Source organism: Fringilla coelebs (assembly GCF_963513975.1).
Source record: "Fringilla coelebs genome assembly, chromosome: 26".
Taxonomy (NCBI): Eukaryota; Metazoa; Chordata; class Aves; order Passeriformes; family Fringillidae; genus Fringilla; species Fringilla coelebs.
The window spans coordinates 1,268,677-1,557,034 of record NC_140052.1 but is presented as its reverse complement, the minus strand read 5'-3'; the positions used below and the strand labels follow the sequence as shown (position 1 = coordinate 1,557,034).

General features: G+C 44.9%; 1 protein-coding gene across 1 annotated transcript; it reads left to right on the top strand.

Annotated features, from left to right (window-relative positions):
- Nucleotides 1–131,470: 131,470 nt before the first annotated feature.
- LRRTM4 (leucine rich repeat transmembrane neuronal 4) lies at nucleotides 131,471–253,830 on the top strand (the record flags this gene model as incomplete). The annotated part of the gene is made up of 3 exons (XM_084221727.1): nucleotides 131,471–131,540; nucleotides 134,702–136,248; nucleotides 253,609–253,830. The coding sequence occupies 3 exons, from the start codon at nucleotides 131,471–131,473 to the stop codon at nucleotides 253,828–253,830; spliced, it is 1,839 nt and encodes a 612-aa protein (XP_084077853.1).
- Nucleotides 253,831–288,358: the final 34,528 nt, after the last annotated feature.

The following is a 288,358-nucleotide window of genomic DNA, read 5'->3' as shown; positions in this document are numbered from 1 at the left end:
TGTCTTGTTGCTTAAATAAAATGATAATCTTCACTTGCATAAGACCTGGGTGGCTTGGAAACTGAAGTTGTAATGTTTGGAATTCAAAAGCAGGATCAAACTGGCTGTTCAAGTGCAGAAAAACTGGAATTTTTTGGGTTTTTTTTCCTTCCTAGAGAGGCAGGAATGACTGCAGAGGGTAGATTTCATTTAAAAGGGAGGCTGGGGAGAAGCCTTCCTCACCAGAGTCTGCATTTCTGGCAAACATGTCATTCCTCTGCTTATTTATCATCTCCCCTTCATAAATGTCAAGTGTGCCAACAAAAGGCTTTAATAAACTTGTCAGAATTGTTTCATGCCAGATTGTGTGAAAAGGTTATGGATAATAATAAAAACAAGACCTGAAACAAGCCTGAATTCAGCTCCAGGAGGAGCCTTGGTCTCTGTGTCTCTCCTGAGAACTTTGTGTTTCACTGCTGCTGTTAGAAAAACTGCATTTTTTTGTGCCATGCATTAAACCCTACATCAGAACCACATACGTGCACATGCTACTGAGTAGAAAAAGGAGTATTTTAAGCCAGGCATTTCAGGCCTGATGACTCAATTTGAGGAGCTGGTGACAAGCTCCCTTTCTGAGATGTCAGATAACAAGAAATAACCTGGCACCTTCCTGCTCACTGAAATTTTTATTTGGCTTTTTTTAAATTTTTTTTTATTATTTTTTTTAAAGCCAGCAAGGATCAGAATAGGTTTTTTGGACCCAGTTCAGCAAAGCACTCGCTTCAGCGCTCAACTTTAACTGGTTATGTGCAATTTGTTGCTATTTATTAAAAGCACAGAGTACATCTTATCACTGAGTGAGCTGCTGTCCTCCCACGCTGCCTCCACTGCATTTAATTCCCCCCTCTCCATCCCCTTGCATAATCATTCCATTAGGAGGGCTTGGGAGAGGAGTAATTGCTTTCAGATGTTCCTGGCTGACCAGTTTCTGTCTGAATGCCCAGCTGGACACCCTGTGTTCTCCACAGAGCGTTTGGGGTTTGCCTGGATTGCTGATGCTTCCCTGAGCGCTCCTCTGAAAGATTTCCTCCTTGCTCTCGGCATCTCTGCTGCCCAGGGAAATAAACAGGGCAGGAGATCCTTCTCCTTTTTAATGCTTTTATTAAAAGTGATCAGCTCAGGTGGAGAAGAACCTGAAATAAACAGGGCAGGGGATCTTTCTCCTTTTGAATGATTTTATTAAAAGTGATCAGTTCAGGTGGAGAAGAACCTGAAATAAACAGGGCAGGGGATCTTTCTCCTTTTGAATGCCTTTATTAAAAGTGATCAGCTCAGGTGGGGAGAACCTGAAATAAACAGGGCAGGGGATCTTTCTCCTTTTTAATGCTTTTATTAAAAGGGATCAGCTGAGGTGGGGAAGAACCTGAAATAAACAGGGCAGGGGATCTTTCTCCTTTTGAATGCTTTTATTAAAAGTGATCAGCTCAGGTGGGGAGAACCTGAAATAAACAGGGCAGGAGATCTTTGTCCTTTTTAATGCCTTTATTAAAAGTGATCAGCTCAGGTGGGGAGAACCTGAAATAAACAGGGCAGGGGATCTTCCTTCTTTTTCATGCCTTTATTAAAAGTAGGCAGGAGATCTTTCTCCTTTTTAATGCCTTTATTAAAAGTGATCAGCTCAGGTGGGGAGAGCCGACGGGTCCGCGGTGACGGATCTGCGGTCACGCCGCCGCTCCCAGGAGTGGCTCAGAGGAGGAGGAAAGTGCAGCTCTGTCCACCAGTAGGCAGAGCTGGGGGTTCCATCCTCACCAGAGCACCAGGGATGCCCCTTGTTCATTTTTTTGGTTTGGCCTTCAGGGTCCTGGCTCCGGCCGAGGTCTTCTGTGGCCGGGGCAAGGGGCAACAAAGGTTCTGGACTCTGTTCCTCATGTCCAGACATCACCTCAATCTCTTAATTCTGGGTTTAGGATCTTTTTCCTGGGTTTGGTGGGGTCCTCTCTCGTTGCATGCTGGTTCCAAGGTCATCTGCATGCCCTCCCATGTCCCCTCCTGTCCCTGTCCCATCCATCCTCCTGGCCACAGGTGATTACAACATCAAGGTAACAAAGAACTCTCCTGGCCAGCAACCAGCTCAACTTGTAACTCTGCAACCTTTTTAAAAGAAATGTGTAACTCTTTTTTTACTCATAACACTCAGAGTGACCCCCAGGTGTGTCACAAAGTCTCTTTCCCCAGCCCGGTGGTCGAAGAAGGAATCAGAGCTCTTTGGTTCTCGGTCTCAAGGTGGTTTATTGTTTCTTATCCATAAAATTCCTTCTCCTGGCTTGCCAAGGTCTGCTCAGCAAGACAGAGGCACCAAAATATGACCAACAGGTTAAACTGTGAGGTGTAAAACTTGCATAGAAGGCTGGAATCTGGTTCTGGAACAGATGCAGCCCAAGAGCAGCATAAGAGGCTTTAATAATGACATGAGTTTGAAATGAAAAGGATTAGTTGGTTTGCAATAAAAGCTGAGGGAAAAAAGGAGCATGAACAAAACAAAATAATTTTGGGAATGGGGAAAAAAAAACCCATAAAGCTGTTTGGAGGAGGGAAATTGAAATTAGCAAAGGCTGTGAAAATCACAGTGAAATCTCAAATACTGTGGACAATTATGAGACAGAGCTGATTCTGTGCTGCTTGCTTGTATTGCCTTCCATTTCTAAATGTGCTGGATGAAAGGCATGAAAAAGGACAAGTGTGAAAATCAAAACTAATAAGGGAAATTAGGGGGAATTAATGAGGAACATTTCAGAAATTCTTTCGCTGCCCTTGTTTATTGATGAGCATTTAGGAGTTCCCATGGCAGCCCAAGGGTTTAGATCCTGGCAAACTGCAAATGCTTTATTTCCTGAAAGGACAATCTTGGAGGAGTTTTCCTGGGGGGTTTGTCCTTCTGCTGAGGCTGCTCCTCAGGGAATTCTGGAATGGTTTGGGTGGGATGGGACCTTAAAGCCCACCCATGGGCAGGGACACCTTCCACCATCCCAGGGTGCTCCAAGCCCTGTCCAACCTGGCCTTGGGCACTTCCAGGGATCCAGGGGCAGCCACAGCTGCTCTGGGAATTCCATCCCAGCCTTTCACCACCCCCACAGGGAAGAATTTCTTCCAAAATGGGAGAGATCTATTAGTATAGGAATGTGCCCTTTGTTGATGGAGTGACAGAACTGTCCTTTGTCCCCTTAAAAAGGAAATAAGTCTAGAAGTTTCTCTCCTCAATAGGTGGAAAAACATCTCATAGGACCTGGGGGATTTCACCTCAAACTTAAGGATGGCCAATTGGACAGAAGCCAAAAATTCCCACCTGAGCAATTCACTAGAAAAAGAAGAGAACAAAGAAACAAATCGCTTTTGTGAGGTGTTTTACCAGGAGCAAGAACCTTTTGCCTCTGGCTCGGTTTTTCTCTGTAAAGAGTTTTGTTATTTTACCTTTTATTAAAACCTTTTTGTTTCCAACACTACCACAGAAGCCATCCTGCTGATTTTATGCCTTCTAAGGTAGCTGAGCTATCTTGGGTGTGAAATAGACCTCCAAGAGCTGGTGAGACCCGGCTGGAGGAGACCCAAATTTCATATTGGTATTAGTATTAGTATTAGTATTAGTATTAGTATTAGTATTAGTATTAGTGTTAGTATTAATGCTGGGGCTGTTGCCTCCATCACTCACCACTTGATGAGGACTCACCCAGGTTAAATCCCAGCTCTGATGTTCCTCAGCTCAGGGATGGTCCTTTTTTATCCCCCAGAGCCGCTGTGGAGGCTCTGATTTCACAGAACTCGGATTCTGAACTTCCTCCCCGCGTGAGGAGAGGTGGCTGCAGAGTTTCTCAGTGATTTATGCCCAGGCATTTTTCATCAGGAAACTCTGGAGAATTGTTTTAGCCCTCTCACACCTCTCTGATTCATTTTTCTCTGGGAAGTCATTTCTGGGAGGCCAAATTGCAGAGAGATGCGGGGAGGAGGGGGTGGTTGTGATTTCCTGGTACAGATAATGCTGCAGCTGTAATTCTTGGTGATAGACCAATTCCAAATTCTGGTATCTCCTCTTTCAGCAGGGGATGAGGGTTCCACTTCTGTAAAACATAACAAATCTCTGATGTCTTGATTGGGGATAATTTAAGGTTTTTTGCCTCTTCTAAGCCTTGAGAGAACTGAGATTTTCAGCTTTCCAGGCAGGTTTGTATCTGCTCTGTGCTACATTAGAACATGACAAAGAAGATGCATCTGTGTGCCAAAAATATTAGTTGGTGGTTTAGACACAAAACAGGAATTTTATTGCTGAAATTTCTTTTCTGGGCTGCAGGTCCAGGAAAGGATTTGGATATATTTTGTAGAGTTCTTTTTATTAGTAATAAAAGTTATACATAAGCAGTGATTGAGTTGGGAAGTGGAAGCAGAGATTTTAAACACGATTATCTTACTGCTCATTGTAAACACCCGCGGTGCAACAACCCTGTGTGGGCTTTTTTATGAGTTGAAATAAATCCTTTAATTTGTTTAAGTGCTATAAGCAATTCAAAGCATTGGTAACTTGTACACAGTAAAGGTTAATGATTCTCAAATATTAAAATATGGTTTATAAAGAGATTTTCATGCTTTGGTTTAAATCGTAGAACATGCCCTGGCCATTATTGACCTGGAGAGTGACACTGTCATTAGTGACTTAATTGGCACACCTTGGGCAGTTTGTCCTGGTGCCAGTTCTTTTGAAGATGTGGCTGCTCAGCGTCCTCCTTCATAAAAAAGCCCCACTGAACATCCAGCAAAATCTGGTTTTGTCATTAACAGAAATGGCAAAGTTAAAACACGCTGTTAAACATCCAATAAATCTTTAGTCTCTTTCTTTTGACCTGATCAAAGGCTCTGTAGTGATACAACTGCAGCTGATAATTTAAGAAAATGTCTTTTATTTTCTGCTGCCAGTCCTGGGGACAATGGCCCTGTGCTGCAGATCAATAGATATTTTCTTCCAGGGCTGATTTAGCTTTGACTGGAAAGGAAAGCAATTAAGTCAGGCAAGGAGGGTTTGGAAGTGTGCAGATGCATTCATAGGGGTGGCGGCTTAATGACCTACTTTTGGTGATGGTATTGAAATTATAGCATGTTTCAAGTAAATACCAAATGCCAGCCAAACAGTTACCATAGTAATGATAAAGGAAATGGAATTGCAGTCAATCAAATGAATATTCAGTTGATGCAGCTAATTTGAACAAAGGTGCACTCGTTTCAAACCTGTGTTCTACGATGTCCACGCAGGGGTTTTTCTGCAGTTGGCAAAACACTTCTCATTCTTCAGGGCTTTTGTTGTGAAAATTCCATCGTGGAGCACTGGGCAACTGCACTGGTGCTCTAAGACAGTGTTCAGTATTTATTTATTTTCCAAATCTTCATGAAGTTGGATATTCCAGCCAGTGGAGAAAGCCTGGCCTCATTTCTTTGGAGGAAAACTGAGTGTCTCTTGTTTCCTGATGTTCCTGTCACGTGCAGATAAAAGGTTTTATTTATTCCAATTGATTTGTTCAAGATCTCCCTGGAAATTTCCTGTATAATCCTGGTCAGGATTCTATTCTTAAACTTGCACATTCATATTTTTGGGGAAATATCTGGGCTGGTTAGGATAAAAGCAATGCAGAACCACTTGGAGGGGTCCTCAAAGACACAAAAAGGGACAGAGAGGTGCTGGTAAAAATATCACTGTGTGTTACCATGGTCCTCAAAAGGAGTGGATTTTCTCAGCGATTTCTACTAATGAGAAATATTTATTTCCATTCCAAAAGGAATGCCATTGCTGCTGCCTTCAGAATGTCCTTGAGTATGTTTTCAGTGTGACTTTAATCAAATGTCATTTTAACTCCACTCCTATGCCTGCAAATCTCTGGTGAAATTCTATTAATTTTCAATTAAACTTCAAGTAAACCAATTAGCATTCTCATTTCTACAGAGCAACAAAGGCAGAATCTGTAATGAGTCTTTCCAGTTGCTCACAGAGGAATAAATGGTCTGGATGGATTTCTCCAGTGTGTATCTCTGGGAAGCTTTGTCAAGTATATTACCTTTATCATCTCCTCCTCTGCTTCAGGCTCTAAATTGGCTTTCTTGTGGTGTACCAAACCATCTCCAGCCCCTTCTCTCCCTGAGCTGCCTTGCAGAATTCTTTGTCTTCACTGGAAATCTTTCACCTTGCACGAAAGTGTGTTTTCATCAAAGTCAGAGCTGAGGCAGGCTCTGTGGAACCCTCCCTGTCCTGAACAGCTTCAGGACCTCAGTTTGGTGGAGAAAGAAATTTCCCTTTTTTGTTCTAAATCCATGAATGGAAGTGTCTGGCTTATCCCAGCTCCAACCCAGCTCCTTTGTGCCTCTCAATACCACAGCCCATCATTAAAGGCTGATGCTAACTGGCACCAAATTAAGTGAAATTCCCTGACTTGAGACTTAGATCCAAAGATTAGGGGAGGAAAAAAAAAAAAATAAAAGGAGATTTTACTGTTTACAGGTGCAAAGAAGTTTACAAGGCTCCCAAACGAGTCTCAGTGGGATGGGCAGATTTTTATGGCGCTTGGCTCTTTAAAGTTCTATTTCTCTGTTCTCTCAGGAGCCTAAAACCTCCTAAACAGAGAGATGCTGGTGCAGCAGGTGGAGTCCTGGCTGTGTTTTGCTGAGCTGGAAGCAGAGGATTTTACTGCCTTGGCCCCTTCCTGTTCCAGCCCTTGCAAACAACCCAGGAGTTAAGTGGCCGGAACTTGTAGGAACAGGAGAATTCATGTTAAATTAAATAGAGCAAAAAATGGGGGTGTTTGGGCAACAGGAGCCTTTTACAATATTGTTTGGCTGTTTCAGGAGAGAGCAGCAGGGAGGAGGAAATCCAGAGCTCCTACTGCTGCTCCTGACAAGCCAGGGCAAGGTAACACACAGGGAGGAGGTGATCCAGCAGGAGCTGGGGGAGCACAGCCCAGGAGGCTGAGAAAGCAAAGAAAAAGCAATGAAAACACCCAATTAAATCTTCCCCAAGCAAAAGGCTGCGCCAAAACCTCAATCTGATGTGCGCCCTGCTGATGGAGATGGGGCTGATGAAAGGAAAATGAAGAAGGATTTGCATTTAATTTCTTCCTTAAAGGAGGAGACTGTTCTCAGTCCAGGGATGGAACTTCAGAATGTTTCACTTGGCTGGACTGAACTCAGAGCTGTGTGAGCAAAAATAACATGAGATGCAGGAGAAATGTGCATTCAAACCCTCAACCTGTTCTGGAGCCAACAGGAGCTGCCTTCATCCCCCTGCTCTGAGAGAAAACCCTGAGAGAAAACCCTGCTGTGCCCCACTGGACCTGTGGGGCTCCCAGACAAGAAAGGGATGATGAGTCTGACTCCATGTTCTCAGAAGGCTGATTTATTATTTTATGATCTATATTATATTAAAGAATGCTGTACTAAACTGTACTAAAGAATACAGAAAGGATCCAGACAGAAGGCTGAAAGATAATAATGAAAACTCGTGACTCCTTCCAGAGTTCTGACACAGCCTGACTGTGATTGGTCAAAAAAAATTCACATGAAACAATCACTTGTTGGATAAACAATGTCCAAACACATTCCAAAGGAGCAAAACACAGGAGAAGCAAATGAGATAATTATTGTTTTCCTTTCTCTCTGAAGCTTCTCAGCTGCCCAGGAGCAAAGTCCTGAGCAAAGGGATTTTCCAGAAAATGTGACAGTGACAGAAGGGTCACCTCAACACCTTCCCTGCAGTGCCTGACCCATAACCCCTTCTGCAGGTTCATTTCCCAGGAAATTGGGCATTTATTTACCTTTTTGTCCCTAAATTTGGATGCCTCAAATGCACACTGGCAGCCCATCACCTCAAAAGCAGCAAAACGCAGGAGAAGCGAATCAGATAATAATTGTTTTCATTTTCCTCTGAGGTTTCTCATCTGCCCAGGAACAAAATCTGGGCAAAGGGATTTTTCCAGAAAATGCGACTGTGACAGTGCCCTGGGCCAGGCTCCCCATGGCATTCCAGGGGCAATGAGGCAGCTAATCTGGGCACCCCAAAATCCCATCCACCTCCTGGAGCCCACATGGGGCTGTACTTCAGTTTTAAGGCACTGATGAAATAATTTAAACATTTCTTTTACTGGTCTCAGAGCTGTTCGGTTGGTGAGACAGAAACAGAACAGGCTGAGGGTTTGAATGCACATTTCTCCTGCATCTCATGTTATTTTTGCTCACACAGCTCTGAGTTCAGCCCAGTGAAGTGAAACACTCTGAAGTTCCATCCCTGGACTGAGAACAGTCTCCTTCTTTAAGGAAGAAATTAAATGCAAATCCTTCTTCATTTTCCTTTCACGCTTGGTTTTTGCAGCAGAAAAAAACAGTGCAGGGTTATTAATGCTGCAGGTTGCAGGATTGACCTTGGCTTTGACAAAAAGCCATTTTCAATTTGCACCCTAAAGGACTTTGGAAAATCTCTGTATGAATAAGTTTATTATTTTAACAATAATAATATGGGATACCGTGCTGTGTGATATGAAAATTGGGGTATCCTGTGCATTTTAGCAGCTGAGCCAACACACCTTGGGTTTAAAATTCCCTTTATAGTCAATGTATGTTCAGATGCTGGCCTTGAGCAGACTGAAAGCCTTGCTGTGACCTCTGGAGCTTGGGATTATTGGAAATACCCATAATTTGGGAATCTTTTTGTGATGAAAGTGAATGTGTAATTACAGATTTGAATTAATTATGTTGCCCTGGATGCCAAAGGCTGAGTGAGTCCCCCAGGGGTGGTGACAGAGCTGAAAATAAACCACAAAGATTTTCACCTCAGTGCCCTGTCCTCAGGGTTGTTGTGTCTGGAGCCCACAGCCTGAGGGAAGAGGCTTGGAGAGCTCCAGAGTCCTCAGGGAAGTTTTATAAACACACTCTTGTAAATCCTTTTTTATCACTCAAGGTGACCAATTAGAGAAAACAGCCCAGTGACAAACTGCTGTAATTAGAGAAAATCAGCCAATCCACTAATTGGAGTCACAATCCATCCGGAGAATTTATGTACTAAACCACCCAAACACTTGCAGGAATTTCAAGGGGGAGGCCAAGGAATTGTTTTCTCCCCCTTTACATGAAAAAAAAGAATGTGGAAGCCTGGACTTCCTGAGGCTCTGGAAGTGATATAAAAGTGAATTTTTGACACTTTTCTTACTTCTTAAAGCAGCCACAGTTCTTGGGATGACACCTCAGAACCAGAGGAGAATTTTTGTTTGGTTTGTGACCCAGTGGAATTCCTGGTGTGAGTTTAAAGAGGTTGTGACAAATATCAAGTGTTGATGTTCAGTGTTTTCCCCCAGATATACTTGAAATATTATTTTCCCAGCAGCAATAATAATAGTTAATTATTATTTAACTTGGTTCTGTATTAGTTATTACTGTAATTGATCATTTGGCATAAATAAGCTCTTCATTTGCATTCCTGCAAAATTTTTGTGCCTATCCTTAACAGGAGTAAAAAAAAAATGCAGGGAAGCAGAGGTGGTTGTGCTTAGCTGCAGTTATTTTTGACACAGTGTGTAATTATGTCTGTAATTCCATTTAGCACATGTGAATGCAGTAAATGAGATAAATACAGGAGTGCCTTCCCCTTGTACAAGTATCCCCCTCCTAACTGGGATGGAAAAAATGGGATTTTCACTCTTCCAGGTTTGGGCTCTACTCTACAAGAGCCCATTTCCACAATTAATGGAGTTGGTGTTTTAAATAAAAGGGGAAAATGAAGGATTGAGGGAATTTAGGGAAGGAAGAGCTGCAATGTGAACAGAAATGGTGCTGCCAATGATGCTCCACCTGGCAAAAAGCTGATAGAAACACAAAAGAAGTGGGGAAAAAAGTTGGTGAGGTTTTGTTCAGGTTCCCAGCAGTCTGGATTTTTATTCTCCTTCCAACACAAACCCAGCCAGAATCAAAGACAAAGCCAAGGCACCACCAGAAATGATTCACACTTTTTTTCCCCCCCTTGAAAAGCAGCACAAAAGAGAGATTGGGAACTTCAGAACTGGGATATTTATCCAGAGAAGCTCAGATAAACTGAGGAGGTTCATTCCCTTCCTGCTCCTCATTCTTCTTCAGGAAATTGTCATTAAATGGAGGAAAGGCCAAATTAATTTGGATTGTTCTTCCTTCTCCAAAGGAAAAGAGGCAGGAGGAATCCAGCAGGTCTGGATCCACCTGAGTCTGGATCAGCTCCAGACTCTGCTTTATTTGTTCATCCCAGCCTCTCATCATGCTGGGCCCTTTGGAATCCTTAAAAATAAAACAAAAGCAAACAACCCAAAGGAAATCAATCCAAAACCTTAAAAGCAAAACCAAACCCAAACCCAAAAAACCCAAAGCAAACCAAATTAAAGCAAACCAAACCAAAGCAAAAAACCAAAGAAACCCCCCCAAAAACCCCCCAAAACTAAAACCAAGCCAAACAAAAAAACCCCGACAAAACAAAACCAAGCAAATGAAAAACCACAATAAAAACCAAATTTAAAAAAAGAAAAAAAGGAAAAAAAAAAGTGTGTCCTGTCTTTAGTGGGATTTTGCTCGTTTGTGGGTTGTATTTTTTTAGTTTTGCATTCAGAATGCAAACTTGTCCATTCTGGGTGTTTTATCTCTGCGAGCAGTTTGATGAAAAGCAGGTTAAATATATTAAAAATTCCATCTCCTCAGCAGCTTTCTCATGGCTTCAGTGATCCCTGGTTGGGTTTTTTTTTGGGGAGGGGAGGAGGAGACAAGGCTGGCAGGGGCTGGAGGTGAATTGGTTTTACTCATTGAATGTCTGATGGATTGTGCTGGAAGTTTGGGGAAGGTTTTTTTCTGTCATTCTTCAAATATTTGTGCAAAGTGAAACCTCTCTGTTTTATGAAAAACCCTTTCCTTAGGATTTTTCCTCCTGAGAAGCTGAGAGGCCTCAGGAACAAAATGATTACCTTATTCTGTGCCTCATCTCACACCCAGTTCCATTTCAATCAGAAGCAGAGCAGGGGCATTAAAAGCTTTTTTTTTCTGATATATTTATTAGTGGTGAAACCCTTACATCATCATTCTCCTTGTCCTTGCTTTGAGCCCATGAAAAGTTCACATGGAAATACACAAAGTTTTGGAGAGATCCGTGCTCTTCCATATTCCTCTCATTCCCTGGGCAGTATTTTGTGCTCCCTGTGTTTATTTTGCCCTCCCTGGTTTTGATTTGTATCTGCAGTGAGCATCCCTCCAGTGGGGGCTGGATCTGATTTTAGGAAGAGTTATGCAAACTCATTTTTCCTGTTTACCCAGCAAGGTTTGAGTTGCACTGACTTCCCCTACAAAGCAGCACGGGGATAAAAGTGGGGAATAAAAAGAGGAGGGATGATAAAAGTGCCATTTTTCCTCTTAAGAACAAAGCTGTTTTACACTTTGCCACAAACCCCTGCTTGGTAATATATTTAGGATGATTTAGGAGCGCTTTAGATTTTTAGGGGTGGATTGCAGGATTTCTGGAGCTGTGCAGTTTCTGTAGAGCTTTGAATAAATGAAATATTATCTTAGCTATTGTCCTCCATTACTGAACTATCAGAGCCACTCTTAACCTTTAATGTTCTTACTCTGACAACAGCCCTGGGACTCAGGCAAGTTCTATTATTCCTTTCACACATGAAGAACTGAGGAACAAAGAGGCTCAGACTGAGATTTTCTTCTCAGGCTGCTTGGTTTGAGTGAGAACTCTCATCTCAGTCTTTTTCTGCACAGAAGTTTGTTAGTGGTGCACTATTAATTGGGCCAACATCTAAAATACTTCTAAAAAAATAATTAGGAAGGCCAGGATGTAAAAGTCAGAGGAAGTGTAATTATTTCTTTCTGTGTCGAATGTTTTGGTTGAAGCCATTGAAATTAAAATTATTTCTTTTTAATCCATTGTGCAGAATTCTCTTTGCAGAAAGTAAATAGAGTCTGAACTGCTTTTTAGAGGAACTAATTTGGATTTGGGGGATTATGTGTTGTGATGTGATGACTGGAATAACAAATTGATGCCTTTTCCTCTGAAATATGAAATAATTCAAAGTGATTTTTCAAAATATAAGAAGGGGGAAATGAGAAAGTTTGAAAGTAGAGGTGATTACCTCTTGGGGTGATTGTAGGAAAAACCCTCTCACTCCTCCAGCTCCCAGGTGTGCCAAACCCTTCTGTGCTGGGCTCACACTGCCTGAACCCCCCTGAGGTTTGCTGGGCTGCTGAATAAACCCAAATCCCCATTTCTGCCAGGCTGGGGTTCCTGTCCTGCAAAAAGGACTCGTGGAGCTGCCCCCACCCCAGAGCCTTCCCCAGCTCCTCAAACACAAATACAGGAATTTTCCCTCCCTGCCTCAAAAGCTCACTGGATTCAGCAGATAAATAGGAAGAAAAAAGCAAATTAGTGATTTAATCAGCAGAGCTCCAGCATGGAGCAGAAATCCAAGTTTGGAGTCACCCTTAAAAATCCAATTTTGGAGTCACCCACAAAATCTGAGTGGATTCCCAGTGGAGCCCAGGTGATTCCAAGTGGGATTTTCTCTTAACAAATAAACTCCAAACCCAGCTCAAGGCTTTCATTGCATGGCTTGAATTTTGTGCCTGGTTTTGACCCAGAAACAAGAAAGTTCTGGTGTGGAGCTGGGTCTGAGTTTATTAGTGAGGAGAAATCCCACCTGGAATCAGGGCTCCACTGGGAATCCACTCAGATTTTGTGGGTGACTCCAAATTTGGATTTTTAAGGGTGACTCCAAACTTGGATTTCTGCTCCATGCTGGAGCTCTGCTGATCAAGTCACTAATTTGCTTTTCTCTTCCTATTTATCCACTGTGAGAGGAAAAAAAAAGCAGGAATTGATTCCTTTATTTGCTTTGAGGCTCACTGATAAATGTTGCATCCATTGACTATTGATATTATATAAATATATAATATAAATAGTAAATAAAATTATAAATAGTGAATAAAAATAGAAATGCTTATATAGGTAAATAGAAATAGTAAATAAAATTATAAATAGTAAGTAAAAATATAAATACATATATATATATAGTTATTTATATTTTTCCTATACTATTTATATTACATATATATATATATATATATATATTTATTTATTTATATATATATATATATATTTATTTATTTATATATATATATTTACACTGAATAATCCCACAAGCAGCTGTTAAATAATAAATTCCACAATAATTATTAATAATTATTATTAATTATTTGTTATGGCTGAGGGTTTTTTTTTTTAAGGGAGTCTAAGGCCAAATCTTAATTTGCTAAATTTTCTGCTCTCGCTGTAAATTTGCAGATTGCTGGAAATGTTCTGTTCTTTGGGATGATTTTATCTTCACAACCCTGAGCGTTTCCAGGCACCAAGCTTCATTTTCTTGGCAGGGAAATGTGTCCTGCAGGTCACTGGGGCTGCAGGGGATGACTTCACCCCTCCTGCTGCCGTGACTCTGGTGCAGATGAGCCCCTGGGTGTGATGAAATGTCCTGGTGAGGAAGATTTTTGTTTTATTTCATGGGGGTTTCCTTGAATTTTTGATCAATCTGATGGAGGAGGGGAGGGAAAGCCAAGCTGTTTTTGCCTGGGAGAAGTTAATGCTGATAATCTTGGCTGGTTTTTCTCAGTGGAGATAAGAGAATTATCTTCATTAACATTTGTTCATTTTCTTTTTAATTTGCAGCCCCTTTTGAGGTGCTGAAACCCATTTTTCTCCTTATAACCCACAAACAGATCCTTTTCCATCCAGGTTATATTTCTTGCTCTTTCTTCTGCCCTTCCCAGCCTGCTGTGTAATTTAAATTACACCCCAGCCACGACAGAAATTTTATTGTTTATTTTTCAGAAAACTAACTCTCCTTCAGCCCCATGTTACATTTCACCCTGGCCCTTGGCAGGGGTTTGGATCAAAATGATAGTTAAGGTCCTTTCCAAGCCAAACCAGGCTGTGATTTATGGTTCTGTGGGTAAATGCAACAAAATTTCACTTGAACGCTTTTGTTAGCCCAGTCAGAGCACAGCAAAGGTTTGATGTGCAGCCTGCACGCCGTGTCAGATTTGTTTCCATGGGTGGCAAGGTCATTAAACATCATCTGTTGGCTCCAGGTGAAGTGGAAGATGCTGTGAAAGTAAATAAAACACCCTCCCTGCTCCCCACAAAAACACCCAGAGCCTCCTGCCTGACAAAGTGCAGAAATGCAATCAGGCTGGCTCAGCCCTGGGAGAAAAATGGGGTTATTAAATCCCAGATTAAAGATAGAGAATTGGTGATTTTATCTCTCTCACAGACAAGATCCAATTTAGCTGATAGGGAGCTGAACCTGAAGAGAATTCTTTAAGTTGTTTATTTCCCCCAGAAATGCATCACTAATGTTTCATTTGCAAAACATGTCCTTGCTGTGTTCCTTTTCACCCTTTTACCTGTCAGGGAGATGATGGGAAAAATGAGAAGAGAACCTGTTGTGCTTTATTCATCTCCTGGGAGCAACCTGGGCTAGCTCCAGCCACAGGTGTCTAATTCCAGAAACTTCCAACGGGTTTAAACCCTCCTGGATTCGCTGGTTCTCCACCATGTGGATGATTTTCCTGGTTTTTAGACATCTCCTGGAAAATGCAGCTTCCAAAGGACACCTGTAACCTGCAAACTCACCAGGCTTCCCTGGAGCTCCCTCTGCTCTTTGGTCCAGATTCTTGAAAGAGGAATTTTCAGAGCCTGGAGAAGGAAGAATTTTGCCTGGCTTTGATGGATGGTCCTTTTATCCAGGGCTGTGCTGGTACTCGTGCACACAACACCCAAAGTATCACACACATTTTCCAATTGGATGGCTCTCCTCAGTGAAGAAAATCCATATTCTCTGCTCAACAATGTGGACCAAAAGTCGAATAAACAGTAAAAAAATAAATGGAGTAACCAGGGATTAGCAGACAGTGCATTATGTTGATTACCCACATTGTCTTCAGCTTAATAAATTCTATTTTGCTGTAAGTCAGCTCAATTGTGTGTGAAAATAGAGAAGGTGGAAAATGAGACTGAACAAGAGGGTTAAATGACAGTGTGCACTTCCAGAGGCAATTAAAAACCAGAAACTCCAGCCCTTGAGGAACAGAGAGAGAGGAGGTTTTGAAGTGTAAAATAAAAGACACAATTCCGTGTTAATGGGAGAAGTTAAAATTGTCTGTCCAAGGCTCATCATTAAACCTGCACAAAGGCAGAACTTTTCACTTGCCAAGAGGATGGAACAGGGATTTCAAGCCATGATTTTGGAATCCCACCCACTGGACCCAGATTAAAATCCCTTGGATTTGCCCCAACTCAGTGCTGTGTCCTCAGTGAGCCCCTCCTGGGCTGTCCCAAGAGCAACCTCACATCCAGAAGTTTCTAAGGAGCTCTTTGGAAGTCTCAGTTGATGTTAAACCTCATTTATTTATTCATCTGCTTTGGTGTGCCTTGGGAATGATGAAAACTGAAAATGCACAAATGCTGTGGGGGAGAAGAACCAAGAATGAAGGGAAGGAAAAATAATGGAAAAAAATCCCTGCAATGTATCTGAGCTGCTTAGCCTGTTAATTTTGAATTTTTTTCCTGCCTTGAAGCCAGGAATTGACACCCAGAGCTCCAGATGGAGCCAAGGAGGGGTGGAAGTGCCCAGGAACCTTGGAAAAGGGGGCTGGTATTTTAGGAAGTGGTGTCATCTAGTGGCTACAGCAGAAGGCCAAGCAAACAGAACTCCTGGGCTGTGTTTTATCATTTCCTCCCTGCTGATTGATGGATTTACCTGGAAAACTCCTTTCTCTGGGGGGGGAAGAAAGAGGTGGTGGAGGAGGATGGCAAAACTTTGGGCCCAGGTGAGTTCTTGGGTCAAAATCAGAATGTGGGAGATGTTTGAGCCACCAGCAGGACCCTTCTGTGCAGCAAACAGAGTCCTGCTTCAGGAAGCACAGGAGGGTGCTCCAGTGCTCTCACATTTAAATAAATATTTAATTCCACCAGGACAATGTGGAATTTGGCAGTTTTATATCCCAGGGAGTGCCAAATCTCTGGCACAGGGTGAGGAATGCGCTGTCAGTGGGTGGTGGAGGGGAGTTTGTGTTCATTTATTCACTCCAAAGCTTTTTGTGGAGTTTCAGGAGCAGTTTTACCCCTGGCTGATGATCATTCCCACTGCCAGCACTCCATGGAGGACTCCCAGCCCAACCTTTTGTTCCCATCAGCTGGAATCAGGATTTCCTCCTGCTCTCCCTGCTTGTCTTCCCAAACCAAGACCTTCCCAAACCAAGACCTTCCCAAACCAAGACCTTCCCAAACCAAGACCTGCCCAAACCAAGACCTTTCCAAACCAAGACCTTCCCAAACCAAGACCTTCCCAAACCAAGACCTTCCCAAACCAAGACCTTCCCAAACCAAGACCTTCCCAAACCAAGACCTTCCCAAACCAAGACCTTCCCAAACCAAGACCTTCCCAAACCAAGACCTTTCCAAACCTCCTGCCCTGCTGGAGCTGCTCCTGCCCGCCTGGTTCTCCTCTCCCAGGACATTTTTGGGTGTTTTTCTGGCTTCTGAGCATCATTGGGATGTGGAAGCCTGGAGCAGCACAAAGGCCAGGCTGCTGTTCCCATCCTGCTCAGCATCCAGCCTTCATTATAACTCCCTGTTAATTACATGGTGCTGATTATGGAGCTACTTAGCAGTGCCTCCCTCCTCTTTTTAATGAGCACAGCTGTTTTCTGTCCAGCTTCAGCAGGGAAAATTCCCTAATTTAAGAGTGAGGCACTCCAGGGAAACTGCAGAGGGCTCCTGGGCTGGTTTGATGTGTTTGAACGTTCATGGTGCCCACTCGTGGCCTTCCCCCTTCCCTTCTTTAATGACTCTTTCATCACTAATGGACTTCATTAATTGCATTAAAGACCCAACAAAGTCCTCACCTGGTTGTGAGGAAAGCATTTTGCATTTTGTTTGTAAATCTACTGAGCAGGATCCATGCACTGGAGTCTCTGTTCCTTGACCAGGAGTTTTGTACCAAAAATGGCCAAACCTGTTTTTATTCTGCCAAAATCTCTCCAAAAGTGGGTGACAGAAACAGGAATTTGCTTCTGCTGGGAGTTCCAGCTCCCCAGGAGACAAAACTGTTCCCATGTGGAGATGCTGAGGTGTTGCTCTGCTCTTCTGAGTTCTTCCAAGCCTTCTGATGTTGACATTCATGTAATGCAGTTTCTCACACACTTTTGTGTAAATAATTATTGTTTTGCATTCTTTTCTGGAGGAGGAGAAATCTGATGGGCTGTTGGTTTGTGCAGTGTCATTGGAGAGGTGGCACTGTCACCAACCCACTGCCACTTTTGGAAATTTATGTTGGAGTCAGGAATTAAAAGTGCTTTTTTACCTTGTGAGAGCTGTGTGTGCTCATTCTGCTATTTCGTGTCGTATAGCAACACTTGACCAGGCGTTTTCCACCAAAAATGGCCAAACCAGTTTTTATTCTGCCTAAATCTCTCCAAAAGTGAGTGACAGAAACAGGAATTTGCTTCTGCTGTGAGTTCCAGCTGCAGGAGACAAAACTGTTCCCAGTTTTGGGGGAAGGCTGAGGTGTCTCCCTAAGTTCTTCCAAGCTTTCTGTCGTGGGTTTTTTCCTGGGGGTGCAGAATTGCTGAGGATAATTCTCTGCCCTGGGCAGTGGAAGGAGGGGGTGAGGCAGGGGGTGACACAAGTGACAGGTGCCAGCCCTGGCTGGCTCAGGAGCCAGAGCTTTGTGAGAAGCTGTTGAACTGCGGAGCTCTGAAGGCAGACACAGACAGAAAAAGCCCTTCAGATCTTTCTGTGCCTTCTGCAAGCCTTTGTCTCTCCCTTTTTCCTTCAAAGCAGCAATTTTCCTTTGTGCTTTTTGATTTTTGCCTTTTTTCCCCTTCCCAGTCCTGCTCAGCAAAGGCTCTCCTGGGAGCCAGGGTTGAACTTGGCACGCTCAGCCAGGCTGGAGCTCTGTGTCTGCACAACTGGCCAGGATAAACTGCTGGATTAATATTTCAAATGACTTCCTAGTGCAGCCAGCAGTGTGGCAGGCATCCAGGGGAGCAGGGTTTTCCTGCTGAAATCTGCCTGCTCCTCTTAACACACAGCTCAAAACTGTTTATTTTTAAAACTGCTCCGTGGAAAGAGCGAGGTTTTTGCTAATGGCAAATTCTGACACCCTTCTGTTGGCCTTCCACCAATTTTATTTCTGCTTCTGTGGATTGTGCTGACTCTTTTGGGGGTGGAATGCTGGAGAATTGAGCTGTGTTGGTTTGCAACTCTATTGCTGGGAATCTCTCTGGAGTTAGAATATCTTTATTAGAACTTTATTATCCCGAGCTCTCCTATCAGACAGCTGTAATTTAGACACACAAAGCTTTGGTTGTGTTACCATAACTTTTATCACCTTTTCAGTCAGTTTAACAAAGGACAGCATTTTTTTTCACTGCTGCAGGAATTGCCCATAATTTGATTTATCAGGGGCAATCACTCAGATTATCTCTGTCAGAGCACAGAAAGCAGAAGGTGGGAAGACCAGGGAGTTTCCTGTGGTGCCTCTCAATCCATCAGAATCTCCTCAGAGGGAAGCATTTCCAGGCTGATCACCCCAGCAGATCCCTGGCATGTGGCAAAGGGCTATTTTTTATTATTTACACAACAAATGGCAAGGAGACACTGAGTGGCTCTGATGAGAATTAATGCCTCGTTAGCTGGGCTGTCACCACCTCCCACCAGCGCTGATCCAGACAGGGAAGGTGATGAATTGTTCTGCTTGGAAGAATTGTGGGGATTCAGAGTGAGAGCAGAGCTGGGGAAGAGCCCAGAATTCTGCCTCTGCCCTCCCTCGGGGTGGAGATAAATGTGCTGCTCGCATCCAGCTGTGCCTGTGCCAGATGTTGCTGCTGTTACTGACTGCCTCCAACATCAAATGCTCCTCACAGCTGCTCTGGCAGACCTCCCAGAGCCCAAATCTGCTGCAGGGCCCCTTCAGGGCTCTTTATTCCCATCCAAAAGGGAGCAAAGTTAACAGAAACTCTTATTTTCCTCCCTCAGGAATGTGGGTAGTGCTCAGCCACTGTTGTGGAAGAGTTTCAGGATTTAAAATCTCCTTGTTCCAGCACATCTGGATCTGGAAGGTTTCCCTCTTGAAAACAGGGGACAGAGATGCATTTTGTCCATGTTTTCCCATCTCCTACACTGAAATTCTCTGTCACTGTTACATTTTCTGGAAAAATCCCTTTGCCCAGGAAGCTGAGAAGCCTCAGAGAAAAAGGAAAACAATAATTATCTCATTTGCTTCTCCTGTGTTTTGCTGCTTTGGAATGTGGTTGGAGATTGTTTATCCACAGGTGATTTTTTGATTGGTTTAATTTGAATTGTTTTGACTTTTTGGGCAATCAGGATCAAGCTCTGGAAAGAGTAATTTCATTATTATCTTTTTAGCCTTCTGTCTGTCTCCTTTCTGTATTCTTTAGTATAGTTTAGTATAGCATTCTTTAATACAATATAATATCATAAAATAATAAATCAGCCTTCATCATTCCTTCCTTGTCTGGAACCCCACAAATCCAAGAATTCTCCCTCAACCCCTCAGAGTTTGAGCCCTGCCCACGAGGGCTCTGACTGTGGAGCTCCACTCCCACTCCCACAGGGATTTTTGCCTCCTCCCATCGCTGTTGGATGCTTTTGTACCCCGGTCAGTCTCACAATTTACTGCATTTCAGAGGGGTTTGGAGAGTGGATTTTATCCAGCTGCCTTTTGTGCATCTGGAGATCTGTCCTGATTCTTCTCCTGGAATTGTGATTCCTCCCAGAGGAACAGATTTTTTTTAATTTCAGATTACACTGAACAGATTTTTTTTGTATTTCAGATTACATTGAGCAGATTTTTTTATTTCAGATTACACTGAACAGATTTTTTTTGTATTTCAGATTACATTGAACAGATTTTTTTTTATTTCAGATTACACTGAACAGATTTTCTTATTTCAGATTACACTGAACAGATTTTTTTTTCAGATTACATTGAAAAGATTTTTTAAATTCAGATTACAATGAACAGATTTTTTTTATTTCAGATTACATTGAACAGATTTTTTATTTCAGATTACACTGAACAGATTTTTTTATTTCAGATTACACTGAACAGATTTTTTATTTCAGATTACATTGAACAGATTTTTATTTCAGATTACATTGAACATATTTTTTTATTTCAGATTACACTGAACAGATTTTTCTATTTCAGATTACATTGAACAGATTTTTTTAATTTCAGATTACACTGAACAGATTTTTTAATTTCAGATTACACTGAACAGATTTTTCTATTTCAGATTACATTGAACAGATTTTTTTATTTCACATTACACTGAACAGATTTTTTAATTTCAGATTACACTGAACATATTTTATTTCAGATTACATTGAACAGATTTTTTATTTCAGATTACATTGAACAGATTTTTTAATTTCAGATAACACTTCCCCACAGAACAGGGAGAGGGAGGACATGGGAGGTGTAATCTGAAATAAAACCCCCACAATTCAGGTTGTTCTAACGACAGGCCCAGATTTTCCCTGGGAAGTGGCAGGGATGGAAAACTTGGAATTTTCCAGGGTGGAGAACCGAGTCCTCTTGGAGCAGGGATGGGGAGAGGGCAGAGTTAATGTGAGCCCCAGCAGGTGGGAATGTCCTCATTAACGCTCTCATTTCCCCTGGAATATCATAAATATTCTGTGTTAACAGCAAAGACCCCAACAAACACAAAGTAATCCATCACTTTTGGGGAAATTGCCTGGATAGACAGAAAAAAAACCCCCACTGCTCCCTGTGCTGCTTTTCTTAGCCCTGTTTTATTGTTTCTACTTAATGAACTGGCAAATAAATTATAAAAATATGGTGTACAAGCCCATTCCTTATTAATTCCATATTTGCTGCCACAGGGTTGCATTTTGAACATTAATGAATCAAGGAGATGGAAAAGCCTGGTGATTTAATTGCACAATTACCATTGCTGTAACATTTGTTTTAAGGATGTGACAAAGTTAATGGAAGTTTTATTTATTTATTTCAAGTGATCTTCAAGTAATATTTGGATTTTTTTTTAATGTTTGTTTTATTTTATTTCCTGTCTCTGGATTTTTAAAAAAATTATTATTCATCTGTTGAACCAAAAAGGAGATAATTATTTCTACCTCTGTATTCTAATTATTTCTGTATATTTCTGTATCCATCATTTTCTGTATAAACTTTTAACACTTCATCCATTTTGATGTTTGAAGCTTCCCTAATGAAACAAATTCTTAAAATGGGGTCTGAGTAAACTTCCCTGCTGAAAAAACAAAAAGGATTCACCAAGGAAGGAAACATCTCCCATTAATCCTGGGAGTGGAGGAGATATTATTGTTATTAATTCCAGTAATTAGGAGGAAAACATAACAAATTACTCCTAATAAGCCTTTCAGACAGGATTTTCTTTTAATCTCTAGGCTCATTTATATTTATTTTTCTATTTTCACCAGCTGAACTTGGCATTATCTGCACACTCTGCAATGACCTTTATTTGTTTGCTGACAGAAACAACCCAGAGGTTGAAATCAAAGTGATTTGGGGTTAATTTATTTTAATTTAACAGTCAGGACAAAAGAAGAGGTAAAGGTACTTTTATTTTTTCAGTTCGTGGATGGATTTCCACTCTCTCCAGGCATTTCTTCCTTAATTCTTCGAAATGTGGGAATTTTTGTGATAAAAACCAAAGAATTTTCTTTTTTCAAGGAAAGGTCAATCCACACCAGCCCCTTTTTAGTACCTGTGACACCTCAAAATGATCTTTAAATGTGATTTTTTTAGGTATTTCCTGCTCTTGATGGTTCCAGGGGTGTTTTGGAGGATGGAGAATCCTCCAGAACTCTGAGGCAGACGCTCCAGGTGTGGTTTTAGCCCACCTGAAAGTTTTATTTTCTTCATTGCTGGGGGAGCTGCAGAATCTTCCTCCCAAAGAGGATCTTCACATCTAAAACTCAGCTGGGATTTAATTATTTTTTCTTTTAAATAAAATTTGTTATTTTATAATAACAAATTTTATTATTATAGGGCATTATTATATACTATTATATATAAATAGTTATTTTATGATAACTATATTATATAAAAAAGAGAGGGAGAGAAGGGGAAACTTGAGACAATTGCAGAAGATATTGGAAAGAAAATTTTGAAGCTATCCTGAATCTCCAGAGTAGGGAATTTTCATAAGTGCTGTGGCTTTTTCTCTTGGGTTAAAAATTCCACTTTTGGAAAGGGGGGGTGATTTCTTCCCTTGCTCTTTTGGCAGTTTCCATTCAGTTCAAGGCTCCTGAGTATAAACATAACAAGGAATTGTTTCCTTTTTTTTATTTATTTTTTTTTGGAATAAATATTTATTTATTTTTGGAATAAATAGTTGCCTGAAAAATCTTTTTTGGAACTTAAAACCAGTGCAGGGAAAGGAACCTTGAGCTCCTGCTTTCCAGCTCTTCCCTTAACCAGCAATCACTTATTTTAATTCCATTTTCTCACATGCAATCAGAGTTTTTTTAAGCATCTTTAATTTTTTTTTGCAGGTTGAATGCAGAGCTGCAAAAATTCCTTGTGAGTGACTCCACAACCCAATGCTAACCAGCTGCTGCTGCTAATTCAGATTTTCCTTGGGTTGAGTTCTTTTCTTTCAGGCAGCTTTTTATTTTCTGTGGTTTTGGGTCAGCTTTAGGTCACGATCTGACCATAAATTTTTACTGCACATTACAGAAAAAAAGAGAACATTTTCCTCCTGGTTCCACTGCACAGGAGGTTCAAGAGTTGACCTGAAATGTTTAAAAAATCAACTTCACCTTGAACTCCACAGTTTGAGCTGCTCCTGCTGTTCCTTACAATGTGAATTTTGTCTCCTACTCCCTCTTACATTTTTTTCCTGTTATTTATTTATAAAGCAGAATTCAACATTTTCTCTTGTTCCACTTTCTTAATCTCTTCCCTTTCCCTCCCATGTTCCACCAAAACTCCTCCAAATTCAGGGCTTTGTTTCCAAATCTGCAGCTGCCTCTTCCTTCTATTCCACCTGAGCACCCCAAATTTTATTTTTTTTTAAGAATGGAGAGAACCAGCTCTGCAAAGGAAACCTCTGAGGTATTTGGACCAACTTGGAAAGAGTTAATGTGTGGTCACAGCTGCCAAAGCCAAGCCATCTGCTGGGTTCAAAATTGATTAAGTATCACTGCTTTTAAATTAATAAAGGCTCTGTTAGAAGAGTAATTGGAAGTTGCATAAAATATGGATTTGGGACTTGGGTATAGAGCATATATTTGATAAGAGCTTTAGACTATTTCTATAAAAAGTTCCACTTTTGTGATTACTGCAGCATTAAATTCTGTCATGTTTGTCGTCTAATCCCATCTAAAGATTAGGATTAGTAGCACAGCATTATTCCCTAAACCCCCAGGGCCAAGTTCCCCAGTATTAAACACTGCCAGGGGAGATTTGCCCTTCAGGAGAGGAGCTCCGAGCCCGGGGAAATTCAGGTTCCCTTTTGTGTTCCGGATTTAGGGAGGATTGTCCTGATTCCATCAGCACCGCGGACAGCGGCAGGGAAGGAAAAGGGAACGGGATCCGCCCGAGCCAGGCGGGAAACGCGGCTCGGTTCCGCCTTAGCTGGGGGTGTGGGGGGGCTTGAGGGTCCCCAGGATGAGGTGAGAGATGAGAATCTTGACTCCGTGTGTCAGAAGGCTGATTTATTGTTTTATGATATTATATTAATTGTATATTATATTAATTGTATATTATATTATATTATATTATATTATATTATATTATATTATATTATATTATATTATATTATATTATATTATATTATATTATATTATATTATATTATATTATATTATATTATATTATATTATATTATATTATATTATATTATATTATATTAATTGTATATTATATTATATTATATTACATTACATTACATTACATTATATTATATTATATTACATTATATTATATTATATTATATTACATTACATTACATTATATTACATTATATTATATTACATTACATTACATTACATTACATTACATTATATTATATTATATTACATTATATTATATTATATTATATTACATTACATTACATTACATTACATTATATTATATTATATTACATTATATTATATTATATTACATTACATTACATTATATTACATTATATTATATTACATTACATTACATTACATTACATTACATTACATTACATTACATTACATTACATTACATTACATTACATTATATTATATTATATTATATTATATTATATTATATTATATTATATTATATTATATTATATTATATTATATTATATACTAAAACCAGGCTAAAGAAAGAGAAGGGAGACGTCGATCAGATGCTGAGCGCAAGAGTTCCTGTGAGAGCCAGAAATGTCAGAATTCTGGAATGGTTTGGGTGGGAAGGGACTTTAAATCATGATTAAAATCTCTCCATTTTTACATTTCAACTACTGCTCTGTGTTTAATAATCTTTGCTCTGAGGCAGTGATTCTTTAATACTGGCAACACACACTTGCAAAATTGATCTTTCTTGTCCTGGTGCACAAAATGCCACCAGCTCTGAAACACAAAAGTCACGGAATAGGATTGGAAAGGACCTTCAAAATCATCCAGTGCCACCCCTGTCAGGTGAGGGACACCTCCCACTGCCCCAGGCTGCTCCAGCCTGGCCTTGGGCACTGCCAGGGATCCAGGAGCAGCCACAGCTGCTCTGGGAATTCCATCCCAGCCCCTCTCCCAATATTCCTTCCCAAAATCCCATCCAAACCTGCCCATGGAATCCTGGAATGGTTTGGGTTGGAGGGACCCCAAACCCCATCCAGCCCCACCGTGGGTCCCACAGCTCCCACTGTCCCAGGGTGCTCCAGCCTGGCCTGGGACACTGCCAGGGATCCAGGGACATTACAAATCCATCCAGCAGAAGTTGTCCCTTATTCCACTTTTTTTTTTTTTTTTTTTTTTTAGGTGTGTGGAAGAGCTTCAGTAAATGATTTTGGGTGCTGAATATGAAATCCACAGCCATGAGAGCTCTCCCAGCACTAGGAATGTCCATCCTGCAATGCTCTGACAGGCAGGAGAAAGTCACCTCTCATTTTGTTGTTGTGTGGCAGCACTGGTCAAACATTTTATAACTTATTTTAGGTAATTTAATCCCATTAACATGCAGCTAATTTAGCATGACATGAGCTGTGGCCGTGCAGCTCCAGCTTTGTTCATTAAATCCAACATTAAGTCATTGTTCTGACACCCCAAAGAGGTATAATCAGCCACTGATTAATTAGCACCAGGATGTCAGGCTCTAATAATTGACCAAAGTTTATCTTGTCAGAAATGGCCTTTTGATGAATTTGATGCACTCAGTGAAATGGAAAACACAGCCCTGAAAGCCAAGGGCAGATCTCAGGGGGCACCTGCAGGTGTGTGTGTGCCAGGTGAGTCCAGGACCATCCTCCAGCGCTTCCTGCACCTTCCCACTGCTCCTGCAGGAAAGCTGAGTTTGTTTTGGGGAGGAAAAACTGTTTGCTGGCAGTGGCACAAAGCATCAGAGGTGATGGTGAGTGTGCTGGGAGAGGAGGCTGCAGGAGCATCCTCGGGTTGTCTCTGACAGGAACTGCTCTGAGGCAGGGATCTGGAGGGAGAGAGGATCCTCCTGTGCTCCCTGATCCCCTCCTGTGCTCCCTGATCCTTTCCTGTGCTCCTTGATCCCCTCCTGTGCTCCTTGATCCCCTCCTGTGCTCCCTGATCCTCTCCTGTGCTCCCTGATCCCCTCCTGTGCTCCCTGATCCCCTCCTGTGCTCGTTGATCCCCTTCTGTGCTCCCTGATCCCCTCCTGTGCTCCCTGATCCCCTCCTGTGCTCCCTGATCCCCTCCTGTGCTCCCTGATCTCCTCCTGTGCTCCCTAATCCTCTTCTGTGCTCCCTGATCCCCTCCTGTGCTCCCTGATCTCCTCCTGTGCTCCTTGATCTCCTCCTGTGCTTCTGGATCTCTTCCTTTGTTTCCTGATCTCCTTCTCCTGTATTTCCTGATCTCCTCCTCCTGTGCTTCCTGATCTCCTTCTGTGCTTCTTGATTTCCTCCTTTTTGTGCTTCTTGATCTCTTTCTGTGCTTCCTGAGTCCCTCTTCCTTTGTTTCCTGATCTCTTTCTGTGCTTCTTATCTCCTCCTTTTTTTCCTGATCTCCTGTGCTTCCTGACCTTCTCTTTCTGTGTCTACTGATCTCCTCCTGTCTTTCCTGATCTCCTGTGCTTCTTGACCTCCTCCTTCTGTGCTTCCTGATCTCCTGTGTTTCCTGATCTCCTCCTGTCTTTCCTGATCTCTTTCTGTATTTCCTGATCTCCTCCTGTCTTTCCTGATCCCCTCCTGTGCTCCCTGATCTCCTCCTGTCTTTCCTGATCCCCTCCTCCTGTATTTCCTGATCTCCTCCCATGTTTCCTGATCTCCTCCTGTCTTTCCTGATCTCCTCCTGTCTTTCCTGACCTCTTTCTGTATTTCCTGACCTCCTCCCGTGTTTCCTGGGTGCCTTCACCAGCCTGGGAACTGCTCTGAGCCTCCTGCCCCTGGGATTTGTCACCTTTAAATCTTAAACACCTCTCAGGTCAGGGGAGCCCAGTTTATGAGGTGATGGGAATGGGGAGAGCAGTAAATCCCTGCTTTTACGAGCGCCACTGCAATCCAAATCCCAGCTTTGCTGCTCGGGCTGGAGACATCCATAAAACCCCTCCAACAATCCAAACTTGACTCAAGGCTCATAAAGCAAGCTCCAGTGGTAATGATGTTTCTTTCAAGGGTTTGTAGCCACGAACAAATCAAGATTTCACAGCCTGGGGACAGACCTGGAGCTGCTGCCTCTCAGAGCTCTGCAAGGTGAGGGACTGGAGCTCTGGCAGCTTTTGCAGGAGGGACAGGATTCCTTGGAATTCCTTCCCTGGGCTTTTCCTGCATTTGGAAACATGAAAATGTGCATAAAAATGGGAAATTTCTTTTCAGGAGGGACAGGATTCCTTGGAATTCCTTCCTTGGGCATTTTCTGCATTTGGAAACATGAAAATGTGCATAAAAATGGGAAATTTCTTTTCAGGAGAGGCAGAATTCCTTGGAATTCCTTCCTTGGGCATTTTCTGCATTTGGAAACATGGCAATGTGCACAAAAATGGGAAATTTCTTTTCAGAAGGGACAAGATTCCTTGGAATTCCTCCCCTGAGCATTTTCTGGATGTGCATAAATATGGGAACTTTCTACACCTATAACCAATGGAGAAACATTGATCTTTCAGGCATGATTGTTCTTGGGTATTTTCTTGTCCTGAGCAGACCTTGTATTTTTATTTTTTAATAAAAAAATCAGCCTTTTTTTTTTGTAGCAGCCCTGCCAGGCTGGTGTTTGGGCAATAACAGCCAATTTAGCTCAATCCTGGCCCTTTTTTCTGTCAGTGGTGGCAGATGAAGCCCATAATGAAAAGGCCACTTGAGCTGTGATTCAACAAATGCTGCTTTATGTGCCTCTGCTTAATAACAACTATTAATGGATCTCTCAGAAAAAATAGAGCTGGCTTACTGAAAGTCTCATAGGTGACACTGATTTTTCACAGTTTAAGTGTTTATGGGAAAATCGAGGCTGAAATGACTCCAAATGAAGGAGCCCAAAGGTAATTGTGGGGTTTAACGTCTCTCCTTCACCACAGTGAATTCACCAGTGAAATTCAGTGAATTTCACCTGCTCACACTGAATTCTCAGTGGGGCTGATGGAAATATTGAGGTTTTGGGGTGGTTTTTGATCAAAAAATCATGGAGGGGTTTGGGTTGAAGGGACCTTAAAGCTCATCCAGTCCCTCCCCCTGCCCTGGGACACCTTCCAGCAGCCCAGATTGCTCCCAGCCCTGTCCAACTCGTCCTTGTCATTGCAGGCACATCACAAAATCTTCATTTCCTGTTTGCCTTTTTAATTCAGAGCCTTTGGTGACACAGCACATGTAAAACGTGATCCTTGTTTGCTGTCACTCCTCTGTGCTCATGTGGGAATCCATAAAATCAGAAAGTTTTGGGAAAGCTGCAAAAGGCCTCAGAGACAGCAGAGCTGTGATCAGAGCTAAGCAGGAGCCATGAGATAGATCAGCAGAAAAATTATGTAAAAAGTTGAAAAGCAAAGACAAATAGAACCATGGTCTGTGTATTAACACTTGTCTAGAATAACTCCCCAAGCTGCAGGAAAGTTTATCTAGTGAGATATTGGGGAGTTCTGAGCTTCATAATGGAGCTCTGTGCATTGTGTTTGAAGGCTCACAAGCAGGTGTTGTATTTGAAATAAGCAAAAATTGTTTTAACCAAAGGTAACTGTGCTTATAGTGGTTGGATGGAACCACTGTCAATATAGAATATATACTATACAGATATAAATACTGTCTGTGTGCTTCTGCTTTGTGTGATTGGGCAAAAAACTTTCAAAGTGAGTTGTAACATTGAGTTCTTTGTCTGCTGCCTGGGATGTGAGCTGCTGGCATCTTCCCATTGTCATACCCATGGAATGGGAGTGATGCTGGAAAATAAAACAGCTCAGGGACGTTCCCAGCAGTCCTGACCTGTCTGAGGTTTTTACACAGCCCCTGGTCAGTGATACTTCCAAGCCTTCTGATGTTTCCATTCTTGTCATGAAGTTTCTCATACACTTTTATGTAAATAATTACTGGTTTACATTCTTTTCTGGAAGAAAAAAATTCGATGGGCTGTTGGTTTGCCCAGTGTCATTGGAGAGGTGGCACCGTCCCCCTCCAACCCACTGCCACTTTTGAAAATCTATAAATGTTGGAGTCAAAAAAGAAACTTCCCTTCTTTTTACCTTAGAAGTTCCAGCGTGTGTGTCATTTTATTTCAAGTCCTATTGCAACAAAGAGGAATGTTGTTCACACAGAGGCCTCAGAGATGTTTCTCTTAGGTCAACTGCAGCTGTTTGATAACTCCAAAAGGTCTCTGCCAGCCCAGGAATTCAACTCAAGCAGGGCAGGCACAGGGAGTGCAAATGAACCCTCCAAAATCACCTCGAGCCAAGCAGGGCACGTCTGCCTGGAGGGAAATGTTCCTCTGGCATCATCTTCCTGCTCTGGTGCTAATCAACCATAATTCCAAATGCCTTGTAAGCTGTGTAAATAATGAGTGACCTCCCATTAAGGACTGCTCAGTGAATGAGCCTCACTGCAGCACCAGTGGCTGATTGTGGTCTGTTCTCAGGGTGATTTACATCATCCTGGCGCTCTGAAGGGGAATTAAGTGAACATAAATGTGATCTATGCCCACTTTAAGAATCCCTTCCTGCCTGGGTGTTGAATAAAGGGAGCTTACTGTAAATAAGGCTGAGAAAAATGACATTCAGTTGCTGTTTGGCAAGGGGATGAAGCTCAGTAATCCTCAGGGGGTGAGGGGAGGAACAGAGGCATTTCAGCTCATGGGAAAGGGGACAGAATCCTCACCAGGTATTGGGACAATCAATTCAACTCTCTTCAGCCAGGTGACTGAAAAGCAGCTCCTGATGCCTTTCCTGCTTAGGGATATGAAAGGTGGGAATGGGAACCCGACAGCAGGAAGGATTCTGGTGGCACTGAACTGAATTTCATGGCCAGAGAGTCACCTCTGTGCCATGACAACAACAACAACAACAAAGTTCCCCATGGTAAAAGAAATGTGAGAAAGCAAAAATTTCCTACAGCGAAAATGAAGGAATAAAAGAGACCCAAAATGCCAAATTCCTGACTGATAAAATAAAGAGCAGAATGCAGCACATTCCAAGATGGTTTTATGTCACTGTAATATTTCCTGAAAAATGCCTTTGCCAGGATTTCTTCTCCTGGCAAGATGACAAGCCTCAGCTTCTCCTTGTTTTGCTCCTCTGGAATGTGATTTGGAGAACTGTTTATCCAGCATGGGAATTGTTTTTACTTAATGACCAATCCCAGTCCAGCTGTCTCAGGACTCTGGTCAGTCACAAGTTTTTATTGTTCATTCTTTTCCAGCTTTCTGATGTCTCCTTTCTCTTTCTCTAGTATAGTTTGAGTATATCATACAAATAATATCATATCATGATATAATAAATCAACCTTCTGAGAACTTGGAGTCAGATTCTCATCTCTCACCTCCTCCTGGGATCCACGACAGTTTCAAACCAGTGAAGACCCAGCAGATCCCAAGCTCTGCCTGTCAGACATTCCCAGTAAGAGCCAGGCCCAAACTGGGGCTGCATGGCAGGAGGGATGGAGCAGGGCCAGCCCAGCCCCAGCTTGTTTTTGCCAAGGCAGCTTCCCTGATTCCCAGCTGCACCACAAATCCACCTCCAAGATGCAAGAGAGAGCAGAAGAGAGGGGGTCACACGTTCAGCAAGTGACAGGAATTCCCTGCAGGTGACAAAAAGCAGCTTGTCTATCAGCAGCCTCCTTTTGTGCCTGACTTTGAGGCACATTATCTTTGCAGAAAGTGAAACGTGGGGAGTGAAAGAGGGGAAAACAAAGCCTGTAAACAACACAAAGCAGATCTCCCAGGCTGCCAGACTTCACTGGAGTGGAAGGAGCTGAGTGCCTGTGCCCTGGGCTCTGTGCTCTGCCAGGGCAGCGGCTCCCAGCCCGGGAGAGGCACGGAGAGCTCGCACTGCCAGAGCTGCACTTGTCCTAAAATGCTCCTAAATCTTCTCCCCTTCCCTCTGCCAGCTCCCTTCCCTCCTACACAGATCCCAGCTGCAGATCCAGGAGCTTGGCAACAACCCACCTGAGCCAGGGCTTTGTTTGATGCCTCCCATTCTCCCTGGGTGACGTGGCTCGTTCCCACAGCTGCTGCTCCCACACTTGGAAATTTGCACTGAGATAATCAGGACTGGTGTGCAGGCAGAGCCCTCTGGGCTGGACAAAGCAGAGGGCAGGGTGTGTCTTCTCCAAAGGTGGAAGAGCTGAAATGAGGGATGCAGGACTCCAGGCAGCTCTCCAAAATGCAGGTTATTGCATACAAAATGCAGTTTGTTGTGTACAAAATGCAGTTTGTTGTGTACAAAATGCAGTTTGTTGTGTATAAAATGCAGTTTATTCCATCCAAGAGGTGACAGCAGTCCAGGGTTGTGGGTGACAGAGCTGTGCCCACAGCTGTCAGCTCCAGCTGCAGGCAGGCCTGGAGACCCTTTGGTTTTGGTTACAATGCATTATTTACTTTTCTTTGCTGAGCATCTTAATGCAGTAGAACCAATCTATACCTTAACTTTTACCTATAACCTGTCATAACTGCTATCATTACCATATTCATGGTACTGTTCTCCAATCACTAAAAGTCAGTACATTAAGCTAGAAGTTGTTTTTCAGTTTTCTTGCAGTGGGAAATTCTGAGACCTTTTTTCTCCTTGCCACATTTGTTGCCTTGTTTGCCTGTGCTCTCTTCCTGCTTGGTAAAAACATCTTCTTGTTTGGAGTGGGTTTATCCTCTGCTCTAAGTTATAAAATCCCCTTCTAACTCACACACCCTTTGCCTCCTTGGTTACCCAGTCAGACTGGCTCAGCAATTCTTTTCTTCAATATCAAAACTCACTTCCATCTCTATTCCTTCCTCAGACTCCACATTCAAAAATCTTTCTGCCAAGCACATACATCTGTGAGAGACTTTCCTGCCAAACTTTCATCCTTCCCAACACAAAGGTTACACCAAGGATGCCCCTGATCCCTGGCAGTGCCCAAGGCCAGGCTGGAGCCCCCTGGGACAGTGGGACCTGTCCCTCACCTGACAGGGGTGGTACCAGATAATTTTGAAGGTCCCTTCCAACCCCAAACCCTTCTGTGACTTTTGTGTCTCAGAGCTGGCGGGATTTTGTGCGCCAGAACAAGAACAAAGATCAATTTCACAAGTGTGTGTTGCCAACATGAAGGAATCACTGCCTCAGAGCAAAGCTTATTAAACACAGAGCAGTGGTTAAAATGTAAAAATGGAGAGGTTTTAATCAATTGTCTCTCATGCCTGTTTGAAGGAGAAAAGCCACTTGAATGAGGATGAACAGATGGATGTTGGGCAGCGCTGAAAGGCAGCAATGAATATCCACAAAATTAAGAGCAGGGGAAAGCATAAAAATCTTTCATGTTGTTTGCACCACATAAGAGTAGAAGAGCTTTGTGTTTTATGAGAAGGAAACCATCTACAAGTGGTTGCAACCCAAACCTCAGCAGAAAACCTCTGGTGTCAGCAGTGTGAGGTCAAATCTCAGAAGCTGCTGATGATTCCTTCCCAAAGGAGAGTGCATTTAGCGCTGCAAAAATACATCTGCATTCCAGAAATATGCCTGGGTTCTAAAAATACACCTGGATTCTGAAAATACACCTGGATTCTGAAAATACACCTGGATTCTAAAAATACACCTGGATTCTGAAAATAGCATGGATTCCAAAAATACACCTGGATTCCAAAAATACATCTGGATTCTAAACATACACCTGGATTCTAAAAATACACCTGGATTCCAAAATACACCTAGATTCTGAAAGTACACCTGGATTCTGAAAATATACCTGGATTCAGAAAATACACCTGGATTCTGAAAATACACCTGGATTCCAAAAATACATCTGGATTCCAAAAATACACCTGGATTCCGAAAATAGCATGGATTCCGAAAATACACCTGGATTCCAAAAATACACCTGGATTCTGAAAATCCCCCTCCATTCCAAAACCACCCCTGGATTCCCAAACCCCTCCTGCGTTCCTGCTCTGCACAGCTCCGCGTGGCTGTGACTCTGTGCCTGAGCAAAAAGAGAGAAACCTTCTGCTGCTGCTGCCAATGAAATTTGGATGAAATCCCCACCAACAAGAGGAAGGAGAAGTTAATTTGAAGCCTTCCCTGTCAGTTCTGTTCCAGGCTCTGTTCAGTCACTCCGGGCTGCACCAGCTCAGTTCTGTTGGAACTGAGCCTCAGGAAAGGAGACAATTTACCTCAAATTTACTTTGAATTCAGCAAATTATTCCCCTCCACTAAAACAACTTTATGGCTGAGGACCAGCTGTCCCACACAGCAATCCAGTCATATTCCATGGCCACCATTATTTATAAACATATTCACTAATTAAGATTCAGTTTGATGACCTTGAGCAGCCCCTGGGGTTCACTTTTCCCTTCTTGAAATACACTTTGGGTGTCTTGAATGGCACTTTAGGGAATGTGAGGGGAATCATGACATTTCCTAGGAAAAATCCTGCACCTGATGCAAATTCCCACGTGAGATTAGGATCCAGAAATGACTGAGACTCATTTGATATTTAACAGCATTGTTTTACATTTAATATTTGAGAGCAAACGCCACCAATAAAACTTAAAAAGCCCAAATCAGGAGAATCAACCCCCCCTCCCCAGCCTTCCCTCCTAACTGCAAACCATAAATCAGGGTGGTTAAGGAGTTTTAAGCCATAAAACTGCAAATCAGGCATTTTGTGCTGCAAATTGATTTCTATTGAGAGCTCTCCCTCGTGCAGCTTCATTTGGAGCTGCCAGGGGTTGCTAACAGAGTTTGCAGATGACAGGAGCTCATCTGCCTCTGTGGGGGCAGCCCTTGCATCTGCAAGAAAAATGGAATTTTGGGGTGTTTTTTTTTCCTCCTAAATGCAAAGCAGGTAAAATTGAAAGCCATTTGAGCAAAATTGAAGTGCGAGTTAAAGCGCTGCTGCAATCCATCTCCCAAAGTTCAGCTCTGCTATACTTGAATTTTTCTTTTTCATTTGTTTTTTAGCATTTATTACAGCAGGGAATGATGATGCCTTAGGAAGGGGAGATTTAGTGCCGTGCAGGAACAGGAGCAGACCAGAACTAGGAGCACTTTGTGCTGTCTGATGCCAAATAATATCTTTGCCTGATTCTAAAATGCACCACAAATAAAAGCTCTGCATTCATGCACTACATTAGCACTGAAAAGGAGCCCCAGAGAACATCTCATTTCTGCAGCGTGGATTATCAAGCTGCCAAGGAAAAACTACTGCAAACTGATTTTATGATGCTTGTTACTGGCTGATAAAATTAATGTTGTCACGCAGCAAACACAGATTCTTAATACTTGGATAAAATAGCAGTTGTCATAATGAAATCAGGCTGCCTGGGAGGCAAAATAAAACAAAAACGAAAGGGAGATGGTGCTTTAGACAATTTGGGGAGTTCAGTAGAGACAGAAAATATTAAGACAGACCTGAGCTTGTTCCCCCTCTCATCACAGACAAATTGGATTAGTGGGTACCTGGTTGTTTGCTCCTCAGTTTGGGTCCTGTCTGCAGTGAGGGGACAGGTTCAGGAATGAGAAGTGACTGGAGAATTCCCATTCTGCATCCTCAGGGAAGGGACGCCAGCCATGAGAGGATGTGTGGCGTCTCTGGGTGAATTCAATTGAACACTCCCACAATTGAAGTTAATTAATTCATTAATTACCTGCCCCAAATCCTTTTCTGGGTGAGGAATGCACTGCTCAGGCTTTTCCAAGGAAAAATGCCGCACAGATATTCCCAGTGAAGACCCTGCAGGTACTGAACTTTTATCTGGAATTTCCTCAGAGTCAGAACAATTTCAGACACTGAAATTGCTGTGAAAATTTTATGGTTTCTATGAAATCTTGGCCCCATAGAAAAAAATTGCACCACCAGCTTAGTGGGGGCATGATTCCCCCAAAGTTCATTGTTTATAATGCAGAATGTGCCTAATTAAAATCCACGTAGGAACTTGTTTTCCCTGAGGTGTAACTTGGGTGCAAAGCTGTTTTAAGCCAAACACACAAAGGATGCCCAGACACCCCTCACCATCCTCTCTGCTCGTAGGGGAGCCTCACATGCACATGAAGACATTTACTCACTCCATAAAGTTTATAAAGCCATCACTGAATATAATTAAAGGTATATTTTCTTCTAGCTGATCTTTTTAAAGTGGGTCATCATGTTGATTTAAGTAACTGCAGTGGTGCCTGTGAATGTTTAATGAAAATAAAGGCCAGTGAGGAACAAGCACAGACAATTTATTGTCCCATTCCCATTTCACTGAGGTTCTTACTCTCAGCTACAAAGCCACTTTTAGAAGTAGTAATAAGATCATTTCCTCTCCTCCCCCCTTCCCCATCCCTTTTATTCCGGGAAGATTAAAAAGAATAAAAGGATGTGGTCATAAAACCTGAAAGGGACAAGATTCACTGTGGCTCTAATCCCTGCTCAGCCTGCAGAGCGTGGCTCAAAGGGGCTCTGTCCCTGGAATTGTCACATTCCCAAGCAGGTCACAATTCCTGAAGCACAACCCTGTCACCGCCAGATTTTCTGGAAAAATCCCTTTGCCAGGATTTCTTCCCCTGGGAAGCTGAGAAGCCTCAGAGAAAAAGGAAAACAATAATTATCTGAGTCGCTTCTCCTGTGTTTTGCTGCTTTGGAATGTGGTTTGGAGATTGTTTATCCAACAGGTGATTGTTTGATTGGTTTTATGTGAATTGTTTTACTTAATGACCAATGATGGTGAAGCTGTGTTGAGGCTCTGGAGAGAGTCACGAGTTTTTCATCGTCATTCTTGTCAAGCCTTCTGTCTGTATCCTTTCTCTATTCTTTAGTATAGTTTAGTATAGCATTTCTTTAATATAATATAATAAAATATCATAAAATAATGAATCAGCCTTCTAAGAACATGGAGTCAGACTCTCAATTCCTTCCAGCTACAGGGACCCCAGAAAACACCACACAACCCCATCACCTCCTCACAGAATCCAGCCTTAAAGCACAGCAGCGCTGCAGCACAGGAGGAGTTTGGGTCCCAAACCCCATTTCTGAGCTCTGTGCCCCACTCCCATCACTCTGGGGCACATCTTCCACACTCCAGGGTAGGAAAAGGATGAGAGATGAGTTCCCAGCACAGCTCCTTTGCCTGTACCTCAGCTCTGAGAAGCGATCATCAACCAGACTTCCTTCCCAAACCTTTACTGTTACCAATCCTATAAATAACCAGCACTGTCCTATTAAGCAATCACCCCAATTATTATTCCATTAGCAATTCCATTGCAGAAAAATTCACTGTAATGTCTGTTCAGAATGTCTCTTCTTGACAGGCCATTTTTCTGGGGGGGAGGCATTGTTTAATGATGATTTAAAAGCTTGGCTTCCTGAACTTCACAAAGAATTAAAACCTTGAGTTGCTTCATCTGACTCTGGCAAAAGCTGCTCCCAAATTACCTGCACCCCCTGTTCTCTGCCTTGAGAACTTCTCAGGGCATGTTGAAGCTCCCTTCCTCTCCTTTTCTGTGAGGAGGAGCAGGATTATGTAAGAAAATGGCAGCAATTATGATATTAACATAATGGGAACAATTAGTGCAGCAAAATCCACGAGTTAATTGAGGTGCACTCATGTCTTTTGAAGAAAGGCTTTGTCATATCTTGATTTACCTTCTGATTATTACAATGCTCTGCTTTCTCTGAGAGGGGGTGAAAGCCAAGTGAAAGTGTTCAGGAATTGGAGGGGAAAATAGTGAAAAATGTGGAAAAATCTGTCTTGTAGCTCTGACACCTGACAGGGATCAGATTGAGTGCTCATTGATGATTTTCCCTTGAATCCTTTCAGGAAGAAGGACAAGGCATCCAAAATAAACCATCACAAAATGTGGGGTTTGTCCTGGGAAGAAACTTTCAGAAAAACAAAATTTACCTGTTGAAACCTGGGGAGGGTGGAATTTCCAGGGTCAAATATAAACCCAAAACACAACAGCTCAGCTTAGAGAGAAGCAGCTCGGGCTCCCCACTCTCTGTTTACTCTTTGTATCTTCAAACCAGGCAATTTATGTCTTGTTAATGCTGTTTTCCACCCAGGAAGGGCTGTAAATATTTCCTCACAACACGGGGTGTTGTTCAGTGGCACTGGAGGCTGGGAGTGGGAAATGAGCTCCTGTCCAACTTTATTAAAGCTTGGCTTTAATTTCATTTCAACAAATAACTGCATTGGATTTGAAACCTTCCCTTGGGTGTAAAAAACCTCAGAGAACATTTCTTATTTTTTTCCCTTCTTTTACAATTTCTTTTTTTTTTTCTTCTTTTGCAATTTTTTTTTTTTTTTTTCTTATTTAATTTGCCCTTTCTCAGGTCTTTCCCAGAAAAGAAGATCCATTTACTACGGCTGTAACATTCTCTTTTCAGTTTCTTGGCTCTTTGCTCTGCCTTTCTCACTTTGTGCCACGAATGCTGAATTCCAGATGAGGATTTCAGGAGCCCCATCTGCCCTGCTAAGAATTGGAGGCACCTCTGGGTCTCTTTAATCTCAGAAATTGTCTCTGCCTCCTTCAGGGCAGGAATCCCTCCCTGCTCCATTTTCCCACTGTTTGAATCCCAGGATATGTCAGAGCTCTGGCAAAAGGCTGATTTATGATGGACACTTTGAAATTCCCTGTGAAAGTTCAGGGGCTGGAGGGAAAACAGAGCCTGAACTTCAAGATGTTAAAATAAAATTGTCCAAGTGTCCATGTTTTGGGATTTCTTCAGTCAAAGGATGCTGAAAGCTGCTGAGTCCCAACACATTCAGTCCTTTCTGACCCCCCCTCTGTGGCACAGGGGCAGAGATTTCCAACAACCCAATTAACAAATTAACAAATTAACAAATCACTTTGGGTGGACAATTCCTGTAACACATTTCACACGTGCCAAACACCAGGAGCAGCGAGAAGAAATAAGAATGGGTTTTTCTTTTTCTCTAAGGTCCTCACTGCCTTCCCCAGGAAAAATCCTTGGAGAGCTTGTGGCTGCTGCTCTCTGTGAGGAGAGCACAAGAATTTTCTCTTAATATTTATATTTATTTTCATTCATATAATTAGTTAATAAATAATATAATTAACCAATAATATTAATATTTATTTTTATTAACCAGCTCTCTGCGAGGAGAGCTGAGGCCACACAGAGGAGCACAAGAATTTTCTCTTAATTTTTATTTTTATTAATATAATTAATTAATAAATAATAGAATCAATAATAATATTAACATTTATTTTTATTAACCAAGCAAACTGTGGGGATTTTAATCTTTCCCAGAGTTAAAATGAGCAAATTGCTCTGCAAAAAACCTCATCCCAGAGGTGAGGTGCACTGGGCTGTCCTTTGCCTCACTGGCTGAGGCACTTTGGGGTTTTTTTTAACCTGATCAGCCATAATTATTCCCCAGGAAATTAATTTCCAGCATTATTAGTCACAGGTAAGCGGAATTCACCCCCATCTTGTGCCTAATAACGTGCAAAGACAACTGCACTGAGGGATTCCCAGCAGCTACGGGTTTGATTGATGATGAATAAAGTGATTAATAAGCGATTAATAAATATTTATGGCACCAACGGCCCCAGTCCAACCCTGATCACCTAATGTGTACCGAATGTGGTTTTCCAGTAGGAGGAAAAATTTTAATTTTTAAATTTTTCCTCATGAAAATCCTCTGTAAGAGGGGTGGGAGAGGAGATTGGGAAATGAGCTGCCTCTCTCTCTGCCTCTCTCTCCATGGGCAGCAGAGCAGGGAAAGGACGAGGACAGCTCTGGGTGTTCGCCACACTTTTGCCTAACTTGGCGTGTAGGGCAACTTGATGAGTTTAATTAGCAAATTATAGTTAGTCCATTATCCAACTTATGAAGGTAGGATTGTTTTCCACTTTATGCAGTGTAAAGGAAGCCAGCCGTGTGGCAATAACAAATTCTATTTGCTCTCCCTGCTGAAAATTGGCTTTTAGAGTTTTATTTTAATATTTGGAAGTGACTCTTGCTGCCTTCCCTCCCTCCACTGCAGCATATGGTTTTCTAAAGGGTTGGAAGGAGAAATGCCATTAGTGTGTGTGAGATTCCAGGCACAGCTCCTTTGCCTGAAACCCCTGAGGATGTGTAAAATGTAAAACTGCTAAAAAAGAAAACTGCCACGACTTCCTTTGATTAATGGGTGGCTGAGGGAAAGGGTTCCGCAGGAAATTTCCAAATGGAGAAGTGTTTGTTTCAGGATATCATCAACAAATCAAAAGTGCGGCGCAGCAGCGTCGTGAGTTGATATGTTCCAGCAGTTGGACAGAAAAATGAAATAAAAAGTCATTTCTTCAGTCAGAAATGGGCAGAATAACGAGTTTGTTTTGTTTGCAGGATGTATGGCTCCTGACTTTTGAGAGGTGCAGTGTCATGTGGAAATTGTAGCTGATATGGGGGCTGTGATTTGACACCTGCTGACTCCATATATTTAATTAAAACTCAGGGCAGGAAAGTAATAATTTACCAGCATTATAAAAGGCTTTGGCTCGCAGTGAGAGGCATTGGGGGATCAAAGATCACAACCTTGCTGGATAAAAAGGGGCTGGGTTTAATGATCACTGATTCAACATCATTTAAATGTACAGCTGGGGAAAAAAAAACAAACCATAATGGGATGTAACGGAACATAAATTCTCCAAGGAGAAAATAAAGCCTCTGTGTGTGTCCATATTTTCTATCCCAAAGGTTTGACAAGGACATGGATGCAGTTCCCTGGTGCTGGGGGCAGGGAGACGTTGATGGAGAGCCCAGGAGCAATTAGGGTTGGGCTGGTGCCACCAAATTCCTGGAGCCCAGTGGCCCCACGTGGATGTGCTGCTCCCTCTGGGGGATTTGTGCTCCTCAGCCTCCCCTTGCATCTCCTCCAGTCATTCCCTGCCAAAGCAGAGCTTGAGTGGGGTTTTTAATTCTAATTTTTTATTTATTTTATTCTATTGTTAAGAAAATAAAATAAAATAAAATAAAATAAAATAAAATAAAATAAAATAAAATAAAATAAAATAAAATAAAATATTTATTTTATTCTATTGATGCTACAGATGTATAAGCTGACAATATTTCTCCTGGCTCTCAGATGAATAAAGTTGTTTGGAAGGGTTGGGATTGGGGAGGGATGGCAGGACAAGGAGTCTTGGCACCATTCTGGCAATAATTTCATAGTGACTTTGCAAAGTTGTTTATCCCCAAAGTTTCCAGTTGTGCTGTCAGAAATAAACTCAATTAGGCCTTGATTTCATGTACCTGCACTCAAAACTTGTCTTGTGGCTTTGGTGTGGTAGAGGTGGTCCCAGCACGTCTCACACCAGGGAAATAATTCCTGGTGCATTAAGTAGAGCATCCCCAAACCTGGATCTTCTTCCAGAAAAAGAATCACCTCCTGGGAGCCTCTGTTATCCAAGAAATGGAAATGGGGGGAGGATGAGGAGGAGGAAGCAGCATTTTCAGGGACTTTGTGAGGCATAAATTCAGTCACGACCAAATCCCTGCCTTCTGAGCCAAATTCCAAGTTTCAAGGGACCAGAATTCTGCATGGTGAATTAATCCCCAGTGTTAGCATGAGGTGAACCTGCCCCGAGGAGTTCACAGTACAGAACATTTTTATTTCCCATTATTAATTCCAGACTTGCTGCTGTTCCCAGTTTCGGCTGCGGGATCGCATTGCTCGTTGTCACTGCTGCAATTAGTGGTGAAAACAAATAATTATGAGCAATTGGTAATCAGAGATCTATGTGGTAAAGCACACTGAGCCATTCTGAATCAGAGAAAATGCTTAAATAGGGAATATTTATATGGACAATTCATTAATAAATGGCAGAATTAGAAATTTTAGGCTGGAATTTGTGAGTTGGTGTTGAGCTCCCACTAAATATGAGATCCAGGCTTTTCCCTTCACTCCCCTTTTGCTTTCAGATCCCATTGTCCAAGTTTGTGCTATTTCAGCTTGGTCTGTCTCTGCTTTTAGTGCCAATCCCATAAATAAACCCTTGGCTACAAGAAATCACACTGGAATTCTCAGAACCCATCAATCAGGCATTTCAGCAGACACAGGGAGACTTTGGAGCGCTCACACCAGAATCTGCCACCTGAATTATGAAGCTGAACCTCCCTGGAGCCCTTGGATATCTCCAGCAAAAGTCCCCACGTGCAAAACCAGAGTGTTATTTTTAATATCACACCTCTGTCGTGTTCAGGAGCCGCTGAGCTGCTTTAACACCAATTAAAGGTGTGTTTTTCTGTAGTTCCTGTAGTTCCTTGATCTGCTGCCACAGGCAGGAGTTTTCTATTGATTCCTCCTCCTCACCATGAGGGATTTGCAGGCTGACCTGTAAACAACCCAGGGAGTGTTGTGACAATTTCCTCCACTCTAAATCACCTCCATGCTCCTTCCTGCTCACTGGGCCAGCACCAAGAGCTTTTTCCCTCGCTGGAATTTTTCCTCTGCCTCTAAAATGGTGCAGGATCAGGCCAGGGGAGGAAGGAGCTCCTAAAGTTAAGCACGTGCTTAAGTGCTTTTCTGGATCAGTGCCCTGCTCCATCGATGTTCTCAGTGCCATTTGCAGGAGCTGTAATTGCCTGCCCACGTCTGCAGTGGCTGCTCAGCACTAAATCTGTGTCCTCTCCTCCTCCTCCTCCTCCTCCTCCTCCTCCTCCAGAGGCTCTGAAGGTCACTGGACAGCCACAGCCCTGGCTGGATGAGGAATCCAAGCCTTGGAAGCGTTGCTGGGGCTGCTGATGGCAAAGCTGGAAAGTTTGGGGGTTGGTGGTTTCATCGTTTTTGGGATTGATTGTCACAGCCAGGGAGTGCAGGAAAGAAGCTGAGTCTCTTGAGCTTGACTTCTTAGAATCCTAGCATTTTTTTACACTGGTAGAATTCTACCCTGGTTCTGAATTCCAAGCTGGTTCCTTGCCCAGTGTGGATTTCATAATTTGGCCCAAAATTTGTTCTTCTGAGACAGAACCTGAAAAAACCACAGGTCTGGAGAGGCTTTCTTCATATCTTTACGTTCCAGCCTTTTATTTCTGCCTCTTTTCACTCCCAGCAATTTAGTTCATGGTCCTGCAGGCTGAGAACATTCAATTCCTTTTGTTTCTGTGGGATAAGGAGGCAAGAAAATGAGGTGTGATAATGTCATTTCTCCCCACTGTCTCTGGAAAAGGAGATGAAACAGCCCCTGAAAAGAAACGTCAATCCTTTTCCCCCTGGGCAAAGGGTGAACAAAACCCCCTGGCTAAAATCTCACAGAACCATTTTAAACCTGCATCATTTCCAACAACTTGGCCAGCACGTTTTTTTATTTTTGTGTCCAGCTGAGAAGCAAGGTGGCAGCAGCAGCCTAAAATGTTCCTCCCTTGCCACATAAAGGTTGGAATTTTTCCTCTCTCCTGAGCCTGCAGAACTTTGCAACCAACCACAGAAAGTTCAGGGGTGTCAGAGGGAAGATCTATGCTCTAATCAGGAGGGATGCCTCCTCAGAGCTCTATTAGTTGCCAAGAAACTACTCTTGCAAAAGTGGAGGTCTCAAAGAGCTCCTCAAAGGATTGGCTGGAGGGCCATGGAGTGACCTGGCTGTGCTTGGAGAGGTTTCCTGGAACAGGGGCTGAGGTGCCACGACCAGGAGTGTGCTGGAAATACACAGATTCTGCCAGCAAAAGGGGCACTTTAATTGGATTTAAATCCTTCTTGTGCAGCAGGAGCAACACGGATTGCTGCCTGGCTGGCCAGCCTCAGAGCCCAGCACCTCCAGCTCTCCCAGCCTGGCTCTGGGCTCTGACAGCAGCAGTTGGTTCTCACTGCTAGAGGGATTTAACATGGAATCCTGGAATGGTTTGGGTTGGAAAGGACCTAAACCCCACCCAGTGCCACCCCTGCCATGGGCAGGGACACCTCCCTCTATCCCAGGGTGCTCCAGCCTGGCCTTGGGCACTGCCAGGGATCCAGGGGCAGCCACAGCTCCTCTGGGAATTCCATCCCAGCCCTCATCACCCTCAGAGGAAGGAATTCCTTCCCAAATCCCATCCAAACCCATGGAATCCTGGAATGGTTTGGTTTGGAGGAGACCCCAAAGCTCATCTGGTCCCACCATGGGTCCCACACCTCCCACTGTCCCAGGGTGCTCCAGCCTGGCCTGGGACACTGCCAGGGATCCAGGGGCAGCCCCACACAATCTGATTTTTAGGAATGTGGAGAGTTAATAGTTTTTCCCTCGAGCCATCCCTCAGCTGCTGTTGCTGCCACGCTGAGCCCTCGCCCTCGAATTTGTGGCACACGAGGCCCCATTTTTTAAAAAAAGCAAAACCAATTCTACTGTAGTGGCTGTGATTTAGAGCTTTGTTCCATGCTAAAACACAAAAAACTTGGGAAGATTTAGGTGCTGCACCAGCTTTTACAACAAGGAGGATTTAGGCTTGTGCTTCCCACCAACTTTTGGCGCTGTTGTTGTTGTTGTTGACTGAAGTTTTCTCCAGGGGAGTTCTGGGCTTGCCTGAGAATGAGCTGAGCTTTCCCTGGGTGAAACCACAAAGGGTCAGGAGCTGCACAAAACATAAAATTCCCAGAGGAGCTGTGGCTGCCCCTGGATCCCTGGAAGTGCCCAAGGCCAGGCTGGAGCGCCCTGGGATGGTGGAAGGTGCCCCTGCCCATGGAGGGGGCAGCACTGGAGGGGCTTTAAGCTCCTTTCCAGCAGAAAATATTCCAGCATTCCATGAAAAATCCTCCCTCCAAGGTCTCCAGGGTCTAGAAAAGTCAAATCCACTTCTGTGCTGCGTTTCGGTGTCTCAGACAGAGCATCCAGAAATGACCAGAAACTCCAGAAACCCAGAAATTACGAGAAACTCCAGAAATTACAAGAAACTCCAGAAATTACCAGAAACTCCAGAAATCCAGAAATTACCAGAAACTCCAGAAACTCCAGAAATGACCAGAAACTCCAGAAGTGACCAGAAACTCCAGAAATCCACAAATGGCCAGAAACTCCAGCACCCCAAAAGGTGAGCCCCAAATTCTACCCCTCCACTCTCAAAAGGTTTCAAGGTCCTTTCCAGCACAAAATATCCCAGTATTCCATGATAAATCCTCCCTCCAAGGGTTTGGACAAGTCAAATCCACTTTTCTGTTGTGTTCCAGTGTCTCAGAGCATCCACAAATGACCAGAAACTCCAGAAATCCAGAAATGACCAGAAACTCCAGAAATGACCAGAAACTCCAGAAATGACCAGAAACTCCAGAAATCGAGAAATGACCAGAAACTCCAGAAATCACCAGATCTCCAGAAATGGCCAGAAATGACCAGAAACTCCAGAAATCACCAGAAACTCCAGAAATCCAGAAATGACCAGAAACTCCAGAAATCACCAGAAACTCCAGAAATCCAGAAATGACCAGAAACTCCAGAAATCACCAGAAACTCCAGAAATCCAGAAATGACCAGAAATGACCAAAAATGACCAGAAACTCCAACGCCCCAAAGGTGAGCACCAAATTCTACCCCTCCACCCTTGAAAGTTTTTGCTGAGCAATAAAAATGAGCTCAGGAGAATTGCTGAGTGATTTCAAGTGCCATAAAGGAGCTGCTGGGAATAAAAAGTGTCGTAACTGCGAAAGCATCAGCCCAGTTTCTGCAGGAATGAGTTATTGTCATTAATTATCACTCTATTTTATAGTTATTGCCTGTAATTTCAGACTTTAAATACTCCAAAGCATAAACAATGCTAATTTAATTACAGTGGGGAAGTCATGAGAATTTGCATGCAGAGGAAGAAATCATTAATAAAGTTTATTCCAAGAGAAACTTAAAATAATAATTAGCATTTGTTGGCATTTTTAGTGTGGTGGAATTAAGCATCATTTCTTAGCTTGGGCCTCAGGTGTTATTTACATTTTTTTGGCATCACCTTGAGATGGAGGATTGTGGAGAGAGTTGCATGAGCTGTGAGTGCTGAGCAGCACAAAAATAATCCCCCTGGTGTAAACCCCTTCCATCAGATTCAGTCCAAGCACAGCCTTGGAAAAACCATTCCTGGGAGTGGGAAAATCCTGATCCTGCTCCTGCTGCTGGAAAAATTTCCACAGAAAGGTGAAATGTGCCTCCAGGCACCAGCAGGGGATGGAAATTGCGTTTCCTCTGATTTATGCCATTGTTTTCTGTGATTTCATAACGATCTCCTGTCCTCTGTCAGGAGCCACTCCTGCAAGGTGTGCTTCATCTCTGTCAGTGGGATGGTCACTTCCATCTATTCTAGGCATTAATTAAGTGGTTAATTAGTGCAGGGCTGTGAGCAGAGCACCACAGCATCCGGCTGGAAACACAGAGTTGACGTGGAATTATTTTCCTTCCCATTTGTGTTACAGTTGGAGGCTTGTTTATGTACAAAAATATCTGTTTAATGCGGATCTTTGTACATTTAACATTAATTTATGTCCTTTTTTTCTTTTTTTCCCCCTTTTTTCCCTTTTTCCTTAGCTAATTCTCAAAGTGCTTCAGGTCACAGAACACAGATGAGTAAAATTCCTGGGACTGGAGCCCCCAGCTCTGAAATCTGACAGAAAGAATTTGTTAAAGAAGCCTTTCTGCCATGTCTGAGGGGCAGAAAAACTCATTTGTGTATTTAAGCTCCTTCACAGAAAGGGGTTTAAATAGAGGGAAATCATTCCTTAACCTCACATCTTGCAAAAGTTTAAATTTAAGGAATCACTTTGTCCCTCACGTTCCAGTGATGGCAAATCAGATCTGTTGTAAAAATGAATTCTTTATCAAGCAGAAATAGATAAGAGGTGGAAGTTCTCAATGAGAATTACTCAGCGCACAGCATAAAACTAAAGAGCTACCAGTAGATTACAGCAGAACATGAACCAGTGCTCGCATTAAAGCCAGCAAAATAAACATTGATTAGGAATTGAATGTAATTTACCACCAAAACAAGGATCCTGTGCTCAGATTCCTTCACTCCATCCCTTGGAAGGAACAGAAATACGTGGCAGGAACCCCACACATTTCCAGGAATTCCTTTTAATTTCTTTTCACCTCCATGATGTGAATAGGTTGCTTACTTTCCCTGCATCAAAACTGAGGATGGTTTAAATTCTTTTCATGATTCAAGCAAAAAAACCACTGAATGTGTGTATCCAGAAGTGAGTAAAAATGGATTTTACTTCTCACAAAAGACGGAACTTTCAAAAATTGCATTTTGATGCCAGCAAAATGTTGTTCTAAAGTCCGAGAACTAAAAATGGTGTTGTCACCGACATGTTTTATGAAAAATCCTTTATTTAGGGTTTTTCCTCCTGAGAAGCTGAGAGGGGTCAGGATCAAAATGCAAACAATGATTGTCTGCTGCTGTGGGATGCAACAGGTGGGTCTGGGATTGGTCTCATGTGGTTGTTTCTTATTCATGGCCAATCCCAGTCCAGCTGTGTCAGTCCAAACCTTTGTCATTCATTCCTTTTCTATTCTCAGCCAGTCTTCTGATGAAATCCTTTCTTCTATTCTTTTAGTATAGTTTTAATATAATATATATCATAAAATAATAAATCAGCCTTCTGAACATGGAGCCAACTTTGTCATCCCTTCCTTCATCCTGGGACCCCTGCGATCACTGTCACAAGGTGTCAACTTCAAAGCTTAATTGATAACAGTTAATTAGAGCTGAAATCACTGCTACAAAGAAATTCTGATGCATCCTGAGCAAAGAACCACGAGCAGAAAGCGCCTCAGAGGGCTCTGGTTCCAGGGCACACCCTCGGCAGAGATGATAAACTGAATTACCCACTCAGGGAGGATGTAGTGGCACCGTGGTTCTTGTAGGGATTTCCAAGGTAATTTTCACCTCTGCCACTAATTCCGTGTCACAGCTTGTCCCTGTCTGCCGTTCCTAATGGCTTTGGAATGGAAATGAGCCTTAAGTGGCTGTTAACAGAAATTGGCTTTGAACCCATCAGCTGGAGATCAGAGACCCCTGAGCTCTCCGGGTCTTACAAGCAGGATATATTTTTATTTTTTTTTCCTGCATATAGATAGTTATAAACTGTAAAATGTAATTATTAGTTTTATTTGTGTTTTATTCTTCTTTATACCCCATCTTTTTATCCCAATTTCCAGCCACATTTCCCTTCTCTCTTTCCCCATTTCTGAGGTACTTGAGAGGTTCAGACTCCCCAAAACACCTGATACTGAATATTCCCCAGTAATGCAAAACCCTCCCTTTTAATTTTTAATTCTTACTGAATTTAGGGGTTTTTCCCCATTCCTGAGGTACTTGAGAGGCTCAGACTCTCCAGAACACCTGATCCCAAAGATTCCCCTCTAATGTATAACCCTCCCTTTTCATTTTTAATTCCTACTGAATTTAGGGGTTTTTCTTCTCCAGTGTTTCTTTCGTCTTTCAGTGTCTAAAATTCTTCATCAGCAAACCTAAAGTTTATTTGTCTTAGGAAATTAACCCACAGACACCAGAGGTTTGTGTCCAAACAGGAGGCAGAGGATCCTTTGGCTTTATTCCAGTCAAGGCAGAGGCCATGGGGCATCCCCTGGGGTCTCTCCAAGTTTTGGAGGATCCACCCTCCCTTTTTATCCCAATTTCCAGCCACATTTCCCTTCTCTCTTTCCCCATTCCTGAGGTACTTGAGAGGCTCAGACTCCCCAGAACACCTGATCCCAAAGATTCCCCTCTAATGTATAACCCTCCCTTTTCATTTTTAATTCTTACTGAATTTAGGGCTTTTTCCTCCCCATTGTTTCTTTCATCTCTCAATGTCCAATTTCATTTATCAGCAAACCTAAAGTTTATTTGTAACACCAAATCTCTTTTTCCATTCACCCATCAGTGGAATCCTTCCCATTGTTCCTTTTCTCTCCCAGTGCTGGTTTTATCCCCCAGCAGCCCCACAGCTGGTTTGGGAACACAAATCCCCCATTCCTCTCCCTCCTCAGGAAAAATGCACATTCCTGAATTCCCTGGCCTGGAGGGGACCTGCAGGTGGCTTTTTTTGCAAGGCAATATCGATTTTTGTTAATCACAAGTGGCCCTGTGGTGGCTCTGGGGGTGCTGACAGATGAGGGAAGGTGGCTGTGTCACACCCCTGACGAGATCTGCTGTCATTTCATTGCTAAATTGGGGTTTTTTTAGCTCTAATTTGGTTTTTTTTTCTTTTTTTTTTGAGGAGACAGGAGATTGCAGAGCCTGTGTTTATTATTTACACGCTCCCTGGAAAAGCTGAGCTGCCAAATTCAAACGAGGGACAGGATTCTATCCTGAATTAATTCTAAAATTAATTCAGAGATTAATACAGAGATTTTTTTTTTTTTTTTTTTTTTTTGGCTGTCAGGTCTGTCTGGTTTCCTGTCATTTTTTTTGCATTATTCAGAGCATCAGTTTGGGTTTGGGGAATGGTGGGAGGCAGCACTGCTGGAGCTGAGGGTGGCTTGTGGGAATGACCAATATTGACATTTTGGTGCTCAATATTCTTAAAATAATTCCTTTAAAATGATATAATTTATATAAAATGATTTAAATTCTTTAAAAAATAAATGATTCCTTAGGTTTCATTGGCTTTCATTTCCCTTTTGGACACAAGTGCCTCGCTCTGATGAGTGCAATCCCCGTCCCTGCTGCTTTGCTGACGTGACAAAAATGAGATTTATCCACTCTGAGACTTCCAGAAGCATCCAGGTCAAACAGTGTTAAAATTATCAGGAGGAGAAGAAACAACCACAGCTCATTAATACTTTAATTTGGAGGTGAGAGGTGGAGGTGTGATAATGTTTAATTTTCATCACTCCAAGTAAAACAGAGGAGGAATTGCTCAGGAGTGGGAACAAGAGCTCTGGGATGTGAATTCATTAACAAGTGTTTCATTTTAATTTGTTTATGCTTCCTGCTTTCTTTTGGTAAATTATTGAAGTGATTTGAACTCAATTCTTAGCACAATCACTCCTTGTAATTGTTAATAGAGGATGTAACCCCTTGGATTTATTTAACAACAAACAAAAGGTAAAACATGGAACAGAAATGCTTCAAATGATGCCAAATCCAAGAAAGATTTTTGTTATCTTCTGTAGTTTTTAATGAAAAAAATATTTCAGGACGAAAAAACTGCCTGCAGCCACAGGAAAAATGAATTTGAAAATGCTTTTCAAACACTCTGGGGTTTGAAATTTAGCAAATATTGGTAAATTGTTAAAGTGATTTGAACTCGGTTCTTAGCACTTCCTGTAATTGTTAATTAATTATTGTTAATTTAATAATTTTGGTAAATTATTGAAGTGATTTGAACTCAATTCTTAGCACAATCACTTCTTGTAATTGTTAATAGAGGATGTAACCCCTTGGATTTATTTAACCACAAACAAAAGGTAGAAAATGGAACAGAAATGCTTCAAATGGTGCCAAATCCAAGAAAGATTTTTGTTATCTTCTGTAGTTTTTAAGGAAAAAAATATTTCAGGCAGAAAAAGCTGCCTGCAGGAAAAATGAATTTGAAAATGCTTTTCAAACACTCTGGGGTTTGAAATTTAGTAAATTTTGGTAAATTATTGAAGTGATTTGAACTCAATTCTCAGCACAATCACTCCTTGTAATTGTTCATAGAGGATGTAACCCCTTGGATTTATTTAACAACAAACAAAAGGTAGAAAATGAAATTGAAATGTTTTGATGCCAAATCCAAGAAAGATTTTTGTTATCTTCTGTATTTTTTCAAGGAAAAAAAAAAATCAGTGTTTCAGGAAGGAAAAGCTGCCTGCAGCCAGGGGAAAATTGAATTTGAAAATGCTTTTCAAACCCCCTGGAGCAGGAGTTGGGCTTGAAGAGGGGTCTGAGTGTGAGGGGGGTTGAGGATCAGGTGGGTGCCTGGTGGGATGGGGAGAAAAAGGGAGGAAAAGGGAGAAAAAGGGAGGAAATGGGAGAAAAAGGGAGAAAAAGGGAGAAAATTGGAGTATTGGGATGCTGATCCTGCGCTCACTTGCACCAGATGGACAAAATTAGGCTGAGGGAACCAAATTCCATCTGAATTTCAAACCACCAGGTGGGCTTGAAGCATAAATGTGCATTTTTAATTTGGAATACGATGAAAAATCACATCTTTCATCCCTGGGGTGAATATCCAGGGAATTCAGGTCCTTCCCACCCCAGCACTGCCATGGATTGTGGCACTCCCTGCTCCTGATTTTCCAGGGCATTGCAGCTGCCCAGGCACTGGAGGAATGTTCCTCTTTGATTTTCAAATATTCTTAAACAGCCACCTCATTTTTCTCCTTAAGAAATATTGTACAAACCCAAAGCGTGGCCTGGGTTTATGGCATTTTAAATGTGATATTTCATGGTGGTTTCCCAAAATTAATGGGTTTATGGTATTTTAAATGCAATATTTCATGGTGGTTTCCCAAAATTAATGGGTTTATGGCATTTTAAATGCAATATTTCCTGCTGGTTTCCCAAAACTGATGTTTTTCACCCTCACCAAAACCAGAAAAATCAATGCAAGAGCCCACAGTGGACAAACCACTGGCAATAAAGCAGAATATCCACACTGGGGAGAAAGAAAACTGTCAATAAGGAAATGGATTTTTCTTTCAGCTTGCTAACAACCACAACAAATTGCAAAGTTATGAGCAGCCTCTGGTTTGGTTTTTTTCCTCTTTCTTTTCTCTTGGCATCCCCAGACTCGAGTTAAGGATGGGAAGAGCTATGACAGGAGCACAGAAACTGGAAAAATCTTGATGTCAACGGGATCCTGCTGATATTTGAGCTTTAAAAATTTTAAAAAGGAGATATTTTTCTTCAAAATTTCTAAATATCTGCATTTTTTTGGTTGACTTCTGTTAAAACTGCTGAAACACCCAGTTTTTTTGTAAATAAAACATGGTTGCATTTATTTTTTTCAACCTCTAAGCCAAGTGTGACACCTTGGCAGTGAATATGAAGTTGTGTTGCACTTAGATTTTATTTTTTTTTTCTTAATTTTCCTTTTCTGTTGGATTTACCCAGAGCAACCCAGAGAGCTCTGCCAGGAGGGTTCCCTCCCTAATTCCCTGAAGAATCAGAACAATAAAAATAAAAACCAGTTAATATTTCCCATTCATTTTTAATTTTTTTTCCCCAGTCCCAACAAGGGACATCAATCCTGGCTCTTGGTTTTAGGATCCTGTTGAAGGCTGGCTGGTAATTCACTGGTTTTGCCCCAAAATTGGGATAGGAAATCACAATTTCCTATCACAACAAGGTTTGGAGCAGGGATAGAACAAAACTCCATTTCTTGGCATTTTTAAAGCCATAAAATTGCCCCCCCTGGGTGAGAAGTCATATTTCTTTTTCAGGAAAATATTTATTTTTAAAATTTTTATTATAATATTTATTTTATTTTTCAGGAAAAATCTTCCTTTTCCCAGATTTGTTTTTCCCCAGAATTAAAGATTTTGGCTCACAGGGATTTTTCTCCAGGTTTTTAGCCCCTGTTCCTGTTTTCCCCCTGGGTGCTGCTACCACATCCCAACCTTTCTTTGTCCAACACCCATCCTGGGAGGAGTGGAAAGGAAATTCCCCCAAATTCCAGTTTTCATGCTGGAAAAGGGCACCAGATTTTAGTGAGGGGCTCTGTGGAGTGGAGCCCAGCACGAGGAATAAACTCAAATATTGCTTTCCCTGCCTGTTTACAGGCCCACCATAAAATCAAAAATTATCCTCCATAAAAAGATCTCCTGGAGCAACATTTGGAAGAGAGGAGGGAGGAGAAAATTGTTTATTAAACAGATGCTGTGAATTTAATAGGGGAACATCTTTGCCACCCAGGGTTTTATTGAGGATATCTTCTTATCTAGGAATTTATTGTGTCTGGATCCACTGTTATTTAACCCTGATTTCCAGAAAGAAACAATTAATGAGTCGTTATCTGGGAACTGAAGGGGGATGGGATTCAAATCAAAGCATCAAAGGCGAGCACAGATCGGGAGAATTTCGCTTTTTTGTCTCATTTTTAATATTTTAACAAAGAAAAATGGAGAGAGAATCCAGCTGAAGGGACAGAACTCTGCTGGGGTTCTGACCACAAATGATTTCAGTTTGCAAAATGACAGAGGGGAGGTTTAGGGGAGATTTTGGGAAGGAATTCCTCCCTGTGAGGGTGGGGAAGGGAATTCCCTGAGCAGCTGGGGCTGCCCCTGGATCCCTGGGGAGAAGAGAAGAGAAGAGAAGAGAAGAGAAGAGAAGAGAAGAGAAGAGAAGAGAAGAGAAGAGAAGAGAAGAGAAGAGAAGAGAAGAGAAGAGAAGAGAAGAGAAGAGAAGAGAAGAGAAGAGAAGAGAAGAGAAGAGAAGAGAAGAGAAGAGAAGAGAAGAGAAGAGAAGAGAAGAGAAGAGAAGAGAAGAGAAGAGAAGAGAAGAGAAGAGAAGAGAAGAGAAGAGAAGAGAAGAGAAGATCCAGGGAGAGCTCAGAGCCCTTCCAGGAGCTCCAGGAGAGCTGGAGAGGGACTGGGGGACAAGGATGGGGGGACAGGACACAGGGAATGGCTTCCCACTGGAAAAGAGGAGATTTGGATGGGATATTGGAAGGAATTCCTGGCTGGGAGGGTGGGGAGGGGCTGGGATGGGATTCCCAGAGGAGCTGGGGATGCCCCTGTACACCTGGGAGTGCCCAAGGCCTGGGTGCTCCTGGCTGTGTCCCCTAAATCCCATTTTCAGGAATGGGGTCCTGAAAGAAGAAGAAGAAGAAGAAAAATAAGAAGGAGGAGGAGAGGAGGAGGAGAAGGAGAAGGAGAAGGAGAAGGAGAAGGAGAAGGAGAAGGAGAAGGAGAAGGAGAAGGAGAAGGAGAAGGAGAAGGAGAAGGAGAAGGAGAAGGAGAAGGAGAAGGAGAAGGAGAAGGAGAAGGAGAAGGAGAAGGAGAAGGAGAAGGAGAAGGAGGAGAAGAAGAGAAAGAAGAAGAAAAATAAGAAGGAGGAAGAGGAGGAGAAGGAGAAGAAGAAGAAGAAGAAGAAGAAGAAGACGAAGAAGAAGAAGAAGAAGAAGAAGAAGAAGAAGAAGAAGAAGAAGAAGAAGAAGAAGAAGAAGAAGAAGAAGAAGAAGAAGAAGCTCCATCAGCTTTTGCTGATAAGCTCAGAAAATTCAGATCAAATCCAGGGGGAATATTGAGGAGCCAAACTTTGGAGCAGGCTGATCTTTGCTGATCCCCTCAGCCCAGCCTCGGGTCAAGGGGGAATTTTTGGGTGAGGGAACAGCGACCTGCAGCCTGCAAAGCTCCTCCAGACTCTCAGGCCCAGGTGGAATTTTATTCCTCTGTAATTCCTGTGCCTGGCATTAAACCCTCCCTGAGATATTCATTTTGATATCATGAAAAATTAAATTAATTGATGAATGAAGCCCTGGTTTGCTGCTGCTGCCTTTCCACTCCCTGGCAGAGCCTCCAGGGGTTACAGAGGCCCAGGGTCTGAATCCATCCTTCCACAATTCCCTTCATCATTGCCACCCCCAAAACGTGTTAAATTTGGGATTTGTGGCATTTTTTGACCTTGCACACCCTGGAAGGGCTGCAAGAAGGAAGATGTATAGGACATGTATGTTATCACACCTCCCTGGAGGTTTTTCCACCCTGCAGCTCTTCTGGGGGATGAATCATTCATTTTTATTTCACTCAGAACTTGTGGCCGTCCAAAAAGCTGTGGGTAAATTCTCCTCTGTAAACATCTTAAAAATCAACTTTTTTTGGTGAGTTTCAACAGCTAAAAAAATTAGTTTCTGCTCTCTGGAAGAAAAATATGAGCAACAAAAATCTGGAATTCCAACACTGAGATACTTTGAGATTTTTCTGTTTGATGTTTACACACCTCAACTCTCTTGTAACAGTTTGAAGTGGCAAAAAAAATTTTCTTTTTTACTTTGAGGGTGTGGTAACATTTATTCCCTTTTTTTAAAAAATAGGAAAGGAACTTTGCCAAGACTTTTCAGGGAGAACTTCAGCTCTGCCCTAAGACATGGTGTAACATCACGAGCAACAGGCAACACCCCAGTGCTGCCTGATTGCTGATTTATTTATTTATTCAGTATTTCATGCAAATGCAGCTCCTGTGTCTGTGTTGTTGGAGCTCTCTGGAGGAATTTCAGCAATTTCACAGCCCTTGTTTGCTCAGCATGAATAACAAAACCTCTTCCATCACCTCTGCTCTGCCTGGTGGAAACCTCAGCGAGAAAAGTCATTTCTTCCCACATCTCATTTTAGGATAAAGCACCAGCAGCATCCTAAGGGTGTAAATGCTGGAGTAAATATTTCAGGTTTTTGGAGCAGAATCCTCCAACTCATTCAACTCCAGGCCAGGATTCCTCCCTTAGCGAAGATTTCTTGTAAGGCTGCTTCATTCTGAATATTAACCTTGGAAAGGGAAAGGGGAAATCCCTTTTTTAGGAAAAGAAATCAGATCAAATCAATGGTTGGGAATTGTTCTGTGGGAACACCGATATCTCCAAGTGAAATTAAGGACTTGGGGAAAAAAAAATTAATTGAGAATCAAAGGTTCATTCAAAATTAAAGTTTGTATGGATTTTCAGTTAGAATGAAATTCATCTCTGTCAGAGGGCAGGCACATTTAAAGTCTTGCTCTGTGAGTGCTCTTATGGCTCCTTTTATTTGAAGGAATAAAAGCAATTTATCTGCCCTGTGTTGGAGTGGGATGAATCAGCCTGGGAAGGGCCCATTTCTTTTTCTTTCTTTCTTTTTCCAAACCAATCCTCACGAGCCACTGAAGGAGCGACCTGGGTGAAGTCCCTCCTTCCCTTATTCAGCTGAAATTAGAAGAAAATTGAGATTTTTTTTTTTAGGTGGGTTTACCCTGACCTAGCAGAGGAATGGTTTCATGTGCTGAGTGTTTTGCAGGATAATAAAAGGGCTGAGTGTTTTGCAGGATAATAAAACCCCTCCTGGGCTCTTCCCATCCATGGCTGACTCCAATAATATTTGGGATGGAGCAGTGGCCAGTGCTGGGCCACCATCCCCTCCCTGGTGGGGAAATGAGGCAGAGAGTTGAGGTGTCCAGGACTGGAAAGGGAATCCAGGATGAAAACTGGGATTAAACTTGCCCTGAACACCGCTCTAGGGAAGTTTTTAAACGGTGCTTTAGGAAGTTTTTGTTTAGAGGAATATTAAAAACTGGGATATTAAACCCCGATCCCTGAGCAGGGTAAGGGATTGACCCCGAGTGCAGGAGTCCTGTGGGGGCCAGGAAAAAGAAATCCCTGAACGCCAGGAAGTCAGGATTGGACCTTCCCTTCTGGAAAATGATCTGGCTGTGGTTTCCTGGCTGGGCTGGGGTGGGCTGGGCCAACCCAGAGAGGGAGGGGGTGGGATGGGGTGGGATCCATGGGATGAGGTGGGATGGGATGGGATGGGATGGGATCCATGGGATGGGATGGGATGGGATGGGATGGGATGGGATGGGATGGGATGGGATAGGATCCATGGGATGGGGTGGGATCCATGGGATGGGATGGGATGGGATGAGATCCATGGGATGGGGTGGGATCCATGGGATGGGATGGGATCCATGGGATAGGGTGGGATCCATGGCATGGGATTCATGGGATGGGATGAGATCCATGGGATGGGATGGGATGGGATGGGATGGGATGGGATGGGATGGGATGGGATGGGATGGGATGGGATCCATGGGATGGGATGGGATGGGATGGGATCCATGGGATGGGATGGGGTGGGATCCATGGGATGGGATGGGATGGGATCCATGGGATAGGGTGGGATCCATGGCACGGGATTCATGGGATGGGATGGGATCCATGGGATGGGATTCATGGGATGGGATCCATGTCATGGGACCCATGGCATGGGATGGGATTGGATGGGATGGGTTCAATCAGGGTGACATGGGTGTCGCAATAGGACACGAAATAAAACAACCTGGACACTGGAACTCCAAGGTAAAAAGAAGGGAAGTTCATTTCCTGACTCCAACATTTACAGATTTCCAAAAGTGGCAGTGGGTTGGTGACAGTGACACCTCTCCAATGACACTGCACAAACCAACAGCCCATCAGATTTCTCCTTCTCTATAAAAGAATGCAAAAAAATGAGTTATTTACACAAAAGTCTGTGAGAAAGTTCATTACAAGGATGCAAACATCAGAAGACTCAGAAAATCTTAAAATATCAGGGTGACATGCATCCTCCTAAAATTTCAGAGCCTGTATTATTTTATCTGTGAGCAGCATGTCCTGCTCTGTGTGTATATATTTTAAAAGTCAGATGATAAACCAGGTTTCATCACCTCCAAGTGACAATAGATCTTGTTGGAGACAAATTTATGGCCATTCCATTTTTGTGCTGGTGTCAGCTAACCTTGGCAAACGGAGCCCCTCTTGCTGTTGGGATGAATCAAATAAATCTTGGCTTTTCCCACTTTCTCTTCCTCCTGCTTTTGAAACCTTGTCTCAGACCTTGTCACCTCCTTTATTCATGGCAGCCAGAGCATCCTGTGGGCTGAAATCCCTTCAAGGACCTGGCAGTAATATTTCACCCCTTTTTTTAGCCTTTTTAAAAAATTTATTTCTCTCTCTTGCCTTGATGCATAAAAAAACCCCGTGAGCAGCTCTGTTGGGATATTTGTTTATTGTCAGTAATTTCCAGAAGCTGAAAGTAATCTCCAAATGCTTCCATTCCAATGAGGGCTTTGATCAGTAAGAGTCCTTGGTTCATTTTATTTTCCTGTGGTTCAGCATCTCTGAGGAACTCCTTCAGCACAGGATGAGGGTTCTCCTGCCTCTGGACCCCTTTTTTAAATCAAAAACAAATTTTAAAGCACATCTTTTAAGGTATTTGAGCTGTTACTTAATTTAATGAAGGATCTGCAATGAGAGAAGCAGCTCACTCAGAGCTGAGTGAGAAAAAAATCTGTGAAAATCTGGTGTAGTTTTAGTTCTTGGTAAATTGAATAAAAATCAGAAATTTGGAATGGATTTTGTGGAAGTATTGCTGGAAATGACTTGGGAATAAAGAGTGGAATTCTCTAGCCCCTGGTCTGCCAGAGTCCATGCTCATTAATCCCAAATTTCCACTCAAACCCACCCAAGAACGTGGAATTGCATGCAAATAAACTCCTTCACTGCTGCAAAAGCAACTTTCAAGCTACAGGATTATATTGTAACTAGAAAATAGAGGAAAATAAAATAGAAAAGAATTATTGTTTTTATAACCATATTATTACTATAAAACTTTTAAAACCAAGTGAAAAGAGATACCTGGACATCCATAATTCTTTGTTTCTGTTGTCTCCTATTGTCCCAAATCCTAATTGTACAAATTATTATTACTCTAATTATATTACAATTTGATAACCATTTTATTACTATTTATAACCATTTTATTACTATGAAAGTTTAAAAATTTTAAAACCAAGTGAAAAGAGATACCTGGACATCCATAACTCTTTGTTTCTGTTGTCTCCTATTGTCCTAAATCCAAATTGTCCAAATTATTATTACTCTAATTATATTATTGTTTTTATAACCATTTTATTTCCATTAAACTTTTAAAATTTTAAAACCAAGTGAAAAGAGGCACCTGGACATCCATAACTCTTTTTTTTTTTTATTGTCTCCTATTGTCCTAAATCCTAATTGTCCCAATTATTATTACTCTAATTATATTACAATTTGATAACCACTTTATTACTATTTACAACCATTTTATTGCTGTTAAACCTTTATAAAACCGAGTGATTGGAGTTTTTCCCACTCCCTAATTGCTCAGCACAGGAGCTGCTGTCAGCCAGAGCAGAGCCTGAGCTTCTCCTCGGCTCTGGAGTTATTTATTCTGGAGCTGTGTGAAAAGGAAGAGAAAGCTTGTCAGGGTCAGGCTGCAGGAACACTTGTACCTTTTAATAAACAAGCTTCCCTAGGAGTGCTCAGCCAGGCATCAGCTCCGATTCCCGTGATAAACAATTTGAAGAAGCCCTTAATAACACCTGACTTACAGCAGAATTCCTTGTAAAGCCAAATGAATTTCTTTGCCTGGGGTGCAGCACTGAGAGGAAAAATATGAGAACAAGCACACGAGGAGTTTTTACACTTTTCAGCGTGCCTTTTTTTTTTTTTTTCTTTTTTTCCCCCTGTGAAATGCTTGTTAGGTTGTGGAAACAATTAAAGTGAAGAGGAGACACGAGGCTGCGAGGCCAGGAACAAACAGAGTTTGGAGGCTGAGCACATGGGAGCAGCCCTGGGGAGCTCTGAGAGGGGACAGGACTGTCCCAGTGGCACCCTGGGGGTCTTGCTCAGACACCTCTCTCCATGTATCCTCTTTTTTTTTATTATTTTTCCCCCTTTTTCCCTATTTTGTTTGCTTGCAGAGTACAAAAATCCGCGGCAATACCAAATCTTTCATTATCTGTCTATCCTAAAGAGTAAAATGGAAAAACCCAGATAGTAATTCCACACCTAATTCCATTTCTGGTGGAAACTGGCAACTGGAATTTGGCTGTTGGGAGGAGTCTCAGCGAGTTCCTTTTGGAGAGTCTTGTCCAGTGCAAACCCCAAAACTCCATGGCAATACCAAATCTTTCATTATCTGTCTATCCTAAAGAGTAAAATGGAAAAACCCAGATATTAACTCCACACCTAATTCCATTTCTGGTGGAAACTGGAATTTGTTTGGCTATTGGGAGGAGTCTCAGCGAGTTCATTTTGGAGAGTCTTGTCCAGTGCAAACCCCAAAAATCCATGGCAATACCAAATCTTTCATTATCTGTCTATCCTAAAGAGTGAAATGGAAAAACCTAGACATTAACTCAACACCTAACTCCATTTCTGGTGGAAACTGGAATTTGTTTGGCTGATGGACCTGTTATAGATGGATAATGAGACGATTGGCTCTCGCAATTAAAAGATAACTCTTGTGTGAATATCAAGAAAAGCTTTAGTGATGCACAGTTGTGTTATTGCAGTTTAGATGTCCTCTGTTCTCCCCACAGTTCCCTGCTCTTCTAAGTTCTTGCAAGGCTTCTGATGTTTACATTTCTGCAATGTAATTTGCATTTTTGTAACGGAGTTTCTCGCCCACTTTCACGTAAATAATGATCGTTCTGCATTTTTTTCTGGAGGAGGAAATGTGGAATTCAGAGCAGCTCACAGTCCTTCCTCTGCCTGGCTGTCATCCCCAAGCCCTCAGTGCAGGGCAGTGTTCAATGGCTGGACAGAATCACTGCACTCCTTTGATGGCTGCACTTTGTAAATCAATCAGCTAAATCAGGAGATAAAGAGCTGGATTGGCAGCAGGGCCAAGCTGGGAGTTCTGTTATTCCTTTCTCCAGGCAGAGACACAGGTTTGCCAACACCAGTGGCAAATCCTGGGAGGAGGTTGGAAAACAAGGGATTGAGGAGGAGAGAGCAACACCTGGAGGCTCCATTTGGTTAAATCTGAGGTGTCCTACACGAATTTAGAGACAGAAATTTGCCAACACCAGTGACAAATCATTACAGATTTTCCAAGGTTGGAACATAAGGGATTGAGGAGGAAACAGCAACACCTGGAGGCTCCACTTGGTTGAATCTGTTTGAGGAGTCCTACACGAATTCGGAGACAGAAATTTGCCAACACCAGTGGCAAACCCTGGGAGGAGGTTGGAACACGAGGGATTGAGGAGGAGAGAGCAACCCCTGGAGGCTCCATTTGGTTAAATCTGAGGTGTCCTACACGAATTTAGAAACAGAAATTTGCCAACACCAGTGGCAAACCCTGGGAGATGCTCTGAGGTTGGAACACGAGGGATTGAGGAGGAGACAGCAACACCTGGAAGCTCTGTTAGATCAAATCTGTTTGAGGAGTCCTACACAACCTCAGAGACAGAAATTTGCCAACACCAGTGGCAAATCCTGGGAGATGCTCCGAGGTTGGAAAACAAGGGATTGAGGAGGAGACAGCAACACCTGGAAGCTCCCTTTGGTTAAATCTGAGGTGTCCCACACCAATTCAGTGACAGAAATTTGCCAACACCAGTGACAAATCATGAGAGATTTTCCAAGGTTGGAACACAAGGGATTGAGGAGGAGACAGCAACACCTGGAGGCTCCATTTGGTTAAATCTGTTTGAGGTGTCCTACATGAATTCAGAGACAGAAATTTGCCAACAGCAGTGGCAAATCCTGGGAGATGCTCCGAGGTTGGAACACAAGGGATTGAGGAGGACACAGCAACACCTGGAGGCTCCACTTGGTTGAATCTGTTTGAGGGGTCCTACACGAATTCCAGGCCTGCCTGGAGCATCCTGGATCAGTGGAAGGGTCCCTGCCTGTGGCACTGGATGGGATTTGAGGTCCCTCCCAACCCAATCCAGGCTGGGACTCTGATTCTAAACGAGGCAGCTCGTCTGAAAAATCCCAACAAAATCCTCAGTCAGGTGCCCAGCAGCAGGTGAAGAAGAGCACAGCAAAAGTTTTCTGAAGGAGATGTGAAAGGTGGCAATCAGAACTCTGCTGTGTGCTCCTTCTTCTTTATCCTCCCCCCTAGAGTTCCTTTTTTTTTGCTTTTCCTCATGGTTCAGTGCTCCCTGCGACTAATTCTGACTCCTTCATAAGCAAATTCCTGTTGAATGAAACATTCCACCAGAGCAGTTTAAACCCAGACAATGGGCTCAAAAGTGCATCTTTCCCTTCAGCTGCTAATTCATCTGTTGCTAATTAGAGGAAGGACCAGATCAAACATTTGTTTTGCTTTCCAACTCGGAGACACCTGTTGGTAAAAGCAATTAGAGTTTTAGCTCAATAAAACAGCCTCTGGATTGTTTATGCAGAGATTTGATGTGGGTACATTACTGGAAGTCCATCCACATGAATGAAGCCCAAATGGTGAGGGGGGGAATCCAATTTCTTTTGTCTCAGCCAAAAAAAACCAACCCATGCTGCTCTAATTAAAAATCTGCATGGAATATTTATAACTGAGGAGAAGAAGCAAAACTCCCCACAGCGAATCTGCCAGAAATAATGAGAGCAGAGTGGAAATCCTCTGAGTGAGGGAATCATAAACTTTTCTGTAATGTTTGTCTTAGTTTTTCCCAGCTCTGGAGGCCTGAATGACAGTTTGGATAAAATATATATGGTGTTATTAAAAAATAAATCCAGTTCAGTGCTGAAACTACCAGATGAAATCATGTTGCTTGCATAATTTAGGAGGTTGGGAGTTGTTGTAATGTTGCTTTACTGGTGTAAAACGGGAACAAAAGCCTCTGATAGGCAGAGCCAGAGAATCCCAAGGTGATTTGGGTTGGACAGGACCTTAAATCCCACCCAGTGCCACCCCTGCCATGGCCAGGGACATCTCCCACCTTCCCAGGGTGCTCCAAGCCCTGTCCAACCTGGCCTCGACCCTTGTGGCTGACTGGAATAAAGTTTCCAGGTCCTCACAAAGCTCAAAAAGTCTCTTAGGGGCCTTTTCATGGGTGGATTTTGAAGAACTTGGCATCGTTGCTCCCCCGTGCTGCGGATTTGTGGGGACATGGAAAAGGGAATTGTGCTGTTGGGTGACTGTAGCCAGAGGGACACAGAAATCCCCAAATTCCTCTGCTCTGAGGGGGGCTCAGCCCTTGCCTTGGTTTGGGGGGTTTGTGCACCCTGCTGGAATTCAAAAATATCCTCAGGATGGACCTGAGAGCCTCAGAATGACCCAAATATCCTCAGGATGGACCCAAATATCCTCAGGATGGACCTGAGAGCCTCAGAATGACCCAAATATCCTCAGAATGACCCAAATATCCTCAGAATGACCCAAATATGCTCAGAATGGACCCAAATATCCTCAGGATGGACCTGAGATCCTCAGGATGGACCTGAGAGCCTCAGAATGGCCCATATATATCAGAAAGGACCCAGATTTCATTATCATTAAATACACATTTGCATGGTTTGTGATATTTTAAATCTGTGTATTGAAAGCAGGGTTTGCAGCCTAAGGATGTCCTGGCATTTTTTAGCACGATCATTTTAGTTAATGCATCCAGAGTAACAGAAATCTGCAAAATTTTAAAGAAAAAAAGGGAAATAACTAAACTTTCATGAGTTGTTCCTTGACTTTGGAGCAGCTCAGGGGCTGCTCTGAGGAGCAGGGAGGGGAGCCCCAGGAGTGGCTCAGGGCTCCTGCAGGGACTCTCCCAAAGATTCTGCATTTTCTGCCACAGGGTTTTACTTCCTGACATGAAACAGGGCAAGGTTTAGGTTTAATTCCTCAAAATTGTGGTAACATCAATAGGAATATAATTCCTCATTGTTGCTTCAGATTTCCAGAATTTTCTTTTAATTCTTGCGATTTTTTAATCTGTTGCTCTGAGGAGAAAAAAAAAAAAATCCACCTGGAACTGAATATTACTTGAAATATCTGAAAAACTTTTTTCTTCAGTGATTGCCAACAATTGGTAAATTATTCCGAGCCCTGATCCAGTGAGGATGTTCCTGCCCATGGCAGGGGGTTGGAACACGAAGATCTTTAAGGTCCATTCCAACCCTTTAAACCATTCTGTGATCTGATCATGTGCTGTGATTTTTGTGCTGTCATTTCCAGGGTGGCTGTGCCTCTGGTGTTTCCCTGGTGCTGGAAATGCTCTGATTTTCTGATTTTTTTAGCATCCCTCCTTGAGGTTTCTTTCTCTCCTGCCAGAGACACATTGTAAGAAAATGCAGAAATGCTTTTCTTCTAACAAAGGCTTGAAAGCCCAGAAAGAGCAAAGGGGAGTTGTTTTGTTCCTCAGCGTAAAATTATGGCTCTTACTGAGGAGGGCGGCTTGGCAGAAGAAATTTCACTTTGGGAAAAAGACTAAAAAAAAGCTTTAAACCACTTTTTTTCCACAGTCATCCCAGGGAGTGAAGTTTCCTGGACTGGCTACAAGCAGGAAAAAAGCTGGAATTTGGATTTTCATCAGACAAGTCTCTGTAACAGGAATTTTTTTTTTTTTCCTCTCTGTTGCTAATGAAAGTTCATTATAGATCTTTGCACATTCTGCTCCAGCAGGCCACCTCGAGCTGCCCCAGCAGATCAATTAACTCCTCCTTGCCATCTGCTCCTGCACCATCAGCTCTGCCAACCCTGCGGCTCCCGGCGCCTCCTGAGCCCAGCGGGGAGGGGAGGAGGGCGCTGGGCTGGCGGAGGGCTTGGGGGGCTGAAAGGGCTTCAGAGGAGCAGCAAAGAGGACTCAGGGATGCCAGGCTGGGATCTGATCCTCTCCATGAAATCCAGGTTGGGTTTGGCAGAACTGAGTCTAATTTTTTGAAAGGTGATCTGTCACGGTCACGTTTTCTGGAAAAATCCCTTTGCCCAGGATTTTTCTCCTGGGAAGCTGAGAAGCCTCAGAGGAAAGGAAAACAATTCTTATCTCATTCGCTTCTCCTGTGTTTTGCTGCTTGGGAATGTGTTTGGAGATGGTTTACCCACAGTGATTGTTCCACTGGTTTCATGTTAATTGTTTTGACTTATTGGCCAACCAGGGCCAAGCAGTGTCAGGGCTCTGGAAAGAGTCAGGAGTTTTCGTTATTATCTTTTTAGCCTTCTGTCTGTATCCTTTCTCTAAACTTTAGTATAGTTGGTATAATCTGACTCCATGCTCTCAGAAGGCTGAGACACTTGTTCAGGGGCCTGAGGCCTGAAATGGCCGGGTGGCTCCGGGAATTCAGCCTCTTGCAGGATGCCTCCCAGATGCAAGGTAGCATCAATGCCAACTTGGGTTGGTCACAACAATTCACATGAAACCAATGAAACAATCTCCAACCACATTCCAAATCAGCCAAACACAGGAGAAGCAAATGGGATAATTATTGTTTTCCTTTTTCTCTGAGGCGTCTCAGCTTCCCAGGAGAGAAACCCCGGGTGAAGGGATTTTTCCAGAGAATGTGAATGCCACAAAATGGAATTTCAACAGCTGGGATGGATTTGGGCACGGTGTCTCACCTCTCTGAGGCTGTGCACGGCTCAACATTTCCTCCTCTGTTTGAAGAGTAGCACAGTTGCTTTTGACTCCTGAGTTTTGTCCTCCGTTCCAAAACTGGATTGTTCAGCCCTCACCACTCCCAATCTGCCTGGGGAACAAAGCAGGTGAGCACAAAGAGGAGAACACAAAGAAACTTTGGGAAAGGAATCTGTCAGCTCTTTGAGGGGATTTTGCCACAGAGAAAAGAAAAGAGTTTTATTTTAAAATCATGAAGGAGCTGTCAGGTAACTCTTAAAACAGGAGATCATCCCCAGTCCATTGTGTGCCACACCAAGGAGCTGAGCTGCAGCTTCAAGCACTTTGCACATGCTTCAAACTCAGTTATTGAATCACAGAATCCTGGAATGGTTTGGGTTGGGAGGGGTTTTAAATCCCACCCAGTGCCACCCCTGCCATGGCAGAGACACCTCCCACTGTCCCAGGCTGCTCCAACCTGGCCTTGGGCACTGCCAGGGATCCAGGGGCAGCCACAGCTCCTCTGGGAATTCCATCCCAGCCTCTCCCCACCCTCAAACCAGGAATTCCTTCCCAAAATCCCATCCAAACCTGCCCATGGAATCCTGGAATGGTTTGGGTTGGAGGGGACCCCAAAACCCATCCAGCCCCACCATGGGTCCCACACCTCCCACTGTCCCAGGTGGCTCCAGCCTGGCCTTGGGCACTTCCAGGGATGCAGGGGCAGCCCCAGCTCCTCTGGGAATCCCATCCCAGCTCCTCACGGCCTTCCAGGGAGGAATTTCCTCCCACTATCCAAACTGAATTGCCTGAGGATGCTGAGTCTGAGGAACAGCAGGAGGGGGCCGTGCGGAGGGGGCTGCCCCCAAATCCCTTCCCTGGAGCCTCCTGGACCCATCCCGGGCATCCAGCCAGGAAGGGAATGATCTGTTGGAGCTCTTTCCCCAAATAATTGGAGATGTGAGGATGAAAGGAATGAAATCCAGGCTTTTGCTGTCCTGATAAACGTTTAATAGCGGGGTGTAAATGCCAATCTGATAAGGTGTTTAGTGAATTTAAATTCTATTGTTGACATTAATCCCTGGAGGAGGATTAGACTTCAGTGAGCAGGAGCCTCTTGGCTGCTGAATGGTGATGCTCACTCTCCTTTTGTGTTCATTAACACCACCGTTTTAATTAATGCCTCTCAGATCTCCTGAACGTCCAGCTGAATGGGGGTTCAGACCTGCGTGGTGGAAGGTGGCTGATACTCTGCAAATTGTGCTTTTATTTTTCAGAGCTTTTCCTAAATAAATTCAAATGCACAACAAGCTCTTGTAAAACCAAAATTAACATTAAATTAAAAAAAAAAAACAAAACAAAAAAAAAACCCAAAACAAATTTTAAAAACCCACTTTTGATTCCCTCAGTTTTATCAGGGGAATGAATAGATTATTAAGGCTCAATATCCTTATATCATCTCCTGCCATCAGGACAAGCAGGAAATAAGTACCCAAATCACTAAATTGCTTCAAAGCTGCTTGGCAACTGCAAATTGCCAAATTGATCATCTGACTCCTTTATTACCTTTTTCAAAGGAGAGAAGAAGGCTGGGAAGCAGCTCAGGATTGTCACCAGGAGTAAATCCTGGTGCACCCATCAGGACTTGGTCAGAAGAACGACATGCTTCTGATGTTAATTAGATCTTCATTCCTTGATTTTCTTGTCAGTCATTTAATTTGGAGATGTCTCTAACTCTGCCAGAGCAGAGGCTGGGGGGGATGTTCTGGATGGCCACTGGGGTTCTGTTAATGCCCATTTTTGCTCCTTTGTCTCTTGGGTTATGCCCAGCCTGTTGATATCTTGAGTATTGGATTTGTGGGGTTCCCAGACAAGGAGGGAATGATGAATCTGACTCCATGTTCTCAGAAGGATAATTTATTATTTTATCATTGATATTATATTAAAGAATGCTGTACTAAACTATACTAAACAATACAGAAAGGATCCAGACAGAAGGCTGGAAAGCTAATAATGAAAATTCATTACTCTTTCCAGAGCCCTGACACAGCTTGGCCCTGATTGGCCGATAAATCAAAATAATTCACATTAAACCAATCAAACAACCACCTGTTGGATAAACAATCTCCAAACACATTCCCAAGCAGCAAAACACAGGAGAAGCAAGTGAGATAATTTTTTGTTTTCCTTTTTCTCCAAGGCTTCTCAGCTTCCCAGGAGAAAAATCCCCGGAGAAGGGATTTTTTCAGAGAATGTGACAGTGACATCTTGAGTTCATCAGACCCCACTTGGCGGGAAAATGCCCTGGAAAGAAACTCAAAATTCTTTTTCCAGGGCAAAGGCAAACAAAACCCCTTGACTAAAGTGACACAAAAATATTTAAACTGGTTTTCCAGCACCAGGAGCAAGATGTTGGCATTTTGTTCACCTTAGCACCTATGTAAGATGCAGCTTAAATGGTGCTGGATGTGGAGCTTAGAAATGTGAAACAAACCCCTAAAAGACCTGTTCATGTACCTCAAAACCTGCAGGCTCTGGCTGAAAACCCAAAATTCACCTCAAAACCTGTGAAAAGAAATTTAGAAGTGTCAGTGAAATGTTCCATCGCCTTGGCTGTGCCCACCCTCTGCTGTGCTTTTTGAGAACACAACAGAGGCTCCGTTTTTGCCCCTTTTTGAAATGGGTTTAAACAGTCAGCTCCTGTTTTCTCTGCAATGTTCCTGAACAGAAACACTACCAGGGAAATGGATTTTGCTCTGGGCTTATCTTTCTTTCACTGCGACTTACAGAAAACCTGCCAGGTAAATGTTTGTGGGCTCACACAGGTCTGCAGATTGCTGCTATCATCTTGATGGCAAAAATGTGGGACTTCCATTTCTGCCTTCTGGGAGGCAGGAGGTTAAGGAAATTACTGACATTTTTCCTTCATTTCCCAGAGTGTCCTTTGAAAGGAGAAATACCCACATCAGCCCCAGAACCACTGAGCAGAGCCCTGCTCTTGCTCACCCCTCCAAATGGAAGGATCAGAAAATTGACAGCCAAGCTCAGAGGGAGGGAGGAGAAACCTGAGGGGTCAGCAGAGGACAATTTCAGCTCCTCAAAAATCAACCTGTGCTGAAGGAAGGGTTGGGCACTCACTTAACCTGTGGTTTAGACTCAGCTCTGCTCCTCGTCTGACAGATCCTGAAAATCTTGTGGGTGTTTTACCCGTCACTTCCATTATTCTGTGTTCTGGAAGATGCAGAAAATCTGTGTATAAAGCCAGTGGGGGGATTTAGGACCCATCTATTTGCAGGAGCTCTGAGTTAGTTATAAGGAGTTAGATTTCATCATCATCATCATCATCATCATCATCATCATCATAATTTATTTCTGGTGATTAATAATTCAGGACTGCTGAAGAGGATTCTTGGCTGGTTTCTGCCTGGGAATACATGTGTAGGAGAGCGTCAGTCCTGGCAGCAGCCACCATCCCTGCTGGTAAAATTGTCATGCCCCTTCCACAATATTGGCCAAATTTTGCCTTTTTTCTCGCCTCTGATTGGTTCTTGGCCCTTTAAAGGTCACACCATAAAGGGTCTGTAGAGGAGCTGCAGCCTGCCTGGATTTCAGAGCATCTTTTATTTGCATTGGCTGGGCTGCTCCTGTTTGAGTTTTGCCCAGGATTACCAGAGCAGGTGAGCCAGGAAGATTCTCCATGTGCAGCTATTCCCTGTCTCCAGTTGGCAGTGACAATCCACTCTGGGACACCACAAACAACCATTTGGGGGAAAAAAAAACCAACAAAAAAGGCAAATCTGGCTTTCCTTGCCTTTGTGTTTAAGCTGGATGAGGCACCAGGAGGGATGAGGAGGAAATGATCTTCAAGGCCCCTTCCAACCCAAACCATTCCACGATTCTTTGATTTCTACAGCCAGAAAAGAAGGAATTTCTTTCTTCCAGAAAGAAGGAATGCAATCCAGTGGCAGTGGAGGGCTCAGAGTTGAGCAGATGTTGCTGGAGATATTCTTCTGTGAGAAGGGCACAGCCCTCATGGACCATGCACTCCAGGAAGCTTTTTCCCTTTCTGAGCTCCCTGTGCTCAGACCTTCTGCATAAATACCGACTCCTTTTCCTCATTTCTGTGTTTCCATCTCACAGAAGCACCAAAGAGCAGCAGGTCCCGAGCTGAGAGTGGACCCAGAGCCCTCTGAGGAGGAGCTGCAGTGAATTTTCAGATATTTCTGCTGCTGCAGGGGGGAGCAGTGACAAAGAATTCCTCTGAGGGAGAAGGAGCCCCCAGTTTGTGTCCTGACCCCATGGCTGGGGGGGTCTGGGCTGCTCAAATGGTGACAGCAGGATGGACGTGGGGACATGTCCTCTTTTTACAGAACTTCTCAAAATGTATTTTCTCTATCTCACCATTCCCTAAACTGCGGCTGCAGTCTGATCGTTTCTGAAAGTTTTTAATTGATGCATCGTTGAAAAATCTTAAACCAGCAGCTTGCTCTTGTCTGTCAGATTTAGTGTTTTGTGGTTTGGATGCAGGGAAAAAAAAAAAAAAGACATCAAAGCAATCATTTTAATGAAACCACAGACTGTTTTCAGGGGTTTTGTTGTCTTCATTATGTTGCAGTTTATCCTGGAGCAGGAGGCAGGGCAGTTGTGCAGGGAGAGAATAAAAATCTCCTGGGAGGGGGCTAATTACACCCAGGGGGTAATTGCAGTGATTAAGTGGCTGAGTGGCTCTGCAGTGGTTACCTGGCCCCTGGTAATGAATTGTTGGAGGGCTGGGACCAGGTTTCCATTTGAAATCCAGGAAAATACTCCGTGTTTCTCACTGTAAACCTGAGATCCTGCAGGAACCTCTGATTTCTGGGGCTGCTGCTCTTTTGGAGCCTGATTTTCAAGGCAGGTTCTGCTGGATCATTGAAAAATAATCTCATTTTGGGGGTTTTATTCTTACAGCTAATGTTGGTCTCAGAAATCTATAGCTCACTGCTGCATCTTTCCCAGATTTGTCTCTTAATTCACCAGCCCATGTGATGTCTCACATTTTAGACATCAGAGAGTTTTTCCTGGAATAAGGAAATATTAACAAGTTATTTGCAGTCATTCAGTGTTCCCTCCCCTAATGGATTCTGTGGCACTCAGGGTGCACTTACCTCACTTTTATCTCTGCCCATCACCCTGGCATCAGAGTTTTTCCCATCACAGCAAAATCTCCTTCCCTGAAATGCTGCTGGGGGAATGGAAGGGCTGGTTTTGATTTTTAGGAAATAAACCCAGGGGGGCAAAGCCCAACGAGGAGCAGCAGCTTCATTTTGGGGACTCAGAGTCCCCAGGCCACACCAGGCTCTGTGTGAAATTGGAATCTCCTCCAGCCAGGTCTCACAAGCTCTTGGAGGTCTATTTCACACCCAAGATAGCTCAGCTACCTTAGAAGGCATAAAATCAGCAGGATGGCTTCTGTGGTAGAGTTGGAAACAAAAAGGTTTTAATAAAAGGCAAAATAACAAAACTCTGCAGAGAAAAACCGAGCCAGGTGCGAGAGGTCCTGGTAAAACACCTCACAAAAGCGATTTGTTTCTTTGTTCTCTTTTTCTAGTGAATTGCTCAGGTGGCACTTTTTGGGTCCTGTCCAATTGGCCATCCTTTAGTTTGAGGTGAAGTCCCCAGTTCTCTATGAGATGTCATTTCACCTAATTGAGGAGAGAAACTTCTGGGCTCATTTCCTTTTCAAGGGGACAAAGGACAGTTCTGTCACTCTGTCGACAGGGAGCACATTCCTGTATCTGTGTTTGGGTCTGGATGTGATCAGGGACCTCCATGGACCCTTCCTGCTTTCCCAGGGTGATGTCACACACTGCTGGGATGTTGGGACAGTTGGTTGTGGTTCCTCACTTTTGGAGAGATTTTGGCATAATAAAATCGGGTTTGGCCATTTTTGGTAGAAAACGCCTGGTCAGGGGTTGCTAGAGAACAAAATAACACAATGAGCACACACAGCTCTCACAAGGTAAAAAACCACTTTTAATTCCTGACTCCAACATTTATAGATTTCCAAAAGTGGCAGTGGGTTGGAGGGTGACAGTGCCACCTCTCCAATGACTCTGCACAAACCAACAGCCCATCAGATTTCTCATTCTCTATAAAAGAATGCAAAAGAATGAGTTATTTACAGAAAATGTGTGAGAAAGTTTGTTTCAAGAATGCAAACATCAGAAGGCTCAGAAGAACAGGGCCACACATTTCCCCTGCTGTGATGGTGATTTCAGGGGTCTCAGGATGAGGGAAGAGAGGAGAAAGTTGACTCCATGTTCAGAAGGCTGATTTATTATTTTATGATATATATTATATTAAAAACTATACTAAAAGAACAGAAGAAAGGGTTTCATCAGGAGGCTGGCTGAGAATAGAAAAGGAATGAATAACAAAGGTTTGGACTGACACAGCTGGGCTGGGATTGGCCATTAATTAGAAACAACCCCATGAGACCAATCCCAGACCCACCTGTTGCATCCCACAGCAGCAGACAATCATTGTTCACATTTTGTTCCTGAGGCCTCTCAGCTTCTCAGGAGGAAAAATCCTAAATAAAGGATTTTTCATAAAACATGTCAGTGACAGCACCCTGTTCCTCAGTCCTCTGAACCCCCCAAACTCCCTCTTTAAACCAAACCCTCCCTGACCTTTCCAAGAGATCTCCAAAGTTTCCTCCCCGCCCCGCGGGTGTTGTGAAGCTTAATTAATGTTTGTAAAGTGCCACGAGCTCTTTGGATGGAAGTGCTGGGGCTCATTAATATTAACAATAACAGATGAGCCCCGGCAAGGCCCTGGTAGGGTGGAATGAATTAACATGAATCAAGCAATCAACAACAACAAATCAAGGCCGGAGCCGCGGGCAGGGCGTGCAGCTGGTGGGATGTGACAGCTGAGCCCCCCTCAGTCACTTCCACTGAAATTCAAACTGTCTGCCCTGGCCCCGAGGCAGCCAGGAGTCACCTGCTGCTCAGATTTGCTTTTTCCAGCCCAGGCTTTTCGTTGTCATCCTCTGTGAGCCGTCTTCAGCATGACCTGAGTCAACAGAGGAGATATCGGGAGGTTCTGCAGGGACTGGGGGTGAATTTGGGGACATTCCCATGGGGACAGTGGCCCAAGAGAGACTTTTTCCTTCTGCTTTCACCACTGCACTTCTCCTTGATGGGGCTGTTCCCTCGCCAAAGGAGTTGAGTGGAAAAATAAATTTAAAAAAAAAAGAAATTAAGTAAGAGAGACTGGAGGCAAATTTGGTGCCATTCCCATGGCAACATTGGCCCAAGAGAGACTTTTTCCTTCTGCTTTCACCAGTGCATTTCTCCTTGATGGGGCTGTTCCTTTTCCAGAGGAGTTGACTGGAAAAATAGAGGGGAAAAAAAAAAATAAAAGAGAAATGAAGGAACAGAGACTGGAGGCAAATTTGGTGCCATTCCCATGGGAACATTGGCCCAAGAGAGATTTTTTCCTTCTGCAGGGCTTTCATCAGTGCATTTCTCCTTGATGGGGCTGTTCCTTTTCCAGAGGAGTTGACTGGAAAAATAGAGGAAAAAAAGAAAAAAAAAAAAAGAAATGAAGGAACAGAGACTGGGGGCAAATTTGGTGCCATTCCCATGGGGACATTGGCCCATGAGAGACTTTTTCCTTCTGCTTTTTCCAGTGCATTTCTCCTTGATGAGGCTGTTCCTTCTCCAAAGGAGCTGACTGGAAAATAGAGGGAAAAAATAAAAAAGAAATGAAGGCACAGAGACTGGGTAATCTGCCAGTGCCTCCCAGTGTGTCCAAGGAAGAGTGGGATGCACTTCCAGTGCCTCAGGGGGGTTACAGAGGGATGGAGAAAGACTTTTCACCAGGACATGGAGTGGGAATAATCTTGAGCTGAAGGTGGGAAGGTTTAGGTGAGATATTGGGGAGAAATTTGTCTGTGAGGGTGGCGAGGGGCTGGGATGGAATTCCCAGAGGAGCTGTGGCTGCTCCTGGATCCCTGGAAGTGTCCCAGGCCAGGCTGGACGTGGCTTGGAGCACTCTGGGATGGTGGGAGGTGTCCCTGCCCATGGCAGGGGGCTGGAATTCCATGGCCTTTCAAGGTCCTTTCCAACCCAAACCATTCCAGGATTCTCTCCATGGAAATGCCGTCCTCGCCCTCCTTTCCTGGCCATCCTTTCAGCTGCCAGATGCTCTGGAAGTTAAAAGTGCCCAACAAATTCACCCTTTGCACTCCTTTGCTTTGATGATTGCAGTTCTTTCTCCCAGGACAGGATTTCACACCGCAGAGCTCAGTCCTTCCCTGCAGCATTTTCCCTTGGGGAATAATTTGCCTGTTGTCATTTGCTGAGTCATTTATTTAATGAGACAGGGCAAGCCCTGAGTGGATGCTTTCCACCACAACTGATTAGGAGCAGAGTCCCTGAAGTGGTGTGGGGAGACATTCAAAGGCATTAAACCTGCAATTATGGTCGTGGCCAGCATTTCACACCACACACCGCTGGCAAAATGTGCATTTTTTTCATTCAGCACCATTTCCAGGATTTTTTTGGAGTCCACCTCTGCTATAATAACCCAGCCTGGTGAGTTATTTCCAGAGCCTGATTTCATCTCCTCTACCTATGCCCCAATACTTGTGCAGTTCGTTGTCATTTGATTCAATCCTTTTTTGCTGTATTAAACTGCTTTGTATTAAACTTTGCTGCATAAAAGTCCTTTTTTTTTTTAAATTATTTTTTTTCCCTGTAGCAGCAGCCCAGTCACTTGGTAAGGTTCTTGTTTGTATTGCTTTTAATTCCCACTGAGAACATTAAATCCCCAAATCTCAGATTCCACCCCCCTCCATCCCCAAACAGCCCATGGAACTCCAATGTTTACGAGTTTAAGAAATTACTGTGGCTTGCAAAGACATTGCTGTTACTTTAAACAATTCTGCCCAGCAGAGATTAGCTTTTAGCAACATCATATTGAGGATAATCAGGATGATTACATGAATATCCAGTGTTTTCTACATGAATATTAAACAGCCTCAACTTCAGGAAAGGCTCTTCCACTGCATTTTTTTTTTTTTTTTTGGCAAACTCCTTTTTTTCCCCCTCAATTTCTGACACTGTGAAATGAGGGAGAACAAATGAAGTGGGCTGGGGAGTGGATGAAGTCGGAAATGTATCCCTGTCCTTCAGTTTTGTGGCAAATAATTGTGCCCCCGAGGAATTGGCTGTGGAGCTGCTCTCTTGGCCAGCACTCAGAGCTGGCTGGGTTTTCCAGCTGCCTCCCAGCCGTGGATCTTGGCAGGAGCCCTGAGGAGTGACACCCCAGAGGAGGAGGAGGAGGAGAGGGGGACTCAGATCATCCAGAGTTCAGTGGGAATATCCCCGTGGGGGCAAAAAAAAAAAAAAAATCCAAATATTTTTGTAAATTCCCTCTAGGAGGGGGAATTCCCTGCCAGGATTTTGCTGTTCAGCACTGGGCACCTGCCACTTATTTGCTTTGCAACCTTTATAATTCATTCACTTATTTGATTTTCAACCTTTGTAATTCATTTTGCTCTGTTTCCATGTGTAGAACTATGTGGCCTTCTAAACACGGGGAGGTCCATGGGTGTCACTGTCAGATTTTCGGGAAAAATCTCTCTGCCCACAATTCTCCTCCTGGGAAGCTGAGAAGCCTCAGAGAAAAAGGAAAACAATAATTATTTCATTTGCTTCTCTTGTGTTCTGCTGCTTGGGAATGTCTTTGGAGATTGTTTATCCAACAGGTGGTTGTTTGATTGGTTTAATGTGAATTATTTTGATTTATTGGCCAATCGGGGCCAATCTGTGCTGGGACTCTGGAAGGAGTCACGAATTTTCATTATTATCTTTTAACTTTTTGTAAGTATAATATAATATAATATAATATAATATAATATAATATAATATAATATAATATAATATAATATAATATAATATAATATAATATAATATAATATAATATAATATAATATAATATAATATAATATAATATAATATAATATAATATAATATAATATAATATAATATAATATAATATAATATAATATAATATAATATAATATAATATAATATAATATAATATAATATAATATAATATAATATAATATAATATAGCATAATATAATATAATATAATATAATATAATATAATATAATATAATATAATATAATATAATATAATATAATATAATATAATATAATATAATATAATATAATATAATATATAATACAGCATAATACAATACAATATAATATTAAATTAGTCTTCTGAGAGCATGGAGTCAGATTCATCACTCCTTCCTTCCTCTGGGAACCTCACAAATCCAACACATGGATTTGGGGTTATCTGGTTTCGAATTCAGCTGGAAATTCTGCAGGGAAATCTTTCCCAATCCTCAGCAGTTGAAAAGCAGAGATCCCTGTTGTGTGGTGCTGCTGCCCAGGGCTGGATGCTCCTCATGGGATCAAAGGAACCAGAGAGCTCAGAGATTTTAGGGACAGAGGACAACCCTTGACTATTCTGGGCTACATGGAAGTGTGTTTTAGCATTTGCATTCCCTTCCTTGCATTTAAACTCTGCTGAATCTTTAGGGTTGGAAAAACCTCCAAGATCAAGTGGAAGCTTTGGCTGAATCTCAATTTTTCCCCCAATTTCCCCCAATTTGGTGACATTTCAGAGTCTCTCCTCTGCACTGCTGTTCCTGCTGGAAGGACTTCCAAAGGACCCAAACCTCAGGAGAATCCAGGCTTTTTGATGCTCAAATTATGTTTAAAGATTGAAATGAGGCTCCAGAGGAGCATCTTGAGGTTTTTAAAAGCAGAAAATCCTCGGTACTCACCCATTTTCCTCAGTGAGCCTTAACCCAGCTTGAGGCTCCACTGGTTAAACCCAAAATGCAGCGTTCTGGTTTAATGCTGAGCATTGTAATAAATGGGGGATGTTGTTCCACATTCCAGCACTTTTACAAACCTCTTGCCACGCAATTCTTCCATATTTTCAAATAACAACACCCAATTAAGCACTTGAATCAGTGCTGCCCTCAGCAGAGATGTAATTAAGCAGGTGTTTAAATCCCTTGTTAAATTAGTCTCTTATATTTTTCTTTCCTAATCTCCCATTACTATTCCTGTGCAGGAAAATAATGGGAAAACAAATGAATCCTGAAGTTCTGGCTCCAGGCTTGTAGGGGTCAAACCGTACCAGCCATGCAAAGAAGATCTATGGGATCTAATCAAATTTGGGGGGAGAAAAAAACAGCTTTAAAGAGGAGCCGGTGGATGACAGCAGTGAAAGGCAAAACATTCCCTGGGAAGGGAAAGAAGTGAAGTGAAATAAAAATGCACTTCCAGAAGGACATTATGTGGCACTTTTCCCAAGTAATGGCTCGACTGCTGCAATTCTGAACGCTCGCAAAATGCCCGGCCATAAAGAGAATGGGGAAACAAAGAGGTTGCTAATTCAATTACAGATGTTAGAGATCAAGCTCTCTGCTCTTCATCCAAATGAAAATTTACACTAAATAACGTTCTCATGAGTTGGCTCAGCAGCTTAATGGACTAAAACTCTCCCCACTAGCAGATTGCCCAGGTTCAGAGAGGTCCTGGAAATTGTGGATGCCTCTAGCCAGGCTTCCTCGTAGAGGATAAATGGGATAAAGCCACATCATCACCTTCGCTGTGCTCTTGGTGCACCCAAGAGTTCCTGGGGAAAGTTTGATCCTGCCAGAGCAGGAGATTCAGGGTCTCACAGAGGTCCCAGATTTTGGACAGCTTTCCAGAGATGTCTGAAATCAAACTTGCAGATTTGACCTCAATATATATATATTTTATATTTCTATATTATATATAAATAGAATTTATGACATACGTATATCATATTTTATATTAATATAAAGAATTTTTTTAACAGACAAAATATCTCAGGAAAACATCTCATGACCCTTGAAAAATGTTGTATGAGATGATGCTGGAGCACCTCTGCTGCTGCTGGGAAAAAATTGGTCAAAAGTTGAGCCAAGAAGGCATTTTAAAGAAATGTGTTTTAAAGGTGTCCTAAATATTCCATTTGTTTAACAAGAAGGTGTTTTAAAGGTTCCAATTCTTTTGTGCTGGCTGAACTTTGTTCAGATGGATTGGGGAGAGAAGAAGGAATGGTTTGGTAGCAAAGGGGCTCAGATTTCAAACTGGTATAAAAATGCTCCCCTGTATGAGGTTGGCTTGCTCAAAAAATGAGACTTGTCCATTGTTAGAGTATTTCCCCTGATTTTCACACAACCCCCAGGTAATTAGGATGGGAGCAGTTTTTCCATGGGTTTCTCTGTCCCTGTGACATCCAGTGCTTGTGGACACCTCCAAAAATTGGAGTTTTTGACTTTTGTGTCCCCAGGAAGTGACCAGGGGAGCTCTTTGGAGGAGCTGGGCCTCTTTAGCTGTGAGAAGAGGAAGATAAAAGTGCATTTCTCATCCTGATCCCTGATGGGAGGGGGTTGGAATTGTGGATCCAGGCTCTCCTGAGTCATTCCCAGCCACAGGGCAAGAGGGAGAAGATTGACATTGAGAGGAATGGGGGATTTGTGTTTCCAAACCAGCTGTGGGGCTGCTGGGAGATAAAACCAGCACTGGGAGAGAAAAGAAACAATGGGAAGGATTCCTCTGATGGATGAATGGAAAAAGAGATTTGCTTTTACAAATAAACTTCAGGTTTGCTGATAAATAAAATTAGACATTGAGAGATGAAAGAAACAATGGGGAAGAAAAACCTCTAAATTCAGTAAGAATTAAAAATGAAAAGGGAGGGTTATACATTGGAGGGGAATCTTTGGGATCAGGTGTTCTGGGGAGTCTGAACCTCTCAAGTACCTCAGGAATGGGGAAAGAGAGAAGGGAAATGTGGCTGGAAATTTGGATAAGAAGGGAGGGTGGATCCTCCAAAAATCGGAGAGACCCGAGGGGATGCCCCATGGCCTCTGCCTTGATTGGAATAAAGCCAAAGGACTCCTCTGCCTCCTGTTTGGGCATAAACCTCTGGTGTTTGTGGGTTAATTTTCCTAACAAAATAACGGGAATTCCATTTAACATAACCAAAAGTTCTCAGCTCTGAGAGAGGCTGAACCCTTTACCCAGAGAGGCTGAGGACTCTCCATCCATGAGGATACTCCACATTTCCTAGACGGGCATGGGCAGCCTGTCCCAGCTGGGCTTTGGGTGGAGGATTTCTAGAGGAGGATTTGGATTCCACTTCCAACCCACAGCTGCTCTGAGATTTAACAACCAAATCCATTGGGAAAGGCAATAAATGTCCCAAACTTTGAAATGGCTTAGAAAAGTGAGAGTCAAGCTCCCGAATCAGTTACAATTCTGAGAGTGGGAGTGATGTAAAACCCAGGGAAAAAAACTGTGGTTTTGTTCCATTCACCCTTCAAAAAGTTTGCACATCCATGTGTGGTTCTGGTGCTCGACATGGAGCACCTCAAACCTTTTTTTATATGTTTTTAAATTCCCCAATTTCTTCCATTTTTACAGCTATGACTTCACACTCAAGACAGCCTCAATTCTTTTGGGTAAATTTGGAATCCTAAATGAAGCAGCAAATAACACGTTTCTGCTTAATCCCATGATTATTAAATATAGAGTGTGAAAACGCTATTGATGAAGAGTTCCTTGCTCAAAAGGTTACTTTCCTAAAAATAAAAAGGAGCCCAGGCACGTTTGCTGTGCCGGGGCTCATTTCCTCTGCCTAGCAGGGACAAAAAGCTGCGTTTAAAGGTCATCGGTTCTTTTGTATGTTAATAAACAATTAGTGTGGCTGGGGAGGGAGCGGCACCAGCTCCTTCGGAACGGGTTCCTGAGGAAATTAACCATTCCTGACAGGTCCAGGATTCCGGCATGAACATCTCCTGGACGACTTCTCAGCCTGAGAAAATGCCGCTGTTTAATCAGCTCTGGCTAACAATTATTTTTCTCCTTGACAAGCACCTTCTGGGACTGCAGTCGCCCCCTCCTCCCCGAGATTATTATTTTTATTATTGTAACGTTTTACAGACGATAAGGAAGGAGCATTTAGAGGAGGCAATAGCTGCTTTTTGCTCGCAGGCAGTTCTGCTGTGGCGTGCAGATGAGTTTGTGTGCTGGCAATCAGAAGGGGATGCTCCTAAAAACCCGGAATGCAGAGCTGAGGGAGTTCCACACATCGCTGTGGGGGCAGTGCCCTCCTCACCCCTCTGCCCTTCAATCCTGAGTATCTGCCCCACAAACCCTGAGCATCTGCCCCACACAAACCCTGAGTACCTGCCCCACAAACCCTGAGCATCCTCTCTGCACAAACCCTGAGAATCTGCCCCACAAACCCTGAGTATCCATTCCACAAACCCTGAGAATCCACTCTACACAAACCCTGAGTATCTGCTCCACACACACACTGAGTATCTGCTCCACACAAACCCCGAGAATCCACTCCACAAACCTTGAGTATCTGCCCCACAAACCCTGAGCATCCCCTCCTCATAAACCCTGAGTGTCTGCTCCATAAACCCTGAGCATCCACTCCACACAAACCCTGACTATCCACTCCACAAACCCTATCTGCCCCACAAACCCTGAGCATCCTCTCTGCACACACCCTGAGTATCTGCTCTACACAAACCCTGAGTATCTGCCCCACAAACCCTGAGTATCCACTCCACACAAACCCTGAGTATCTGCCCCACAAACCCTGAGCATCCTCTCTGCACACACCCTGAGTATCTGCTCTACACAAACCCTGAATATCTTCCCCACAAACCCTGAGTATCCACTCCATAAACCCTGAGTATCCACTCCACAAATCCTGAGTATCTGCCCCACAAACCCTGAGCATCCCCTCCTCATAAACCCTGACTATCCACTCCACAAACCCTGAGTATCTGTTTACAAACCCTGAGCATCCTCTCTGCACACACCCTGAGTATCTGCTCTACACAAACCCTGAATATCTTCCCCACAAACCCTGAGTATCCACTCCATAAACCCTGAGTATCCACTCCACAAACCCTGAGTATCTGCACAACAAACCCTGAGTATCCTCTCCACAAACCCTGAGTATCTGCTCCACAAACCCTGAGTATCCACTCCATAAACCCTGAGTATCCACTCCATAAACTCTAAGTATCCACTCCACACAAACCCTGAGTATCTGCCCCACCAACCCTGAGCATCCCCTCCTCACAAACCCTGTCTGCTCCATAAACCCTGAGTATCCACTCCACAAACCCTGAGTATCCACTCCACACAAACCCTGAGTATCTGCCCCACCAACCCTGAGCATCCTCTCTGCACACACCCTGAGTATCTGCTCTACACAAACCCTATATCTTCCCCACAAACCCTGAGTATCCACTCCATAAACCCTGAGTATCCACTCCACAAACCTTGAGTATCTGCCCCACCAACCCTGAGCATCCCCTCCTCACAAACCCTCTCTGCTCCATAAACCCTGAGTATCCACTCCACACAAACCCTGAATATCTTCCCCACAAACCCTGAGTATCCACTCCACAAACCCTGAGTATCCACTCCACAAACCCTGAGTATCTGCCCCACAAACCCTGAGCATCCTCTCTGCCCACACCCTGAGGTGACCCAGCCCCCCATTTTCCAGGAATTGGGGTGGGGGTGCAGCTGCTTCTGGTGCTCCCCCCAAACCTCTCGGAATGGAGTTTTGTCCGGGTGCAATTCAGCTGAAAAGCAAATGCTGTGGAAAATTTACATTACACCCCAGAGTTTCATTGAGCACAGAGCATTTTTCAATTCCAGAGTGAGCTGCAAAGCTTAAACCGGGCAAAGAATTCATTATTTTAATGATAATAATTTACACTTGCATGGGAGCTTTCATCCAAGAAAATACCACCTTAGAATTTTCCCTTCACAGCCTCTCCAAGATGGGATAATTTCACCTTGATAAGTGTGTGCATTATGTTTGCCTTTGCTGCTTCTGAAGGAAAAAAAAAATTGAAGATTATTATAGTTTGTACAGTTGAGTGTTTATTATAGAAATATTTTGCATTTATATTGTAGTTTTCTTAAAATCTGAATGTGGTTTTAAACCCCTACTTTAAAGCTATCAATCTCCTCTCAGGGAAGATAATCCCAGCGCTGTGTCCTTGGGGAAACGGAGGGAAAAACCTCCTGGGGCTGCTCTGGGTCTGGTTTTGTTTCCTTTTTGAAAATGGCAGTGCCTGATTTGCATCTCTGGGAGTGGGGACCCATTACTGACATCAAATCTGCTGGTCCAGCTCTGCTGGGACCTTAAAAATCAAGTATTTTCTCTTAAAAGGGATTTCTCCTTCTGCAAACCTCAGGAGTGGGGATATTTTCCATGGTTTCAGTCCAGCTTTTAATATCTTTGTCTATGGAAAACACAGCAGATCTTCCTTTTCTTTCTATAATGGCAAATTGAGCCAATTTGGCCTCTTTTGATGAGTAATAAATTCCCCAGACCAAAGCTGTTTCCTTTCAGCTTCTGTCTTATTGGAGGGTTCTGCATAAATATGCAAAAGTTTATTTCTATTTCTTTTTCTTCTGCAAATTCTCTTTGCGCTATTTATTCATTTTTAAAAAAATAAAATGGCTCTTTCCCTCCCCGCCTCCCCCAAATCTATTGGGAAATTTTAATTTAAACATGTGGGAGCAGCAGAAGGCAGCCCAAAAAACACGGAGGCAAAACCATTTCATAGCAAGGGGTTTAAAAATCCTAAATGAGCCAAACTGGGCTTAAAAAGCATTTTCCAGAGGAAATATCCCAATTACAGGACAGATTGCAGGATATATCCCCTTGGTGATGGATTCATGCCGTGTTGGAGAGTTGTTGAATTTATAAATAAGTTTAGATTTGATTTTGTGGGTTGGTTTGACAAGGCAGGTGCCTGTTAAGGAAGGCAGGAAATGGAAAATGTAAACCCCCTCCCTCTAAATTATTATAATTTTGAAAGTAAGGGGGTCTCAGGCAAAGATATGGGGGTAGGAATAACGGTTCTTTATTAGGAAAATTTAGAAAATAAAGATAAAGGTAAAAATAAAGATGAAAATAGAAATAAAGATAGGGATAAAAATAAAAAAAATTTTAAAAATGAAAAATAAAAATTGAAATGAAATGAAATGAAATGAAATGAAATAAAATAAAATAAATATAAATAAACAAAATGCAGTAATACAAAACAACCCTGCCAAGGCTGCTGGGGTGTCCCCAACCTCAGACTGTATCCAGGCAGGAATGTGTGAAATCTCAGATTGTATCCAGGCAGGAATGTGTGAAACCTCAGATTGTATCCAGGCAGGAATGCTTGGATCCTCCCCTGGGCGGAGCCTCTCCCCATGGGATGATGGAATTTGATCAGCCATTCTGCCATGGTGCCAGAATACAAACCCCACCCACATCTTGCATTTCCAACCTAAGACATGCTACCATAAAGATTTCATGGATTATTTGAGGATTTTCTTCTCTCTTAATTGGTGGGAGTGACAAAATTTGATCAGGCTTGAACTTTAGTATAATACTAATGTAATCTAGTAATTAAAATAGTAATAAAATAGTAATTAAAATAAAATAACTGTATATTAGTGGTAGTAATAATAATAGTAGTATAATGTAAGTATGATAGTATAATGTATAAATTGCAGTAATAATCATTATTAAAAATAATAATGAAATAATAAAGCTAAATTAAATTAATTAATGGACAGATATGACCTTATTCTGCCTTTTTCCATCACTGTCACAGCTGTCCCACTGCTTTAAAAAAACCCCAACACTTTGGCTTAAAACTTAGCAAAGCCTCTGATAAACTTAGAAAACCCTTTTAATGTCAGTACTGAGGGCAAAACCATCAGGGCAATTAATTATTTCAGTCACATTCTACATGGTGAAGAAAGAATTAATATGCTTTCATTTTTTATTTTCATGAGTAAATGGGGAGGGAAAAAAAAGTGATTTTGGGCTACTCACAGGAATTCCTGCTGGATTTCATGGTCTGGATTCATGGGTTTGGTGCTGTTCCAACTGGAAAAACAGGGAGGGGTTTTTGTTCGTGTCTTCCTCAGAGCATCTGAGGCACAGGAATGATTAAAGGCAGTGATTGTTAACTAAATGAGGTGGTTCCATGCAGCAGGATGCACACACTGATCCAGGGAATCAGCCTGCAAAAAAAACACCTTTGGAATTTCCCAACCTGTCTGTGGACCCAGCAGTAACTAAAGCTCCTCGTTCTTTGCCACTCAAGTTTATGTCTCCCCATCCCCCGTTTTTTTAATATTTTTTTTTCCACCAGTGCCTTATTAATGAACTGTGAAAGCTGACATTTCCAATAAGGAACAATTAAATCTGGGACTAAATGAAATGAAGTCATTCATTTACAAAATAATAGCTAACAAGCACGAGGAGGGGGAAAAATGATTGCAAGTCAGGGGAGGAAAAAAAAAAAAAGGAAAAAGAGTAAATTAACTCTGACTCCATTAATGTTCTTTAAATACTTCTGCTGCTTCGAAAATTAAATGGGAAGCATCTTATTACCTTCCTTGCAGAAGGGAGGAGGGGGATATTCAGCATGGCAAGTGTTAAAGGCAGAAATCCTCCTGAGGTGTTGGGAAGGGATCCAAATTCTTAATTTTCACCTTCTCTTCCTTGCAGAGGTGCTGGAGCAGGTCTGGAGCAAAGAACGGTGGAATTGTAGAATGGTTTGGGTGGGAAGGGACCTTAAATCCTGTTCAGATGGGCAGAGATGCCTCCCACTATCCCAGGTTGCTCCAACCTGGCCTTGGACACTTCCAGGGGTGGGGAATTCCCTGGGTGGGAACAGAGATCAATGCATTTCAGAGATGAATGCATCCCACCTAAAAATGCTGCTGGGATCAGCACTGAGGGTCCTTCCAGCCCTAAAAACCTTTCCATGGGGAAGGATCTTGGATCCAGGGAATAGGAACAGGCCTGGGGATGTGGAATTACCCAAATGACAGCAAATTCCCAGCCCCAGGGGAGGAATTCTTCCAGCCCTAAAATCTTTTCCATGGGGAAGGATGTTGGATACAGGGAACAGGAACAGGCCTGGGGATGGGGGATGTGGGATGTGGGATGTGGGATGTGGGATGTGGGATGTGGGATGTGGGATGTGGGGTTGCCCCAATGACAGTGAATTCCCAGCCCCAGGGGAGGAATCCCCCAGGTCCTGCTGGGGTTCCGTGTGGGCAGAGGAGGGACAGAACCAGGGATGGATTCAGGGGATGCTGTGGAGGATCCTCCAGACAATCCAGATTCTCCCTTTGTCCCATCACTCTGCAAGGACAGAATCCCAATCAAACCCCAGTGGGTTGAGACTGAAGCGTTGCTGTAGGACACGAAATAAAACAACTTGGACGCTGGAACTGCAAGGTAGAAAGAAGAAAGTTTAATTTCTGACTCCAGCATTTATAGATTTCCAAAAGTGACAGTGGGTTGGTGACAGTGCCACCTCTCCAATGACACTGGACAAACCAACAGCCCATCAGATTTCTCCTTCCCCAGCAAAGAATGTAAAACAATAATTATTTACATAAGTTTGTTACAAGAGTGCGAACATCCGTTTCCCTGCTCCGGGGCTCTCCATGGGTCCAGAATTTCCTGCCTGTCCTGAGCCCCTTCAGCCCCAGCACTGCATTTCTGAGCTGCTCAATCCACAGCCAGTTCCAGGTCATTCCCTGGCAAATCCAGGCTCATCCTCTGCTGGGTTTTCCAGTCTCTAAACCCAAACCCAAACAAGGGGTGCAAACCCTGCAGGAGCAAATGGGAAAGAGCCCAGCACTGCTGGAATTTCAGGGAATTTCAGCTGATTTGCTGTGGCCAGTGCCAGTCCAGGTTTGCCTGGCTACTTTAGTGCATTTTGATTTAAAATCTCTGAAGGCTCAAGTTAATATTTTGAAACCAATCACTCTTAGGGGAATTTGTAGAATTCACCATTCTTCCCTAAGAATTTGAGTTCTGCTTGAATTAATCTAGAAATCTCCATCCTTTTCTCAAACATTCCCCACAACCCTGTGTGTTTTCTTCCCCTCAGAGTGAGGAATATTTGAAAAGGAGAATTAGAAAGAGATTCAGATCCAGGTTGAAAAAAAACCCCAAAGCATTGATTTCCTCAGTTATACTTAAGGCCCTTTCCTTTTGTAAAATAAATAACCTGAATAAACACGTCAGGGAAGATTAAAACCTCATTAAAAAGTGTAAACAGAGTACAAAGAAGATAAAAAAAAAAGAAGCTTGGCTGAATTGAATAATGGCAATAATAAAATCACTACCCAATAATGCCAGTTAAAAGTCCCTGCTAAGGGGGAAGATGGGAAGCAGAGCTGCTGTTATCTCACGCTCAGGATGGAGATTTCTTCTCAATAATTAGATAACATTTTAATGAATAAATTAATTCCATTATCCAGGAAATGGGGATCGTTGATAAAGCTGATTCCAAGCCAGTTCCCAAATCTAATCAGGGATATTCTGCTCGGCAGGATGGGGGGGAGCTGCAATATTTCTCCCTGCCCACCTAAAGGAGGCACAAATGCTGAGGCCACCACTCCATCCCTGCCTGCACAGGAGCTCTAAAATCCCAATATTAATGCAAATTATGGCTTTCAGGCTAGCAATTATGCATTTTTATTTTACTGAGGTGAGCAGGATTGTTGCATATATCAAATGCTAAAGAAAACAACTTTATCTTCTTTTTAGGTGACATCCTTTTAAAGACAAATTCACAGAAAAGGTGAAATATTGCCTGGTGCAGAGAAGAACTCGAGCAGCCTTTGAGAGCAGGATGAAGTTGTGTTAATGCAGTGGCAGTGCTCAAAATTTTTAATTTAAAGGGTGAGGAAAGGGAGAAGAAGCAGAGGGAGGGATTTAGTGAAGGAAAGGGCAAAATGAGTGCACAGAGGGAATGTTTCCATAGGAAATGACAGGAGCAAGGGAAGGAATTATATTTCTGAATTGAAGGGAAAATGTAATGCAGGAGGAGGAGGAGGGAATGTGACTGGGCACAGGCACCTTGTGATTATCATCCCTGCTTCTCCCTGGCAGGGGACAGCCAGGGGAAATGCTCTAATTGCCTGCCTGGCCTTTCAGTCAGCATCAGGCGCTGGAATTTCAAAGATGAGACCTTGATCCGTTGTGATTTCAGGGTTTACCTCAGAACCTGGGGTAAAACCCTGATAATTCCCTGATAATGGAATTCAAGGGTCCATTCTGGCTCTCTGGACTGTAAAATGTGCACACATCATCTTTCTGTTGCTTTGCATTCTGCTAATTAAAACAATGCAATGCTGCAATGATGATTTAAAAGCCTGGTTAATTTTTAAAAAATGCCCATAAACCCAAGGTCAATTAAAACCACAGAATAGGGAGCCTGGAGTTGATTTTTGCCTCTTCCTGGGGTTTAGGAGTGGAGAAATCATGGTCAGGATTAAGATATGAATTCAGTTTGGAAATCATAGTCAGAATTAAAATATAAATTCAGTTTGGGAAATCTTGGTCAGGATTAAAATATAAATTCAGTTTGGAAATCATGGTCAGGATTAGATATGAATTCAGTTTAGGAAATCATGGTTAGGATTAGATATAAATTCCATTTGGGAAATCTTGGTCAGGATTAAAATATAAATTCAGTTTGGAAATCATGGCCAGGATTAGATATGAATTCAGTTTAGGAAATCATGGTCAGGATTAAGATATAAATTCAATCTGAGAAATCATAGTCAGGATTTGATTTAAATTCAGTTTGGGAAATCATGGTCAGGATTAAAATATAAAGTCAGTTTGGGAAATCATGGTCAGGATTAGATATAAATTCAGTTTAGGAAATCATGGTCAGGATTAAGATATAAATTCAATCTGAGAAATCATAGTCAGGATTTGATTTAAATTCAGTTTAGGAAATCATGGTCAGGATTAAGACATAAAATCATGGTCAGGATTAGATATAAATTCAGTTTAGGAAATCATGGTCAGGATTAGATATAAATTCAATTTGGGGACAAAGATTTTAATGAGCAGCTACTCCTGACAACTCTGGGTACCCAGGCTGATTTAAGAGTGGAGTTACCCAGATTTTGGGTTTGTTGGTGTTAATTTTGACAGATGTAAAGGACAAATCCTTTCCTGAGGCTCCTCTCTGAAAAGTTCAGGTTTGATGTTTGTATTAATTTCTGTATATTAACATCAGGCTCTGGCAAGCACAAATATTTCCTCCATAAAAAATTCAGCACTCCCTGTTAAATATTTCACAGCAACCATAAACTTTTATCAGTCACTTTAATTGACAGGCTCCTTTAGGTCTGTTTTGTTCTGAATAATTAAATCTTTCTGTCTTCATCAAAAACCCCCAAACCTGTGAATATTCTCTGGCTGTCCCTTGGCAGCTGTGGGTTCTGAGCTTCTTGTTTGTCTCGTTGCCTCAAGAAAAAAATGTCACCAAGCCCTTCCCTGAAGTTTTTAGGGCTGCAAGGACTCGGGATGCAGAGGAAGAAGCTGACACTGCCCAGACAGAATCCTGTGTGTGAATGGAATTGATGCACCATGGATGAGGTGTGTGAATATACAACAGGCTGGTGCTTTAAGGGTTAATCCTTTTTTGGGTTTATTTTGCCCAGAAAGAGGAACCTGGACTATCCTTAACTCTTTGTTTCTATTATCTCCTATTGTGCTAAATCCCAATTATCCAAATTTCTATTACTCTCATTATATTACTATTTTTATACCCATTTTATTACTGTTAAACTTTTAAAAACAAGCGATTTCCATTTTTCACACTTGTTTTGGAAACCAAACCCCTCGGAAATGTTCTTTTCCCTCCCCTATTCCTGTCAGTTTTCTAATTCAGCAAAGTTGCTCCAGACAGCACAAAAAGTGGCACTTCCCACCTCCCAGAGCTGGGATATTTTCCCAGGTTGGGTACAAAGAGCATCCCAGACTATTTTTATTCCTGTTTCTGTTATTTTTTTCCCCCTTGAAGGAACACACCAGCCTCAGTTTGTTGCCTGTTTGCTCCCGTGTCTCACACGGATTTTCTGCCTCCTCAATCCCTTCCATTTTCTTGTTCCTCACACACAAAAAAATTCCATAGCAACCTGTATTTAAGGAACTCTTCCTCCTCCTGCAATTTTAGTGTAAACAGGCATTGAAACAAAAGTTTAAAATCACAATTAGCTGATGAACAAACAGCTCAAACTTTGTTTTTCCCTCTTGTTTTTCCAGTATTAAAGACAATTCTTTTACAATTCCCCTCTGCAGATTTTGATTGTTTATAAGCAATTTTCCAAAGGGGAAAGATGTTTCCTCCACAGAATTTAACTCTGAATATTATTGCCTGGAAAAATCTGGAGATTCCTGAGCTCCCACATTGAAAATGGGCTCAATTCTGCCCTGACCCTTGGGATGTGCAGAAATCCTTGGATTTGTGGTGATTTTGATCCAAGTCTCTCTTCCTGCATCAGTCCCAGTGGGAATACAGGGATGTAAAAATGCAGGAGTGCAAGAAATTATAAACCCAGTCTGCCCTGGAGCAGCTGGAGCAGCTGAAGAGGTTTTTTCCCCCTATAAAAATCATTTAAACTCAAGCTGGGCTGTCCCACCCCACTCCAGGGCTGGGGTGGAACTCCTCTGTTAATAAAACAGAAATTCCAACCAGCAGGATTTATTGGATGGAGGAGAACAGAATTTGTCCCAGATGCAAATGATTAGATGATGATCTAACATCTGCCCTCTTCCCCAAAACCCCCACCTGGTTATTTAAAGCCAATAAATGGAATCATGCACAACCATAATATTTAATTGCTGGGCATTTGTTTGTTGTAAATCTGCTCGGATGGTAATTTCCTTTCCCTCCAGGTGACACACTGAGTGGAGTTTCCAAGTTCAGATTCTTAGGGCAGAGAGTTCTGCATCCTGCCCTCCCTCAAGGTCACCTTTCACTCCTGAAACGTGGCCACAAATCAGACATTTTGCAAAAAAAACAACTTTCTGATTTTGAAGAGGAGGCTGTCTCTAAGCAGGTATTTGGATTTCTTGCACTCAGCACTCTCAGGAAACCTGGGGATTGGGAAGCAGATGGGCAGTCAAATTCATTCTGAACCTCCAAAACCCCAAAAAAATTCTATTTTTGGGAATAATTTACCAAAGAGAAAAATTATCTCCAGGTACAGCTGAATACAGGTGGAAATATTCAATATTCAAGGGCTTGAAAAGTCAAAGGTTTCCAAATTCCCACAGGGAGTTTTTCCTGGTGTGGGGATGTTGGATTCCTGAAAAGCATCTCCAGGTGCAGAGATCCCCTCTGGTTTTCATGGATCTGGGACAAGCAGGGCTGGAGCTGCAACCTGGGGCTGCTTTCGAGGGAAAAACGTCTCCTCTTGCCCCTGGGAACAGAAAAAGAGACTGGAAAAATAAACAGAGACTCAGCTCCAGCAGATCACCCTGGGGGAATTTTATACACATTTATACACATTTATTTATATATATTTTATTATTTATATACATTTTATACACAATTTATTTATTTATTTATATAAATTTTATGCCCATTTATTTATATACATTTTATTACTTATATACATTTTATACACATTTTAATCTATTTTTTAAAAAATTATTTATATACATTTAATGCACATTTATTTATATATATTTAATGCACGTTTGATATATTTATATATATCTATTTATTATTTATATATCTTTTATACACACTTATATACATTTTATTATTGATATACATTTTATACACATTTTAATCTATTTTTAAAAATTTATTTATTATTTAGATACATTTTATACACATTTGATATATTTATATCTATTTATTTGTTACTTATATACATTTTATACACATTTACTTATATACATTGTATCATTGATATACATTTTATGCACATTTTATACACATTTTTTACACATTTTATACACATTTTAAAATATATTTATTTATTTACTATTTATATACCTTTTATACACATTTACTGATATACATTTTCTTACTTATATACATTTTATATACATTTAATTCACATCTTTATTTTCATATATTTCTTTATTATTTATATACCTTTTATACAAATCCATTTATATACATTTTAATATTGAGATACCTTTTATACACATTTATTTATATCCATTTTATTATCTATATATATTTTATGTTTCCTCTTGCCACTGGAAATATCAAGAGAGACTCAGCTCCAGCAGATCACTCTGGAGGAATTTTGAAAAGGAAAAAAATTGAGTTTCAGTCCCATCCAAAGCCGAGCTGCCCTGCACAGTTTGGTGTTTAATTAGTAACAAACACCCCTTGGTGACCCTGGCAGCAACTTCACCTCCTTTAAGGCTTTTAAAGTCTGAAAGAGGATTTTAAATCGAGAGCTGCAATGTTTTGGCCTCATCCCTGACCTGCCACTGCAGTTCCTGCCCGGCATCTCCGCCGTGCTCACCTCTGGGAAATGTTTGTGTCACCTGGAATGAAACCAGAGCAAAGCTCTGCCCTGGGAACTCCCAGGAAAACCTGGAGCAGCCCTTGATTGGCCAGGTCACAGTGGTGGTGAAATGGAGCAAGACAAAAAGGAGTGCTGGGATGAGGGGAAGCTCTTTAACCCAGCTGTAGCCATGATATTTTCTGAAAATTCCTTTCCTTGGGGTTTTTCCTCCTGAGAAGCTGAGAGGCCTCAGGAACAAAATGATTGTTTGCTGATTTGGGATGCAACAGGTGGGTCTGGGATTGCTCTCATGTGGTTGTTTCTAATTAATGGCCGATCCCAGCCCAGCTGTGTCAGTCCAAACCTTTGTTATTCATTCCTTTTCTATTCTCAGCCAGCCTCCTGATGAAACCCTTCCTTCTATTCTTTTAGTATAGTTTTAATATAATATATATCATAAAATAATCAATCAGCCTTCTGAACATGGAGTCAACTTTCTCATCCCTTCCCTCATCCTGGGACCCCTGTGATCACAATTGGTGACCCCAATTGAGGAAGAAACCATCATAACCCAGCACTAATTAAGACAAAGCCACCACACCCCAACACTAATTAAGACAAAGCCACCACACCCCAGCACTAATTAGGACAAAGCCCCAGGGAGGTGCCAGACCTGCAGCTCCACCCTGGCATCAACGCCTGGGGCGCATCCCCGGAGCTGCAGCGGCCCAAAATCCACAGCCAGGCTCAGCTCTCAAACAAAAATCAATGGCAAATGTCAAGATTCAGTTGCTCCTTAAGGTGTTCTTGCTCTGCATTTAAACGTTCTCATCCTCTGGATCCCTTTTTCCCGTCCTTCCCATTCCCATTCCAGAGATGAAATTCAAATGATCCCAAAATCGATGCAGGGATTTTGCTGCTTTCCAGTTATTTTCAATCACACTTCCCCTCTCCAACTCTTCCTAACTTGGCTTTCCCAGGTTATTCCCCTCTCTCAGATGCAGCTGAATAACAAAATATAACATATTTTATATATGAACCCATCTAAATGCATTTATGCTCTAATAATACTTGAAAATAAAACTCAGCCACTCTCTGCTTTAATCCTCACCCCTTCCTTGCTGTTAATTTCCCACATTTGAGGGGAAAAAGCAAAAAAAAAACCCCAACTCTCAGCACCTCGAGGGGAGGGAAAATTTCTATTTCATGCTTTATTAATATATTTCAAATTCATGGGAATTACAGTGCTCAGGGTGGATGAGCAAAGTGGGCTACTGAGGTTTGTGTTGATAGGAGAGCTAATCTGCAGAAGTGAAATCTCCTTGCGGTGAATGGTTTCTTTTCTGAGCAGGTACCACAAAGGCTTGGAGACCTCACCATGAAATATCTGATCACTCAGAGACACCTGGAGCACGTCTAAGAACCCAGAAGCCCCCTGCAAGAACGGTTTGATGGCAGATAAAACTTTACCTGAGCAACCTGGCCTGGCAGAAAGCGTCCCTTGGAATTCCAGGGGGCGAATCAGCTGAAAAGGGGAGAAGTCTTGAAGTCTTTGATCCCAAAATGTCGTTTTTTTCCCTGATTTCCTTGCCTCTAAAGCCCAGACGTGTGACAACCTGAGCTGTCAGTGAACAACTCCCTGATAAATGGGATGGCAGCCCCTGGCTGTCAGCAGGAGCACCCTGGGCTGGCAGGAACAGCTGGATTTGGACATTTGGCTCTTTTATTCTCTCCAGGCAATTAGGAGCCAGCCCTGCACTGCCTGGCCCCCAGCCCAAGGGATTATTTCTCCTTCATGACGTTGGCATGGATTTATTCCCTCTCAAGGTTATATTCTGTTGACACTGATTTTATTGGCTCTGCACAGAGCTGAGATTGGACACTTTGATGAGCTCACTGATTTTTTGGGGTTATTTTTATGACAGAGGTTGGTTGGGACCTGTTTTTCCTCCCCCTTTGATTTGCATCTTATCAATTCCAGGCTACTTTTTTAAGAATGGGACAAAGAGCAGAGTTTGCACATTGGACACCCACAGGAAGCTTTGAGAGCTGCCATCATTTCCCCCCTAAAATGGATTTTATGGAATTTATTCCAGAGTTAACCATCCTGGATGAAGCCAAATTAATGAATCCCCTTCCCTCAGCCCCAGAGAGCGACAGGAGCAGGGAGGATGCCCCTGGATGAAATAATTTGGCATCAGGGAGCAAAAACTCCTCCTCTAAATCATGCCCAGCTCCCCACCCAGAACATTCCCCTCCCCAGGTCAGGGGGATGCTGAAAAATTTCCTTCTCTATTAATAAGGGTATTGGGAGTTCAGTGCAGAATTTATGGCTCCTGTCTTAAAGCCTTGGAAAAGATGTTCCCTCCTTCATCACCAAATGGGTTTGATGGAAAACCTCCAGGAAGATTTTCCTCACATTGCTGATAAACCAGAGAGCTCCAAATGCTGAGCCACGGGTGGAAACAGTGAGCTTTTCATGCCAAAAACCCCAGAAATTAGACAAATTATGAAACTTTAAGGAATTAAATACAGAATGAGAATAAACTTTTTTTTTTTTAATCCTGAGGTGTTAATGCTGCTGCAAAATGCCCTGAGGGCACAAAAGAGCTGAAAAACAACCAACCAGTTTTATTTGTAGAATTATCTGGTGCATATTTGGAAACAGGACAGGCAAGAAAATTGCTATTTCTTTGTCAGCCACTCCCTCAGCCACAGAGAAGATCAAACAGCTCTGCTTTAATTACATGTAAGGAACCAGAGTCAGCTCAAACCCATCAAGTGATGCTATTTTTAACAAATATTTACAGCAAAGCTGTAAAAAATCAGCTCAGCCTTTTCAGCACAGACCAAGCAACAAGTTGAAATTTCTTTTAGAATTTTAATTTATTTTTATAAGGTTTTTAGGGTCACATGCCTTGAAAATTTTCAGAAAAAGGCCAAAATTGAAGCCCAGAATGTAAATGCTTTCTTTCTTTTGTGAGATGGGGGCTGCCATAGAAATCCTTGCAAATCTGGGAAAAACCACATTGGAATTATGCTCCTACCAATGAGAAGCTGAAGCAATGAACGTTATCTTGATTTTTGAAATGGTTATTAAAACAAGCTGGGGTCTAACTCAGTTCTACTCAGTCACAAAGAGATTTCAGCACAGAATTTGCTTCAGTTCTCCCAGTTTTCCTTTGGGGAATCTCTCTGAGCAAAGCCATGGGCACAAGGATCCCCTGCAAGTTTGAAATGACGGAAGTGAGTGGCAAAATTAAGGATGAGAAACCTGATTGTTGGGAGAAAAAAATCTCAACTGTTCCCCTTGTGAGCAGGATTCCAAACAAACCTTGGAGAACAATGGATTATAAATGTCATCCCAACAGCAGGGGAGTGTCCTGAGCCCATCCAGGGCTGTCCTGGCAGTGGAATCATGGAATGGTTTGGGTTGGGAGGGACCTGAAATCCCACCCAGTGCCACCCCTGCCATGGCAGGGACACCTCCCACTGTCCCAGGCTGCTCCAGCCTGGCCTTGGGCACTGCCAGGGATCCAGGGGCAGCCACAGCTGCTCTGGGAATTCCATCCCAGCCCCTCTTCCAATATTCCTTCCCAAAATCCCATTTAAACATGGAATCATGGAATGGTTTGGGTTGAGAGGACCCCAAAGCCCATCCAGCCCCCCTATGGGTCCAACACCTCCCACTGCCCCAGGGTGCTCCAGCCTGGCCTTGGGCATTTCCAGGGATCCAGGGGCAGCCACAGCTCCTCTGGGAATTCCATCCCAGCCCCTCTCCCAATATTCCTTCCCAAAATCCCATCTAAACATGGAATCCTGGAATGGTTTGGGTTGGGAGGAACTTCAATCCCATCCAGTGCCACCCCTGCCATGGCAGGGACACCTCCCACTGTCCCAGGCTGCTCCAGCCTGGCCTTGGGCACTGCCAGGGATCCAGGGGCAGCCACAGCTGCTCTGGGAATTCCATCCCAGCCCCTCTTCCAATATTCCTTCCCAAAATCCCATTTAAACATGGAATCATGGAATGGTTTGGGTTGAGAGGACCCCAAAGCCCATCCAGCCCCCCTATGGGTCCAACACCTCCCACTGCCCCAGGGTGCTCCAGCCTGGCCTTGGGCATTTCCAGGGATCCAGGGGCAGCCACAGCTCCTCTGGGAATTCCATCCCAGCCCCTCTCCCAATATTCCTTCCCAAAATCCCATCTAAACATGGAATCCTGGAATGGTTTGGGTTGGGAGGAACTTCAATCCCATCCAGTGCCACCCCTGCCATGGCAGGGACACCTCCCACTGTCCCAGGGTGCTCCAGCCTGGCCTTGGGCACTTCCAGGGATCCAGGAGCAGCCACAGCTCCTCTGGGAATTCCATCCCAGCCCCTCTCCCAATATTCCTTCCCAAAATCCCACCCAAACCTGCCCATGGAATGCTGGAATGGTTTGGGTTGGAGAACACCCCAAAGCTCCTGTGTTCCCACCACGGCTCCCCCAGGATTGTTGATCCACGTTTTGATGAAAGCTGAAAATGCAAATGAAAAGAGAGAGAATGGGGATGAAGCATCTTTAAACTTCCAACAAATCATTTTTTATTGATAGAGTCCTGGGCTTAAATCCAAGCCCAGCTATTGCCTTAATGCAGACTGATTTCAGGAGACTTAAAAATAGCCAAGACCCTCTGGTGACTGGCAGCCATGCTGGAGACAGATGCCAAAGTCAAATTGATTTTTTTTTCCTTTTTTTTTTTGCCTTTTGAAGGACTCCACATAATTTAAGCCTGCATGGAGATGACTCCTGAAAATCCCCCCTGGATTTCTTTCTGAAATCCAGATTTTCTTGCAGGATTGTGGGAATGGTAATTCCTTTACACCAACCCAACACTGGAATGGGGCAGCTTTGCTTGGTTGGAATTCGTGGTCAGAGGAGTTAATTCCCAATATTCAGGGGTTTGACAAAAGAACCCATCAGCATTTAATTCATGGAACACCATTAAGTCTCTTATCCATTTGGAAATTATCATTTAGAGGGATATTAAAAAAAAAAAATAAATAAACCCAAGTTTGAAATCTCTCATTCTTGTCAGATGAGCCTTGCCAGCCAAAAAAATCAGAGTTTAAAATTGCTGAAACCTTTCATTTACAAATGTATAAGTGATGAAAAAATGTGCTTTTTATTCAGAAAAATCTGTTCCAGGGAAAATTTCAATACAATTATTTTAAAAAACTCTTTTAAAAATAGGGGAAAACCAGATTGGTTTGTTTTCTGCTGTCAAACTGCATCCATGGTTTTTTTAGCCAGCATTCCCAGGATTCTGTCCTCTACAAATCCTAAATTTTTCTTGCCTAGTAAACAACTTTTTAACCATTATTTTCTCTGCTCTGCTCTGCTCAGCCAGAGAATATCAGGCATCATTTTTAAGAATATTCAGAGGTTTTTCTTGCTATGTAAGGGAGGAAAAATCCCAGATAAAATGGCCTTGGCTGACTAATTAATACCTTCCATCCCTGTGACAGACAATCCAGCCAAGACTGACAGGCAGGAGATAAAGTTCAAGGGATGCCAGTGGGGAGAGAGGCAATTATTAATTTTTTTTAACATCTTAATAGCTCTTAAAAGACAGGATTCAATATCAGAGTCCACCTCAGAATTATTCCAGAGCCTGCTAATCCCAGCTGGAGCTTGGAGCAGCGCTGCAGTGGAAACAAGGAGAGTGATTAAAATAGGGAAAAAATGTAGAAATAGGAAAAAAAAAATTATAGAAATAGGAAAAAAAATAATAGAGATAGGAAAAGAAATTCCCCCCTCTGGTTTTTTTTTTGTAGGCCAAACTCAAACTTACTGAAGTTGCTTTAAGGGGCACTTTGATGAAGTGATATCCAGAAAGGCAGACAAGGTTGTGTGGAAACAGATTTAAAATTGATATCTATCAAATACAACGTTTCTGGTGCATATTAAATAGAGATTTTATTTTATTTTTATTTTATTTTATTTTATTTTATTTTATTTTTATTTTATTTTATTTTATTTTATTTTTTTTTTTTTTTTTATTTATTTTTATTTTATTTTATTTTATTTTATTTTTATTTTATTCTATTTTATTTTCATATTTTTTATTTTTATTATTTTATTTTTTTATTTAATTTCTCTTCATTTTTATTTTATATTATATTTTTATTTTATTTTATTTCATTCTATTTTATTCTATTTTATTCTATTTTCTTATTTTTTATTTTTTTACTTTATTTTTTAATTTAATTTCACTTCATTTTTATTATTTTATATTATATTTTTATTTTATTTTATTTCATTCTATTTTATTCTATTTTCTTTTCTTATTTTTATTTTTATTATTTTATTTTTTATTTCATTTCACTTCATTTTTATTATTTTATATTATATTTTTATTTTATTTTATATTTTAATTTTATTTTATTTACACCTAAAACAAAGCCAAGAAGAGCCCCCCCAACTCCAGCCTATTAATGCATTTCCCATCTCCCATGAATGTCACGGGCTCCCCTGAGGAATTCTCCTTCTCATGTTGTTCCATCACAGATGAAGTCTCCAAAGTGACCTTTTCAAGCAGCAGGGAGGTGCCACAGCCAGATTTTGGGGAGGAATGGTCAGATTTGATTTCCATTTCCAGCCGTGTCAAAAGGGATTTTCGTCCTCATCAAAGGACAAGATGCTGGGAGTTGAAAATAATGCTGGGGGGAAAAAAGAAATAAATAAAAAAAAGAGAAAGTTGTTCAGAACTCCCATCAAAAAGTCCTCTGGAAATGTTTCAGGTTCTTTAGATTGATAAATCCTGTGGCATTGAAATATGGATCAGAGGTGGAATGGGAGTGTTTGAATTTCTGGAGCTTTCAGGTTGAAAAAACAGCGTTAGCATGATCTGAGTAATTCAGTAGCAAAAAATCTTCCCTTAAAATCTGTTCCCTCAAGAAAGAAACCCAGAATACTCCCCATATCCAGAGAAACCAGCCCATTTTTAACTGATTTTATATCACTCTTGGAGGTTAGGGTTTTTCCTTTGGTTTTCCTTTCTCTTATGGAATTTCCTCCCATTTCCCATCTCACCCTGCTGGTTTCCGTTCTGCTCTGACCTTGTTAATAAAACTCTTTCTCCTCATTTCATGGATGGCTTTTTTTCAATGCCAGGATTATTTTAAATCATAAAAACCACAAAATCAGGGAACCCTGGAATGGTTTGGGTCGGAAGGACCTTCAATCCCATCCAGCCATGGCAGGGACACCTCCCCCTGTCCCAGGGTGCTCCAACCCAGCCTTGGGCACTTCCAGGGATCCAAGGGCATGAAAGATCCTTCCAGAAGCTGTCCCTTATTCCACTTTATTTTTAGCTGTGTGGAAGAGCTTCAGTAAATGATTTTGGGTGCAGAGACTCGTGACAGCCCTGCTGGGAACATCCACAGGAAACCTCCCTGGGCTCTGCAGCCATTCCACAACCTCTCCTTTCCACTGGAAATTTCATTTCCATCACCCACCCAATTAATTTGGATTTTTAGATTTCCACCCCTCCTCCAGACTGCTGGATAGAAGGGAGGGGAAAAAAGAACCCTTTAACAGAATCCAAGGCCAGTATTTAATGCTCTCCTTAATACCAGCCTGTCAATGTTGGAGGCCTCAGTAATTCTTTTTAAACTGTCAGTTAACAAGAATTATCCTTGTAAACAAACAAATCCTCGTGTGAACAGGCTCTTTTGATACTTGGAACGAGGCTGAACAAGCGCTGAGGAGCGTCTGAAGTCTGATGTTTTAATCAAAGTGTGGCTCCTGAGCTGGGAGCAGCTCCCAGGCACCTCCCCACAGGCCTTTATCCTTCAGTGCTTTATTAAAAGACAGTATTTTATTAAAACCTGGGGGGATCAGGCTTTATTGTGCCTGCAGACTTCCCCATCCTCTCCCCTCTATGAAGGAATTTATTCTCAACTTGCCTGGGAGTTTTGGAGAGCTCCCCTTCCTCCACCTGCTTCTTACTCCAATTAAAAGAGCTGGAATCAGTTAAACCTGCTGAGGTTTAGCTGCTGCTTCACAGATCCACCAACAAACTCAATCTCCACCACCCAAAAACTGGGATTTTGGTGCTGTGAACTCGTGGATTTAGGTGCTTATTGTGCTTTGCAAGTCTTAACCCTGCTGCACTTTGAATTTGGAGAAATACCCCGGAGCATCCTGCAGCTCCCAGGGGGTGGCGAGGCAAACCTGGCCCTCCAGGGCAGATTTTGAATGAACCAAAGCACAAAATGTGCCAGGGCAGCGCCTCAGTCCCAGCCAGAGGGGCTCAGCACCTCCTGCTTGCCTGGGGTTTTCCTGGAGCTGGGGGCTGGGTGGGTGGGAGAGATGGAGGGAAGGGGTGGAGGTGTGGGAGTGATGTGGGAGGGACGGTGGGGATGGAGATGAGAGAGCTCTGAAGGCAGGTTGTGAATTTGGGGGTTATTGCAAAGGTGCAGGGCCCTGCTGGGAGCTGCCAGGCACAGCTCAGAGCAGGGCTGAGAGAGGGAGAGAGGTAAAGAGAGAGAAGGCAAGAATGCAGTAAAGAGGATGAGAGCGAGGTTCCCGTTCCAATCCCATAAATCTCCTTCTGTGCTGAATATTCCAATTCTCACTGACCAATCCAGCCCAAGATCCAAACCCTTACACACAGCCCATAAGAATCATTCCATTGCCACGCTGTGTTCCATTTTAAACCCTAAAATCTCCTCTCTGGGCCCCTTCTGCCCAGCCAGCGGGGTCTGCTCTGCCCCTTGGAGCTGCCTGCAAGCAGAGGGTGTTGTTCCATCCAAAGGGGATCCCCTCCAGCCAGCCACACCATTGTTTCCCAGCTGTTCAGTCACTGAGGGATCTCAGAGCTTGCTTTCATTTCCATCTCACTTATAGCTCCCATATTCTCCAAATCTTTTGCCAGGCAATCACATTTATAAGGCTTTCCTGTTGCATCCTCCCCAACGTGCAGGGGTTTGTTCCGGGCTGGCACGGAGAAAATCCCTGTCTGGCTGCCAGATGCATTAAACTCCTGATCCCCCCACGGCAGGAAATTATCACTGGCATTAAATCTCTGCTAATTCACCCCTCAGCAGGAGGAGGTGACTGAACCCAGAGCTGTGGCATTTTCAGGGTCCCCTGTCATTGGCAGGGATGATGAATCTGACTGCATGTTCTTAAAAGGCTGATTTATTATTATTATTATATTATATTATATTATATTATATTATATTATATTATATTATATTATATTATATTGCATTGTATTATATTGTATTATATTGTATTGCATTATATTATATTTATTATATTTATTATATATATTATATTATATTATATTATATTATATTATATTATATTATATCATATCATATCATATCATATCATATCATATCATATCATATCATATCATATATAGTATCATATATTATATTATAGTATATTATAGTATATTATAGTATATTATGGTGTATTTATTATATTACATTATATTATATTTATTATGTTATATTTTATTTATTATGGTAAATTTATTATATTATATTGTATTTATTATGGTATATTGTATTTAGTATATTATATTATAGTAGATTACATTATATTATAGTATAGTATATTCTATTATAGTATATTATAGTATATTATGGTATATTTATTATATTACATTATATTATATTTATTATGCTATATTGTATTTATTATGGTATCTTTATTATATAATATTGTATTTATAATGTTATATTGTATATATTATATTATATTATATTATATTATATTATATTATATTATATTATATTATATATGATGCTATACTAAACTATACTAAAGAATACAAAAAGGATACAGACAGAAGGCTAAAAAGATAATAATGAAAACTCCTGACTTTCCAGAGCCCCGACACAGCTTGACCCTGATTGGCCAATAAATCAAAATAATTCACATTAAACCAATCAAACAATCATCTGTTGGATAAACAATCTCCAACCACATTCCAAAGCAGCAAAACACAGCAGAAGCAAATCAGATAATTTTTGTTTTCCTTTTTCTCTGAGGCTTCTCAGCTGCCCAGGAGGGAAATCCTGGGCAAGGGGATTTTTCAGAAAATGTGACGGTGACACAGAACCTTTCCCAATGTCGTGCACCAGCCCTAATTAGGGAAGTGCTCCTCTGCTGCCCCCACGTTCCATTAGTAGAGGAATAATTTTAAAATGTATTATTCATGTTAATTAAGCAGAATGAGGGTAACGAGCGATTAAGATGAGGAGCTGTGCTCAGACACGCCTGGTCCCACTTTATTTTCTTGGAGAGGCACGAAACTCATGTTACAGAGGTTTGTGTTCAGAGCTAAGAATGGAAACAGCACAAAAATGTTCTCAAATGAACATTACTTGGAACACACAAAATTTCAACCAACTGAAGAGCAATTTTTTTTTTTGCTATTTGTGCTCCTCCCTCCCACACTTTTGGAAAATCAGAATTTCCACCAATGAAAAATAATTCCCTTTGGAAACACAGCCTGGCATCATCAGAGTCAGTCAAGGAACAGTGCAGGGACACAAAAATGCAGGAAATATCTGAATTGTGCTGAGAAGGCAGCCGTGTTTTGTACAGAATGGAACTTGCAGACCATTTTTATGTGCAGGTCAAGAACCCTTTTATAGAGAAATAAGTCCACATCCTACCCCAGGCCTCCCTATCCCTCCTTGGGAAGATTCTGTGGCCAGGCAGATCAGTGCCCTGGGCAATTTCTGCGTTCTTAGGGGGAAAAAATAAAATGCAGTGCAACAACACACCCGGGGGAAAGATCTAGAAAGATCTAAAAAATTAAAGTAAACCCATAAAAATGGCAATAAATTCATTTTCCCCTCCTGCGTTGCAATAGGGTTTTATGGGCAGCATTAAAACTGCAACATGAGTTATCCTTGCAGGAGTTACTGGAAAGTGTCTGGGTCTGGAGCAGGGAACTGAAATCCACCAATCCTGGGAGTGAACCCACTTTATTTCCCTCCTAATTACATTTATAATCCACTCATTTGAACCACCATAGGTATTATTTAGATGTATGTCGGGCGTTCTGGCTAAAATAAATTGAAATAAAAATATAATGCAGAGCTGGAAAATAGACTCTGTGCAAAGTGCTGCGTCTCAGTGACAAGTACTTAAAAAAAAAAAAAGGGAAAAGTAATAAAAATTACTGCTAGAAAAATCGAAATGTTCCATTCCTAGATTTTATGGGGGTAATAAAAAATGAAAAAGAAGCTCTAGTTAAGCTGGCCTGATGAAGTGATATACAGCCAGAAAGGCAGTCAAGGTTGTTGTAGAAACAGATTTAAAATGTGATATATATCAAATACAATAATTCTGGTGCATATTAAATAGAGTCTAGATGGGATGTTTGTGCAGACTTGCACCAGATGATTGTAAATTAAATAAAAAAATAAAGCCCCAGCTGGACAAAATTGGGATGCAAAAGGGGTGGGGTGGAGCTGTTCAGGGCAGCTCTACCCCATTAAAAGGGGGCAACACTTCTTCTTCTTCTTCTTCTTCTTCTTCTTCTTCTTCTTCTTCTTCTTCTTCTTCTTCTTCTTCTTCTTCTTCTTCTTCTTCTTCTTCTTCTTCTTCTTCTTCTTCTTCTTCTTCTTCTTCTTCTTCTTCTTCTTCTTCTTCTTCTTCTTCTTCTTCCTCTTCTTCTTCTTCTTTAGTGTCCCTGAATCTCCCGTGGTTCCATCACCATGTGAGTTAATTTATTATTAAAGCCCAAGTTCCAGAGTTCTTTGAATGGGAGGTGGAAAAGAGGCCACACAACTGCAAAATAAAAAAAAAAAAAAAAAGAAAAAAAAAAGGAAAAAAAGGGGGAAAAAAGAAAATAAAAGGAAAAAAAGGGATTTGAATCCCCAAACTCCAAAGACCATAAAAGAGGTCATTTCCATGATGCAGCCTTGAAAAGATTTGTCCATCCAGGGGGGTTTTGTTTTCTCCTGGGGCAGCTTCAGCTCAGCTGCAATGTGGCACCACCCAGGTGATTCTGGGATTCTGTGAAATTCAGAACTGCTCACTTTTGATGAAATGGTCCCAAATCAAATTCAGGGCTGAAATTTCTGACAAGAGTCCAGAGCTCCACTTTTGGGTCATTTCTCCTCTTTCACCCACATAAAGTAAATCCTAATTGTCAGATAAGCTCATCCTAAGAGTGGGAACAGAACAGAGCCAGTAAGAGAAGCTAACAATACGTTAAATTATCCCAAATGATGATTTATTCTGTATTTATTTTATTCCCCACCTTCTGACTGCAGCCCAGAGCTCCAGAGCTCCACTTTTGGGTTATTTCTCCTCTTTCACCCACATAAAGGAAATCCTAATTGCCAGATAAGCTCATCCTAAGAGGGAGGGAGGGAGGGAGGGAGGGAGGGAAGGAAGGAAGGAAGGAAGGGAGGGAGGGAGGGAGGGAGGGAGGGAGGAAGGAAGGAAGGAAGGAAGGAAGGAAGGAAGGAAGGAAGGAAGGAAGGAAGGAAGGAAGGAAGGAAGGAAGGAAGGAAGGAAGGAAGGAAGGAAGGAAGGAAGGAAGGAAGGAAGGAAGGAAGGAAGGAAGGAAGGAAGGAAGGAAGGAAGGAAGGAAGGAAGGAAGGAAGGAAGGAAGGAAGGAAGGAAGGAAGGAAGGAAGGAAGGAATCCAAGCCTCACAGCTCTGCTGTCTCTGAGGCCTGCCTTTTGCAGCTTTCCCAAAACCCTCTGATTTTAAGGATTCCCACTCATCCCAGAGGTGATAACAGCTCGCAGGATCCTTGGGAGAGCATTTCCTGCCAGCCAAGGTGCCCGGGGTTAATTAAGCCTTGAGGGCGGCCAGGATTGATCCTGAGCCGCTGTAAATTGGCTCAGGCAGCTTGAAAGGGCTCAGCTTTACTTACACACCACGGGAGGATTAATCCTCTCTCTGCTCAGATCTGGATATCTCCAATTAGCATAGACAAGTTCTTTATCAAAGGAGGGATATTAATTATTCAGTGGGTGACAGGGCGTGTTTCCAACAGGAGATGTGCAGCGCTTTTCAGGTGGGAGCTGGGGCAGCACAGATCCTCTACAATCACACAGGTTTATTTTTTTCCCCTAATTGCCTCTTGGCCTGTCCCTATTTCCCTACCCCACGGATACAGAGCGTGGCCTGTGTCACAACCTCTGACTATGATGAGAAATAATCTCTTGCTCTCCTCAGGAAAAACGTTTCTTCCCCACGCTGGATCAAAATTGAATTAATCCACTGCAGTCCTGCTGTAAACAAAGAGAAACATTTATTTCAGGAAAGCTGAGACCAGAAGGTTCCCAGCTTTCCCAACCCATTCCTGAAGCCCAGAGTCGGGCAAATAATGTAAAAAACCAGACAGGAGCAGAGTTTGGAGCCTGATTTCTTTATAGTCTGAGAAGTATCACAGAATTCCAGGCTGGAAAGGACCTTAAAGCCCATCCAGTGCCACCCCTGCCATGGGCAGGGCACCTCCCACTGCCCCAGGGGGCTCAAACCCCCTCCAAGCTGGCCTTGGGTGCTGCCAGGAATGTGGAATCCACGATTCCCCAAACAAGGACTTGTTGCTGCAAACATTCCCTCTCACATTTCCCCCAGAATTTGTCAGGTGCGAACGAATTTTTTTGTGACAAGTGTTCCTTGAAGTGGAGACGTCCCCGTGAAAAGCTGCAGCTCCAAAAATCAATATAGTTTCAACAACAACACCACCACCAACAACAACAACAAAAAAAAAGAGCAGAAAATTCACAGTTAGTGCTGCTCCTGGGTCGTGTTCCTGACTGAGATATTCCCCTGTGGGATCGTGGGTTTGCCTGGCAGCAAAATGAACACAGAGCTCCAAAACTGTAAGGATTTTTATTTTTTTTTTTAGGTTTTCAGGTACAGAACAGTTTTTTTTGTTGTTGTTTGCCTTGTGCCTCAGGCTCAGTGTATCCTTTACTGCCCTGTGTTAACTCCATCAGATTTCCACGAGTTCCACCTAAAAACTGTTTGCCTCCAAACCTCCTCCAGGGTGCTGAACTTGGGGGTTTTGTGCCTCTCAATGCAGAGATTTTTGTTGCAAACATACAAACAGGAATATCCATGAATATACCCATAACTAACTATTTATCTGAGGGGTTTTTTTTCCATTTGTTTCTTAAATCTTCCCAGGATTTTTATTTTTCTCAAAGGTACTTTTGGTGCAACTTGCTTCTCACATCCAAATAATTCCTTTAAGTTTCAAGCAAATGCTTTATTTTCCGAGCAGGATCTGCTGAGGGATTCAGACTATTGATTCCTTTCAAACAGCCTCAGTCTAGAGCAGCTTTATCCTTTTTGTTCATTTTTTATGGGTAATGAAAAACACTTTAATATCATTATGCTCATCAGATAAGGCTTAAAAACTCACCGAGGTTCAAAGGAAAGTCCTAAATAGGTTGGGAGGCTCAGCTCTGGATGCTGTCTCAGGGGAGCTGTGGATTTTCCAGGCTCCTGCATCCTGACACATCCAGCCCTCCCCAGTGTTTATTTAATAATGCCAGGGAATGCTCCTGGGCCGTGTTTTCTGGTGCCAAGGGGAATTAACTGCTTTATGCTAACTCAGAATGATGGCAACCAAAATGCACTCAAAACAGGGGGTTTTTCCACTCTCTCTCAAGCCCCACGCTGGGCGCCAAATTTTGTTGGTTTAGGGCAAATTTGGGAGGAAACCTCTAAATTTGGGCCCCTCCAGAAAGAAAACCCACACGGCCCCTCCTCTTAGCTGCTTTGGGAAGGATTTTTTAGAGAGAAGTGGAAAGAACCTGTTTATTGAACAGGCACAGCACCCCCAGCACACAAAATGAACAATGCTGGATGACAGCACTCTGTCACCGCTCTGAAAAAGATGACAAACTCAGAAAGTCTCTCCTGGGGTGGTCACTCTGTTTTCAGTCCTTCAGTGCTGGGGCAGCTGCTGCAGCCACAAGGTGCAAACTCTGGGTGTTCCCAGGTCCCAGTCTGGTGGTTCCCAGGTCCCAGGCTCAAGTGGTTCCAAAAAAGGGAAAGAAAAACAGTCCAGGGAAAAATTTGGACTGCTGAGCTAAACTAACTAATGAGCAGAGGCAAAAAGCAAGAGCAAAGCAGGAGCAAGAGCAAAAGCAAAGCAAAAGGCAAAGCAGCGCCATGAACTGCCCTGTCTGTGCGTCCTGCCAGCCGTGGGGGAGCGGTTGATAGCAAAACAAAACAAAACAAAAAACCAAAACTTCGCTCTTCAGAGCCAGTCTTGAAGGCACAGAACAGAATATCCAGCATGAACAGAACACAGGAATGGGGATACGAGTATCCTAACGTCACCCTAGGACAGGCTGGAGGAGGAGCACTGCAGTGTGAGTTACTGTGAGAAATGGCTCCTCACTTTTCGTAGTTTGGGAAGGTTTATTAAACTTTATCAAAAATACAACAGGAGACTGAATAAAGAAAAAAGGTTACGGCGCTGGGAGCTAAAGATTTTCCCCACCCTGTGCTCAACCACGACAGAGAAACTTTCACCTTCTGCTGTCAGAGTTGAGGAGCAGTGGGGACTGATGGAGACCGAGCTCAGGAATGAAGGGAATGAGAGAAATTCACTGTCTGGAGAGGGGGAGAGGCTTTGCCTTGTGACTCCCTCTGATCTGAAATCCCCCTCTCCAAGCCGTGATTCAGCATCCAGCTCTCGGATTCCTCTGACTCAGCTGCCTGGGAGGGAGAACATTTGGAATTTGATGCCTTTTTTCTGCCAAGTGTCACTGGAGGAGAGCCCTGTCCAACAGCAAGATGAAGCTGTTCTTTTCCCATTTCTCTTTTTCCATTTCCATGGCCTCTCCCAGTGCCATTCCTGCAATTCCTCTCTCAGGAATGGCAGAGCACACAAGGATCGTGAGTTTCAGGCACCTCTTTCACTCCTCTCTCCTAATGTGTGCTCATTTCTGGAAAAACTCAATTTTTTTTGTCTGTTTAACTCGTGTATTAATCTCCATTGAACTCTCCAAAAATGAATTTCAATCTTTATGGCAAAAAGAAAAAAAAAGGAGAATCATTTTTGATTCACACCCTCCTTGATTTCATCAATCAACCTCTGCTGCTCAAGTACTGTTTAATCAAAAAAAGAAAAAAAAAAAAATCCCAGATGGCTCCTAAGATTTATCACTGGAATGGAAAATGCTGTCTCTCAGCTCCTGAGACCAACTTAACTCATCAAAATTATAGAAAAAGAAATAAAAGCCCCCCCAAAACAGGAAAACCCCCAAACCCCAACCCTGCCTCCTACCCTATGGGATATTTCCCAGCCTATGGGATGTTTCTGTTTAGCTGGATGGATTTTCTAGAGACACCAGTGTGTCCAGCAGCATCAAAAGCTGGTCCCAGTTAAACCTGGGCTCACACATTTCTATAAAAATTTCAGGAACTGCAAATTAATGGGCAAATCTCGTGTGTATAGGTTAAGAAAAGTTTTATAGATTTATAGTTCTGTTGTACCCCTCGTGTGGTTATCAAGGGACAGCTGGGAGGGCTGGCTGTCCCCATGGAACACCTGAGCTCCAGTCAGGGTTTGAGGAAGTGATTTCAGGAATTATTTCAGAGAAAGTGGACAAAATGAATGACCTCAAATCAGGATTTGAGGAGGAGATCCCCAGCACTGGACAGCAAAGAAGGGCTTGATGGACAGAGCTTTGGGAGGGGTTAAAGGGTTAAAAAGGGCACACCTGCTGATAAGAGGCCATTGAATGTCCCTGCATGGCTGATAAGAGCTGCAGCATCCCATTGGGAGATGTGAGCCCAGGGGGAGGAGCCGAGCATTCCTACCCGGATAGAATCTGGAGATTTGGAACACCAGCACGGCTTCTCCCCTGCATTCCCAGAGGAGCAGCAGCTGCCTCTGCCCCTGGATCTCCAGAGGATTCTGCCCCCTGCTCCAGGATCCTGCTCCAGCAGAACCACCCCTGGCCCTGCAGGAGGGCTGAGCCACAATTCCAATGGCCCTGCTGCAGCACCCTGACCCACAGGGTGTCAGGCTGTGCTCTGGCTCTGCCAGGGTTGGTTTGGTTCACTGCATTGTTCATTTTATCCTTTCATTTTCCCCCCTATTAATGAACTGTTATTCCTGCTCCCATATTTTTGCCTGAGGGCCCTTTAATTTAAAATTTATAACAATTTGGAGGGAGGGGGTTTACAGTCTCCATTTCAGAGGAGGCTCCTGCCTTCCTTGGCAGACACCTGTCCTTCCAAACCAAGACACCTCAGGGATTTCGCCACCTGTTGAAAATGAAATTTCATTAAATTTACCAGCGGATCAGAAAGCTGATCCCAGTTTTGATTGGCTATTCTGATAGAGGTTTAGAGCAACACCACGACAGGGGAACTTTCACCTTCCTGCTCTGAAACAGCTGCTCTGTGTCTCTGAGACACGAGGAACAACTTGTTTGCAACAGAAACGCAGTAAAAATTACCCTCAGAAAGTTCAGGCACAGCAACCCACTGACTTCCGAGGGGCTGGGTTGAATGGCAGAGGAAAAAACTTATTTTTAGCTCTGCTATTTCTGGCTGCAGATTATTGAGACATGGTGATGCAGCTCTTTGATTTGAGTGTGAGATGGGGTTTGGGAGCTTTAGCAGATCAGCACTTCAAGGACAGGGCAATTCCACCTGAGCTCTTGGAGTTCCAAGAGCAGCACGTGAAGAATTCTTCCGGATACAAATTGATTTAAATTCCCCAGGAGAAAGGAAAAGAAAATGATAAGGGCTGGTCCCATCTGTGATAGGACTGTGAAAATGGAGTTGAGTGTCTCAGTCTCCTCCCTCCCAATTCCATTCATCTCAGCCAGGAGTGTCAGTAACCTTGGCAACTCTCTGTTTGTATTTTTGTTTTCTTCTCTGCTTCTGTGACAACTCAAATTCCCTTTATTTTTTATTATATTTTGTGGTGATGTAAAACCAGAGCCCAAATCACATCACGTGAAAGGAGGGAGAGGGAGGAAAAGGCTCTGGAAGCTTTTTTAATGCAAATTTTATATATCTGTAAGCTTAGAGGTAGCTGAGAGAGCTGAGATGTGACTGCAATGGTTTCAACAGGTTTATTTTGTCTGTAGATCTGGCTGTGTGGGGATATTTAATTTTATCTAAATGCCACCGAAACAAAAATTTTTAATTCCATCTAAAATGCCACTGAAACAAAAATAAAGTGATGTAGATGGGGCATCAGAAGCCATCATTTTGTAGCATCAGAAGCCATCATTTTGTGGCATCAGAAGCCATCCTGGAGGAGAAGTGGCCAGTGGAGCAGGTGAAGCTGAGCCCTTTAATGTGGAGGTTCCTTGGCTAAAACCCAGAGCCTGCCCAAGGCTGTCCTGTGAAAGGTTCAGGTGTCAGCTCTGCCCTTCAAACAGCAGCAGAAGGCTCCAGACCTCAGAATTTGTCCCAAAAATGGGAAGTTTGGAATGAGAAATGAGGTCTGGGGTTGGGAAAAGAGCTTTTCCTGCTGTGTCCACACATTTCCTGGGAGTCTGGAGTGGCAGCTCCGTGCTGGCTGCACATCCCAGCCCTTCCTCACCCCTCAGCTGCTCCAGGGTGGGAGGGATGCGCTGGGAACCTGCAGAACCCCCCAAAATCACCCTCACAAGGTTCAGGCACAGCAAACAGCTGATTTCTGAGGGGTTGGCATGAATGGCAGAGGGAAAAAAAATCTTATTTTTAGCTGCGCTATTTCTGGCTGCAGATTATTGAGAGATGTAAATTAACCTCTTTGATTTGAGCATGAGGGGGGGGTTTAGGACCAGCTCTAAAACCAGCCCAAACAGCTGCACCCAGCCCTGTTCAATTAATTAACTCCATTAAGGCCATGGCTTCAGCCACCTGATGAACATTTTTCCTTTTTGAGAGCTGCAGATTCCAAGGGGGAATCACATCCATGACTTTTTAGCTGGCTGGCAAAGATGGGGATTTCTTCTGTACACCCCAGAGTTTGGCAGTCTCACCCAAAGGCTGAACAAACACAAGAAATTCTTTATATGCCCATTAATTATCCCGGATTTTGGTGTTCCATGCTCAGCTTTTCCTCTGGTTGCCCCAGCTGCATTTTAAGCATTTCATCCTTTTTTTTTTAAATCAAGATGCTGCACTTGGAAGCTGCAGATCCTCTGCTGTGTTGTCCTACTCTGATCTATGATTTAACTTCCAAAGTTCTGCTCTGCCAAAGGACTCTGATAGAAGGTCAAGTTTGTTGATTATGAAAAAGTAATTGAAATTTGTTTTATTGGGGCAGGGGAAGGAAGGGAAGATGATTTGTATGTATCTGATAATAGAAAACATTATGGTCATTTATTTCAGTTTCTGTAATTGAATTTCAAACCTTTCAAGTCAAGGCGTGCGCGCTGTGGATACATCCAGCCCAGAAACTTTTCTGTCATTCCCTCATCCACTCTTGATCAATTTTAGTGATTGTATGGATTTGTCTTTTCCCAGGCTGTAGTTAAAGAGCAGCAGCAGCTGGAGGAGCTGCATTATTGGCAAACAGCTAACGCGGGTCAGGCTGCTAATTGCTGCTGCCAGAGCCTGCAGGGCTGCTGCCCTCTCGGGGGCTCTGCTGCTCAAGGGACCCCAGAAGTGTCACAAAATCTCCTTTCCAGCCTGGTGGGGGAAGAAGGAGTCAGAGCTCTTCACTTCTCAGTGTCAAGGTTGTTTATTGTTTATCTATAAAATTCTTTCTCCTGTCCAGCCAAGGTCTGCTCAGCAGGACAGACAGAGGCACTCTGCCTGCCCCTGGAGTGGTGTTATCTTTTTATACTAAAAGCTACGTGTACAATATTCACAATTACTGCCCAATACCTATGGAAATTTTAGATTGGTTTAGATTAGAAGCTCACCTGTGTTAGGCAGTGAACTTCCACTCAAAACCAACCCAAAAGTGCCACCATCACAGCAGAAGATGGAGACCAAGAAGAAGAAGAAGGAGAAAGGCTGGACACACCCAGATCCCTCCATCCTGCCCCCTGAACCCCCACGCTCAAATCCCCAAAAATCCATTTTCCACCCAGTGATAAATTCACTATCATTCCACTCAAACTGCCATGGTTATTATTCTTCATATAAGGTTGGTAATTGTTTTCTCCAAGGGCTAAATCAAAGGCCCAGGGGTCTGGGGCTCTGTGCCAAGGTCTCTGAGCCCCCCAGGCAGGGGCTGGAGCCCCCCAGGGCAGCCAGAGGAATTTCTGGGTTCTGACACTGCCCCATGGGGAGGGCATTCCCTGGCCCTGGCATTCCCTGCCCCTGGCATTCCCTGCCCCTAGCACAGGCTGAGCAGGGAAATGGGGGTAACTGGAATTTGTAGTGCATCCTTTCCCCTCTAACATGAATATCACGTTAGAGAGGGAAAAAATGAGGTGAGAGATGAGGAATCTGACTCCATGTTCTCAGAACATTATATATTATATTATATTATATTATATTATATTATATTATATTATATTATATTATATTATATTATATTATATTATATTATATTATATTATATTATATTATATTATATTATATTATATTATATTATATTATATTATATTATATCATATCATATCATATCATATCATATCATATCATATCATATCTAAAGAAAAAGACGCAGATACATCATTATAGTATAGTACAGTATAGTATATTTATTATATAGAATATTAAAATTATACTAAAGAAAGAGAGATATACAGATACATTATTATATTATATTATATTATATTATATTATATTATATTATATTATATTATATTATATTATATTATATTATATTATATTATATTATATTATATTAATGCTATACTAAAACTAAAACTCTACTAAAGAAAGGGGTGGCAGAGCAGGGAGAGCTCACCTGGGGCTCGCTCATGCAAAAAAAATTTACCTGAGTGCGCTCTAAAACTCTGTCCCAGACAGAGGGAGGATGGCAGGACACTGATGAGGGAACTCCTTGCTTTTCTGGAATCCAGGTGATGCCAGAGCTGGCAGAGCTCACCTACCTGCAGGGAAATTTGGGGCAAATCCCCTTTGCTTTGGCACAGCTGCTGTTGCCCTGCTCGTCTCCGAGCTGCTGGAAATGTTGAAGTTGGCAATGTCTGACTGGTTTTCCCTCCCTTAAAACAAACCAATTATCCAGGCCTGACAAGAATAGAAACAGAAGGTGGTAATTTCTTGCACTCTTTAATTGCCTCCCAAAGAGGATAAAGCAGTTACTTAAAAAGACTGAGTCTTCATCTGCGCTGTTGAAATAAAGCCTTTGGAGGATAACTTAAAAGGACAGATGAAGAGCCTGGGTTTGTTAAGGGGAGCCAGGCCTAAATGAGCTGCTGCCTCTGACACACCTTGCTGTCATTAGGAATTCTCTCTGTCCCAGGGAACAGTGCAAACAGCGTGGGAATTCATGCAGGGCCTCCAGGGAAGGGACAAGGGTTGGGTTTCGGGAGCCACGAGGAATTCTTGCAGTAGAAAAGAGTTCAGTGGGTAGGGAGCGGGTGTGAGGTGTGGATTATCCCACAGGAATCCTGCAAATTTCTGTGGGATCTCTGAGAATTTTGGGAACTCAGTCCTCAGGTGTGAAATTGTGCCACCATTCAGGATTTCCCCTGGGGACTGATTTCTTTGTGTTTTCCCTGTGGTCAGGAATTTCCCTGCACCTCTCTCCGGTCCCTTGTGCTTGGGCAGGTTCATCCTGCACTGCACTGACACTGACATGCTCCACTTTGGGGTTTTTGGAGATGGTTTTGGGGTTTAACTCCCTGATCCACCCTGTGGGGAGCAAACGAGTGGCTGTGGCCAAAATCAGAATTCTCAGCGTTGTTCTCCCGGTGAAAAACAGCACAGAGATCAGAAAGGAATCACTGCCTGGGCACTGGGAGGGCTCTGGGGGCTCTCTGTGAGTGACAGCAGACTTTAAGGGTCTCAGTGTGGCAGTAAATATTTGCCACAATCAGGATGTGGGTAGGACAAAAGTCCCTAAGGTTTTTCCTCTTTTTTTCCTTCCTCTGTGAACCAACTTCTTGCTCTCTCTGTCTCCCGGCTGAATTGAGGGGATCTGTTCCATTGGAAACTGGGATTTTGAAACAGCTCCTGTCCCAAATGATAGTGAATAATCAGAGTTTCCTGTGAAGTGGCATGAGGGGTGAAAAGGAGCAGAATGGAACCAGTTTCACATGAAAAAAACTTCCATAATCATTCGTGGAACTGATGGGAAAATCCATCCACTGGGAGCAAGCAGGTTGTCTTTTATTCTTGGTTTAGCCTGGTATGGCAGATTCCAGAGTAACTGGAATTGTTTTTGCTGATGGAAATACCACAAAAACCATTAAACCAATACCACAAAAACCATTAAACCTATACCACAAAAACCATTAAACCCATACCACAAAAACCATTAAACCAATACCACAAAAACCATTAAACCAATACCATAAAAACCATTAAACCAATACCACAAAAACCATTAAACCAATACCACAAAAACCATTAAACCAATACCATAAAAGCCATTAAACAGTGGTTCAGCACAAGAGCTGAGACTCCAGGTTCTGTCTAAGGGAGCAGAGGGAATATCCTGCAAACATCCAAGGAGCAGGACAGGAGGGGGAGCTCCCCGAGCAGCCAGGAGCAGATCCCTCTCTGCTTGGAGATTAGGAGGGAAAATCAGTTTCCAGCCCGTCCCTGTGATTGCTTAAATCCACCCGTGGCCCAGCTGTGAACCAGACCCCAAAGGGTGAAGGGCTCCTCGCTCCCTGCCAATCCCCAGAGGATGCAGCTGCTCCCAACACGGATTTGTAACAAATCCTGCCCTGAGAGCAGCAGACTCTGCTTTCCTCCCTCTGATCATCGATGGCAATTTAAAGATTTCCCTTTCTTCCCACCCCTCCCTTTTCTTGCACCCTTTTCTTCCTCCTGCTGTCTAAATCCAGATAAACCTTCTGAAAGGAGATTAGGAGCTGCTGGATTTTAAACATCATAAACCAAGGTGGGTGCTCACATTCCAAGGGCTTTTTTTCACCCCAGTTCCTTGATAGACAAAGAAATCCTGAGCTTAATCTTTGAATACTCACAACACATCTGACCAAAAATGCAAATATCCTCGAGCAGGGCATTTTCTTGGTGATTCTCACCCTGACCAACCTCTGCTGTTGGCTCCCCAACCCCTGCTCTGCTCTTCCTGGCATTCCCTGCCTCACCTTCCTTTCCTTGTTCCAAAATCCTTATTGACTTCAGGGGGATTTGTATCCGAGCAGCATCAATGGAGATTTTCCACCCTTTGGCCTTCAATTCGCAGCCACTCTGTCTTCCAGGAGAAAACAGCTCCAGGATGTCCCTGTGGAACTCCTGCTGGGGTGTTGGGTAATGTGAAAAATGTGTATTTTATTGTTGGCTTTTCCCAAATATTCAAATGAATATTATATGTGCTATATTACAAAGTGATGCTGTGTTAATTTTCTTAAGTAGTGTGTTAAATATTGGTTTAGGTTATAATATAAGGTTAAATAAAAACTCTGTATTTCTTTAAAGAGAGGAATGAGAAAAATGTGTATTTTATGGTTGGCTTTTCATATGAAAATGAATATTATATGTGTTTTGTTAGAAAGTGATGCTGCGTTAATTTTCTTAAGTAGTGTGTTAAATATTGGTTTAGGTTATAACATAAGGTTAAAATAGAAACTGTGTACGTGGGATATTTCTTTAAAGAAAGGAATGAGGTCCTCACACCAGATAGCAGCCACAGGACACCAATTTCTTGAAGAGAAAAAGAATTTATTGCTCTTTTAGTGAGTTCCCACCTTGCTCAGCCCTACAGACGCCGTCAGGACTCAGAGGAAGAAGCTGACACTGCCCAGCCAGAATCCTGTGTGTGAATGGAATTGATGCACCATGGATGAGGTGTGTGAATATGCAACAGGCTGGTGCTTTAAGGGTTAACCCTCTGTTACCGTGGGTCCTTTTTGGGCTTATTTTGCCCAGAAAGAGGAACAGGACTGTCTGTAACTCTTTGTTTCTATTGTCTCATATTGCCCTAATCCAAACTGTCCAAATTTTAATTACTCTAATCATATTGCTATTTTTATACCCATTTTATTACTATTAAACTTTTAAAATTTTAAAAAGGAGCGAATGGCGTTATTCACATTGGCTGTTTGCAGCAGGGATGTGCTCTTTGCTCAGAGAGGAGATGAAGAGCAAGGGCAGAACGTGGCTCTGGCGCTGCTCAGCTCTTTCATCTCCCTCTGTTTGCTGCCACTTTCTGAGGTGTTTAAAAAACACCGGCGAGATGATGGCCAGCTGATGGTTAATTAATGCAAACGCACGTGCCTGCCTTCAGCTCATCCTCCAAGATCCCTCCCGCTCCTCCTGGAGCTCTCCTCTTGTACGTTTCCCAAATTTCACGACCTCGTAAGAGCCGCTATTCCTTAAAGCAGGATTAAAATCACAACATTACCCCCGTGGTTCATTTTTCCAAATGTTATTGTGAAAGAACCAGCAAAAATTGCAGTGGTGTCGGGGAGCTCTCGGGGTGTTTTTTGGCGTGTTCAGACGCAGGGGATGTCACAGAGGGTGCAAAGACTCCGTGTCATTGTCCTATCGATTTCGGGTTCCCTGCCACGCTCAGTGTGGCTGAGGAGTGAGGGGTGATGCTTCCACAAGGGGCTGCTGATCTCAGAGCTTTATTTTGGCTTTGGCAGCCCAGTCTGGAATAATTTACAGGAGTGAGGTTTGAACTTGGAGCTGTCCTCGCTTTTCTGTCCGCGGCGTTTATTTGTGGGCGGCTGAAATCGGGTAAGGTCAAATCTTGATCTCTGCCCAAGATCCCTGCTGATAATTTAGACATTCATCAAGCTCTGTGCACTCTCCTTCCTCTCCTGAGCATTCCTGAACTGGGACCAGTGTGAGGAAGCAAGTAAGACAGGTGGGAATGTCTTATTCCCACTCAGCCAAGCTGATTTATTCCTCTCCTGCCCCATCCCTCTGCTCCTGGAGAAAATTCACGCTTGGAAACAGCAGAAGCTTTCTCCTCTCTGATTTCAAAAACAAGCAATCCTTTCTGATCCCTCAGCTTCCCTGCCACATTGCTTGGGAGATTTTCCTCCAAAGTTTTGTCTGAGCAGGGGAGGAACATCTTCCCTTGTTCTCCCCTGTCTCAGATCAATACAGCGACCTTCAGCAGAGCTGTAATTGCATTGGGCAGGGATGCATCAAACCTCGGAATATTTGATTTGTCCTCAGCCTGAGCTGAGGGCTCTCAGTGTATTTTTTTTATTCTCCCCGTTCCTCTGCAAGTGTAATTCTGTTGAAATCTGTGGGGATCACTCTGAGATTGCTCTCATAAAGGAGGTGGGTTAATATCCCTCCTGTCCTTGGCTTTTCTGCAGACAGAGGCGACGAGGGGCCTAATTAGTGTGATTGGGTTGGTGCTTATGGAGGTTGCTCCAAGAGAAACTGGACTGACACCATGAAACTCATTAAACTCAGCTCTTCCAACAGCATGGCTTTATGTGGCAGAGAAAAGAAATCCAGCAAGAGGGAAGTCAAAGTAGAATCCTCATTAGAGTAATTAGTGCGAGTCATTATTTCCTAGAAGCCTGGAATGGGCACATTTATTGTGAGGAGATGCCAAGGGTACGGCTGGATGGAGCTGCCTGGGGAGGGGAGGCAGGAGAGGGGGCTTGCCCACGTTCCCTGAGAGGGGATGGGTGATCCCATTAGCTCAGCACAGCTAATCCCCTTCCATGCTGCTCACTCCCTGCCTTTATCTTCACTTGGCTGCTGATTTCCCTCATGGAATTCTTCAGCCATTCCGGCTGAGAAAGGGAAAAATCCTGCCTGGAAGGAAAAGGAGCTGCTGGTAGGTCTGAGAGAGCATCCCAACAAAACCTTCTGCTGGTGAATAAAACCCTCACTGTGTATCTGTGTTCCCTTTCCTGGAACCCATCACGCTCTTCCCCACTGAAGCTGGGATGCCTTGCCTCTGTCAACATCAACAAACAGCTCTGCCAGCAAATTCCTGCACTTGGAATGGCTGGAGGAGGACAGGAGCTCATGGAACAGAGCAGGGAAGTGATTTACCAGAGTCCTGGAACGCATTCCTGGGTCCCCAGTTGCAATTCCAGTGCTGGGGGCACGTGGGGTCACCCCTTGGGTCACTCCTGACCTTTCAAACTGTCAGCACAGCCTTCAGAACCTCCTGCTCTGCTCTCTGGCCGGAATTCCTCAGGGATTGGCCTTTTATGGGCCCAATTTTCAGCTGCCCCTGCATCCCTGGCCAGGCTGGACAGGGTTTGGGCGACACTTGGGTGTTGCTCTAGGACACGAAATAAAACAACCTGGGCACTGGAACTGCAAGGTAAAAAGAAGGGAAGTTCATTTCCTGACTCCAACATTTATAGATTTCCAAAAGTGGCAGTGGGTTGGTGACAGTGCCACCTCTCCAGTGACACTGGGCAAACCAACAGCCCATCAGATTCCTCCTCCTCCAGAAAAGAATGCAAAACAATGAGTTATTTACAGAAAGTGTGAGTTATTTGGAGAAAGTGGGTGAGAAAGTTCTCTACAAGAATGTCAACATCAGAAGGCTCAGAAAATCTTAAAAAATCGGGGGCTGACAAAAGGGAGATGGCTTCATTGTGCAGAAATGATGATTTTTATTTACGGATTTCCTTCCCCTCCCTTTGGACCCTCCCCATCCCCAGCATGGATGCCGAAATGAGCGAAACAAACAACTCAGCGATGCCCCAGGGACCATGCCTGGTTTAAAGCTCGTTTGTCAGGCAGAGTTTGCCTCTCCAAACCTCCCTTTGTTACGGGGAGCAGAGATCCTGCAAATGCAACTGGAAGGATGGAAGGGCCGAGCTCTGACCTGCAGACAAAATGTGTCACACGAGACCTTTCAGCACGGGGAGGCTCCGAGCTTTTAATGAAATCTGTCAGGTACAGATGAATGCTTAACCTGCCTTTCCTTCTCCCAGCTTATTAAAATCATTAACAGCCAGCAATAATTATGATCCTTCCTGACTGCTGTGCTTATGTCAAGCCCGGGGGTGCCGTGCCTGCAGGAGGATTCTGCTCGGGTGGGAATCGTTGCAGAAGGTCACTGATGATCCTCCCCAGCATCAGGGTGGGGAAATGGAGATTTTTTCCTCTTTGCTGCCCTTTTCAAGGGCAGGATCTGACCTCTAGAACACAAGCAGGTGATTTTTCCTGAATGTAAAAAAAAAAACAACCTATAAATAATAATATATAATAATAATATATAATAATAATATATAATAATAATATATTATATTATATTATATTATATTATATTATATTATATTATATTATATTATATTATATTATATTATATTATATTATATTATATTATATTATATTATATTATATTATATTATATTATATTATATTATATTATATTATATTATATTATATTATATTATATTATATTATGTTATGTTATGTTATGTTATGTTATGTTATGTTATATTATTATATTATAATTATATATAATATAATATAATATAATATAATATAATATAATATAATATAATAACTAGAAAGAAAAATAATATAAAATCGATACACTAATCTAAAATAATACTAGAAAAAATAATATAAAAAAATAAAAACCAAAAATTTCATTTATCAGTTATGAGAGGATTTATAGTTTTTTTTTACCTCCCTTGTGTTGTTACCCTCAGCATGATGTGTTGTTATTTATTCTCTATTTTTTGGTATCTCCTCATGTTTCTTATCCACATTTTTTTTAACAAGTGGCATCCCTGAGGATTCCTGATGTTCCTCTCCCTTCTCACACAGGTATTCCTGGAAGTCTGGGTCTAAGTGCTGTGGCTGTGGCTGTGAATTTTGAGTTTCACTGATTTTTACTGACAGTGATCTATTCCAGATGCCTCAAGTTTAAGGTCTGACCCAGGTTTGTCCTGAAGGACATTTCTCCAGTGTCCTAAGTATCAAAACTCCTAAAAAAGGATATTTTTTTACACTTTAGCACTCCAAACATTTTTTTCTACTCATGTATCTCACAGACTGTGATGGAGCTAATTTCTTGAAGCTGAAAATTCAGACTGTCATGGAAATCCATACAAAGAAATCCATGGAAAGGAATCCATGGAAAGGAATCCATAGGAAGAAATCCATAGGAAGAAATCCATAGGAAGATCCCTGTTTGTTTCATATCAAACCAAAAAAAATCTCTTTTATTCCTGAGTTGCTCTTTGAGCTCATCCTTGCCAGCCAGGGATTCTGGAGACAAAAATTTGATGTCAGGTCTGGGGGTCTGACAGATTTTGGAGGGGAAGGGGGGAGCTGTGCAGGTCCCTGTCTGGTTCCATATCAGACATTGACAAAGCAATCAGTGGAATTCTTCCCCAGCACAGATTGTGCTGTAAAAGCAAAAAAAAAAAAAAACCAAAAAACCAAAAAAGCCCAGCATTGATTTGGGTTTGTAATAAGATGACGAGTCTGTAATGATCAGAGATTACAGAAATGTACTTTTCATTTCTCTGACACCATGTCAATACCTTTTCCAGCTGTTCTGAATACCCTGAGAGGTTTTATCTTAAAATCTGGGTTTGAGAAAGATAAGTGAGAGAGAAAAGGTTATTGAAACGGTGTCACTTCTAAATTCTTTTGTGTTTGATAAAATATATTTTATAAAGTGTTATAAAGTACAAAAATGGGGTCAGGGAAGCACCTTTTGCTCCACTTCAGGTTGACCTAAGCCCTGTGTTGGGTGATTTTCAGGTTTATATTGAATAAAATTTATTTTATAAAGTTTGGGTTTGGGTGATTCTCAGTTTTGTATTAAATATAAAAACTAAGCCCTGTGTTTGGGTGAATTTCTCTGCCTGTGGGGCACACAAACCCTTCCTGTCCCTCTCTTTCCCCTCTCCACCTTCTGCCCTGGAGCCCCGTGAATTTGGGGAATTTAGTTGAAATGCAGGCATTTGTTTTGTGTTCATGTCACACGTTGTTTCTGCCACAGTTGGTCTCCTTCCCCCCTCAGCCAGCAGCACACGAATAAAAGGAGCTTGTGTGAGATTTGGCTCAGCAGCCTCAGCTCTGCCCTCGCTGCCAAAGCCCTTAAAGCTGCAGCAGCCCGGGCCTTGGCAGGGCTTGCCCTCCCCTCTTCTCTTCTCTTCTCTTCTCTTCTCTTCTCTCTCTTCTCTTTCTCTTCTCTTCTCTTCTCTTCTCTTCTCTTCTCTTCTCTTCTCTTCTCTTCTCTTCTCTTCTCTTTCTCTTCTCTTCTCTTCTCTTCTCTTCTCTTCTCTTCTCTTCTCTTCTCTTCTCTTCTCTTCTCTTCTCTTCTCTTCTCTTCTCTTCTCTTCTCTTCTCTTCTCTTCTCTTCTCTTCTCTTCTCTTCTCTTCCTCTTCCCTTCCCTTCCCTTCCCTTCCCTTCCCTTCCCTTCCCTTCCCTTCCCTTCCCTTCCCTTCCCTTCCCTTCCCTTCCCTTTTCAATAAAATCCCAAATCACTTTGATTTGGAGGGTACCCTACACATCCCCCAATTCAATCCCCTCATCCATCTCCACCCCCCAAATTCCCATTTTTATTTTCATTTACAGACACAGAATGTGAAATCCCTGGAAAATGCACTCCTGGTTTGGTTTTTTTCCCCCTTAAAAAGTCCATAGCATTGAACTGCCTTTAATTAATTTTACAAGATGATAAATTGACAGCATTACAACATCAGAAAGCCCATCCAGCAGAACCTTTGTGGAATAATTTGTAAATCTGCTGCTCGTAAAATATTAAAGAAAAGCAGCGGTTAAAAGTTGAGCTTGATGCATATTGACGAGGGCTGGCCTTAAAATGGGAAAACACAGAAGGGGAAGCTGGGTTTGGGGGCAAAAAGAGGGAGCTGAGTGGGCAGGAGGGAAGTAGAAATATTTCATGGAATAAATAATTTTATATTGATTATAAATAAAATAAATAAATATATATGCTTAAATATATAGGAAATCCCATTTCTCTATTATATTTATATTTCACTATTATTATATTATATCTATATTTATAAATATAAATTATATTTTAATATAATTATAATAAATATAATTTTTTACTCATTTTTTTCCTTACAGAGCGTGCACACATCCCGAAATACTTGATTTAGATAATTCCTTCTTTAATTATTATTTTTAAATAGCGTCGTGCATAAACTTTTCATTTGGGGAAAAAACATGGGTGACCTAAATAGCAAAAACTACCTTTGATCTTGCAGAGATTGAACTGTTAGCAGGAATTAATGACTGAAAAATGAACACGTGTGGCATCCCTCCAGAGGATAACACAGAGCTCTGAATCAAAGAATCCCAGGGCAGGAGAAGCCAACTCCCCACAAAGCTGCTGGAGCTTCTCAACAAAATTGGTTGGAATTTTAAAGAGGTTCCCCAAGAGGGGAATGACCAGAGAAATGAAAATTCTCCATGGTGTGTTTGGTGCTCCTCGCTTTTTGGGGTGAATTTGAGGAGTTCCAGCCCTTGCTGGCCCATCTGAGTGATGGAAAATGTGAAATAAGAGGCAATAAATCCATCTTTGGAGGCAAGAGAGGAGGGGGATCAGCTCTGTCCCTCCAAACTTTTAAATTGGTTGGAATTTTAAAGATGGTCCCCAGGAGGGGAATGACCAGACAAATTAAAATTCTCCATGGTGTGTTGTGTGCTCCTCACTTTGGGTTCTGTGGGGGAATTTGAGGGGTCTCAGCCCTTGCTGGCTCCATCTGAGTGCTGGAAAATCTGAAATAAGAGGCAATAAATCCATCTTTGGAGGCAAGAGAGGAGGGGGATCAGCTCTGTCCCTCCAAACCTTCCCCACGGGCAGTGCCTGGACTCAGAGCTGCTGTTTGGGTGAGGAAAATGGAAAAATAAACCCTCCCCCAGGGAGGCTGGAATGCATGGCCTCGTTTTCCAGGACTTGGTGTGGATGGAATTTGGTGTTTGCTGAGCACTTTTGGAATTCTGAGTTGCTACAAACCTAAATGCTGAGTTAGAAACTCAAATTTCCGCTTTTTGCATGAAAATTTATGGTTTTTTCCCAAAATCCTGGCATCATTTCCCTCTAGGACGAGGAGAAATGGCTTTGGGTTACACCAAGGCAAGTTCAGGTTGGATTTTTATCCCCGTTTTAATATCATTAAACTTTTAACATTTTAAAAACCAAGCGGTCGGCGTTTCTCGCAGAGAGCCACCAGGAATTGCTCTGCATCTGTTCTTGCTGCTAATCCTATTACCAGCAACAGGATTAGCTCACAAACAAAGAGCTCTGCTCGTCTGCTCTGAAAATCAGACGGGGTTTGCTTTACAGGCAGCACCTCTCACACTCAGCACCTCGCCCAGCTGCTGGAATTCCCTGCACTCACACACAGATTTTTATCATTTCTGGGGGGAAAAAATATGGATCAGAATGTAGCAGTCATCCTATCTTGGTTTTGAGGGTTGTGTATTATTAAATCTGGTTCAAAATATAACTTTGCAGGATGGGAAGAGGTGATAACTTGGGTGTTATTAAATATATTTCAAAATGTAATTATTCCAACAGGCTTTCAGGATGGGAAGAGGCAATTATTTGGGTGTTCTTAAGGAGAGGACTGTCCCACGTGCCCCTGCCTTGCTCTGAGGACAAGGGTGGTGGAAGGAACCAGGTTTCCTCATCGAGTTACTCACCTGGAAAGGGTTTTAGTGATGGAGACCGGGAGGTGCCTGAGGCTCTCTCACTGCTAAATTGCTGCTAAATCCCCCTTGCACCCAGAAATCAGACAGAAACACCAAACTCCTCCAGCTTCTCCTCATCCTCTGGCCTGGCAGGGGGTTTTGAGGGTTGTGTATGATTAAATCTGGTTCAAAATATAACTTTGCAGGATGGGAAGAGGTGATAACTTGGGTGGTATTAAATATATTTCAAAATATAATTATTCCAACAGGCTTGTGGGATGGGAAGAGGCAATAATTTGGGTGTTATTAAGGAGAGGACTGTCCCACGTGCCCCTGCCTTGCTCTGAGGACAAGGGTGGCGGAAGGAACCAGATTTCCTCATCGAGTTCCTCACCTGGAAAGGGTTTTAGTGATGGAGACCGGGAGGGGCCTGGGGCTCTCTCGCTGCTAAATTGCACCCAGAAATCAGACAGAAACACCAAACTCCTCCAGCTTCTCCTCATCCCCTGGCCTGGCTGCTGGGAGGTGACGGGGAAGGGAGCAGGGAGAACATCTGTGGGCTCTCCTTGAAGGAGCTGAAGGGCGGCACAGCCCCGTTCTCTGCTCCTGTAGTCATCTCTGCAAAGCCTGGCTGGCAGCTCCTCCCTGTAGAACCCCAGCGTGTGCCAGCCAAACTTTCCATGCTGGCACCGCTCCTCGAGCTGAGTTGACAAAAGCAGGATTTGGTCAGGGCTGCTGCATCTCCTGGGTTCGATATTTCAGGGCCGTTCTTCCCTACCGCGGACGTATTTTATGAAAAATCTTTTTGTTAAGATTTTTTTTCTCTTGAGAAGCTGAGAAGCTTCAGAAGAAAAGGAAAACAATAATTATCTGCTGCTGCTGGATGCAACAGGTGCATCTTTGATTACTCTATTAATTGTTGCTAATTAATGGCCAATCACAGTCCAGCTGTCTCAGACTCTCTGAGAGTCACGAGCTTTTGTTATCATCCTTATGTATCCCTTCCAAACCTTCTGATGAAATCCTTTTATCATCCTTTTCTATTCCTTTCAAACCTTTGATGAAATCCTTTTTATCATTCTTTTCTATTCCTTTCAAACCTTCTGATGAAATCCTTCCTTCTGTTCTTTAAGTACAGATTTAGTACATCACTTTAATATAACATATATCATAAAATAATAAATCAGCCTGCTGAAACATGGAGTCAAGAGTCTCATCTCTTCCCTCGTCCTGAAACCCCTGTGAACACCAGCACACCTCCCTCCCTCACCTCCTCCCTTGCTGCTCTTCCTCCCTTTCCCTCGTGTCTTTCTTTCCTCATCACTTTCTCCTCTCAACAGAGGAAACAAAACCAAGCCCAAATCCAGCCCCGTGCACCAAGCCTGGTGTGGCAGTCACATTTTCTGGAAAAATCCCTTTGCCAGGATTTCTCTCCTGGGAAGCTGAGAAGCCTCAGAGAAAGGAAAACAATAATTATCCCATTCGTTTCTCCTGTGTTTTGCTGCTTTGGAATGTGGTTGGAGGTTGTTTGTCCACAGGTGATTGTTTGGTTGGTTGAATGTGAATTATTTTGACTCACTGGCCAATCAGGGCTGAGTGTGTCGCACAGAGCCACAGGACACCGAAATCTTTTAGAGAAAAGGAATTTATTGCCCCATTATCAGAGGAAACGAACTTCTTCCTGCCTTGCTCATCCCTGCAGACGCCGTCAGGATTCAGAGGAAGAAGCTGACACTGCCCAGGCAGAATCCTGTGTGTGAATGGAATTGATGCACCATGGATGAGGTGTGTGAATATGCAACAGGCTGGTGCTTTAAGGGTTAATCCTCTGTTAATGTGGGTCCTTTTTTGGGATTTTTTTTGCCCAGAAAGAGGAACCCGGACTGTCTGTAACTCTTTGTTTCTATTGTCTCGTATTGTCCTAATCCAAATTGTCCAAATTTTAATTACTCTAATTATATTGCTATTTTTATACCCATTTTATTACTATTAAACTTTAAAAATTTTAAAAAACAAGTGATTGGCGTTTTCCCCAGGGTTGATTTCCAGCTTTTCCCTACCCCTGGAGCTCAGCCTCCTCCCAGGAGCTGCAAACCAACAGATTTTTGGCTCTGAAATCTTCTCCCTCCAGTGATTTACACTCTGACTTAGCATTTGTCACCTGCCCGGTGACATCCTCAATCCTGGACTTAAACCCTGCCTTTGCCAAATCTTTCTTTACTGGGCTGCTCTCAGTCTCCCTTTCTACATCTCCTGAATTTTTCATGGCCTGTAAAGAAGGATTGTCTTCTGGAGTCAAAGGAGAAAGATGAATTAAAAATGAGGAGCGAGTGGAGTTGGGTTATAATAGGTCAAGTCGCTGCTTTGGGGGTTTTATTTGTGTAGAAATGTGAAATACGGCAAAGGAATTTTCACTGAGACAGCCTGGAGGAACCTGAATGTAAAGATCTCTAAACCCAAGTGCAGCACAGAGATGAGGATGTGTGAAACATTGGGGGTAAAATGTGGTTTTAACTGAAAATCAGGGCAGAATTGGCTGGGGATGCAATTGTCATTCCCAAACTAAACCAAAAAGAGGTTAAATGTTGATGTTTTACCTCTTGGCACCTCTCAGTTACTGTCAATATGTGGCACCATCAGGAGTGTGACATCCTGTGCCACAGGGATGCTCCTCCTGTTGCAAGATTTATTTTTTTTCCTTTTCCTAATGTCAAAACATTCTCAGTTTGAGAAATCCCAATAGATGAAAGGATGGGAAGATCCATATGTTTGGGGAACGTGCTGTGAAATGTAGTGGAAGGCTCTGTCTGCTTGGTACCCTCTCACAGGAGAAGATGGGGGTGAGCAAGGAGTTAACTTTGAGCCAAAAAAAAAATTTAAAAAAAAAAATTAAATGCTGCAGTTCCAACGTTCCTGAAATTTGAATGGTGTTAAATCCAACTGCCTTTGATGTAACACACCAGTGGAATTGGGAATTGAGGCCACTGGAGTTGCATGAAAAATCAGTGGACAAGGCAGAGCTGTGGAGGAGGGAGGGAGGGGACACCCAGCCCGGGATTCTGCTGGTCCTGCCTGGTGTCCAGGTAACTTTGGGGCACTCCCACCCCTGAAATCACCTGGAGACAGGCAGGTCCCTCTGTGGCCCACAGCCCCTGGGAAAGGAGGGAGTTTTGGGTCAGTTTTGGTGGATTTGGGCTCCTCAGCTCTCTGAAGTTCAGACTTGTGACTCCCCTTCCACTGACGCTCCCATTTTCGCACTTGGATGGTGGAGATAACGATGCTGGGGTTGTTTGTGAAGAGAGCTGAGATTCACAGTTTGGAATGTTTCTATCTCTGAAGGAGACATAATTAATTTCTTTCTGTCATTACGTGCAAAATTCTGCAACAGATGGACCAGTATCATTTGGCAAATAATTCACCTGACATTCCCCTCATCAATCATCAAACAATTGGTCCAGTTCTCCATTGTGAGGCCAGATTTTAATCCTGGTTTGTTCCAGGTTTCACAGCATGCTGATGGGATTGGGCTGGATCCATGGGGATGAGGGAGGGACTGGCAAAGAGAATTCCAGACTGGATTGGGTTGGAAGGGGTTGTAAAGACCCTGCTCCTTCCTCCCACTGTCCCAGGGTGCTCCAACCTGGCCTTGGGCACTGCCAGGGATCCAGGGGCAGCCCCAGCTGCTCTGGGAATTCCATCCCAGCCCCTCTCCCAATATTCCTTCCCAAAATCCCATCTAAACATGTAATCCTGGGATGATTTGGGTTGGAGGGACCCCAAAGCTCATCTGGTCCCACCATGGGTCCCACAGCTCCCACTGTCCCAGGGTGCTCCAGCCAGGCCTTGGGCATTGCCAGGGATCCAGGGGCAGCCCCAGCTGCTCTGGGAATTCCATCCCAGCCCCTCTCCACCCTCCCAGCCGGGAATCCCTTCCCAACATCCCATCCATCCCTGCCCTCTTGTAGCTTGAAGCCGTTCCCTGTGTCCTGCCCCTCCAGACCCTGGTCCAAAGTCTCTCTCCATCCATCTCTCCTGCCTCCTTGGAAGGTCACACTTTGGTCACCTGGAGCTTTTCCTCTCCAGGTTGAACTGGTGCCTTTTTGGGACTACCTAAAAACAAAGTCAGAAAAAATTAAGGGAATAAAACCCATTTTCCCAAATATTCAAATTAATATTATATGTGTTATGCCAGAATTAAAAATTCCTACCTATGAAAAATGCCTATTTTATGATTGGCTTTTCCCAAATATTTAAAATGAATATTAAATGTGTTATGTTAGCAAATATTAAAATTGATATTACATGTGTTATGCCAGAATTAAGATTTCCTACCTGTGAAAAATGCCTATTTTATGATTGGCTTTTCCCAAATATTTAAAATGAATATTCCATGCGTTATGTTAGAAAGTGATGCTGTATTAATTTTATTAAGGAGTGTGTTAAATGCAGTTTTAGGTTATAACACAATGTTAAAACATGGTTTATTTTTTAAATGGCTTTATCCCCCTTTTCCTGTTCTCTTATCTCTTTATATGGCTTGGATTCCCTATATTTAGTGGTTTAAAAGTTACTTTGTGTAATTTCCTTTTCTTTACTCCTTTGTCCCACAGCCTCTCTCTCTGCAGACCATTTTTATATTAAATCCAAAAAGAGTCCTGTGAGATAGAACAGCCTGGAACTGCCTTGTCCACCCCGTTTACCCTTCCAGAAACACAAAGCTCCTTCCTGGAAGGGGGATGAATGCCCACTCGTCGTGGAGAGGGAACAGGAATAGGACCTGGAGTGAAAACCTCGACCCCGGGGCATCTCACCTGGGCCCTGAGCTGAAAAGGAGCTGCTCCCCCACCCCACACAGGTTCCATTGTTATTCTCAAGTGCAATCCTTCTCCTACAAGAGGCTCCTTGGGCAGCTCGGGGGAAGCAGATTGATTTGGCGAGGAGCTGAGTGCCCTTGATGTCGAGGGGTGTGAAGGATGCTCAGTAACCCGGCTGGGGAGAGCTGGGATGATGAGCAGAGGCAGGGCAGGGTTTTCCTGGCGCTGCTCTTGGGGCTCCCTCCACGTGCCAGGGCTCCTGGGTGAGCTCTCTCAGCTTTCCTCATGTGGAGTTGGGTGGTCAGCCCAGGGGGTTGAGGAGGTCTCTGCCACCTTGACCTTCTGGGGATTGAGGGAAATGGGAAGATTCCAAATGGGAAGATTCCTGGGAGCAGCAGCATAAGGGGTGTAGGGGAAGAGAGAACAGGAAAACCTTGTAAATATAAGATGGAACAGGAAAGCCTTATAAATGTGATCCCCCCTTATAAATGTGATTGCCTGGCAAAAGGTTTGGAGAATATGGAAGCTATAAGTGAGATGGAAATGAAAGCAAGCTCTGAGATCCCTCAGTGACTGAACAGCTGGGAAACAATGGTGTGGCTGGCTGGAGGTGATCCCCTTTGGATGGAACAACACCCTCTGCTTGCAGGCAGCTCCAAGGGGCAGAGCAGACCCCGCTGGCTGGGCAGAAGGGGCCCAGAGAGGAGATTTTAGGGTTTAAAATGGAACAGAGTGTGGCAATGGAATGATTCTTATGGGCTGTGTGTAAATGCTGTAGGGTTTGGATCTTGGGCTGGATTGGTCAGTGAGAATTGGAATATTCAGCACAGAAGGAGATTTATGGTATTGGAACGGGAACCTCGCTCTCATCCTCTTTGCCACTCTCTTGCCTTCCCTCTCTTTACCTCTCCCTCTTTCAGTCCTGCTCTGAGCTGTGGATGACAGCTCCCAGCACCTTTGCAATAAACCCCCAATACCACAACCTGGCTTCAAAAATCTCTTGTTTCCATCCCAACCATCCTATCCTCCTGTCACTCCTACAAAGGGGTACGGTGACAAGGGGGGAAATTCTAGAAAGCCTTTCTGAGCTCCTGATCAAATGGAAACCACAGGAAAGATTCACATGTGTGGTATTCTCTCACTACAGGACATGAAATAACACGACGTGGACACGCTGCTCTTTCCAAGGTGAAACAGACTTTTTAATTTCTGACTCCAGCATTTACAGATTTCCAAAAGTGGCAGTGGGATGGCAGGTGACAGTGCCACCTCTCCAATGACACTGCACAAACCAACAGCCCATCAAATTTCCCCTCCTCCAAAAAAGAATGCAAAACAATGAGTTATTTACAGAAAGTGTGTGAGAAAATTTGTTACGAGAATGCAAACTTCAGAAGGCTCGAAAAATCTTAAAAAATCAGATCGACAGTACTCCAGGCTGTGCAGAGAAAATAATTCTATCCCACAGGGTTCTTCACTCTGTTTTTCCAGACTTACACAGTCAAGGCCAGAGAAGTGCATTGGTTCAATGCCCATTGGTCCCAAGTCACTCAGATCTGAGTATTTGGTTTCCTATTGGTTATTGATCCCTCCTCAATGGGAATTAGGTGCCCATTCTTGGTTCTCTTATTGATCTTTTCCCAGAGCAGGTGTCTCCATCACCTGGAGTGATGCTGGGGCATTGATAAAGGGTCAGTAATTGCTACCTGAAGCTCCTCAGGCCTTGCCCAGGGAACAGAGCCTCTTGAAAAATAAAAATTTTTCAGAAACAGAAAATAAATGTCCATTCCCTTCCCCCTGGGCGAACACGGATAAAAAATCCCCGATAAAATTTGTTTAAAAAATTTACAAGTTTCCTCATTTCCAACAAGAGAGGTGAGCCATGGGTGGAAACACACCCAGGGATCCAGAGGGGTTTTAATGCACCAGCCCCAGGCAGAAGTCATGAATTGTTGACAATTAAACACTTAGCACAGGAAGAGCTGGAGATAAGGACTCGGACCTGAGTGCTGCCATCAATAATTCACAGGACATTAGAGCCTCAATGTCAGAAGTTGTACCAAGCACGCCCTGACAGGGCATTAATGAAGCTGCTCCAGCCATTACACTCAAATTGCTAATTTATTCATCATTTAGAGAGGGGGGGAAAGGAAAACCCAAGGTGTGAGTCCTGCAGCCCTTGGAACAAAGCTGCAGATTCCTGAGCTGTGGATCTGTTGCATCCTTGGTCCAAATTAAGAGGGAATTAATTGGGTTTTCTGTGCTGATTAAAACTTCCCCATTTCTTCTCCTTTGGCAAATGTTCAAGTGGGTCTGTTTTCATCAGAAAATGTAAAATTAAAAAAAAAACATAAATAAAAATGTTGGGGGTGGGATTTGTGCTGCGGAGTGAAAGCTCCCTTGGTTTAGCTCAGCTCCTGGAGTTTTCTGCCTTGGAATTGATGAAATTTTCCATTAGGGCATCACAGGATTTTTAAGGCAGCAAAATCATGTCCACCTTTTGGTGGGAGTGTGGGGATTTTGAGTCAGTGGCAGAAGGAGAGCTCGTGGCTGAGCTGCTTCAGCTCCTGTGGGATCCAAGGATCTGGGAAAACACATCCCTGGAAATGGGAGCAGCTCCTGTGGACATTGCTCTGCTCCCTCCCAGATCTGGCAGGGTTTCAAATGGACCCATCCTGGAGAATGATCAACCCAAGGTGGAATAAATAACTGCACCCTTCAGCTTTTACATTTATTGGGAATAATAAATAGGAATTCCTGCTCCAGTGCTCCTGGCTGTGATGCAGATGGGGTTAACTGAGATATGGGAGAGGTATTTTCAACATCACTTATGATAATTAAGTTCTGAATCTTGTTTGAGGGAGTTGTGTGTGCTGCTGTCCGATGCAGAATAAAAATAGTGATTAATGATGATATTTTTCATATGCAAATGAATATCTGATCTATAGGTAGCGACAAATTGTCATAACAGAACAAACCAAGCAGGGGTTTTTATTCAGAAGTGAATATTTATGCAGTGTGGGTGCAGATGCAGTCTGGATGCAGATATAGGGGAGGACAGGTTGTTTTCTGTGGATTGTTTTGTGGATTATTATTTCTTTTTCAGAATGGAGTTGAACTCTTGGCCCATCCTGTGTCTGGGTGTTTTTCCTGCTCCTTCAGAGGGCTGGATCCTGGGGCTGCTGACTCCATCTGGGATGGATTGCAGGGACGAGCAGCGAGCCAGGAATGAGGAATTCCGATGGAAGGGCTGGAACCTGACCTTGAGATTTGTGCAGTTTTCATTCTTGGTACCCAGTGGGATCATCAGTGGAATCACCCCCAGAGATGTGGAACGCTGAGCTGGGAGTTCCTGGGCCACAGTGGGAAATATTTTAAACATTTAAAAATTAAATAACACACGAGGGTTGGCTCATGGCTGACTTTATAAAGCACTGCCACCATTTTGGCAGCTGAAGCTGGATTTGGGCAGGGAGCTGTTCCCCAAATAACAGATTGGGGTGTTCAGCACAGGGAGGGATGGAAATGGCACAAATATCCAAGTTTTAGGAGCAGTTCAAGCTGCTCAGAACAGCCCAGCGCTGCCCTCTGAGCATCCTGAGTGTGCTGGAGGCAGAAATGGTCCCTGTGGAATGCTGGCCCTGCCCTGAGCGTTCGATTCCTTGGAGCTTCTGGCTAAGGAGGCTCCCAGAACCAGCTCAGGGAGCTGCTGCTGCTGCCCCTGTGCCTGTTCCTGGAACCTTCCTGGGGCCAACTGGGAATGAACCCGGCACTGGGGAACTGGGAATTGACCCAGCCCTGGTGAACTGGGAGTGAAACCAGTCCTGGTGAACTGGGAATGAATCCAACCTTGGGGAGTGAACCCAGCCCTGGTGAACTGGGAATTGACCCAGCCCTGGTGAACTGGGAATGAACCCGGCACTGGTGAACTGGGAATGAATCCAACCTTGGGGAATGAACCCAGCCCTGGTGAACTGGGAATTGACCCAGCTCTGGTGAACTGGGAATGAATCCAGCCCTGGTGAACTGGGAGTGAAACCAGCCCTGGTGAACTGGGGACTGGGAATGAATCCAGCCCTGGGGAACTGGGAATTCCAGCTGTGGTGAACTGGGAATTGACCCAGCCCTGGGGAACTGGGAATGAATCCAACCTTGAGGAATGAACCCAGCCCTGGTGAACTGGGAATGAACCCAGTCCTGGTTAGCTGGAAATTGACCCAGTCCTGGTGAACTGGAAACTGGGAATGAATCCAACCTTGAGGAACGAACCCAGCCCTGGTGAACTGGGAGTGAAACCAGTCCTGGTTAACTGGGAATGAATCCAGTTCTGGTGAACTGGGAATTCCAGCTCTGGTGAACTGGGAATTGACCCAGCCCTGGTGAACTGGGAATGAACCCAGCCCAGGGGAACTGGGAATTGACCCAGCCCAGGGGAACTGGGAGGTGATACCTGAGGGGTGGCACAGCCCGGGTCCCACCCTGGTGGCTCCACAGGTGACACCTGAGGGGTGGCACAGCCCAGGTCCCACCCTGGCTCTGGAGGTGACACCTGAGGGGTGGCACAGCCCGGGTCCCACCCTGGCTCCACAGGTGACACCTGAGGGGTGGCACAGCCCGGCTCCCACCCTGGTGGCTCTGGAGGTGACACCTGAGGGATGGCACAGCCCAGGTCCCACCCTGGCTCTGGAGGTGACACCTGAGGGATGGCACAGCCCGGGTCCCACCCTGATGGCTCCAGAGGTGACACCTGAGGGATGGCACAGCCCAGGTCCCACCTTGGCTCCTGCAGGATCCCGGCTCCTGCTGCGAGAGCCACGGGAGAGGAGCTCAGGAGGAAAAAAGGTGTCACTGATTCTGCATCTCCACTTCTGCCCTCTCTATCAAAGTCAGTGTTTTTCTGGCTAAAAGGCACTTCGATTTAAAAAGGAAAAAATTACAGGCTACCAGGCAGGGGATTAACCCTGTCCCAGCCACAGCAGGACCCGGAGTGTTTACACTTGGAGTTGCTGCCTGCAGTCAAATCAAACGCCTTTTGTGGGGATGATCAGTGTGATCACAGCCCCTGCACCAAGATCTCACTTTTAACCTGCAAACCTTCCTTTTCCTGCCTCCCCTCCCCCGGGATTTCAGGGAAAAAAAAAAAAAGAAAGAAAGAAAGAAAAAAAAGAAGAACAGTTTAGAATTTGCCCAAGCCAAACACACAGGTCAGGTGGATTAGAGCAAGCTCAGGTTGGCAAATCCCAAGGGGAGCAGATGTTTTGTTCGGCGTCTCTGCCTGAAAATCCCACGCCATAAACATCCCATAATCCAGGGGAGGACGGAGGGAGCCCGGCAGGGGAGGACGGTGGGCAAGGCAATGCTGTGTCTTTAATTTTCTTTTCCGAGGGAAGCGAAGTCTGCAGAGCCATGACAGCCTCACTTGTTCAGCCTCTAATGCGCGCTGGGTTTTCTCCAGTGGAGGGCACTCGGTGCTCCACAAACTCCATCCTCGGCACCCGCCAGCGCCGGAGCATCATCGCTCTCTGGAAAGCCTCGGAATTAGACGAGAGCTGCCTCTCAGCACAGCTACAAAACACTTTAAACCCGACCAGCTAAATGGATAAACCGAGCCTGCGGGGCTGCTAAGCCGGGCTCTGGCACAGCGCGGGAGGCCCTGCGGAGGATGGATCGCGGTGCCCGGCCATGGCAAGAGGCAGCGGCAGAATGAGGGATGCGAGGCGCCGGCAGAGCTCCGCTCCTTCCTCCCAGAGAAGTTGGTTCGTCTCCATCGCCCGCTCCGGCTTTTCTCAGCGATTGCCACTTCACGCCGCCGCTTCTCTGATGACTTCCACAATGGCTCTCAGAGCTTAGAGTCCCTCCCTACCCCCCCACACTCCCCCCATCCTTCGTCCTGTCTTCCCCACCCCCAACCCCTTCCCTTATCCTTTCCCTTCCCTCATCCCCAAAAATTCTGGCTGCTCCTCTCCGGGGAACTTTGTGGGGTTCCTGGCAGGCAGGGCTGGATGGCGGCGGGGCGAGCGGCAGCGACATGAAGATGCTGATGGTTTAAAGCCGAGGAAAAAAGAGAGAGAGGCGAGGGGAAAGCCAAAAAAAATTTTACAAAGGGGGAAGAGAGAGGAGAAAACAGCTGGAGGAAGGCGAAGGAGGACGTTATTGATGACAAAAGGATGGGTGAGTGAACTTTTGTGGTTTGTTCGCTGGCACAGCTGCAGCTGCGGGGTGGATTTTGCAGCTGGATTATTCTCCGGTGGCGGCGGGAGCGGGCGGGGGGGGGCACCGGGAGCAGCAGCCAGCGGCGCATTCCGCTGTGCCAGGTGACTCACGGCACTCGCATCGCCTTTTTAGCCCTTGTCCCCCCCTCCAGGCACACACGCACACCTTTCCACCCGCAGTGGCACCCACGGGGGGGTTTTGCCCCGAGTGAGGCAGCCCAGCCCCCGTACCGCCGACCCCCGCACCTGCAGGGCACCTTTGGGGTGCGGCTGTGCCCGACCCCCCAAATCCCTGCCGGATTCCCCTCCCGAACCCCCCGGCACCGTTCGGGCTGGCGTTAACACTTTGCAGGATGTGGGGAGCGAAGGGGAGGGAGGGGGGAGTTGTTTGCATAGGTGGTTTTTGAAGAGGCTGAAAAGATGCCCCCGGTACCTCTGCTACATCCCCAGCAGACATTTGGCGGTCGGGGTTTTTTTGGAGTGTGACAGGTTTATTCCCCTCCTTCCTTCCTTCCTTCCTTCCCCCCCATCCCCAGCCCCCGAGTCTGTAACAGCCAGAACATATTTCTAGCTGGCTGCTGCTGGCAAAGAGAACGAAGGAAAAAAAAAAAAAAAAAAAAAAGAGGATTTAAATTACAAATCTGCCCATATAAGTGGAAGGCAGGGGCATTCTGGATCAGGAATTATTTTTGCAGGTTGCCCCTCGGTTTAAAATTGGATTAAAGACCTGCAGCACTGGGCTGGTTTTGTGTCTGTGTGTGACAAATAATAAAGTGATTATTTATCAAGGAGATATGAGCCCTTGAAATATTTCCTGTTGGAAGAATGCATTTTCATTCTCAGCAAGACTGCAACTCTGGAGGCAGCAGCCCTAAAATTATTCCAGGCGTGCAGATGGGTGTTGGGGGTTCTGACACCCCCTCCACGCCCTCTCATGATTATTCAGGATTCCATATATTCAATTATTACATATGTCCTCACATCCAGAGCTGCTGCTGCATGACAAACATGACATCTTAAAGGCAAACCCTCAAAATCAATCAGGGGAGGGGCATTGAGAGAAAAATATCCCCCTTGAAACTTTCTGGGTTTGCTGCTCTCTGGAAGTGTTGGGGTGGGTATTTTCATCTAATTAATTAGATTAATTCAAATTAATAACTGTTTAGGTATTCACAGCCATATGTGGATGAATTAAATGAACATGGGTTAAGGCAGTGGTTCTTTTGAAAGGAACACATCTCCTACCTTTACCTGGCACTGGGGTCCCGTGCCAGCATTCCTGGTACACTTCACTGTATGGACAAACTTTGCTTCTCTATTTCTGTGTTTTTAGGTACATAAAACTCACGAGTTTTTCTTAAACCTACTCTTAAACCCGAATCACCCAGTGCAAAAAGTAAAACCTTTGCTTAGTGCCTCATTTTCCAATAAATACAGGCTGTAAAGATGGATCAAAACTTGAGGAGAAGTAGATTTCCCTGTTTCTGAGGTAATTTGGGGGGGATGAGACCTGCAGCTGCTTTCCTTGAGGAACACGTAGGAGCAGAAGCTCTGCTCATTTCCTCTCCAGCACTCTGGAGCATCCAGCACAGTGACTTGACAAATATGTTTATTGTTCCAACCTCAGCACAGAGCACTGAGGACACCCCAGCTCCTCAGAGGGCTGGAGGGCAGGAGCACAGCCAGGAGGGGACAGGCTCCTGGAGCTCCTGGGGAGCCCTCAGGGCCATCGTGGCACTCCTCTTTCAGCTATTTCCCCACCTCAGCTGCCTTCTGAACTTGTTCATGTGCAAAGTCCCAGGATATAGGATCAGAGAATTCCTTCAGGGTTTGGCCCATGTCCTCCCACTTCCCACAGCACTCAGGATTTTCCATGCCTGGGTCTGCTCCTGGGTCAGGGGTCTCATCAGCCCCTCTGGAAATCTCAGCCCTCATTCTAGAGAAGCAGCAGACTGAACAGAGGAATCTTGCCAGACTGAATGCCAGAAAGATGGTCTCTCTAACATTCAGGGGAAACTGAACGCTCTCCAACAGGGAGGTAACAGATTCAGAGGAGCAGAAGGAAAGCAAAGGCTGGAAAGCCTCATCCCCTGCTCCTCCTCCAACAAACTGGGTGCATAAAAAACAAACAGGGGAGTCTGGTGGCGGTGGGGGCCACCAGATGAGAGATGGCCAGGCAGGCGCTCCAAGGATGGAGATCTGCACCACAAAGAGCCGAGGCAGGAGGCAAACAGGTTGTCTCCCAGATCCCCAAATCCCAGGTGGGCTCAGGCTGTCCCCAAGCCCCCAGTGACGTGGTCATATGGTCATTTATGATGTGGTGATCTGGTCATTTATCTCCAAGATTTTCCAATGGTGTGGTAACCTGGTCATTTATTTGCAAGGCTTTCCAACAGTGTGGTGATCTGATAATTTATTTGCAAGGCTTTCCAATGCCGTGGTAACCTGGTAATTTGTCTGCAAGGCTTTCCAATGGCATGGTAATCTGGTAATTTGTGTGCAAGATTTTCCAACAGCATGGTAACCTGGTCATTTATTTGCAAAGCTTTCCAACGGCATGGTAATCTGGTAATTTGTGTGCAAGGTTTTCCAACGGTGTGGTGATCTGGTCATTTATCTGCAAGGTTTTCCAACGGTGTGGTGATCTGGTCATTTATCTGCCAGCCTTTCCAACGGCCCTTTTTCCTCTCGGATCTTGCAGGTTTCCATGTGATCAAGCAGCGGGGAGGCTCCAGGGTGCTGCTGGGGCTGCTCCCGCTGGCGCTGCTGGCGGGGCTGGCGGGCGCCCAGCGAGCCTGCCCCAGGAGCTGCCGCTGCGACGGCAAGATCGTGTACTGCGAGTCGCACGCCTTCCGAGACATCCCCCACAACATCTCCAGCGGCTCCCAGGGCTTGTCCCTGCGCTACAACAGCATCCAGAAGCTGAAATCCCACCAGTTCGCTGGCCTCAACCAGCTCATATGGCTTTACCTCGACCACAACTACATCAGCTCCGTGGACGAGGACGCCTTCCAGGGGATCCGCCGGCTGAAGGAGCTGATCCTGAGCTCCAACAAAATCACCCACCTGCACAACAAGACCTTCCACCCCGTGCCCAACCTCCGCAACCTGGACCTGTCCTACAACAAGCTGCAGGTGCTGCAGGCGGAGCAGTTCAAGGGGCTCCGCAAGCTGCTGATCCTGCACCTGAGGTCCAACTCGCTGAAGACGGTGCCCATCCGCGTTTTCCAGGACTGCCGCAACCTCGACTTCCTGGATTTGGGCTACAACCGCCTGCGGAGCTTGTCCCGCAACGCCTTCGCCGGCCTGCTGAAGCTGACGGAGCTCCACTTGGAGCACAACCAGTTTTCCAAGATCAATTTTGCCCACTTCCCGCGGCTCTTCAACCTCCGCTCCATCTACCTGCAGTGGAACAGGATCCGCTCCATCAGCCAGGGGTTGACGTGGACCTGGAGTTCCTTGCACAACTTGGATTTATCGGGCAACGACATCGCGGGGGTGGAGCCCGGCACCTTCCAGTGCCTGCCCAACCTGCAGAAGCTGAACCTGGATTCCAACAAACTCACCAACATCTCCCAGGAGACCATCAACACGTGGATCTCGCTCATCTCCATCACCCTGTCCGGGAATATGTGGGAATGTACTCGAAGCATTTGCCCCCTGTTTAATTGGCTTAAGAATTTCAAGGGGAATAAGGAGAGCACCATGATCTGCGCGGGCCCCAAACACATCCAGGGCGAGAAGGTGAGCGACGCCGTGGAAACCTACAACATCTGCGCCGAAATCCAGGCGGTGCCCACCGAAAAGTCCTACCAGGCTCCCAAAACCCCCCAGAGACCCGTGTTCATCCCCAAACCCACCCTCTCCAAACTGGAAAGCCACCAGCCGACGTCGGCCGCGCCCAGCCCTTCCGCGGACATCCCGACGCCCGCGGTGGAGCCGGAATACGAGCACGTGTCCTTCCACAAGATCATCGCGGGGAGCGTGGCCCTCTTCCTCTCCGTGGCCATGATCCTGCTGGTCATCTACGTGTCCTGGAAGCGTTATCCCGCCAGCATGAAGCAGCTCCAGCAGCACACGCTGATGAAGAGGCGCAGGAAAAAGGCCCGGGAGTCAGAGAGGCAAATGAACTCCCCCTTGCAGGAATATTACGTGGACTACAAGCCAACAAACTCTGAGACCATGGATGTATCCGTTAATGGATCTGGGCCCTGCACCTACACCATCTCTGGCTCCAGGGAATGCGAGGTATGAACCATGACCCTCCTAAAACCATTTCAGCTGCTGGGAAGGAGAGGTAAATGTTCGAAGCTCTCGAGGTGTTTCTGAATGTGAGAAAGATTGATGAGATTTTGGGTTTTGGGGTTTGTGGGTTGTTTTTTTTTTTTTGCCTGCGTTGGGGTTTGCTCTGTGTTTCTCTCGTGTTAAATGACAACAGGCAGGGAAGGGATGGTGATTATTTTGAATAATTAAGACTTATTAAAAAAGCGATTAAGTTGGAGTCAACAACTGTGATAAAGGCATCTGGAGTGTTGTTCTCCTCCTGTTTGCACCCATTTGATGAGCTGTGGCTACAACCGAATCCTGTTTTTAATGAATTGGTAGATACAGAGGAGCTTAAGAGCCTTTTCTGGTTTAAAACTAAATATGGGAACCTCTTTTCTCCAGACCCCACATCACATCTTGAGGGGTTTATGAGATTTAATGGTAATGCCAGAGATTTCCTGCATTTTTGGTCTGGTTCAGGAGCGAACCAGGGGACAACAGGACTGCAGCAGGATCTTGGAGCTGTTTTCCTGGAGCCAGCAGGAACACAGAGGCTCCTCTGGACGCGAGCCTTTGTCAAACAGCACGTTTGCAAATGTCTGGGTTGGGAGAAGGGGATTCTTGGAGGGTTTAATTTCATTTCAGTGATCAGTGGAGGCTTAGACAGCCCTGCTGGAGCTGATTTCCACAATCTTCAGGCCGTGTCAGGATTTGACTCAGCAAGACAGGAAACACAATCGGGAAAAGCTCTCAGCTCACTCCTCTTCTGCTGCCCAGCTTTGCAAGGAAATTCCAAATTGCTTTGTTGCTCTCCTGCCGGTGACTCCACTGCTGTGGGTGCAGGGAATGGGTTTGCTTGGAATGCTGCTGGTGGTTTAGAGCTGGCAAAGGAGGATTTGCACAATTCCACTGCAGTCCTGGTCACTTAACCCCGCTTGTGATGTGGCACCAGGTGGACTTGGCTTCCTTGGATGTTCTACCTGGGAGTGTTCCAGGTGCCTGTTGGAGTTTATTCCCACCCCTCTGTGCAGGCTGGGGTTGGCAGTGGGGATTGTGAGCCCAGGTGCTGTGGGAGGTGTGGTGAAGACGAGCAGAGTGGGGTCTGCAGTGCTGGGATCTGGATCGTTCAAAACACAATGCTGTGAATTGAATTTTGAATTGTGAACCCAATTCTCTGACAATGTGAGAGGTTTCAGATCTGGCAGCTGAAGTCCTCAGGTGGTTTTGGACTGTGGATTTTGAGGGGAAGGAAGAAAAATGCAGTGATTTGGGCTTGCTTTCTCTGGAGCAGTGTTGGCTCCAGAACAGAAAACCACTTGCCACGTCCCTGCCATTGCCCCAGGAAAATGCAGAATGAAGGTGTGAGCTTTGCTTTGTTCACTGCTACCAGCACAAGTGGAAAATGAGTGATGCTCAAGTTATTTTGAATCCCCCCTGGCTGCCACAAAGGGCATTAATCTGGCTGGGAAGGCTCTGGCCCCTTCACACCCCTGAAGTTTCATCAGCTTGACTAAAATGTCGTTTAATTTGGTGGGAAACAGATGAATGTGCACGTGGTGACTGAGGACCCAGGAAATGCATTTTGGGTCACAGAAGGCAGGCACGATGTTTGGGAGGCTGGATTTTGGGTAATTCAGGCAATTAGAAGGTTCCAGAGCCCTGCCAGGCGCTGTTCCACGGGGTCAGCCAGGTGGAATTCCCACAGGTGGCTGTTACACACAGCATCAAACACCAGGGGACCCCAGCTCACCTGGCTGCCAGGTGCTGTGGCAGCACCAGAATGGTTCCTGGGTTTTAATTCGGATTAAATTACACTGGTGACAACTTTACAGGGCTGTGGTGTAAACCAGACTGGGCAGGACACCCCAGAGCTGGGTCTGACAGGTCACCCCATGTCCTTATCAAACATCCAGCGGCTCTTTGCACACTAATAAAATCTAGAGAATAATGAAGACTTCATGAGGTGGAAAGCAGATCATTGAAGGCACATGTAGCAACCCAAAGCCCCCACTGAAATCCTGTCTTCAGCTTGGATTTGACATTCTGCGTCTCCATAGCTACAAGGTTCCACTTGTAAAAGGAGAGATATTCGTTGTACAGCACTTAAAAATGGTTAAAAAAAAAAAATCCCTCGTAGAGTCTTCAGCAGTGGAAGGGGTTTGTGTTTGGTGAGAAAAAAAAAAAAATAGGAAATGGAACCTCTCTTTATTTCCTAATTTACAAAACTATTATTGTGTGCAGGTGTGATGCAGCTCAGGCCCATCCTCCCCCGGGGCTGCCTGGCTCATTCCCTGTGCTCAGCCTCAGGTTTCTCCCAAAAATAGAAAGCCTCAGAGGGGAGAGGAGTGCCTGGATACCTGTGTGAGGGCAGGCAGGCTCCAGGACTCATGGATTGATTGATTTTACCTCTTTTAGCCATTTTTTCCAAAGCATTTTCTGCTTTCATGCGTTCATCCCCCGTGCCTGGGGGCAGAGGAGGGTCCAGGAATGGATTGGTTTTGGGAAAGGGTGATGGATCAGTTCCCTTTAAGTGGGAGAGGGAAGGGATGTCTGACCAGACACTGCTGTGGGTGCTGGGGTGGGGTTTGGGGTCGGGTGAGCAGAGCTGGGATCATTTGGGGTGTGGAAGCATCCGGCTCACCTCATCCACAAAACACTGATTTTCCATGGCAGAAGCGGCCTGGGAATGATGCACTGAGGCATTTCCACAGCTCTTCTCTCCACAGCAGCTCCAGGGATGGTGCTGCTTTAAAATTCTATGAGGTTTGGAGCATCCAGCAGAGGCCCAGAGGTGAGAGCTGCTCTGTGGGGCTGCTTTTCCCAGTCCCTGCTCCAGGAATGATTCCCTGTGCTGGGGGGAGAGAGCCAAAGGCAGGCTGGCTGCAGACAGGAGTGACTTTGGCAGCAGAGGGATTATAATCACTGACACCTGGGCTCTCTGCTCAGCCTCTTGGCAGGGCTTGCTCAAATAACTGGATGCTCCCAATTTGGGCTCTGGCCATGCAGGCAGCAGAGTGCTGCTCGCTCAGCCTGGGATCTGCTTTGTGCATCTCCCTCCCTCTCGCTTTCCCATTTATTTTGTGCGTTCGCTGGAGGTCTGGAAGCTGTAAAAAGGGATTTCACAAAGCCAGCTGTGGTAGTCTGTGTTTCATGCACATCACACTCACAGAATAGCTGCGAGCTGGGAAGGTGCTGTGGGCAGAAGGAAAATGTTCCTGTCTCCTGGAAGGTCACTGCTGTCCCCTTTCCCAGGCTGGCAGGGACAAAACAAACAACAGGCAGACAGGTGAACAGCTTTTCTGTGTGAACTGAGCACTGTGAGGTCGCTTTTTACACCTCTCCTCTCCGTGTCTGGCCGTACCCCGCGGATAAACAGGCACCTGCTCACACTCAGGGACAGCTCTGCTGGGTGAGAACAGGGCTGGGTGTCGCTTGTGTTCACAGCTTCTAAACCAGACACCAGCATCGCCTTCAGCTGGGATGCTGCTCCTTCCCCTCTCCCCATTGGGAGGAGAATTCCTTTATCCTGTGCATCTGTAAAGGAATTAAACCTGGGCAGGCTTGGTGGGCTGCTGCAGACCTTCTCCTGAGCCTCACCGAAGGAAAATGTTGACGTTTTTGTTATTTATTTATTAAACATCGCGGTGCTGACACGCTGGTTTTAGTATTTATTTATTTATTTATTTATTTATTTATTTATTTATTTATTTATTTGTTAAACGCCGTGGTGCTGCTTGGAAGAAGAGGATAAACCAGAATAGTTTCCATCTCCAGAGAGGGTTTAGGGTGAGTGGTTTTCCAGTCTAGGATGAGTGGTTTTCCAGTTTAGGGTGAGTGTTTTTCCACCCCATCCAACATTCCAGAGATGGGGCAGTTTTTACCCCTCTGAGCCTTTCTTTGCCCTTGGCATCGCAAATACAGCCCCAGCCCAAGGGGAGGCGTGCTGGAGAGACACCAGTGCTGCAGCAAAGTGCAGAGGGGCAAAATTTCCCTGGGCTCAGCACTTGTGAAGTGTGAGAGTTCCCAAAGACGTTCCCAAAATGGACTGGCCGCCTTTCCGGCGGAGCTGAGCCAGCTGTGCCTCCTGCAGCAATTGAGGGCTGCAGATTTGGAAAGGAAATGCAGGAGGATGTGGAACACTTCTCAAACTCTCACTCGCTGCTTCCTCTGGCGCCTGGCTGAGACAGGAACTCAGCAGGAATTGGGGCTGGGGATCCAGGTGGTGCTGAGACCTCGGGAGTGGATTGCAGGATTAACCAGGGCTGTGTTCATGGTTTGCTCTGCTCCTGGCCATTCCTCTGGAACATCCACCCCTAGCAGAAGGCACCTGCAGGCTTCAAATCCCTTGGGATTGTGGTTCAGGGCCCCAGCTTTCCCTGGATTTGCTCCTGGTGCCACTGGAATTCTCCGTCTGGCCTGGTGGGAGCTGCCAGCACTTATGGAGCAGGAGGTTCTTTGTAATTTTTATTTTCCCCCATGCAAACTGTGGTTAACATTTTCCTTTCTGTTACTTGGGTGTTGATCCAATCAAGAAGCAATTGATGGTGAAATATGGAAGAAGTGGGATTTTCCTTTATGTTGCTTGGGTGTTAATCCATTTAAAAAACAATAGATGGTGAAAGAAGGCAAGAATTATTTGTGTTTGGGCAGCAGCTGACAGCTCCCAGGTTTAATCACTGCGTGGAAACACCAAAGGAGTCATTTTTTTTTTTTGTGCCTGGGAGAACAGGACACAGCAAATAATCTGAGCCAGAAAGAGGAAATGAGACCTGAAGTGTGATTTCCTTGGAGGAGTTGGCCAGGGGGCAGCCCAGGATTTGGGAATCCTTTGGCAATGTCCTGGAATTGGGTGCTCCAGGAACGGAACAGTTCAACCCAAAGTTAGCCCAAGGTTAAGCCAAGGTTAAGCCAAGGTTAAGCCAAGGTTAGGGCGCCATGCCAAGGCACCATGCTTGGCACTGAGTGTCTGTGGAAAGGCCAGGCTCACTCTCCATGTCCTGCCCTCACCTCCTCCCAAACCCCATTTTTCCAGATTTTTCCAGCGCACCGAGGGTCTCTTTGATGAAGAGACTTGAGTTCTGCGGTTTTGCTCATTTTCAGCCCATCCTCATTAAAAATCAGCTTCTCCTTCTGCGGGATGGCCCCTGAAAGCCCTGCTGATCCCTCACGCTCCCATCCTTCCCTGCCACAGCCATCTGGATTCTCTTTGGGCCACGAGGGATGCTCTGAAAGGAACCAACAAGGCCATCCAACCCCTGCCCCGGCTCAACCAGCATTTCTAAATCATCCTGGGCCTGAAATGTGCTGCTGCTTCTTAAATTTAGAACGATGTGATTGCCTAAAGCCTCTCCATGTGTTAATTAAATCATCATAATTGTGGTTTCTGGAGACTGACAGGTTATAAATAGTTTTTCCTTCTCCCCCTCCTGCAATAATTGGTGGGAATGATGGGCAAACCAGGCATTGTTTAACCGTGCCTCTGACACTGCTCTTCCCATTCCAACCCCGTTTCTCTGCCGGGACTTGATTGTCCTGAAATAATCAGCGGTGTCATCCTCAAAGGCTGCTTAATTGCCAGGCACTTCTCACATTAAGGGACGAGGAGGGAAGTGCTTTTCATCATTATCCTGTTAATTTAGCTGGAGGGGAGGTCAGGAGCTCCTCCGAGGTCAGGGCAGAGGTTCTGTGTACAGGACACTCTGAATAAACACGGGCATATTTTAGTCATCCTTCCACCCCCATCTGTCCTGCCTTGTCCAAGATTTTGTGGAAATAGAAGCCTTGGTGCTCTGAAAATCGTTTTCCTCTGTTGCTGCCACGGAATGGTTTGGGTGGGAAGGGATCCTGAATCCCACCCAGTGTCAGGAACACCTCCAGCCTGGCCTTGGGCACTTCCAGGGATCCAGGGGCAGCCACGGCTGCTCTGGGAATTCCAGCCCTGTCCCTGTGATATTTTCTGAAAAAACCCCTCCACCAAGATTTTTTCTCCTGAGAAGCCTCAGAAAATGAAGAAATGTAAACAATAATTATGTCATCACTTTTCCCTGTGTTTTGCTGCTTTGGAACATGGCAGGTGCATCTTCGATTGGTTCCATGTGAATTGTTTTAATTTAATGGCCAATCCCAGTCCGGCTGTGTCAGACCCTCTGGTTAATCACAGGATTTATTATTCATTCTTGTCTAGCCTTCTGTCTGTATCCTTTCTTTAGTTTTAGTGTATAATATAATAGAAACATTATATTATATTATATTATATTATATTATATTATATTATATTATATTATATTATATTATATTATATTATATTATATTATATTATATTATATATTACATTACATTATATTGCATTACATTATATTATATAGAAATAGAATATGAATAGGAATATTATATTAAAAGAAATTCTATATAATTACAATATCTATAATTACAATTATAAATACAATACATAAATATTATATTAAAAGAAATTACATGCTAAAACTATACTAAATAAAGAGAAGGGGAGGGGGTCCCAAAATGAGGAAGTCAATGAAGTCTTCCTCCTTCTGACCTTTCTACCTTTCCAATGCAAATGTGACAAATGAACCCTTGGGAGAACTCCCCTTCCCTGGCTTCAGCTGGGTTCAGAACAGAGGAGGCCCAAAATTGTCTTATGCTCCCAAAAACAATTGTCTTATGTTCCCAAAAACAATTGTCTTATGTTCCTAAAAACAATTGTCTTATGTTCCTAAAAACAATTATCTTAAGTTCCCAAAAGCTCTTTATCAGTTCCTCTATTCTTCATTACAAACCCAGCTTGCCAAACATTGTGTTGACAAGCAATCAATTATTAGTTAACTACCAACTCTTAACTCCATCAAGGCCTACCCATTTATTTTAATTAACTCCAATAAAGCTTATCTCTAACCAAAAATCTTAGCTCCTCTAAGATCTCTAAACTCCTCAAAGTTTGCGTCTCAGTTGCAATTCAGAAGAAGAAAGCGAAGCAAGGTCGCGTTGACTTTCGTTAGAACCTGAGCACCGCCACCAGTCCTTGAACCTTTGAAAATCCCTCCTGTCTGTCTGTCCCTGCCCTCCCCTCCACTTTCAGGGGTGCCCTGCCTTTCTCTGCTGCCTCTGTGGGGGCTCTGGAGCAGGGCTGGGCTTTGGCTGCTGCTGCAGCATGAAAGGGAAAAGCTGAATTGTCTGGAGCCTCCAGCGCCTCCAGCTGCGCCTGTTTTTTGTTCCTGCCATAAAAGCCAGTCTGAAGAGCTCTGCTTTGTCTTGGGGAGGCATTAGCACAAGGCTGTTTAGTGCTTTTTAAACCTCCATCCTATATTCAGATGCAAGAGAGACTGACTTGCAGCCACTCAGGTGCTGCCTCATCCCCGGAGCGAAATCGAACGATTTCAATGGAAATTTCGCAGCCATTTCTTCCCCCAGAGTTATAATTTTCTTTCTCAGAGCCTCTAAATCACACGTTAGGCTGCTGGCTTTAAAAGCCACATCAATGTCACTTGTGAAGGCAAATGAAGGCAGAGCTTGGTTTCTCTGCAGTGGGAACTCAAATTGTACAAATCAGGAAAGGAAGGAGCCCACTGGCGATTTTGAATTATGAGAAATTTTTATTTGAAAACAAAATCTATGGGTATTTTCTTTGGTGCCACTGCTTTGTTGAATATATTAAGGGTCCCAGTGGGTATAAATTCCTCAGCAATCTGAGGAATTGATTAACCTCCCTCTATTTATGATTAGCTCCCAAATTTATTCTATTAATTTTCGAGAGTGAGGTCTGGACGCTGTTGTTTTGCTGTAAGAGGTGAGTGCCTGGAATTAATGTTGCCTCAATGAGTTTTCCATGGAGGTGACAAGGAAAAGCAGGGGGAAATTTCCTATTTCCCTGATATTTTGTCATGAATCTCACAAAGGTGTTGGTGTAGTGAAGGTGTCCCAGCCCACGGCAGGACACTGGGTGGACCCTGAAGTCCTTCCCAACCCAAACCATTCCAGGATTTTCTGAGCCTACATAAAAAATGGAAGTGGGGCAGAGGCACTTCCCCACTTTGCCCATCCAGGGCCACCCAAATGACAAAATTTTGCTGTTTCCACCGCCAGTATTTCTCTGCATTGGGAGGTGCCTCCAGAGAGTCACTTGAGGACTCACAAAGCAAACTCCACTTCCCCAATAATTTGTTCCAAAGGTTAATAACCTCTACAGCACGAAATAACTCGTCCAGCTGCTAAAATCATTCCTTTCTCCAGCGTGGCACTAAGCTCATCTGCCAGGAGGGAGAATCTGGGGTTTGATTTGTGGCTCAGGAGAGCTCTGGGTGTGTTCCCACATGTAGATTTGCACGTGGAAAACAGCCCCCTCCTCAACCAAATCCCATTTTCATGGAATCATTCCAGGGAAAATCGACATTCCTCCCTGCTCCTGATGAGAAATTCCCAGCCTGGCTCTACTTCTCGTGCTCCTTTTATCCTGTTTTGACCCAATCCGTGCCTTGGTCCTGCCTTGTTCCCAGCTTTTCCCTTCGAGGACCTTCTCTTCAGCTCTCTTAGACCAAAACCATCTCTTAGACCATGACATCTCCACGTTTCTCTCCATGGAACCTGACCATCATCTTGAGGGGGCAGCATTAAAATTAAGGATGTTTTTCCATGCTGTGAAACACCATTTGAGGCCAAATACCATTTAAATACCATTTAAAGTGGTGCAATCTACATTCCCATTAAGCTGGAAGTCACCAAAAGCCTCATGAATGCAAAAATCACTGTAAATCAAGGTCAGGAAACTGTTATTGCATTCTCAGATTGGTGGGAATTCTGGAAGTTGTTTCCTTTCCCACTCAGAGTGATTTAACAAATGATTAAATATCAAAAACAGCCTGAATAAAAGACTTTTTCACCACCCAGGTCTCAGATTTGGGGGGATTTTGGCCTCAGCCACACAGAATTTGGTGGGTTTGCTCTTGGTCTCCTGTTCCAGTGGGGATGTAATGGTGATTATTTAACTCCATAAAAAACAGGCTCTGGAAGGGTCAGGTTTACTCTGGAGCAAGCAAATTCAAGAGCTTCTGTAAATTTAGGATTTTGGCAGTTGAGTGAAGGAAGAATGAAGGTGTTTGTCTGTCCTGTCCTGCAGAATCAACAAATTCCTGCTTGTGGGGAGTTCATTAAAGATCCTCGAGGAGTCCAGCAATTAATCCAGTTTTATTTCCCCCTTTAATTTGGGATGAGAAACTGCTGAAGGTGAAGTTGATGTCAGAAGACTGAGGAGATTTATTGTCTCTGCAGGCCAAAACCAGGCAGGTTTTGTGAACATCTTGTTTTTGGGACATCTCCTTTCACAGGGATATTATGCATTATATATTACATATTATATATTATATAATATATTATCTATTATCTATTATCTATTATAACTAATCCATTAATATCCCCATTAAAATATCCCCATTAAAACTCAAACCTGCACACTTGGAAGGTGTTTGCTCCCAGGAAAACCCAACCAGCCACATCCCTGAAATTCCCATGGCTGGATTTCTGACTAGAACATTTCACTTTAAATAAATCCATAAGTTTTAGCCAGGGCTGCAGAAGGGGGAGCTGGATATGCTGAGTTCTCTCTGCCTCCTTCCTGCCAGCAGTGGATAAAATTCCTTCTCCCTGGGGATGGATCCTTCAGGGACAGAACTTTTCTATAAAATAAACCCTCACCTGAAATCTGCCTCTTAGTTTGAGCTAGAACAGCAGGTTAAATCACCACTGAGGAGAAAACCAAGATCTGATAGGGGAAAAAATTGTTATTCCCTTTGAAAATATGTCAGGTAAAAAAAAAAAATTAATGGATTTCTCTTCGTTCCCAGCAAGAGTTAAATCCCTTTTTCACCAGGGGGTGGGGAGTGGCAGGACAGGTTTAATCTCTACTACTCCAAAAAAGGAAAAGCCTTTGAGTGATTGAACGATTCAGTGTTCACTGTTTTGAGTAATTATCAGCATTAACCCAAATTAGCAGCACAGAGCTGAATTCAGGTCAAAGGAAGTGAAATAAATTATAAACAAAACCCATACAGACCCCATAAATTCCCCCCTACCCACTTTTTTTGTAAATTTATGGTTTTTACACTCCACCTCTGGCTGTTATTTTTCATCCTGACCTGATGGCCAGGTAAGACAAGGTAGGGGCTGGCCCCAATTCAAACTGAGAGCAGCAATTAATTAGTGGCTGTGTGTACATTTTTGTAAGTGGTTTAAGGAGCGCTGGTTAAACATTGATGAATTTTAAAGCGGGATAAGCACATAAATAAGAGGTCACATGTGATTTCTGATCATTTCTTACAGCGTGTATTAATTTTTTATTAATTCTGGAAAGCTGTTTACAAACTGCCTGGCACCAGCTGCAGTCAGAAAGCAAATAAAGCCCTCAGAAAAGGAGGGAGACCTCAAAAAAAAAAACCACTTTTCCTCTCCAGGGGCATCAGGAGGAACCATTCAGGGGAAAAAATAACAGGGTGGAGGAGCTGAGATTGAGAGTGGGGACTGTGGGACCTCGGGGTCAGTCCCAGGGTCACATCTTCTGGAAAAATCCCTTCACCCAGGATTTTTCTCCTGGGGAGCTGAGAAGCCTCAGAGAAAAAGGGAAACAATAATTATTTCATTTGCTTCTGCTGTGCCTTGCTGCCTTGGAATGTGTTTGTGATTGTTCCATCGGTTTCGTGTGAATTGTTTTCACTCTTTGGCCGATCAGGGCCAGGCTGTGTCAGACTCTGGAAGGAGCCAGGAGTTTTCATTATTATCTTTTTAGGGGAATACAAACATGGAATTCTCTGCATGGAATTCTGGCCGCCCTCATCCCCAGGCTCTGCCCAGCCTCTTCCTGGTGCTACTGGTGGGTCTCTTGTTGCACCAGAGGAACCGAGCAAAGATCATTTATTTGGTCAACAGAGGAAACTCCTTCTGTTTATTCTGCCTGGTTTTGGGGTTTTTTGCTGTGAAACGCTGGAGCAGATTGCAGCTGGAATAAACCATCTGCTGCCTGTCACAGCTCCTGGATATCCCACACGTGGGGAAATTGCTTATTGATCCAGCCGAGTGGGAACAAGTGAGGGAAGCGTGGAAATGTTTCTGTGTCCAGTGGGGGCTCTCAGGGCTGCACTCGAGTCCTGCCTGGAGGGCACCGGCTTCTAGGGAAAAAATCATCTGGAGAGGAAATAAATTAGTTATAATATATAATATATCATGTATCATGTATAATGTATATTGTATAATATTATATAATATACAATATACAATATATAATATACAATATATAATATATCATAGACAATATATAATATACAATATGCAATATACAATATATAATACATAATATATAATATATAATACTACATAATCAAGATTCTGTTATATATACTATTATATGTTCTATATTATATATTATAACTACATAATATATATAATATATTATAACTGTATATAGTTATAGTTATTTTATAGATATATTATAACTATATAATATAATATATTACAACTATATAATATATTATAGATATTGTAAATATAATATAATATAATATAATATAATATAATATAATATAATATAATATAATATAATATAATATAATATAATATAATATAATATAATATAATATAATATAATATAATATAATATAATATAATATAATATAATATAATATAATATAATATAATATAATATAATATAATATAATATAATATAATATAATATAATATAATATAATATAATATAATATAATATAATATAATATAATATAATATAATATAATATAATATAATATAATATAATATAAATAGTATAATTTATATAATATATTATATATTATATAATAGATATTATAGAATAGATATTATATATTATATATTATACATTTATATGATATATTATATATCAATTATATAGATTATATATCATATATCTACTATATCTATTATATATATAAATTATATATTATATAATTGAGTAGAATAATATAATACATTTAAATAAATTATGTATTATATTAAATTATAAATTTATAAATTATTTATAAGTTTTGGTTCACGGAAGATTTGAACATTTTGGGGGGTTTGGGGTTTTTTCCCTTTCCTTCCTGCAGCAGTGAAGCACAAAGTTGATCAGGGCGAGCACAGAGATCCCCAATGGCTTTTGGCTCTTCTGGGCTAATTATTGTTAATGTCAGGGACCTGCACAGATCCAGGACTTTATTTCTGCTGCTCAGAGGGGCTGAGCAACACCCTGAACCCCAGAGGAGCTTCTGATTTTCTGTCAAATCCAGAACCTGCCTGATCTCACCTGGCAAACCTCAGCTGCTGCCCCCTGAGCGCCCCAGCCCCGCCTCAGTTCCTTCCAAATCGTGATAATTCCTCTCCTTTTCCTCTGCTCAGCAGCCAGGAGCTCCCCGTGCTCCTGCCAGGCCCTCCCTTGGGAATTCTCCTCCCTGGTGAGATCAGCAGGGAGCACGCTGAAGGGATCTGAGAGGGTGGAGGTGATCCTGCTCCCAGTTCTGGTGAAAAGAATTTCAGCCTGAAGGCTCTGCTCAGTTAATGATAATGCCTGAGCACATTCCACCTTCCAGGAGCTGTACAAACATTAACTAATTAGTACCCCAACTAATGCCTAGTATTATGCTCTCTAATTATGCATTGCTCTCAGAGCTGGAGGAATTATTCACTGAGAACAATTTACCCCACACTTTTTTGTTTTTTTTTTTACCCCTTCCCACCCTTTTCCTGTCATGAATCTGTTGGCAAAATATTCCCAGGCGTGGCTGGGGCTGCTCCCACCTCAGCCCCAGCGGGAGTGAGGCGTCCTTGGGATGCTGTGCCATCACTTCCCCTTTTGCAGGATCCCTGAATGGGTCTTAAAAATCATCCAGTTCCAACCCCCAGTGCTGGTATTGTTTATTTTGGGACTATTTCTTATTTTGGGATTTCCTTTGTCTCATTTTCCCCAGGTTCAGGTGCGTCAGACCCCCAGAGCATCCCCTGAACCTTGAGTGGGAATTCCTGGCTGAATTCTCCTGGAGGGCTTTTCCAACCTCAATAATCCCAGGAAATTGTTATCAATTGCTATCAGTTGTTATCAATTGTTATCAATTGCTGACTATTTCTTATTTTGGGATTTCCCTTGTCTCATTTTCCCCAGGCTCAGGTGATTCAGACCCCCAGAACATCCCCTCAACCCTGAGTGGGAATTCCTGGCTGAGTTCTCTTGGAGGGCTTTTCCAACCTCAATAATCCCAGGAAATTGTTATCAATTGCTATCAGTTGTTATCAATTGTTATCAATTGCTGACTATTTCTTATTTTGGGATTTCCCTTGTCTCATTTTCCCCAGGCTCAGGTGAGCCAGACCCCCAGAACATCCCCTCAACCCTGAGTGGGAATTCCTGGCTGAATTCTCCTGGAGGGCTTTTCCAACCTCAATAATCCCAGGAAATTGTTCTCAATTTCAGGGGCAAAGTGGTGGGAAGGGAAATGGATGCAGGAAAAAAGAATAAAAAAATCCAAATCCCACGATGCAGTAAATCCATTCTGGGTGGTTGTTTGGAATTTAATTTAATGGAAAGCTGTATATATCTCTGTATATAACATAGATCTCTATATGGGGAGATATTTATCCATAAATATATTTATATCAGGAGGAAAGTGCAGTCTGTCACTGCTTCTTCTGCAAATGTCTCTGCACTCAGATTTGCTGTTTAATTGTTGCTTTCCCAGCACTTTTGGGAGCATGAGGGAGATTGGAAGTGTTTAATCTTGGAACAGACACGACTGAGATGAGGCGTGATTAAAGAATTCTCAATAATGGCTGATTTCAATGAGAGTTATTTGGAGCTTCTCTCTGTCTTGCTGCTCAGAAATTAGGAGAGAGTGAAACTGAAAGAAAAAAAAAAAAGAAATCAGGCAAAAATACTTTTCTTCATTGGGAGAAATAAATGTGGGGGAGTCACAGACACAAAATGTCCACGGGCTGAGATTTCCTGGCTTTGAAGAGAGCTGGGCAGGAACAACTGAAAAGGGATTGGGTGATGCTTTCAAGATATGTAAAGATATTTTAGAAAACATGTGGAGGTATTTTATGGAATATGTGCAGATATTTAATGAATTTTTTGTACTTATTTGTACTTATTCCCAGCTTGCAGCGGACACCTCCCTGCCCATGGCAGGAGTCGGAATGAGAGAGCCTTAAAAGTTCTTTCCACCCCAAATCACTCCATTAAATGATGATTTATTACATAAAATTTCACCCTTTGAGTTTAAACCAGCCTCAGATCATGAGGAAAAAGATGATTTCCTCATCTGGTGAATTATTTTTACTCCTCCCGCTGTCTCTTTTGGCTGCTCTGAGGGAGCTGAGAAGTGCCCGGATCTGAAATGTTCCTTTGGGTGAAGCGAGGCCCTCCCTCCCCAGAAAACACCCCTAGAAGTGCATTCCTTATGGAACTCCTCTCCTGTCTGCCATATTCACACTTTTTGTTAACAGTTGCTCTGATTTTGGTCTGCTGCTCTAAAAATTCCCCCCACCGCCGTCTCCTGGATGGAGCAGAAGGCTGAGGAGGGGAAGAGCTGCAGGGAAGTCTCTCCTTCCCTCATTTTTGCTCCTCTCTTTTAAAGAAGAGGAGGTGAAAAATACAAATATGGGCTAAAAGCAGGGCTGTTAGTCTGGGAAAGCTCTGGGATCACTGTGGTGGGCACAGCATCCTCCAGGTAACCATGGCAACCAGGGGGGGTCGTGTTCTTTGCAGGGAGGATTCAGAAAACGCCACCTTTTTTTTTGCCAAAAAGAGGGGAATTTATAAATACCTGCTTCCCAGAACTGGCCCTTGTAGTGGTTTTAATTGTGTTCCAGTGAAAATAAAGAAGAGCTGTTGAGGGGTTTTAGTGAGGAAATGAAAGGAAGGCTGTCTCAGGCTGGAGTTTGTCTGATCTGAACGCAGGATCTGCGCTCAGCCCATCCAAGTGTGCTCGGCTGGCTGATCTTCAAAGGATTTCCAAGAAAAAAGGCATTGAAGTGGCTTCTGTGCCATTTCAGGGTTAATTAGAGCAGGTCTGGAGAGGGATGCTGGGGCAGAGTCCAGGGCCTGGCTGCTTCCCTTCCCCAAGCCCAAGGAACAACATCTGGAATCCTCCGCCCATGACAAGGGGCTGGATGAGCTTTGAGGTCCCTCCCAACCCAAACCATTCCATGATTTTATGATTCTTTGACCCTGATCCCATCACTCAGAGCCAGGGCATCTTTCAGCCAGGTTCTCTTGGGGTTGGGGGTGGGAAATTGGCAGTTTGGTGGCCCAAAGAGTGAGATTTGACTGCAAGAAGTGAACATTGAGACAGAGAAACGAGCCCATGGGCCTTTGGGGGATGTGGGGGGAGCTGTGGGTGGGGATGGAGCGTCCTGTGAGGGGATTGGGGTGCACTGAGGAGATTCCAGCTGGGCTGGGGCTGCTGCTCTTGATGCCTCAGGATTTGAGCATTTATTTTTTCCATGTATTTATAATTCTGCAGTTCTTGAGTGCATAACTCTGAACTCCACACCCACTGTGAGCTGCTGCTCCCCCATTTTTGGGCAGACACAACAATTCCTCTCCAGGATTTTATCTTCTATATTTTCATATATTTGTAACCCTGCAGTTCTTTAGGGTGTAACTCTGAACTCCACACCCAGTGTGAGCTGCTGCTCCCCCATTTTTGGGCAGACACAACAATTCCTCTCCAGGCCTGGCAACCAAGGACACCTCACTGCCTCAGGGCCCAGAAATTAAACAAAATGAGTTGGGGGCAGCAAACTTGGGGTCAATGACTTCATGACCTGAGGCTTTAATTAGATTAACTCCAATATGCAAATGAAATAAATTTCCAAAAGTGTGCAAATCCCCTTGTCCATTTTAGGGTGTAGCCCCTGGGGGGGGCTTTGTCTGCCCTGAATGCCCTTCAATAAACAGAAATTTGTATTTATATATTCCTATTTAATACATTTATATTTAATTTTAAATTAAAATTTATTTTCATTTATTTTCCCCCAAAAAAATTTATATTAAAATAATCATTTTTACTCCCTTAATTCTGTCTGACTCTGTTTTTAGGCAGTCCCAAAAAGGCATCACTCTCCTGAATCCCAGCCCCAGCTGCTCTGGCTCCGTGTCCCTGGAGATGATGTTCCTAAATGCCTGTTTCCCTGACAACCAGAGCCTAACAAATGATTGGTCAATTGATAAATATTTTTAGGATTGAGCACAGTTTATAACCTGCTGCCAAATTTCCTGGGGAATGGGATATTGGGGACCTGAGCCCCAGCTCTGCACAGACTCTTCAGGCCTGTCCAAGCCCAAATTTCCTTTTTGGTGGTTTTGTGCTCCTTGGAGCCATCAAAGCCAAGTGGGTGCTAATTAATCCCAAATAAAAACCAGCCTGGATTCTCAGGGATGCCACGCCTGGCTCCTTTCTCCCCCTCACAGGAGCAGCCCCAAAATGATCCCAGGGATGGCACAAAGGGCTGCTCCTGGCATCTCAGGTTTCTGTGGTTGAGATGACTCCTGAGGTAGTAAAAAGTTTTTTTCCTAGCCTTGTGACCAAAGAAGTCAAGATTCTTTTTTTTAAATCTATTTTTATGATATTCTTATTGAAAATGAAACATTTATTTTCTCTTATCCATTCCATTCTTTCTCTGAGATCTGTCCAGCAGGTTTGGGGATTCATCCTGGGTTTGGGGATTCATCTGAGTCTGGTTCTCTTTGAATTGTTTAACCCTTCCATTAAAAACACCAAGTGCGCAGTAACAAAACTCATTTTTCTCTCCTTATTTCCTTTCCCCTGCCTGGTTTTGGTTATTGAGCTTGTAAATTACTCGGGAACAGAGAAATTTTCACTGTGGGAGTGGCACAAAGGGGGTGATCTTGCTCAGTGATTCACAGCTGCTTAGATAAACTTGTTTGGGGGTAATCTTTACCTGTTTCATGCTCTTTTGTGTGGTTTTTTATTTGTTGACTTGTTTTGAGGCTCTGGTGAACTGAAGAACAGGGAAAACAAGGGATGAATCAGAGTGGTGGCTCAGGATCCAAGTCCTGCTTGCTTTTGATGGGATGAGAGCCAGAAAAATGAGATTTGTTGGCCCAAAATTGCAGCAGTTTTAGGATGGAGGGGGGAATTGAGGTCCAGGCTTGTTCCCAAACACGGGAAACTTCTTGTCAGGCACCTGGGCAAGAAAGAACCTCCAGAAGCTTGACCCAGAAGGGAAAGGAATGGGCAGCAGGAAGAGCTGTGATTTCACCTCCCTTTGAACAGGAACTTTGCTCATTCTCACAGCCACCAGGAGAGGTGGAATCCCCTCCCCTGGGAGCCCAGGGCTGGTGAGGTCACCCCGGAATTCCAGGTTTGGGTTAAAATCCAGCAGCGCTGAGAGAACGCCTTCACCTGACGCCCAGGAATTCCCTCTGCACTGGGAAAGGGCATTTTAACCCCTCTCCTGTGGGTGTTCAAACTTCCAGGGGGTGTGTTTTGCTGTCTTTACCTGCCCCAAAGACCTCAGAGGATGGAGAGCTCAGCAGAGCTGTCTGTGCAGCAGCTCTGCAGGTCAGGAATTAACAGGGGGAGCCCAGCACTGACCTGAGCTCGTGGACCATCCCAAATTAAGGGTTTGTGAGTGGATGTACCTGGATCCCTGCTGTCCCTCCTCAGGCTGCAGCTCACATTTCACTTTCCCAGGGCTCCTGGAGCTCCTGGAGGAGGTTGTTCACCTCCCCCATCGACCTCTCTCCCTCCTTTCACGTCAGGATTCTGAGCAGAGGCTCCTTCCCCTTTGAAAGCTTCACCTGGGCGCGTTTCCCAGGGATGGAGGAGCCAGGGGTGAATCGAAATCGGGCACCCAGGAGGTTCTGCTGCTGGTTTGAAGGGAGCCAGGGCTCCATTTGAAGCTGGCAGAGGAGCAGTGATAGTCCAGCAGGGAATTCCGTGAAGGGAATTTGTGCGGAAGGGAATCGATTTCCTGCCTGTCCTCCACTCACAGAGAATTCTCGCCGGTTTTGAAACAGCAGCCAACACCTGTGGGGGGAGTTCAGCTGTATTTGCCTCCTTTAGATGAAGGGACACAAAAGTTTCTTTTATTTCCCTGAAATCTGCTCTGAAGGTGGCACTGGAGCAGCTCGTGGCTGGGGATATAAATCTTCATTTGCATGGAGAGTCCTGGAGTGCCAACACCAAAACTCTGGAGCTGCTCTGGTGATAAATGAGGTACATTTGGGGAGCTGGAGGAGCAAGTTAACATGTTTACCTCCCAAAATGTGTCCTGGATGCAATTCCTCATTGCTGACTGCAGCTATTGGCCAGAGCATCATTTCTGCATGTTCCTGTGCCTGTTGGAGCTCCCATTCCATTGATTTCATTGCAGATTCTGTTTTATTCCCTCGTTCTGTTATCAGGCAAACATCACTAAAAGGATGAACATTTACAAACTCAGAGCACAAACCAGCACACAAAAGCATCTGCCTTAAGTGGGAGAGAGTGGAATAATGTGCGTGACAACAACAAAAAGAGATTTGTCTTGCTGAGAGCCGGGCTGACTCTCATTTGCTGTGTGGGAAATTATGGCAGATATTGTATTAACACTGCAGGGCTCTGCCTCAGATCAAATCACAGAACACAAAAATAACCCTGGAGTTGCTACCAACGGCAGAACTCGGGGGATTTGAGCACACAGAGCAGGACAGGGGGAATGGCTTCAACCCCAGAGAGAGCAGATGGAATATTGGGAGGGAATTCTCCCCTGGGAGGGAGGTGGGATGGAATTCCCAGAGAAGCTGTGGCTGCCCCTGGAGCCCTGGAAGTGTCCAAAGCTGGGTTGGATGGGGCTTGGAGCACCCTGGGATAGTGGAAGGAGTCTGGTGGAATTCAGGACATCCCTCTGGCTGTCCTGGACTGCCCAAACCCCTGCCAGGGGGCTCAGGGACCCTGGGACAGAGCCCAGGACCCTGTGCCCTGGATTATGACCCATGGAAAAAATTCCCAACCTTACACGAGGATCTGCAAGCCACAAAAGTCTAAGTAGAATAATAGTTAGTTTGTCACAGGGTGGAAAATGGATTTTTGGGGGTTTTGGAATGGGGGTTCATGAGGCAAGATGGAGGGATCTGGGCATGTCCAGCCTTTCTCCTTCTTCTTCTTGGCCTCCATCTTCTGCTGTGATGGTGGCACTTTTGGGTTGGTTTAAGGTAGAAGTTCACTGTCTAACACAGGTGAGCTTCTACTCTAAACCAACCTAAAATTTCCATAGGTATTGAGAAGTTATTGTGAATATTGTACAGGTAGTTTTTAGGATAAAAAGATAACAACCCCCAGGGGCAGGCAGAGTGCTTCTGACTGTCACAGACATGTTTTATGAAAAATCTTTTTCTTAGGATTTTTCCTCCTGAGAAGCTGAGAGGCCTCAGGAACAAAATGCAAACAATGATTGTCTGCTGCTGTGGGATGCAACAGGTGGGTCTGGGATTGGTCTCATGTGGTTGCTTCTAATTAATGGCCAATCCCAGTCCGGCTGTGTCAGTCCAAACCTTTGTCATTCATTCCTTTTCTATTCTTAGCCAGCCTTCTGATGAAATCCTTTCTTCTATTCTTTTAGTATAGTTTTAATACAATATATATCATAAAATAATAAATCAGTTTTCTGAACATGGAGGCAGATGCATCATTCTCTCTCTCCCTTGCTAATGTTGGTGTTGTCTTTGATTGACAACATCTGACTGTCCTGCTGAACCAACCTGGGCTGGACAGGAGAAAGAATTTTATAGATAAGCAACAATAAACAACCTTGAGACCGAGAACTGGAGAGCTCTGACTCCTTATTCCACCACCAGGCTGGAAAAGAGACTTTGTGACACACCTGGGGGTCGCTGTGAGCAGCAGAGACCCCGAGAGGTGCCCAGGGGTTGGAGGTGATCCTTTCCAACCCAGAGCATTCCATGGCTCCATGATTCTCAGATCTGGGAGCAGGTGTGGATCTGCTGGAGGGTGGGAGGGCTCTGCAGAGGGGCCTGGGCAGGCAGGAGGGAGGTGAGGGGTTCCCCCTGCAGAGTCATTAATTATTGATGTTCCAGCGCTCGTCATTAGTGCTCGCTTTTGACTCGGGTTTCTCTTTAATCCAGATCAAAAAACCCCAAGTTCAAAACCTGCTCTGAGGGAATTTATTTAGACTTTAAAAGAGTGTGAAGCTGCACAACAATTTTTTTAGCAGCGACGTTGTGCTTTTCCCTTCTCCCATCTTTTCCTGCTGCTCCCTGACCAGAATTTGGGGTTCCTCTCACAAATTCTCTGGGTTCAAGACTTGACCCCGGGGCCCTGTCATTGCTCTGTCCCCAAAGGCCACCCTGAAGCCCCTCAAACCCATCTGGCAGGGGGCACATTCCTTGTTTTCCTCAGCTCTGTGCTCAGCCCTCTCCACGGGACAAGGAGAGGCGTGAAATTCATGTTCTGTCAGGAAGATAATGATGAACATCCTGTTTCCCCAGCTCTGAACCACAGCCCCAAGGCTGAGGGCAGTGAATAACATGAATAAAATAAATAAATAAATAAGATATTATCTGAGCTGCCGCTGCTCCTCTGTGGCAGCAGGGACTGCAGCCAAGGCTTCACCTCAGCTGAATGAAGAGGCCAAAATCCTGGAGGATTTTTGGAGAGAGGCTGGAGGTGTTTTAATTCTCTCAGTTGACACCTGAACAGAGCTCTGGAGCAGAGATTGGGTGGGTGTGGTGGCTCTGAGGGGTCCTTTGTGGTCCCACTTCTTTTCCATCTTGGGGCTCTGCGTGTGGTGGTTTTTGATAACAGTTTGGTTCTAAGCTTGAGCCAAATTATCTCATGTTAATTACATCAGACACCTTTAAAAACAAACAAGCCAGGGGAAAAAAAGAGCCCAAAGCACCCCAACCCTGCTGGAGAACACGGAGATGTCCCAGAGGCAGAAACAGAACCACTTGAGCCTAAATTTCCCTCAACCCTCCCAACCCTTCGTGACCTGCACAGGCACGGGGGCTAAACCAGACAAATCCCCCCACAAAATCATCATTTGTGATAAATTTATAATTTATTTTAGATACAATTGGCATAGTTATTATTTTGTGTTTTAGTTTATCAACGCTGCAGGGCTCTCAGCTGGTGGGCACTGCAGAAGTCCAGGGTTTTTCCAAGCAGGAAGGTGGAGTGGAATTCCACAAGGGAAGAGGCAGAAGGTGTTGGGAAGATGGTTTTGTGCCAGTGCAGGCTCTGGATTCAGTTCCTTCTCCCAGCCTGGGGGAGGAGAGCTGTTAAAAGAACATGAATTGTAAATTCCTGCCGAGAACACTGAGAATTCCTTTTCTCTGTAAGAACCAGGAGCAGGAAAAAGCCAGCGAGGCCCCTCTGTAAATCTGAGCTAATGGGGAAGTTCCAGGAGCTGCAGATGTGCAGATCCAGCCTGGGGATGGCATTGGGAACACCATCATCATCATCATCATCATTCCTGCCAGAGCTTTCCCTGCTCACAGCTCTGTTCTAGTGGGGATGGGCAAAAAAACCCTCAGACAGGTTTGGGAGAAATCTGTTTAGTACCATCCTCCAGCTCCATGGGCTGAGCTTTCCATATGTTCTGACTCAGGCAGGCTCTGAAATGGGAAGAGGCTCTGAGAGAGGATTTATCACAGTTAATTGGGAATATCCGAGCCCGCAAAACACTGCAAATGTTGGGGTTTCGCTCCTGAATCTTCTTTAGGTCTGATATAATTTGGTTTTTGACTCAAACTGAGTATTCAGGAGGAGGCCTCGCTGCCCTAAAAGTGATTTATTTAATGCCATTTAATGATTGCAAAGGAATTATTTTTTTTCCATAGGGGTCTTGAGGTCCTTTTGAAGCCTGAAGTGAATTAAATCAGCTCTCAGAATTACCTTTCCCTCTTCACCCCCAGAGAAAGCCATCTGAGCAGAGGCAGAGCAGGTTTCTATTCTGGCTTCTGCCTCCCAGGAAGAAAAAGATCTGATGTTCAGCTCCCTGGGAAGATCTGCAGATCTGTCCCGTGGTGCCAGGGAGCTGCAGCATCAAAGGAATTTTCCACATGGATCAAAGCACGAGGAAGTCTTGACCACACGGAGCAGATTGAGGCTTTCAGCCCTCCTTAATTAATGATGGAGATAAAAGATGAGATGGGAAATCCACTTAAGCAAGAGGAAGTAATTAGTCAGAGGAATCAGGGAGTGTCCTGAGTGGGAAGGGAGCCACAGGGATCATCCAGGTCAAGTCCTGGCTCCAATTAAAGCAAAGGCTCTGGGAAAAGGTGTTGTCACAGCTGGAATTCTGGTCTGGGCAGGAGCTTTCCAGAACCTTTCCAGAGCAAAAAAAAATTTAGGAAAATTCAGAATTCTGATGGCATCCAGAAGGAAATGTGGTGGTTCAGGGAATGTCTTCCAGCACTTGGAGATATCCAGTGGGAGAGGAAAAGTGTGTGTATTTTGGGACTGAGAATGCCCTGTGGGTGTCTGACCTTCTTCAAAAGGGCTAAAAATGTTTAAATTTGTTGGAAAAATTGCTGAGCTCCCTGAGCTGGCAGCCTGCAGTGCTGATGTTCTCCCCAAGGTCTTGGGAAGCAGTGGTGGGGAATTCTGGGCCCATCCCCAGCCCTGCAAGCCGGGAATTGCCATTTCCTAATTTTCCAGGAGGGATTGAGCAGGAGACAAAAGGAATGCTGAGGTGTCACTGTCAGCCCCAAACCTCTCACATGGAGAATTTGGGGCTCACAGGGAGGCAGAGGGAAAACTCCTGGAGCACTGAGGGCTGCTGTTTGATATCAGCACTTCCAGGGCTTGGTTTGATTTCCAACCCTGCAAAGGAAACGTGTCCTGGAGCCTGTGCAGGCTCCACTCAGTCCTCAGGGAAAAAAAAAACCAGCCTTGTGTCGCCATGATATTTTCTGGAAAATCCTTTCGTTAGGATCTTTTCTCCTGAGAAGCTGAGAGGCCTCAGAAACCCATATTTCACCTGAGTGCATCCCTTGATTATTTTCCCTTGGTTTTCCCTCAGCTTCTCCTTGATTTACCCCTTGATTTTCCCCTTGATTTTCCCCTTTATTTCCCCTTGATTTTCCCTTTATTTCCCCCTTGATTTCCCCTTGATTTTCCCCTCGATAAATATATGACATTTATTTACATTCATAAATAAAATACAGGAATATATACATTATACATAAGAAATTGTATTTCTATCACATAGATATGAAATGATGCGTATTCCAGCATATTGCATGACATATTCTATGTTTAATATGCAAAATTGCAGGGGCAGGGTTGCTGTGGGAGATGTTTAAAGTCCAGTTTACGGATAAATTATTCCTTCCTGGGGAGAAATGGAAGTTGTTAAACTGGAAATTCCCTCCAGGATGGCTTCCCTGGCATGGGGGTGACAAGGACACCCAACCCAGGGGACTTTGTGCCACTCAGTGTGGCACAGGGACAGCCTGAGCTCCCAGGAATTTTTGCTGATTCCTCAGAGGCACCAAAAAAAGCTGAGGAGATAATTCCCTGTGAATGATCAGGGAATGGGATTGCAGGAATCTTTTTGACTTCTTCAAAACCCTTCATCAAAGAGGATTTTAATTTTTTTTTTTCTTTCCCTCGTTAAGTTATTTAGATAAATTACCTGGAGCTTTTTAGGCAGGGCCCAAAGTTGTGTCTGGCTTCAGACAGAGGCAGTGCCTGGGGGGAAATAATCTGATTATTGGAGCTAATTCTTTCCAGTCCCTTGTCCCAGTTTGTCCCCAGTCCTACCAGTGCTGGAGCCATTTGTCCCTTCAGGGAGGGCTGGGAGCGATCCCTTCTCACCCCCCTGAAGGCAGCAACAGCAGGAGGAGGTTAAAACCAGCCGTGGCTGCCCAAAATTCAAAAAAAAGGGAGTTGTTCTGTGTGACTGGAGCTCAGGCATGGATTTGGAATGAGGGAATTTGCTCCTTTCCAGTCCAGCACACAAAGCCATTCCTAGTCAGCAATAAATTAAAGATGAGGCTTTGCTGTGCCTGGGTCTGTCACAGCAGCTCAGCACCAGGAACAGCTCCCGCTCCTGGCCTCTGGAATATTTAACAAATTCCATCTGCTAATTGTGTTCAATCATTCAGACAACAGCACCGAGGGGGTATGAAGTCCAGACAGCTCCATAAAGGCTTTGCATGCTCTGATTTGCCTTTAAAAATGAGAATTTGCCAGGTCTCACATGAGCTGAATGTCAGCTCCTGGGCTGACAGGAAACTTGGGATGCTCTGGATTAAGGGCAACTCCCTGCTCGTCAAGGAGGGCAGGAAAAGCATCCCAGAGAACCCAAATTTCACTTCAAAGCCCAAAGAATAATGGAACCTTTCAAGGAGCTGACAGGAAACATTTAAAACAAAAGCTTTTCTGTGGGTTTTTTTCAGCTTATGTAACATAAAATCATTCCTTGGAGCTCATAACTCTGAGATGGCTTCGAGATCCAGAGCACCAGGGGGTGAAATAAATGTATTTTCACAGGGCAGATGTGTGGTTAATGAGGATATTCAGGGTTAGTGTTCAAAGAGCTCTGGATTTTTGGTGGGGATGCAAAATCTTAAGTTCAAGGATATAAACTGTGGGATACAAGTGGTCCAAGACTGGTTGGAAATGTTGAGTAGTGTTGGAGTTCCCTCCCTTATTAATGAAAATGGGATAATCATTAATATGAATGATTAATGATTTGGGATTCATACCTGCACTGCTCCAGAGCTCTGGTGTTCAGACTCATTTTCTCTGCTCTGATCCCAGACCTTAAAGTCACAATCCAAGAGCTCAGAGCCAGCCCTCTCCTGGATTTTTTGGGCAAGGGAAAGCCAGGCAGTTTATGTTAGAAGAGGAACACCCCCTGGAAATGCAGATTTTTATCAATCACTCAGCTGGGGATGAAAAGCCTGGAGTTCTTCCTGACGGGTGTGCCGGGAGTTCTTCAAAATGTCCAGCTGGGATGGAGCGGCGTGGAATGGAACCACGGAACTCCAGAGGGGTTTGGGTCGGAGGGACCTTGAATCCCATCCAGGCCCTGCCCTGGTGCTCCAGACTGCAAGGCGAGATGTGTTCTGTTACCTCCTGCATGGCAGCTGCCTTGTGTCAAGTGGGCAATGCTCCTTATCTCTCTCTGAGTGATCACAATCACTCCTCCCTCCGGGGGGACACCTGCTGATAAGAGGCCATTGAATGTCCGTGCAGGGCTGATAAGAGCTTCAGCATCCCATTGGGAGATGTGAGCCCAGGGGGAGGAGCCAAGCATTCCTACCCAGATAGAATCTGGAGATTCTGGAACACCAGCACGACTTCTCCCCTGCATTCCCAGAGGAGCAGCAGCTGCCTCTGCCCCTGGATCTCCAGAGGATTCTGCCCCCTTCTCCAGGATCCTGCTCCAGCAGAACCACCCCTGGCCCTGCAGGAGGGCTGAGCCACAATTCCAATGGCCCTGCTGCAGCACCCTGACCCACAGGGTGTCAGGCTGTGCTCTGGCTCTGCCAGGGTTGGTTTGGTTCGCTGCATTGTTTATTTTATCCTTTCATTTTCCCCCCTATTAAAGAATTATTTCCTGCTCCCATATTTTTGCCTGAGAGCCCCTTAATTTAAAATTCATAGAAATTTGGAGGGGTAAGGAGGGTTTACCTTCTCCATTTCAGGGGAAGCTCCTGCCTTTCTTAGCAAGCGCCTGTCTTTTGAAACCAAGACACCTGGGCAGGAGAAACTCCTACTGAAGAACCTTCCAGCACACCCAGGCTCCAGGGGTGTCAATTTTATTCATTAAATAAATGTTTGCAGGGCTCTGAGTCAGGACTCCTGGATGGCTATGGGATGACACAACAACAATTTGTACTCACCGTGACACTGGCAACAAAAATAAAATAAAACACCTGAACAAAGCAAAGTTTTGAGCCCCAAAGGAAGAATTGGTTTTGGGCTCTCTAAAATACCATCCCAACGTACTCTGAGGGCAAGCACTGAACTGCTCACTTATTATAGAGCATTAGTCACTCCAGCACACCTCCAACCTTGCTTTTTTGTTCTTTTCATTTCTTCTGCACCAGCTTATTTTTAGAGGGCTGCACTCAGATTCATGCGCAGCAATGCAGCCTAAAATACCAGCCTTTAAATTAATTCTATTTCCCCCCCCCAGGCCCCCCTTCTCCAGCAAAACAACTAAAATTACACTGCCTGGCAGATCCCAGGCTCTGCCTCTCTCCACCCTCTGCTTTTCATGGAGGAAAAAAATCTCTGCAGTCCACGTGCAGCAGCTCGGCCGAGCCAATTCCACCTGACGGCGTTGGAAAAGTCTCTGTGGCTCTCATTTCTACTGAGCTCCCAAGTCTGGGGACAATTCCTCTGGATGGATGGCTGGAAACGTGAGGAAGATCTGAGGGGGTTCATTCCTGGAGGTTAAGGCTGGCTGGGATCTCTTCTGGTGGCCCCAACAGGGAGTTCTGGGCATTTTTTCCACTGGGTTCTGGAGATCTCTGGGTGCTCTCTGCTGGTGCAGTTCTTTGGAAACCCTCCTGAATTCCCTGCAGTTGTAACCTGTGATTAAATGTGGTGTTCATCAGTTGCCAATCACGCTAATTATGGATACCAACCTGGGAAATGCCAGGATGAGCCAAAGGACAAGACCAGCAGCACGCAGCTGGAAATGTGCAGGGATCTCTCTCCTGATGTTCATTCAGACCACAGCACTCTGAGCTCCCAGAGGAGGCTCCAGTCTGGAGCTCTGGGCAGATATGGAGGCACAATCCTGTTTTTCCTGAATTTGTTTGCTGGACACACTTCATGGAGGCACAATCCTGTTTTTCCTGAATTCATGTGCTGGAACTGAACTGTTTTTCCTGGATTCATGTTCTGGACACACTTCATGGAGGCACAATCCTGTTTTTCCTGACTTCATGTGCTGGAACTGAACTGTTTTTCCTGGATTCATGTTCTGGACACACTTCACTGAGGCACAATCCTGTTTTTCCTGAATTCATGTGCTGGAAACACTTCATGGAGGCACAATCCTGTTTTTCCTGAATTTGTGTGCTGGAGACACTTCATGCTCCCAACCAGATGGAAAACCCAAGACTTTAACCCCAAATTTCTGCAAGAAGCTGCTTAGAAGAATCTCTGTTTGTCCTGGGAATATTTCTCTGTGTCAGCTCATTCTGCACTTCAATATAAAACCATAAAATTGTTTTTTGGGGCTGTGGCTGCAACACAAACCTGCCCTGGGACAGAGCCAGGGGCACCACGATTTGGGGTGTGGAAGAGGATCCTTCTCCTCGGGGATCCAGGGTGTCTGAGACCCTGACCTCACATGGGTGATTCCAAAGCTTCAGAAATCCTTGTCCTCAGGGATCTGGGGTGTCTGAGCCCCTGATCCCATGTGGGTGATTCTATTCCTTGAGAAATCTTTTTCCTCAGGGATTTGGGGTGTCTGAGCCCCTGATTCCATTCCTTCCGAAATCCTTCTCCTCGGGGATCTGGGGTGTCTGAGCCCCTGACCTCATGTGGGTGATTCTCTTCCTTCAGAAACCCTTCTGAAGTGGGGACAATAATGACAATTTTGGCCACGAAGCGCTGTGACAGCGACACTGGTGGGCTGTCCTTGTGCCTCGGAGCTGGGAAAGAATTCCCTCCCCTCTCGTCACAGAGGCTCAGACAGGCAGCTGAACTTTAGGAGGAGACATTCCATCACCCCAGGGCTCAGCTGGTGGCAGCTGCAGGTGCTTGGATGTGCCAGGGATGGGGTGGGACAGCTCCGAGCACGCGGCGAGACGGGATCATGGTGCAGAGGGAAAAGAGCCCCCAATTAAAGAGGATTCTCCAATTAAAGCCCAGCCTGGGATGTGAAACCCTGCTCATGCTCCCCAGGAATATCAGATGCCATTGGGCTCCACCATGTGTTCCTTTTTTTTAATATTTTTTTTTTCCTTTCCCTTGGTTTTTTCCCCTCTCCCCAAGCCTGCTGCCTGGTAACCGCAGTATTTTTGGGACTGATTCTTTTGCTAATTGCTCACCAGAAATAGCACCTAAGTTTGGCAGAGCTTTCAGGAGAAGAATGAAGGCTTTTTCAGGGTGGGGGAGAAAACTCAAAAATGCATAAAACTTGCACAAAAACCTGGTTTATTCGTCTTGCTGAAAATTCCTTGCTCAGACAGGGAATGTGCAGGAAATGTGGTGCTGACAAGTGGGAACGGGCCCAGGAAAGCCAGGATGGTTTAGGGAGGTTAAAGTTCCAGAAATCCTCTTTTCAGCCTTAAAAAGGAGTTGGGGCTGGAGGCAGAGGCTGTGCAGGAGCTGGTGAAGGATGTGTCTCAGCTGGAAAGCTCCCAGGGATGTTTGTGCTCCTGCTGAGGCTGGGATGGGGAGGGATAGGGAGTGAAAGAGGGAGCAAAAAGGGATGGGAAGGTTTGGAATGCCCCCCCTGTTTGACAAGGGCTGTGCAGGGGTGAAGGGGCCTGAGGAGAGCCTGGCCTGGGCCCTGGGGCTCGTTTCATCCATGGAAATGTGGGATTTCTGTGCTTGCTGGACCTGCTGCAGCTCCTGCTGGAATTGGGGATGGGATTTAAGGTCCCTCCCCACCAAAACCACTGCAGGATCCCACAATTCTATGAATTATTAACCTGCACCTGTTTCTTTCTGTGTTTGTGTGAAAAACAAAAGCCATCATTATTCAGGGACCAAATCCCAGAGGTTTTCCTGGTGCTGGGGAGCAGCTTCTCCTGCTTTTCCTCCCTGACTCCTGAAGTTAGATGAGGTGCAGCATTAAAATTAAATTAAAATTTTGATGTTTTCACTATTCCCTGCTGGCCACCAGTCCTTCCAAGCCATGAGGAAGAGCTGGAACTCCTGGAATGCTGGAGGTGGACACAGCAGCACCTGTTGTTGGGAAGCTCCTGGAAATAGATGGGATTAAACCTCCAGGCTTCTGTGTGAGCCCATCACTCAGCAGGGGATGCTATAATTATTTTGTACTGGAGGCTGATACAAAATGTCGCCATTTTTTATTTTTTTCTGACTCACATATTTTTTATGGCAACTGCAGAAAAAAGAAAGCAGATAATGCCCAGAGAGGGGAAGCTGGAAATGAACCAGCTCAACGCTGGAGCAGCTGAAAATGAACATTTAAAGTAAAAATCAGGAGGAAAGGGAACAACTGGAGTTCTTTTTGTGTTGTGTTGTGCCTGAGAACAAATCAAAAGAGCACAGAACTTGTCCAAGGGTCCCCTAATTAACGTGGCATCAAGTGGCACAATTCAGTCCTGAAGCCTTTTCTCATGTTAATTATTTTTTCCTTAAAGTATTTTTTTCATCCCTGGATGGTTTTTTTCCAAGAAACCTGGGATTATCCTGAGTGCCTCTCTTAGCGTGGCAGCTGTTTGGATGGTGCTAATCCACCTCAGCAGCTGTTTTATTATTTCAGGCTGTTTTGAGGGTTAAATTTATTCGTTCACCTGGTTTTGTTGTTATTTGTTGGACAATTAAAGCCTCCAGAGAACAAGAACTCCTGGAATTATATCCTGGACACAACTGGAGAGTCCCTGTTCGGGAGGATTTGAAATTGCAGCCAGTCAGGGAACTCAAACTATGAGAAACGCAGTTTTTTCATGGATTTACACTTCTCATTACTCAGAGGGGCACCTTTAATTGTCCAGCCACATGTTAATGAACCACAGCAGAGGATTGGAATGATCCTCAGAGGTTGCAATGAGACTCTTTCCGAGTCTCTCAGTCTCTGTTTGGTAAAACTTGCAGCCCTCCTGCAGTGCCAGCTGTGGCTCTGCTGCAGCAGGATCCTGCACAAGGAGGGAGTTTTCCTCTGCAGCTCCAGAGCTGCTGGAGATGGGCCTGGAATTCCTCTGGGAATGCAGGGCAGGAGAAAGCTGCTCCTCTGGGAATGCAGTGGGCAAAGGCTGCTGGGGTGTCCCAAAACTCAGACTGTACCCAGGCAGGCATGTGTGAAAAATCAGATTGTATCCAGGTGGGAATGTGTGAAAATCTCAGATTGTATCCAGGCAGGAATGCTTGGCTCCTCCCCTGGGCGGAGCCTCTCACCATGGTTTGATGGAATTTGATCAGCCATGCAGGGACACTCAGTGGCCATGGGCAGAAGATAATTATTAATTAATGGCCCATGAACAGAAGATAATTAATAATTAATGGCCATGAACAGAAGAGATCTCCTGGAGGGAGGATTGGTTGTGGAAGAGATAAATAAAAACTGCCCAACAAATAAAAACTGCCCCACCTCTAACAGATGGCAATAAAATACACACTTATTTTACAACCCAGGACACCTCACCATCCCAGCCACCTCCTCAGAGCCCTCAAAAACAAACATTCCTTGGGAATGTCACCCTTTTTAGCCAATAATCTGCCACAAGAGGAGCCCCTGTCCCTGAGGTGGCTCATGCAGAGCCCCAAGGGCTTCCGCAGAGGGTCTGCAAAACACACCCAAGATCCCAGTTATTATCCCAGTAATTATCCCAATAATTATCCCAATAATTATCCCGATAATTATCCCAAAATCCTCTCCCCCATGTCAGGTCACTGAGGGAAAGCTCGAATTTGCTCTGCAGCACTGTCAGGTGTTGGAGTCTCTGTGGCATTCTCGGCCATCTGGGCTGCTGTAAATCTCCCAGCAGCACAATTCCCCATCGGGAAATTCTGATTATTGCTCAGCCCTCCCTGGTGAGGCACCAGCACAGGTACAGCCCTCTGGGGGAGGTTGAGAGCAGGATCCTTGGGAAGACAAACAGAACAAAGCCAAGAGATAATTTAATCTCCCTTGATTGCTGATTGATTGGACGGACCCCCTAAAAACGTGGCGCCCTCACAGCCCCTCCCATCCCTCACTTCAATTTGCACTCTCCCAAATTTCAAACACGTTCTCAAGGTGACTCCGTGGAATTTTTTTTCCCCTCCCTTTCCCTCTCTTCACACATGAGAAGCAGAGGAGTGATGGGAGGCCCGAAATGCAGCAAGTGCTAAACAGATTGGGATTTCTTTTTTGAAGCCATAATAGGGAAATGTTATTAGTGGGAAAATGAAATGCTTGACGTTGGCACTTTCTGGCAGCACAGAGAAGCTTTGGGGGGGAAGATTCTTTGCGAGGTATTAATGTCACCTAATCAGCTTCTGCAGGGAGACAGGGATGGCATAAATCCTCCCAGGACCTTCCAGCTGGGGAGTTCAAAGTGCTTTTCACACAGAAAAGTTTCGGGAAGTCTTTTGAAAAGCAAAGATTTCTGAGGGGAATCCTGAGTTTTCAGGGAGCAGCTGAGGGAAGTTGCTTCTCTTCAAGGCAGGGTTTAGGGGAATGTTGAATTTTAGGGCTGTTCTGAGATCCTGAGTGAGCCCAGTGGGGTTTGGGTGATGAAACTCGGGGAGGTGTGATGGGATTTTCATGGAAATTAATCAGGGAATCCTGTCCTGGGGCTTATCCTGAGAAATTGGGGGGGGGGGGAAAGGGATGTTCCAGACATCCCAGTATGGCACTGGGTCCCACTGGGAGAGGCTCCATCCTTCTGGGAGGGAGCTGCAGCCGTGGCACAGAGCAGAGAAACAGCACAGGAGGCTCAGGATGGACCTGCAGGAAGGATTTGGGCAGAAAAGTCAGGATTTGGGCAGGATTCAGGTGCAACAGCTGAGCTGGAATAGTTGCCCTGACCAACATACAGAGATAACAGAGAAATAACGTTCATAAAAATGGTAAAAATGCTAATTTCAGGCGAATAGTTGATTATAATTAATACTATTTTAATGTTAAAAATAGGAATTCGGGGAGCAAAATGAAGCAAATTAAGGAAAATCAGCAAAATTAACTTGGGGAGCTGCGTCTTGAGTGAGGATGGTGAATAGAATAAAAAAACAGCCCTTGAACTGGGTTTTAGGGCAAGTCAAGGCAGTTATAGGGCTTTTGCAGCACAAACCACAACAGAAAACCCCAATTTCCCGAGGCCACCCTGTCACAGAGCTGGGACAGGGGAGGTGTCCTTGGAGGGGCTGGAAAAGGAGGGAGGGTTTTGCATTTGTAGGACTTGGATTTCCTCAGGCAACTCCTTTTTGCTCCTGCCTGGAGTTTTTGGAAGCCAAGGAGCCTGGGGAGTCGTTTCCCTGATCTTCTGAGCGATGTTTCCATGGGAGACAGACCCTGCACAGGTGAGGGAGTGGGGAAATCGCAGCCAGATGGGATTGGGAGGGAATGCAAATATCTCCATAACATCAAGAATCGGAGTGTTTGAGCACCTGGGAGATGATGGAAAAATAACAACCCATTTTCAAAGGAAAACAACTTTGATTTGCTCCGAGGCTGTGTCTGACTGGAGCAGGAATTGGAAAGCCCAGCCTTGGAAAACTCAGTTCTATCTCCAGCCCATCAGTGCTGCTCAGTTCATTGCAGTTCCCATTTTCCTGTTCAGAAATGGTGCTACAGCCCCCAGGTTCCTTCGTGTGGCACCTGAAGTGTAAAATTGTCGTAATTTCTGTTTATTTTTGGAGTCGCGGGTCACCGCCTGCCCCCTTCTCCCTGAAAACCCTCAAGGAAAGATGTTAAAATTCTGACTCCAACCAAATTCCTGCTGTAAATATCACCAGGTCTGAAGGATTTGCCTCTCCTTCCTAAAACAGCAGGATAAATACAAATTTTGACATGGAAAAGGGAACATTTTCTTCCCTGCCTCAGTAGGTTTGATGTGTGCAGAGAGAGGATTTCCCATGGAATGCTGGCCCAGAGCATTCCTGGGAAGCTCTGGATCACCAGGTGCTTCTGGTGGCTGAAAGATTCCCTTCCCCTTCCCTTTCCCCTTCCCCTTCCCCTTCCCCTTCCCCTTCCCCTTCCCCTTCCCCTTCCCCTTCCCCTTCCCCTTCCCCTTCCCCTTCCTGAGAATCTGTTCCTGAATTTCCCCATCAGAGACTCTTCAAGCTGTAAAAATTCCACATTTTTCCTCTCTTTGTGTGTTTGTTCAATTAACTGCAGGGCAAGAACCCGACATAAACCCTGATGAGATGGGTTATCACAGGGTGAAAAATGGATTTTTGGTGTTTTTAGAATGGGGGTTCAGGGATGGAGGGATCTGGGCGTGTCCAGCCTTTCTCCTTCTTCTTCTTGGCCTCCATCTTCTGCTGTGATGGTGGCACTTTTGGGTTGGTTTAGGGTAGAAGTTCACTGTCTAACTCAGGTGAGCTTCTACTCTAAACCAATCTAAAGTTTCCATAGGTATTGGGAAATAATTGTAAATACTATACACGTAGTTTTTAGTATAAAAAGATAACATTACCCCAGGGCAGGCAGAGTGCCTCTGACTGTCCTGCTGAGCAGACCTTGGCTGGACAGGAGAAAGAATTTTATAGATAAACAATAAATAACCTTGAGACTGAGGAGTGAAGAGCTCTGACTCCTTCTTCGAGGGCCAGGCTGGAAAAGAGACTTTGTGACACATCTGGGGGTCACTGTGAGCAGCAGAGACCCCGAGACTGCCCGAGCTGGGCAAAATCAGCTCTTTATAGAGGGTTCAGGAGGGTTGGAAATTGTCTGATAGCAAGGGTTAAAGGAAAGGGACCTACAGAGGTACAGAGAGATAAGCTGGGGTCTAAAGGAGGAAGGGGGGCTTCTAGCCCAATCACCCTGACCTGGCATTTCCAACTTGGGCTTCTGAATGCCAGGGAAGTCTTGCATGGTCTGGGCCTGCCACAGAAGCCCACTCTGCATGGCTGACGAGCTGCTCGGAGCCATCCCAGGGATTTCATGGCGATGTGTTCCGCAGGGAAGGATCCCTCGCTGCCAGGTGCCTGCAAGGCTCAGCGCGTCAATATTTCAGCAAACAAGATTAACATTCCACAATGCACATCCCCAGAAGTACAGGCTGCACCTGAATAACAAAAAAAAATAAAGAATGGCAAAACCATTCCCAGCTGTGTGAGTTTGCAAAGAGAGCATTGTGTCCCAATTATTCCAAGGAAAGAGGAATACTGCAAAAAAATTATCAGAGCTTTGCCCTCCTGGTTGTTAACATTCCTTGCTGAAATGTGAGCAGGATCATGTTAAAACTATTACATTAATATTCCCCAGAGACTCGGGCTGTAATTTTAGCTTCTCTTTCTCACTCTCCCTCGTTGTGCCCTGTGAGTCAACATCGGAGGATGGCTGGCAATCAGCTCCTACAATTATCCTGGATTGGAATTGTTAACCGTGCCTTCCACTAATAGAACTGCAAATGAAAAGGATCCTTTTCACTGGTATTTACTGGCTGATGGTGCCTCTGGAGCTCCAGGCAGAGCAGAGGGCAAAGAGGACAAGCGGGATTTCCTCTGCTCCTCTGAGGGTGGGAACGGAGGGGAGCAAAGAGCAAAGGGCCACACAACACAGCCAGGGGGACCAGGGGGCTCAGGGAGATCCAAATGGGACACAGAGGTTCTCCAGACTGGGCAATTCTTGGGATTCACAGAATGGTTTGGGTTGGAAGGGACGGGAAACATCAGCCACTGCCACCCCTGCCATGGCAGGGACACCTCCCACTGCCCCTGGTGGCTCCAACCTGGCCTTGGACACCTCCAGGGATCCAGGTGCTCCTCTGGGAATGCCATCCCAGCTCCTCTCCCAAAATTCCTTCCCAAAATCCCATCCAAACCTGCCCATGGAATCCTGGAATGGTTTGGGTTTGAGACACCCCAAAGTCCTTCCACCACACTTTCTATAGACCAGGTGGCTCCAGCCTGGCCTTGGACACTGCCAGGGATCCTGGCTGCTCTGGGAATTCCATCCCAGTCCCTCACCATTCTGAGGTGAGAATTTCTTCCCAAAATCCCATCTAAACATGGAATTGTGGTGTGGTTTGGGGTGGGAGGGACTTCAAAGGCCATCCAGTGCCACCGTGGGTCTCACACTTTCCACAGATCCAGAGTGCTCCAACCTGGCCTTGGGCTCTTCCAGGGATCCAGGGGCAGCCACAGCTCCTCTGGGAATTCCATCCCAACCCCTCATCACCCTCACAGCCAGAAATTCCTTCCCAATATCCCAGCCATCCCTGCCCTCTGGCAGTGGGAAGCAAAGGAGACCTGTGGCAATGTTCACTCCACCAGGCTGCAGTGGACACAGAGATCCATTAAAAGTTTTAAAACCCCTGCTGGGATAGAAAAACCTGCTGGAAGGGGGTGTCACCTTTCCCTCCCTTCCGTCAAATTCATTAATTTAATTAATTAAGCCATTCAGGCTTGATTGGGGCACCCAGAACACAAAGGTGCCTCCCCTTCCCTCAGCACAGAAAACCTTCTCTGCATAAATAATGGAATTAATGCTGACTCCTCCTTTTTGCCACTCTGGGATTTCATGCCTGGCTGCTGCTCCTTTGGATGCTTTAAACTTTGTGAAAATTTGGATTTTAAAACTCTCTTTGCCACTATTTGCTTCCTCAGGAGTTATGTACACAGGATAAGCTGCTCACTCTTTTGCAGTGGCATAAATAGACTGAGGATTTAAAATCTCGTGCTGAAGGAGGTTTTTTCAAGCCTACCACTCATTTTTGGCTGTCTTGCTGAATTCACCCCAATTTTCCAAACCCTTCTGTAGATTGCAGCACAAAGCTGGGCATCTCAGCCGTGTAATTCTGGGTCTCCAGACAGGTGTAAGGGTTGAGGAGCAGCTCAGGATTTATATTTCACACCCCCCTTTCTCCTCAGATAAACCCATTCCCTGCTCCTGCCTGTGCCACTGCAATTTCTCCCTGCTTTTTTCAGGAAGCTGCCGTGTGAAATCCTGACAAAATAACCCAATATTGGCTTTTCTTGTCCAGTGCTTTGACCATTCCAAAGGAAAATCCCTCTGTGGGACCTTGCAGGGTCCCAGGGATTTGTTTTATTTATGGGAGCAATTTGTCTCTAACAAGAGTTCTGCCTTCCAGTTCAGGAAGGAGCCAAACGAGCCCAAGGACCTGGATTTCTGCAGTGAGTCAAGAATTGATTTCAAATATTCTTTCAACATCCAAGAATGTTTATTTTTGCAGGAGGATGAGTCAATATCGCCAGCTGATGTGCAGGGAAGGGGAAAAGAAAGGAAAAAAGGAGAGGAGACCCAAATGGCTGAATGGATAATGGACTTTCTGCCCGAGTGATAATGACTTTAAACCTGCCCTGATCCCAGTGGCCAGGATTTATTCCCAGCACTAGGACTGGTTTTTAGGGAAGTTAAACAACATCCATCCCAAACTCCAGCTCTGCCAGCACCACACAAGCCCAGTTTTGGGCTCTAACCTCAACTTTTCCCCACCTGCAGACCCAACAAACCCTCCACGCCTGCCCTGCCCTCCTCTCTTCTGCTCCTTGGTGAAATTCAGCCGCCCCACTGAAATCTGACGGATTTAATTGGTTTGGAAGGGAGAATTCTGGTGTGGGCAGAGGGCTGGTCACTGAGCGAGTTCCTCACCATGCACAAACATCCCTCAGGGTTTAGTTTGAAGTTCATGCTTAAATACCTGGCAGATTGAGGCAGCCAGGTCAAGCAGATGCTGGACTCAGGGCCCCTCCAGGGACTCGTGGTGCTCATCCAGGCGAGAGGAAACGTTTTGCAGGGCAAGTGCTGAAAGCCCCAGGGTCCTGTCAGGGTTCAGGAGGTTCAACCTGGGTTGTTTTCTCTGCTAGAAAAGGGCATTGCTTGCACTGCTCATTGCTCTGATCCACAGCTTTGCAGGCAGAGGAATGGAAGGGGGGGGTGGATGGGGCTGGGGAGATGGACAGAGGGGATCTGCTGTCCTTAGAGCCAGGGATCCGAGGGAAAAGTCCTTAGAGCCAGGGATCCGAGGGAAAAGTCAGGAAAGGCCCTGCCTGGTGTGGTCAGAATTCAGTGTTTATCAATCCTCTCCATCAGGATTAATAGTCAAACACAGGGTCTCTTCCTGCCTGGTCCCTGGTGGGTTCTCCTCCATCCAGGTTGACAGGGAAACAGTGAAATCAGGGGCAATCAGCAGCATTTCAGTGTTACAGCACCTTGAGCTTTGTAGGGTGGGATGCTTTTAAAACACACCCTCCACATAGCATGAAAATGTCATTTTTGTCCAGCCCAGGGCTGAAACCAAGGGAGACAAAAACCTTCCCAGGTGATCCCAGAGTTTTGGAGCCTGGTTTTCAGCTCAGCCTCCTTTTGTCCTGACATCCAGGTGGAACAAGGATGAGCTCAGTGATGAGCTGGCATTTAAGACACTGAATTAATTTCAGACACCCCCTGATTTCAAAGAAGGGATCGTTTTGCAGAGAATTTTTCAATTATTGTGGTAATTTGGTGGAAAGAATGAGGAATCCTGCCCAAAATTCTGGGTAAGATGAGAACCTCCTGGTTTGGTTGTGCTTCCAACACGAACTTTGTAAGCAAGAAAAGAAACCTAAGCAAGAGCAGCCCCTAAATCTGAGAATAAAAGGGGAAAAGGGATTTATGGGAGGGAAATCACAGAAGATACACTGGAAAAAACCAACTCAGCTGCAGTAAAAAGTGAGGGGAAGGGGTGGAATCCCCTGCAAAGAGAAGCAGAGGCAAGACAGAGCCTTCGTGCTCGAGAGCTTCATCAAAGTCAACGGCCAATTACGAGGTTGGAACAAATGAGGATAAAACAGTGGATCTTGAAACTGCTCCAAAGGCAGGCAGAGGAGCCTGATGTTTTCCATAATTGATTTCAAGGCTCGGATGGGGAATTCTGTGAATTAGAGGAACATCAATTGTGCTGTTTCCTTAATAATTTAGACGAGCTGCTCCTTTGATACGCGCGTTCCCAGCAGCTGTGGCAAACATGGGCTGGGGGAGAGGCCTGAAACCAGGAGGGAAAGGTTGCACTTTTTGCAGGAGTGTTGGGAGGAAATCAAAGGGAATTCGAGGATTTGGAGTCCATTCTTTGGTCATTTGTGTGCAGATGGTTCCTCAATTATTTGATGGCTTCCTGGACCTGCAGGAGACACACACAGGGATTGAGGATCCAGCTGGGTATTGCCAATAATATCCACCTTTTCCTGATGAATCTCAAAGTATTTCACAACAAAAGCAGGGCTGTTTTCCTTGCTCAAAAAACCAAACCAAACAAAAACACATTGAGGCATGGATCGATTTGATTTTAGCCACAAACATCAAATGTCCCTCCCTGGCCAAAAAAACACCTACTCCTGATTTGTGGAGCTGCTTTAATCTGTCTCTTAAAGCAGCACAAAAATGACTGGTTTCCCCATAAAGTGATAAATTCAGATGACAGCACCCTAAGAATATGTGAGCAGGCGATAACAAGGACGTGGTTAATTGAAACATTGGTGCCAGCAGTTGGATATTGCAAATACTTAGTCCCAAAATAGCCATTTTCAGAGTTGTATTTAATAAAGGAGCAGGTTTAAGACCTAAATTTGTATCCCCCTCTTTGCTGGAATTCAGGAGCAGCTGACACACAGTGGTGTCAAGAAGGATGTCAAAAGAATAGGCAGTTATAGATATCCCCAAATTCTGAATGTTATGGGATCAGGCTCTCCTTTCTGGAAGAGTTGGAAACTTTAGAGCCAACTGTGAAATTGCAGATTTTCAGATCTCAGAACAAAAGTTCAGAATTGGAAGTTTTGAGGTGAGTCAGTTTGGGGTTCTTATTTTCATCTTTTCTTTTTCAATAAAACAGGAGCTCTGAGAAACAAAGCTAAAAAAAATTGAGGTTTTACCAGACAACATTGCAGAATATGAAACCCATCCATACTGAATAAACCTGTGGCCAGCAGTTCTAATTGTGCCAGATTTTCCAATAAATTATTTCACAAGTTAACAAAAAAAACAAAAAAAGACAAAACCCCAAATCCTTTGGCTATCACCCCCTGCAACCCAGCTCAATATCCAGCCGCTCGTTGCCATAGCTGCAGCTCAGGAAAATGCATTTTTCTCCCAGATTTATAAACAGACTCTGCAACAGTGGAGCTCTGGGGAGCACCACACAAAATCCAGTGGCCCCCAGCAGGTGACAAATGTCCTGGATGCCCCAGGAGACAAATGCCAGCCCTGGGGACTTCCTCTGGCCACTTGGGAGTTCTGGCATGTCAGAGCCCAGGACATTCCTCTGGCTGCCCTGGAGGACTCCAGACCCTGGCAGGGGCTCAGAGACCTTGGCACAGAGTCACAAACACCTGTGCCTGTGATTTTAGCCATGGAAACAATTCCCAACTCTGTGTGAGGAGTTACAAGCCACAAGGGTTTGAGTAGAATGACAGTGAATTTGTCACAGGGTGAAAAAATAGAATTTTGGGGATTTAGAATGGGGGTTCAAGAGGCAAGAGGGAGGAATCTGGGTGTGTCCTGTTCTTCTTCTTCTCCTTCTTCTCCTTCTTCTTCTTCTTCTTCTTCTTCTTCTTCTTCTTCTTCTTCTTCTTCTTCTTCTTCTTCTTCTTCTTCTTCTTCTTCTTCTTCTTGTTCTCCTTCTCCTTCTCCTTCTTCTTCTCCTTCTTCTCCTTCTTCTCCTTCTCCTCCTTCTCCTCCTTCTCCTCCTTCTCCTTCTCCCCCTCCCACTTCTGCTGGGCTGGTGACACTTCTGGGTTGGTTTAGAGCAGAGACAGACTGTCTGACACAGGTGATGGGGATTGGGAAATTATTGTAAATAAAGTATTTGTGGTTTTTAGTATAAAAAGCCAACAGCACCCCAAGGGCAGGGCCTGTGCCACAACCCGACCTGCTGGACAGACCTCAGCAGGGCAGAGAAAGAATGTTCTAGATAAGAGAAATTAAACAAAACCACCAAAAATAAAAAAAAAAAACAATAAAAACCACCAGAAAATAAACCAAAATAAACCTTGAAAACCACAGCTGAGGAATCCTCACCCCTTCTTTGATCCCAGGACTGGGAAAAAGAGACTTTTTGACACCTCAGGGTCGTGTCAACTACAGAAACTCCTGTGGTCGAGATGACCCTGAGCCCTGGGATGAATAAAATTGAGACTGGCCTCAATTTTAGCCATCCCAGAAACTCTGGAGGAGGTCATGGATGGTGAACTTGGATCAGCACAGCCAGGCTTTGAGGCTCAGGGGGACACAGTCATTATTTTAATTTTTTGTGTCAATAGAGCTCTTCCCTTCCCTGTGAACAAAAGGTTTGGGTGGACAGTGACACAGAAAGCAGCAGTAACTCATCAGGATCAGCTCCCTGTTCCCCCAGGAGGATGAACCCTGGGCAATCTGATCTGCCAGGGGTGCAGAGCAGCTCCAGTGCCCCCACTCACTGCAGAACCTTTGGGAATTCTGGATGCTCAGGCTGAAACTTCCAGAAAGCCTTTGCTGTTCCAGCAGGTTTGTTCCCACGGACAAATGGTGGAAACACCCCAAATTTTTAATTTCGTTGATGGAAGGGGATTAAATGGTTGAAATCTGTTGAAAACCTTTCCAAAGTGGTTTTTTTTTTTTTTTTTTTGCTCTGGAGTTGTCTCAGGAGAACTGAGACGGGGATTTTAAAGCTACGAGCGTTCACAAACTGGGGGTGCAATTTTCTCAATAATTCAAATGCAGATTCCCTTCCTCACACCCCATTTTTTACATCCTTGGTCCTTTGCTTCACCACAGAACTCCCAGAGAAGTTTGTTTTTCAAAGGAATCCAGCTCAGCCACAGGATCACAGTTGATTTCTGCTGGTTTGCCCTCCCCCAGGCCAGGAATGATGCTGAGGTTGGAGCAGGAAGGAGAAACAGGAGGCACAGGCAGAAGGAGCCATCAGTCCCTTTAATCCTCATCAGACCCCACTGATCCCCCTTGTTTCCCCCCCCTTTTTTAAAAATTAATGAGCCAGAAGGACAAGGCTGATAATGAGCTGTTTATTGGCAGGATCACGGGTTGAGGGTGGAATCTGTTGGTGCTGTTAAAGAAAAACATTTCTATTCTGGAGCATCATAAAATGCTGGGCTTCAACAACACCTTTTGTGTGGTCAGGGATGGATTTATTAACAGGCTGCGCTCCTGGACCTTGTCTGGATCTTCTTAACAGCAGGTTGATTTATTTAGGATTAGGCTTGGTTCAGTTTCAGCCCTGCCTTGTGCTTTATTTTTGGGGAAGCTCAGAAAAAAAACGGTGTGTGTTGTTCCCAGGAGCTGGTGATTTCTGATTTAACTCTTCACCGACTCCTGATTTTTGCTGGGGATTAATTTCTGTTTATAATAAACATGTCATCACTTAAGTGGATGAAAAACTTACTGCTGGCATTAAGCTCCAGGAATCGAGGGTGAGGGGGGGAGAATAACCTCAGTCCAGCTCAGAAATGACAAATTAAGAACCGGTATTAGCAGAGAGAACTCTTAACGCCTGCGTGGCAGCTCTGACTGAAATTGTGATGCAAATCTGGTGGCAGAATCCAGCACAACGTTATTTATGTAAAGAAACAGAGCTGCCTTTCATCTGCACAGGAGGGCTGAGATTGTTTTTCCTCAATTGTTCCTGAATTTCTCCGTGCCCAGCTCCTGTTGGTGGCTCAGTTTGTTTCTCCTGAATTGTTCCTGAATTTCTCCGTGCCCAGCTCCTGTTGGTGTCTCAGTTTGTTTCTCCTCAATTGTTCCTGAATTTCTCCGTGCCCAGCTCCTGTTGGTGGCTCAGTTTGCAGGGCCAAGCTCTTTGCTCACCTGTCCAGCCCCGATGTGAGATTTACACCCCTGCTGCCCATAAACCAGGGGCCAAATCCAGGGAAATATGGGCAGAGCTCTGGGAATTCCAGGAGGTGAAAACACGGACAGAGCTCAGAATTCCAGGAGAACGAAACATGGACAGAGCTCTGGGGATTCCAGGAGAAGGAAGCATGGACAGAGCTCTGGGAATTCCAGGAGGTGGAAGCATGGACAGGGCTCTGGGAATTCCAGGAGGTGCAAACATGGACAGGGCTCTGGGAATTCCAGGAGATGGAAGTACAGGCAGAGCTCTGAGAATTCCAGAAGGTGCAAACACAGACAGAGCTCAGAATTCCAGGAGGTGGAAGCACAGGCAGAGCTCTGGGAATTCCAGGAGGATACGAACAGGGGCAGAGCTCTGGGAATTCCAGGAGGTGGAAGCACAGAGCCCTGTGAATTCCAGGAGATTGGAAACGTGGACAGGACTCTGTGAATTCCAGGAGGCTGGAAGCACAGGCAGAGCTCTGGGAATTCCAGGAAGATGCAAACAGGGGCAGAGCTCTGGAAATTCCAACAGAGCTCTGGGAGTTCCAGGAGGTGGAAGCACGGACAGAGCTCTGTGAATTCCAGGAGTCTGGAAGCATGGACAGAGCCCTGTGAATTCCAGGAGGTGCAAACATGGACAGAGCCCTGGGAATTCCAGGAGATGGAAGCACGGGCAGAGCCCTGTGAATTCCAGGAGTCTGGAAGCACAGCCAGCCCGTGGTTTCCATCCCCAGCGTGCTCCCCTGGAGCCAGAGCAGGGATGGAGGGCACCGGCACCGCACGCCCTCATCAGCAGCAGCTGCTGCTGCCAAAGGCCGGGGCACGAGGCCCCTCTTGGAAATGCTGGGTCTTGACATCGGAAATGACACAAATAATTCAAGTGTTGGCAGGGCTGGGCCTCAGCTAAATGGGAACGGCAGGGTTCAGCCCTGGAACTGAGACACTCGGCCCTGGGAGAGAGATTTCAGCTCCAGAATTGAGGATTTCAGCTCCAGAATGGAGGATTTCCACCCTGGAACTGAGGATTTCCGCCCTGCAATTGAGCCCCTCGGCCCTGGAACTGAGACACTTGGCCCTGGGAGAGAGATTTCAGCTCCAGAATTGAGGATTTCAGCGCCAGAATTGAGGATTTCAGACCTGGAGTTGAGCCCCTGAGCTCTGAAATTGAGCTGCTCAGCCCTGGAATTTAATATTTCAGCCCTGGAATTGAGCCCCTCAGCTCTGGAATTCAGGCTCCATCCTGGAATTTAGAACCTCTGCTCTAGAATTGAGGATTTCAGCTCTGGAACTGAGTATTCCATCCCTGAAATGAAGAACCTCAGCCCTGGAATTGAGGATTTCAGCCCTGGAACTGAGGATTTCAGCCCTGGAATTGAATATTTCAACCTTGGCATTGAGCCCTTCAAACCTGGCTTGACCCTGATTGGCTGATAGGTAAAAACAATTCACATTAAACCAATCAAACATGTTGGATAAACAATCTCCAACCACATTCCAAAGCAGCAAAACACAGGAGAAGCGAATCAGATAATGATTGTTTCCCTTTTTCTCTGAGGCTTCTCAACTTAATAATGGGGAGAGGGATTTTTCCAGAAAATGTGACTGTGACTCCAGCTGGGTGAAATCTGTGGTGATTCAGCAACTGCTGCACGTGGAGTTGAGCTGTACTCCAGGTTGAGAATTACTACATCCCTCCTACTCCTGAACCGGAGCTGCAGGTAGTTCAGAAAACACCCATTAGTGCTCATATTTATCTAAATATGCATTTGTCTCTCGTAAAACCCTTTCATGAGGGGCCAAGTGCTTTTCCCCCAAGACTTTGTTCTCCAGAACCTGCCTGCACAAATCAACATAACGCCCCAAACACAAATGAGATTGATATGAAAGAGTTCAGCGAGCAGCGCTTGGAACGGGGTCCGTAATGGGCTTTTTAATTAAATGAATTCAGTCATTTCATCGAGGCAGTTCTCATTACCGGGCCAATATTGAGCTGACCATTTCCTCCTAATTGCATTGTGTTTTTCTCTAAGAGGTTCTGGCTTGGGGTTGATTTGGATGGATTGATGTGTGATTGTGTCCTGACACCTGGAGCACGCAGGAGAGGGGAAGCAGCTCTGATTTCCAAATGAAGCTGTTAAATATCCCGTGGAAGGCAGAGAGTTGTTTACCGCATGGCCACGTCCACGCTGCCCCGCTGCAGTGTTTATGTAACTCCAGATATTTACATTTCTTTGCCCAGCAGAGTGGATTTTATTAAAGCCATTGTGTTCCCACTCGAAAGATGAGATCTGTTCTCTGGTGCATGGGGGAGACTTCGAGGGGATTTGGTTTCCTACCAGAACTCAGAAAAAATTTTCCTTCTTTCACCACTTTCCCACATATTTTACACAGGACTTTTATATTTTCTTTTACTGATTTAAAAGAATCATAATTCTGTCCTTAAAAAATTGTGTTTCCTTCTTTTTCCAGAGTCCTTCTGTCCTATTTTTTAATACTCCAAGAGAAATACTGATTGTCCTTGGATCAAACCTGTGAAACATCCAAGGAGTGACCTGGAAAAGAGGGTGAATTCTTGGGAGACTGGGAATGTTTGAGGAACTCTGACTTCAGCACCCCAAATAATGAAAATAATAATGAAAATATTAATAATAACAATAATAATAGTAATAATTCTGAGATAGTTAACTCATCAGTTATATAACCCATTACTCTAACTCATATGTCAAATATAATAATAAGAATAAGAATAAGAATAAGAATAAGAATAAGAATAAGAATAAGAATAAGAATAAATTTAAACAATCAGTTATATAACTCATTACTCTAACTCATAAATTAAATTCAATAATAATAATAATTGTAATTATAATAATAACAACAATAATAATAGTAAGCCAACTCATAATTTTGAGTTTCCTCCTGCAGGCCCTGCCCTTTCACAAGGAAAGGAAATAATTCTGTCTCATTCCATCTCCTTTGCTGCTCCTGCTTTAATGGGGAAGCTCCCTTTGGAAATTCAGTGGGAGCAGTGAACAGAGAGTTCTTGCAGAAGCTTGAATTCATTTTTTTTCACCCAAAGATAGTGGTGTTATCAACTCACCAGGGTCAAGCTTACTGTAATCCTCTGCTCCGAGATCCCATTCGAGCAAAACTCTTTTACCAAAGTTAATGGAACATTTTGTGAGGGTTTTAATCCTGTTTGAGAAGGAGGGCTCTGATCCCAAATCACTGCAGGAGCTCGGGGCAGGTCTTGGAACGCTGGTTCCATCTGGATTTGGGTGGTTTTGTTGTCAGGAGTCAAACACAATCAGCCTCCAGTGGCTGAGGGGTTCAAACGGTTAAAGCTCTGTTTTACCCACACACAGCTGCACAAGTGCTTTGATAGGAACAGCTAAAAATGTCAAAGCACAATTTAAAAATGTTAATTAAGTTTCAATCTTTGTGGACAACATTGTTAATCACAGTAAGTGAGTAAAGCAGCAACCCTTGGGTGTTCTCACTGTCACTTCCTATCGAGCAGCAGCTCATTCCCCCTCCTGTCACTTCAACTCACTCCAGGCTGTCCTTTAAAAATCCCTTCCTGTTGCTTCTGTGGCCAGGAACTTCTGCTGAACGTTCTGCAGCAGCTGGGAAGTTTAATCTTCATCATTTGTCCCTTTTCTGCTCGGAGTCTGAACCATCTCTGTGGCTCTGGGGGCGCCCCAAAGGCTCTGGGAAGGTTCAGAGTGCGACACAAGGAGATGCTCTGGAGGAGGGGTCACTGCCAGGAGGGACCCGTGGGGCTGACCCGGGGATGTGCTGCTGCTCTGGGGCTGGGAACGGCTGAGGAGCTGGGGCACTGGGGGGCACGGGCACTGGGGGCACTCAAACTGGGCAGGTGGGCACTGGTGGCACCCAAATCAGGCACTGGTGACACTCAAACTGGGCAGGTGGGCACTGGTGGCACTCAAACTGGGCAGGTGGGCACTGGGGGCACTCAAACTGGGCAGGTGGGCACTGGTGGCACTCAAATCAGGCACTGGTGTCACTCAGATCAGGCAGTGGTGGCACTCAGGTTGAGAAGGTGGGCCCTGGTGTCACCTCCTTCCTGCACAGGTTTGCCAGTCTGTGCTCAGATCATTTTCCCATCCCTTCCCATCCCTTTCCATTCCCTCATGGATGTGGATCATTTTCCAGATTTGGATCCAGATCCAGATTGAGATCCAGATTCAGATCCAGATTTAGGTCCAGATTCAGATCCATGTTAGATCCAGATTCAGATCCAGATTTGGATCCGGGTTTGGATCCAGATTCAGGTCCAGATTTCGATTCAGATCCAGATTTCGATCCCAATTCAGATCCAGATTCAGATTCACATTCAGATCCAGATTTGGATCCAGATTCAGATCTAGATTTAGATCCAGATCCAGATTTTGATCCCAGTTCCGATCCAGATTCAGATCCAGATTTGGATCCACATTCATATACAGATTCAGATCCAGATTCAGATCCAGATTTAGATCCAGATTTAGATCCAGATTCAGATCCACATTCAGATCCACATTCAGATCCACATTCAGATCCACATTCAGATCCAGTGGGACCAAAGCTGCAGTGAACTCTGGAGCCTGCTGCTCCCCTGGGTTGCCCAGGAAATTCCTTACAAAAATGCCTTCTTGCAACTTTTTCTTTTCCTCTTCTGAGGGCAAGTTGTTGAAAGCTGTCTGGACAGGGGGCCTTTAATTAACAATTTTTGCCTCAATCAACTGCCTTCCACATCTGGGAGCTCCGAGGTGAATCAGCTTTAATTAAATGTTCTCCACACCTCCAGAAGATGCCAAAGCATCCTGGTGCAGATATTGAAGATGGGATTTCGAAAATCCCACTTGGCTGATCTCCTCTGCCTGGAGTTGACAATTCTCAGTGGTCTGAATGTTGTTTGTTGATCTTGCTCTAAATTAAATTGCTGCCCCATGTGATGCTCAGGCAAATGGGCGGGGAGGGAGCTCAAAAATCCCAATTCTGTTCCTTCTCACCCACTCTTTTCTTCTCTTTATACAACCATTATTCAGTGAATTGAAAGAAAAGAAAATACAGACTCGGGGAGAACAAACAGGGAATTCCTCTCAGCTTCTGAAAGTGCAGAATTAAGGAAAAAAATACAAAATGCAGAGCTGGGAAATTCTGAGCCAGAAGTCAAAGGCTTCATGCAGATGCTACAACAAAGTTAAAGGATCTTTTATAGGAATCAAATTGAACAATTCCTTTCTGATGTTTCTCTTCACCAGTGAGGGCGGGAAGAGGGCTCCCTTCAGGCCATGGCCTTTCCCTTCTCTCTATAAAGGTCCCAGGGTGGGAAATAAATGAGATTTTTGGCCTAACCAGAAATTTCAAGCTCAGTAGGTGCTTCAGAAAGTGGTGTTTCATCCATTTGGAGCTTTCAGTGCCTGGAATTACCCTGTAGCAGGCAGTGGGTGGTGCAGGAAAATAAAGCTGTTTGCTTTGTGCTTCTGATTGGGTGGAAATACAAATAATGTGGTGCTGAGAACACTTCAAATTGCATTGAAATGAAGTTATTTGATATGAAATACTGAAATTATGAGTAATAAAACCTTAAAGGTTTTGGCATGGTGTTCAAAAGCCCCAGAGGAAATGGGGTGAGGAATTAAAATCAAGAGACGAGGCAGCAGATAATGTGGGAGCTGCTCCAGGAGGCTCTGCTTGGATCTGGATGACCAGAACCACTGAAAACACAACAAAAATAGGGCTGGGGGCAAGCAGAGTCCCCCTGGGGAGCTCAGAACCCCCAGGGATGCAGTGGAGGAGCCAAAGCCGTGCCTGGGGGGATTCAAAGCAGCCCTTGGGGATGAAGGGAGGGATGCTCATCTCTGTCCTGGTGCTCCTGCATGCCAGCCCCAGGAGATGGATGGGGAGGGCAGGGAGGAGAGCTGGGGCAGGGAGCAGAGCTGGGGCAGGGAGCAGAGCTGGGGCAGGGAGGAGAGCTGGGGCAGGGAGGAGAGCTGGGGCAGGGAGCAGAGCTGGGGCAGGGAGCAGGGCTGGGGCAGGGAGCAGGGCTGGGGCAGGGAGCAGAGCTGGGGCAGGGAGCTCATGAGACCCTCTGTAAATCAGAGGGGTTTGTGGAGCAGGGAGGGCTCTGCCAAACCAGCACCTCTGGTGCCTCCTCCAGGTTCCTCCTGTCAGCTTTCAGCTCCAAGCCCTGACGGGTACAGAGGGCGTTCATTGGGTTTTCCCCAACCTAAATTGCTTTCAGGGACAGAATCCTGAATGGTTTGGGTTGGAAGGATCTTAAGGCTCACCTGATTCCACCCCTGGCATGGGCAGGGACACTTTCCCCTGTCCCAGGGTGCTCCAAAGCCTGTCCAGGACACTTGCAGGGATCCAGGGGCAGCCACAGCTGCTGTGGGCAAAATGATGTGAAAGAACAAGTAGGAATGGAAACTCTATTTCTAACATTTTATATATATATATATATACACATTATATGATACATATCATATATAACATATATGTATAACATATATTTAAATCTGTTTTTAATATACATTTTATATTATATCTATACATTTTATATATACATTTTATATATACGTGATATTATAATATAATATAATAATATATATTATATAATATATAGTATATAATGATATTATATATTATATCATATATATTATATAATACGTTATAATATATATAACATATATATGTTTTATATATATCATATATATAACATATACATAACATATATTTAAATATATTCTATATATCTACATACATATGATATATATTATACATGTTCTATATATACATATTATATATAGCATCTATTTAAATATATAAAATATATAATATATACTTCATATAGATATAATTTATATTATAAACACATATACATATATGTATACATATTATATATGACATATATTATGTATACATATTATATATGACATATATTTAAATTATATAACATATATGATGTATGTTTCATATAGATATAATTTTGAATAATACATATTTTTATATAACTATTAGAATTCTAATTAAACTATATTATTATGGAATTACAATTCCTAGGTGCTTTCTTGCAGCTCCTGGCAGCCTGGCTTGATTTAGCCAGGGACCATCCCCCACAGTCTGTGCTGCAGCAGCCCCACCTTCCCAGGACCTTTGAGGACTGAGGACAAACATCACCCTGGTAGAACTCCCTAAATTGTGCCTTGTGGCTCGTGGGGAACTGGCTGCTCCCACCACATCAGCTGCTCCTCCTTGTTTTCCCCACCACCACCACCACCACGGGGCTGTGTTTACCTCAGTTGTTTTCTAAACACTCTCTCACCTGCTCATCCACAGGAGGAGGCTGTGAAAGGAGAGAAGGAACAGAATTTTTCCTCATGAGACCACAGCCAGGTCCAGGAGGAGAAACTTCCCTCTAAGAGTATGCACCGTGCTTAGAAAAATTACTAAAATCTTCTTCTAATCCTCCTCAAAGATCAATCTCTTAATCTTTCTGACAGTGGAACTGACTAATCACCTGAATAGGATTTAAAGCCACCGAGACACTGACAAGATTTTAAGCTGGGAATAATTTGCAGGGGTTTTGTTTGGTTTGGCTGCTCTTAATTGTCCAGCAAAGCTTCCCTTTCTCATTTCTTGATTTATCTTTTCTTCCCCTGAAAGCAGAAATTAGAAAGGCAAAAAGCTGTTATGGCGTTAATTACAAGTGCAACAGCTGGAAAACTGTTTAGGAGATAAAAATCACTCCAGACTTTGTGATCATGTGGATTTTGAGGTCTGTTTTTAGTTAGTTTTAGTTGGTTTTGCATAACAAATACAAGTCTGGAACCTCAGGCTACTGCACTTGAGTCTCCTTCCCCATTTGGGAAAAGAGTTTCCTGCTCGTAACACATTTAATCTCTTCCTTAGGAGATGATGAATTTTGAATTGTTATTGTATTTTTTTCTTTTTCTGGGTTTGGTTTTTTTCCCTTTTCTCAGCAGCAGAGCTGTGTTTGGACCTGGGCACCCTCAGCAGAAAACCTGCTGGAGTTGCACGTGTTGCACACAGCTGGGCCTGTGGGATCTCCACAAAAATGTGATTGCAGAGGTGGACCTCTGGCTCTAAGGAAAGGAAGAAATTGCAAAATTCCTGTGATGAGTCCCCTTTACAACAGGAAAGAGTGGAAACAGGTTCCAAAAAATGCACACAGGCACCTAATGAAGCTTTTTTAATGACTTTAAAAACGATCTCAGGTAATTTCAGGTCTCCTCCTGAAAGCATGTGGGAGCTGGACAACCTCAATTGCATCGTGCCCTTGGAAATGGCATCAAAACGTGCAACTACAGACACCAAAACACCTCTGTGAACTTGGCTGGGTGCCTCAGACATTATTCCTGACCTGGTTTATTTAATTTTGTGTCACTCTGTGACAGTGATCACAGGGATCCCAGGATGAGGGAAGGGATGAGAATCTTGACTCCATGTTCAGAAGGCTGATTTATTATTTTATGATATATATGATGTTAAAACTATACTAAAAGAACAGAAAAAAGGATTTCATCAGGAGGCTGGCTGAGAATAGAAAAGGAATGAATAACAAAGGTTTGGACTGACACAGCCAGACTGGGATTGGCCATTAATTAGAAACAACCCCATGAGACCAATCCCAGCTCCACCTGTTGAATCCCACAGCAGCAAACAATCATTGTTCACATTTTGATCCTGACCCCTCTCAGCTTCTCAGGAGGATAAACCCTAAGGAAAGGATTTTTCATAAAATATCATGGCTACATCACTCCTTTCTTGCTGGAGTAAATAACTCCTCAGGATTTTGGAAGGAGGCTGAAAATACCTCCAGTTGAGTCTTTCCTTCGTGCTCGGTGAATTTGCTACACCTTCCCTTCGATACCTGGCCCCTTTTTTCTTCCCTCCAGCACCCAGGCCCTTTCTGCAGCTCCTGTCAGCCATTCCCAGCTGAACAGAATAATTTCCCCTCCTCGGCTGACAGCAGCTGTCATTAGGAAAATTGCAGGGCCAACTCTGACAGGATTCACACAATGGGGGAAGTTCAGCTTCTCACAGGCTCCGAGCAGCCCGGGCTCTTCAGCACATCTTGTCACTCGGAACATGAGCTCATCTCCTCCCCGGGAGAAGTTGGCAGATGAGAAGATTATTTCTGACAGATCTGAAACAGCCCTGGTGACATCCTCCAACAATAAAATCTCTGCCAGGGGCTGGTGGAGGGGGAAGAGGGGAAAAATGGTCTCATGAAAAAATCGTGGTTAAAAAAAATAACCAACAAAACGGGTGAGCGCCTAAATTGAAGGATTCTCAGCGTTTGTGGCTCCTTGTTTAGAATTCATTGCTCTTCCCTGGGTTAAATATTCACAGCTGGTAACAATCCAGGGATTGGCAGCCCTTTCCCTGCAGGATGCTCCTCAGGTTTGAAGGCTCCTCGGAGCTGGAGTTGTGTCCTCTCAGCAGGAGGGGTTTGGACATCGGGAATTCGCGGCAGCAGCAGAAACGTGTGGCATTGTCCTGGAATTGCCTGGCAGTCTGGAAGTCTCTGGTGTTACCCTGGCATTGTCTGGCAGTCTGGAATTCTCTGGCATTGTTCTGGAATTGCCTGGCATTCTGGAATTCTCTGGCACGCTGCAATTCTCTGGTATTATCCTAGAATTGCCTGGCATATTCTCGGGCCTTATCCTGGAGTTCTCTGGCATTCTGGAATTCTCTGGCACTTCCAAGAAATCCACAACTCCCTCCCCTGATTTAACTGCCATGCCTGGATCGTCCTCCTCAAAGCCAACAGCGACGCAGGAAATCTTTATGGGAGGCGAAAACTGAGGCTGCTGCATCTTGGATTCTGCTCTCCCTCTGGGAATGCAGGGCAGGAGGAAGCTGCTCCTCTGGGAATGCAGGGGGCAAAGGCTGCTGGGGTGTCCCAAACCTCAGATTGTATCCAGGAAGGAATTCTTGGCTCCTCCCCTGGGCGGAGCCTCTCCCCATGGTTTGATGGAATTTGATCAGCCACGCAGGGACACTCAGTGGCCATGGACAGAAGATAATTAATAATTAATGGCCCATGAACAGAAGATAATTAATAATTAATGGCCCAGGAACAGAAGAGATCTCCTGGAGGGAGGATTGGGTGTGGAAGAGATAAAGAAAATTGCCCAATGAACAGAAGAGAACTGCTCCAGCTCTGACAGGTGGTGACACACACACATTTCCAACCCCAGGCACTGATCCACAGGCAGCTCCAGGAACCTTTTCCCTGCCCTTAATTACTGACAGGACCTTGCTTTTATCAGGAGCTGCTGATCTGAGGGCGGCAGGTTGCGCTTTACACCACACACTTGAAATAAAATCGTTGCGCACATCCCAATCCTGGCTCCTCAAAGCCGTCCCCGAGGAGTGGGAACGAGCACACATGTTCCAGGGAACAGTTTTCTGTCACAATGTGCAATTTCATTAAAACTTCAAGCATTTCATGGAAACATTTCTCTGCTGGCAGAGCAACTTTATAATCCAAAGCGTCTTCTTCAAGGGTTCCCACTTCATTCTGAGAATATTCTGATATTTGGTGGTGTTGAGATGGAATAATTTTGTTTTGCCATTTGCAGCGAATTCATTCAGTGTTTATATTAAACGAACACATCGCTCTGATTATGTGGGGGTTTATTTTTGAAAGTTTACCCCATGAAACAGATTTGGTTTGTGTTTGGATGAAAGCACCTCATTCCAGCCTGTCCTTGAAATACCCACAGCCTGCAGGGAATTCAGCCCTTGTGCTGACTGTTCACAGATTTTGGGGATGCAGGTGGGGATTTTGGGGCAGTCTGGGCTTTGCTGGAGACACAAAAACCCCAGAATTCGAGGAATTAAAGGCAGAGTCAACATCTGTGTCCACTCCAGCTCGGCAGCAGTGAAAGCCTGGGGTCCTTTAAAATAGGAATTAAAAAAAAAAAAAAATAGGAATGGGTAAAAAATAGGAATTGGTAAAAAATAAAATAGGAATTTGGTGCAACGGAACCAGTCTGGGAATTTATTTTGGACCAGTTAGAACCAGTATCAACATGGTGGGATTATGTAGGAGCAGCTGATTGGGGCTGAGCCAGGCTGGGAGAGCTGGGAATGTTCACCTGGAAAAGGGAAGGATCCAGGGAGAGCTTCCAGCACATTCCAGGGCCTCAAGGGGCTCTAGGAGAGCTGGGGAGGGACTGGGGACAGGGGATGGAGGCACAGGACACAGGGAATGGCTTCAAATTTATGGAGAGTAGGATTTGATGGGATTTGGGGAAGGAATTCCCGGCTTTTAAGGTGGGGAGGGGCTGGGATGGAATTCCCAGAGCAGCTGGGGCTGCCCCTGGATCCCTGGGAGTGTCCCAGGCCAGGTTGGAGCCACCTGGGACAGGGGGAGGTGTCCCTGCCATGGCAGGGGTGGCACTGGGTGGGGTTTAAGGTCCCTCCCAACCCAAACCATTCCACATTTCTATGCCAATTCTGTTTCTCATCCTCCAAAAATGCTCCTTATGTATCCATTCTTTTTATCAATTTTATTCAGTTTTTTTTTTAAAGAATAATTCATATTCAGTGCAGAATGGTGATAAAGTGCAAAACTCATCAATTATTCAGTCTATTTATGCAGATTTTAAAGTCAGAGACATTATGTGGCTTTCTCCCTTTCAAGAGAAATTGAAAAGAAATTTAAGAGGAGAAGAACATTTTCCTGAGCTGAGGCTGGAGTTCAGCTCTTTGGGATTGTTCTGTGCGTTTCAGTTGTTTGGGTTTGCTGTGTGTTTTCCAACCCCCTTTAGAGAAGTCAATAAGGAGGTGACTCAAACAATCAGACAGAGCTGGAAGAGCACCAAAACCCACAGGATTTGGATAATCTGAATATTCCTGGTGTCTGCCACAGTGGGCAGGGCACAAAGCAGGGATGCAGCAGCCACCAGTTGAATTCCCAGCTTGGATTTTCCCTGAAATTCTTTTATCTCCTCCTTTTGATTTCCTTGTAAATTATTATTATTATTATTATTATTATTATTATTATTATTATTATTATTATTATTATTATTATTATTATTATTATTATTATTATTATTATTTTATTTATTATTATTAAAAATTTCCCATTGGAAAGGTGTTAATTGAGTTAATTTAACCGGCATTCAATCAGTTCATAGGGGTTGGTAAAAAATACTCCAAAATACTCCAAATACTCCAAAATAAATCCAAGATTTTGGACCCATTTAAATCCATTCTTCTCAGTAAAAGTCTGTTTTATTTCAGGAGCTCTGTTTTATTTCCAGGCTTCTGCATTAAACCTTTTATTCACTGGGCTCCCTTTTCCTGGGGATCTTACTGGACACGAGGGGATAACGTGTGAGGAAGCAAATCCTGAATTTCTCCTTTTTTTAGAGTTTAGCATCCCCCTGAGCCAGGCAGGGAGTGGCTGCATTCTGGGGCCAGTTAAGCATTTTCCACATAATCTGGATTTTTTTTTTGGTTAATTTTTGTCGTGTCCTGATGTCACAGAAAGCTCAGGTTGCAAACCTCTGCTCCGAGGCAATAAAATGATGACTCCAATGACTTCTGGGCAAATCTTTGAAGGGCTTGGGGTGAGGGAAATTTGGCTGAAACCCAATTAAATCACAGGAGGGATAAAGCACTGGGGATGGCTATTTTAAATCTGCTCTGTGTTGCCTCTGGCTGTGTTAGGAGCTGCTGTCACTTGTTGGCCAATATAAGATTTTAATGGTTAAATGCTGCCTTTGTCCGTGGGGACAGCAATGAACTCCTTAAATCAAGAGGGTAATTAATTTTCCTGACAGGCTCTGCAAGCTCTCAATTGAGATTTTGGCCCTCACAGAGATGGGATTTGACAGTTTGCATGTGCCTTCTCCCACCTCCCCCTGCAAAGCCAGGACTTGCTGAGTCGGACTCAGCAAATCTCCAGAACACCCCGGAACGAGATTGGGCTTTAATCTGCAATAAAAAACTTTGGAAACGACTCCTTGAAATGCTTCCAGAGGTTGTGAACACATCTAGAAATATCCACTTAATGCAGAAAGATCCCAAATCTTATTGGGAAAGGTCATTTATTCCAAAACCTGTCATTAAGCTCCGGAGCCAAGGAAATTGCAGGATGGTTTGGATGTGGCAAAGTTTGCAGCTGGGAGCAGAGGGAGAGAGGGAAGCCCTGGATGGGAACTTTTGGTCCTTCTCTCCTCCTCTCTGCTCCCTGGATGCCTTTGGAACTCCAGGATTTTCCTTTTTCCTGTAAGAAATGCTGAAACAGTGTTGGGGTGGGTCCTTTTGCAGATTTATCCCTCTGGGAAACCACCCACCCCGTGGACCTGCCGTCCTCAGGTGCATCCAAGGGCTTTTTGGGTGGAATATTTCTGATTTTTTAATGTACAGTTCCCCCTTGAGCCAAATTAATTCGCTGATAGATAAATTGGTGTGAAAATTGAGACAGAGAAATCTGAAAGTTTTGATTCTAAGTTTGAAAGTTTGATTTTTTTTGATTCTAAGTTTGAAGGTTTGAACTTCTAGGGAATTCCTTCTATTCTGTGTGCCCAATGGAGCCAGGCTGGGAGAGCTGGGGGTGCTCACCTGGAGAAGGGAAGGATCCAGGGAGAGCTTCCAGCACATTCCAGGGCCTGAAGGGCTCTGGGAGAGCTGGAGAGGGACTGGGGACAAGGATGGAGGGACAGGAGCCAGGGAATGGTTCAAACTGGGAAAGGGGAGATTTAAATGGGATATTGAAAGGAATTCCTGGTTTAAAGGTGGGGTGGGGCTGGGATGGAATTCCCAGAGGAGCTGTGGCTGCCCCTGGATCCCTGGCAGTGTCCCAGGCCAGGCTGGAGCACCCTGGGGCAGTGGGAGCTGTGGGACCCATGGTGGGGCTGGATGGGCTTTGGGGTCCCTCCAACCCAAACCATTCCAGGATTCCATGGGCAGGTTTGGATGGGATTTTGGGAAGGAATATTGGGAGAGGGGCTGGGATGGGATTTGGCTGCCCCTGGATCCCTGGCAGTGTCCCAGGCCAGGCTGGAGCCACCTGGGACAGCGGGAGGTGTCCCTGCCATGGCAGGGGTGGCACTGGGTGGGATTTCAGGTCCTTCCCACCCAAAGCATTCCAGGGTTCTGTGATTCCCAGCGCAGCTGCAGGAATGTGATGCCTGAGCCACGGGTCTGTTCAGGAACATTTTCTTCAGAACTCTCTGACAGAAGTTGTGTTCTGAGGGAGGATGGGTGTGACAGTGATCACAGGGGTACCAGGATGAGGGAAGGGATGAGAAAGTTGACTCCATGTTCAGAAGGCTGATTTATTATTTTATGATATATATTATATTAAAACTATACTAAAAGAACAGAAGAAAGGATTTCATCAGGAGGCTGGCTCAGAATAGAAAAGGAATGAATAACAAAGGTTTGGACTGACACAGCTGGACTGGGATTGGCCATTAATTAGAAACAACCACATGAGACCAATCCCAGACCCACCTGTTGCATCCCACAGCAGCAGGCAATCATTTTGTTCCTGACCCCTCTCAGCTTCTCAGGAAGAAAAATTCCAAGGAAAGGATTTTCCATAAAACATGTCAGTGACAGATGGGCTGTGCTGGGTGAGGCTAACGAGGGGCGGGTTAATTATCCCCACTGCCCTTGCTGCTCTGTTCCATCCTGTGCCCCCAGCACGGAGGGCACACAGGGATCAGGCTGGGAATGGCTTTTGGAATTTGCCAGGTGAGCTTTAAGGGCCTTTTAGCGCAGTAAATGTCAGTGACAGAGAGCAAACCGTGATTTGGTAAAGTAAATATGGACAAGAAGCGTGTGACTTCTCCCCTGCAGTGCCACCCTCTGATAGATCAGATTTATTGGTGCTTTTATTGTCACTTCTCACTCCCCTTGGTGCCTCCCCCACACCCTGCTCAGTAACTCTGCACTCATCACAGCAAAGTGACTCAGGTTCAGTTCATATTAATTTTTATATTAATATTGCCATTTCCCTGCCTGGCACACTTTCCATATGGAGACAACAATCCTTTCTTTTCTTATCCCTCTTCTGTCCCTTTTTATTCTACACTTGTGGCTCTTTAATCTTTGATTTTTAAGGAAATAAATTGCATGTGACAATCCATGTGGGGTGAATCGGGAAGGAAGGAGCTTTGTGTTCAGTGAGGAACTCTAGAATTTATAATTTATAATCCCAGGATAATTTATAATTTATAATCCCAGAATCCCAGAACAGTTTGGGTTGGGACTTAAAACCATAAAACTTAAACCTTAAAACCCATCTCGTTCCCCCCATGCCATGGGCAGGGACACCTTCCACCAGAGCCCCACCCAATAAATTTAAGTTTAGGAGATAAAATCGGATTATTGTGCAAGAGGAGCTGAGTTTTGGGAGTGGGCAGGGTGAGTCAATCCCTGTGCTCCCAGAAGGGGATCTGGGGGGCTCAGTAACTCTGCACTCATCACAGCAAAGTGACTCAGGTTCAGTTAATATTAATTTTAATATTAATATTGCCATTTCCCTACCTGGCACACAATCCTTTCTTTTCCTTATCCCTCTTCTGTCCCTTTTTTTTCTACACTTGTGGCTCTTTAATCTTCCATTTTTAAGGAAATAAACTGCATGTGACGATCCCGGTGTGGTGAATTGGGAACCGCAGTTTTCCTGGGAGAGAATTTCCATTTTCTGGGGGCAGCTCTTGCTGGGATGGACATCCCTGCATTCCCTGGTCTGGTTTTTCACCTCCTGGCTCACATTTGTGTTGGGAATGTCTGCTCTGGGTCAACACCAGCTCTGTGCTGCGTCCACGCCATCCCCACAGATCCTGACAGCAAAGGGAGGGTGAGAAATGGAGCAGGGCAGGGGTTCTGCTGGAAGTGCTGAGCTGGATGGCTGGGAATGACTGATGGAAACACATTTCACCTGCAGGAAGGCTTCACTCAGCCACACTGCTGACTCAAATGCTCTGTTACAAAGCGAGGCCAACGACAATCAGCTTATTCATAAGTTAAATATTCTCTGGAGCCATAAATCTCTGCAGGTTAAAGCACCCGAGTTCCTCACTCGAGACAGATTTGAAATTCCTCTTGGCACCAGTGGATGGAGTTTGATGGAAAGGTCACTTGTCAGGATTGGGGATTGTTCTGAAGGGAGCAGGTGTTTTATCACCGAGATTTGCTGCGCGCTCCTGATTTACATCGAGAGGCAGCGGGCGGGCTGGGAGGGGAGGCAGCTGGGGAGGAGCAGGGAAAACAAAGTGTGGAGGGAATTGGGCAGGAAGGAGCCAGAGGCTGCTGCAGAGTTAGGGGAGCTGGGATAAATTCTGAGTGAACTCAATGCTGATCCCTCTGTCAGCTCAGGCATCAGGGCTCAGGGAGCCAGGGGAAAATCCAGGAGTGAGATTGAGGTTCTGTCCTGTCCTGTCCTGTCCCCAGCCTCCAGCACCTCACCCTGTCCATCAGGGCTGGCTCTGGAGCCCCACCAAGCCCTGGAGCCCCACCAAGCCCTGGAGCCCCACCAAGCCCTGGAGCCCCTCGCTGTGCCCCCTCCCTGACAGGGATCCCACATTTCCTGGGGTCTCCACACCCAGCACACCTCCAGGGCCAGCCTGCCCCCAGCCCGCTGCCCCCGCGCCCCTTTGCCAGGAATCTCTGCTCTGTGTGGCACCCCGAAATCCCAGGGTGCAGATCTTCTCTCAGGTGTGCATCGAGAAAATCAAGGCCTGCCCTGATTCCTTAGGATCTCAGCTTTTATATTTTCATATATTTGTAATCCTGCAGTTCTTGAGTGTGTAACTCTGAACTCCACACCCAGTGTGAGCTGCTGCTCCCCCATTTTTGGGCAGACACAACAATTCCTCTCCAGGCCTGGCAACCAAGGACACCTCACTGCCCCAGGGCCCAGAAATTAAACAAAAGTGAGTTGGGGGCAGCAAACTTGAGGTCAATGACTTCATTAGCTGGAGCTGTAATTGGAATATTAACCCCCAATATGCAAATGAACCAAAAAATATGAAAACCCATTACTCACTTTCCATTTTAGGGTGTAGCCCCTGGGGGAGCTTTGTCTGCCCTAAATGTACCTGCAGGCCCTTCAAAAAAGATTTATATTTATATTTATATTTATATTTATATTTATATTTATATTTATATTTATATTTATATTTATATTTATATTTATATTTATATTTATATTTAATTGTGGTGGTTTCTTCACTCGGGGTCATCATTGGTGACGGTGATCTCAGGGGTCCCAGGATGAGGGAAGAGATGAGAAAGTTGACTCCATGTTCAGAAGGCTGATTTGTTATTTTATGGTATATATAATATTAAAAACTATACTAAAAGAATAGAAGAAAGGGTTTCATCAGGAGGCTGGCTGAGAATAGAAAAGGAATGAATAACAAAGGTTTGGACTGACACAGCTGGGCTGGGATTGGCCATGAATAAGAAACAACCACATGAGACCAACCCCAGATCCCCCTGTTGCATCCCACAGCAGCAAACAATCATTTTGTTCCTGAGGCCTCTCAGCTTCTCAGGAGGAAAAATCCCAAGGAAAGGATTTTTCATAAAACATGTCTGTGACATTTGATTTTATATTAAAATTTATTTAAATTCACATTCAAGCCTCCCCATAAATTTGATATTAAAATAGTCATTTTTATTCCCTTTATTTTGTCTGGCCTCTGTTTTTAGGTAGTCCCAAAAGGCATCAGGAGGATCACTTCCCATTTCCCACCCCCCTCGAGGTTTTCCTCAGCAGCAGAACCTTTAGAAAAAGCAGCAGAACTTTCTTCCCCACTGATATCTCCACTTCTTCTCCACGAACATCCTCCAAACCTATTCCCACTCCTGTGGATTGTTGCTATTCCCCAGTGGCAGAGTCCCTCTGCAGAGTTTCTGCTGTAAAGAATCGGATGATTAAATATTTGACAAGTGCATTCAGCACTGAAATACTAATAAATTGCATTATCTCTGGGGGCAGAGGGTTATTTTTTTGTCATTTTAACAGCAGAATAATGATGCTTTTGGAAGGTTACAGCTTCGCTGCCTGTAGGAGCAAGCGAGCCTTCCTTTCTTTTCAATGAGATTTTAATATAATTTGCAACCATTGTTAACTTGTCATATTCTTCCCTCCCCCCCCACAAAAAAAAAACCTCCAGTCCTTTAAAAACTCTGTCTGCCCATGAGCCTCATGCTTTTAAAACTTGATTCCCTGCCATTGAGCAGAGGTGAATCCCAGACTCGTTATGGCAAGAAGAAGAAATCTTTAAATTGGCACTGAGGGAATCTCTGGTGTGCCATTTGTTGGTTTCTGAAGGGAATCAGCTTATTCTGAGCTCCAAACATGAATTTCCTTTCTCCCACCCACCCGTGGCAGGTGCAGGTTGGTGTCTGGGTGTCCTGCTCAATTTTGGAGCCCCAATTTTGGCGCTCCAAAATTGACCCTGCTGATTATTCCAGCTCCCAGGCCAAGGGGTTTTCCCAAGATCAGGAAACCTTTGGATGATTTAGGAACTTTATCCCTCCTGCAAGATCCTCCACCCTGTGTTTTTTCCCTTGGCTAATCAGTTTGGGATGGGGAGGCAATATTTAAACGAGCAGAAAATCATTAGATGATTTACAAAACACTGGAACCCCGCGATGAGACCGTGAGGCTTCTTTCGGAGTAGAAAATGATTTAATTATTCCTCACCCTTCCCAACATTCGTCTTGCTAAAAATTAAAATGATTTTGCCAGGCAGAAAATTGGGCCCCGTGTTAATATTTGCTGTAAATGAACAAATGGCAGAGCATCAGTGGGTTCCTCTGCTGGGCTGGGAAAAAAAAAATAAATGAAATATATTCTGGGGTGTCTTTAATGCACAACAGTTTTTCAAGGCTAATCAGGATATTCTCTAAGCCTGCTTGGGCTTTATATTTTAATTTAGGCACGGCTCTGTCTGTGTCTGGTGGAATTATTCTCCCTTTCCTTCCTCTTTTGGCACTGAAATTGTTGCAATATTTGCATCGGCCTCAGGGTGGTTGGTGTCACCAGAGAGGTGGCACTGGGTGCTGTCCCCTGTTTTCCATGGGGCAGTGGGGTGGCTTTTCCTGGGTGTTTTCCCGGGATTTGGTGCTCCAGGGATGTGAAATCGGTGCTCCTTTGCCAGAATTTTGTATCCAGAAATATCAGAGAGCAAAAACAAACCTGCAGCTGCCTGAAAACTGACCACCAGGTGGTTCTGCATGAAGGATTAATCGGGTTTGGTGGATTTTTAATCATAAATTGCCTAAAATTCAGTGATCAGAATCTGATGGGTGATTTCTGCTTCAAACCTGTGAGGTTTTGCTGTCAGCCATGGGATGGGCAGCAAGCAGGAATGTGCAGCATTCCCTGAGGGCAGAATTTATCTCCAGGGGCCAAAATAAATAATTAGGAACCTTTTGCACCTTGTTTGATTCCTGTTTTTGCCTTGCCCAAGCTGGTGGTGTGGGATTGTCCCCTCTGTGGCCCCGAGTTCAGGCTGGGGACAGTGGGATAATCAGCTGGCTCACAGATTCCATTTGTCTGTTTTCAAAGCCAGAAGGAACCTCCAGATAATCCACTTTAGGCTCCTCTCTCCCTGCAATATTTCCCTGGTTAACCCTGGATGCAGCCCTGAGCTCTTTCCCAAGCTGCTCCTGATTTCCCACAGCCCAGCATCCTATCAGTTATTCCTTGTTTTTTTTTCCAAAAAGAGATAAAACAGGGGCTAAAACTGAAATTAGGGACACTCCACCAAAAATAAGGTGTCCATGGGGTGTTTCCATTTTTTTGCTCCAGGCAGGGGAGGGGAGCAGGGGAGGCAGGAGGAGTTTCCAGCTGCCTGTTCTGCTCTAATCCCCCCATTCCAGGTAATTCCTGGGAATGCTCAGGGAGGGAAAAGCTCTGGAACATGACCAGGAGCATCCAGAGGGAGAGGGCAGGGAGGGGAAAGTGTTGAAATGTGTGTGCAAGGGTTATCAATACCTCAAGAATTCAACAGAACCTCAAGAATTCATCAAAACCCCAAGAATTCATCAAAATTATGTCTTGGTTTGACATAAGCCAGGGGTGTGATGAGGGAAGCAGGAGCCTCCCTTGAAATGGAAAATGTAAATCCCCTCCCTCCAAATTGTTATAAAATTGAAATTAAGGGGCTCTCAGGCAAAAATATGGGAGCAAGAATAAACAGTTCTTTATTAGGAAAACTAAAAAGGTCGGGATGGTCTGGGACAGGGAAGGGAGAGCAGCTGGAAGCTGCAGGAGCTGAGTTGGAATTCTTGTTAACCTTAACCTGAGCCTGACTGTTCTCACCTCAGGCAGCCTGAGCAGGTGATTGTGTGAGGGGAAACAGAAAATGCAAATGTGAACCAGAAATGGCTCCAAGGTCGGGTTGGATGGGCTGGGAGCAGCCTGGCTCTGCTGCAGTGTCCCCTCCCATGGCAGGGGGATTGGAGATTGAGGATGGGAAGTGTCCTGACCCTGCAGAATGGAGCACGGGGGCTCAGAGGAGGCCCCATTTCTGAGCTGCTCCTCTTACTTGAGAATTTTATTTGCTGCCTTTGAGGTTTCTGTGGTCAGCAGAGATCACCCAGCCTGGCTGCTTGGAATATTTACCTGTGTTGTCCACTCTGTTCTTTCCAGGCACCTGAACCTGAGCCTGACTGCTCTGACCTCAGGCACCATGAGCTGGGGAAACAGAAAATCCAAATCTGAACCAGAAATGGCTCCAAGGTCGGGTTGGATGGGGTTTGGAGCAGCCTGGCACTGCTGTGATTCCCTGGTTGTTTGCCTGGCAAACCCTCCTTGGTTTTGTCCACTCTCAGCAATCGGTCAGGATGGTCTGGGACAGGGAAGGGAGAGCAGCTGGAAGCTGAGTTTGAATTCTGGTTAAGCTTAACCTGAGCCTGACTGCTCTGACCTCAGGCAGGTGATTATGTGCCAGCAGCCAAGGACTTGAGGAAGCAGAAAATCCAAATCTGAACCAGAATTACCCCAAGGCCAGGTTGGATGGGGCTGGGAGCAGCCTGCTCTGCTGCAGTGTCCCTCCCCACAGCAGGGGGATTGGGTGGGACTGAGGGTCCCCTCCAACCCCAAAGCATTCCAGGTTCCAGTGACAAGGTTGGGAGAGCAGCAGAGCGTTGGTGATTTTCCCTTTTTTCTCCATTTCTCTGGCTCTGAGCTCTGCAGTAGCCATCCTGTGGGGATGAATTCCACGCGTCCATGTCCTTCCCAAAGTTCCTGGCTTGTTTGTTTTGTTCCCTTGTCAGAACGATCACAGCAGTGCCTCTGCTGGGGCTCTGACAGCCACCACAGCTCTGATAACAGACTATTTTAGGCTGCTCCTAACAAGAGCCTGTGAAACTGCAAGGTTGTGTGAAAGAGAGCGAGGGAGCTCCGCGGAGCTGTGCGGTGAATTATTAACCGCTGCTCCTGGCCCAACATGACAAATAAAATTCTGTAGCACGAAGATGCTTCGCTGTGTCAGGAGCTGATTCGGGGAGATGTGGAACAAATGGCTCCTGGATCAGCTCACAATCTTTCTTAATTTGTCTGCCTGATCAGTGAACTTGAATGGAGGAAGATCCACCAAACAAAATTAGCATTTGCCTTCTGTCATTAGCTGTGCTTTCTTAATAAGAGGCTTGGAAGCCCTGCTGATACAAATGGATGAAGTAGACACATGTGAGTTTCAGATAAATTTATTTTAATTCCCTGAGAACATCACCAAAGTGCTGTGAATCAGCTCCAGACGTGCAGAGCTGATCCTCATCTCTGTGCTGGAGAGGTTTGGCTCACTGGGCTGAAATTGAGATCTCCCTCCCTGGCACTGCTGTGATTCCCTGGTTGTTTGCCTGGCAAACCCTCCTTGGTTTTGTCCACTCCCAGCAGTCAGGATTGGGACAGGGAAGGGAGAGCAGCTGGAAGCTGCAGGAGCTGAGTTTGAATTCTGCAAGGTTTGAGCCCTGGCTGGGGATCAGAACCCAGAGAGAGGGAAAAGAAGGGACCAGGTCAGCGAAAAAGCTTTGCTGCTCCCTGGGGTAGATTCCCAGGGATCCAGCTTTAGACCTGACTCAGCTTGAGACAGGTCCCAGCTTGAGACAGGTCCCAGCTTAAGAGAACTCAGCTTTAGACCTGACTCAGCTTGAGACAGGTCCCAGCTTTAGGCAGGTCCCAGCTTTAGACCTGACCCAGCTTTGCTCCAGTGCTAGAAATGAGAGATTTCAGTTTGTGGTTAAGCTCAGTCCTGACTGGTCAAAAGCTGCTTCAGCTCCCAAAATCCCGGCCCCAAATCCGCCTGAGGGATCAGTTCAGGTCCTTGCAGGTCCTGCCCAAAGGGTGAGTGTCACCAGGATGTTTTCTGAAAAATCTGCCAGGATTTCTCTCCTGAGAAGCTGAGAGGCCTCAGAAAAGAAATGTAAACAATAATTATCCGATTGCTTGGAATGGGGTCTGGAGGTGGCTCACCAACAGCTGCATCTTTGATTGGTTCCGTGTGAATTGTTTTTAATTAATGGCCAACCCCAGTCCAGCTGTGTCACGACTCTGGTCAGTCAGGGGTTTTTATTATTCATTCTTTTTTAGCCTTCTGATGTCTCTTTTCTCTTTCTTTAGGGTAGTGTTAGTATATCACTTCCATATAATATAATGTAATGTGATGTAATATAATATAATGTGATATAAGTAATATAATATGTGATATATATAATATAATGTGCTATAAGTAATATAATATAATGTGCTATATATATAATATGATGTGATATAAGTAGTATAATATAATGTGATATATATATAATATAATGTGCTATAAGTAATATAATATAATGTGAGATATATAATATAATGTGCTATAAGTAGTATAATATAATGTGATGTATATATAATATAATGTGATATATATAAAATAATGTGATATATAATAGCATAGAATAGAATAGAAATAATAATAATATATAGTAATATATAAATAGATAATAATAGAAAATATATTATCATATAGAGTAATGTAATATAATGCAATGTAATATAATGTAATGTAATATAATGTAATATAATATAATATAATATAATATAATATAATATAATATAATATAATATAATATAATATAATATAATATAATATAATATAATATAATATAATATAACATAACATAACATAACATAACATAACATAACATAACATAACATAACATGATATAATACAACATTATATTATAATTATATTATATTTTAGCAGTCGTCTGAGAACTTGGAGTCAATTCTCCTCTCTCCCCTCATCCTCAACCCCTCACCAACAGGTGAGCACCAACAGGTGAGCTCCTGCTGGAGCACCCCAAGGTTGGTGCTGCCCAAATCTCCCCCGGGCCTGGCTGCTCCCAGCCCCTCCATCCTGGGTATTTTTAGTCCCTGCTATTCCTGGCTGCTTTTACATAATCTCACTTTTTATTTCCCTGTGAAAGGAGATTACTCCGGGTAGCAACAACTGACGCCAGCACAGATCAAATGCTGAAAATAGTTCCCAGAAATGTCAGGAATGATGCTTGGAGGGAGCATGGAGAAAGTCCTTCTGCGTTTACCACTGATCTCTAACTCTGGATAATCTCCCCCAGAGCGGTTTTGGTTTAACGCCCTGATCTGGGATTGTTTTCCCAGATCTCCCATTGTTTTCCAGCACTGTGGGGCCCTCGTGCTGTGGAAGGTCTCTGAGAAATAATTTGGGTGTCAGACGCCTCAGTAAGAGAATTTCACGTAGATAAAAGGACGGCAGAAAGTGGAATTTTTATAGGAAATGATGATTTTGGGTGGTTTCTTGTCTTTCTGAAGCTGAGTTCCACTCCTAAACCCAGACATGAGAATTGTGTGTTCGTTCTTGGGCGGCCCAAGCAGCAAGCTGGCACTCAGAGCTGTACAAATCATCATAACCAGATTAAATCCGTGGAGGAAGGAGGTGGGTTTGTGTTCTGGACACGTGCAGCCCTGAAATTCGTGATGGAAATGAAGCTCTCTGTGCTTCCCAAGCCACGGAACGGCCGGGATCCTCCAGTCCTGCAGGATCACACCTGGAGGAATGAAAAGTATTACAGGTCCAGAGATACAAATATATTTATATCTTTTTTTCCTTTATTTTTATTTTTTCTTAATTTTTTTCTTTATTTTATTTTTATTTAATTTTTTTTTAATTTTTATTTTTATCCATTCGTTCTCCAGGACAGGTTTTAGCCTCACTAAACCCAAATTGAATTCTCTGTCATTCCATTGACATCCCTGGGAGAAATGACTCAAAATTGGATGGGATTAAAACACAAACCTGTCCAACCAAAAGGGATCCAACAGGAGCACAAAAAATCTCCTTGGATCAGGAATTTTCAGTGCTTGTTCCCCTTGGATTGGGAATTTTCAGAAATTTTCCCTTGGATCAGGAATTTTCAGGGATTGTTTGCCTTGGATTGGGAATTTTAAGGGAGCATTTCCCTCGGATTGGGAATTTCCAGTACTTGTTTCCCTTGGATCAGGAATTTTCAGGGAGTGTTTGCAGGCGACTTCTGAGCTGCATTAAAATGGGAGTGAGGAGCTTTCAGGGCTTTTATTTCCTGGTGTTCATCCCAATTTTTATCCGGAAACTTCTGGATGAGGCAGGGGAAAAGGGACTTTGTGGTGCCCACAACGGAATTGGTTTTTTTCCATCTCAGTGGGGCTGGATTCGTAAATTGGAGCCCTGCCAGGAGGTGAGGGATTGTGGCCTTGAGGGAAGTTATTTATGTGGGAAAATGGGAAGCATTTCTCATTTTTTGGGGTGTTTTTTTTTGGCAGGGAATGGAATGAGCGTGAGGCCCTCTGGTCACTGGCATTCCAGAGCTGCTTTGGAATTGTTATTCTGCCCATATGTCACCCCAAAAAATTGATATTCTGCATTATGTAACCACCTCCAGATTAACTTGGGGGAATATTTGTCTGCTAAAGAAGCAGCTCGTCCGTGGATGGCAGAAACAAATGTGTTTCCTCAATTTTCCACGTTTAAAAGGGAAAGGAAAAAAAAAATACCCACACACCTCCCTCTGCCCAAGAGCTGAGATCAGATTTAATTTAGAGCAAATACTTGAACTTTAATTATGAGCACTCATCCAGGACACTGCAGAGCGGGTCCTAATAATTAAGGGAAAATAATTAAAAATTAATAAAGGAAATATGGAAGGCATTGTAGACGCCTTTCTTTCCTATACAATTAATAAATTAATTTCACAGGGAAATTAATAAATCTGTTTTGAACGACCTGAAAGAGGGGAATAATTATCTCAGCCAGGTAATTGCTGAGTGAGGGAGGGAAAGGCTGTGGATGTGTCTAGCTGGATTTTAGGACAGGAACAATTTCCATTTTTTTCCTAAAATCCAGGTGGGACAGAAGGCAAAGGGCACCTGGGTTGTGTCACCCACCCAGGGGACATTTTGTCACAGGCAAAAGCAGCACCTGGAGAACGGCTGTGACCTCTGGTGCCAAAAAAATGTGATTTTTGTGGGGCTCAGAGCATCCCCCAGGCCGAGGGAAGAGAGGAGAATCTTGACTCCATGTTCCAGAAGGTTGATTTATTCTATTATATAATATTACATTAAAAGAAAATTATAAACTAAAACAATACTAAAAGAATGGAGAAAGAACACATCAGAAAGCCAGAAAGGAATGAATTATAAAATCTTGTGGCTGAGCAGGGAGTCTGACACAGCTGGACTGGGCTTGGTCATTAAGTAAAAACAATTCACACGAGACCAATCAAAGATGCGCCTGCCACATTCCACAGCAGCAGATCATTATTGTTGGCATTTCTTTCCTGACAAAGGTATTTTTCATAAAAATATGTCAGTGACAGAGGGTTTTTGGGGGGAAAAATGGCCCTGTGAGCAATTTCCCTGCAGGTTTCATGTTTGTGTGCCCTGCTCGCTGGGGCTGGTGGAATTCTGCTCCTTCCTCCCCCTTAGAGCAAACCAGGTGTAACTTCCTCCCTCCTGGGGGTTTCTGAGAGGGATTTTCAAACATTTGGATGCCAACTTGCCGCAGCAGCAATGTGTGGACTTTATTCCCCATATTTCCATGACAAGAACAAAAATCTGCTTTGGCACAGTTTTCTAATGCATCAAATTAGTATCCAAGGCAGAATTTCCTGCTAAAACAAAAACTTCCCAGGGAAGCTCTGTAAACTTCAGTAACAGGCTCCTGCATCCTTCATTGCCTGAAGAAGGTTTTTATCATCCATTCTTGCCATAAAAATCTTCTCTCTTGAAGTTTTTCCTGTCCCTTGGGGCAAACCTGGTGTAACTTCCTCACCAGGGCCAACCAGGCTCAATTCTCTTCCAACTCTTCCAACCCGGTGATTTTGTGAGTTCTGGGAATTTCTTTCTGGTCTGGTGACTCCCCTTTATTTTTTAAATATATTTCTATTAATATATTTCTATTTTTATATTTATATAAATATATTTCTATGATTTTATATTTATATTTATTATCCCAAAATCCTGCAAAACACACAGAATTCAGTCCAGCAGTAATCCCAGCGCGCTGTGCCAAACTCCCAGATTGCAGGGATAATTACAGACAATTACATTGTTTCAAGAGAGGGATGTCAAAGAGTCCTTAAAATGATCAATGATGACTTTTAAGATTAAACTCTGGCTCTTTCCATCATTCCTGTGAGACATTTTAAGGTCATTATCTTTCTGTCTGTCTTTCTGTCAAGGTGAGACCTGGGGGTGGCTGAGCCTTCCTGTGCCCTGGTGGCTCTTGCAGGTGTTGAGGGTTACTCAGAGTCACTCAAATTCCTCAAAGTTACCCAAATTACTCAGATTTTTCTTTTAAGTTTCCCAAATTTCCCCTCTTTAGCAGGAATGTGTCACCATCCTGCCTGGTTCTCTGGGAGCCGATGCAAATATTGGCATTGTCCTTGGCTGGAGCTCTCAGAGCTGGTTTTGACCCACTGTGAGTTTGGAATGAAAGTTTGGAATTCTAAAATATCACAGGAAAATGGGATTTTCAATGCAGACTCTGCAGCTGTCACCGTGCTGAGCCAACTCAGCCATGGCTGTTCTATTCCTGAATTTCCAGCAGACGCAGAATTCCAGAGTTCAGCGCCCAAAACAATGTGACAACAGTGAAATCATCTTTACTTTGTCCATAAAACAGAAAACCAAATGCAAAATCATTCCCTGTCCATGGCAGGGGGTTGGATCCAGATAAGCTTTAAGGTCCTTTCCAACCCAAACCATTCTGGATTTTCATTCCAAAGGCCCTTTCCAACCCAAACCATTCTGGATTTAAATTCCAAAGGTCCTTTCCAACCCAAACCATTCCAGATTTTAATTCCAAGGCCAGTCCCAGGTGTTCCAATTCCAAAGGTGCTATCCAACTCAAACCATTCTGGATTTTCATTCCAAAGGTCCTTTCCAACCCAAACCATTCCAGATTTTTATTCCAAAGATCCTTTCCAACCCAAACCGTTCTGGATTTTAATTCCAAAGGTCCTTTCCAGCCCAAACCATTCTGGATTTTAATTCCAAACCAATCCCAGGTGTTCCAATTCCAAAGGTCCTTTCCAACCCAAACCGTTCTGGATTTAAATTCCAAAGGTCCTTTCCAACCCAAACCATTCCAGATTTTAATTCCAAAGCCAATTCCAAAGCCAATAATTTTAATTCCAATTCCAACTTAATTCCCAGGTGTTGTGTGTCCAGTGTGGAAAGTGAAGCCGTTTTTCTGTGCCTCCCATCTTCTGTAGGGAATCACAGCAGAGCCTTTCCTCCTCCCAGCTGTTGGGATATTGAATTAATTAAATTAATGAAATCATTTGTGTCCTGATGAGTGGGGCCCTGTGGTGATTCCCAGCTGTGGGACGGGATCTGCTGCTGAGTTTCCCACTCCAGATGGGTGGAAACAGGAGTGTCCTGATGCCTCAGCTTCTCCTCCCCTTCCTCTGACATCTCCAAAACGTCTGGAAATCAAATCCAGCAAGAACTGGGAGCGTTGACAACTCGAAAGTCTATTTTTCTAAATACATGTGATAGATTCTTCCAAATGGGGTCGTTAGGCATGGAAAAAAAAAAACAAACCTGCTGCAAAATTCCCTTTTGCCTTTTATTTAGTGGAGCATGACCCTAAATGTGTCATTTTTCATGGCAAATGGATTTGGATCCTGAGCAGCGCCCCTGGGTGCACACAGAGCTTTGTCGTTCTTGCTCGTGGCATTCCGAGGGGAGTTGCTGTTTGTTTTGATGTGGAAAATTCTGGCAAATTGTTTCCATCTCCAAGTGGGGGTGGGTTTTGTTTTGTTTTTTTTTAACACAATAAAAAGGAAATCTTTGCCACACAGCACCTTCAGCTGTGGAGCTGCCTGGGAGATGAGTGTTGTTATTCCTAATTAATGTATTGAGAAACAACATGAAGTGGCTTGTCTGTGATTGTTCATTAAGTCACTGGCAAAAGCCTGGAATAAAATCAGGAGATATTGAATTTGCATCCATTGCCCTTCCAACAGCTCCTTCTGTTTCTTTCTTTCTTTCTTTCTTTCTTTTTAAGGGGGTTCTTCTGAGGATCTGTAAAAATCAGTTTATTTGGGGCTTGGTGGCACTGACATTGTGGCACCATGGAAAAGCCCATGGAAACCTTTACTGGTAAAAATGCCAAATTATATAGATTTATAGATTTCCAAAAGTGGCAGTGGTTTGGAGGGTGGCAGTGTCACCTCTCCAATGACACTGCACAAACCAACAGCCCATCAAATTATTTTATTTTATAAAAGAATGCAAAACAATGAGTTATTTATATAAAGTGTGTGAGAAAGTTTGTTGCAAGAATGTAAACATCAGAAGGCTTGGAAAAACTTGAAAAAAAGAGGGTGACACCCAATGGGCAGGGAAAGGGACAAACCCATGGAAATCTTTACTGGGGACAGGTAAAAATGCCAAATTTGGTTCAGTAGGAGTCCTGGAAATGGGACTCCTACTTAAATATAGATTTATAGATTTCCAAAAGTGACAGTGGGTTGGAGGGTGACAGTGCCACCTCTCCAATGACACTGGGCAAACCAACAGCCCATCAAATTATTTTATTTTATAAAAGAATGCTAAAGAATGAGTTATTTATAGAGAGTGTGTGGGAAAGTTCATTACAAAAATGTAAACATCAGAAGGCTTGGAGAAATTTGAAAAACCAGGGTTTTTCAATGGGCAGGGAAAAGGACAAGCCCATGGAAATCTTTACTGGGGAAAGGTAAAAATGCCAAATTATACGGATTTATAGATTTCCAAAAGTGGCAGTGGGTTGGAGGGTGACAGTGCCACCTCTCCAATGACACTGGACAAACCAACAGCCCATCAGATTATTTTATTTTATAAAATAATTCAAAAGAATGAGTTATTTACAGAAAGGGCGTGAGGAAGTTCATTACAAGAATGTAATCAGAAAAACTTGAAAAACCAGGGTGACACCCAACAGGACAGGGAAAGGGACAAGCCCATGGGAATCTTTACTGGGGACAGGTAAAAATGCCAAATTTGGTTCAGGAGTCCTGGAAAGGCGACAGGAGAGAGAGAAGGTGAAAATTTCCCTGGGCTGCCGTGGTGTTTGTGTTGAGTGCTTCATTTCTCTCTCCCATTAGTGCACCAAGCCCCTTTGCAGCTGTTTATATTCCCCAGGAATAAAAATGAATGATGTCTTTAAATGCCAGATGGGGACATAAAGCATCCTATTAATTAGAAAAGTCACTATTAATTGCATAATACAAATGATTCATAATTGTCCAGCTTTCCAAATTAAAATTCCTATTCCAGCTCATTGATTTTGTTTTGTGGTTTGTTTGTTTGGTTTTTTTTTAAGTGCCCACCTCGAATCATTAAAATTAAAATTAACATTGTCATTATTAACTTGTAGCTATTAGAGCTGCTGCTAATGCTTGGGGTTTTTTTTTTTTTATATTCCCTGAAAATACTTCAGGCAGCATTGCTGTCTAGACATTATCATTTTCTATTCCATCCCAAATTGTTCCCAGTGTGGTTTCTGGTTGGAACATCACTCTGGAAGAAATACCATGAAATGAAACAGAAATTTATCTACAGGATCTTGTCAGAGCAGAATTCTCTCAGCTGGTGCAGACAGGGTGGATTTGCCTATAAATTACATTTTTTTTTCTTACATTTTTGTGACCATAAAGATCTGACGTGTCAAATTCAAGGCATTTGAGTTGTTTTTATTATTAAGGATTTTATTTTATTTTTAAGGTTTATTTTTAAGAATTTCAATGTGGTTTTAGAGCACTACCAGGTATTTATCCCAAAAAAATCCCATTTTAACCACGCTCCCCACCCAGTTCAGCCCAGTCCCTCAGGAGAGGTGGGAGGAGCTGGGGCTTGAGAGGGAAAGGTGAAAATTCTGTGCTTTAAATGAAATTCTGGGATGAACATCTGTCTCAGGGATGTGCTGCAGCACACAGAGAAAATCTAAATTTCTGATGAATTTGGGACAGCTGAAAATCCCAAGACCTGGAATTTTAAAATAAAAAAAAGGCAACAAAAACAAAAATCCCAAACTTGACCACAATCAGAGCATTGAGACGAAATTCTGAGTGTTTTCCATGCTGATCAGGAGAATTTTAGATATTTTCATGCCCTTTTTGAGGTTGCACATGAGTTGGACAAGGAGAACCCTGAGTTCCTCGAGCTGGTGGCAAAGATCCCAGGAAAAAATCATCCATGGATTCTGCAAATGACATTTTTTGGGTTTGCCACCAACAGCCAGGCTTGGAGCAAAGGGAAAATTCTGGAGGTTTTTTATTTGGTGGGTTTGGGTTTGTTGTCTGCCTCGGTTTGAAAACCCAGGTGTCTCCTTAAGAAGGGCAGGAGCCTCCCCTGAAATGGAAAATGAAACCCCCTCCCTCCAAATTATTATGATTTTGAAATGAAAAGGCTCTCAGGCAAAGATATGGGAATAGGGATGACAGTTCTTTATTAGGAATTCTTAGGGATACTCCAGATATGTGCAGGTCATTTTGGTTTGAAATGAAAATTGCAAAATAATTGCAAAAAAATGCAGAAACTTGCAAAAAAACTGCAAAAAAATTGCAAAAAATTCCAAAAAATTCAAAAAAAAAGCAAAAATTTCCAAAAATTTGCAAAAAAAAAGCAAAAAATTGCAAAAAGTTACCAAAACCCCCCCATTTGGAGGGTTAGGAAGGGTTTGACCAGGCTGGGTGGGGTTTGGAGCAGCCTGGGACAGGGAGAGGTGTCCCTGCCTGTGGCAGAGGTGGAGCTGGGTGGGATTTAAGGCCCTTCCAACCCCAAATCATTCCAGGACTGAGGTTGGAAAAGAGCTCTGAGATCATCAAATAATTTTACCACCTTGATTCTGGCAGATCCCTGAAGGGGTGGATGGGAGGAATGAAGGACTGAGGAAGGAGCTGATGGTTTTCCCTGGGAATAAACTCCTCCCCACGTCCCCCAAATCCATCAGCCGAGAGGAATTTGCATTTCCTGATTTAATCTTTCACTCCATTTCCTGATTCTCTGCAGTGTTTGTGTCTTTTTTAGCTTAATCCTTATCCCAGCTGATGGAGAAGTTTGGGGTGACAGAGCAGAATTTGCAGAGTTTAAATTCACCCAGCTCCTGCAAACATCAAGGCAGCCTTGGGAATTTGGGGAGGACAGGCAGGATCCGGTGTCTGCAGCTCTGGAAATGGAAGCCAGCCTTAAAAACCCTGTAAAAAAACAGAAATAAATTCCCCTGATTTATTTAAAGTGCGAAGAGGTCAGAATTTAAGTGTCTCTTTAAGCAGAAAAACAAACAAGCAAACAAGCAGGGCCCAATTTCAGGTGGATTTAACATGCCAGTGGACAGGGGAATTTTTAATAGCTAATCTTCCCCTGCCAGCTCATGGGAAATATCAATCTATTAGGCAGGATTCAAGTGCTGCATTTTTAATGCACTTTTAGTGATTAAAGAGTTCTTTTCCTCCACTGCTTGAAAGAGATGGCAGTGGCTTTAAAGAGCAGTTTAAAGTCAGAGCAACAATGGGGAATTAATAACTGGAATTGTCCGTGTTTCTCTCCAGGAGGGAGGGGCTGGGCATATTTGCATCCAAGCCTTGCATTCAGAGCTCTGGGGACGAGAGAAAATCCTCATTTTGGGAACAGCAAATGAGCCAGAGCTGCTGGAGAGGGATCCTGTGACTTTGTTGGCTCAGGGGGAGTGGGTGGGAGTTGGGAGGGGAGCCTGGAGAACGGGGACGGGCACAAAGTTCATGGGGATTGTTTGGGAAAATGGACGTGGAGCTGGGGGGTTTTGGTGTCCCTGAGGGGAAAATGGGGATGGGCACAAAATTCATGGGGATTGTTTGGGAAAATGGACGTGGAGCTGGGGGGTTTTGGGGTCCCTGAGGGGAAAATGGGGTGGGCACAGCATTAATGGGGATTATTTGTGACAATGGATGGAGTTTTGGTGTCCCTGAGGGGAAAATGGGAATGGGCACAGCATTAATGGGGTGGGCACAATTTTAATGAGGATTATTTGTGCCAATGGTCATAGAGGGAGGGAGTCTTGGTGTCACTGAGGGGAAAATGGGGATGGCACAGCTCTAATTGGGATTATTTGGGAGAAAGGATGGGGTTTTGGTGTCATTGAGGGGAAAATGGGGATGGGCACAGCTTTAATGGGGTGGGCACAGTATTAATGGGGATTATTTGTGCCAATGGACATGGGGCTGTGGGGTTTTGGTGTCATTGAGGGAAAACTGGGATGGGCCCAGTTCTAACTGGGATTATTTGTTCCAATGGACATGTAGGGATGGAATCTTGGTGTCATTGAGAGGAACATGGGGATGGCACAGCTTTAATGGGGATTATTTGTGAAAATGGATGGGGTTTTGGTGTCCCTAAGGGGAAAATGGGGATGGGCACAACATTAATGGGGATTATTTGTGCTGCTGGATATGGAGCTGTGGGGTTTTGGTGTCCCTCAGGGGAAAATGGGGATGGGCACAGCTCTTATTCAGTTTATTTGTGCCAGTGGACATGGAGGGATGGAGTCTTGGTGTCATTGAGGGGAAAATGGGGATGGCACAGCATTAATGGGGATTATTTGTGACAATGGATGGGGTCTTGGTGTCATTGAGGGGAAAATGGGGATGGGCACAGCTCTAATTGAGATTATTCGTGACAATGGATGGGGTTTTGTTGTCCCTAAGGGGAAAATGGGGATGGGCACAGCTTTTATGGGCATGCTACATCAGGATATTTTATACCAAAGGGGATTTTTTGTTAATTTTTAACCTAGCTCAGCTTCCAGATGGGATTTTCCAGAACAGAATAGCAGAGGAGCTGTGGCTGCCCCTGCATTTCTGGAAGTGCCCAAAATAATGAATTAAAATTTTAAAAAAATCACAAAGTTCTGTGTATTTATTTGCTTTTTTTTTTAGTTGTTTTTAATGCCAGGATGAGCTGAATTTTGCATGTTTAATGAAAATCTGGGTTCTTATTTAATGAGAGGTTGGAGCCACCAGGGACAGTGGGACATGTCCCTGCCCATGGCAGGGGTGGCACTGGATGGGATTTAAGGTCCTTCCCACCCAAACCATCCCAGGATTCTGTGAAAACTGATTTTGGAAGGTAACTCAGGCACACAACACATTCTTTTCTTGAGATTTGTCTTTTGGATTGACAGCTGGCAGGTCCCTAAAAATGAAATTTTCAGCTCACTCCTTACACCAGTATTGCTCGAAAATGTCACTGCTGCCTGGGATTGGTGGCTGTTCCATTCATTTTCTTCATTACAGAGGGATTTTCATTCCCAAAATTGACCAAATCACTCTTGTCTCTTTGACAAGACTTCATTTCTCTCCTACTTTGTACCTACTGGCTCATATTTCCCCAGCTGGCAGATTTTGAACCTTTATTTATCCCCTCTCTTCTCCAGCCTCTCACCATCTTATTCCATATGTTTATTATCTTTTTCCATCCCCAAGCTGTGAATAATTTTGAGGGAGATCAGGCAGCTGCCTGGGAATCAGCTGGTTGGCAGCAGCCTGGTGCTGGAGGAGTCCCTGGGTTAGCTCACAATTGCTGCTGAAGGATTTTTTTGAGAGCACAAAAAAAAAAGAAAAAAAGAAAAAAAACCTTTCCCAGCAGTGCCAACCCCAAACTTGTCAGAATTACCAGCTGCTAGGGGTAAAAAAAAAAAAAAAAAAAACTGAAAAATAGTGAATTAACAGGAAAAAAAATCACAATGTTCTGTGTATTTTTTTGCTTTTTTTTTAGCTGTTTTTAATGCCAGGATGAGCTGAATTTTATGTGTTTAATGAAATTCTGGGTTCTTATTTAATGAAAGGCTTAAAATTAGGAATATTGTCACTTCAATCCTGGGAATTTATCAGTGAATGGGTCAGATTTGCTTTCTGAGGGTGCTTTAGGAAATTGAGGTGCTGAATTAGGAATGGGGGCTCAGCTGGGACAAATCCCAGTCCCCCCCCCCCATTATATTCCTGCTATTTCTCCCTCAGCTCTGACTCCTTTGGTTCTGTGGTCTCCTGTGCCTGAACCACTGAGGTAAAATCAGATCTCAAACCTCCTTTGCTGGGTCCAAATTCCTATTAAAAGTCAGATTATTCCTGCTCTCCTGAGGGAATTGGGAGCACTTCACCAATCCACACATTTTGGGGTGGAGATGATCGAGGCAAGACTCCAAATTTCAGTTCCTGGCATTTCCCTTTGAGGAGCTGAGACATTGTTAAAAAAAAAAAAACCCAAAGTACAGCATGAATTCCATGCAGTTTATTCCTTCAGCTTTTCCAAGGGAAGCTGCACAGGCATGGAAATAATTTGTGTTTGATTTTTTCCCCCTGCTCACCCAAGGGTTCAAACAGGCAGCAGGCAAAGCAAAGCTCTCTCCGTCTGTAAATAATCCCTGGAATATCTTGATGGAAGGAGAGCATGAAGGGTTATCATTAGCTGGGTTAAATATCAAGGAATTATAAAAAAATCTCTGGGAATCTGCAGCAAAATAAAGAGCCTTTCCTGTTGGATCAGAGGCACTGGATCCCTGCATGGAATGAGGCTGGTGCTGGAAAATAAAACAGCTCAAGGCACATTCCCTGCAGTCCTGGGTGTGATTTGTACAGAGACTCCCAGCTGTAAATCCAACCCAAATCCAACCCAAATCCAACCCAAGTCCAACCCAAATCCAACCCAAGTCCAACCCAAATCCAACCCAAACCTTTCTGGGATCCCTGGAAGCTGCCCAGGCGTTCTCTGACCGAGGAGAATCCAGGACAGCGCTGCAGAGCGCCACGGAGATCCCAGCAAGGCAAGGATCCAAACTCCATTCCCCGTGGGGAGCAGCCCCACCTCTCCCTGCTCTGAAGGCAGAGGAGATCTGTGGGAATTCAGGACGTCCCTCTGTCTGTCCTGGATTGCCAGGACACCTGCCAGGGGGCTCAGAGCACAAAACACCTGTAGTTGTGATCATAACCCATGGAAAAAGTTATCAACCTTACATGAGGATCTGCAAGCCACAAAAGTCTAAGCAGAATAATAATTAGTTTGTCACGAGGAGGAAAAATAGATTTTTTGGGGGTTTTTAGAATGGGGGTTCAGGGGGCAAGATGGAGGAATCTGGGTGTGTCCAGCCTTTCTCTGTGATGGTGTTTGCAGGGCTCCCAGGATGAGGGAAGAGATGAGGATCTGACTCCATGTTCAGAAGGCTGATTTATTATTTTATGATATATATTATATTAAAACTATACTAAAAGAACAGAAGGAAGGATTTCATCAGGAGGTTGGCTGAGAATAGAAAAGGAATGAATAACAAAGGTTTGGACTGACACAGCTGGGCTGGGATTGGCCATGAATAAGAAACAACCACATGAGACCAATCCCAGCTCCACCTGGGATCCCACAGCAGCAGACAATCATTGTTTGCATTTTGATCCTGACCCCTCTCAGCTTCCCAGGAGGAAAAATCCCAAAGAAAGGATTTTTCATAAAACATATCTGTGATATTTCTCCTTCTTCTTCTTCTTGGCCTCCTTCTGCTGTGATGGTGGCACTTTTGGGTTGGTTTAGAGTAGAAGCTCACTGCCTAACACAGGTGACTGGTATTGGGAAGTAATTGTAAATATTGTACATGTAGTTTTTAGTATAAAAAGATAACACCACCCAGGGGCAGGCAGAGTGCCTCTGACTGTCCTGCTGAGCAGACCTCAGATGGTCAGGAGAAAGAATTTTATAGATAAAAAACAATAAACAACCTTGAGACCGACAAATTAAGAGTTCTGACTCCTTCTTCGAGCGCCAGGGCTGGCAAAAGAGACTTTGTGACACATCTGGGGGTCGCTGTGAGCAGCAGAAGTCCCCAGAGAGATGCAGCCCCACAGGAGCCAGGTCTCCCATGGAATTTCTGGGGGCAGCTCCCAAATCCAGCAGCTGCTCGGGATTTGCTTTGTGCCCGCACCTCTGGCGGTTTGAAGCTGCTGGAGAAACATCAAAGATAAACACAGAAACCTAAAGCTTGATTAAGCACATGAAAAGCTGCTGTTAAATTGGGCCTCTGGCTTTCCTTGTGAATCCTTTTTTATTTTCCCACTCGTCTTTTCTTTAATTTCTTTTTGCTTTTTCCGCTTCAGTGGGATTTGTGCAGGGAATGTGACCTGGGGATGGATCCTGAGGAGTGCAGAGGCTCCTTCACTCCCTCACACCTCTCTGTGTCTGTTGAGGATAAATATCACTCCAGACATTTTCTTCAAGGAAATTTAGCTCAGATCCTTAACCCAGGATCATCCCAACAAGTGTTCTGAGGTCTCAGGAGTTTGGATCTCTTACACACTTTGGATGTGATGGATGCCATCTTTATTTACAAGGGTGAAAAATGAAAAAGCCCTCAGCGAAATGAAGGGTTTCCTGTGGAGGTATCAGAGGCAAAAATTACAATTAAATAGGTGGAAAATGACCTGAGCCAGCTTGTGCTGGGCTATAATTCAGAAACGGCTTCGGCACACTGGGGCCTGTCCCTCTGTCCTGGGGCCTGTCCCTCTGTCCTGGAGCTGTCCTTGTGTCATGGAGCCTGTCCTTGTGTCGTGGAGCTGTCCTTGGTGCCTGTCCCTCTGTCCTGGAGCCTGTCCCTCTGTCCTGGAGCCTGTCCTTGTGTCATGGAGCCTGTCCTTGTGTCGTGGAGCTGTCCTCGGTGCCTGTCCCTGTGTCCTGGAGCCTGTCCCTCTGTCCTGGGGCCCGTCCTTGTGCCATGGAGCATTTTCCTCTGTCATGGAGCCTGTCCCTGTGTCCTGGTGACTGTCCCTGTGTCCTGGAGCCTGTCCCTCTGTCCTGGAGCCTGTCCCTGCGTCCTGGAGCTGTCCCTGGTGCCTGTCCCTCTGTCCTGGATCCTGTCCCTCTGTCTTGAGACCTGTCCCTTTGTCCTGGTGCCTGTCCCTAGGTGCTGGTGCCTTCTCCTCTGTCTTTGTGCCTGTCCCTCTGTCCTGGAGCCTGTCCTTGTGTCATGGAGCTGTCCCTGTGTCCTGGAGGCCATCCCTGGGTGCTGTCCCTTTGTGCTGGTGCCTGTCCCCCTGTCCTGGTGTCTGTCCCTCTGTCCTGGTGCCTGTCCCTCTGTCCTGAGCTCCAGGAGCAGAGTTATCCCGGGGAGAGGAGAGGTTTGACCTCAGGACACCTCCGGTGGAGCTGCTCCTTCCCTGCCAGGGACCTCTGGGCGTCCCCTGGCTCCTGTCCCCAGCCCTGGAGGTGGCACTCAGTGCTCTGGGCACTGCTCACAGCGGGGACTCGAGGCTCTGCAAGGGCTTTTCCAGCCTCAGGGACTCTGGGATTCTGTGGCTGCCTCTCCTTCCCTCTGCTGTCCCCTCCTTTCTGCCTGGGGTTGCTCCAGTGCGAGGTGTCCCTGCGTTTTTGGAAGGAAATCCATTTTCTGATCCTGCTGAAAGAAGGAAAAGGGGATTTTGCCTGTTCAGGTGGAAGTGGGGGCATTTCTTCTGAGCAGAACATGAGGCTGAATTCCTGCTCTGCTTTGGACATTAATGCCTCAATTCAGCTGAGATTTTTAGGACTGAATTAAAGAAGGGGGAGAAAAAAATTTAAAAAGTAAGAATCCATGAATTAAAGGCTTAAAAAATTGATACTGCTTTGAATCCAAGATATTTCCATCCTGTCTGTTAATGGCAGTGGCACAGGATCAATTAATAGAACACAAGGCCTTTGTTTATAATGCTCCAATTTCTTCCCATCCGGAATTGTTCATAATACAGAGTTTAAAAATAAACTCTGACTTTCAAAAGAGCCTGACAGTTGTCAGTCTCAGCTAAATTAAAATTATCCTGACACCTCATGATTTCCACCCTGCACATCCCTCATTATCTCCACGAATTGAGGGCTCACTTACAGGAGTTTGAAAGATGACGAAAGTGAGGTGCAGAGGGAGAGAAACTTCCAAGCTCCCAGGTTTTTGGAGGGCTGTAATTGCATAAATCCCAAGTGAAATTGGAAGTTAGTCCCAAGGGAATAAGTCGGAAATACCTGTGAACAGAAGGGCCTGGGTGAGGGATCCAAATCCAAGCTTTGGGCACAAAACCCCAACTTTGGTCCCTCGGTGAGGGAGACTGAGCTGCTCCTCTCCTCTCATGGAAATGCCATTTTAACACCCTTTAAATGCATTTGGGTTTGCCAGCATAAATTCGTGCCTTTGAAATGGCAAAGGGAAACTGTGTGAGTGTGGATGCAGAGAAACTTCTGTTCACATTAGGAACTGGGGAAGAAAGCTATTAATAGATCCAGCCAGTGATGCTAAACAGAGGGATAAATGTGAATTCAAACTGCTGCTTTTCACTGGAAGGAGCCAGGATGGAAAATAAATCCCAGATTCCCACTGGGACACTATTTGGATTCACCCTAATCTTCCCAAATGAGCAGAAGGTGGGGAAGGAAATCCTTTTTGCACATTCAGATAAAATTTTAAAAAATAAATCCATTTTGTGTTCAAATAAACATCAGAGAGAACCTGACCTCCAGCACGACCCCAAAACCCCATCCTGGGAATGAGCAGGGGGAAAACCCTCGTGGAATGGGAGGTGGGAATGCTGAGCCATGGGAATGGGGGCTCTGGGGATGGAGGGGTGTCACAGACATATTTTATGAAAGATCTTTTCTCTTGAGAAGTTGGGAAGCTTCAGCTTCTGCTGCTTTGGAATGTGATCTGGAGAATTGTTTACCCACAATGCGAATCATTTTTACTTGATGACCAATCCCAGCCAGCTGTGAGCAGTCACAAGATTTTATTATTCATTCTTTTCCAGCCTTCTGATGTCTCCTTTCTCTCTTTCTTTAATGCTAAAATTTCATATATCATTTTCTTTCAATATAATATATATCATAACATAACAAATCCACCTTCTAAAACATGGAGTCGAGATTCTCACCTCTTCCCTCGTTAGAGTTACCCAAAAATCCCACAGAGAGTGGGATTTGCAGTGGGTGCTCTCCTGGGTGAGCCCTGCCCTGCTGTGCAGAGCAGCTCCACGCTGATTAACTGCCCTGCATAATTTATGCTCCTCCTTATTTAATCACTCTGGAGTCGCCCTATTCGCTGGCAGTTGCTAGATTGCTTTATTAAATTTAGGCTGTGTTGAAGGAAATTTATTTTTGTGTATTCCTGCTTCATAATTTTTTTTTTTCCCCTTAAATGCTGTCACATAAATTAGGGTGGTATCAATGAATCTGCATGAGGAGCTTTGCTGTTTAGTTCTGGGGCCAGAATCCCCTAAATCATGGATGACACCTGTATTATAACTTACTCCTCACTATTCTTCTCCATGATGGATTTACTTCCCAGCTTCCTTCTCATTTCTATCAGACAAAGGCATTCAAACTGGGAAGCGAGGGAGGGAAAAAAAATGGAAATCTGGGTTTTGTCTCTTTACTCAGGAAGGTTCAACCACATCATGACATCAAATCCTGACTTCTCTTTATTTCCCATTCCCAGAGGAGTGGCAGGGCTGGGGGAGGAGAGAGCTGCTTTTTGTGGGAGTTGGTTAGAGGGAACAGAGTCCAGAAGAGGATTAAATGTTATAATGGAATGGGTTGGGTTGGAAAGGAGATAAAAAGTCACCAAATTCCACCCTGTGCCATGGCAGGGACACCTCCCTCTATCCCAGGCTGCTCCAGCCTGGCCTTGGGCACTGCCAGGGATCCAGGGGCAGCCACAGCTCCTCTGGGAATTCCATCCCAGCCACTCTCCCAATATTCCTTCCCAAAATCCCATCCAAACCTGCCCATGGAACCCTGGAATGGTTTGGGTTGGAGGGACCCCAAAGCCCATCCAGCCCCACCGTGGGTCCCACACCTCCCCCTGTCCCAGGGAGCTCCAGCCTGGCCTGGGACACTGCCAGGGATCCAGGGGCAGCCACAGCTCCTCTGGGAATTCCATCCCAGCCCCTCATCACCCTCAGAGGAAGGAATTCCATCCCATTATCCCACCATGCTCCCTTGCAGTGGGAGCCATTCCCCCTTGTCCAGGCCCTTATCCAAAGGGGTTTCCTGTAAGGAGGAGCAAACCCTGATAATTAAAGCTCAGAAAATCAGAATTCTTCCCTCTCTTTTTAGTCCCTCCCTTGTGTCATTCAGTGCCAAAACCTCACGAATGCAGTGAAGTCAAGGAGGTGAATTTTGGAAAAACTGTGTCAGTGATAAAAATTCCTTTGGATGAAGGCCTGGACTTTCCTGCTGCTCAAGGTTGGAACCTGCCCCGTGAATCCACCGAGTTTCTCTTTTGTAGAGTTTCAGCCGATACCATTTCTTGTTACACAGACTTTATGTGGCACATTAAGTGGTTTAAACAGTAAAAAATTACCAGATGTGCATTTGTGACCACAGAAATCAAAGATTAAACACCCCAACACCACCACTCTTAGGTCCAGACACATTTGAACATCTGAAAAGTCAACCTGTGTTTGATTTTTTTAGGACAGACAACTCTTTAAAAGCCCAGTACTCACTAGAAAGTATCATTTTTCTTCATAAAATAAACATCAATCCTGATTTAGATGCAAGCAGAAAATATTTCCCTCAAAAGTCCTCAGCAGAAGCAAAATATTTCCAGAATTGGGGTCTATTCATCAATAAGTGCTGATGTGGACATAATACAGGGTTGGATTGAATTTCCTCCTTGTTATTTGTCTGCAGGTCCTTGATTTATGAATTTATCCACACATATGTGGAGCCATCCTTCAGCTGCTTGAAAACTACCCCATGGAAGTGTTTTTAATGGAAAATTGTTTTCCCCGTTATTCATCTCATTGCTGGGATCTGCTTCCAGTGGTAAAATTAGATTTCCTCCAATAATTCTTTTCAGGCAGCTGTCAACATCCTCCTGATTCTGCTTTTCTCTGCCAAATTTACATTCTTCCTTAGGAAAATAAATCTCCCACGGGTTACAGGATTTTTTATATTTTTTTTTTATCTCCAAAGCTATCCCTTGGATATACATGAGCACATGGCTGTATCGCTGTAAATCCTCCAAAAAAGGGGAAAAAAGCAGTGGAAATTAGAGCTTTTTAATGAGAAAATTAACTCCACACTGGTTACTTAAGGCTTTTTTTTCCCCCCATCTGTTTTATTAAACATCCGAAGCGGAACGGGCCTAATCTTCCCAGATTAAAGTTCCACAAATTTGAGGAGCGGAGTACATGCAAATATTCTTTTGTAGTCTTACTAAAATACTGTAATCCTCAGGAAAAAAAAAAGGGGAATTAGACTTGTAATAAGGAGATTCTGTGTCCTGCTGGAGTTTGGGATGCCCAGAGGAGCTGTGGCTGGCCCTGGATCCGTGGAAGGGCAGGTTGGAGCACCTGGGACAGTGGGAGGTGTCCCTGCCATGGCAGGGGTGGCACTGGGGGGGCTCTGAGGACAATCCCATTCCAAACCCTTCTGGAATTCTGTGATTTATGACAAAACTCTTCCTGTGAGCTCCCCAAAAGCTGGGGATGGGATCCCAGACCTGGTGAGGAATTTGCTGTCGTGGGGTGCTGGAGCTCTCAGGTGAGTGACTCTTGTGCTCCCTCAGAAAACCGATGGACAAACCTCATGGATGGCCTGCCTGAAATGGGCTTTTCCAGAGAATCAGAATTCCCAGATGGGTTTGGGTAGGAAGGGACCTCAAAGTCCACCCAGTGCCACCCCCTGCCATGGGCAGGGACACCTCCCACTGTCCCAGGGTGCTCCCAGCCCTGTCCAGCCTGGCCTTGTGGGACGGGATGGGATCCATGGGACGGGATGGGATCCATGGGATGGGATCCATGGGATGGGATGGGATGGGATCCATGGGATGAGATGGGATGGGATGGGATGGGATGGGATGGGATCCATGGGATGGGATGGGATGGGATCCATGAGATGGGATCCATGGGATGGGATCCACGGGATGGGATCAATGGGATGGGATCCATGGGATGGGATAGGATGGGATCCATGGGATGGGATGGGATCCATGGGATGGGATCCATGAGATGGGATGGGATGGAATCCAGGCTCTGATTCCACACTGAAATTCCATGCTGACGTTTTCCACTATTCCTTGTAAAACCAGACCTCAAAAGTCCAGTTCTTGCACAGTCATTTTGAGAGAAGCAATCCAAGGGTTCCCTTTTCTGTTCCCTCCGTCCTGGTCACTGCCCCTTCCCCACCCAGGGGTACAGAGGTGTCAGGATTTGGGTTGGATTAGGGCTTTTTCTGGGAAGAAGCCGCTGGGAAGCTCTGTAATTTGGTTATTGCCTCTCTGACTATCAGAACACACTGGGCTGGCAGTTTCTTTCCTGCCAGAGCTGCAAACAGCTCCCTGTTCCTCATCCCTCCCTCCCCTCCGTGCCCACTCCTTACATAAACCCCGCTCCAAACGCACTCCCGACAAAATTGCCTCCCAAATTACAGCGGCAGTGTCACGGAAAGTTTCATTCCTGACTTGTGCTGATTCTGGGAGGAACAAAGAGTGTCAGATCCCATTGCACTCCCCCAGCAGAGCCTTCCGAGCTCGGGGTCTGCGTGCAGCGGGCGCAGAGCAGCTCTGGGAGCAGCAGCAGTGACAGGTACACTGTGACACTTTAATAGTGCCTGATAAATCACTGTCACCTGCTCCCAGGGGCACTGGGAGCTGCAGGGAACACATTTCCCTGCTGTCCTGCTCTCTCTCCTGGTTTCCTGCCTGTCCCTGCCCTCCTCGTTCAGGGTTGTGCCCACCCAGCTCAGGTTGTGGGGCTGTGGTTCTTTCCCGATGCTCCAGCCAGGGGTTGGCCCCTAAAAATTCATTTCTGAGCAAAGGAAAAGCAGAAATTTGGAAGATGTCATGGCTTTCACACTTTCAGCTGGGAGAAGAGGGGGCTCAGAGGTGTTCTTAATGCTTTCTACAATTCCTGAAGGGAGGTTGGAGACAGGTGGGGTCGGTCTCTCTGACAGAACCAGAGGGCACAGTCTGCAGCTACAGCAGGGAAGGAATCCCAGAATCCCAGAATCACAGAATCCCAGAATCCCAGAACCACAGAACCACAGAATCCCAGAATCCCAGAATCACAGAATCCCAGAACCACAGAATCACAGAATCACAGAATCATAGATCACAGAATGATGAGGTTGGAAGAGACCTCAAAGATCATCAAGAACCTGTGCCCCAACACCTCACCCAGACTACAGCACCCAGTGCCATGGCCAGTCTGTTTTAAACACATCCAGAGATGGTGATTCCACCACCTCCCTGGGAAGAGCATTCCAGTGCTTTATTATTATTTTGTTGAAAAATTTCTTCCTCATATCCACCCTATTGGTCTCTTCCACCTGGCAGCACTGACAGAACCAGAGGACACAGTTTCCAGCTACAGCAGGGAAGGGATAGGTTGGATATTAGGTGGCACATCCATTATCCAACTGGCAATCTTTTAATGAGGATCACAGAACCACAGAACTGGGAGAGACCCACAACTCTTGAGGGAATGGGATTTCCCAGGGATCAATCCATGGGAAAATGGAGCCAGAAAAACCCATTGGGGTGCACTGGACTCGTGGATTTAGGAGCTGTGCTTCCCTCTTGAATGCCTTTTTCTGTAAAGAAAAAATGAAGCAGAACCACCTCAAACCCTCCCAGGTTCTGAGTTTAAAGCATCTGTTCTTCTGAGATTGTCTCAAGGTGCTTTCTAAATATTTGGAATTAGGATATAAGAAAAAATTGAATTCTCCTGAAGAGTTTGCAAATCTGAATGGTCCCGATAAGAGGAGGATTAAAGGAAAGTTGTTTGAACAAACCAAGATGGAATGATGAAGGTCTTTTTGGTGCAGCAACTGTGCTGCCAGGAGAATAGAACCCAGATCTCTGGAATTAATTAATATTAATTCATTATTTGTGTAATATAAATCACGTAATTACCATGTGCAATTTCCGTTTCAAACTCGGTTAATTTATCATTTTATGTCCTTGTAAACTATAGCTGAATCCAGCAGCTCGTTTTTATCTCTGTTAATTAATTCTTCTCTAATGTAACTCCTGGCTTGTTTTCTACCTGGCATGGACAGGTTTGACAGTGCTTGGAGCAGCCTGGGATAGAGGGAGGTGTCCATGCCCATGGCAGGGGTGGCTTTAAGGTCCCTCCAACCCAAACCATTCCTTTTTTTCTTTATTTTAAGAAATTGGTGGTTTTTTCATCATTTTCCTTCCCCCACCTTTTTCTCCAAAGGCTCCTGGTGGGATTCTCGGGATGTCCTGTGAAGGGACAGAATCTGGGCTTTGCTAATCCTTGTGGATTATTCCACAATATTCCATGATTCCTTCCTTTCCTCCTGCCATGAAATACATCCCCCGTGACCTTATGGAGCTCTGAGCACAGCTTGGGTTTGATCTCTACGAAAATCAGAGCAGCTGATAATTTATTTCATTCCAAACTCCCATTTTTAATTAGCTGTCTACAACGAGCGATATTTCATCACCCCATCCATTGACAGGGAGACAGCCAGAGCTGTATTTTTAGTTCTTGTGCTCTGCTTTTCCCCCCAGATGCTCATCCTTTCTTTTTTTTTTTTTTTTTTCCTAATGTAAAACTATTAATTAATGAGAGACAATCATTCACACAGTGCCATTGGCTGTCAGGAACTAACAAATGCCAGTTAAAAAAAGTGAAATCACAGAACTGGGAGCACGGAGAGGTGGCAGCAGCAGAGGGGAGATGAGAGGAGTTAATTGCTGGACTTCCAAACATCCAGGGAAGGGAGGTGTTGGAAAAGTTTGCAGGGGGGAATTAATGAGGTCCAACAAATTGACTCAAAATGCTGAAGCTGGAAGGGAAATATTATGAGATTTGAATGAAATTATGGGAGAAGGGAGGATGAGGACTGGGAAAAGGGATGGTGGGGCACTGGTGGGGCAGGACAGAGCTGCTGGTGGGGGCTTGTTTGGAGTTTTGGAAGGAGCTCTGCATCTTCTGCTCCAGTTGCAGCCTCCCCTGGGCCCTGCTGAGCTGTGCTGAGAGGTTTTGCTGTCAGAGCTGCTGCTGGTGACGGGGTGACCATGTCTGGGTGTCCCCAGGGACAGAGGGCAGTGGTGTCATGTCACGGGGTGCAGTGGTGACAGCTCTGTCCTGGCTCCTTCCCGTGGGAGGCAACGAGGCCAGGGAGAGAGAATGAACTCTCTGGAGAGTTAAATAAAAGCTGGAGCTGAGCAGGGGCTGGGGCTCAGCCACTGAGGGGTGGTGGAGAAGAGCCCCATTGTCCTCCAAACCTGGCACAGAGAGGGAGAGACTCTCCTCTGGTTGTCAGAGCCCTCAGAGGGGCTGTCCTGCCTCTTTTGGTGAGGCCACCTAGTGATGCCTCAGGAGTTCAGCTTTTATATTTCCATATATTTGTAATCCTGCAGTTCTTGAGTGTGTAACTCTGAAGTCCACACCCAGTGTGAGCTGCTGCTCCCCCATTTTGGGGCAGACACAACAATTCCTCTCCAAGATTTTATATTCTATATTTTCATATATTTGTAACCCTGCAGTTCTTGAGTGTGTAACTCTGAACTCCACACCCAGTGTGAGCTGCTGCTCCCCCATTTTTGGGCAGACACAACAATTTCTCTCCAGGCCTGGCAGCCAAGGACACCTCACTGCCTCAGGGCCCAGAAATTAAACAAAATTGAGTTAGGGGCAGCAAACTTGGGGTCAATGACTTCATTAGCTGGAGCTGTAATTGGAAGATTAACCCCAATATGCAAATGAACCAAAAAGTGTGAAAACCCATGACTCACTTTCCATTTTAGGGTGCAGCCCCTGGGGGAGCTTTGTCCGCCTTAAATGCACCTGCAGGCCCTTCAATAAATAGAAATGCTTTTTATTCCCTTAATTTTATCTGGCCTCTCTTTTTAGGTAGTCCCAAAAAGGCACCAAGGGACATCCTGACCCGAGACATCCCCTCCTCCTCCTGCCCTGGCCTCCTGACTGCTCCAGAGCTGCAGCAATCGAGAAGTTCCCTAGCACAGGCTCTCTCTCTTTGAAAAGAGACATCTGAGCCCTGCAATGTCCTTTTCATCTCACAGCACGATCATGTTCTCCATCAGTCTTTGCTCCAACCCTCCCAGTACTAAAGAGAATAAAAAATGCCCCTTGATTTCCTCGGTGAGCTCTGGACCAAGCCTCTGCTCTTTACAAAATTTTCGATGTGAGGAGGGGAAAATGAGCTGAATATTAACAGACAACTCCGAGCCAGAGTTGCAGCAGGGCCCCCGAGGAATTCATTATCTGGGTTTTGGGATCCCATGCTCTGAGAGGTCAGCTATTTATAGGTTCTAAGAGCTGAGCTGGTGATCATTAGGTGCTTTGAATAAATTACCAGGCGTTTGTTCGAGGTGGGTGTGTGTTCCAGGGGTCGGTAATTAAAGCTGTTTCTGGGTTAATGTTTTATCTGTTCATCCAGCCATGGAATCAATTCATAGTCAAGATCCCTTTTTAACACGCTTGCACTACACATCCCTGAGGTTTTGATAAGCACCTTCCAAGGATGTCTGGATTTTTTATGGATTGCTTCTTGTGATGACAATTTTGATGCATTTTAGCAATCCTTAGAGCAGATCCTTTTCCCACCACTGGCACACTATCTGCTGTTCCATTCCGTGTCAGCTCTTCCTTTTATCTTCCTCCTTCAGCATCCCTCATGAGGAATCTTCTGGAAGTTTACTTTAGGCTTGCCATTCCAAATGTTATTTATTGCATTGTCTAGCAGGTTGTCTCTCCCTCCATGTGACCTTTCAAGATAATTTCAGAGCTGAGCCTCTGGCCCTCAGAATGTCTGTGCTGGTGGCTGCAGCTCCCAGAACTTTTTGCCCAGATAATAACAACGTTTTCCATTCCAAAAATCAGCGCAAGGAGTCACCAACCTCTCATTTACAGCCTCCTCCTCATTGCACTGCAGAGCAAATCCACAGAGGAAGGTATGAAATGGCTTCTGCTGCAGCAGAACAAGCCCCATGGACACAGAGATTCCTTCTCCAGCATCACTTCCCAACCCCAAGCCATCCCAGAGAGCTTTCCCGAGTCAAATTACCTATTTATGGCCCTGTGCAAAGGCAGGCTGATGTACCAGCTGTAATTGTCTCACTGTGTCTGCTAAGTAGTTGCAAATCGGATCTCTCATTTATTCCTCCCAGCTCGTTCAGCATTCCCTGGCACTGAGTGCACTCTGATTTAATTCACCACAGGATCTTCCCCTGGATATTCCAAACCAGGTGCCTGCTCTGGTTTTATTCCTGCTCCTGTCTTTTATCCCTCCACTCTGGTGAGGTTTAAACCAAGAATCTCTTTCTTTCCCCTGGATATTCCAAACCAGGTTCCTGCTCTGGTTTTATTCCTGCTCCTGCCCTTTCTCCCTCAACTCTGGTGAGGTTTAAACCAAGAATCTCTTTCTTTCCCCTGGATATTCCAAACCAGGAGCCTCTGCCCGGTGTGCTCCATCCTGCAAAAATCATTGGAAAATCATGAACCTTGGAATGGTTTGGTTGGAAAGGGCCTCGAAACTCACCCAGTTCCACGGGCAGGGACACCTTCCTCTAGAGCAGGATGCTAAAAAACCCCAAAACTTCAGGGTCTTTGTGGTGGACACTGCACTGACCCCAAAATATTGGGATCTTTGTGGTTGACTTTGGACTGACCCAAAACTTTGGGATTTTTGTGGTGGATTTTGGACTGACCCCAAAGATTGGGATCTTTGTGGTGGACAATGCACTGACCCAAAACATTGGGATCTCTGTGGTGGGCACTGCACTGACCCCAAACATCAGCATTTTTGTGGTGAACTTTGGACTGACCCCAAACATTGGGATTTTTGTGGTGGACACTGCACTAACCCCAAAACACTGGGATTTTTGTGGTGGACACTGCCCTGACCCAGATCAAACACTGACACCACAACCCTGCAGTCCATTAATGATTCCCCGGGTGGAAAGCAGAATGATTGAAGAAACCTTGTGCCATTCTCCATGAAATTACCCTTTCCCCCTTCCTTTGATGAGCTAGAAATGTTCTTTCCTTTTCTTTTGAGGTAGGAATGCTCTTTTCTTGCTTGTTGATGCAGCTGGGAGGATCAATAAGTTTGTCTCTTTTCTCGTGTCTCTGCTTGTCCTCAATTACATTTGATCAGAGTTTGAGCAGGGAGTGTTGAGCTGCAGTTCTCTGGAAGAAACCTGCATAATTTGGGGCAATTTACTCAACGTTTTTGTGCACTGGGTACCTATTTTTAAGCAAAGATAATGAGAATTTTGTTCTACCTGTCTGTGATGTATCCTAATCCCCGTTCCTGACCTTGCCTGGAGCCAACATTTCTGCAACGTTCAGGCTGCAATGTAAACAATTCTGTTCCTACTGTATTTCTGTTTACCCATGTGGCTTAGGGGGACTTCTTTTTATTGAAAACCCTTTAATTGTGTTTGTTCAGACAGAAATTATCTGTGCCACGGCATGCAGGGCAGCATTTTGTTCTCTTCTCTTTCTTTCCCGGCCTAAACAAAAGGTGGGGCAGGCAGGAGCACCAAAGCATTGCTACAGCTGCCTCTCACCTTGAAACCACGGGGGAAACCCATAAATTCCAAATGTTGGGTTTGAGGTTTTGAAGATTCTTGACAGAAATACTACCAAAGGAGAGGCACCCTTGGGATTTACACCACGTTTGGATTTAATTATTCTTAGGGAAGCATTATGTCCTGCCAAGGCGTTTGTCCTTTGCTGTCAGGGCTGCAAGCACCAATTTCACTGTTCCAGACCCAAAATGGTCTGAAAAGGAGCAAGTGAGACCAATTGGGGCTGGGATTATTGTAATTTTTGGTGTCATGAAAAGCTCATCCCGTTCAGGATGCTCCAAATGCTCACCCAGAATGGCACAGGGTCTTTCCTGGGCGGCATCTCCTTTGGGTTTGTGTCAGCAGGGAAAACGGGAATGTGTTTGGGAAAACATGGAGATCTGGGCAGAAAGGTTGGGAGGTGACACTGGTGGAGAGAGGAGGTGACACAGGGGGACAGAGGTGACACAGGGGTAAAGAGGTGACACAGGTGGAAAAAGAAGGTGGCACAGGTGGATAGAGGTGACACAGGAAAGAGAGAGGAGGTGACACAGGTGGAAAGAGGTGACACAGGAAGAAAGGTGACACAGATAAAGAGGTGACACAGATGGAAAAAGAAGGTGACACAGGTGGATAGAGGAGGTGACATATGGGGAAAGGAGGAGGTGACACAGTGGGACAGAGAGGAGGTGACACAAGAAAGAGAGAGGAGGTGACACAGGTGGAAAGAGGTGACACAGGTGGAACAAGAAGGTGACGCAGGTGGAATGAGGAGGTGACATATGGGGAAAGGAGGAGGTGACACAGGAGGGAGAGAGGAGGTGACACAAGAAAGAGAGAGGAGGTGGCACAGGGGAAGGAGGAGGTGACACAGGTGGAAGGAGGAGGTGACACAGGTGGAAGAAGGAGGTGACACAGGGGGACAGAGAGGAGGTGACACAAGGAAAGGAGGAGGTGACACACAGGTGGAGGGTGGGTGGCTATTTCTTGCTCTTCTTCAACACAAACCTCATTTGCTCTCATGGAACACCTTGTGGGTTTGCACAGGACTTTCAGCCAGAGAATCTTGGAACGGTTTAGGTGGGAAGGGACCCTCAGGTTTGTGCAGTTCCAGCCCCTGCCATGGGTGGGATTCTCCCAGACCTCTCACTATCCCCGAGTGCTCCAAGCCGTGCCCAGCCTGGCCCCTGGCACAGGGACCCAGGGGCAGCCACAGCAGCTCTGGAAATTCCATCCCAGCCCCTCCCAGGGAGGAATCCCTCTCCAGTATCCCCTCCAACCCTGCCCCCTGCCAGTGGGAAGCCATTCCCTGTGTCCTCTCCATCATCAGAACACCCTCAGCAGAGAAATTCCAGGTGATGCTGGCCCCCCTTTCAGTGGCCACCCCACCTCTTTTTATTCCTGAGCCCACCCCCAGCCCCGTGGTGCTGCTGGAGGATCCCAGCCCAGGGTCCCAAGTGGAAAAGCTCCTGGTGTTTCATCCCAGGGGCAGCTCCATCCCAGGGAAACCTCTGGATAGAACCAGGAATGCTCCAAAAAAGCATCAGGAGCCTTCAGAGCGAGCAGGACTTTGTGTGTGCCTGGTGTGAGCCTCTCAGAGGCACTGGGGGAATGGGGAGGCTCAGCTGCCATTAATTTTGATGAAAATTTAGCACCCAAATGCCCCTGGGTAGTTTTGAAAAATCTTCTCTTTTAGTGGGAGGCATAAAAGCGAGCGTTTTGAATTAGCTGAATTGTGCGAGGAGTTCGTTAGCGTTGGAGATGATAAAAAACGCTCTTCCAGACAATTAATTATCTCCTGAGCTGTTCCAGAGGTGACATCTCCTTCCTGCCTCGGAGCACTTTGTTGTTGGCCTGGAGCTGGGGAGTTTATGCTCCTTTTTAACTCCTTAGCCCACTTCATATATCTCAGGAAGTTCTCAGGAACCATAAAAACGTCGCACGGTCATTTAAGCCGCACAGCTTTATCAATATTGGTATTTAGGAAGAAGGGAACAACTCTTAATTGTTTTCCTGTGCTCTGCCATGGACTGCAGCTCTCATTAACTCTGCCAGGGAGCTCGTGGAGCAGGAATTTCCTCTGGGATGTTTATTCCTGTTAGTGGCTGATGGTTTTTAGGGGTTCTCAGGCAGCAGAATTTCAGGAGGCCTCACTGGTGGGAGACATGCTCCTGGAGTTCAGAGTTTTCTACCAGAAAGGTTCATAAAAACTTGACTTTTCTCTCTGCACAAATAATGTCGAGGCAGGATCTGAGGCACAGTTCCAAAAGGACAATTCCTTTTGGTTTTGTTCCTTTAATTCCTGAGGAATTGTGCTTTTGGGATTGTGGATGGGACACACACTGAGGCAGGGAATCATCGGGGCTGGAGCAGCCTCCGAGGCCACCGATCCAACCTTTGACTGAATCCCACCACAGGGGACAGTCCCACACTGTGAAGCGCCTGCTCTACTCCTTTTTTAACCCTTCCAGGGATGGTGACCCCAAACACGCCAGGGGAGCCTGTTCCTGGTACAATAACAGCATTCTGTGGCTCATTCCCCACTTCCAGGCTGATAACTGAAATTAAAAAACCCCTTGGATGGGATAATTCCATATTTTTCTGGAAAGGTCCTCTCCAAACTCACATGAAGTTCCAGGCTGATAACTGAATTTGAAAAACAGGTGGGATAATTGGATGGGATAATTCTATATTTTTCTGGAAAGATCCTCCCCAAGCTCACATGAAGTTCCAGACTGATAACTGAAATTGAAAAACACCTTGGATGGGATAATTCTGTATTTTTCTGGAAAGGTCCTCCCCGAGATCACATGAAGTTCCAGGCTGATAACTGAATTTGAAAAACACTTTGGGTGGGATAATTCTGTGTTTTTCTGGAAAGGTCCTCCCCGAGCTGACATGAAGTTCCAGGATGATAGCTGAATTTGAAAAACCCCTTGGATAGGATAATTCCATATTTTTCTGGAAAGGTCCTCCCCAAGCTCACATGAAGTTCCAGGCTGATAACTGAAATTGAAAAATGCCTTGGATGGGATAATTCCATATTTTTTCTGGAAAGGTCCTCCCCAAACTCACATGAAGTTCCAGGCTGATAACTGAATTTGAAAGACACCTTGGATGGGATAATTCTGTATTTTTCTAGAAAGTTCTTCCCCAAGCTCACATGAAGCTGACTTCCAACACGCTGCTCTTGACTGGGAGCTCGTTGCAGAGATATTCCCAACCACCCCGATTCCTCCCCATCCCTTCTCGCTGCTCTCCATAAATAAACCTCCCCAGCCTCTGTTTTGCATCCTGGGGGTATCATTCCCTCCTGTCTCCAGGATCACTTACCCGGGGTGGGATGATGGGAGCCAGGAGCTCGTGCAGAGCCCCGCGGGATGTGTGGAGTGCACCTGCCTCGCTAATTACCACATGCCAGCTTTAATTGCACGACTGCAGCAATGGGATCACACCACTTCCCCTGACATGTTGTGACTGGAACAGCCCACGTCGATTCCTCAGCTACCTGTTGCCCCAAAATGAAATATTTGTCTTCCCTGACACAAATTATAATTATCCCAAGGAACCTGGAGCTTCTTCCTCTTCCCCTCCCCCTCTTTTTCTCTTCCTAATTATCACTGTGGCTCCCAATGGAAGTGGTTGGTATAGCTGCTCATTAGCCAAATGCTTTCTTTAGCAATTACCAGAAATTTAGGGAGCCAATTTGGAGAAAACACCGCAAAGTTTTGCCTTTGGACGAGTCTCAGGTGCAGCTCCAACTCTGTTGGTGCAAATGCAAGAAGCTGCACTGATGTAGCTGCATTCCCTTGAAGCAGAGACAAATTTAGCTCTCATTTAAAACCCGGACACCAAATTTTATTGATTGATATTGAAGCTATAAATTGAGCCTGACTTTAGCAGGCCTGAGCCTACCCAGCACCAGGAGCTTTCCACGGAGAGACGAGATTTACAGTGGCCTGGGATCCTGATTGAAATCCTGTGACCTTTCATTATTTTGTGGTGAAGTAATTTCAGCTCAGCCCTGACAAGCCCAGACGGCCAAACCCAGCCTCCAACCCCCCTCAGAACGCCAGGGAACACATTTCCTGTGAGCCCAGAATTTTTGTGGAGCTCTTGAGGCTCTGCTTCGCGTTCATATCTCAGGTGAAAGGTCTCAGAACCTTTAACTCAGTGAAAATTGTGGCAACCTCGCCATTTCACAGTGTCAGACTCTGAAATATGAAGAACAGAACCCAACCCCAGCTGTGGGAGCAGCCCAGGAGGGGGCTCAGGTTGGGACGCTGTTTCCCACAGGAGTGAGGGACTGCAGATGGATTTGGGGAGGTTTCATCCCCAAATCTTTTAATCTTTTTAACCCTTTTCAATCTTTCTATTCACCTTTTCACGGGGGCAGGGGTGCACAGGCTGGTGACAATGATGGGGACGTTGATGGTGACAGTGATGGGGACGTTGATGGTGACAATGATGGGTGTGGATGAGGGTGGTGGCCATGATGGGGACAGTGGAGATGATGATGGGGATGATGATGGTGACATTGATGTTGGCAATGATAGGTGAGGATGAGGGTGGTAGTGATGATGGGGACAATGAGGATGATGATGGGGACATTGATGGTGACAATGATGGGTGTGGATGAGGCTGGTGGCCATGATGGGGAAAATGGGGATGATGATGGTGACAATGATGGTGACAATGATGTTGACATTGATGGTGACAATGATGGGTGTGGATGAGGGTGGGGGCCATGATGGGGACAGTGGGGATGATGATGGTGACAATGATGGTCACAATGTTGGGGACATTGATGGTGACAATGATGGGGACAGTGGGGATGATGATGGTGATATTGATGGTGACAATGATGGCGACATTGATGGTGACAATGATGGGTGAGGATGAGGCTGGTGGCCATGATGGGGACAATGAGGATGATGATGGGGACATTGATGGTGACAATGATGGGTGTGGATGAGGGTGGTGGCAATGATGGGGACAGTGGGGATGATGATGGTGACATTGATGGGGACATTGATGGCGACAATGATGGGTGAGGATGAGGCTGGTGGTGATGATGGGGATGATTGGAATTATGATGGGGATGATGATGGGGACACTGATGTTGGCAGTGATGGTGACAATGATGGGTGTGGATGAGGGTGGTGGCCGTGATGGGGACAGTGGGGATGAAGTGGGGATGATGATGGTGACAATGATGGTGACATTGATGGTGGCAATGATGGGTGTGGATGAGGGTGGTGGCCATGATGGGGACAGTGGGGATGAGAGATCCAACAAAAGGGAGATAGAGATCCAACCAAAACCTTGGGATTGGTTCCGTTCAGGACAGTGGAACTTTGCTGTGGCCAGGTGTCTCCATGGTTCCAGCAGGAGCTTGCCAGAATTTGGATTTCCAGTCCCACACCAGACCAGGAGAGCTAAGGAGGGGCCAGGCAGTGCAATTCCAGCCCTGGAGGAGAGGAGGCTTTGGAAAACAAAGCGTTGTAGGAGTTAAGCTGAGGGCGAGAGGCGCTGGCTGAGCTCCCAGCTTTGTCACCGTTTTTGGGTGACCTTGGCCGAGTCACACAATCTTTCTTTACCTGAGAGCTGTGTGTGGGAGTGATGATGTCTCCCTGGGCAAAAAGGTGCCTTTCCTGCTGCATTCTGATGCTCTGGCGTCTGGGATCACAGGTGTTTCCAGAAATTCGGGACATTACAGGATGGATTGTCCCATCCTCCGCGTGTCTGAGAGAGCAGAGCTCCATAAATACAGACATAATCACCCCAAAGCCTGCTGGATCCCTTCCTCCGTGCTGCAATCCTGGCAGATGTGTTCCCAGCAAGATTCCCCCCCGTTCCGCAGCCGAGCAGAGCTCAGGATGCCGGGGAAAACAAAAGAAGAAGATTAATTAGGCTGTCATGGTGTGAAATTGGGTTTGGGGACGGCAGGCACGCTCGGCAGCCTGCACGGAGCTGGGCCATTTTTTTAATTAGAGGAACTGAGAGGGGGAAAGGAGGCAGGGCGTGAGGGGCAGGGGTGTCACTACAGGACACGAAATAACACGACACGGACACGCTGCTGCTCTCAAGGTAAAAAGGGAAGTTTATTTTCTCCAGCATTTACAGATTTCCAAAAATGGCACTGGGTTGAGGGTGACAGTGCCACCTCTCCAATGACACTGCTCAAACCAACAGCCCATCAGATTTCTCCTGCTCCATAAAAGAATGCAAAACAGTGAGTTATTTACATAAAATGGGAGAAAGTTTGTTACAAGAATGTCAACATCAGAAGGCTCAGAAAATCTTAAAAAATCAGGGCAAGATGGGTCACGAAATAAAACAACCTGGACACTGGAACTGCCAGGTAAAAAGAAGGAAAGTTCATTTCCTGACTCCAACATTTATAGACTTCCAAAAGTGGCAGTGGGTTGGTGACAGTGCCACCTCTCCAATGACACTGCACAAACCAACAGCCCATCAGATTTCTCCTCCTCCATAAAAGAATGCAAAACAATGAGTTAATTACAGAAAGTGTGTGAGAAAGTTTGTTACAAAAAATGCAAACATCAGAAGGCTCAGAAAATCTTAAAAAACCAGGGTGACACAGGGGCCTTGCCCAGGGGCTGTGGAGTTTGTTTGGTGACATGGGGACATGGGGAAGGGCTGGGGTGATGTCCTGCTGCCCCAACACTGCTCCCTGCAGAGCCTGGGCACGCTGAGCATGGCCACCCAAACCATTCCCTCCCAGCTGTGGGGTCACCTCCCTCCTAAAAACCAACCCCAAAAACCCCAAAAACCCCAAAACCCCCAGACAACCCCAGCTGCTCTCATGCTCAAATTTTAAACCGGGTTTGAAGAGCTTAAGGCAGGTCTGACAACCAGACCCAAGTTTTGAAGCCACTGAGACACTTTCTGAATCCTTATCCCAATTTTGTCCCCCCAGTGAATAAATTGTTTTAAAGCTGAAATCTTAAAATCACTCAGGCTTTCAGTGACTGCCTTGGATTTTTTTTTTTACTTTTTTTTCTCCCCAGCCAGAAAGCCAAATTATACAGGTTATATCCCATGTAATTCCTTTTCTGGCTCTATCTTATCTCCAGCTCTTAGCTGATGTGATTGAAAAACTCTGCCATTCCATGACATAAATCCCAATAAAGCCCCAAAGGCCAGCCAGGAGCAGGTCCAGTCGCTTTAAAGCGCTGCTCTCTCTTTATATCTAAATATTTTTATGTCTTGATTTATTTTTTAATTAATTCTTTTTAATGAAAGGACAGGAAAAAAAACTCAAATTGCACCTCCTGGTGCTGTGCTGGAACAAAAGAAGTAGGGAGGAGAGAAAAGCGTTTGGATGCGTTTGGATCTGGAGCTGCTGCGTTTTGCAGCAACCAAATACCCAAATTTTCCTATTTATTTGTCACTTTCTTATTTTATTTGTCAGTTTTTTATTTTATCTGTGTGATGTGAGTCCCGTGTTCCTGAGAGCCAACCACCCTCCAGGGCCAGCCTGAAAAAGAACATTTAAATTCTTCGTGGCTCAAGTGGCCGAATTCCCAATTTTTCTCCCCATTTTCAGCAGAGCAGCAAAAGGGAAAAAAGGTTCCTTGGATTCTGGGCAAAGCTCTGAAAAGGGGTGGAAAAACGGGAAATTTTTGGTTCATCTGCTGTCTGAGCTGTGTCTGTTCCTGCTTCAGTTTAGAGGGATTTTGGGAAGGAATTCCTGGCTGGGATGGAATTCCCAGAGCAGCTGTGGCTGCCCCTGGATCCCTGGAAGTGCCCAAGGTTGGAGCACCTGGAATTGTGGGAAGTGTCCCTGTGGGATGAAATTATGGAGGGACACAGCAGGGATGAAAGGGGCTTTTTTATTTATTTTATTATTTATTTTATTATTTATTTTATTATTTATTTTATTATTTATTTTATTATTTATTTTATTATTTATTTTATTATTTATTTTATTATTTATTTTATTAAAACTGGGGTTTAATGCCCCCAAACCACATTTCAGACTGAATTCTCAGGTGGGACACTGAGATTTACACAGGTTCCCCTCTGAGGCTGGAATGCTCCTTGTAAGCTGCTCAGGGATTCTCCAGGATGGAAAAATCCTGGATTTAAAAAAACTTAAAATTAAAATTAATTTAAATTTTAAAAATTAAAAAAAAATTCTGGATACAGATTGGTGTTTAAGGTCTGCAGGTTCATGGAATTATCAAGTTTGGAAGAGACCTTCAAGGTCTTCCAGTCACCCCAGCAGCTCCATCACTGCCCCTAAACATTGTCCCCAAGTGCCACATCCAGCAGCTTCATCACCAGCCCTAAAAATTGTCCCCAAGTGCCACCTCCAGCAGCTCCACCCCTAAATATTGTCCCCAAGTGCCACCTCCAGCAGCTCCACCCCTAAACATTGTCCCCAAGTGCCACCTCCAGCAGCTCCACCCCTAAACATTGTCCCCAAGTGCCACCTCCAGCAGTTCCACCCCTAAACATTGTCCCCAAGTGCCACCTCCAGCAGCTCCACCCCTAAACATTGTCCCCAAGTGCCACATCCAGCAGCTCCACCACTGCTCCTAAACATTGTCCCCAAGTGCCACATCCAGCAGCTCCACCCCTAAACATTGTCCCCAAGTGCCACCTCCAGCAGTTCCACCCCTAAACATTGTCCCCAAGTGCCACCTCCAGCAGCTCCACCCCTAAACATTGTCCCCAAGTGCCACATCCAGCAGCTCCACCACTGCTCCTAAACATTGTCCCCAAGTGCCACATCCAGCAGCTCCACCCCTAAACATTGTCCCCAAGTGCCACATCCTGAGCCCTCCCAGACACCAATTCCATGGGGCAAATTCTTCCAAGGCCTGACACCTCTCCTGGTGGAAAATCCATTTCCAAACCCACCCTGCGCCTCCCTGGCGCACCTTGAGGCCGTTTCCTCCCCTCCTGTCACCTGAGACCTCACCCCAAGCTCCCCCCAGATCCCAAACAATCCACACAATTTCAAACAAATAACCAAACATGTTTATTAAGGATGTTTTGGAGGCAGGACTGCCTTGGCCTGAGCCGGATATCATTTTTGCTGGCGTGACAAGTTAAGATTAGAGCTGGCACACCGTGGGCAGGATTTAGTGCTTCATCTCTTTGGATTCACCTCAGTCAATAAGGCAGGAAATTTATTTACTGCCCAGAGTCGGTTTAGTGCCTGTCTGGAGCGTTGTTTCAGCAGCTGGAACATCCATGGATCTGGTTTGGAACGAAGGAATTTCCATCCCCCAGGAGAAGGATGAGCAAAGCTGTTTGTGCTGTATTGACAGGGAGATGAATTTCCCCTCCAAGCTGAATCCCGTGGATTTGATGATTTTTCTCAAGAAAGTTTTCTGTTTGATTGTTGTTTCCATTCCCATCCCAAACCAGTCTGGGTTTCTGTGATTTTTAGCGATCCAGACCCAAACGTGGCCTGGATTCCCAGGAAAGCAGGGTAAATCCCAGGGACTTTGACAGAGCTCTGTGAGTTTCAGGCATTTCAGAAAGTCTTGGTATTTTTTATTTTTATTGGGAAGCACATCCCTCCTTAGTAAGCCAAAAGTGGGGGGGAAAAATCAGCAATTCCTATTTATTTTTTATTTTTATTTTTTTAAGCACGTCCCTCCTTAGTAAGCCAATAGTGGGGGGGAAAAAATTCAGCAATTCCTCTTTTAGTTTTATTTTTATAAGCACATCCCTCCTTAGTAAGCCAAAAGTGGGGGGAAAAATCAGCAATTCCTCTTTATTTTTTTCTTTTTTATTTTTATAAGCACATCCCTCCTTAGTAAGCCAAAAGTGGGGGTAAAAAATCAGCAATTCCTCTTTATTTTTTTCTTTTTTATTTTTATAAGCACATCCTTCCTTAGTAAGCCAAAAGTGGGGGTAAAAAAATCAGCAATTCCTCTTTCTGCTCCAGTGAAGCTCCTGATTCCCTGGGAAGTTTGAGAGACTTTTTCCTTTGCTCAACAAAAAAAAAAAAAAAAGAAAAAGAAAGAAAAAATTAATTGGAAATGACAAGAGGAAAATGATCCAGCTGAATGCTTTGATAAGCAATCAAGGCTTAATAGATTAGAAAATATAATTAATTACTTAATTATACTCAAAGTGGTTGTTGTTGGGAGATTGTTCAGTGAAAAGCCATTGTTGGGTGGGAGGATGTGCCCGTGGAATGAATGTTGGGCTGCAGGAAGCCTTTGGGGGGAGCAGAAAAGTCGTTCCATGCTCACATTCCACAAATCCCAAAAGGTTTTCACAAGGAGGAGCTTCCCCAGAGGGTCCTGGTTGGAAAAAAAAGGGGGTTGGGGTGTGGGGAACCCCCGGGATGAGGCCACCCTGAGCTCCATCTGTGTTGTCATTCCCTAGAGAACAACATCTCGTGGATTAAAGGATGCTGTGGCTTCTCACCTCGGGTTTGGGGCTGTGTGATGTGGCCCTGCCATCTGGAACACGTTCTGGTAATTTCTGTGGTGCCTGATCCTCAGAACAGCTCCTTGTGCTGCCCCCAGACAGATTCAAGCAGGAATGGCTGAACTCTTTAAGGGTTTGGAGCACAGATTCAAAATGGCTTTGAATTTTTAACACCCCCCCATCCCAAATTTCACCCTGCTCCTTTTAATTTCAGGGGAGTTCTGAAAAAAAGAATAATTCTGATATTCCAAAAATGCACTGCACATTTTTCCTGTCCTGGTCATATTTCCCTGGAAGAGCCTGTGAGCTCCTAATGGTGGCAGTAACTTTTCCATAGGTTGAAATAAGTGCCTGGTTTGGGTTTATTTCCTGAAAAACATATTTCCCATCTATACAGCAAATGGACTAAAGGCAGCTATGAGGAGCTGTTTACTCACCAGCTTTAGCTACAGAAGAGGAGAAATTCCTTCGGAATTGCACAATAAAACTTCAGGAGCACCAAATTAGTCGTGTTTTGCCTCATTGACACAGAGCATTTTCCAGCCAAAGTTTTCCTTGGGAAGCTTTCCCTGCCTGGCTCAGGAATCCAGGTTAAATCTCCCTCCAAGTGGGCTGCAGGAAGCTCCAGCTCGAACAATTCCTTCCCCCTCCCCACCGCTGGGTTGGGAATAGAGGACTGGATTTTCCCTGGAGTGGTTCAGGATGTGGAGGAGGCAGCGGAAATCTCAGTGAAATCCTGGATTCCACGAGCTGAGATCCATCCCTGGGAGAAGGATTGATGGATCCACCCTGGGAGAAGGATTGATGGATCCACCCTGGGAGAAGGACTGATGGATCCACCCCTGGGAGAAGGATTGATGGATCCAACCCTGGGAGAAGGATTGATGGATCCAACCCTGAGAGAAGGATTGATGGATCCACCCTGGGAGAAGGACTGATGGATCCACCCTGGGAGAAGGACTGATGGATCCAACCCTGGGAGAAGGATTGATGGATCCACCCTGGGAGAAGGATTGATGGATCCATCCCTGGAATCCACGAGCTTAGATCTATCCCTGGGAGAAGGATTGATGGATCCACCCTGGGAGAAGGATTGATGGATCCAACCCTGGGAGAAGGATTGATGGATCCAACCCTGGGAGAAGGATTGATGGATCCACCCTGGGAGAAGGATTGATGGATCCATCCCTGGGAGAAGGATTGATGGATCCACCCCTGGATTCCATGAGCTGAGATCCATCTCTGGGAGAAGGATTGATGGATCCACCCCTGGACCAGAAATCCACCCTTGGGAAAAGGATTGATGGATCCACCCCTGGGAGAAGGACTGGTGGATCCAACCCTGGCAAAAGGATTGATGGATCTACCCCTGGGAAAAGGATCGGTGGATCCACTCCTGGATTCCATGGGCTGAGATCCATCCCTGGAAGAAGGATTGATGGATCCATCCCTGGGAGAAGGATTGATGGATCCACCCCTGGATTCCATGGGCTGAGATCCATCCCTTGAGAGAAGGATTGATGGATCTATCCTTGGAAGAAGGACTGATGGATCCACCCTGGAGAAGGACTGATGGATCCACCCCTGGTTCCCCATGGCACCAGCAGGAGAAAGGTTGCTCAAAAATGTTATTCTCATTTCCAAGCACTGCCAGACACCCGTTTCTGCTCCCTATGCTCTGCTGGGGCTGTGGCTGGTTGTGGCACTTGGAAAAGCCTCCAAGGATCTCAGCCTTTGGAAAGGCTTCCCATGAATTCTGCTCCACTTGCATTTAGCTGCCAATCTCCATCAGTGTCTCAAACCCAAAAGCTCTTTTGGGGTTGTTCAGGGAGGTTGGGCTGCATTTCTTTGCTCATTTTTTATTTCTTTGAGTTTGGACCGAGCCCTGGCTGGAAGAATTCAGAAAAAAAAAAGAGCAGGAACCTCATTCCCAAGTTGTGGAATTATTTGTAAAGGATGCTTGTGGGAGTGCCCTGGTTTGATAAGGAAATGTCAAAGCTGGAGATTGTTAATCTGGGGTCCAGACGTGGGAAGGGGGTCTGAGAAGGACAGAGGGACACGCAGGTGAAGGAGCTGGGGGACAGCTGGGAGGTTTGGGATCTGACAACATCAAAAGAACACAAATTAACAGGAAGCAGCTTTGGTGGGAGGCAAACAGTTGGTGGGAATGAGCTGAGCTCAGTGAGGTCAGATCTGCCTTTGAAGATAAGAGCTCAGCTCCTGCAGCTGTGCTCCAAAGCCTCCCAAAGCCTCCCAAAACCTCCCAAAACCTCCTGCTGCTGGATTCTGGCATGGACAGCACAGCTAGAAGAGTTCCAGGCACGAAATTACCAAATCTTCACTCAATTGCATCATCCTGGGGTTGTTCAGCCTGGAGAAAAGGAGACTCAGGGGTGCCCTGGTCGCTCTCCACAGCTCCCTGAAAGGGGAACAAATCTTTTCCCTGGCTCAGCTCATCCCTTGCCCTCCTGCAGCCACACAAGGAGCTTTCCAAGCAGGTCACCCATCACTGGGGCAGTCCCTCATCCTCGGGGAGAGGCTTGAACACAAACCCTGAGGGAGCTGGGGGTGCTCAGCCTGGAGAAAAGGAGACTCAGGAGTGCTCTGATTGCTCTCCACAGCTCCCTGAAAGGGGAACAAATCTTTTCCCTGGGAAGGGAAGGTCTCTGTAGCTGGCTCAGCTCATCCCTTGCTCACCTGCAGCCACACGAGAAGTTTTCCAAGCAGGTCACCCATCACTGGGGCAGTCCCTCATCCTTGGGAGAGGCTGAAATCCTTGAACACAAACCCTGAGGGAGCTGGGGGTGCTCAGCCTGGAGAAAAGGAGACTCAGGGGTGCCCTGATCACTCTGTTTGGTGTCAGCCCTGGCAGGGTGGAGGTGTGGACGCCGTGTACCCACCACCAACTCCTGTTCCCCACAGCTCTGCTCCTCCTGGGCTGCCTCCCCTCCACACACACGGCCACATGACAAGGGGGAGTCATCTGGGGATAAAAGCTCTGTATTCATGTGTTTAGCTCGTGGAAAAATCTGTCCCTCAATCTGTGCGAGATCTTGTTCTTGTTTGCTATTTTCCTTTCTCCCACCCTTCATCTGTCACTCCTGTCTGGAGTACGAGCTCTGCAGGGCAAGGGCTCACGAGCATCGGGTACCAGGAGCAGCTCCAGCTCCTGTCGAGGCCTCTGGGCAGGGCAAGCAGCAGATTTGGGTTGATGAGAGGTTCATTTATCTTCAGATTTCTCCTCCCAGTGTGTTGCCCTCGTGCAGGCAGGGATAGCACCTGGATCTCAGCGGTGGAGCAGGCGCTGGGTGCTCGTTCCAGGTGGCTGCAGTGGGTGTAGAGCCAGGAAAGGGAAAGAAATTCCTCCCTGTGAGGGTGGTGAGGGGCTGGGATGGGATTCCCAGAGGAATTTCTGCCTCTGGATCCCTGGCAGTGCCCAAGGCCAGGCTGGAGCACCCTGGGACAGTGGGAGGTGTGGGACCCATGGTGGGGCTGGATGGGTTTTGGGGTCCCTCCAACCCAAACCATTCCAGGATTCCATGGGCAGGTTTGGATGGGATTTTGGGAAGGAATATTGGGAGAGGGGCTGGGATGGAATTCCCAGAGCAGCTGTGGCTGCTCCTGGATCCCTGGCAGTGCCCAAGGCCAGGTTGGACCAGACCTGGAGCAGCCTCATCGAGGGTCCCTGAGTTTTATGGGATTTTCTTTTTGCTGCGGACCCGTTTGATTGAATCTTCTCGCAATCCAGGTCTAATTCTCAAAGTTCCGTTTGCTTTTGCCAACACACTTTCTGTAAATAACTCATTGTTTTGCATTCTTTTATGGAGGAGGAGAAATCTGATGGGCTGTTGGTTTGTGCAGTGTCACTGGAGGGGTGGCACTGTCACCCTGTCAAAGACTCATTTCATGAAAAATCTTTTTGTTGTGATTTTTTTCCTCCTGAGAAGCTGAGAGGGCTCAGAAAACAAATGTGAATAATGACTATTTGCTGCTGTGTGATGCAACAGGTGGGTCTGGGATTGGTCTCATGTGGTTGTTTCTAATTAATGGCCAAGCACAGTCCAGCTGTCTCGGACTCTCTGGTCAGTCACAAGATTTTATTGTCATTCCATTCCTTTCTATTCCTTGCCAGCCTTCTGATGAAATCCTTTCTCTATTCTTTCAGTGTAGCTCTAACATATCATTTCCTTTTCATATAATACATATCAGAAAATAATAAATCAGCCTGCTGAACCATGGAGTCAGGATTCTCATCTCTCCCCTGCTCCTGGCACCCCCGAGAGCAGCACCACCCATGGCCCTCCAACCCACTGCCACCTTTAGCAATCCACAAACGTTGGAGTCAGGAAATAAACTTCCCTTTTGCACCCTGAGCACAGCAGTGTTATTTCGTGTTATTTCGTGTCCTGCAGCGACTCAGGTGCTCTGCAGCCCTCTCCTGGCTGCATCCAAGAGCGCTCAGCTGGGCGGGGAGAGCGCTGGATGGGACTGAGCTCGGCTTTTCCAGAGCTGTTCCCAAGGGATTCTCCCATCCCGCTGTGGAAAGGGCACATTTGGCTCCTGACATCCCAGGGATGCTCTCTCTGTGCTGGGCAGAATCGTGTTCACCTGTAGCAATGAAAGCTTGGAGGTCTCTGAAGTGCACAGTTTTATCTCTTATTGGCTCGTTCCATCTGGGATATTTGATTGCTGTGCAGGCTAGGCAGTGGGGAAAAGCAGAAAATTAATCAGGCAGATACATATATATATTTAAATAAATAAATAAATAAATAAATAAATAATATATATATATATATGTGTGTGTGTGTGTGAATATATATATATATTTTATCTCTTTTTAATATATGCATATATGTGTATATATATCTAATATATACATATAAATATATGTATATATACATACCTGTATATTTTATGTATGTGTATATGTATACATGTATCTATACATATATACATGTCTATTTTTATTTTTTAATATATTTAATATATATTTTTAGATAATAAATATTTAGCAAACATATATTTTTCTATATAATAAATACATAAAGTATAATTTCTCCTCCATCTCTCTCATTCCTCCTCCATCTCCCTCATTCCTCCTCTCTCTCTCATTCCTCCTCCACTCATCCCTTTGACATTTTCTCTAAAGAACAACCCCTTGAGCTGACTAAAAAGACCCCAAATTATCTCCTCTCTTAGGCCAGCACTGAATTTCAAATGATGGCAGAGCAGGACTTTGTCCTCTGAGGGTTTGCTGGGGGTGCAGGGGCTGGATATTATTTCCATTTTTAATATTGCCATATTAAATGGAATTGCTGCCAGTTACAAATGTGCCAATTACAAATGTGATTCTAAGCAATTTTTTAATCCAAATGCGTTGAGATTCACCTGATTGCAGCCAAAACCTTTAGGGTCTAGGATAAATAGGCAACAAAGCAGGAAAATTTCCCAATTTTTTTTATCCCTTTCTTCTCACGCTGGAGTGGTTTGATCCCCTGTGTTTTGTTTATACTCTCTCATATCTTTAGGACAAAATATTGTACAATTTGAGTCGTGTTTCCCCTGCTTTGGGAAACACAGTTTTGTTCTCTTGATGTACAGGATCAATGCACAACTTGAAACAGTATTTAAAAACCTTTGGAGAAGCCATCAATTCCTGGAGAGCTCTTTTGCAGCCCATCAATTCTGGGCAGATCTAATGAAAAGCAGCGTTTGAATATGAGACAGAGACTTATTCCCCTCATTCTGCAGCTCCTTCATCTGTCACTGTGGCAGCAGCGGGATCAGATGTTCCTATTAAATCCTGGATTTATTTGTTGGGACTAATGGAGGGAGCAGTTGCCATCTTTTGGATCACCACATGGAAGAGCAACTGCACCTTTCCCTTTATTGCCATAATTCCTTTTTTTTGTTTTAAGAATGTGCCCCATTGCCCCAAAAGTGAGGATGCTGCAGGCCCTGGAATAGCATGGAAGGTCCAGCTCCATGGAATTTTGGGGCTGAAACAGCAGGAATTCAGCGAGCTGGGAGTGCTGGAGGTCAGGAGGAGGCTCTGGGGGAGTTGTTATGGGATTCTTGACCCTTTCTCTGCTTTTCTTTGTGATCCCCTGGGCTGGAGGCACCTTTGGAGAAGTTGAGCTCAAACTCACTTCGGTCATGAGTGGGGAACACAAATCACTGGGGGGAAAAATGAGTTTTAAGTGTCTAAATAAAGGCTGAGTTGACTAAAATTTTGGAAATTCTGTGCATCTGGGCACCCAAAGATTTGGAGAAGCTCCCAAAGGGATTCCTTTAGTGGAGAAGGAGCTGCTCCAAGGGACCGTGCTGTTGTTTGTTTCACCCCCAGGCTTCCATCCCTATCGACTTCCAGAGGAAACAATCCCAAGAGCACTCAAAGCAATTATTAATGACTTTCTAATTAGAATATCTAGATAGTTTTTTTGTTTGATCAGCCCTCCAAGGCAGAAAATCAAAGGTTCCTGCACATCTCAAGCCGAGTTTTAATCAGTGGGGCTTTTCTTCAGGAGCCAGACACGTCATAAAAAAACAGATCAAGCCATTTAAAAGAAATATTTTGCCCAAGGAACAATAACAAGGCTTAGAAGGCTTTTTCTTCTTTCTGGGAGTTTCCTTTAGGGAAACCTTTTCATTTCCTGATTGAAAGATCAAATCTGCCCATGGAGGGAGCAGTGGGGTGTGGATGATTTTTCTCCTGATCTCTAGAAAAACACACTCAGTTAAAGAGTCCGTGGAGAGGTTCTGCTTTAAAGGGGAAGGCATTTGTGTGATTGGAGAGAAGGATTAGGAATTTATCTGAAGGCGAGGAAAGCTCCAAATTCAGTTCACAGTGTCAGTGGAGCTGTCAGTGTGATGTTACAGAGCTTTAAAACCTGGGATGCACCCAGCAAGGGTGACCCAATAAACCACAAAAGTTCTCTCTTTGCTGCACCCAGGCTGGCCTGCAGATGGTTTAGAAGTTGGTGAATGCTTTCATCTCAAATTAGAAATAATTCGCTGCATTTTAATTCAGTTGGTATTAAATTGACCAATTCTATGAAGTGTTGTGTAATCCCATAGATTCCTAAATTGCTTTTTACCAAGATGTGCAATTTCTTAGGTTAATATGCCTCTAATCACATCCAACACAGTGATGTTTGTTTAATTCCTGCAGTTATTAATTATCAGTTGGTTTTTTATGAGCCACTAATTGACCTTTAATAGGGCCTGGAGAAGGAACTGGGGGCTGCAGAATCTTTATCCCACGTCTCCTGTCTGTTGTTTCTCTACATTTTCCAAACCAAGACCTCTCTTCTGTCAGTCCATGCCAATTTTGGGATCCCGTTCCCATAGAAATCCAAGAATTAGCAAGATTAATGACAATTTTGTAGGATTCAGGCTCCAAACCTGCCATGTCCCCATGGAATGCCAGCCCCTGATGGATGTTCAGCAGGTTGTCCTGGATTTCCTGGAGAAAACCAACAGATAGTTGGTGGTTTTTTTCTGGAACTCCTGATTTTGGGGCAGTGATTCAACGCCCTGTGGGGCCTTTTCTCCAGCCTGAGGCTGCCACCTCCTCCCTCATCCCTGGGGGCAGCTGCAAAGAGCGTGGATGTGATTTGGGAGGAAAGAAGAGAGAGGAGGATTCTGTCTGCAGGGTGAAATCATTTGGAAATTTACTGAAATTGCAGGAGACTGACTGTGGGAATTGCACCCAAAGCTCCTGCTCGTTCCCCAAAATTCAGGGAGATTCTGGGCTCAGGCAGGCACCAGCCCCAGTGGGATCTGCAACTCTCAGAAATCCTGAGGAGCTTGAAGACCTTCACCCACCACTGCAAAACTGCAGCTGGCAGATTTCCTGAGCTGCTCAGGTGTCACAGGGACCAGCTCAGTGACAGCAGAGCTCGCAAACCCTCCTCAGAGCCAAGCGCGCCGACGACCAAGTGCCCAAATGATTTAATAAAGGAGATTTTTGACTCTTTTTGTTTGAATCAATGAGAATTACCTGAGGAAACACGGACTGCAGAACAAAAGGCCTGCTCCAAACAGCAGCCAGGCGCTTTTTGTGTCCGTTCCAAGCGGAAGCAGAGCACACAGACCTGCTCGTACTTCAGCGCCGAGCTCAGCGCCCGCGCTCGTCCTTCGGAGCGCGTTTGACGGGAATGTTTGATGGGGCATTTTCCTGAACAGGGATATTTTTCTGCTCTGCCTCCAAAGGGATGTTCCAGGGCTGCTGCCTGTGATTTTTCAGCGGCGTGAAATGCGCTGGAATTGTTTATCCCAGCTCTGTCTGCCTAATGTGCCCAATCAATCTGTCTCCGAGGTGAAGCCGCGTGCTCCGCTAATCACCGCGCTACCGCAGAACATCTTGCTTATTTTTACTCTAAATTATGATCGGCTTGGAAATGAACTCCGAATTTGATTTATCAACAGCTCTGATGCTAATTCACCAATGAAGTCATGGTGCTCTGAGACTAAATATTAGCGCTAATGAGAAAACATCGCCGCCACGTTTTGTAACTCCGAGTTTCCACAGCTCCTGAAGTTGCGTGTAATTAATTCATGGAATCATTAACTGGGCAAGCACTTCCAACAGTTTACCTGGATTAGAGATTACCAGCAAATATCAAACCAGATGATGTCCAGCTACCAGGGAATAGTCATGCTGTTTTTGTTGTTTAAAAAGGGAAATGTGTCCCCCTAATTCACCAATGAAGTCATGGTGCTCTGAGACTAAATATTATCAATAATGAGAAAACATCACTGCCATATTTTGTAACTCTCAGTTTCCACAGCTCCTAAAGTTGTTTGTAATTAATTAATGTAATCATTAACTGGGCAAGCACTTCCATCAGTTTACCTGGATTAGAGATTACCAGCAAATGTCAAACCAGATGATGTCCAGCTACCAGGGAATATTCATGCTGAGTTTTTGTTGTTTAAAAAGGGAAATGTGTCCGCTGCAGGGCAGGGCTGATTGTCCCCTGGCAGTTTCCAGCAGGACGGACGGAGCAGATGTTGAGATTTCAAACCAGGGCGTTCCTCCTCTTGGAAAACAGAGGCACCAGAATTGAAGGGTTTGGGCTGCAGTCTCTAAACAGTGCCTGGATAAAGCCCAGGTGTCCAGACTGAGGCAGCTGAGACAGCCTGGGACTCAGAAATGCATCATTTTCCCTGCCAGGATCCGGAGTTTAGGCTCTTTCTGGAGCAGTCATTTGTCTGAGGCTCCTGTGACAGCGTGAGCCTTTGCACCATCTCCTTTCAGGGATAAAACAAACTCCACTCATCCAAACTCCTCCCCAGAGACTGCTGGGCTTGCCAGTCCTTCCATAGATTCCATCGCTGCCTCCGGTTGGGAATGCTGGCAGTGAGTCACCCAGACAGCCACGGCCATTCCTGAGGCTCCACAAGGACTTTTCCTGCTCTGCAGGGTGATGGATGCTGAGGGATCCATCTCCAAAACGAGCACAAAGAACAAACTCGTCGTATTTCCACCACAACACAGACGCGTTCCCGAAACCTGGGCGGCCAAGGTTGGATTTAACAACCACCAGGGAATTGTTTCAACCTGAGATGGGTGATTTCATCTGGCTGAAGCAGAGAGGCCATGCCTGCCTGATCCCCTGCAATGAGGCTGCTGCTGTGAGCACAGAGGGAAACACCCGAGCAGGAGCTGCAGTCGGGCACAGAACTTGGTATTTCCCTCCTGGAATTGCTTGGCAGGGAGGTGTCACATCCTAGAGATCATGTTGGGCCGGATTCCAGCTTGTCTGAGGCGTCCTGTGGGGAGGCAGAGCAAGGAATTAAGAATGTGTGAGTGTTTAACACAGGAGAGGTGAGAGAGAGAGGGAGAAAAGCACTCTGGAAATGAGGTCACTCAGCATCACTCAGACCCCAGTCCAAATCCTTGGAAGCTCCCTGATTCCAGCGGGAATGTGGCAAGGTTACATCCCTACTGCTGCGCTTCCCAAGTTCCAGAATAAGGATTTTTTATTGATGTTTGGCTAAAAATCTAAGTTTTAATGGCTGCACCTACAAAAAGCAGAAGTCCAGGCTGAATTCTAAACTCTTGACTATTTTTAACGGAACTTTCATGTGTGATGATCACAGCTAATCAACTCCCAGACATTTTCAACTTAAGTAAAACCGACAGAATTCAGCGCTGTGTCAAAGAAACATAAAAGGCAAAGAACCCAGATTGCAGTGTGGGTATCTGCATTTGCATGTTTGGATGCCTGAGGGCTGAGCTGAACATCAGTGATGGCTGCCAGAGGACAGGTGGGCAGGGCACGTTGGAAAACACCTTGGTCATGCAGGCCAGAATCTGCCTGAATTTTGAATTATACCTTTTCATGCAGGCCAGAATCTGCCTGAATTTTGGGTAACACCATTTTGAATTTTGGGTAACACCATTTTGAATTTTGGGTAACACCAGGCCAGATTTTCCCTGAATTTCAGGTGACACCTTTTCAATGCAGGCCAGAATTTCCCTGAATTTTGGGTAACACCTTTTCAATGCAAACCCAAATCAACCTGAATTTTGGGTAACACCTTTTCATGCAGGCCAGAATTTCCCTGAATTTGGGGTAAAACAATTTTGATGCAGGCCAGAATCTCCCTAAATTTCGGATAACACCTTTTTAATCCAGAACAGAATGAACCTGAATTTTGGGTAACACCTTTTCAATGCAGAACTGAATCAACCTGAATTTTGAGTAACACCTTTTCATGCAGAACAGAATCAACCTGAATTTTGAGTAACACCATTCTGAATTTTGGGTAGCACCATTTAACATCAGGCCAGATTCTCCCTGAATTTCAGGTAACACCTTTTTAATGCAGGCCCGAATCAACCTGAATTTTGGGAAACACCATTTTGATGCAGAACAGAATCAACCTGAATTTGGGGTAACACCTTTTCATGCAGAACAGAATTTCCCTGAATTTTGGGTAACACCTTTTCAATGCAGAACAGAATCAACCTGAATTTTGGGTAACACCATTCTGAATTTTGGGTAGCACATTTAACATCAGGCCAGATTCTCCCTGAATTTTAGTAACACCTTTTCAATGCAGGCCCGAATCAACCTGAATTTTGGGTAACACCTTTTCATGCAGGCCAGAACTTCCCTGAATTTTGGGTAACACCTTTTCAATGCAGAACTGAATCAACCTGAATTTTGGGTAACACCTTTCCATGCAGTCCAGAATTTCTCTGAATTTAGGCAACACCTTTTCATGCAGAACAGAATTTCCCTGAATTTTGGGTAACACCTTTTCATGCAGGCCAGGATTTCCCTGAATTTTGGGTAGCTCCAGCTGCTCCAGCTGTTTTTCAGGGGAGCACTTGTGCTGCAGGGAAGCTGCTGAGCTGGGAGCCTCTCCAGTGTCACTTGGACTTTGACGAGGAGGATTTGCATTCCTTAAACTCCCACCGCTAAATCTTTTGTCTTCCTCCTGTAGCTGGGGATTTGTGTAAATTGTTCTCCTCACAGGAGCTCTGTTTGAAGTGTGTGGCTGCTTGGATGCAACGTTTATTTCCTTTAGAGTGGAGATCTGTGGGGTGTGGGCTTGAGAAGTTAATAACTGGGGAACTAATCCATCTCCAGAGCCCAAAACTCGCTGAAAACTTCCAGCTCTCACAGGGGAGCGACTCCAGGCTCTGCTTAATTAACTGTTGGGCTTTTGGATGGAATAATGAAATCACCATGGAATGGTTTGGGTGGGAAGGGACCTCAAAGCCCATCCAGTGCCATGACAGGGACAAGTCCCGCCGTCCCAAGGTTCTCCAAGCCTGTCCTTGGACACCTCCAAGGATTCAGGGCAGCCCCAGCTCCTCTGGGAATTCCATCCCACCCTCTCAGGGAAGGATGGAGTGTGGCAGAGAGTTCTGCCACCAGAGCCAGACCCAAAATGTTCATTGTGTGCCTGATCCTGGAGCCCGTCCTCCTGCTGATTTCGGTTTTCCTGCTGTAAAATCTTTTAGGGCTTCAGGTAAGAATTGGGTAGTGCAGGTTTTAGAAATGAAAATGGAAATGAAAAGAGAAAAATTAAAGAGGAGATTTTCAGAAAATGCTGTGCAGGGACTCAGCAGCTCAGAGAACTCTGCCCATCCCTGGCAGTGCCCAAGGCCAGGCTGGAGCCACCTGGGACAGTGGGAGGGGTCCCTGCCCATGGCAGGGGTGGCACTGGGTGGGCTTTGAGCTCCTTTCCAACCCAAACCATTCCAGGATTCCATGTTAAATCCCCCCAGCAATGGGGACTCCACCCCCACGATCCCAGGGCTGTATTTATTTGTCTGGATTTTTTAAAATTTATTGACTGGAATCTGTTCTGGCTTTTATTTTTTTGTCTCTTGGAGGCCAAAGCAGCTGAAAAGGCCCAGCTCAGGTCACAGCTGGGTTGTTTCAGTCTCTGCACAAACAGTCCTCACCTCAAAGAGCTCCAGACTCCAAGGACAAGCAGGGGCAGGACTGAAGCTTCTCATTTTACAGCTCATAAAATGACTTGTGCAAGGTTATATCTGAGTGTCTCAGGTATTAGTTCCATAGCAGGAGTGGGGAAAGAAAAAAAAAGAAAATTACCTCAGAACCTAGAACAAAAACACTTCTAAAATTAATTCTCTGCAACTTAGATGATATTGAAGGTGTTTTGTTGATCTCTGGATCTGTAAAAATAGAATAGTAACAGCTTTGTGCAGAGTGAACAGCGTCCCCAGTGTTTACCATCATTTTCCTGGGTGAGTGCTGGCACAATTGTCCCCACAACTGCAGCCAAGGCTGTGTCTTGGAAAAGCTTTTTGGGGGCTCAGGTGTCACCTAGAGTCACCTCAGAGTAAATAAAACCTGAGCCCTTGTGTCTCCCTGCAAATGCAGAGCTGTTCTCCAGGGAAGGACAGGATTCCTGGTGGGACATTTTCCCTTTGAGCAGGAAGGTTTGAGTTGCCCTTGTGGTTCTTTTCTTGCTTCTAGAGGCTTCCCAAGGGCTGTCAGGGGTGGCATTTCAGCCTTCAGTCTTCACTGGAGGACAAAGCTTCTCACATTCATTTGACACAATTATTTCTTTAATTTCCCTTAGTGAAATCCAGGCCCCAAAAGAGAGGAAGAGCAGCACGAGGGCCAGGCCTGAGAACCCCTCGCTGGGCCTCATTATCCTCAACATGCTCCACAAATTAACCTGCAACCTCCTGGTTTAGTTTAACCTGCAAATTAACCCTTTTGTTTTAGTTTTACACTGATAAAGAATATCCCCCAAACCAATTTACGCATTCCAGGAATTGTTCAGCACGGCTCCTCCTCGGGTCTGCCTTTTTAGAGCACGTGGATTGGTTGTGGTTTTAGTCCATTTTTGATTGTCACCTCCAGTTGTTGGGCCTTGGTGCACCCTGCCTTCAGAGGGTGGGTGCTGATGGCTGGCAGATCTGTGCAGGTGTCTGTCTTGGTTTGGAAAGACAGGTGCCTGCTAAAGGAGACAGGAGCCTCCCCTGAAATGGAGAATGCAAACCCTCCCCACCCCTCCCAATTGCTGTGAATTTTAAATAAGGGGCTCTCAGGCAAGAAATATGGGAGCAGGAAATAACAGTTCTTTAATAGAGAAGGGAAAAAATAAAATGACAAAATAAAATAAAACAATGGAATACGCTAGAACAACAGTGTCAGAGTCAGAACACAACCTGACACCCTGTGGGTCAGGGTGTTGGCAGCAGTCCAGTTGGAAAAGGGGCTGCAGTCCTCCTGGAGTGTCAGGCGTGGTTCTGTTGGAGCAGGGGGTCCTGTAGGAAAGGGGTGAATTCTTCCTCTGCAGATCCCTGGAAGCAGAAGCAGCTGCTGTTCCTCTGGGGAGTCCAGTGGAGAAGAGCCGTGCTGGTGTGTCAGAATCTCCAGATTATATCTGGGTAGGAATGCTTGGCTCCTCCCTCTGGGCGGAGCATCTCACAATGGGATGTTACAGTTCTTATCAGCAGATGTTCCCTGATGAGGGACCCTGATTATGATCACTCAGGAAGAGAGATAAGGAGCATTGCCCACTTGACACCAGACACCTGCCATACAGATGGCAATAGAACACATCTTGCCTTGCAATCTGGAGCAGTGTCCATCCTGTGTCCATTGTTATCCCAATCCCAGCAGGGATTTTAACACAAGCACACTGAGATCAGCCATCCCACTCCCATGTCTGAGCCTAATTAACAACAGAAATAAAACTGCATCTCTATAACAAAGTTACTTTCACACCACACACATAAAATCCATTTTAATATTTGTGAAAAGTCAATGTTGTAACGCCTATCTGCAACACTCTGACCCCGAGTTTGGAGCTTGCAGCCAGGCCTCAGGTGCTTAATGGGCTGTGTGTTATTGCTGCCCTGCCAGGACCTGCATCCCTCAGCTCTCTGGAACACAAACAGTCCTTGGCTTTTATGGAATCATAAAATGCTGCCTTAAACCTCAGGCCAGCTCAGCCCTGACAGCGACTGGCACAGATATTGCTCTATCCAGGGGAGATCCATGGTCTTGTGAATCCACAAGTGAGCACGGTTGTCCCATCCAATTCCACCCAGCAGCTTGTCCTCTGCGTCCCTGCCACTCAGCTGCCATGTCAAATCATATTTGCAGCTGAATTCCAGCTCTTGGATGGATTTTGGGATCTCTCCAGCGTTCTGCAGGGGATCCACATCAAGAGGAACTCTGACCCTGCAAAGTTTCCCAATTAGCTTTAATGCCTTTGCTTTTTCCATTTTTTTTTGGGATGAAGTGCACCCAGCAATGAAAATTTGGGAGAAATTAGCTCTGCTGGTCTGCACTTAAAAGTTCAGCCTGGAAAATCAAAAGGCATTTGTTCCAAGATTGGATTATGTGTAGGATATCTCCAGCTATAATGAGCTCAGGTTTGCTGGCAGCGTTAGAATCAACTCTCGCCTCTCTCTCTCCTGCCACATGTTTTTCTCCCTCAGAGCATATTTCTTTCGACTTGATCAGCTCATCTCTTGCAGATGATAAAATTATCTGCAAAGATTTGTATCTGATGTTGTGCCATAAATCATATTTAGTCGTAGGATTAACATTTGCAAGCGTAGAATATTTATGGAAGGGGGGAAAAAAAAAAAAAGAAGAAGAAAAAAAAAAGCAGGTGGGGGGCTGGCAGTTTCTGAGGATTTACATAAGGAAGAGCCAGGATTCAGGATGGATCTGGCAGGGTTTGGAAATCCGTTTGTACAAGGTGTGGATGTGCTCAGCTCTGGTGAGCAGCAGTGGAGCTGCTTTGACAGTGTTTATCTCGGGGAGGTTGGAAGATAAAGAACGCGGGGAACCGTGACCTTGGGTGAGCAGCTTTGTCCTGGAAGCAATAAACAGATGTTCCAGCTGTGCTGGCACCTCCCCTGCTGCCAGCTGCTTCTGCCTCTGACATTCCCAGGTTGGTCTGGGCGCTCTGGAAGCACTCAGCACCTTTCCAGGCGCCAGGAAAAGGGGATGGTTTTTGGAAGCTGCCGGGTTTGCAAACCCCTTGGTTTGGTTTTCAGAGCTGGGTCATCAGAATGGGGCAGTTTGAGCATCTGCCCACAAACTGGGGAAAGGGGGAGAGGGAGGGAGAGCAGCTCCCTCTGCTCTGGCCCCAGCACTGCCAGGCAGGCTCCATCCGGGAGTGGGGACACAGATCATGGAATCCTGGAGTGGTTTTGGGTGGGAGGGACGTTAAAATCATCCCATTCCACCCCCTGCCATGGGCCCCACGCCTCCCACTGTCCCAGGTGGCTCCAACCTGGCCCTGGACACTTCCAGGGATCCAGGGGCAGCCACAGCTCCTCCGGGAATTCCATCCCAGCCCCTGCCCACCCTCCCAGGAAGGAATTCCATCCCGATACCCCTCTGGCAGTGTAACACCCCTGTCCATATAAAAAGTCCCTCTCCCTGCCTTTTGCCAGCCGCTCAAGGCACTGGAAGGGGCTCTGAGATCCCCCTGGAGCATTTTCTCCTCCTGCAGCTCTCCCAGCCTGGCAGTGCTGCCCCAGAGGGACCTGAAGGGAGCTGGGAGCCCTCAGGGTTTTTTCCTGTGGGCTGATCCCGGGGGGGATCGAGGCCACCTTGGGATTTCTGGTGCCGCTGCACCAACGCGATGCTCAGCCGCTGTTCTGCTCCCGTTTCTGCTGCAGGTCCCTCACCACATGAAGACCTTGCCCTACTACAGCTACGACCAGCCCGTGATCGGCTACTGCCAGGCCCACAAGCCCCTCCACGTCAACAAGGGCTACGAGACGGTGTCCAGGGAGCCGGCAGAGACCTCCGCGCTGGACCTGGGCCGCGACCACAGCTTCATCGCCACCATCGCGCGCTCCGCCGCCCCCGCCATCTACATCGAGAGAATACCCAACTAGCGTCGGCCACCGCCTCCGGGGACAGCTCTGGGAGGGACCTTTGGTCCTGGAGGAGACCAGGCCAGGCGTTCCGACGCCGCCGTTGCGGCGGGGAACGCTGCCGAGGGCCGGGGATGGCGGCGGCCTCCGCGCGGCGCGGAAGGCGGCGCGGGGAACTTCAGGATTTTTCCCTTTTGCTTTAAACTTTCCAACAAATTTCCTCGGTGTAAATATTAAAGAGAGAGAGAGAGAGAGAGATTGTGGAGTTCTTATTAAAAAGAACGACGGCGGCAGCGGCAAAAACGACAAATAGATTTCACTCTAGCTACATAAAGGGATGGATTAAGAGTTTTGTTTGTATATTTGATTTTTCTACATTGCACGGTTCCAGGGAAGGAGAACCACAGGTAAAAATAAATGGGGTGGGGAGGGCGAGGCTCTGGGGAGGGTCAGCCATGTTCCCTTATTAAGTGTTTATTACGAAGATCCGTTGACTATTTTTGTTCTTTTTAAACCAACAAAAGATAGCTCTATATTTTCTTTTTTTCCTTTCGGGGGTTGGTTTATCGGTTGGGGTTTTGTTTTTTTTTTGGGGAGGGGGGTTGTTTTTTAAGTGGTTGAGCATTAATATTTCAACCTTCAGACATGGGCATTAAAGCTTATGTTGAACCAAAAGGACCTTGGCAATTGATGCAGCAGAAACAAAGAAACTCGGGTGCATGTACATTTAAGACACAGGCTGTACACTACGGAGGGGGCTTTTGATTTTTTTATCTTTATTGTGCTTCATTGTTGACACTCTAATTCCTTTTTGGGCTCTAAAAACAAAAAAGGGGGGGAAATACTGCAACAGAGTCACGACTCAGATTTCCAGGCCAGTGGTGCTTGTCACACAAAATTCGTGGACTTTTGGGAACCAAAATGGAAGAGAAGTGCTTGAAATGGATCAGAAGGAGAATCTTTTAAAGAGCATTTAGTGCAACTCACTGGCTGACACAATTTCTAAAACACAGCAGAATGTGTAACGTTGTTTTTTTGGTTTGGGTTTTGGTTTTGTTTTTTTATTAATTATTATGATCAGTTAGTTTTTGTGTAGTTTTTATCAATAAAATGACAACAACAAACAAACAACAACAACAACAAAAAAGAAGTGGTGGAAAAAAAAATAAACATATTATTTTGTGGTTGGGACACCACAGCCACGGTACTGTTTGAATGATTTCTCTGGGTGTGTGACACGGGGACAATGCTGGGTCCTGTTCCTCCCCTTTTGGAAGGAAGTCAGGGAATTATTGTGAATTTAAAAAACCTGAGTCTGAAGAAGCTCAATTTATTTGGTTTGTCTAAAAAAAGAGGTGGTTTGGGGGATCGGGGAGGGCAAGAGAGGGAAGACAACCTTTTTTTTAAAACTAAAAGTTGGGTTTTTAATCAGAAGGGAGGTTTTTCATCTGCAAACCTGAGCTGGAGCTAAACCAGCTCAAGATTAGAACACGAGGGATGAGTTTTTATCTGGAGGGGGAATAACACATTGACAAAGTTTGGGACAGAATGAATTTGGTGATTATTTCGGGTATTTATTTGGGTGTGTTATGCAAAATCTTGGCCACAAGGCTTAATGAATTCCTGCAAGTGCTGAGTGCTGCCTCATAGCCACAATATTCTATTGTCTCCTGCGTTTCTCACCTGGAAAACTGATTTATTTTTCCCTGGAAGGCGGGGAAGGATGGGGATGGATGTGCTGGGCTAGGCAGGGAAACGTGGACACACAGAATGAACCTGAAGCAGGGAAGGAAACGCATTTAGAATTAAGTGTTGGGCAGGAAATGAAAAGAAAGTGGAGTGAAAATCCAGGTGAGGCGTTTCCAGATCAGATCTCCTGAGATCTGTCAGCCTTGGCAGCGCCGTGGATGGAGGGGAAAACCGCTCCAAGCAGTTTGAAACACTGACCCATGCAGCTGAAAACAAAAGAGCTCCCACCCATTGCTGCCAGCTCCAGGCCAGCAGGAGGATGCATCCCAATAAATATCCAGAGGGGAACAGCATTCCTGTGCCCCTGAAGGACCAGAATGGAAATATTTTTATTTTAAGGATCATTAGTGGCAATTGTATCATCCTGGTGTAATTTTTGAGAGGATCGTTCTGTGCCTGCCAGGACTGGGGAAGGAAATGTCACCCAGAAATATTTCTTGTCTTGGTGTGTTTTTTCCTAAGCCCCCCCACCTTCTGGGCATGGGGATGTTGGAGAATATATTGTTTATTTTTTTAATTTCATTTATAATTGCCTTGAATGCAACTTCCCCCTGTGCTCTGGGAAAAGCTTCTGAAAGAGAAGGTAAAATTAAACAAACTCCCCCTTCTTTATTTCCTTATTTCAAAATAACCTAATTTTAGCATTGATTCGGAGGATGTTTGGAACTGACGTTAGATTACAGATTTTCTTGGCAATTAGTGGGAATTGTGGGAGCAAAATAAACTCCTGTGGGCATGGTCTCTGGGTAAATTCATGGTTTTCTGCCTGAAATGTTGCTGGGTTTCCTCTGTTTATACCCTGATGCCAGTCTGGATAAGAAACCCATCACTTCTGTTTGTATCCTTAAAAATAAAGGAGAAAATGCTGCAAGAATGAGTTGATGGCATGAAGTTAAAACTTCCTCAGGTGCTAAAGGTCTGGAAGAGCCAAAAATTTGGACTGCTTCGGACCAAAGCAGAAGATATTGGGCAGAGCTTGAGTGATCACACCAAGACAAGCTGATGTGGGGCTCCAGATTTTACAAAAACCGAGATTTTAATTCTCCTGCCTGCAATTAAAGCCAAATAAATTTATGTAAAATTTGCTCTCCAGCCATAATGCCAAAAGCCAAGATTAATGTGTTGATCCTCAGCCTTTTGTTGTGAGTTTTATATTTGTTGTGTTCTCTTTGAAGTCTCAGTTCCTGGATTTTTGATCTGATTCTGTTGCACCTTCAGCCTCAGACCGTGCCCAAACTCTCTTTAGGCCAGGCCTTTCTGCTCCTCTTCACACACTTCTGGTGAGGGAAGTGGCTGCTCTGCGAGGGAGAGTGGAGAAAGTCAACAGCTTTCCAGGTAAGACCCAAAAATTAAGAATTAAACTTTGATGGTGTTCCCAGGGTCGTTAACGAAGGGACCTCGTTAGTGAATGGTGGCTTTGGTGGCATCTTGGAGGTCACAGAGGAGCTGCTGAGAACTTCATGCTCTGCAAAAAAAAAAATAAAAAAACCAACAACTGATGGGTCTAAATAACAGATTCTCCAAGATTTTGGGGAAAATCAGATGCTGCTTTTCTCCCTGGCTCATATTCACCTTGCAAATGTCCATGGGGGGCTGGAATTCCCCCGTCCTGGGAATGCTGGGCTGGGATCTGCATCCCAGAGCCTGTCCCAGCGCTTCTCCTGCTCCCAGTTATTTCCAAGGCTGGCAATATTTTGCTGTGAGATTTAAAAATCTTTTTGGAATAAGCTGCCCTTTTCAGTAATGAATTGCAAGTGTTCTGAAGATTGATAAACACAATTTCATCCTGGCTCCCCACTGGAAAAAGTCCCTGAAGGAATTTGGCACGATGGCCATGGCAAATCTAGTGCTTTTATAGATATTTTCAAGCTGCATGAAGATTTAAGGCTCTAATGTAGTGTGTATTGAAAGTTATTAATTTTTAGGTGGTTTTGGCTCCTTTAAATGTCACTTGTCACTTTTTTAAAGCTGTAGAAAGGAAGGGGGGGTTTGGTGGGGCTGTGAGTCCATCAAGCTGGAACCTTGCCTTAAATTAAGAAAAATAAATTACCTGATATTGATGCCTTCCTCATAAGGGTGAGAGCAATAATGAAGGCTCAGACTGACTTGGAGTTTGAGCTTCTTGGAGGGCAGGAATTAAAAACCTCCAGAAAATGGAGGAAAGCAGATTTCAGGGACACACCACCCACTCCTCAGGGCAGGAGCAGGGAATGTTCTGATCCCCTGAGGTCCTGCTCATAACTGAGAAGATGAAGTTTGATTATCTTGATTTTTTAAAAGTGTCATTATCAGTTTTATAAAGATAAGAAAAAATTAAAAATAAGAATAAACCTGCCCCTTTTGGAGGAGAAGATGCTGCTGGCCCATCCCTGGAAGTGTCCGAGGTCAGGTTGGGTGAGGTTTGGAGCAACCTGGGACAGTAGCAGGTGTCCCTGCAGGGTGTTGGAAATGGATTTTTCAGGTCCCCTTCCAACCCAAACCATGCCATGATTCTCTGATTAAAAACTATCCCATGATTCCCTGATAGAAACTCCCCAGCCTGACCCCAGTCAAGCAGAAAATCTCAATAAAGAAACTCAAATTCACAGCAGAGCTGCGTCCAGCTGGAGTAAAACACCAAATATCCCTCATTTGCTCCAGCAGCACTTAGTGCCCATTCCTGGCCTTGGGGCCCTGCTGCTGGGATTTAATAAACCATGGGCAGCTTAAAATAAACCAGGCCTAGCAAGGAGTGCTGTCAGTCCTAACTGGAGCCAGGGGACACAGCCCAGCCACGCCAGGACAGGTCCCGGGCTGGCACAAACCCGGCTGTGGCTGGGGCAGGGTTCTCCCAGCCTCTCAGTCACAATCAAGGGAAATATAGGTTGGATATCAAGTAAAAGATTTTACAGAAAGGGGGATGAAGTTCTGGAATGTTCTGCCCGGGGAGGTGGTGGAGTCACCATCCCTGGATGGGTTTAACAAAGCCTGGATGTGGCACTGGGTGCCAGGGTTGAGTTCAGGTGTTGGGGCTGGGTTGGACTCCATGATCTTGAAGGTCTCTTCCAACCCAGTGATTCTGTGAATTCTGTGAATTTTGTGAATTCTGTGAATTCTCTTAATTCAGTGCCAAAATTTGGATTCATTTTCATGCCAAAAAAAAAGCCTTTTTCCTTTTTCTCCCCCATTTTTCCCCTTCAGTGCCATGGTTTATTTGAAGTGTTTGGGCTGGGTTGGACTGGATCATCTTGAAGGTCCCTTCCAACATGGTGACTCTGTGATTCTGTAAATTTTGTGAATTCTGTGAATTCCCTACATTCAGTGCCAAAATTGGGATTCATTTACATGCCAAAAAAAGCCTTTTTCTCCCCCATTTTTCCCCTTGGGTGCCATGATTGAGTTGCTGGGGCTGGGTTGGACTGGATGATCTTGAAGCTCTCTTCCACCCTGGTGACTCTGTGATTAAACCCAGCTCTTTGCAAGCTTGCTCTCAGCTTTTGGTGTGAGTGAGACAGAAATCAGCGACAAAGTCAAACCAGGCCTCCGTGCCCGCCCCCCTCCCCTGCTACCCCCCAGTGATGTTTTGTGTACTAAAAAGGCAGAGGAAAATCAAGTTGATAAGGCACAAACTGCAGCAGCTCGTGACTTTCAATCAGCTCCTCGGGCTCCCCAGGGCTCTGGAGGGCTCTCGTTGCTAAAAGGGTGTGCTCAGAGCAGCAGGATCCAGGGCTCCTCGAGAGCCTGATGAGGGAGGGAAAGGAAAGCATTTTCCTCCCAAATCCTCCTGGGATTTAGGGTTGAAAGAGAGGGCAGCTTGGAAAATACGGTGATGTCAGGGTCCTGCTGGGATGGAAAATGTGGTCACGATAATTTAGAGGAAAATACATCATAAAATCTTGTCATAAAATCCTAGAAGGGCCTGGGTTAGAAAATCCCTTTTAAATTCCTTGTGTTGGACAAAGGGAGCAACACTCCAATAAGCTGTTGATGATTTTCAAGTTGTAATTTATAAACAGTCTCCTCAAACATTGTGGTATTTGCAATGTATTTATATCATATTATGTAAGATAAATGGCTGGCAAACATTCATAAAGTATTTATTGGACATGCCACTGTTTGTTCAATGATTTATAAATCAATGCTGGGAAAGGGGGAATGGTGGCAGAGTTTCAGATAAATTCGTTGCAAAATATTTGCTGTGCATCAATAATTCTGATATTAATTAGTTTAGGCCTTATCTGCAAGTGCCTTGGGAATGATTTACAGTTCACTTTCTCTGCAGTCCCAGGCTCAAGGGGCTGGAAATCCTGCTCAGGTTGGGGCCAGGCCTGGGTGTTCACAGGCCTGGTTCTGTCCAGAGCTGGATCTGTTCCTGGTTTGTGCATGTCCTGGTTTGAACAGCCAGGTGTCTGCTGAGGAAGGCAGGAGCCTTCCTTGAAATGGAAAATGTAAACCCCCTCCCTCCGAATTGTTGTAATTTTGAAATTAAAAAGCTCTCAGGTGAAAGATATGGGAGTAGGAATAACAGTGGGAAAATCAAAAATAAAAATGCAAGAGTACAAAAAAAGAAAAGAAACCACTGGCAGAGTCAGAGCAGGCCCTGTCCCCTGTGTGTCAGGGTGGTGGCACAGCCCCATCCCACGGGGGCTCAGCCCTCCTGCAGTGCCAGCTGTGCTTCTGCTGCAGCAGGATCCTGCACAAGGGGGGAGTTTTCCTCTGCAGCTCCAGGGCTGCTGGAGATGGGCCTGGAATTCCTCTGGGAATGCAGGGCAGGAGAAAGCTGCTCCTCTGGGAATGCAGTGGGCAAAGGCTCAGACTGTATCCAGGTAGAAATGTGTGAAATCTCAGATTGTATCCAGGCAGGAATGTGTGAAATCTCAGATTGTATCCAGGCAGGAATGCTTGACTCCTCCCCTGGGCGGAGCCTCTCCCCATGGGATGATGGAATTTGATCAGCCCTGCAGGCCCTGGACAGAAAATAATTAATAATTAATGGCCCATGAACAGTAGATATCTCCTGGAGGGAGGATTGGGTGTGGGAGAGATAAAGAAAAACTTCCCAGTGAACAGAAGATACCTGACAGATGGGGATTGAATACACACCCCAGCCTAAAACGAGCAATTTCCCCGTTTATTGCCCCAAATTCCCTGTTTGTGCTCCCAGCTGGTGAATCCAGGTAGAAAACAGCAGCTCCATAAACTGCCAGAATTAGTTAAATCTCCATCTTCAGCCTTAACACCCACATCCACCTTCCTGCCCTGGGAGTTTGAGGCAGAAATGGGAAGTTGTGGTGCTTTGCTGCCCTTCCGTGCCTGATCCCAGCATGGAAAATGGAGCTGACATAAACTGGGAGTATCCAAATGATTTGGAAGCGTCTGGGCTAATGAATGAGTTAGAGCTCTGTCAATATTTGCAGCCAGGGCTGTGGAATTAGCGTGGGTAATGCATGCAGGAGATGTAATTTTCAATTTACTTATCAATGTAAACATTCATTTAAAGCCGAAGGTAAGCCTGGTTTACAGAACTTTGCTTGCTGGGAAAGCAGGGAAATTTATAATTTACATTTTTCGAGGGAGGGCTGCTCACAGGTACACAAATCAGGAATATTTTGGACTTGTTTTGCTGTGCAAAATTCAGTTCTTTCCTAAACACCAAACCAGATTCTTGCATCCCATGGAAGATGACTTGATGTGTTATTCCAAGTATATTTTTTAATGTATATTTTTCCTGCCACAGCAGGAGCAGATTCCATGGAAAAACCCAGGGAAGGGAAGGGAAGGGAAGGGAAGGGAAGGGAAGGGAAGGGAAGGGAAGGGAAGGGAAGGGAAGGGAAGGGAAGGGAAGGGAAGGGAAGGGAAGGGAAGGGAAGGGAAGGGAAGGGAAGGGAAGGGAAGGGAAGGGAAGGGAAGGGAAGGGAAGGGAAGGGAAGGGAAGGGAAGGGAAGGGAAGGGAAGGGAAGGGAAGGGAAGGGAAGGGAAGGGAAGGGAAGGGAAGGGAAGGGAAGGGAAGGGAAGGGAAGGGAAGGGAAGGGAAGGGAAGGGAAGGGAAGGGAAGGGAAGGGAAGGGAAGGGAAGGGAAGGGAAGGGAAGGGAAGGGAAGGGAAGGGAAGGGAAGGGAAGGGAAGGGAAGGGAAGGGAAGGGAAGGGAAGGGAAGGGAAGGGAAGGGAAGGGAAGGGAAGGGAAGGAAAGGAAAGGAAAGGAAAGGAAAGGAAAGGAAAGGAAAGGAAAGGAAAGGAAAGGAAAGGAAAGGAAAGGAAAGGAAAGGAAAGGAAAGGAAAGGAAAGGAAAGGAAAGGAAAGGAAAGGAAAGGAAAGGAAAGGAAAGGAAAGGAAAGGAAAGGAAAGCTCTGCTTGTCAGATCACTGCCATGGTGTTTGATCCCTCCTGGGTGTTCACAGTGCCTTCCTCCATTTGCTGTGCTGGATGAGTCAGGAATGCAGAGCCCTGAGCTCTGCAGTGCCCGTGCTCTGCCCTGCATCAGCTGCTCCCTGCCTCCCCTCCCCACCAATGCTGAATTCACATTGTCACTGTGAAAAATTAACCCACAAACACCAGAGCTTGATGTCCAAAAAGGAGACAGAGGAGTCCTTTCACTTTATTCCAATAAAGGGAAGCCCCCTGGAGTCTCTCAAATTTTTGGAGGATGCAGGGAGGGGGTTCTGCTCTTTTCTGGCTCCTGGAGAAGTTTTGAAGATTCCTCTGCACTTCAGAAAGAAAACTTTGCTGTTTTCTCCTGTTCTAATCATATGGGCAGGAGGGGAATGAGAAATCAGCTCTTTCAGAGCTGTCAATTTTCAGAAGCTATTGAGCCATCCCTGTTTAATTTTGGTTCAGAGCTGTTCCATTAGGGCTGCAGGGAGGGAGCCATCCCTGAGGGCCCTCGGGACGTGCCAAAGCGCTTTAGGATCACTTTGGGCAGTCAGAGACGTGTGAGTAATAAAACGTCTGCTCCAGGAGGGCCTTTGCCCACCCTTGGCAGGGGGACCTGGCAAGGAGCTCCTCCACAGCTCTGCTGCTCCTTCAGGAGCCCTCTCCATCTTTTCCTTTCCATCTCTCCCCTGATTTTTTTTTTCCCTTTCCTTCCCAGCAAACCTCTTAAGTTAAGGCACCACAAGATGCAACATGACATAATCAATACAGAAACTTTCCTAGCTTGCCAAGGCTTGAGATTTTTTTTTTCTTTTTTCTTTTTTCTTTTTTTTTCTGAAGTGTCTTGCTATCTGTCAGCATGTGCTAATTGAGCCTACACACCCATATGGCACCTGCTCCCTGGAGGGAAGCGTTTCCATAGCCCTGGAGAGCACAGGGAGTGCTTTGGGAGGGAAGCATTTGCCTGGGAATGTCGTATTCCTGGAAAACAAACTGGGGATGGTCCCCACAGGGCTCAGCTGGAGCCTTTGGTGTCATTGCTGGGCTGCTCAGGACGCTGACACTGGGTGAGTTGTGCTAGGCTTGGCTTAAAATTAGAACTGTGGAAGGTTTTAGCTCTGAGGAGAGGGAGAAAAATGATGTAAGGGGGGGTTTAAGGAGCCCAAGTGGGGCAGGAGCTCTGTTAAACCTGAGGGGGACAAAAATGATGTGGAGGGGGTTTTAATGAGCACAAGTGGGGCAGGAGCTCTGTTAAACCTGAGGGATGGTGGCTGTGCTGCCCAGACACCACTGGGAATGGCTCAGTAGCAGAGGCATCCACTCCAGCTGAGTTCAGCAGCTGGAATTTCACATTCCCACCCTCCCTGGTTTAATTTCACCCTTCCACCCTCCCTGGGGCTGCCTCACCAAAACCTCAGCCAGGGTTCAAGAGCTCTCCAGCCCCTGTGCCAGGGAGGGCTGGGAGCCACCTTGGCATTCAGGAGGCATCAGGTGCTCCCTCCCATCCACAGATGGGCAGGCAGAAGGAGAAGGGGCTGCCAGAGCCATGCATGGAGAGGGAGCATTAAAAAAAATATCAAACAGTCATGAAATTTGCTCTGTGAAGGAAACAAAACACGGTCAGTGATGCTCTGAAGGGCTGGGGAGGCTGGGGCTCTGTCAGCCTGGTCAGCAGCTGGACAAGAGGCCTGGGAGGTGTGAGATACCTACAGATGTGTGAAAATGGGGGATGCAGAGCTGCAGGAAACACCGGGAGCTGAGGGCAGGCAGCCGAAGGTTTGGGATCAGTGGGGTTGGCACCAGGCTCACCTGCACCTCCTGAAACCTCTGCTCAGCCCCACGTGAGCAAGAGCAGCACCCAGAGGAGAGGAGCTGGGCTGTTTCTGGTAGAAAAACCACTGGAGTTCGGGGTTGAGTTGCTGTGCCACAGCCTGGGGTGCTGTAGAAACCATAATTCCAGGGCTTTGGGATTTTGGGGTTAAACAGCTCAGTTCTGTACCCAGAGCCTTCAGACCTGGCTTTTTAGGAATGTTGATGACACAACCACCAAGATTTGACTCTGAAATCAGCGGGGTTGCTCTCAAAAGGAGAGATAAGCTTGGGCCTGGGCCTTTTCTCTTTCCTTTTGCTGTCCTGAGCCTTCCCTGGTGCTCAGGAATTACAAACAGGGATTGCTGTGCTTGGGGTGGATCAGATGTGCCTCCCATCCCCTCCCATCCCCTCCCATCCCTCAGGGCTGTTGTGCTGCAGAAATGGCACTGATTAAAGTCCCTGAGACTCTGTGCTTGTGTTTGATGCTGCACCTGGACAGAGGAGGGACTGTGCCCCCAAAAACTCCGGGGTTTCGTTGGTTGAGCCCGATGGAATTGCTGTGTCTGCTGAGACCCCCCCAGTCTGAGCTTTGATGTTGATCAGGGCCTAAAAACACCTGCAATGAAATGAAATTCCCACACAGCAGAGCTCTGTGACCAACCTGAGAGCAGCTAAAGCCCCACAGGCTAAGGCTTGATAAAGTGATTTTATGATCACTCCAAATCCATTTATTTTTCCCGTGTCCCTTCCTGGTTTTGCCTGCCCGCTGTCTCCGAGGGCGAGCTCTGCACTTGTAGCTCTTGTTCAAAATGAATTTAGGGTGGTTTTCAGCGCCTCACCACTGGTTTTGAGTGCTTGGTTGGGATTTTTAGGTGAGGTTTCCTACAGAAGCTGGAATCAGGCACTTCAGCACCGGCTGCAAAAGCAGAGAGCAAAAAACGCAGCTGATAAGAAGTCCCAGCAGATTTGTGTGTGGAAGAGAGGCTGATAACATTCACCCACCTCTCTGCAGTGGATTGTCACAAGAATTGTCATCTGAGAATCTCTTGATCCTCGTGGTGCAGCGCTCAGGGGCTTTGTCACGGCTGTGACACCAACGTGAGCGCCCTCGGTCACTGGGAGGGGAGGGTGGAACATCCACGTGTGGATTTACGGGGTTGGACCAAACATTTATGGGGTTGGACTGTTGGGAAAATTAACCCACAAACACCAGAGGTTTGTGCTCAAACAGGAGGCAGAGGAGTCCTTTGGCTTTATTCCAATCAAGGCAGAGCCTATGGGGCATCCCCTGGGGTCTCTCCAAGTTTTGGAGGATCCACCCTCCCTTTTTATCCCAATTTCCAGCCACATTTCCCTTTTTTCTTTCCCCATTCCTGAGGTACTTGAGAGGTTCAGACTCCCCAGAACACCTGATCCCAAAGATTCCCCTCTAATGTATATCCCTCCCTTTTCATTTTTAATTTTTACAGAATTTATAGGGTTTTCCCCATTTCTGAGGTACTTGAGAGGTTCAGACTCCCCAGAACACCTGATCCCAAAGATTTCCCTCTAATGCAAAACCCTCCCTTTTCATTTTTAATTCTTACTGAATTTAGGGGTTTTTCCCCATTTCTGAGAGGTTCAGACTCCCCAAAACACCTGATATTAAAGATTCCCCTCTAATGTATAATCCACCCTTTTAATTTTTAATTCTTACTGAATTTAGGGGTTTTTCTTCCCCATTGTTTCTTTCATCTTTCAATGTCTAATTTCATTCATCAGCAACCCTAAAGTTTATTTGCAACAGCAAATCTCTTTTTCCATTCATCCATCAGTGGAATCCTTCCCATTGTTCCTTTCTCTCCCAGTGCTGGTTTTATCTCCCAGCAGCCCCACAGCTGGTTTGGAAACACAAATCCCCCATTCCTCTCAGGACCAAACATTTTTGGGGTTGGACCAAACATTTCTTTCCCTCCAGGGCCTGATCCTGCCAAAGGCCTTGGAGCTGCCTCCTGGAGGGGATTTAGGGCACGCAGGAATATCGGGGCCAGCGATGCCTTGGGATTTTGGCTTTTCTGTTTTCCCTCCTCCTACCCCTGACAGGGCAAATCCCTCCATGGAAGGGCCACAAATTTCGGATTTTGAGGCAGCTGGAGCACAGAGATGGCAGGAAAATCAATAAATAAACCCCGGGCTGGGAAAGTTGGCTTTGCTGACTGGAATTTGTTTGGGAAGGGAAGTGCTGGTGACCAGATGTGTGTGGGAGCAGGGAGGAGGTGCTGTGGGTTTGCAGAGCCTGTGGCAAACACAGAGTGGGCATAAATTGGATTAGAGCAGCTTGGAGGGCTCTGTGCAGCAGTGGGTGTCTGCCTGCAGATCCAGCCTGGCAGGGCTGCTCTGGGAATATCCCAGGATTTGGGATGGAGGCACCAGGACTGCAGTGTCGGGGAGGATGAAACAGGAAAGGCTTTTAAATGTGATTGCCTGGCAAAAGGTTTGGAGAATATGGGAGCTATAAGTGAGATGGAAATGAAAGCAAGCTCTGAGATCCTGGGCTCTGACATTTCCCATTCTCTCTACTTCTCCTGGGCCTGCTCTGAGCTGGGCCTGGCCCCTCCAGACAAGGCCCCTGCCCCTGGCCCTTTGCAATAAACCCCAAATTCCGCAACCTGCCTTCAAAAATCTCTCATCTCTGTCCATCCCTGTCAGAGCCCAGGACATTACCCTGGCTGCCCTGGAGGACTCCAGACCCTGCCAGGGGCTCAGAGACCTTGGCACGGAGTCACAAACACCTGTGCCTGTGATTTTAGCCCATGGAAACAATTCCCAACTCTGTGTGAGGAGTTACAAGCCACAAGGGTTTGAGTAGAATGACAGTGAATTTGTCAAAGGGTGAAAAAGTAGAATTTTGGGGAATTTAGAGTGGGGGTTCAAGAGGCAAGGTGGAGGAATCTGGGCGTGTCCTGTCCTTCTTCTTCTTCTTCTCTTCTTCTTCTTCTTCTTCTTCTTCTCCTTCTCCTTCTCCTTCTCCTCCACCTTCTGCTGGGATGGTGACACTTCTGGGTTGGTTTAGAGCAGGGACAGACTGTCTGACACAGGTGATGGGCATTGGGAAATTATTGTCAATAAAGTACAGGCAGTTCTTAGTATAAAAATTTAACACCAACCCCAAGGGCAGGGCCTGTGCCACAACCCGACCTGCTGGACAGATCTCAGCAGGGCAGAGAAAAAATGGAATAAAGATAAAATAAACAACCTTGAAAAGCAGAGCTGAGGAATCTCAACTACTTTGGTCGTGAGGCTGTGGAAAAAAAAAGAGATTTCATCCTTCCCCCATCTCTGCTCCACTCAGGGAGCTCAGCAGTGCCTGTGCTTCAGCTCTGCTTACACAACAAACCGGGGGGATTGCAGCAGGGATTTTTGATTTATTTTGATTTTTTTCCGTGTGGGTGGAACTTGGTAGACAGGAATCCTCAGGTGGGGAAGGGGAAGGAGCGCCTGGGGCAGAGGGAATGTGCTAAACTCGGAGCCAGGGCCCCAGCCTGGCTATAAATTGCCACCTTGCAAAGCAATTTTGGCTCTTGCCGTGTTCTCACTTGTGATAAATTTTGCTGGGAGCTGGAGGTGTTTCGCCTCGGATGCCTTGAGATGTTCCCTGAGCCTTCCCCAGGGCTTGCAGAGGGAGTTTGTCTGTCTGCTGGGCACACTCTGCACATCCTCAGACACCCAGGGAGGTGTTTTCCTTTTCCCAACACAAAACCTGCTGGTGCACGGGGTTTGTCTCTCAGAAACACATTTTCTCAACTCGTTTTGGGAGCAAATGAGGAAAATAGTTATTTTTCTCCTAAAATAAAAAGCAAAATATTTACTTTATTGCCTATTCTTTTCTCCTAAAAAGCAAAATATTTGCTTTATTGGCTATTTTTTCTCCTAAAAAGCAAAATATTTGCTTTATTGGCTATTTTTTTCTCCTAAAAAGCAAATATTTGCTTTATTCGCTATTTTTTTCTCATAAAAAGCAAAATATTTGCTTTTTTCTCACCTATTGGTTTAAATGACTCACTTCTCCACACATTCAGCATTAGAAAGCCCTCGGAGTAACCCAAGCAAGGGAGATGAAAACCCCTGCGAGAGGCTGTGCAAAACTGATTAAATGGGGCTCCAAAATCTGCTCTGAAGTCAGGGTGATGTTAATCAGCAGCAGAACTGGATGAGGGAGAAGATAAACACACACTTGGTTTTCCAGCACTTTCAGAACAGCCCCCAGAGCTGCTTTGGTTCAAAATATTGATTTTATTTTCACTGTAGATATTTTTAAACGTCTCTGACATTTTGTTTTTTTAACGTAACAATAAAGATATTTGAATGATTCCAATTGAAGTGTTTCATTTCCAAACAGAATCATGGAATTATTTAGGCTGGAAAAGGCCTTTAACCATATTTCTGTAGCTTTGTTGTGTTTAACTTCTTCTAATGCAGTTAAAAACAACTTAAAGGAGAAACTCTGGGAGATCTCAATTGCACGTGTCCAAATAAAATATTTTACAGTTGTTTCCTCCAACCTCTTCACCCCCAAAAAATCAAATTACTGCAATCAGTGTCACTTCAACCAGAGTGTATTTTAGTCCCTGTTTGGCCCTTCTTTCCCTAAAAATCCTGCACCCAAAAGGTCTGGAGGGAAATTTTAGTAGAGTGTTTTGAGGTGAGAGACCTCCTGATCTTTTAAATAATAATAATAAGAAGAAGAAGAAGAAGGAGAAGAAGAAGAAGAAGAAGGAGAAGAAGAAGAAGAAGAAGAAGAAGAAGAAGAAGAAGAAGAAGAAGAAGAAGAAGAAGAAGAAGAAGAAGAAGAAGAAGAAGAAGAAGAAGAAGAAGTAGTAGTATCATTTAATATAATAATAATTAAAAATTGAGGGGGAAACTCCTTCTCTTGCTGCTCCCACCATTCCCATCCTGGTGCAGCCGTCTCCAGCTCACCTGGGCCAGGTGGAATGGACACCTTGGGAGAAGGTCCTGCATCATCTCCATCCTCCCCCATGGATGCAGGGAGCTCCAGCCAACCCCAGAGATGGAAAAAGGCAGCCCAGGTGTGTTGGACTCTCTGAGTCTGCCATGGGTTTTTATTATTCATTCTTGGTTTGGTTATTCGGGTTTTTATTATTCATCCTTGGTTTTGGTTTTCAGGTTTTTATTATTCATTCTTGGTTTTGGTTTTCAGGTTTTTATTATTCATTCTTGGTTTGGTTATTCAGGTTTTTGTTATTCATTCTTGGTTTGGTTATTCAGGTTTTTGTTATTCATTCTTGGTTTGGTTATTCAGGTTTTTATTATTCATTCTTGGTTTTGGTTATTCAGGTTTTTGTTATTCATTCTTGGTTTTGGTTATTCAGGTTTTTATTGTTCATTCTTGGTTTTGGTTTTCAGGTTTTTATTGTTCATTCTTGTCCAGCCTTCTGATGTCTCCTTTCTCTTTCTTTAGTGTAGTTTTAGCAGAGAGTTTCTTTTCATATAATATATATAATAAAATAATAACTCAGCCTTCTGAGAACACGGAGTCCCGTCCTCATCTCTCACCTCGCGACACCACGACTGGCTGCCTGCAAACACCTTCGCTCTGAGCAGGGATTTCTGCTCCATTTCTTCCCTCGGAGCTGCAGTGCTGCTGCAGAGCCCCTGTTCCTCAGCCACATTTCAGCAGTGACCTTTTCCAGCAGCGCTTTTCCCTCCCTGAGCTGCATCCTCGCCGTGTCCATGGCGATGGAGACGCCCCGGGGCTGTGTCAGGCACGGAGGAGATGCTGATCCCATTCCCCTTCCCATATGAGCTCTCTTTCCTGCTTTTCCCACCAGATTTACACCTGCAGAGCACACACAGACCCTGCTGCTCCTCTCTGTGCATTTCCTGCACCTGCAGTCGCTGGGCTGTGTCTTTGAGCTGGGCTCAGCTGGATTTTAAATCCCCCTTCTCCTCCCAGCCCCGGAGGCCAAATTTGGCCAAATTGCCCCGGGTGTTGCACTCTGCATTTTGTCCCTTCCTGATGCTGTCAGAAGCGTTTGGTGCCACCCTGCTGAGAGCCTGGGCTCGCTCTGCTCTCACATCCCTCCTGCTCACACAGCCCTGGAAGCAACCTTGGGATTTCAGCTTTTATATTTTCCATCTATTTGTAATCCCGTAATTCTTGAGTGTGTAACTCTGAACTCCACACCCAGTGTGAGCTGCTGCTCCCCCATTTTTGGGCAGACACAACAATTCCTCTCCAGGATTTTAGCTTCTATATTTTCATATATTTGTAACCCTGCAGTTCTTTTGGGTGTAACTCTGAACTTCACACCCAGTGTGAGCTGCTGCTCCCCCATTTTTGGGCAGACACAACAATTCCTCTCCAGGATTTCAGCTTTTATATTTCCATATATTTGTAATCCTGCAGTTCTTGAGTGTGTAACTCTGAACTCCATACTCAGTGTGAGCTGCTCCCCCATTTTGGGCAGACACAACAATTCCTCTCCAGGATTTTATCTTCTATATTTTCCCTATATTTGTAATCCTGCAGTTCTTGAGTGCATAACTGAACTCCACACCCAGTGTGAGCTGCTCCCCCATTTTTGGGCAGACACAACAATTCCTCTCCAGGCCTGGCAACCAAGGACACCTCACTGCCTCAGGGCCCAGAAATTAAACAAAATTAGTTGGGGCAGCAAACTTGGGGTCAGTGACTTCATTAGCTGGAGCTGTAATTGGAAGATGAACCCCAATATGCAAATGAACCAAATTTACAAAAGTGAAAACCCATCATCCATTTTTGGGTGTAGCCCCTGGGTGGCTTTGTCTGCCCTGAATGTACCTGAAGGCCCTTCAATAAACACAAATGGGTTTTATTCCCTTAATTTTTTCTGACTGTTTTTAGGTAGTCCCAGAAGGCATCACAGCCATTAGAGAAAATAATCCCCATATCCCAACAGCCTCAAAACCCCCATTAGCCCCAGGGATGAGCACATCTCTCACTTTCCATGAGCTCAGGGAAGCTGTTGTGGGGCTGCTTTTGACCCAGCAGTAAAACTCTTTCCTCTCTTGACAAGATCATTTTTTTGTTCTTTCACTTTCTCTCATAATCTATGAGTTTTCTACAAGTGTGGCTAAAAACAAAGTGCCAAACTTCAACCCCTGAAAGAAATAACTTGGGAATTGCTGCACCTGGGGATGAAGAGCTTTCTCCTGAGGGGGAGAAGGCTGGATGACCTTTATGGTTTTAATCCAGGTTTTTAAAGCACTTTCTCTCATCATCTATGAGTTTTCTACAAGTGCAGCTAAAAACAAAGTGCCAAACTTCAACCCCTGAAAGAAATAACTGGGGAATTGCTGCAGAGTTCAGAATCAATTTTTAGATGCCTTTAAAATCCCCCTAAAACTCATCTCTATCCATTGTGTGGAACATGGGATTTGAAGATTGGGGACCAGCCTTTAGTTTGATTTAAAGTCTGGGGTTTTCAGGAAAGATCCTTTGGCCAAGTGGAATTTTACATACCTGCATTGTGGATGCAGAGTAACACCTCCCAAAACCCTCTCTGAGTTTATTAAACACTCACGTTTTGCCAGATCCGAGGGGAATTCAGACAGTTTTGATTCTTTGAGCCTTGAACTCTCCTGTGCAACATTCTCTTGTGTAAATATGGGCGAACATCACACCCGTGGCTGTAGTTAGACACAAATAAATTGAGTTCTGTGACTCTTTGACCTCCTGTAAGTTGGATTCTGACAGCCCCACGTCACCTCCTCAGCTGCCTCTGCTGCTGCTGTGGCTCTCCTGTGTTTTACAGCAATTTTGGCGTTGCTGCAGCTGGAATTGTTGCACCTGGCTGATTCCTATCAGCAGCCAGGTTAATCCTCAATCCCTGCTCCTCCTGGAATCCTCACAGCTTCACTGCACCTCAGAGGGTGCAGATGAGGAAGGATCTGTGAATATGGACACTCAAATCCCCTCTCATGCTGTTCCAAACCCTTTTGGGCTCCTTCAGGCTCGGGGCTGATGTGGCCACGATGCCCAAACGGAGCTCTTGGCACACAAGAGGTTAAACCCAAGCTGTGGCTGCTGCTGCTGCTGCAGATGGTTTCACTCTTGGACAGGGCTGGGAGAGAGGAGGATTTCATCCCCTCCTGTGCTCAGCTTCTGTCAGAGCCTGGGCAGCAGAGGCAGCAGCAGATGGGATGAGTGGTCTCCTGTTTATGAATGAACCCTTCTGCTGCCTCCTGGTTTTCAGCACGGCTGGCCATACAGAGAAATGCAATCCTCTCTCTGGCCAAGACAAAAGTCAAGGCTCTAAGTGGGATCCTGGTGGAGAAATCTGTATTTCTGCTGTGGTACTGAATTTTTATCTCCCCTGCCTCCTCTTTCTTCCCCTCCTGCTCTGGTGCAATCCTCTCTCTGGCCAAGACAAAAGTCAGGGCTCTAAGTAGGATCCTGGTGGAGAAATCTGTATTTCTGCTGTGGTACTGAATTTTTATCTCCCCTGCCTCCTCTTTCTTCCCCTCCTGCTCTGGTGCAATCCTCTCTCTGGCCAAGACAAAAGTCAAGGCTCTAAGTAGGATCCTGGTGGAGAAATCTGTATTTCTGCTGTGGTACTGAATTTTTATCTCCCCTGCCTCCTCTTTCTTCCCCTCCTGCTCTGGTGCAATCCTCTCTCTGGCCAAGACAAAAGTCAAGGCTCTAAGTAGGATCCTGGTGAAGAAATCTGTATTTCTGCTGTGGTACTGAATTTTTATCTCCCCTGCCGCCTTTTTCTTCCCCTCCTGCTCTGGTATCTCACATTTTTCAAGCTGTCTCTGTCACACATCTGATCTCAGAGCTGTGCTGCAGATAGGAGCAGATTTCCACGCCAGGAATCAGCGCCTGGGGTTGTAATCCCTGCGTGTCAACCTGGGCTCCTTGTCACTTCCAGAGCAGCAGAGCTTGATCCTCCTCACCCAGAGCCTCCCTGAAGTTCCCAGGAACCGAGTGTCTGCCAGCATTAACATTCCACAGAGCTGCTGCCACATGAAAAGGGGAAAATGACCTCTTGCCTTCCCCAGAACCCTGAAAAGAAGGGATTGCTCCCAGGGCTGTAACACCAGTCCCAACATGGCAAAGCTGTGCCTTGCTGGAGGAAATTAATTCGTCTTGATGTGTGAGCCCTTCAGCAGAGCTCCTCTCTCCCTCTCCCTCGCTCTGCAACCTGCTCACAATTCTCAGGCTCTACAAGTTTGACCTGGTTTCCAGAACTGCTGCTGCTGGTTTTGCGATGCAGCTGGAGCTTCACAGAGCTTTGGGGAGGGCTGTGCCCCCAGGGCCGTGTTCAGGCTCTGGAAATCCTGCCTGACCTTTTCCGAGCAGCCAAGCCCCGGGCTCTGGCACAGCCTGAAAGGAAGAGCCAGGTGGAGAGGAGGGACTGAGGAAAACGAGGTTTTTAGGTGTCTGGATGAATCATTTGCAGGTCTAAGGAGAGGGGAGTGAGTGAATAAGTTTGTTTTAGAGATGGGGATAATGCTCAGTCCACAGAAGTGGTTGATGAGTCACTCTGGGCACTCAGGGTGCATTTTGCTGCATCCCAACGCAGCATCTTCGTCTTCCTTCCCAAGATCTGCTTCTTTCCTTCGTCTTCCTTCCCAAGATCTGCCTCTTTCTGTTTTGTTGGAGGTCGTGCTTACAGGTTGTGCTGACTTTCAGTCCCCACTTTCGCTATTTCATTGGCAAAGTCTCGCCTTTCCTTCAGGTTGTGGACTCCTAATTCAGTTGCAGTGGGTCTTGTACTAAAAGAAGTCACTGCAGCCCTTGGGATAAGAGTAGCCACTTTTATCCTCCAATATTGCTTTCCCCCACTCATCTTTGTGAGCACTAATTTCTATCTCAGGGAGGTTAAGTTTTTCCTTGGACCTTTTCCTTAACCTCCTGACCTGCCTGACAAAACTGGGTGCTGTGCTGCTGTTCCAGGCACAATAAATGAAAGGGGGCCAGGAGAGGGGAGCTTTCCCTCCCGCCACAGCAGAGTCTTCAAAGCCACCCACACGAGGAGCTGTGTCTGACTCGGATGAAAAGGCCCAGAAAGGGGCCTTGAAGAGGCCACTACAGAGGGAAAAACCTGAAAGTTGAGGTTCTGAGGGCTCTGAAGTCGCTTCTTCAGAGGAGAGAGCACAACACGCCCCGTGGGCGGTTTGGTGTGGCCTTTGTGCTCCTCCTCAGCCTCATCCCAATAAAATGTGGAGAGCCACAATGAGGAGGAGAACCTGCCTGACCTCGGAGGGCAGGAGATGCTGGTGGAGGATGCAGTAATGAGGCTGACCCCGCTGTCAGATCCTTCTGGTGGACCAGGGGTGGGGTGAGCCCTTGGGGCTTGTGAGTGAGGACGGGGTAGTGCCCGAGCAAAGGCTGGGGAGGCTGTTGTGGCTTTGTGGGAGTTCTTTTTGTCTTCATCCGAAGTTCACAGGGAGCTCAAAGCTCTTTGATGCCACAGGGGATGAATGTTGGATCCGAGGCACTTGTTGAAACACTTGGAGGAATCATCTTCGACTGGGCACAAGGCAGAAGTCACTTAAAGCTGCCTCAGGGTGGGATTTCAGATCAAAACCAAGATCAGCAGCGTCCTCAGGATGAATTACGGCAGAATTAACCAGTGACAGGACAGTGGTGTCAATCTAAGCCTTAATTACCTTGGAATTGCCTCCAGCTGTTCATGGCAGCAGCCCCCAGAGGCCACAGAGACTCCTTGAGGAGGGAGGTGTTTGTCTCCTGGAATGGGTCACCTTGGCCTGGCTCATCCTCGCGGAGACGCGGCTGCTCAGCATTAATTTTATATTTAACGTTTGCGCGGCCGGCCGTGATTTAGCTCAGCCTCTGCTTCTGGCTGATGGGTTCCTTGGAGCTCAGGCCTGACCTTTAGAATTTTTTATGAGGTTGTCACGTCCCAGCCACCACCCCGGGGAGGGAAGGCTGAAATCAGCCCCAGCACTTGACCAAGGGTGGTGTCAGCAGAAAGGAATATTTTATGAAAACACTTCTCCTGACCTCTGCTAACAGGAGCTGTATTTCGTGGCAGAATTGCCTCTAAAATGACTTTCCCAGCCTGAAAGGCATCAGCCCTCCCCAGCGATGCCTTTGGGGTATAAATGCACCCTGTGGGCTCTGAAATGAGTCAGGCTGGTTGTCCCCATGGGTGCTTTGAATTTCTCCTGGATTTACAGGATTCACACCTGAAATCTCAGGATTTACAGGGCATGGATTCACACCTGGAATCTCATGAGTTACAGGGCATGGATTCACACCTGGAATCTTGTGATTTATAGGGCGTGGATTCACACCTGGAATCTCGTGAGTTACAGGGCATGGATGGATTCACACCTGGAATCTCCTGATTTACAGGGCGTGGATTCACACCTGGAATCTCAGGATTTACAGGCATGGATTCACACCTGGAATCTCAGGATTTACATTCACACCTGGAATCTCAGGATTTACAGGCATGGATTCACACCTGGAATCTCATGAGTTACAGGGCGTGGATTCTCACCTGGAATCTCAGGATTTACAGGGCATGGATTCACACCTGGAATCTCGTGAGTTACAGGGCATGGATTCACACCTGGAATCTCAGGATTTACAGGAATGGATTCACACCTGGAATCTCAGGATTTACATTCACACCTGGAATCTCAGGATTTACAGGCATGGATTCACACCTGGAATCTCATGAGTTACAGGGCGTGGATTCTCACCTGGAATCTCAGGATTTACAGGGCATGGATTCACACCTGGAATCTCGTGAGTTACAGGGCATGGATGGATTCACACCTGGAATCTCATGAGTTACAGGGCATGGATTCACACCTGGAATCTCATGATTTATAGGGCATGGATTCACACCTGGAATCTCGTGATTTACAGGCATGGATTCACACCTGGAATCTCGTGATTTACAGGGCATGGATTCACACCTGGAATCTCAGGATTTACAGGCATGGATTCACACTTGGAATCTCATGAGTTACAGGGCATGGATTCACACCTGGAATCTCAGGATTTACAGGCATGGATTCACACTTGGAATCTCATGAGTTACAGGGCATGGATTCACACCTGGAATCTCAGGATTTACAGGGCATGGATTCACACCTGGAATCTCGTGATTTACAGGGCATGGATTCACACCTGGAATCTCATGAGTTACAGGCATGGATTCACACCTGGAATCTCATTATTTATAGGACATGGATTCACACCTGGAATCTCAGGATTTACATTCACACCTGGAATCTCAGGATTTACAGGAATGGGTGGGGGGTCTCACCTCTGGATTATCTTTAACCCAGCTGTTGATGTCATGCCCATTGGGAGATGGCAGAGGAATGGCCACAGGCCATTGGGAACACCTGGATCCTAAAATCTTGCCTGGGAATTGATCATGGTCAAAATCTCATGGAATTTTTACCTGGAAGAGTAGGAGCAGGAATGTAAAAGTGTTTTCTCCTTGGGTATCTTCAGGAAATGAAGGGTTTGGAGCCAGGAAGGTAAAAGGCAACAAAAAACAGTGACATTATTCACATTATTTTAAATTCCTCTCTTTTTGGTTGTGGTTCAGCCTGGATGGGGGTGTTTGAAAGGCAAGTTTCAGTTTGTTTAGGCATTTGCTCCCATTTCCTTTACACTGTAAACTTTCAGAAATGTCCATAATTCAGTGGTGAAATCCATCACAATAAATAATCTGGTTATGAAACAGGCATGGAGAGGGTTTGGAAGGAAAAACCCAGTGAGCTGCAGAACCCCAAATTTAGTCCAACTAATGCCTGGTTAAATTTATGGAATTTATGGTTTAACAAGGTGATGGAATTGCTGTGGATTCACATCGATACCACAGCACAAATTGGTCCATTATCAGCTCTTCCTTCTGGAAGTGGCACTTAAGGAAAACAACACCGGTGCAGTTTTATGGAAATTAAGTCTAAACTGACTCAAATTCAGCCCACAGGTAGGAATGATGATTTGGCACTTATTCCTCTTTCAAACCTAAAAGCATCTATGCAGTGATCTTTTAAAACTCATCAGCAGGTTATAAAAACAAAAAAAAAAAGAGAGAAAAAGGAAGTTTTGGGGTTATTTTTCCCTGTGTTATCCAGTGGTGGAGCTCGTTGCCACAGGGCGTTTGAGAGGGCAAAAATTGAAGTTATTTGGGAGAGAAAATAAGATGCACTTCCAAAAGAACAGCCTGGAGGGACAATAAACACAGCTGATAATGTAAGATCTTCGGGTTTGGAAAAGCTACACGCTGCTGTTTCTATGGAAATTGGAAAGGAGGCATCCGTGGTTGTGTTTTTCCTAAACATCCACCCAGACTGAGGGGTGACCTTGGGGTCTCTGGACCTTCAGCCTGGCCCAGCACGGCCACCCTGCCACTTTGCTGCAAGAGGCAGGGCAAGGTTGAGTGAAAAATAGGAGAAAAAAATAAGAGAAAAATAGAGGAGAAAAATAGAAATTTTGCTCTGCCTGAGCCAGATCCACATTTAGATAATGCTCTGTGTTTTTCAGGCAAGGAGAAGGGGGAAAGGAAATAATTTAATGATTTGGGGTGGGTTTTTTTTATTTTTTCACATTATCTGAAGGAAACTTGGTGTGTTTGTTAGCTCAGAGTTCAGCTTAGCCTGGGTGAGAGGCTGAAGTGTCTTGGAACTGAAATGTTCCCATCTGGGGACTGGAGGTGACTGATGGCACCTCTTCTCCAAACCTTTCCCTCAAACCCTGTTTTTGATTTTTTGATGTCTCCTTCCAATGAGTTGGGAGGGGGAGACGAGGCTGTGTGGGTTGGGGATTTTTTGTTATTTGCCTTTTTTTTTTCCCCTGTACTTTTTTGGAGAAGACACAGTGACAGAAACATTTCCAAATGACATTCCTCCCTCGACCTTCATCCTGGAGCTCCCCCAGCCCTGCCAGGGTAGGAGGATCAGAGGATGAGCACAACCATCACCCAAAAGAGGAGCTGAGGTGGAGATTTATTCCTGGGGAGACTGATCTCCCAAAATCCAGAGTTCCTGGTGTCACTCCCTCCTACATCCATCAGCTTCTTAAGGAACCAAATTCTTTATTTTTATATTTAATTAACAGAGGAGCCACGTTCTTGGAGGACAAGGAGAAAGTGTCCCTGGAATGGGGTGGAATGAGATGAGCTCCCAGGTCCTTTCAAAGCCAAACCATTTTGGAATTCCAGGAAACAGCAGAACTGTGGGGTTCTCATTTTCCTTGTGGCGCTGCCCTTGTTGGCCACACCACAGAAAAGGCTTTGAAGGTGCCAAGGAGGTTCTGGAGATGTGGAATGGTTGGAATGGTTCCTCCCATCCTCACCTGAATGCCTCCTAGTTAGAAATGCAAGTTCTGCGCTGGTTTCAAGCGACTCTTCTGCACCAGGTTTACATTAAAAATTAAGGAATTTCATCAGGACAATTTCTTGCCCTCTCTGTCCCCAGTCTCTTGTGAGCAGGGGGATGAAAGCACGAGGATCATTGGAATTGTCTCCATTCCTCCATTTCTCTATAATTTCTTCATTTCCCTATTATTTCTCCATTTCTCCTTTTCTCTATTTCTCCATTTCTCCGTTTCTCCTTTTCTCCTTTTCTCCTTTTCTCCATTTCTTTCTCCATTTCTCCATCCTTCCTTTTCTCCATTTCTCCATTTCTCCATTTCTCCATTATTTCTCCATTCCTCCATTTCACCATCCTTTCTTTTCTCCATTTCTCCATCATTTCTCCATTTCTCTATTATTTCTCCATTATTTCTCCATTTCTCCATTTCTCCATTTCTCCATTATTTCTCCATTTCTCCATTTCTCCATTATTTCTTTCTCCATTCCTCCATTTCTCCATCCTTCCTTTTCTCCTTTTCTCCATTTCTCCATTATTTCTCCATTTCTCCATCATTTCTCCATTTCTCCATCATTTCTCCTTTTCTCCATTTCTCCATCATTTCTTCATTTCTCCATTATTTCTCCATTTCTCCATCATTTCTCCTTTTCTCCATTTCTCCATCATTTCTCCATTTCTCCATTATTTCTTTCTCCATTCCTCCATTTCTCCATCCTTCCTTTTCTCCATCATTTCTCCATTTCTCCATAATTTCTCCATTTCTCCATTATTTCTCCATTTCTCCATTTCTCCATCATTTCTCCTTTTCTCCATCATTTCTCCATTTCTCCATCATTTCTCCTTTTCTCCATTTCTCCATCATTTCTCCATTTCTCCATTATTTCTTTCTCCATTCCTCCATTTCTCCATCCTTCCTTTTCTCAATCATTTCTCCATTTCTCCATCATTTCTCCATTTCTCCATTATTTCTCCATCATTTCTCCATTTCTCCATCATTTCTCCTTTTCTCCATCATTTCTCCTTTTCTCCATTTCTCCATCATTTCTCCATTTCTCTCAGCACTGATTTAACCCAGCAGCTCTCATGCAGCCAAGGGAATTTTCCAACAGGTGGGCTCAGATGGGAAGCAGCTCTCTGCCAGTGGAGTCAGGTGGATGAAACATTCCCTGCCTGGGATAAAAGCAGCTTGGGAGGTTTGAACATCCTTGGGAGCGTTCTGTTTCCCAGCTCAGCGCTGCAATCTGTTCAAAACAAGCTAATTTTAGGGCTTGGCTGGTGGAAAGGAGCCGTTTCCTTCATCTTAATCCCACATTTCACATGTGCAGCGTGTGGAAGTTTGGGATTGACCTGTCAGAGGTTTCAGGGGATGGAAAATGGATGGGTTGGGAAGGTGATTTCGGGGGCTGCTGGGTTTGATGGGGACTGGGTGGGCTTCAGCAACAGAGGAGAAGGACTGGGGTGGGATTGGGAATTCCAGAATTACACTGGATGTTGTGATATTGTGGGAATAAGTGGGTGAGTTGATGGCAATGGGTTCCTCGTTCCTAAAGGATCCTAACAAAGGATCCTAAAAATCCTGAAGGATTTTCCTCTCATCAGCTGCAGCTGGAGCAGCCTGAGCTCCCTGAGCTGGGTGTTTGCCAGTCCCAGGATGTGCTGGGAACCCCCAGAGCTTCACTCTGGGGAGATGGGAACGTTCCTGGAGCGCTGTGTGCTCTGGGCAGGGATTTCTGCTGGAAACGGGGGAGATGGAGGGTTTATTCCAGGCTTTATTCCAGGGTTTATTCCAGAATTTACTCCAGGATTTATTCCAGGGTTTATTCCAGGATTTACTCCAGGATTTACTCCAGGGTTTATTCCAGGGTTTATTCCAGGATTTATTCCAGGATTTATTCCAGGGTTTATTCCAGGATTTATTCCAGGATTTATTCCAGGGTTTATTCCAGGGTTTATTCCAAGGTTTATTCCAGGATTTATTCCAGGGTTTATTCCAGGATTTACTCCAGGATTTATTCCAGGATTTATTCCAGGGTTTATTCCAGGGTTTATTCCAGTATTTATTCAAGGGTTTATTCCAAGGTTCATTCCAGGGTTTATTCCAGTATTTTCTCCCGGGTTTATTCCAGGGTTTATTCCAGGGTTTATTCCAGGATTTACTCCAGGGTTTATATTCCAGGGTTGATTCCAGGTGTGGGCATTGCAGGAGGGAACACCTGTCAGGGAACGAGCCTTGGAATCGATCCTGGAGAGCCCCGGAGAGGCTGAGAGCAGGGCTGGGATCCCAGGTCCAGCCTGCCACTAAACAGAAACGATTTAAACAGGAAACAAAAGCCCCCAAAAATGCACAAATGTTATTTCTGCCTCCCCTGCACCTCCACCACGGCCAAAACCAGCTCCCATCACTGGAAGGGGCATCCAGCCCAAGCTCATCTGGCAGCTGCTCCCGCTCCATGAAACAACACCGGGCTGGAAATACAAATACAAAAGAAGGGAAAACAGCTTGATTTGCATCCAATTGCAAATCCCACTGATACAGGATGGAAACCTTTTGTGCTGAGAGTCAGAAATCTCCTCTGACAAGTTGATGGAAGGAGCTATGAATAGTAAAGGAAGAATTTTAGAATTTGTTGCGATTTGGAGCTGTGTTTTTCCTGAGCAGATGCCTTTGCTGCCTATTTCTGTGTTGCCTTTTTTTTCCCCTCTAACTGCTCTACCAGTGAATTTTGCAGATGGATCTGGGAATTGCTGCATGACCTGAGCTGGATGGTTTGGAAGCTCTTGGGTACTTCCAATTTTTTTCCATAATCACTGGGATATGAAGATGTTTAGCACTTGTGAAAACCTGGTTTAAGAGCTCTTCCCTGGCGTGGTGACTCCTGGGGTTCCCTGAAAATTTCCAGGAGCAGGTGAGCCAGCAAAGGTCAAATCAATTGGGTAGAGAACAAACAGGCTGATAAATTCTTTGGAGGCACCAGTGCCCTTCACAAAATCAAACTTGTTACCCTGCAGGCAACAGAAAAATATCAGAAATAATTGAAAATGGAGAAATTGACGGCGGCAAAGGAAAGGTTTGGCTTTAATCCATGGAGCCAGTTCTGTGGGAATGTTGTTTCTCCTCAATCAGTGGAAGTCCATAAGATATTGAAGGTTTATGAAATATTGTATTTCAGACTGGTGCAAACTGGAGGGAGGGATGGCTGAACGCTCTCACTTGTGTTATGGGGTTATTCCATCGTTTTTTTCTGGACTAAAAAAAATGATTTCTCAATCGTTGATGATCAAATCCCCTTCAAAATAGCAAAAGGTTGTGAATTTCATGAATTATGAAGCATTTTTATACCTTACTTCTACCCCAGTTTAAAATAAGTTGGGGACTGATTCAGCCTGAGCAGGTCCAACCCCGAGGGTTTTTGGGAAGCTCAGCTCAGCTTTCCAAAAGGATCTCGCTTGAAAAAGGATCCCTGTTTCGAGGCTAGAGAAGGAGAATTTTTTTGAAAAATGGGTTTAATTAAAGCACTGCAGGTGCTCGAGCGTGGCACCCTCTGAAGCCTTCGGCTGCTGGGATCTTCAGGAGAGTTCACTGGGAAGTGAAATGAACTTTTTGGGCAGCATTTCATTAAGGGGCTATTTCTGGTCGATGCCCCGTTTTGATGCCTGGAGCACCGACCTATCCAGAGTGGGGATCCACGTTATTCCCGACTCCTGGAGCATTGGATCCCCTTCAAAAAGCCTCCTTTGGGCTGTGTGGGCTGGGATTCAGCCTCTCCTCCAGTCCTTAGGCAAAGATGAGTCTTCCTTTGCATATTTCATGCCGTGTTCATCCCTTGCCTGTCAGGATTCTCGGGGAACTTGGCTTCTTCACCGGGGACTTTGAATCATGACTTTTCGCCTTCTCTGTGCTGCAGGGGAAGAGCAGATTGGAGGCAGAGAAATTGGATTTATTTGGCTCTTCCAGAGGTGCTGCTGGCTGTGCTGGTCAGCTCCCAGCACCGCTGGCGGGTCAGGTGTTGATTTTCCAAAGTGATTTTATTACTGAGCACAATCTCTGCTCTAAATTGAGGCCAGCAATTTTCTTTTCTGAGCCCTGACCCCGCTGTCCCTGCTGATGGAAACTGAACCCAGATGAACCCTGCAGAGGCAGCAGCAGATTTTAACCAGGGGGGTTTTTTGTGTGTCCTGCAGGTCACCCAGAGGTGCCAGGGCCTGCCAGGATTTTGTCCATCCTTGCTCCCAGGTGGAAGGGTGGGACTTGGGGCACCTTGGTGGCATTTGGGGCACCTTGGTGGGATTTGGGGCACCTCAGTGGGATTTGGGGCACCTTGGTGGCATTTGGGGCACCTTGGTGGGGTCCTCACCCTCGAGCCGAACCCAGAGTGAAAAATTCCACTGATTTGGGTGAAACATGAGGGATGAGGAAGTTTTTCTTTGGATGAAGCTGCAGCTCTGTGAGCTCTCAGCAGACAGGTGGGACAGAGGGGTTCCTGCAAAAGCTGCTGGGTTGGGATTGCCAGGAACTCCTGGGACTGTCTGAGTCCTCCACCCTTGGTTGTGGCCATGCATGAGGCTGCTCCAGCCCTCTGGGATTCCAACCCTGGCTCCTTCCCCTCCCTTTCTCTCCCTTCCTCTCCATTTCTTTACCTTTCTTTCCCTTTTTTCCCCTTTCTTTACCTTTCTCTCCCTTCCTCTCCGTTTTCTTACCTTTCTCTCCACTTCTCTCCCTTTCTCTCCCTTTCTCTCCCTTTCTCTTCCTTTCCTCTTCCTTTCTCTTCCTTTCTCTTCCTTTCTCTTCCTTTTTCTCCTTTTCTCTTCCTTTCTTTAACTTTCTCTCCATTTCTCTCCATTTCTCTCCCTTTCTCTCCCTTTCTCTCCCTTTTTCTCCCTTCCTTTCCCTTTCTCACCCTTCCTTTCCCTTTCTCTCTCTCTCCCTCCTTTTCTCTCCATTTTTCTCCCTTTTTTAATCTTTTTCTCCCTTTCTCTCCATTTTTCTCCCACTCTCTCCCTCTTTCTCCCTTTCTCTCCCTTTTTTTCCCTCTCTCTCCCTTCCCTTCCTCCCCTTCTCTCTCCCTGCCCCATCCCCCCGGGTTTTTCTCCTTTCCCAGCCGGGAGCAGGATTTGGATCCTCCCGAATTTAAAGCCAAAGCCGAGCCTCTCCTGGCGATTTGCATGAAGCTCTTCTTCCCCATCACATTAAGAGGAAAAAAATTCTCATTTCTTCTGTCAAAAATAACAGTGAGTCCATCCTGCTGCTTCCCCCCAAACCTTTGTTATTCTTTTGTGGGATTGTGATCCGATGCTGTTCCTAATAGTGGCTGAACCCACGAGGATTTAAAACATTTCATCTTCGTTAAAAGCAGCAAAACTCTCTGAGAATTTCCCCCCCTCTGTGTAGCATCAGATCAAAACTTCCTTTAAATGTTTGGTATCGTGGAGATGTTTTTTCCCTTTCATCCCAGCTGAGGCTTTTGTTATTCCAGGCACTGAATAAATCTGTTCCTGCCCTTAGGAACTTAATTGAATTTTTTTTGCTTTTTTTGTCGTAAATATGCAAACAGGATTTTTGCCCGTATTAAAAGTGGAAAATGAAGTAGGAGCAGATGGAATTGGTCACATTTTTAAGGAAAAGTTGGGGCACCTGCTTCAGCACAATGCCAGCCCGGTTTCCTGGAGAGAGGAGAGCTGTGGAGGAGAGGAGGTCACGGCAAGGTTTTCTCTTCTGGGGATTTATCAAAGGAGATTTGAAACGTGGAGTTTTATTTCAGCCCGTGCTGTTTTCTGTACAGACATCTCCTAAATGGGTCATTGTATTTTATCAGCAAAACACATTGTTGGCATTGTCCAAACACTTCTCAACAATCAATATTATCTTTTCTGAGGGGAAATAATAACATTTTGTGCGTGTCTGGAGCCCAAGTGATTTTCAGTGCTTATCTCCACTTTGTTTTCTCTCCTCCTGCAGTAAATTCATTCACTCTTTACCGGGCTACAAATTGATCCATAAACATTTCATTACCAGCAAGCACTGCTCCTTTCATGGAGTATTTTATTTCTCTCATTTTAATTGCATCCAAAGCTGAGCACGGGGGCTGGCAGATAATGAAACCAAAGCTGCCATTAACAGAAATGTGAAACTGTATTTCCTCCCTATTTTTGAAGCGGTTTTTCTGCTTATCGCGGCAATCTGCTGCTCCACTTCTCAACCTGACAAATCTCCCGTAAATTCTTCCTGCTGAACAGCCCAGGGTCGGCCACAGGAGGGGGAGGAAGAGCCAGAGGGGCTGAGTTTTATGGATTTCCCTCTGGCAGCCAAGGAAGGGGAGTTTGATCTCCCACTCCTGGGCACTGCCCTCCCTCCAGAGGTTTGTGAGAAGAGGAATGATCGCTGCCAGAGCTTCCAAAAAAACCTGTCCACCGTGGCCTGGGAAGGAGAGGGCACTTCCCCATCCTGGGGTGGGTTTGCTGCAGGAATTCCCAGGCAGAGAAATTTTTTTCTCATTAAACTGAACTTCAGGAGTGTTTGGACAATGAGTTTGGGCACGGTTTGGACAATGAGCAGAGAAATTTTTTCTTATTAAGCTGGACTTGAGTGCTCTGAGGCACAGGGTGGGATTTTTGGGGTGTCCTGTGCAAGGCCAGGAGTTGAACTCCACGATCCTGATTCCAGCTCAGCAAATTCCACGGTGCTGTGAGACTTTACCTTGAGGATCCACTTGAGGAACCCACCCTGACAGCCCTGCCTGCCCCACGGAGCTCCATGGTTGGGATTTTGGGACCCACCTCGGCTCTGAATGTGCTGGGGAACACAACAGAGGAGGAATCCTGGAGGAATGGAATGGCTTGGGTGGGAAAGAGCCCAGAGATCATTTCATTCCACCCCTGCCATGGGCAGGGACAGCTTCCACCACCCCAGCGAGCTCCAGGCTGGCCCTGGACACTTCAGGGATGCTCAGCCTGCCCTGGAGCTCCTCTGCTTTAGGGGGAACCCTGAGAAGGAGCCCACAGGACCATGAGGGGCTGGGCAGGGCCTGGAGGCTGCTGGAGGAGGAGGAACGAGGAGGAAAAGTTGGTCTGGGCAGTCCCAGGAGGATGTGGTGGAGCAGAGGGCTGGGAGCAGCTCTGGGGCAGGAGATCCACGAGAACTGGGATTGTTGAAGGCTCTGCAGATCAGAACAGAGCTCTGTGAGAAGGACTTTGGGGCAATCCATGAGAACTGGGTTTGCTGAAGGCTCAGCAGATCAAAACAGAGCTCTGGGGCAGGAGTCTGGAGTGGTCCATGAGAAATGAGTTTGTTCACAGCTCTGCAGATCAGAACAGAGTCTGGAGCAGGAGATCCATGAGAACTGAGTTTGTTAAAAGCTCACCAGATCAGAACAGAGCTCTGTGAGAAGGATTTTGGGGCAATAGCTGGGTTTGCTACAAGCTCTGCAGATCAGAACAGAGTTTGGAGTGATCCACGAGAACTGGGTTTGTTGAAGGCTCTGCAGATTAGAACAGAGCTCTGTGAGAAGGATTTTGAGGCAATCCATGAGAACTGAGTTTGTTAAAAGCTCTGCAGATCAGAACAGAGCTCTGTGAGAAGGAGCCAGGAGCAATCCACAAGAACTGGCTTTGCTGACGGCTCAGCAGATCAGAACAGAGTCTGGGGCAGGAGTCTGGATCAATCCTTGAAAACTTGGTTTGTTAAAGGCTCAGCAGATCAAAACAGAGCTCTGGAGCAGGAGTCTGGAGTGGTTCATGAGAACTGGATTTATCCAGAGCTCTGCAGATCAGAACAGAGTTTGGAGTGATCCATTAGAACTGGGTTTGCTAAAGCCTCTGCAGATCAGAACAGAACCTAAAGCAGGAGTCTGGAGTGGTTCATGAGAGCTGGGTTTGTTCAAGGCTCTGCAGATCAGAACAGTCTGGAGCAGGAGATCCACAAGAACTGAGTTTGTTCAAGGCTCTGCAGATAAGAACAGAGCTCTGGGGCAGGAGATCCATGAGAACTGGGTTTGTTCAAGGCTCTGCAGATCAGAACAGAGTCTGGAGCAGGAATCTGGAGTGATCCACAAGAACTGGGTTTGCAGAGGGCTCAGCAGATCAGAACTGAGCTCTGTGTGCAGCAGAGCAGCCCAGGAGCTGTGCAAGTGCCACAGCCTTGAGACAGAAATGAGGAACTGCCTTTGGGAAGGTTTTTCTGAGGCTGGAGAGGGGGTGAGTGCTGCACTCAGCCCGACCAAACGGTGATAAATGGCCCTGGAAGTAACTCCTGCATAGGCACCACCTTATTGTTAAGCACATGTTTGGATCAGCAAATTCCCCCTGAGTTCAGGAGCTAAAAGACAACGTGAATCCTTTTCAGCTGCACTTTCCAGTGCTGGCCATAAAACCCTGCTGCTGCTGCTGTTGTAGGAGCTGGCATTGTCCACAGAACAGAAAAAAAATCGGAATTTGCATTATGGAACAGCGATGTCTATTTTGATTAAGAACAACACTCTCCCCTGCTATCCTGTTTCATGAATATTTAAGTTAATTAAGCCCAGCAAAGATTTCATTTCAGCTTAATGACTTCTAAATGTGACTTCTTATGTCTGTGGAAATGAGTGAGATACGACAGGCACAGCTCTTAATACACTGAATTATGGGATTGAGGCATTCCAAGGATATGGGGCAGCAGGGTTTTGTCCTCAGGAAATCCCTGAGCCTGGCTGGAGGCCAAAGGGGCTTCCACAACTGGAAAAGGGAGGAAAAAAATCCAGGAAAATCTTGTGGGGCTGTGACAGAAGCGTGGGACAAACTTTGAGTGATGTCCCTGCAACGCTGAGTTGTTTTTGGGGCACTAAACGTCACCTTGGGATGTCAGCTCATCCACAGGAAACCTGGGCAGAGAAAAGATCGGGGATGCTCCCAAGTTTTCTTACATTTCAGTGATTTGGAGCAGATTCTGCTCTGTAGCAAAAACCAATTTTTTTTTTTTTAAGGTAATTAAACACCCAGCCCAACTCCCCAAACTGGCAGTTTTGGGATGAGTGAATTGGAAGCTGGAATTCTGCATCAGAATTGGAGAAATGGTTGCATATGCTTGGAAAATGAGTCTCTTTAAGCTTGGGGTGTTAGGGAGCCTCATTTTAAAAGAAAAAAGCACCTCAGGAGAATTATTGGCTGCTTCGGAAAATCTGCCTCCCATTTTCTCAGGCATGGCTGAACCTCGGTGCCAGGTAATTCAGAGCAGCTGATATTACTGGTAATGGTGGTTAAATACAGAGTTTATCCTAATGCTCACGCTGGCATCAAAAGAACCATCTCGAAAATCATCCCTCTCGGGAGTAATTCCCGAATCCCATTAGTGACTGGGCAACCTTTGCGCTCAGTCCTGAAAATGAGAGGATTATCTGCCCCAAAAAGGTCACAGGCAGGCAGAAATGAGGTTTGTGGCAGAGAGCCTCGGGGAAATGTGGGGAGAAGGAACTTCAGAGCAGCTCCCTTGCAGGCTTTTCAGCCACTCCCGACAAATTCCTGCCCTGTTCTTCCCAGGAAAAACCTGAGTAACCCCTGGGGAAAGGTCCCTCATTTCCTTCATTCCTGGGCTGCAGCTGGAGTGAAAGGCTCAGAGATTTTGTGTTTGGAAAATAACGGCCTGGAGTGACAAAACCTTTGCTGTTCTGTGAGAAACTGGCACAGCTGTGGGACAGGCAGGGAAATCCTGGGAATGCCTGTCCTGGAGGAGCACCTCCAGAAGAATCCACCAGCAGATGGGACTCACAACAAACTCATCCCTTGCTTGGGCACAACCCAAACCTGATGAATGAGGCAGGGAATGAATTGTTGAGCCCTCCCAGGTTGTAGCAATATTTGATTTTTTTTTTTCTTCCCCATCCTAATTCTTACAAGTGTGGGGGGGAGCAGATTGAGATTCTGCTTCAAACTGATGGGTCTTGACTCAATTTAAATCCAGCTAAGAGTGTTAAATTGACATCTAAGTAGGTGAGTCAAGTGCTAAGTCTCTTTCAGAACAAGCTGTAGGTGTGTTGTGATTCCAATTCATTTCTTTCTAACTCCCCTAATGGGATAAAAACCTACGAGAGGGATGGAAATGCTCAGATGATGAACCAGGAGGGGAGGGGATGTGGTTTGAAGTGGAGAAATGACAAGAGAAATCAAGCAGATTAAAAGGATGTTCTCACCTGATGGAAGGTGCTCCCCAGGGGCTGCACAGAAGGGAACGAAGAGGAGGGCTCAGCCTCTGAGTTCGTCTTGATTTTGATTCTCTGAGTTCATCTTAATTTTGATTCTATGAGTTAGTTCTGATTTT